The sequence below is a fragment of the Vombatus ursinus genome, unplaced genomic scaffold (genome assembly GCF_900497805.2).
Source record: "Vombatus ursinus unplaced genomic scaffold, bare-nosed wombat genome assembly UNPS02010320.1, whole genome shotgun sequence".
In the NCBI taxonomy this organism is placed as follows: Eukaryota; Metazoa; Chordata; class Mammalia; order Diprotodontia; family Vombatidae; genus Vombatus; species Vombatus ursinus.
The window spans coordinates 4,919,574-5,207,931 of NW_020950098.1; the positions used below are offsets into that span (position 1 = coordinate 4,919,574).

The 288,358-nt window shown below is 39.1% G+C and overlaps 3 protein-coding genes across 4 annotated transcripts in view; 1 reads left to right on the plus strand and 2 right to left on the minus strand.

The window, feature by feature from the left end:
* Window positions 1–33,579: 33,579 nt before the first annotated feature.
* On the minus strand, window positions 33,580–151,609 carry TBC1D30 (TBC1 domain family member 30). Of its 2 annotated transcripts, XM_027854195.1 has the most exons (14): window positions 151,048–151,609; window positions 137,785–137,949; window positions 83,967–84,028; window positions 83,246–83,311; window positions 80,656–80,781; window positions 76,247–76,432; window positions 71,379–71,547; window positions 69,246–69,414; window positions 60,551–60,656; window positions 53,686–53,798; window positions 52,688–52,827; window positions 39,005–39,211; window positions 38,784–38,843; window positions 33,580–36,526 (listed from the first exon to the last, which is right to left on the minus strand). In XM_027854195.1, the coding sequence occupies exons 1-14, from the start codon at window positions 151,607–151,609 to the stop codon at window positions 35,763–35,765; spliced, it is 2,895 nt and encodes a 964-aa protein (XP_027709996.1). In that variant the 3' UTR covers window positions 33,580–35,762. The 2 variants fall into 2 exon arrangements, with proteins under 2 accessions (XP_027709996.1, XP_027709997.1); XM_027854196.1 differs by lacking the exon at window positions 38,784–38,843 and having other exon boundaries at window positions 151,048–151,599.
* Window positions 151,610–161,933: 10,324 nt separating this feature from the next.
* GNS (glucosamine (N-acetyl)-6-sulfatase) lies at window positions 161,934–193,281 on the plus strand. The gene is made up of 14 exons (XM_027854153.1): window positions 161,934–162,276; window positions 164,965–165,024; window positions 166,451–166,657; window positions 167,980–168,045; window positions 168,474–168,572; window positions 171,717–171,884; window positions 172,762–172,844; window positions 173,664–173,782; window positions 175,084–175,187; window positions 180,689–180,790; window positions 184,041–184,148; window positions 185,036–185,146; window positions 186,630–186,790; window positions 190,376–193,281. Exons 1-14 carry the CDS (start codon window positions 162,076–162,078, stop codon window positions 190,455–190,457), a joined length of 1,671 nt encoding a protein of 556 aa, XP_027709954.1. The 5' UTR covers window positions 161,934–162,075; the 3' UTR covers window positions 190,458–193,281.
* A 32,426-nt stretch (window positions 193,282–225,707) lies between these two features.
* The window catches only part of RASSF3 (Ras association domain family member 3), a 97,975-nt gene continuing 35,324 nt past the window's right edge, over window positions 225,708–288,358 (minus strand). The window contains exons 2-5 of the mRNA XM_027854156.1: window positions 247,193–247,300; window positions 236,581–236,824; window positions 233,757–233,866; window positions 225,708–228,766 (exon numbers count right to left, since the gene is read on the minus strand). Of these exons, the coding sequence (XP_027709957.1) occupies window positions 228,617–228,766; window positions 233,757–233,866; window positions 236,581–236,824; window positions 247,193–247,300 (612 nt within the window). The 3' untranslated portion in view covers window positions 225,708–228,616. The remainder of the gene's footprint in view (window positions 228,767–233,756; window positions 233,867–236,580; window positions 236,825–247,192; window positions 247,301–288,358) is intronic.

Sequence of the window (288,358 nt, forward strand, 5' to 3'; positions counted from 1 at the left end):
AATAAATAATAAATTTTTAAAAGCTAAGTAGATTTGTTTGTTTTTTTTTTCATTCTAGAGGGAATAAGGAGCTAGTGGAGTGTATTGAGTAAGGGAATGACATGGTTGGATCTTTACTAAAGGAAAATAATTTTGGAAACAATGTGGAGTGGAGTAGGATGGACTGTACTTATTACCTGCTACTCACAATTTCTTCAGATCCTATTTTTATTATTGTTTATTAACTATGTGACCATAGGCAAATGACTTAACTTCCCTGAGCTTCTTTCTTTGTCTCTAAAATGAGGGTAATAATCCTTGTCCTATGTATTTCACATGGTTGTTGTGTAAAAAAAAAAAAGTGCTCTATAAATGTGAATTGTAATCAGTTTTATAGTTAAGTAATTGTATACTATGGAATAATAGTATAGTAATGTATTAGCATAGCAATTGGTTTTATAGCTAATAATTGTAAAAGGCAGTAACATGTAGTGGATGGAAGTCTGGCCTTGTAATCAGGAAGACCTGTTACACTGGGAAGTTTCTCCAATACAATACATTGTAGAGTAGAATTTGAGTATGAGGTGGGTCTGTCTTAGGCCCTACCCAAAAACATTTAGTTATTAAAATACCAAAAGAGACATCTAAATAAACTAGCTTCTCCTATAAGGTAATGCTTTGACACAAAAGCTTGGGAGAAACTTCAGACAAGATGCCAACGTATTTCTAATACAATATGGTAGATTCTCAGGCCTGTAGTATTTAGAGTTTTACTGAAAAAACTCTGAGACCCAGGGGCAGGAAGGAAGAAAATAAGAACTTTTTTTAAAAAGTGCCTACTATGCTGAGCAGCTAGGTGGAACAAGTGCCAGTCATGGAGTCAAGAGGACCTAAGTTCAAATCCAGCCTCACACGCTTACTTGGGCCAGTCACTTAACCCTGTTTGCCTCAGTTTCCTCATCTATAAAATGAGCTGCAGAAAGAAATGGTAAACCACTCCAGTATCTTCCCCAAGAAATGGGGTCACAAAGAGTCAAGCACAACTGAAATGACTGAACAATAACAATCAAAACTATGTATGAGGCACTGGGCTTTACAAATATTATCTCATTTGATCCTCCAAACAACCCTGTGAGGTAGATGCTATTAGTATCTCAATTTCACAGTTGAGGAAACTAAGGCAAACAGACTCACCCACAGTTACACAACCAGTAAGTGTGGGGCCAGATTTGAACTAAGATCTTCCTCACTCCAGCTCTCTACCCACTGTATCACTCTATCCACCTGTATCACTGTATCATCCACTCTAGGAGGGACTGATGGCGAAACTCACATCTGAAATCCTGCTTTCCATACAGCTGTTGTTGTTGTTATTTTTGTTTGTCCTTCATTCTCCAAGAGGACCGTGACATCAGGGAGATGATGCCATGACATGCAAGTGAATTGGATTTAAGTGAGGGAGGGCTATGCAAAGTCACTAGCTTCACTTTCTCCTCTGGAGCCATTTGGGTCTAATGGCCAGATATGGATCAGGACAATTGGAGATGATCCAAGATGCAGTGGGCAACCTTGGCCTTTTCAAGCTAAGGTCTTTAACACATCTCAGGTCGACTGAGGCAACACCCATTCAGTGATCAAGACTTAATAAGAAATGAGGCAGAGAATGGCCTCTTTACCTATTCCCCCCCCCAAAAAAAATTTCCATTTTTAGAGTCAGAAGAATCCTTAAAGACCCTAGAGTCCAACCTTCTCATTTTGTAGATGAAAATCTGAGGCACAGAAGGGTTCAATGCAATGAATAGAGCATTGGGCCTGGAGTCAGGAAGACCTGAGTTCACATCTAGCCTCAGATACTTACTAGCTGTATGACCCTGGGCAAGTCATTTAACCTTTGTTTGTCTCAGTTTCCTTCACTATAAAATAGGGATAATAATGACATTCTGAGGTTGTTGTGAAGATTAAATGAAATAATAATTATAAAGAACTTAGCACAGTGCCTGGCACATAGTAAGCACTATATAAAAGTTAGCTATTATCATTGTCCAGAATCATATAGCTACTAAGTGTTTGAGACAGAATTTGAACTCAGGTCTTCCTTATCCCAAGTCCAGTGCCTTATCCCCTAGGCCATTGCAGCTGTTCAGGCTCATTTAAGAAAATATCGAAGAACTATCTTAGCTGTGTCAGACAAAAATGAGAGACTTTCATGCCCCCCATAGTAGTGAGTCTACCAGTGGGATAGTCTACCAGCTATCCCACTCACAGTTTTTATGGTTGTAAGAAGATGACTTTGGTTTTCCATTTCAGTTTTTCTCACCACCTACAAATCCTCATTTTTTTTTAAGGTAGGAATAAAATAGTGACTTGCTCAATGCAGTTTTGGGAGGGTTCCTCAATCATTTTCTGTGAAACTGAAAAGCAGTCAGAAGCAGTTTTATCACCGCCATGCCTTATTTTTGTTGTTGTTGTTGTTGTTACGAAGGGAATTTTCCCCATAGGGTCACAATTTGGGCCTGAGAATAAAGCTTTCTCTTGACTCTGTTTCACTATTGACCCCTACCAGCTGGAACATCACGTGAAAGAATATAGATTGATTTTATGATCACCTAGAAATGCTTCTCTTCAACAGCACTTCCTCATTTCAAAGATGCATTCTTGGTCCAACCATTATAAGGTAAACAATACCGTTCTGCTTGCTGGAAGAATAGGTAGCCATACCTCCCAACTTAGCTTGGATAAATAGTTCTACAAAAATGCAACTTTAGGTGAAATAATGTTACAGGTTTGGGATGGAAGGGGAAGAGTTGGTTCCTTAGCAACACTGTTACCCACAGAAGAGAAAGAATCCTAGATCTGGAGTGATCTAAAGTCATCTAGTCCAACTCCCTTATTTTACAGAAGGGGAAACTGAGGCCCAGGGAAGTCAAGAGACTTGTCAAGGATTACATAGATAATAAGCATCAGAGATGGGATTTAAGATCCTCTGACCCAGGAATAGTATTCTTTCTAGGCAGTCAAAATTCAGTCCACAAATGCCTTAAAATCAGTCTTTACAGAAACCTGAGATTATAATAGACTAGGCTGGATTGAGATGGATAGGTCTACTGGTATAGTTGACAGATTGGAGTGTGTAGAATTAACTGGCTCAGGATAGTGCCTAGTATGTAGTTGGTGCATAATGTGTGTTTATTGACTGACTAACTGACCAAATAATCAGAGGTCTTTGTCTCAGGAAATGCAGTATAGAGTGGGAGTTATCTCTCATGGACAAGGAGCAAAAAAATTCATTGATCTCCTGGAATCTAATGATCACAAATTCAGAGTTGGAAGGGACCTTAGAGGTCACCAATGCAGTCTAACCTCTTCATTTTACAAACGAGAAAAATGAGATCTCAAAGAGGGTAGTGACTTGCTCAAAGTCACATAGCTAGTATACAGATTCAAATCCTGCTCCTCAGACTCCATAGCCACATGGGAAAAGTCACTACCCCCTTTCTCCCAAGGAATTCCCCAACCTCTTTTTGATAACATGAACTATTGTTAAAATAAACTAAAGGATACCTTAAGATCTAAAAAAAAAATGAAAAGAAAAGAAAAAAGTTGGGGAGAATCTCCAAGATCAGCTAGCACAACCTTCTTTTTATGCAGATGAAGAAACTGAAGCTCAAAGGGAAGGCAAATGACTTGACTAAGATTATATATTAGCAGAGATAATTCAAACCCACATGCTCACACTCAAAATTCATTTCAAATCAACAAGCATTTACCAAACAACTACAAGGAACCATTCTAGGCAATGGAGATAACAATGATAAAAAAAAAAACTATCCTTGCCATCAAAGCATTTTATATTGTTGGGGAGATATAAAAGTAAAGAAGGTCAAAAGGTAGAGAATACTCATACCTGGTGAAGGAGGGGGAGGGAAAGGAGAACACATCTCAGGAAGACTTCTTGTAGGAGGTGATTAGCCTTGAAGAAATTTAGAAATTCTAGGATGGTGAGGCAAGGTGTGAGCACATTCTGGACAGACAGAAATGGAACAATTTGTTTGGGGAATAGACTGAAGCGTAGAATGGTAAATAATGTGAGATAAGGTGGGAAAGATTATGGATAACTTTAAATGGTTTGCATTTTTGTCCTAGAGATAATAAGAAGCCACTGAAAATTGGAAGGAGAGGAGAGAGTATCATGGTCAGGTCTATGTCCTTATTTTCCCATCAATAATCTGTTTTCCAGAGCTGAGGAAGTTACTAAATCCTGAGAGAGACATGGAGAGACAGAGACAGAGAGACAGGGACAAAGAATAGAAAAGTACTGAGCCCTACAGCAACACGTAGAGAGGGAGAAGGGTTGGGGTGGGGGATCCCTGAGGTTCAGGGATCAACCTCCCCTATCCAACCTCTTTAGGACACTGGAGGAATAGGAAATCCAAAGGGGCATGACTTTGAACTTGTAGTAGCTGAGCTAAAAGTTTAAAAGACCTATTTTGCTTTTGGGGATTTTTTTTTCTGTTCTTTCTTTTGTGTTCCAAAAGCAGTTGATGGAGAATTTAAATTGTTTCTTCTATTTGTGAATGGTGCTGCTAGTGAAGAGGGCTTGTCTCTTATTAACGAACTGATTAATAAATTATTTAGCATCCCTATTGAACGTGACAACCCAAGTGAAGAACAAAAACTTAACCTGAGCACCAAGATTGAGTTGAGTTTGTTGCCTGAGTTACTGGAAGACATTATGAGAGCCCAATTTAAGGATGAGTCTTTATCATACTATATGAACATTGTGAAACAATATTGGCAATTTTATATGATGTATTCTTATATATGGTATTCATCGGTTAACTTAAGCATACACAGAGAACACAATTCTTTTTTTCTCCCAAAAAGAATAGTGTGCCCTCATCTGAAGGAACACATGATGATAGGTGGGCATGACAACTTGCAAAGACTGAAGGGAAAGAAAGCAGGAGGGGTGGCGTTTGAAAGAAGAAGGGAAGGAGTCTGGAGGTTTTGATCTCAAACAGAAAAATAGTCTCTTAAGATGGGAGAACACTAGAGGCTTCTGTCTTAGCCACTACTGGAGAAAGTTCAAACAAAAGGGAATAACTCCTCAGTCTCTTCTTTTTCAGTGGAAAAGAGCAGTGAGCCACGGTCAATTTGAGCAGGGGAAGAGGAGCAAAGGAAGTTACCGGAAGAGTTCTGATATTCAGAATCACAACTCCAGGATTTACACACTTCTTTGGGGGCAATGGTTATTTATCAAATGGGTTCTGTTTAGTTTCGATCCTTCATTGAATAAAATTTTATTCTGTTATATTGTGTGCTGTAGACTTAGAAGCAGAGAGGCAGCTTCAGTATATGTTAACTGGGTGGTACCATGAAGAAATCTTCCCAAGTTTCTGGGCAGAGGCTATAAACCAAGAAAATGATGTAGTGCCTGGGACCATACCTCAATTTACAACAATCATGTTCCATTTCATTCATATACCACAATTTATTCAGCCATTCCCCAAGTGATGGGCACTCCCCTTTCTTCTAGTTCTTCATTACTGAAAAAAATCCTGCCACACAATTTTTTTGTGCATATATAGGAACTTTCCCTCCTTAGATCTATGTCTTATTGTAGTATCATTGATTTAAGAGGTATAGACATTTTAGTGACTTTTTTGATAATTCCAAATTGTTTTTCAAAATTATTGGACTAATTCATAGCTCCACCAATAATGCATCAGTGTGCCTGTCTTCCCACAGCTCCTCCAACATTTACCATTTTTGTCTTTTGTCATCTTTGTCAATTTGATGAAATTCCAGAGTTGTTTTAATTTGGAATGGTTTTCTTGTATGGTTGTTGACAGATTGAATTCCTTCTTTTGAAAACTGCCTGCTCCTCACTTTGTGTGGAGCATTTCACAGGTACTTGGGAAACATTCAAGGATCTCTATGGGTCTGCATCCCCTAAAACCACAGCTCATAAGTGTCCACCAATGTTTTTCATTTTTAATGGTCAACCAGATGATACAACTAGTTCAAAGCAAAGGCTTTAGTGATTTAAATAATTTTTTGAAAACGTAGCAACAAGACATTTCTCCTTCCCATAAAACAGAGGCACATCTATGTGTGCACACATTAGTACAAACAGTAGCCACACATGCAAGAAACACAAGCAGCCAGGATGCATGCTTTGAGAAATGCACAGATAGGGGACACATGTGACAAGGGCACATATGAAAAGAGACGTGCAGGTCAGGGACACGTATGGTCAAGGAACATTGTGGAGGGAACATGTGATCAGCATACATATGAGGAAGGACAACCCACACCTTTGATCATAGTGTTTCTACCAGGCCTGTTCCTTTCTAGTCTCAGTTTCTACTTGAGGCTAAACAGACCCCATCCAGGGCATACAGATAGGAAGAGCAACCAACAGGGGTGTCCTTTTCCCTTCCCTCCCCTCCCCATACCCACCCAGACTCTATCCAGGACACTCAAGGGAGAAGAGTGACATGGCTTCTCAAATCAGTTGAATGAGTAAGAGTCACCACTACAATAATTCTAGTAAGATGGCGGGACCTCTAGGTGTCACACATCTGCCACTGCATCCTAAGCTGTTCTGAGCCTTGCCATGAAGCCTAATATCCCAGTATTAGGGTTGGATGTATGAGGATGGCAGGACCACTGCCCACCACTCTGCTGTTTCACGTCTAGGACTTCGGGGTCTCTCTATCCAACCTGAAGCTCGACTTTCTCTTCTAATTAAAGTGTGATAGCCTTAAAAGCAAGGACCGCTTCGCTTTTGCTATCTCCGTCCCTAGTGCTTGATACCTGGTCAGTGCTTAATGGATATGTTTCCATTCACTAAAACATGTGGTCCCTGGTACTACATACCATTCTGCCATGGTCTCTACCATATGCTGTTCTGTTGGATGATGACCTCTAAGACCCTGCTCAGAAGGGTGCTTCTCATCAAATGCAATTTAGCGAATGCTTATTGTCTGCTGCTTTTAGTTTCTGGATTAGCTGAAATTTTTGGTTACCTCTTTCTCTAGGGAAGAGTGAATGCTGCCACACTCTCTTATCTTAAAGCCTATAAGCTTTTCCCAGCTCCTTTAAAAGAAACAAAAACCCTTCCCTAGGATCAGCAAAAGGCCTTCCCTTGGGTCCTTTCAGCTATGAACTCCTCATCTGGTCAGCAGGAGATTCTCAGGCCCGGGTTCCAAGATGGATCTTTCCAACTAGAGCGTTGCTCTCCAGATTAATCTTTCTTTAGACTTAACTTTCTAGTTGCTGGATTCACATTCAGGCCCTTCCCCCCCCACACTTTTCCAGTTCCTCTTTATTACTGTCTTCTTCCCTTAGAATGTAAACTCCTTGAGGGCAGGAACTATTTTGTTTATCTTTTATTTGTATCTCAAGTGCTTGGCACAGTGCCTGGCACATGCTAATAATAAGTGTACTCTTGATTATGAACTTGAATTGTAAAAAATATTACTTCTTATTTTCAATTACCTCTGACTGAAATTTAAGATTTCCTTCAATTATGAATTTAGACCAACAATGTTATTCTGTTTTGTTTTGTTTTTTGTTTTTTAGGCAATTGGGGTTAAGTGACTTGCCCAGGATCACACAGCTAGTAAGTGTCAAGTGTGTGGTCTGAGGCCAGATTTGAACTCAGGTCCTCCTGACTTCAGGGCCAATGCTCTATCCACTGAGCCACCTAGCTGCCCCAACAAATGTTATTCTTGCAAGTGACTTGCAGAGTTCACCAGATTGCCAAAGGGATCCATGACACAAAAAAGTTTTGAGAGCTCTTGATATAAGAAATGAGAAAGAACAGAGTCTTGTACTTCTATATCATGAATACTTCCTTCAAGAAAAAAATTTGGGAGATGCTAGAGAAATTGATTCTATTTTGAAAGGCAATGACTTGTTACTGATATGGAAGTCATTGCTGAACTAACAGAATGGTGACTAGTTACAGGGAAGATAAAAAGAATACAAAACTATGTAGAAGAATTTAAAAAATTATGAAAATATGCTATTTAATTGAAGTCTAATCTAGTCTATTTAAGAAAATTATTGAAGCAAAAAAAAAGTGTAAATGGAAGGAGGAAAAGATATTGACACCAATTATGACAATTTTACGCAAAAACTCAACCATTATAAATCAATTGCCATAATGAGACCAAAACCACCTCAGCCAGCAACCACTTGATCTCCTTACCAGTCATACAGATGTGCCAAATAATAACAATAATAGAGAATATAAACTCGTTATAAAATCTTACAGAGAAGGATGGTAGAAGATTATGAGCAACACTGCCTCATAAAACATTGAGAAGCTATAAAAGGAAAAACAAGTTAAAGGAAAACTTAGTAAAAGACCCAATTAAGCAAAATTATTCCAAGGGCATTTAATTTTGAAGCCAAAGGGAAAATGACCAATGTGAAAAAAATTGAAAAAATTTTCCAGATTTTTATAGCAAACTCTTTTCATGACCAAGGACAATGCAGTCACCAGATTTGAATTCTAATGTTACGGTCCCAGATGTGTGCCTTGACCGATAAAAAAGATGGGAAAAGCAGCTTGTCTAGACTTAGTGTGTGGGGGGGGAAGGGGGGATGATGTTCTTTTTCCATTTGAAATAGATGAAATAACAGAGGCAACAAGGTGTTAATGTGTTAACAAGGCATTAACTCCAAATGATCACTTTAAGAAATATGAACAGGTCCCTTGAGTGAAGGGGCCAAGCTCATTGGCTAAGTTCAGGTTGTTTTGTGGAGGAGACCCTTGGGGGTGGGGCGAGGAGAAGTGAAAGAAGAGATGTCTCTCACCTCCCCACCCTACTTCATTGGCCATGACAGGTAGGAGCAGAGAGGGGAACACTTTATCCAGCAATTTGAGGATTCATGGGTTTGAGAGTTCTAGGCACAAACAAGGGGGCAGACACAAATTCCAGATGGGCATGAGCATAGGGAAGCATTCACTGGAGGGAAGAAAGCAGCTTCAAGGGATGGAATCCCTGGCAGCCAAGAACACAATTGGCCATGCAGAGGAACAGAACATAGGAACCAGCCAAGGGCCCAGCCTTGCTCAGCCAAGATGCTGTACCCAGAGGGAGTTCTATGAAGAGAAAGGTCCAGCAATCAATCAATCAATCATTTATTAAGTGACTACTATGTGACAGGCAGATATGCCTCACTACTGTTTTACTCTCAATTCATCCTACTTTACCCATGGACACTTCGTGTACTTGCAGAAGAGTGCAACTCAAGCTTATGAAAAGAATGTTTTCTAGCTACTGTTTTTATAGTCTGCCATCTTAATAAATGATTTTGCTAAGAATTAATTGTATCTTCTAGCTGATCATTCATGGGAAGCACAGAAGTGGGAGCTTACGAGCTACATGGTTTTCAAAGGGTGGTTTGACGGGCTACCTTGAGGACTTGATATAGCCAGCCTCCTGGGGATCCAATCTGTAGACCTGTGAGTGCAAGCTGGAAAAGTGGCCCAGAGTGGGCTCCATATAAGTATATGAAGAGAAGATTCATAATGGAGGCAACATAATTTGGAAGGCAAGGCATTGGAAGAAAATAAAAACTCTCTCAAACTTTATTATTACCAAAAAGGGGGTTATCAAGAGAACACAAATAACGACCAATCCATATGCCTACTTTCCCATCATTTTTATGAGACTAATATGTACCGGTATCAAGCAGATCCTTGGTAAGGATATTATTAGATGACTTTCACAAGATTTACTCATTGTAGACCACATTTTTACCATAACACAACTGACAGAAAGATGGAGAGGGGAAAAAAGTTTTTATAATCTTTATTATTGATAGACTATAAAAAGCGCTTGATTCACTAAAGAAAGCTGCCTGTAAAGGTTTTCCTCTGACAAAGTGTCTCACATGGCAAAATTATACAAAATTTCTTGAAAAATACAACAGGTCAATGACCCTGTGATTATTATTTTATTAATTTTAATTAATTATATAATGATTGTTATATTATATGATATACTATGATATGATATGATTATATATTATATAATATATAGTGATATAATATGATTGTATATCATATAATATATAGTTATATAATATGATTATTAATATAAAGTGAAGCATAAACTAGGTATGTAACCTTTGATAAGCTTAAAACTGCACTGAGACTTTTGGGACATCCTGTATATGCCCGCCAAAAATGCTTATCATTCATGGTAGAGATCCAGTACAGAGTGCTGGTTGGAGATCTCTATAAATGGTGAGATTCTGTCAATGCTCCTGTTTGCAGACGATGTGCTAATTGCACAGCATGTTGCAGAACTTCCTAAATGAGATCCATAATTGCTCATAAGTGTTTGGTCTAACTTTCCAAACAAGAAAAAAACAAGTGCATGAAGAATATCCATTGCTCAGACAGTGCTATGCAGCTGAATGGACAATCAGTAGCACTCATCTACTGTGTGTGTGCGTGTGTGTGTGTGTGTGTGTGTGTGTGTGTGTGTGTGTGTGTGTGTGTGTGTAAAAGGAATGAGAAAGTGGACCTCCACACATGTAAGGTTTCACCTGTGGCACGAGGGCCTGTCATTGTGTGTGGTTTTGAAGAAAGATAGAATAGATATCTCTAACCTCTTACCCACCCCTTTCTCCAAGAGAAACTTTCATTCCTGCCAGGAGGGGAAGCAACAGGTTGAGAGAAGGGAGGTACTGGGCTAGAAGGATGTCTATCTGCTCCCTTAAATACTATTAGTCTAGGGGATGTGATCAAGTCTATTTATCTAACTTCTGATTGCTTTGTCATTTGCAGGGAGGGGTGATCAGGGAGATCCCAAATTCTATATCCAAGACTTGACTTCTTCCCCACCTAATACCAGTTCCACAGTGAACACACATAATAAATAGCAAAGAAGCCCATTTCCAAATCATAGCAAAACAGAAATAAAAGGAAGTATACACAAAGAATATGTAACAGATAATACAGAGTGAAAGAGCTCTCCCATTAGGAGTGAGATAACTCAGCTCAATCAAGAGAAAGGATCCTGGATCTCACCCAAGTGGAAACCTTCTGAAGCCTCCAGAGTATCAAGATGGGAATAGAGAATGATGAAGACTGTCATCTCCTCTCCTGTCTTCCTAGAATCTTTTCCTTCAGCAACCTAAAGTGGGATTGACCTCCTCCATCTTTTCTCTCAAAGCTAGAAGCCAAGGGCACTCAAAGCAACTTGATGATCAAAGAAGACTTGGAGCTCTATGAGTCCCCAAAGGGGGAACTCCCACTTGAAAAGCCCCCAAAGGGGAACTGCCTGAGAACTGAAGCTCTCCATCCCTCCCCAACTCCACCCTGACCCTCATGCAAGGCATGTATGTAACTGTACATATGTGTGTATTATCCTAGGCTGCATCAAGAGGCATTGGTGTGCAGAGCAAGGAAGGTGATAATAACAGTTTTCTGTTCTAGTTAGAACATATCCAGAATATTGTGTTCAATTCTGGGATCTATATATGTATTTTTAATATTGATTTAAAAAAAAACATTGATAAGCTGGAATGGGTCCAGAAAAAGATCATCAAAATAGTGAAAACAACAGAGATCATGCCATATGAGAATCAATTGAAGGATTGGTGATGTTTATCCTGGAGAAAAGAAGGCTTGAGCAGGGATAGGGTCATGATAGCCATCTTCAACCAATTTATAGAGCTGTCCTCTGAAAGAGGGTCTAGACTTGTCAATTAGAGCATTTTTAAACACTATATGCTGGGCACTGTGCTAAGTACTGGAATACCAAGAAAAGGAAAACATAGCCGCCACTCGCCCCCCAAGGAGACCACAGTCTAATGAGAGAGACCCATTGTTCTGGTTTACCCCAAAGGGTAGAAATAAGGTTGAAGTTTCAGAGATACCAATGTGGGTTTGATATCAGAAAAGACTTCTTAATTAAAACAACCCAAGGAGGGAATAGGCTGTCTTGGTTGCTTGTGGGTTCCTTTTCACTGGAGATGCCTGAGGAGATATTAAATGACAACTTGTCAGCACTGTCAAAGAGAGTATTTTTGTTCTAATGCAACTGGATTCAATGACCTCAGAGCTCCATTCCCATTCTTCAATTCTGTGGGGTCATATGGTAAAACAAACATAGTTTGTCTTAGGTCTTGAAGTGTGATTGTCAGAAATGTTTCCTTCCCCACCAATTGATTAATTTTTCCCCATGTTATTTACTTTACTATTCTGCCTCAATTAAATGCTTTTCTATTTGATTTATAGTTCTTGCCTAGTAGGTGAATAAAGAAAGGACTGGTTGGGGGGCTCAAGTAATATTTGCATAATTAAGATACTTTCATCCCTTAATGCCCTCATGACTTCCAAATTAATTTCCTCTACATTTTCTAATTCCAATTTGACTTCTTTACCTATCTTTCTTCTTTCTAGTATCATTTTTACCTCCTCTATAAGCATATCCAGGACTATATATGACCCCAAGTTCCCCAGAACACTTGAACTAAGAAAAAGCTCACTGAGATCAACATTTCAAAGGAAACAAGCAAAGAAAGTTAAAGGGGAGAGAGGTAGAAGGGAGACCTTTTCCCAATATGCTGCCAGCATTCAAAGGAGAGGAAGTAGATAGGTGACCTCATCCTCTGTAGTTTTATTGGAGGGAAATTGGTTATCCCTACAGCTTTAAGACATGGAGGATAGCATGATCCTCCTAAAAAATAACTATGGTGACCTGAAGGAGGGATGGGGAGCAGGTCAAGGACTGGAGTGTCTCTCTCCTACACTTGAGTTACAGAAAGGCATCCTGCTGCACATAGTACAGACCTCACAGGACTGTTGTGAGAATCAGATAATGTATGTAACCAGTTTGGACCTTAAAGTTCTGTACAAATGTCTACTGGTAAGTAAGTCACAAGGGAGCTATAGGAATCCAAAGTTAGAAGTTACTTTGTGCTTAGATGGTGAAAGCAGCATCTGGGTAAGAGAATTTGAAATCAGTCCTGAAAAATTTGGTAGACTTCAGGTAGCTAGAGGGGAAAGTAGAGAATGTTCTAAGTGAGGAAAAAAACATAGGTAAAAAGTTTCAAGGCAGGACAGTATGAGACATGTTCATAGGATGGTGAATAGAAGAGTCTGACTATAATTGACAGTTACAGAAGCTATGCTAGATAAAGCTGAAAATAGATTGAGGTTAGGTCATAAAGAATCTTGATGCCAGGCTAAGGATTCAGGCCTTTATCCAAATGGGGAAATGGTATGGGGAGCCATCGGTGGTATTTGAGCAGGGAAGTGTTATAATGGGAACAGTGTCTGAGAACACTTAATTGACAGCAAAGGGATGGAAACAGCATACAAGACACAGATGCCACAAAAGAGAGAGAAAACAAAATGGCTTTCTAGCCAATTTTCCACCCACCAGAGCTCTCTGGGACAGGGCCTTTTTTTTTTTTTTTTTTTTTTTTTTTTTTTTTAGGGCTTCATCTTGTCTTTAAAAATATAGTTTCTCTCCATTCCACTAGGAGATGACAGGATAGTGGAAATGGTCTCCAGCACTCTCTTCTTCCTTTTCTCCCTCCCCTTCCCCAACAACACCCACACATATGCACAGCCTTCTGATGACTTCTGATAATTGAGTGTTGATGACTTTCCCTAAGTGTCATTGTGAAATACTGAGTCACACTTAATATTACCAACCCACTGCCCAGGTCCTTGGATCTAAGTGAGAGAGTGGGTGGGCCATTGAATACCAGATACCATGCTGCATACAGCCAGAACTAGGAGAATAATTTGGGTTGAGTCATTTCAAGTCATTAACAAAAGATGTGGCTCACTGGGAAAAGAGGGAAACATTGTCTTTTTCTGCCTTGTTGAAAATTAGCTTCTCTGTCATTAATATCTAGCATTGATATAGTGCTTTAAGATTTCAAAGTGCTTTACATATATTATCTCATTTAATCCTCATAACAGTCCTTTGAAGTGAGTACTATTATTATCCCCCATTTTACAGCTGAGAAGACTGAGGCATACAGAGATGTTAAGTGATTTTCCCAGATCACACAGTTAGTTAAGTTAAGGTGGAACCTTCCAGACTCTTAAGTCAAACATTCTTATCTACTGTACTACCTAAATATTCTGAGAACAAAGACTTGCTACACATTCACATTTACTAGCTTTGGGACTGTGGACAGAGTCCCAGGGAAAGAGCACTGGCTCCAGGGTTCAAGAACCTGGGAGATTAGGGAACTAGAGCTGAAAGGAACCTCAGAGGCAATCTAGCCCAACCCTCTCATTTTGCTGATGAGGAGAATGAAACCCAGTGCAGTCAGACCAAGGCATGCTCAAGATTATACAGGTAGTGAGTAATAGAACTTAGAGATTACCAACCCCTGATACAATGTAGACTATCAGAGGAAGCATGGTACAATAGACAAAGAAATAATTCTGTAGTCAAAGGACCTGAGTTCAAATCCCATCTCTGCCACTTACTACCTTAAGCAAGCCCCAACCTCCCTGGTCCTTAGTTTTCTCAACTGTAAAAAGAGGGGGTTGAATTTAATGGCCTTAGAGGTGTCTTCTATCTCTTGATCTCTGTTCCTACTTTAGGATAAATCCTTTACCGTAGGCTCTAGCAGGGGATTTATGAGCTACAGAAAGATTTTCTATCATCTGCCATGTGTGACTAAGCTATTCCTTCCCTCCTTATGCTGAAGAAATAGAAGGGCTATTTGAGATTCAATGCAATTGAGTTGGGCAGGCCCATGAGATGGGACAGAGAGTTGATATCAACTAGTGTAGGGAGTAAATTGCTTGGATCCTTGTCTGGTGATGCAAAGAGGAAACTGGGGTGGGAGGGGAGGTAAGAAGTGGAGATATAGGGACTGGTATCTTAATGGGATGTGGGGAAGTGGATTGTTATAAGATTCTGGGGAGAGTGTACCCCTTATGTATGTGATAGAATAAAGGAAATGTCCTTGTCATCTTTTTTGCCATGCTAAAAGACATTAAGTAAATGTCTTTTGCTTTAAGCAGTGGTCATCTGGTGGCACAGAGCACTGGGCTTGGAATCAGGAAGACTCATCTTCATGAATTCAAATCTAGCCTCAAAGACTTACTAGGTGTGTGACCTGGGCAAGTCACTTAACCTGTTTGCCTCATTTTCCTCATCTTTAAAACGATCTGGAGAAGGAAATGGCAAACTACTCCAGGATCTTTGCCAAGAAAACCCCAAATGGAATCATGAAGTCAGATGCAACTGAACAACAGCCTTTGGTAACATCTGTTTGTTTGTTTTTAAAGGAATGTTGGTAGGAGCTCGACCTATGGTTTTGACTGGATACTGACCCAAAATATACCATATACCAAGAACAGCTTTGAATAGGTCCACAATTGAGGGAGACCAAATTATAATAATTTGTTTTCTCAGAAATGATAAAAAAAAATCTAGCTCAAGAAAACAGAAAAGAATAGTCAAGCTTGGTTCTTTAAACAAGACATTCTTTAGGTTCTGAGTGTTTGTTAATTTAAGCAGCTTATTAAAATTGTTAAATCACAGAAAGTTCTTGTATATGCCTTTTTCAGGGAAAAAAAAGAAAAATTATGAAATATACACTCCATCTATAACACAGCCCTGAAATTTTGTGTCCTTTTTTTCCCCTCAACTTAGTTAGAGTAGAGGTCATAGCGGAAAAAAGGAATGCCTCTCTTCAGTTATCGTGGACAGAATTCACTTAAAACATCAAATAAAGACTATAATCTTTTAGAACTTAGAGAACCTTTCATCCTCATATTTGAAGTTTTCAATGTCCCATTCTCTATAGGCAGTATCTCTCTCATGTCTATCCAGGAAATAATGCCAAGAAAAGAATCAATATTTAAGATTTCAAAGCATGAAAAGTTACAAACAAGCTAGAGATCGCCGTCCATTGTTGCAGAGCAGTGGAATCATTGACTGGAATAGAATTTGAGAGTTAAGAGGAGAGGTACATGTTGCACAATCCACTTCCCCACATCCCATTAAGATACCAGTCCCTATATCTCCTCTTCTTACCTCCCCTCCCACCCCAGTTTCCTCTTTGCATCACCAGAGAAGGATCCAAGCAATTTACTCCCTATACTAGTTTGAATCCAACCAGTCCCACATTCTTCCCAATGCAAGAATTAATCCTTGTAGTATGAATATAATGCATCTCTGATAGACTGCCACCAATTCTACTTATACACTTCCAATGAAAGAGAACTCACAGCCCTCCCCTCATATATCCAATCCATCGTCAGACTTTGTTGTTTCTAATTTTACATCTTTCATATATGTCTTTTTCTCTCTATTCACATAGCTACCACTCCAGTTCACCCTCAGCATCCATCTCCTGAACTATTGCTATAGTTCTCAGCAGTCTCCCTGCCTCAAACCTCTCCCCACTCCTACCCATCCTACAACAAACTGCCAAAATTATTTTTCTAAAATACAGGTTAGATCATCTCACTCTGCTATCTAATTAATTCCAGTGGCTCCCTATTAATTTCAGGATCAAATATAAAGTACTACCTGATATTTTATTTTATTATAAGGTTCTATCACACTGGAAAAGCTTCAAGTGCAGGCCCAGCAATAGATTATGTACCTGTGGCCTGAGGACCAACCTAATGAAGGTTGGAAATTGTCATCTCCAGAAATGAGGCAACTGGAACTAGAAGGTCTGGAATTTAAGAATGCCTCAAATGATCAAGCACATTTTTGTGTCAGTTGACACACTAGGTCCTTCTGGCACTACATGGCTCTGTGGATGGAGGGCTGGACTTGGAAAGTCAAGAAGACCTGAGCTTACTGATCTGCATCAGTTGAAGAAATACCAATATCAGTTGATGCATTGTGGAACTTTTGAGGTCTTGAAGAAGAAAAAAATACCAATGATATAGTCCTGAGGGACTGTGGTTATAGACAGTCATTTAAGCTCTCCCCAGACTATCCCAGAGGACAACAGAGTATTTGCCAATTGGCTAAGAGGGAAATAGACGCTTGGCACTTTTTGGAGATTGAAGTGGGCTTTCTATCATTGGAAGTGCTTTTCATAGCCTGGTATTATGGGGATTTGATGGAATTTCTTTGTTAAAGTCATCCAACCTGGTCATAGCTGCTATTCTAGATGCTCTCTGTGACACATGGTTGCTTGGATTACAGAAAGCACACACTGCCTTTTCTTATCTTAAAATCCACCCAAAGAAAAAGTTCAGTCAGTCTGTGTAAGGGAAGAACAAAATTTACCAGAAAACCTAGGGATGGCTTACATTTTCTGTAAGTGGGTTTGGGATGAATTGTCAGATAATATCAGTGATCTGTTAAGCTACTCTATTCCTCTTCTCAGCCAATTAGTAAGGCAGAACAGTAAGAAAGAGGTTCTTTTTTCCTTCAAAGTCAGAATGGATGTCACTCAACCTGCCAGGAAATGCAAAAATCAAATTGACTTTATCCCCCAGATGGGTTAACTGTTGAGCAACCAAGACATTTCTCCAAGATCATGCTTGCTTACGTGGTGATTACTAGGATCTGATTCCCTAATCTTAATCTGTGCCCAAATAACTTTGGCATTTATATTTTCCTGTTCATCACAGGTATAGGTACTATAACAGGAATACCTGGGTAATGAGGAAATACATTCAGCATTGGGAAGGCTATGTCTATTACATAGATAAAGCTGGAACTTTTAAATACTCTCTATACATTCATTGGAATTCAAATCAAGGAAGAGTTGATGTATACTAGCAAACTTCATCAAAAGTTGCACTTTGGCTAGTGCACTGTATTTCTGAACCATGAGTCTAAAGTTCATGGTACCACTGGGAGGAATGCAGGTCTCTCAATAAACTCAGATACATATTCTCCTCTTGATCAGGTTACACATGTATCTCTCAACCCTTCAGAAATTCCACATTGCAGAGAGCAGGCACAGATCAGTATGATGATAGAATTATAAATTTCAAGTTGGAAGGGTCTTTAGAGGAATCACGTCTAACTCCTTCCTCCCTTTTACAGGTGGGGAAACTGAAACAGAAAAAGGTTAAGGGACTTGCCCATGATCACACAGCTAGTAAATATCCAAGTTAGGATTTAAATTCAAATGTTTCTGATCTCAAGTCTAGCAATTTAGCCACTATTCCATCTAGCTGCCTCCGATGCCATCTAACTGTCTCAATAACACATTTTTCTCCTCTTCATCAGCCCACAAAGAAGTTTAAAATAAATCATTTCAAAAATGAAAGTGTATTTCTTTCATATTTTTCTTTGATCCATTTTTTTCATTATCTTATAGGCAAAAATAGAGAGGCTGGATGGCATCATGGATGGAATGCTGGACTGAGAGTCAGAAGATCTGGGTTCAAATTCCACCCCTGAAACTCACTAATGGTGGTACCCTGGGCAGAGTCTCTAAACTTCTCCAAGCCTCAGGTAAACCTCTAAGATTATTAGTTGTTGATAGATAGCAATGTATTTGTGAATGTATTTGTGCGTTCACCTAATCAATAAGTATTTATTAAGGATCCACTAGGCACTAGGCACCACTAAGTTCACCAGACACAGTTGCCACCCTCCTGGAGTTTACAAGGGACAGCATTTCAGGCATGAAGAATAACCTATGCAAAGGTATGTAGATGGGAAATGAAGGCCGTGCTGGGAAGGAGCCAGTAGTACGGTGTGACTACAATGTAGAGGTTGTGAGGAGGGATGATGTGTAATTAGCCTGGAAAAGTAACTTGGAGCGAGATTGAGATGAGAGGTGAGATGAGATGGAGACACAGAGAGAGAGAGAGAGAGAGAGAGAGAGAGAGAGAGAGAGAGAGAGAGAGAGAGAGAGAGAGAGATTGAGAAAAACAGAAAAAAGAGAAAGGAGAGGGAAAAGGAGACAGAAGAAAAGGAGGGAAAAGAAAAGGGATAAGGAAAGGGAAAGTAAAGAGGAAGAGAGGAAAAGAAATGGGGAAACAGGAAAAAGATAGGGAGAAAGAAGAGAGGAAAAGAAAGAGAGAAACAGAAAAAGGGGAGGAAGAAGAAGGAGAGGGAAAAGAAGAGGGAGAAAGAGGGGGAGAAATGGAAGAGAAAGAGAAATAGAAGGAGGAGAAAGAGAAGAAGGAAGAGGAGAGGGAGACAAGGAAAAGTGGAACAAGATAAGAGCCTTGTGAATAGGGGACAGGACATGGATGTTGCTGATGCACACAGACTGAAGAATGACCAAATTAATAGAAAAAGAAACAAGACAGAATAGTTATCACTAAAACCCAACTAGGAGTGAATAACAATAGTGTCGATGGAAGCAGAGAGGCCAAAACTGATAACAACTAAGAAAAGACCATGGGAATTAGCAATAAAGAGATCACTGGTGACTTTGGAGTACAGTGGTGGGGATGGAAAATAGATATCAAGGGGATGAAAAGCGAGTTGGAAGGTAAGAAAGATGGAATATAAATAGGTTTTTTTTCCTTTCCTCCCTCTCTCTCTCTCTCTTTTTTTTTTTTTTTTTTTTTTTACAAATTTGGCTATGAAGGAAAGAGAAATATAGGGAAATATCATGAGGGGGTGGTATCAAATGAAGGTTTTCTAAGGATGGGGGAGATCTGGGCATGTTTGTAAGCATCAGGGAAAGAACTAATGGATAAGGAACAGTGAAAATTAGGGACAGAGAACGGGGATATTTCTAAAAGGTAAGCTAACATAGAAAATAAAAGAAAAAATAGTTTCCTTCAACTTAAACACTATTTTTCAAATCCAAGAAGAGACATTTTTCCCTATCTGCCAAACTCATCCCCAATGCCAGACACATCACAATCAATCAAGGCTTTGCACTATGATAATGTACTTATGAGGATGCTTCTGTGGAGCAATAGTGGCATCTAGTGACCAGGTAAGTTAATCATACTTATTATAGTCACTATACCAGTGGGACATTGCCTCCACCCTCTTGGGATGACAGGATCCTAGATTTAGTTTTGAAAGAGTTCTTGAAGGACGTTGAATCTAGCCTTTCATTCTAGAGATGTGGAAAGTGAAGCTTAAGTAGGCTAAGAGACTTGTCACTCATCTGTGACTTCATTGCTTGAAACCTAGAGAGGTTAAGTGAGTTGCCCAGGGTCACACAAGTCGTAAATAATAGGGGTGGGATCTGAATCCAAGCTTTCCTGACTTCAAGTTCAGCACCTTATTTTATGTGTAGGAAGCCAGACTTGAACCAAGCTCTTCCTGGCTTCATGACTAGCTTCCTATTGGCTATGACATTCAATCTCTCTATTGTTTTTCAGTTGTTTTTCAGTCATGTCTAACTCTTCATGACCCCAATTGGGGTTTTCTTAGCAAAGATACTGTAGTGGTTTGCCACTTCCTTCTCCAGTTCATTTTACAGATGAAGAAACTGAAAGCAAACAGGGTTAAGTGACTTGCCCTGGGTCACACAGCTAGCAAGTGTCTGAGACTGGATTTGAACTCAGGAAGACTAATCCTTCTGACTCCAGGCCCAGGACTCTATCCACTGCACCCCCCAGCTGCCCTTAACCTATTATACACTATATATTATGTATGCTCCTAGTCCATGAATTAGTAAATATTTGTGAAGTAAGTTCCAGGCACCATATTAGGCACAGGGGATACAAAGAAAGGAAAAAAAGGTCCTTCCCCTCAAGAAACTTACATTCTAATGAGGCATATAACATGGAAATAGATACAGAATAGATGAAAGGTAGTCTTAGGGACAACTAGGTGGCATGACTGAAAAATGACTGGACAAAATCTTAGAGGAGAAGGCTCTAGCAGTTTGGGAACCAGGGACAGGCCTTTTACAGAAGGTGGGATTTAAGCTGAGTCTCAAATGAAGCTAAAGATACTAAGAGGTAGATATAAGGGAGGACAGGAGCAGGGAGGGCAGCCTGGGTACCAGGGCATTAAGATGGGAAATTGAGTGTCCTGTCTGGAGTCCAGCCTCCTTATTCAATGTAAATTGGTCTCTCCAAAGTTACTAATGGTCTCTTTATTGCCAAATATAATTTGGCTTTGTCTTAATCCTCATCTTTCTTGATCTCTCCGTAACCTTTGAAACTGTCAATCACATTCTTCTTACGCATATCCTCTCCTCTCTTGGTTTTTAATGCCAAGGCTCTTTTCCTGGCTCTCCTCCAATGTGTCTGCTCCTTTGCTAGATCTTCTTCCAGTTCACAGTCACTAACTCCCACCCCTCTCTGAGTTTCTGCCTCTCTCTATCTACTGGTGGCTTTCTTATTTCCTCCAAACTGCCTTCTCAAGTCCCCTCTGTCCTTAAAAAGGACCTTCACTTGACCCAGATATCCCCTCAAGCAATATCTTTCTTCTCTTTTCAGCCTCATTCCCAGAAAAAGCTATCTACACTCACTGCTCTCACTTCCTCTCCTCTTATTCATTTCCCAGCCTTTATAAACAGACTTCTAACCTCATCACTCAAGTGAAGCTTCTGTCTTTAAAGATCTCCTAATAGCCAAGTCTGATGGTCTTTTCTCTGTCCTCATCTTTCCCAACCTCTCTGCTGCATTTGACACTGCTGATCAACCTCTTCTGAATACTCTCTCCCTTCTGGGTTTTCATGACAACACTGACTCCTGTGAGACCGTGGACAAGTCATTTAACCCTGCTTGCCTCAGTTTCCTCACCAGTAAAATGAGCTGGAGAAGGAAATGGCAAACTTCTCCAGTATCTTTGCCAAGAAAACCCCAAACGAGATCACAAAGAGTCGGACATGACTGAAAAACGACTGAACAACTGTTTCCTGGCTCTCCTTCTTCTTTTCTAACTGCTCCTTCTCAGTCTTCTTTTCTGGCGCATCATCCAGATCATACCCCCCTAACTGTGGATGTTCCCAAAAGCTCCTTCAACCTTCTATCCCTTCGTGACCTCATCAGCTCCCATGAGTTGAGACCTGCTTGCTCCACCGCCCCAGAGAGCAGAACAGCAGCTTTCCTGGAGTATCTGCCACCATGCATTCCAGAATGTCTGGCTGTTAATTAGGGTTTTCAAAGTTAGAAATGCTCCTTTCTTTTTTTTTTAAATGAATTGACCCTGCTTGCTAAGAAATTTCTCAATGAAAAACTATAGCATCTTAAGCAAAGGCTCTACTGACTTTTCAAGTCAACAAGCATTTGTTAAAAGCTTAACTGTGTGCCATGCACTGTGCTAAGCACTCGGGACACAAAAAAAGGCAAAAACCTGGTCCCTTCCCTTAAAGTGCTCACATTCTAACAGGGGAGGCAATATGTCAATAGCCAGGAATATACAGCACACATAGAGTAGATGGAAGGGAATCTTAAGAGGGGAAAGCATTAGCAGCTGGTGGCACCAGGAAAGGCCTGGAGTGGATGGGATTTGGGCCAAGTTTTGGAGGAAGTTTGGGAAGCCAGGGGGTGAAGATGAGGGGACAGAGACTTTCAGGTGTGGTAGCCAGCAAGAAAAGCACTGAGACAAGGGGACAGCTAGGTGGCGCAGTGGATAGAGCACCTGGAGTCAGGAGGACCTGAGTTCAATTCCAGCCTCAGACATATAACATTTACTAGCTGTGTGACTCTGGGCAAGTCACTTAACCCCAATTGCCTCACCAAAAAAAAAAAAAAGCACTGAGATGGGAAATGGAGTGTCCTATTTGATGAATTGTAAATAGACCCGAATTGCTGTTACATAGGGTGGGTAGAGGAAACTGAGCTCCTTGAGAACAGGGCCTAGGGAAGGTCATTTACCTTTCTTTGTGTCCCTATCACTAAGCACAGTGCCTGGCTCATAGTGGGTGTGTATGTAATAAATGCTAGTTGACTGGCCAATTGACCAAGGTGTGAGAAAATTAGAAAGGGGCCAGGTTTGGAATGGCTTTGAATGACAAAGGAATCTATATTTGATCCTGTAGGTAATAGGGAGCCATTGGAGGAATTTGAGCAGGAAGAGGTGACATGGTGAAAAATGGACTTGACAGCTGAGTGGAAGTTTGATTGTAGTAGAGAGAGATTAGAAGCAGGGAGACTAGTTATAAGGCTATTATAATAGTCCAGGGGAAAGAAATAGATGATGATGAGGGTCTAAATTGGGGTAGGGAAGTGTGGCTGCATGAAAGGAAGGAAGGAGATCAAAAAAACTGTTGTGAAGGTAGAAAAAAATTTGTTAGCAGATTGGATAAGTGGGATGAAAGAAAGAATAATGACTCCAAGGTTGCAAACCTTAGCGACTGGGAGGATGATAATAAAATAGTAATAATTAATATATCTAATATTTATGTAATGTTTACTATGTGCCAGGCACCACGCTAAAGTGTTTTATAAATATTCCCATTTAATTCTCAAAAGAACCCTGGGAGGTAAGTGATAATATCATTCCCACTTTACAGATGAGGAAACTGAGGCAGACAGAGGTTAAGCAACTCTCCCAGGGCCTCATAGCTGGTGTCTGAGCCAGATTTGAACTCAACTATTCCTAACCCGAGTTTAGGGCTCTAACCACTGTACCACCCAGCTGCCCTCTACAGTAAAAGGGAAACTCTGAAGAGGGGAAGAAGAATTCATCTTTGGACATATTAAGTTTGAGAAGTCTGAAAGACATCAACTTGAGATGTTGAAAAGACAGGTGGTGATACAAGACAAGCTAAGAAGAGAAAGTAGGGCTAGAGATATAGGTCTAGGCATTATCTACATAGACATGACAACTGAACTCATCTTCCTGAGTTTAAATCTGATCTCAGACACTTATTGGCTGTATGACTCTGGGCAAGTCACTTAACCCTGTTTGCCTCAGTTTACTCAACTATAAAATGAGCTGAAAAAGGAAATGGCAAATCACTTCAATATCTTTGGAGCTGATGAGATCACTTAGTGAGTGAATACAGAGGGGAAAGAAAAGAGGGCCCAGGATGCAGCCCTGAGGGACAAAACAATTGTGGAGGCAGTTGAGATGGGTGAAGAACCAGCAAAGAAGGCTAAGAAGGCATTGTCCAACAGATAGGAGAACCTCAAGCAAGCATTAGCATTGTCACAAAAGGAGAGAGTATCTGGCAGAAGAAAGTGATCACCAGGGTGGAAGAGGTCAGAGAAATCAGGAAGGATTTGATGGAAGAAAATAATTTAATTTTGGAAGCCAAGAGACCTTCCAAAGAATATGCCTTAAGGCCATGCCCCTGGCCTTAGTCAAGATATTTGTCAAGATCAAAGAACTCAGAATACCCTAGTTCCTAATAATCCTTTGGGGACAGCTAGGTGATGCAGTAGATAGAGCACTGGGCTTAGAATCAGGAAGACTCATCCTCCTGACTTCAAATCTAGCCTCAGACACCTACCGTGTGACTCTGGGCAAGTAACTTATCCCTGTCTGCCTTAGTTTCCTCAACCATAAAATGAGTTGGGGAAGGAAATGGAAAACCACTCCAGTATCTTTGCCAAGAAAACCCCAAATGGGGTCACAAAACTTCAGAAACAACTGAACTGAATCTTTTATTTTCTTGCTTACCAAGGAAGTATATTGCTTTCCCTCTTTTTTTTTTTTTTGCTTTCCATCTCTATACTACTGAGATATCTCCCTATTTCCAAAAAATTACAATTTCACAGATAATGCTTATCTTCATCCAAATAGAATAGTTTTTGGTGGAACCCAAGTTTCTGTGGATTTCTGCATTCTCAGTGGAGATTTTTTTTTTAATGAGCATTCTATTTGTCATCTCATCTAGTAAATTGCTGCCCCAGACCAGACATTTGAAACAACACTGACCAAGCATCAGAGTTGGGACCTTTTCTCCATTAAAAGAAAACAGACAAGCCACTGGGGGCCCGGGAGGAGGATAGGTAGGCTACTACCTCCTCTGAGGACTGCTGTCTCCATACCGTGGTGTGTCAACCCCTAACAACCATCTGGGAGCTGCCACTCCACCTTCCCCACCAGCTGGTCTCAGCATTGCTCAGATAGCTAATGGAAACCCAACTTGAAAAGCAGCAGCCTCATCTTCAGCTCTCTTGAGACCTCTGCTGGCTGTAAAAAAAATCAATAGACCTCATTAGGATCCATAAATTCTCTGCAAGAATTCTTCTTTCCTCTCTAGTGTGGTGGGTAGATTAGTATAAATGTCACTGATTTAGAGAGCAATCGCTACTAACTGCAGGAAATAATATGGACAGAAGAATTTGAGCAATCCCCTTCCGAATTAGTACCTTGAATCCAAAAAGAACACTTCATTTAGGAAATCAAAGGAGTCCGGTGCATAGAGAGGGATTTGAAGGAATTTGATGACTGGGAACACAAACCGAAGGACCCAAACTTCCAGAAGCCACCACAACCTTCCCCTCCCCCTCTACAGCAGCTATCCCTGCTCGGTCCCTGCTGCATCCTCTGCAAAGCCAGTCACCTCCTCCTCTAGCTAGGAGGAAGACATCACAGTAATCTTGCTTGACCCAGGGATGCGTGGGAACTTGCAGCACAAATCTGAGAGCCTTCTGCAAAGTGGAGGTAATAATTGTCATTCCAACCGTACAAAGTTGTTCTGAAGATTAAATGAGATAATGTGTGTAGAATGTTTTGCAAACTTTAAAGCACTATATAAATGTCAGTTATTACACACACATACAAGATATCCCGAAAGTCTTAGTGATGTTTTAAGTTTAAAAACTTCAGTAAGACTTTTGGAACACCTAATATGTAGGTATTCTCTGCACATTTGCAATCTAGTGAACCTACAAAAACTAGTAACTTGCAGAGTAATCTCTTTCTACTGTGGGCAGCTAGGTGGCACAGTGGATAGAGCACTAGGTTTGGAATCAAGAAGACTCATCTTCCTGAGTTCAAATCCAGCCTCAGACACTTACTAGCTATATAACCCTAGGCAAGTCACTTCACCCTGTTTGCCTCAGTTTCCTCATCTGTAAAATGATCTGGAGGAGGAAGTGGCAAAACCACTCCAGTATCTTTGCCAAGAAAACCTCAAAAATGGAGTCACAACGAGTCAGACACAACTGAAATAATTAAATTTTTTTATGGGGGGCAGCTAGGTGATGCAGTGGATAAAGCACTGGCCCTGAAGTCAGGAGGACCTGAGTTCAAATTTGGCCTCAGACCAAACACTTACTAGTTGTGTAACCCTGGGCAAGTCACTTAACCCCAATTGCCTAAAAAAAAATTATCTATTCCCCAAAAGGGGTCATACCTTAAATAACAACGTCAACACTCCCTTGATCTTAGCCCAGAACATTAAAGGTGACTAAATCAGTGTCTCATTTCCTCTATCCCAGCAGAGAATCTTTAATTAGGGAACGGTCCACTAGTCATCAAAGGGACCCTTGATATAGCATGATAGGACTTATGCTGTAATCAACCAAGGTGTCATCAAAGTCAACCCTCTTAGTTTAAAAAGTAACTTTAAAAATTCTGAAAAAGGGGACAGCTAGGTGGTGCAGTGGATAGAACACCAGCCCTGAAGTCAAGAGGACCTGAGTTCAAATCCGACCTCAGACCAAACATTTGATACTTACTAGCTGTGTGACCCTGGGCAAGTTACTTAACCCCAATTGCCTAAAAGTAAAAAATAAATTCTGAAAACGGAAAGGATGTGATGCCAGTAGAGACTCAAATTACTGATGATCACAATAATAATATATATTATATATTGTTTATCCTTGAATAATAAACTCTTTATTAACAACAATAATAGCTAGCATTTATATATCACTTTAAGACTTATAAAGTATTTCGCATGTTATCTCATTTTAGCCTCACAACAACCCTGGGGAAGTAAGTGCTACTATTTCCCTATTTTATATATAGGAAACTGAGGCAGACAGGTTAAGTGACTTAGCCAGGGTCATACAGTAAGTATCTGAAGCTGGATTTGAACTTAGGTCTTCTCTACTCCAAGTCCAAGATTCTATGCATTGCACCACCTAGCTACCTAATATAACAGCATTTTAAAGTTTAACCCAGAATTTTCCAAACATTTCATTTGTTCCTCACAACAGTCACATGAGCTATGTGTGTCAGTACTTCAAGGGTCTGCATTTTCACTGGTATAGTGCTTCTCTAACACAGAACACAACCCCTCCATAACTTAGGAGACTGTCTTCAAAAATTGCAGTGGCAGAAAATTCCATCCTCCCTGGGACCAAACTGGTGATGGGCTTATTCAAACTTAGGTCTATGGATGACAATTCGTCAGCAGGCCCATAGCTGAAGCCTTTCCAGCTTGGTAGGTCATGTCAGATCTCAAACTTCACTAAGTATATCCATTGAAAACCCAGTATCACCACTATACCATGATAAGACAAGAGAGTAAGACTTTTATAGAGAGGATACACAGGGCAGCTAGGTGGTGAAATGGATAGAGCACCTGCCCTGGAGTCAGGAGGACCTGAGTTCAAATCTAGCCTCAGATACCTACTAGCTATGTGACCTTTGACAAGTCACTTGATTCTTTTGCCTCATTTTCCTCATCTATAAAATGAACTGGAGAAAGAAATGGCAAACCACTCCAGTACCTTTGCCAAGAAAACCCCAAATGGAGTCACGAAGAGTCAGATACGACTAAAACTACTGCACAACAACAGGTACTACACAGGTTATTATCCCCCATTTAAAAGATGGTTGAGTGACTTGTCCAGGGTTACTCAACTAGTAAGTGTCAGAGGTAGGATTTGAACCCAGGTCTTTCTTGGTTCAATGTGCACACCATGGTGCCAATGTAGAATGCCAATTATAGTAGAGATTGGATAGTTGGGGTTTTTTTGTTTGTTTGTTTGCTTTGCTTTGGAAATAGCCAGAAATTTAATATAGCAAATTATTAGGGGAAACTAGGTAAGATAATAGATTTAAACTTGCAAGGGACATCATCCTTTTACAGATGAGGAATCCAAGGCCCTGACAGGTTAAGTGATTTGCAAGTCTTAAGAGTGAACAAATTAAGTGGATTTGAACCCAGACCTTCTGACTATGAATCTCGCATCATTTCCATCCTGCCACAATCAATGTTGGTGTCATGGCAGAGTATGAGAGAGCTCCCGAGGTTCTATGGTGATCAACAGTTCCTCCCTCCTTTTTCAATCTTCCCAATGTCAGTATGGCCTTTTAATTTAAGCTTCCACAGCCTAAACCCTCATAACATTTCATCATTCGTAACTAAATCATTTCAGAAACAGAACAATTTACACAATAACAACATTATAAATATAACTTTGAAAGACTTACAAACTCAGATCAACACGATGGCTGACCAGAGTTTCAGAGGATCCATGATGAAGCACACTATCCACCTCCTGACAGAGAGGTAGTGGACTCAGGGTGCTGAAAGAGCCATATATTTTTGGACATGGCCAAAGTAGGAATTAGTTTTTCTGGACTATGAATATTTGTTGCAAGGATTTTGTTGTTTTTTTTTCCCATTGGGAGTAGTGAGGTAGTGGGAGGGAGAGAAAACACTTGTTCGTTGAAAAAAAAGTTTAATTTAAAATGAAAAAAATAATTTACTCATAAAAGACAATTATAATTCACTCTTTTCTTTTGAGAAGGGGCCATGAAGTTTTAATGTCCAGCTCTCTCCAGCAGCTTTGCCCCAGCACAACCGTGAGGAAGTATTGAGATATTTTTGGCTCCCAGAGGAAAGTGTCTTTCTGCCTTTTCAAGAAGTATAGTACCCAAATAAACGCTCCTATTAATGAGAAGACATTGAAGTCCTCCAGAAAAGGAGACAATACTACCATTCCCCTAGTCACTCATTTCAATCTTTCACATATCAGTAACAATCGGGTTCAGGGAATCATAGAAGGGAAGGAACCAAGAGTGAATTCAACATTCTGATACTTACCTGGAAGCCCTTAAGCCTTGGAGATGAATTTCCTCTGACGGTAAGAGTTCTCAGTGCCTGGCTACGTGAGGTTGTAAAAGATTTAAAAACTGAAGTTGTTTCCCCACACTGGAAGGAAAATTAATCATGCAAGTCAATGATGTGCCTGAATTCAATGGTTGGGAAATTCAAGGGAAAGAGGAAACATAAAGAGACTAATGAAGACCACAGGCAAATGGTCTGAATAGATAAGGGGCTCTGCTGATGCTGCACTGCCTCACCCCTTCTGGCCTGTTATGAGACAACTGGAAGTTGAATCAAGAAACTATGGGATAAAAAAGGTTAGAAGCATTGAAGCAGGGAGCCACCATTGAACCTGATGGAGTTCTGTGCAAAGCAGCCATCCCCACACCTTCAGTGGTCACGCACATTTTCCAGTTGGGAGAATAGCTACTAGATGTTGAAATACCTACCATCACTTGCTGTCTTAGAGAGTGTATATTAAATCCAAAGTTCTCTTGTTCTTTAAAAGTTCAATTCAATAAATTTATGAAGTGCCTACTATGTACCAGGACCCTTAAGGAGCTCTAATGGGGGAAGACAACACACAATAGAGTTGAAAGGGGGGTGGGGAACCAAGGGGTATGAAGTTCCATGAAGGTGAAGTCAAAGAGAGCAGCTGATGGAAGCTGGTGAGACCTCTGTAGATGGAGGCTTTGGGAGGAGTCTGATACTCCACCCCCCCAGTCAGAGGGGAGAGAAAACTGAGAGTAAGCTGAGAAGGTATTGAGCATTCAAAACCCAAATCAACCTGCCTGGTGATAAGTTTCTATTTGATCTAATTAGCACTACAGCTATCACTTCCGTGTTGTGGGGGTTAGGGGTGCAGCACCCCTGTGATCTGAAAAATCTGTGTAAAAATTTTTGGCCCTCCATACTAGAGAAGAAGTCTTAAGTTTTTTTTTCTTCCTCTTTTTCTTTTATGGTGTGTTTACAGTATCTTATTGTAAAATTGGGTTAAGTATTTGGTCAGAGGATCTGCATCGTCTGCTGGCCTTCGCACGTCATCTGCCGCTTCCACAAAACTCCCCAAATATTCCCATTTAATTTCTTATGCTGACTCGAAATGTATGGAAACTGTAATGGGAAAAGTCATGATGTGAAAGGGATAACTGTAATGCCAACTCAGCTAAGGATGTGATCAATCACAATTTGTCCAGTTTGCATTTTATCATTTGTGAATAGGGATTTGCAAAGGAGGGAACAGTAACTGGCACTCTATGCAAAGAGAGCGAAGAGGATAGAGACCAAGGATCTTCTCTGTCTAAATTTGTTGGTAGAAAAGGAGTTTTTCCTCCCTGGCAGCGGTCTATATGAGAGGGAATTGTGTTGATTTTGATATTTCTATGGACTTCCCAAAGCTATGTAAAACATGAGTCTAGGGTTTCCTTTCAGTTTGGTGGTCTAGTGGGGGCTAGGCTGTCACACTGAGCCCAGCTCTTCATTCCTTTGTTTTCCTTCCACCCTCCAGCCCTCAGATACATCCCTTTGAAGAGGCAAAGTCAAGGACAATAGCTAGAGAGTAGGTCACTTCTGGTAGGAGAAAGAAGTTACTTAACATTTCTACATTCCAAGATGGGGACCAAAAGAGAGGGAATAAAAAACCCTTCCCTGTTGGAGTAGTCTAGAAAGGGAGTTTTTCTGCAAATAATTCTTACAGATACATAACTCCACCCCACAGACAATACTTGGTAACCAGGCTTTTCGTTTTTGGTGTAAACTTTCAGCCAGGACCATAGGCATCTCTTACTGTTGCCTTGTGTGCATTTTTTTTTTAAGATTAAAAACAGTCAACTCTTTGTCTGTGGCAATAAGAGAGAAGGACTCAAAACTGAAAAAAAAAATATAGATATAACCCAGTTATCATTGCTCATTGTTTCTGTGGGGATGTATCAGGCAGAATAATGTTACAAGAGCCAATGAGTTACAAAGAATCAACGTTACAAATGAGCAATGAGTATCATTTAGCAGTACCAGGGAGGCAGTGAGAGGAATGTTATGAACTGTACTTATACTATTGGGAGCATAGATACAGATAATGCCTGAGAAGTCTCTGCAGGATTTAGGCATTCACAGAAGGAAGGGGAGTGCCCATGGCACCAAGCAATGATATCTCTAATGGCAATTAAGATTTCACACAATTTTCACAGGGATCTTGGAACTTAAAATTCTGCCACTGGCTGAAACCAAGAGAGTATTGTTAGCTAAATTTGTAGTTATTTGCCTCCCCAAATTTTCTGTCTTATCACCTAAAACTTATAGTTAGCAAAGAGACACCAACCACCGCTAATGCATAATGGTAACTATAGTGGGGCATCATCTTATGAAGTAATAGGACTTGACAAGTAAGAACAGGGATACTGAGAACATAGAATTAGAAAGTTCCCTGAGAAAGCTTTCTTCCTGACTTTTCAAGTAGTACAGCATCCAAACCATCTTAGGTCAATGAGAAGAAATGACTTTATAAAGCCCTCCAGAGAAGGAGTGAATCCAACCACTCCCCCATCCCTTACTTCAGTGTCTCATACATCAGTTAATAATAGGGTCCAGTGAAGCACAGAATTGAAGTAGTTCTAGGCAATTCAGTGATAGACTAATTTTGATATAAAATATCCTGATGTTTGAGGCACATGTTATCAAGGAATAACCAAGTTATCCATTGGTTTCCTCTGTTCTCTGTTTATGGGAACACATATGACCATGTTTGTGCTGGCACTGGGTGTCTTCTATCTTGAGTTCCCATTACTAGATATTAAAGGGTACAAGTAGAGTCAGCGTACATGGGTCATCCCTCCTAACTCGTGGCCAGTTGGGCAGGAGAAATTCCTCTAGCCTGAAGCTAGGGGAGATCATGCTAGCCTTGGTTTTTAGCCACATCCCTCTACCATTTGGTTAGCCTCTTTACTACTGCAATCTAGTACGGAAAGGGCTCCCAGATGTCCATATAAATGATTATATAAGTTGACTCTAATTTGGGGAAGATTTTTTTTTTGTTTAAAAGATTAATAAGACCTCCAGATGGTCCATGGGTATGCTAAGTCAGGTTCTCACCTTTGCACTTTTCAGAAACAGAACTGGGTCAAATACCACCACTCAGTACAATCAAAAATTCACAGCTTTATTCATCATAATCATTCTTTAAGTATTTAAACAGGAAAAAAATTTGTTTTGGTTTTTCCACAAAGGCCTGACAAAAGACAAGAAAATATCAGTCACAAAATATCCCAGTGAGATGCACAGTAAAAAGCACAGACTTCAAAATAGGTGAACTGTATACTATGAAAACATCAGATCATTTTTAAAGTGACATTCAGTGTATCTTTTATGCTCATAAATGCCCTCCTCCATCCTTTCCATTCACCCACCTACCAATTCCAACTTTCATCTGGACTACTGGCCATGCAGAAGGCATCCATTATAATATAAACTTTCAAAAGGAGCTTCTCAATCACACACACACACACACACACACACACACACCAGAAGGAAAAGTCCAATTATCATGCTCCTCTTGGTCCCACAACTCCAAATTGTGTTCAGTTCAGATACTCCTCCTTCATTGCGATTCTTACAATATCACCATCCTAATTGGGGCTAAAGGCAAAATCCTGTCTCTTAAAGATCACCTCCCAACTCTGTTCTCCAAGTTAAAAAGAGCTTTAAGCTGCCATCAGAATCCATCCTTTGACAAGACAATGGGCAAACCTGTATTTGTCCATGCCTTATAGCAGCTGTATCTTACAATGCTTTCTAAGTCCAGGTGAATGGGTGGAAGGGACATGAGCTGTTCTATGTCTGTTTGGAATTATGAAAGGGCATCAACATGCCATGGTTGAGAAGTACCTTGTATACACATTTGTGATCCATATAGCTTTCCACAGAAAGGGGGTGAAGGTCAGAAGCAATATAATGTTGTGAACATGCACAATTAGATTCAGGTATTTCAAAGACTGATATAAGAGGAAGAAGGAGGTGCAAAAACATCTGAATGAATCAACTCTCAAGGGAAATGCTGGAGAATACAGTATCAATAAAGATGGAAATAAAGAGACCTTTAATTACTTCTGCTGCCTGCATACCAATCCCAATGTGTAAAAGGGTGACAGTGACTCAGAATAAGTCTTTCTACATACTGTATAATTCTATACAGGCTTATTTTAATCTATAAAGCAGGAAAGAGGGCCTAATCTAATTGATTCATAGTTGTAATTACCTGGAATACAGAATGTTTTAGGCCAGTCTTTCCACAGTGCCTTGCCCTTAATAAATGTTTGTTGAGTTGAATGAGAGTTTGGCTAGTACAAAAGTCTTCTTTAAAAAGAATCTGTCAACTCTAAATTTTTTTAATACCTGGAACAGAATTTTTTAAAGTCTGGGTCGTCTTGATTCATAGGAATTGTTACAGTGAATGAGGCACTGAAATGGTGGGCTTCTTTAAGGACTAGGCATACATATCAACTCCTGGAAAAGGATCAGAAGAAGTCCTTAGAGGATCAATGAACTGAGACCAGTATTCAGATTTCAGTAGCCTAGCTCCAGTTCTTAGGGAAGAGAGCTGCCTCACTGTCCTTCCTCCTTCTATGCCAGTTTTTAACCTTCTTTGTGTCATGGACCTCTTTGGCAAATCTTGTGAAGCTTATGAACCCCTTTTCAGAATCACATTTTTAAAAGCATAAAATAACATACAAAGGAAACCAATTATGTTGAAATAGAGTTAATCAATTTAAAAAAAAAAAAAACAACAAATTTACGGGCCCCAGATTCAGAACCTCTGTTCTTTGTCTTAGGCTGGTAATGAATTCATCCCAAAGAAGAAAGGATTGAGATACATTCTGAAATGGAGCCAGAGATAGTTAAAGGTGCAGTGAGTAAGTGAGGGTTATGAGTCACTTAGGTGAGTGGGGAGAGACTGGAGGATGAAATAGACTTTAGGTGGTGCTATTTTTATCCTTAAAATCTAACTGGTGGGAAAAAAAAAACTTCAATCTCACTTTGGAAAAAGTAGTCTCTTTGGGGGTGGGGGTGGTAGACATCTCAAGTAGGCCTCCACTCACTACTTTTCCTGAGAAGTTGTCTTTGGAGGTCATGAAACTCAAGACAAAAGCTGTAACGAATTATTTGTCATATTTTTCAGTTTTTAGTTCTTGGGGGAGGGGGAGAAAAAGGAAGATAAAATAATAGTGCTCTCTTTCCTTCACTGTATGCGTCATTTTTAATCTTCACTTAACCCCCACATCAATCACATCCTTTTCATCCTAAAAAGATCATTATAAAAATTTAGTTTCAGCATCAGCAGCACAAGTGCAATAGAATTCATGCTTCTTGCAATTCTAAAAGCATCTTCGCCTGCTTTTTGCAGACTAAGCTGAAAGAGGCTCAATCTGTTTCCTTTAAGAGATTGCAGGAGAAATGGACCTCTGTTTTGCCAAAAGACAGCTACATGAAGAATGAGCTCCCTTTGAAAGCTCAGAAAATTTGAGATGACTCCCTGGCACTCTGTGGCAGGACTCTGTCCCATTTGGCAGAAAAAAAACCTACCCCACAGGTCTTGGGGTCATTTACACAGTCGTGGCAAATGGCTTTTCAGTGTTAGTGTTGACACTGTTGTGACCAGTGTACCTGCTTATCAATTGAAGGAGACAGGTCTAAGTCAAAATGGTCACCAGGGGATGTTTATCTTGACTCATTGGCATATTGCTTTGTGTATAAGTGGCTCAGTTTCCATCTGTAAAGTGGAGATAGCAGTTATAGTCTTGCTTACCGAGGGCTCTGCTCTGGTGATGAATGAACAAGGCAAAGATTAAGAACGTGGTTGCTCTCCTCTGAAACAAAGCCATATTCTGGTAACAAAGCAGTCTCTCCACAAGAGCCCAAGTTTCAAGTAACTAATGCATTTATAGTTACATTTGTCTTAGCTCTTGAGGATGAACACCCCTTGAGTGCAAGGGCCATCATGGTATCTGTGTACTCTTGTAGCACACTGAGAATGTCTTAACAAACTAAATGACCAACTATTGAGTCATGAATACCAGTGACAACTGGAGTACATCCATAAGGTGGAAGAAATGTAAAATCAATCAAATTTAGCAACTTGGGAATTGTTCAATGGGGAGAAAGCATACACACCAAGTGCTATTAATGCACAACCCAGCTATGTTCTGTGGATCAGAAGTTATGAGTATAATTGTGAGCCAGACACAGGGTTTCCACAAATGAAACTTTTGCATTCAATAGGTAACTAGGCAAAAATTACAAAGTTATAGAAAGGCTTTCTAGATTTCCTCCCAGGCCTTTTAGCATGAGGATAAAATCAAAATTTGACACTAGCTAAAAGAAACCACCACAGGGAAAACATACCTTCATACACAAATATACACACACACACACACACACACATACACCTACACACAGGGAAAAAGGAAGCTGGTGAAACTGATACGAAATCTTACACTCCACAGTTCTTGTCATAGCAAGCAAATGTGTACCTGTGTGAATGCTGATAAAATATATAAACTGGAGGTTTGGAGAGTGGTCACTGGGACCCTAGAGGTCCACAACATAGGAGGAAGGAACAAGGGTTAACAGTCTGGTGAAAGATAAGCCTTTCTAAACAGCTCACGATGAAAAAGTAGAAACATACTTCACATCAAAACCACATAAGTTTACTGTTCCACAAAATGTTCTTTACTCCCTTTGTTTCCTGGGTGGATGTGGCCACTCTCTGTCCCACACTGCAACTCTCCTTTCTAGCTCCTGTTGTGAGAATCACAATTCTCATAATGCTGGTTTTTGCACTCTTCTTTGCCCAACCCTTTGCTTTTTTTTTTTTAACCTGGAAAACAAAAATTCTTTTGGAGATTGTGAGACTGAACACCCTCAACACTATAAAAAAAAAGGAATGACCCAGACTATATAGCGCCAATAGGATGTCATCGCTTTTTAGTACCGCTGCTACCACTGGATGATTTGTTGAAGCTTCTGCTCATCTGAGGGAAGTGGACAGTTGGGGTTCTTTCTGTTGGGCCGTATAATCCCAAATTCCTGGCCGCAGTTGATTTCCGAAGTGGTTTGACACTAGGGAAGGGACTAAAGACGGGTGCTTTTGGATAGCTGGCTTGGGAAGGCTTGACAGTGATTGATGGCTCGGGTTCCTGCTGCGGGCAGGTCTGGTTAGCCCTGGGTTGCGTTTCAGCAGCACTCCCTTCATTAAGCTCCAAAGATTCTAGCTTCAGCTGGACCTCTGCCATGTTTGCATTGGCATCTCTAAACACAGGCTCAGGAGACTGTCCATCAATTGTCCTACTCGTGCTGTCTTCAGAGCTGCCGACATCTTTCCCAGCCTTCTCTATGCTGGTGGGGGGCATATCCTCCACTGCTCCCAGGCCAGCGGGCTTACAGCCTTCATTCTGCTCTTCAATCAGCCCAATGGTGTCCCCACAGCCCAGCTGGCTCTTGGTCCTGCTTATGTTCTTCCTGTGAACACGGATGTGGGTACGCCAAGGAGAGTTGAGTTTGGTCTTAAGGTCTTCATGGGGAATGGGAGACAGTTTGCCTCCTGTGTGACCAGGAATATGGATGACCGCATTTTTGGCAGCTCTGTTGGTTGTTTTCAGTTTCTTTCCCAAAAGAAGGTGATTTATAACTGGAGAATGATTTACCTGAGATGGGAGGAGACTGGTCACTAGTCCTTTATCTGAAAGAAATGTTAAAATGCATGTGAAATGTGCTAAAAGCACAGGGAGACATTTTCATCTCAGAGAGGTTGATTATACACCACCACACAGACATTGTGTAAGAGCCCATCCATCCCTCTACTTAGAGCAAAATAGTATGACTGAGAGCAAAATCATTAGGCTATTCAACTAGAATCAACCCAATAGTAAGCAGATTTATTAAAAGCTGAATTCCATATACCCCATGGATCTGATCCCCTCTTTTCCATTGCTCATGTCCAGGCACTTCATAGAATCATGGACTTAAGCCTGGAGGTAACCTTAAAGGCCATATAGTCCAACCTCATTTTACCGACACAACTAAAGCCACGTGAGGATAAATGACCTGCCCAAAGATACACAGACAGTGATAGAAGCAGGATTCAAAGCCAGGCCTCTCATTCCAAATTGGGTGCTATTTACACTCCACCATCTTGTCTCCTTTAATGGGATAGGGCAATCTATGGCATAAAAGCTTCCCACTCTTCATTTACTAAACACAAGCTACTCCCTGAACCTCACCCTTTGGCATAGTAATCTTTTGTTTACAAGCAACCACCTAAATGGTACAGTACCTAGAAACTGGGAGCTTTGTTGTTGTTGTTTTTTTTAAGCTAACAAGACAAGAAACTGTGACAATAATGGGATAAGAGCTGTCAGAATTTTAAGAGAAAGGAAAAATAAACACATAAGAGCCAGAGGGGTAAGAGATGTCATGGAAATATATCAAAAATTCCATGTAATCACAGTTAACCAGCCTCCCCAATCCTAGCCAAGACAAGTCATCTATACTACTCTTCTTGGACCTCACTCCACATCTGTCTTCTGCTGCCATCATCCCATCCCTTTCTGCTACATATATCCTCTTCAGTCTCCCAATGGTGGTAGCAGCAAGCTGAAGGAAGCTAGGCAAGAAGATCTATCTGTAAACCTTAGAGTTGTGAATATGGCATAATGCCCAATAGCAATCATCTGGTAGTGAATGAGGGTGGGCAAGAGGAAAGATACTGACTGCAGTGGCTACGATTTTCTTTGATATGACAATGACAAGTATCCTGATGAGGGCAATGGAAACAGAGGAGCCATAGTGATTACGAATGTCTAGTCCCTGGTCCCAGTTCTGCTGGGTGAGTCTAAACACAAATTGTACTAACTGCTTCCATGAGATTTATTTCTAAATGTGATACAAAGAAGAAAATGCTGGATTTGAAATCAAAGGACCTGTGTTCAAATCCTACCTTTACTACTTTGTACTGTAAATCTTTGAGCAAACTTTGAGTTTTCTATAAAATAAAACTAGCTTATTCTAAGGTCCCTTCCATCTCTAAATCCATGAAGGTACTTAATTTCCTAGGATCCAGAGCATGACCCAATGGGCCATTTATTAACTAACAGCAATATCCCATAAGCCCAAGCACCCTACTTTTTACTTGCTGATGATTTAAAATTGAGTCTATCCTTTCATGTTGTTTCTCATCTTTCCTCTACTTTAAGCAACAAAAATTCAACTTCTGTTCAAAATCAGTCATGTATCTCTAAAGAATATGGTAAATGCATGTCTTGGTTTAGTTTTGAGAAGATATCATTTTCATTAGGCTATTTGACCAGAATCAAATCAATAGTTAGCAGAATTTATTAAGCCTTCAACCACATTGATGATTGGGATTATGGAAAATCAAAAAATGTTTAACGATCCTTGGAAAAGAGTGTCACAAAATTGTACCAGAAACATGTCACCCTTTGGACACTAAGATTCTACTGACCTACCATGGCAGGGCACATATCTTTGAATGGTTTTTCCAGCAGTGGTAATGGTTTGTGCTGAACTGTCTACTCTCTCTCACTCAGTTTCCCATGTGATCAGGAGTAGAATGGGAGAAAGGTAAACTGAAGTCACGGAATCTATAAATCTATAACTTTGACATCCATAGCACCTTGCCCTAATCAAGAGAGTTCACTGAATTCCATGGCATTTTACTTTCTCATTGTCATGGTACGTCTTTTTAAAGGGTTCAAGTTTGGTGGAAAGTTTAGTAGTGAGTTTGTTACATAAATGACTGGGGTGTGATTTGGTTTACTGATGCTGATTTCATTAAATTTTATTTTCAGGGGCAATAGACCTAAAAAACAAAGGACAAAAACGAGGCTCAAGTCCAAGGATAAAATAGATTTACACTTATCAGAATCAACAGCAAGCCCATCTCCATAAGCCTAGTGATCAAAGACATGTTGAAATACCATTGGTTGAGTGGTCCTTGGAATTTAACAAGACCCCAAGATCTTTTTCTTCTTTGGAGCCTGATAAAACAAGATAAAAATGATATGCTCAGCATATAGTTGCTTCCACAGGACTACAGCAGCTGTATTGCCATTGGCCAGGTGACCAAGGGCTCTTTGATTCATTTATTCACAGTAGTTTCAATCACGGAAAACCAATTCAAGCAAAACTTCACCATTACCTGCCCTGATGTACACCTGGTGAACCTGCTGCTGCTGCTTCTTTTTAATTCGGGAATATTGACGCTTCAGGGCATTGATGTCTGTTGTCATGCGCTCCATCATCATGCTGTTAAAGGCAGCATGGTACTCGCTACGACAAGAATCGATTGCTCCCGGGCTTAGCTCAGCAATGTTATTAGAGCCCAGACTCTGTTCTTCACTTGGATCTACAATCAGGAAAAAGAAAAAGAAAGAAAAAGAAAAAGGGGTTGGTATGGGGAGTGGGATACGGGTAGGAGGTCAATAGGAATAAAATGCAGCATGATCCTTAGAAAGGGAGGAGGAGGAGGAAGAGGATGAAAAGGAAGACAAGGAGAAGGAGGAGAAGTTGAAGGAAGAGGAGGAAAGAAGGAGAAGGAGAAGGAATGAATTTACTTAGCATTTGTTTGGTTTGACTCAGAAAACACTGTACTTCATTTCCTTCTGATGGAAATGACTAGCTTGAAAGCATCGCATAATCATACAAACTCTGCCAATGCATTCTTTTTTTGGAATATAATTATTTCCTTGGATGTCAGGTATGAAGTAGAATGCTACAGTGAATCCTAACATCAAGATCATAGGATCGCAGAGTAATGGACTGATAACCCTAAGATAATCTGGGAAGTCATCAGGTCCAAGCCCTTCATGTTACAGATAGGGAAACTGAGACCATGAGAAATTAATAATTGCAATAATAAATACTAGCATTTATAGAGCACCTTAAGGTTTGCTTATTATTATCCCCAAATTACAGATGAGGAAACTAAGACAGAAGCTAAACTTAAGTAATAATTTAAGGTTTGCGAAGCACTTTACAAATATTATCTGTTTGACCTTCACAACACCCTGGGGTAGGCGCTATTCTTATCTGTATTTTACGGATCAGGACACTGAAGCAGACTGGAGTTATATGGCTTGACCAGAATCATACAGCTAGTAAGTGTCTGAGGCAGGATTTGAACTGAGGTCTTTTTTACTACAAGACCAGCACTCTAACCACTGTATCACCTCACTACCCTATCACAGAATCACAGACTTAAAACTAGAAGGGGTGTTAGCGGTCATCTTATCCAATCCCTTCATTTTATAGATGAGGAAACTGAGTGTCGAAGAAACTGTCACTTGCCCAGGGTCCCATAGCCAGTAAACAAGGAAGTACTTCACAATTTCTTGTTGGGTAGGTGACTGGGTCGTCCTGGCACTTTTTTTTAACGGCTGAAGAACATAGCTGGTCATGCATCCTGGACTTTCAGAAACTAGACTTGAAGGAGTTCAGAGAAAAGATAGGGATGGTCTCAGGGGGGATGGAAGATTCTCAAAAATGAGGTTCTGATGATTTTAGGTCAGACTTTATTGGCACAAATCAATTCCTCAGTCAGGAAGCTCTCTCTACCAATGCAGAGCAATACCATCTTAGCAACTAAAAGTCTTAAAAAGTTTCCTGGGGGCCCAAGGGGCCCAAGGTCATACAGCTAATAATGTGTCCCAGGCAGAAGTTAAACCTAGCTCTTCCTGACTGTGAGGCCAGCTTTCTACTGGCCACAATATGCTGTAATTGACTATTACAATTACGTATGTACATTTTACAATTATGAGCTATCCTAATGAGAAAGGGAAGACGATACTGAAAGATTTTACAATCCTCTTTCTTATTCTTTGCATATTGAAACACTTGATTTCAATAATTGTTAAATTCACAATGAAAAATAATTGTTAAATTAGTGTCAAGAGCTGCAATGAGGTCAAGGAAGATGAGTATTGAAAATAAAAAGACTATGATCCAATGATTTGACATTTGGGGGTCACTTAAAACCTCACTGTCCTCACTTGAGGACAGAGTTGGGAAAGAAGAAATAGAGACATCAGGAACAGACAACTGTTTAAGATTTTCATTTTTAATGTGACTTTAATAATCATCAACATTTCAATATATAAAAAAAAAAACCAAGAAAGTTTCTTGTATAAGAAACTGTGTCTTTCTCTTAGGTTTTTTTTTTAAATACCTGAAGATCAAGTTTAACAAGGTGGTAACAACACTGCACTAGTTGTTTGTATAGATCATTTTTGTTAAGAAGTTTAGCAGACTGCAAATTAAAACAACTCTGAGCTACCACTCCACACCTATCAGATTGGCTAATATGACAGAAAAGAAAAATGACAAATGTTGGAAAGGATGTGGGAAAATTGAGACATTAATGCACTGTTGGTGAATCTTTAAAGCAATCTGGAACTATGCCCAAAGGGCTATAAAACCATGCATACCTTTTGACCACTACTAGGTCTGTATCCCAAAGACACAAAAAAACAAAAAAGAAGAAGACCTACATGTACAAAATATGTATAGCCGCTCTTTTAGAAATGGTAAAGAATTGGAAATTGAGGGGAACGTCCATTAATTGGGGAATGGCTTGGCCAAACAAGTTGTTGTATATGATTGATGGAATACTATTGTGCTATTAAAAAAATGACGAGCAGAATGCTCTCAGAAAAACCTGGAAAAACTTACATGAACTGATACAGAATGACATGAGCAGAACCAAGGGGACATTGTACATAGTAACAGCAATATATTACGATGAACGACTGGGAATGACTTAGCTATTCTCAGTAATACAATGATCTAAGACAGTTCTGAAGGATTTATGATAAAAAATGCTATCTATCTTCAGAGAAAAAACTGACAAAGTATGAAAGCAGATTGAAGCATACTTTTTTACTGTCTTTATTTTTCCTGGGATTTTTTTGCTTTTGTTTTTCTTCACAACATGACTAACATGGAAATAGATTTTTCATGACTGCAAATGTATATATCTATATCAAATTTCCTTCTCAATGAGGGGAGGAGAGGAAAAAAGAGAATTTGGAACTCAAAAAAATGTTTAAATGATTGTTAAAAATTGTTTTTACATGTAATTAGGGGAAAATAAAATATTAAATTAAAAAAATTTGTTTTTATATGTAATTAGGGAAAAAATAAAATATTAAATTAAAAAAATAAAAAAAGAAGAAAAATTAAACCTATACCCTTTGACCTAACAAGACCACTACATGGTCTGTTTCCAAAGATGATTAGAGAAAAAGTAAAAGAACCTATATGTTCTAAAATGTTTCTAGTAGCTCTCTTTCTGGTGGCAAAAAACTAGAAATTGCAGGGATGCCCTTCAATTGGCTGAACAAGTTGTGGTATATGTTATGTAATTGTGATGGAATACTACTGTTCTATAAGAAATGATGAGCTCAATGATTTTAGAAAAACATAGAAAGACTTGCTCAGAATAATGAAGAATGAAATGAGCAGAACCAAGAGAATATTGTATACAGTAATAGCAATATTGTTTTAAGAATGACTTTGAGCAAGTAAGTTATTTTGACTATTATAAATACCCAAATTAACTATAAAGGATATGTGAAGAAAGATGCTATTTGCATCCAGAGAAAAAACAGATAAATAGAAGTATGTATAGAACAAGTTTACATATATATACATATATAGTATACCTATATATGTGTATAGACCTGTGTGTGTGTGTGTGCATACCTATTTGTAGATGATATGTCATATTGGTTCTGCTTCTATATAATACCTGACCTGGCCTGATGTTGTGGGGATCCATCACACTATTCTGTCCTTCAGCTACTAAGGATTAGGGCTCATGAATAAACTCCCCAAACAACTCAATTAACTCAACTAGCCCTAATAAACTTACATATATTTACTACCAAGCTGGTCCAGGCCCCTCTTTCTTTGGTATCTCAGTATTCTCTCAGAGTCTGCATCCCTACAATTGTCATATCAAGATGGTAGCCATCTTGGTTGGGGGAGGAGAAAAAAAGGAGCTTACATGATACTTTTTGTTGTATACTTGAAAGGAATAGCAGGTTGTGCATAGTAGATTTGCAGTTTCATGTGCAATCATCTTTTTTATTGTACTATGTTATGGAAATGCTTGTTTTATTCCATAAATTAAAAATAAAGGAAAAAGTTTAGCAGAAAAAGGGAGAAAGATGAGATAGTAGTTAGGTGGATTAGAAGCAGAGGTGTGCTGGAACCAGCTGGTACAGGAGCTGCTTATTAAATTTTTCAGTGGGAGCATTTGTGGATCAGAAACTTAAAAATGCTACAAATCAGGGTTTGATTTATTGCTTTATTAATTGTCTAGAGTAATAGGAAAATGTAAACAATACAGATTAAACTTAAAAGTTGATATATGTACTTTTTTTCCCTTGGAGAGCTAATCATTATACTCTTACCAGCACACCCCTGATTAGGAGGGTCAAAGGAAAACTTTTTTTTTTTAAGATTAAGGAGATTTGACCATACTCAGAAGTTAAAGTATTAGATTCAGAGTCAGGAGGACTGAGTTCAAATTCCACCTCAGACACTTACTAACTGGGTAAACCTGGACAGGAAATCATTTAATCTCTCTAAACCTCAGTCTTTTTCATCTGTAAAGTGGAAATGATAATAGTACTCCCCTCCTAGGGTTGTTATTAGGATCAAATGAGATACCATTTATAATGTGCTCTGCAAACTTTAAGAGCTGTAGAAATGCTAGTTATTATTATAATAATATGCTATTATATATGTACTTACATATAATCATATATCATCTATCATATAATTACATACATAATATAACATATATAATAAAATTATAATAACATGGCATGATCTTATATTTTATTAATATATTATTATAATATAACAATATATTTCACCATGTAGATTTTATCATTATGATATATGACATATCATAGTTAATACCATAATTTTGGTAATATATAATCTATAACATTAAAGTGTTTCAACAGAGAAGGGTACCAGATTTGGTACTTACTGCCCATGTGGCCTCTGGCAGATCACTTAAAGCTCTTAGCACAATGTCTGGCGTATATATCAATCACTACATAAATGTTGAGAATCATCATCATCATCATTATTATTACTTATCAAGGTCTGAGTTTACTCATGTATAGGTATAGGCCAGACCCTAGCAATGTGACCCAAGTCTCACAGAGAATGTAAACTACCTTGAATAAAAGTAAAACAGCAAAAGAAGCTCCAACTACCCCACAGGAACACTTGCACGCGACCCTAGGCCATCCCTGGCTAGGTGCCTTCTTGGTTCTGCTTCTATATAATACCTGACCTGGCCTGATGTTGTGGGGATCCATCACACTATTCTGTCCTTCTGCTACTAAGGATTAGGGCTCATGAATAAACTCCCCAAACAACTCAATTAACTCAACTAGCCCTAATAAACTTACATATATTTACTACCAAGCTGGTCCAGGCCCCTCTTTCTTTGGTATCTCAGTATTCTCTCAGAGTCTGCATCCCTACAATTGTCATATCAAGGCAGAGCAGATCAGACCCCTTACATTTGGCCTTAAAATTGGTGTGGCTGGCAGGAGAGTCTGACCCCTACAAATCTTGTGTCCTTACACCTCACCTATAAAATGATGAACTCTCAAGTAACATTTCACCCCTAAATCAATGCTCCTATGTTGGTTGATAAAAAGAGCTAATGATAAATGAGACTGAAAGAATCCGAGACAGAGGAGATACCTGGTGGAGAAAAGTTTTGGAGGATGTAGGAAGGGAGAAAACCAAGGACACAGGCAGGCGAATTAGCATCGCATCATGGTTGGCCCTTCTATGACTGGAGGAAAGGAGAAGAGAGGGTTATGATCCTGAGAAAGATTTTAGGAATAGGTTATGATGCCAAGAAAGCTCACACCAGATAATCTCAGTCTCAGTGAAATGGAAAACTAAGGCTGTACGGAAGGATACAAACAGGAGTTGAAGGTGGAGAGAAGAGGTCTGCAATAGTCACTGTGGAGAATGGTTGGTGTAGATCAGACTGCTTTGAAAGTAATAAGTTGAATTCATTATATGCCTTTTTAATAAAGCAAGTTACACATAATCAATCTGTGGTTGCACATATAATTATCTTTTCTGTTCTACTTTGCATATAGAAATACTTTTTTTTTTTGGTGTTCAAGAAAAAATAAATTTTAAAAAGCCTAGAAAAAAACAAAGAATGAGATAGGATCCAAGAAGGGCAGGGTAGAAGGATGACTGAGCAACAGTGAAGGCTCAGCTGGGATTATGTATTTTCATGCATTTTTAATAAGTGGAATCAGTTCGGTTTCATTATTTTCTCTGATGATGCTCGGAAACCCTGGGAAATTTTCTCCATCCTCACTCAGCATCTCCCTTGCTCTGGAATATGCCACATATGAGCTCTGAAGATGATAAACATGCAAACTCTGAACAGACAGAGACTCCCAGGAATAAGCCCCATACCAACAGAAAGCCTGAGGGAAAACACCCAGGACACTCAATCCTCCTCCCCTGAGCTGCACCTGGCCTCTGCCCCGCCATTCTCCTCTCGTGGTCTTTCTGCTGTTTAAACAAGGATATGCCAGTCCCATTCTTTTTGTCTGATACTTCAACATACCCTGGCTAACTGCAGCACTGGGCAGAGTAGCTGAGGCAAGCAGCCCCCACCTCACCCAAGCTGTTCTCTGCAGTCCCCAGGGAGGCTCCAACATGTTCCATACCACCTGTGTTCTTTCTCAACCTTTGCGCCCCACTGAGCTCCCCTCCTTCCACACTGTGCAGACAGAATGCCAGGATTGCTGCTAAGAGCAACCTGATATCACAAAGAACAAGTCCAGTTCAGGCTAACTTCATTCCCTTTTCTACTATAGTTATTTGGTTGATATACCAGGGAACTGGCAAAGATAGTATCTGGACTTCAGCAGAATATGTGTCACAGTCTTCTATGATGTCTTGGTACGTAAGATGGAGAAATGTGGCTCCTAGAGCTGGTAGGTGAATTTTCAATGGTTTGGACAACAGTATATCCAAGTAGAATTTAACCTGTCCCTGGGATTAGCTTTGTTAATATGTCTTTCCCCCCACCTAGTTATCTACAAAAAAGAACAGAAGAGGCTTTGTGTGGGAAAATTGGTGAACACTAAGCTCCAGAGGATTTTAGTTGTTACTGAGCAAATAATCATTACCCAGTTTATAGTTGAGCCTTCAGGAATTAAAATTGTGAGGTCTATGGAATGCTCACCATCAGATAGAGTAGGGTTTCCCACAGAGCTTCCAAACACAGTGTGGTTGTTCGTGGGAAGTAAAAAAGCAAGGAAAAGATGAAACCCAAGGGTATTTATTATCTAACTGCAAAGATTGTGCTTTTGTCCGAAAGAGCTTGGCACCTGGGGCTGAGAATCTCTGCCTGAGGAAGTCAGAGGCCTCATAGCAAAGATTCTGAAGGAAGAAGACAGGACAACACAAAGGGAAGTCTTGGCTGGTCCCAGGCAAGGGTTTCAGCCTTTTCTAAAAGAGCTATAGCAGGGAAAAGCCTGTACGCTTTAAGCTAAAATAACATAGCATGGTCTGCCCTTCCCTAATGGAAGAGATGGTCAAGAATTTCAGCTGAGCCAGAAGTTCAAGGCAGCAGAGAAGTATACAGTGAGGTAGCATCCAGTAAGGAAGCACCCAACCAGTGTCTGATAGAAACTCTTGTCCAACAGGACAGCAACCAATGGAGTCATGTCTGAGTAGCATTGAGCAGAAACTACAAAACCACCATGGGGCAGCACAATGTCACTACTATACTATACCTGTGTTCCTTGTGGGTGTGTCCTTCTGCACATGTCCCCTACATAAGTCCATTTTTTCCACTAGGGAAGTATGCCCAGATTTATGGGAGAAATGATTGGTGGGATCTTTTCTTAACATGCTAATTCACTAAATGTATTTGCTTTGAACTATCTATGGTACTCTGGCGGACCATTTAAGTTAAATACATTTAACTTAACTATGAACTATGAACTATGGTTTTATGGAATGCAGTCCCCCATAGTATCTTGAGTCTGGGGGAGCCATTCCTGTCTTCTCCTGGAGGATCCATGAGTTGGGAGTTACTTCTGTTAAATTAGAGGCAGGTACTTTCAAAAGAAGAAATGTAAGCTATCAAGAATCATATTAAATAATGTTTCAAATCATTAATCATAAGAGAAATGTAAATTAAAGCACTCTGAGTTTCACAGAACTATGCTAATCCATGGGATCAGCAAAGATGACAACAGATAAAAATGCAAAAGTGCTAAGGAGCTGTAGGAGTACAGGCAGTCAAATGAACTAATGACAGGGCTGTGAATTGGTGAAACCATTCTGTAAAACAACTTGAAATTATAACAAAAAAATCTCTAAATTGTGCATAATCTTGGACCCAAAAATACTGCTACTAGAAATATGCCCCAAGGAGCACACAGGCACTAGGAAATGTTTCATATATACAAATATATAAATATAAGGGTATATGTATGTGTATGTTGCATACAGGATGTCCCCAAAAATCTTAGTATAGTTTTAAGTTCAAAATGCACTAAGATTCTTGGGAGATTATATACTGTATACATATATATAGTGGTAAGATGTTTTCTCTGTGTGTGTGTGTATGTGTGTGTATGTGTATGTGTAGTAAAGAACTAGAAAAAAAGGTCCTCTTAAATTAGTGAATGACTGAATAAACTGGTGTATGAACATAATAATATGTACTATAAGACATAATGAATACAAAGAATTCATAGAAACTGGGAAAATTTGTATGAATTGATGTAGGTTAAAGTATGCAGAAGAACATATTTTCCACAATGACCCCAAAAATGTAAAGGAAAACATCATTGAAAAGCTTCAAAACTAATCAATGTAGGGATCACTCGTGACTTCAGAGGATTGATGAGGAAGGATACCTTTTGCCACTCAGCACACATTTTCAGACATGGTTAATTTTTCTTAATTATACTTGCTTATTAAAGAAAGTGTTCTACTGGGAAACAGAATGATGGAAATGACAGTCATACAGAGAAAAAAATACCAGGAAAACATTTTTAAAAGAAAAACTATGAATAATAGTTGGAGATTATAAAGCATAATGTGCCAGATAATTAGTTTAATAGCAATTAAAATAAAAATCATGGTAGAGGGCCACTTGTCAATTTCACCTTGTCACAAATATGCCCAATGTTCTTTGTGAATGAAATAAAAATGTGTCACTAGCAAGGGAAAGTAAAAACAAAAAAAGTGGAGGGGGCTGGACAAGATGACCTCTAAGCTCCATTTCAGTTCTAAATCTATGGTCATCTATGACCTCTGTCTATATAACTCTCTATATATGCCATAACTCTCTGGAGGACGATCTCTAAAGGAATGCCACAGTGTTTTGTTCTTGGACCTATACAATTAAACACTGTTATCAGTGACTTAGAGGAAAACTAGATGATAGTTAAAAAACTATTCTAGTTGTAAATCCAAGGATTTTATAGGAAGTGCCAGGGTTATGAGTGAGAGGAGCAAAGAGAGGAGAGCAGAAGAAGTAGAAATAGTCAATGTAGACAACCTTTGCAAGGAGTTTGGCTAAGAATGGGCAGAGAGGTATAGGGCAATAGTTTGAGGAGATACTGAGGTCCAGAGAAGGTTTTTTAAAAATAGGAGAGTTGGACATGTTTGAAGGCAATAAGGAAGGAATCAGTTGATAGGAAGAGGTAGAAGATTGAGAGGGGGGATGATTGAAATGCAATGTGTTGGAGAAGACAGGAGGGAATGAGATCCAGCTCACATGTAGAGACTTTGGCCTTGGCAAAGAGAAGGGCCACCCCTTCATCAGAGACTGAGTAATGGAGGGGAGAGCAGGAGATCATATCATCAGATGAAAGGGGGTGAAGAGAGAGAACAGCAAAGATGGTGGAGAAGCAAAAAGAAGTACAGCCATGCTCTTGCCCACAATTACTACACAAAGATCTTGAAAACATCTCAGACCAAGTCGAATACGAAATTCAAGGGAAAAAAATCACAGGGCATCATTTTGTTTCCAGCCCACATCTATATAGGGAAACAGAGGACTGTGGACAGTGGGGATGAGATCTAGCCAGGAACAGCCTCTCTGAGCCTTCCAGCACAGGGACCAAGCAAGCATCTGCCTGCTTTATTCAGTGAACAAAGGCAAGCAGAGGTCACAGATTGGGCACAGACTAGCCTGACTTCATGCAAAGGGCAGGAACAGAACTGGGAGCTCTACCCAGTGCTCAGTTGGAGATTCTGTGCAGACTGAGGAGGGGACCTGCACCTAGGGGCATTGGTCCAGGGCAAGGAGAAGGCCCTAGGCTGTGTCCTGAGAGAACTGCAAATATAAAGCCTGAAGGGCCCTGACCCCAACCCTAGCCCTGCCACAAAGGCAGAGGGAAGAATAAGGGGGAGGGTAGATTAAGGGAAGGACTCACCCTAAGCAAAACATATTCTAATCATGGAAGAAAGATCACAAAGAGGAGCTCAAAGGAAAGAAAGAATAAGAACCTTTCGTTGGGCTCTGGTTGAGGGAAAGAGAATAGGGGCAGGGGGGCAGAAGCAAATTGTATCTAACTTAGTACAACAGTCACCACCCTTTTCTGCTTTCTAAAGAAAGGGCAGGAAACTCTTCCGCACAGTGACCAACCATCATTCCAGTGGGCTCAGGATGAGCCATTCTACCCACCTGCTGAGATAAAAGTAATAGACAGAGGGTTCAGAGTGAGACCATTCCTCAGACCTGGCACCCCATATCTCCCATCTCCCTCCTCTGCAGCTTTGCACAATGTCTGCCATTCCCAAAATGTACTCTCTTCTCACTTACATCTCTTAGAATTCCTAGGACGGCTCTCCACTACTCATTTCCTTTTCCTTTATCCTCCCAAGGCCTGCCTGCTTTCTATCGCGTGGCCATTGCTTTTTAGCCGGTGTTTACACTAGTAGCTAATAATGATAATCTCAAGCACTTATGTAGCACTTTAATGTTCACAAAGCACTTTATGTTACCTCATTTGATCCTGACCACAACCCTGTGAGGGAAGGTGCCATTTTACAGATGAGGAAACTGAGGCAGGGAGAGTTAAATGACTTGCCTAGTTCCATGCAGCTAGTAAGAGCTTGAAGCAAGATTTGAACTCAGGCTTTCTGATTCCAAATTCAGCCCTCTATCCATTACACCACCTAGCTGCTTTTATCTTCTTCCTGACCCACTTTGATAGAAATTGAGCATTTTTCCTCCTATTGTTCTGTCTCTGAAAAAGGAACGCAGTCATTTTTTAGTTTTCCAAGGCTTTTCAATGCTTGTCATAAGAAAGTAAGAAGTCTCCTTACTGAGCTTCCTATTATCACACCTCCTTTCTTCTGTTCCACTGAGGCCCTATGGGAGAGATAAGATGACAGACAAAGAGCACCCTCTGTTCCAGTCAAACTGACCTGGCCAGCTATTCTCTGGCACGCACATAGCTCTCCTCCTACCTCGATATCTTGGCACAAGTGGTCCCCTTAGGCCAGAAAACACTGTCTCTTCCCCTCACCTTACTTAGTAGAGTTCCTCTGTCCTTCATGGCTCAGCTGTAACTTTTACTGATCCCATTATTAATAGCATTTTCTGCCTCTTAAAATTATATTGAATTACAATTTGCATATGCTTTTTATTTACTTATTTGTATATGAGTTTTATCCCACCACCACCCCCTATGGAAAGTGAGCTGCCTGAGAGCAGGACCTGATTCATTTCAATCTTTGTACTGTACATCCCCAGTGCCTAGTGCAGTGTCTTGCAGATAATAGGTGATTAATAAATACTTGTTGATATATGTCTTGCACATAGTGGGAGCTTAATAAGTGCTGGAACCGAATTGAATACAGATGCTAATGATAGGTTCTTGAGTGTACAAAGGACTGAAACAAGATTCACACACATTTCAGAAGAAAACCAAACTCGGGCTTATCCTGGGAATGCCATCACAGGAAACCGAGAGAGCAAATCTCTGGGGTAAAGAGAAGACAAGAACCTAGAGAGACAGGAACGTAGGAGGACAAGCAGTGAGGACTCACGGCACTGGGACTGAGGGAACGGCAGCAGTGGAAGGAGGAAGAGAAAGGAGATGAACAGGATTTACTCTCCATCCTCCTCCTTGCCACTGAAATCTTGCCTTTACCAGACCTAGCGAAAGGTAAGAAGCACGTATGACACGGGGGCGTGGGAGGGACAGCAGAAGGCAATGGAGCAGAACAGGGAAGGAGAAGGGGAGGAAAATCACAAATGCTGACAGTGTGGAAAGAAGAAAGGTTTCCATGACCTAGGTACGGCTCATCTACCCGAAGGGAGTGGTGGAAGGCTGCTTGTGGGTGAGGAACAGAGTAACAATTAGTAAGAGCCTAATAGATAACTTGTGGGCAGCTAGGTGGCGCCATAGGGCATAGAGTGCTGGGCTTGGAATCGGGAAGCCTCGTCTTTCCGAGTTCAAATGTGGCCTCAGACACTTCCTAGCTGTGTGACCCTGGGCAAGTCACTCAACCCCATTTGCCTCAGTTTCCTCATCTGTAAAAGGAGGTGGAGAAAGAAATCGTAAACCACTCCAGTATCTTTGCCAAGGAAACCTCAAATGGGGTCACAAAGAGTCAGACACAACTGAACAACAAATTGACAAGTTATATAGGGAAGAAAAAAAAATTGAGCCTCCTGACATCAGGATAAGCAGGCTCTTAAAGTGTTGAACTCCCAGTCACTGAAAGCGTTTAAATAACGGCTAGATATTCATCCATAAGAGATGTAGGAGAGAAACATTTTTCCCATTGAGAAAAAGATCGACTAGGTAAGTTCTAGTCTCCTTTCCAGCTTCAAGATTTCATAAAACTATGAAATACATTTTATCTTGGATTCCTTTTATTTGTAGTGCAAACAGATACTAAAATGTTACATGATTAAAGACAAAGTATTCCAACATTTGTCAGTCATTCATTTCATAAATCTGTGCCCTCGTGGTAAATAGTTAATAATGATATTATAATGTGGTAAATTGAATATAAAATTAATGAACTTTATTTTGATTATAAATTCCTATGTACTCTTTGGAAACTAATGAACTAAATAATAAGCAAACAGGAAACTAATTATTTCTGCCTATCTAGATCTTGGCTCAGAATGGACTCCATTTACACCCATCGTCCCCTCCTGTCCATCCCAACCTCACCCCTGCCCTCTTTCCTAGTCACTCAGGTCCCAACCCTGCAACTTTTAATCCTCCTGTCTACTACCTCCCACCACATACTCCCTAAAAATAAGAAAATGCAATATTTATCAAATTTTAAGACTATTTTACATTTCATTGACATAGACTTGCCTTACAAACAATATCTTCTTTGTAGAGATTGACTCCCATGTCATTGGGGACCAATAAAAATATTTTTAGGAAGCTTTTTTTTGGTAGCCACTAAACTAGCAAAATGGACCAACTACAGGAAACAATTATAGCAGCAGTGTTCAGGTAGATGTTTAACAACCAGCTCTCAAAAAAAATTGTACAAAGAACACATTCTTAAGGTGAATCTGCATTATCAGTACTTTATCATTTTCTTAAGTCTAGACAATCAACAAAACAATAAATCAAGTCCTGATCTATATCATTTACCCATTTCCAAGGTGCAAATGCTCACACTGAAAATTTAACAATTGGCTCTTGGGGGCCATTTTGAGCTGTCTTCCACACAGCCCTGAACATCAGGCTCATTCAATTGACTCAGGACATTATAATAACATAAAACAGATTAAGATGAGATTCTAACTGTCTACCTTTAACTTGCTTTTGATACTTCTGTAGTTCTGGGGCCAGGAATCCACTGAAAGGTCCAAGACATCCAACTGCATTGACAATAGCATCCTCATCATCTAGGTCATTCTCTTCATCGCTGTCTCTGTTCCTGGCAAGCCGTCTGTGAGAGTGTTTAAAAAAAAAAAAAGTGGTTGATTTTTTTAAAGAACATGTTCTTAACTGGTTGCCAATTTCCCTGTACAAATCATGCTTACAAATGTGTCTAATTGCTTTGGAAACTACATCAAGCCATCGCAATTTAACTCTGATATTCTCTCTTGAATCTACATGGAAAGTCTATGTGAGAGGGGGTGGTTTCTGATTCTCCATGTGGTGTTATCCCTATAATATTGTCATTAATGAATGTTTCATTAGTAATATTCAATTTAGTTCAACAAAGATTTATTAAGTGCCTACAATATACAAGGCACTGTGTTAGTCACTATGTATATATAGATTAAAAAATCAAAACAGTCCCCCACTTCAAGGAGCTCACATTCTATATAAAGGCAACAGCATCTTCAGTCCTTAAGAAAACACACTTACACTTCCGCTCCCGGGAGCCAAGATGGCGGAATAAGAGGTGAGTTGCTCTTACCCTCCCATAATAACCTCTGAAAACCCAGAAAATTTCACCCAAGGAAAAACCCTGGAACAGCTGAATCAGAAGAAAAATGGAGTGCAGCAGTCCTGTAGCCCAGGTAGCTTGAGGGATTGACGGGAAAAGCCCCCCTTGCCCTGGGGGAAGGGAAGCAGTACAGAATGGGAGGTGTCCCAGCAAGCTAATGGAAGGCCCCACCTCAACATACCAGGAGGAGATCCTGAAACACAGGCGGTGGAGCAGGCAAACACCAACACCTGGACACACCGCACCCCCCCCCCAAGTGCCTCAGTGAGGGCAGGGGGAACCGGTGGAAACCAGCTCAGAAAACCACCAGGTGCCTTGGCATTATATATATTACCAAGAAAACACACTTACCCAGAAACTGAAATGGGTTTGACTGTGGCTGGGAATGGAGTAATGTTGTAGGTGTATTTCTCCCTTAGCTCTGCCAATTGAGGGAAAGGGAACTGGGCCATGGAATAAACAGTCTGAAAAAGAGAATGTTACCTTTAAGTGGCTCTTCATTGGTTCTAATGAGTTCTTGAATCTCTATGGAAGCTTTGCAAGAAGAGACACTTCTCACATGAAGGGTGGGGGAAGAAAACATTTTTGTAGGTAAGTAGTCATTTTCATGTGTCACTTTTCATGGGTAAGTGGTCATTTTTTCATATGAAGTTAGTCATTTTTCATAGGGAAGCAGTCATTTTCATAGATTTAGAGCCTGGAGGTCTGAACTCAACCAGGCCTCAAATTTATATCTCCTGGACTCCCAGTGTTCTTTCCACTACAGTATGCTGATGAAAAACAAGGGTTCACAAAGCCCTCAACAGTGACCAGGCATCCCCACCACACAGAAGGCATCGCTGTGCTTCTGTGACATTTACTGCTTTCTCTAATTTGGGCAAGAGACACAGGGTGGGGCAACTTAAAATAGACATCTAAAGTCAGAGTTTTTGGTAAACATGAAATCTGGTGGATGATCTTGTGATGAGCAAATACAGGGTTTTTGGGTTTTTTTCCCCAAACATGTCACCTTTTCCCAAGGTTGTGAATGAGTTTTGAGGGAAGTTGTTAATTGTTCATTCAAAAGAGAAAAAAGTGTAAGAAATAAAAAAGGTGGAAATCATGAGCTGTTAGTGAAATGTCTAAATATATATTTAAAGAAGTCACTTATGTTTTTCTCCCCAGCCAGAGTACTGAATTCTCCATCACTGAAAGGGTTCAAGTGGGAGCTAGATGAGATTGAAAAATTGAAAAATGTCAATATCTAGTAAAGACAGCCAATGATGTACTTTTTCCATTGGCAGCAATGTATCTATTTCATTAATGACAACCACTAAAACCAATTACCAAAATAAGACAAATTCAGAACCAGTCCTTCAAAAATCCCTGTATTAGCATGGTGTCAAAAGAATATGTTCAAAATTAATGAAGCATATTCAATAGCATTGCTTTCACAGAAAATTTTATTTATACTGATGAATGATCAAAAAGTTTAGTGATCATTATTCTCACCAATCTCAACTTTTAATTGTAATCCTTTTTAATTTCCTTTTTTGAGACCACCACCAATATGCAGTCTATGATGATGCTTCTTCCTTCAGCTTCTCCAGAAATTCATTCAGCAAAGCAATTCAGCCACATTGATCCCAAAGCTAGTCCTTGAAACATCTACCTAACAATAGAAAAATGTCTCTGAGGCTTCAGAAAATCTGTCTGGGCAGTACTAGAATGACACAGACCAATTATAAAACGAGAGGGAGCACAGCATGGTGGAGAGTAGTGGACCCAGAGTCGAGAAAACCTGGGTTCACATCCCACCTCTGACACTTCCTCACTGTGTGACAAAAGATGAGAAGACACAACCTCTCAGAGCTTTAGTTTCTTCATCCATAAAATAGGGATAATAATGCTTCATAGGGTTATCTCACAAATCAGATAATATTCATAATGCACTTTGCAAAAAGTACCATATAAATATCACATATTATGCACTCTTTCCCCTGCCTTAAAGAATCACAGAATTTTATAGTTGCAATGGATCTCAGTGGCCATCTATTCCAAACCGCACACAGAAATATATGTGTGCTACAACGGGGGTCTCTAAATCTGAAGTCTACCAACCCCCTAAGGGGTCCATGGATAGATTTCAGGAAGTCCACGATCTTGGGTGGAAAAAAAATTATATCTTTATTTCAATATAATTGGTTTCCTCTATAATTCCATGTATTTAAAAACATGTCCTTAATAATAATAAATAATTTTAGTAACATTTAATAATAATAAATACATAATCCCATGTTTTTAAACACATTTAACAACATTTTCCTAAGGGTCCATTGGCTTCCCCAGACTGCCAAAGGCATCCATGACCCAAAAAAGGGTAATAACCTTTGCTATACAGTATCTTTAACAAGTTGTCTTTGCTTAAAGATCTCCAAAGAGAAGGAATACACTACCTTCCAAGGAGGAACATTTAACCTTTGTATAATTCTGATTGTTAGGAAGTTTTTCTTTATAGCAAGCTTAAATCTCCCTCTTCACAATTTTCATCAACTGCCCCTAGTTCTGCCCTTTAAGGTCAAACAGAACAAACTAGAAGAACATGGAGGAAAGCTTCCACATGGTAGCCTTTCAAGTACTTTTAAGACAGGTATCATGTTCACTCTTTGTGCAAATCATTTTCAATAAATTCTCATGGAGCATGGACTCAAGATCCTTCCTCATTTTGGTTGTTCCTCTTTGACTTAATCTATGTCAAAGTAAGTGACCTAATTAGAAGTCAAAAAGGATCTCAAGAAAAAGAAGAGGGTTATAATAATATTACCTTAATTTGTATAGTACTTTATTGCTTGCAAAGCATTTCTGCACACGATGTCATTCGATTTTTACAATGGCCTTGTGATAGGGGCAGCTAGGTGGCGCAGTTGATAGAGCAATGGCCCTGGATTCAGAACGACCTGAGTTCAAATCCGATCTCAGACACATAACACTTAATAGCTGTGTGACCCTGGGCCAAGTCACATAACCCCATTGCCTAGCCAAAAAAAAAAAAAAAAAATGCCCTTGTGATGTCATTGGACACATGCATGCCTGGAGGGTAGGGCAAGTCAATATTATAGCTGATCTTTGTTGATGGGGGGGGGGGGACTACAAGTTGTAAGGCAGATGGCAAGAATTAAAACATTGAGGGCTGATATAAAGAGAATGCAAGGGATGTGGTTGTCAAGGACTTGTGTTGTTCTATAATTTAATGCTACAATTCTAGCCAGAAAATAAAACATGGCTACAATACTGTATCTACCAACTCCTTCAGTACATGACTTAACCTTTCTAAACCCAGAGGATACAGGCATTCTCCAGATAACTCTCCCTATTCCTACACAGGACAACTCAAACCAAAGATATCTGACAGACTGAAAAAGGGCCAGCTCTGGGTAGGTTTCCTTTTTAATCAGCTCAGACCTTCTGCCTTCTTTATCACATCTTTTAAACTTTCAAGTTAGTATAAGGGTGGGATTAATTGATTTATCACCCTACCCCACTTAAATAATAAGATGGCCAATCCATAAATATCATTCATAGGCCATAGACTAAGTGTGAAAAGTCTTTGCAAACCATCTAATCAAAGGAAATTATACCAGACAGGAAATCTATTTCAAATGGCTGAAAAATTTCCTCAGACTCACTGGGTTATGAATAAAGCATGAAATTAGGAAGTTTCAGGAAGTGGTGAACCAGAAGAGAGAACAAAGCAGATTCTCAACTGACAATCCTGGGGAGAAGCATACCAATGGGGCTCAAGCCAATGCCATTATAGAATTACCTCTGACTTTCCAGGGGTATCCCCAGAACCTCTTGGTCTTGCTTAGGGACCTGAGACTCAGATTCTCACATAGGAGAATGGGATAAGGATACTCAGAACTTATATGGGCTACATGAGAAAACAAAGTATATGACTGAAATGACCTCATTTTTTCTCACAATAATTATCCCCAAGAAAACGATGAGACACCGAGAAGTTTTAAATGGTTTGCCCATGGACACATCCAGGACCAGAAGCTGGATCTCTTGCTTCCCAACCCAGTATTTTTCCATTATGCCATATGTCTTCTCCAATATGTTGTTTCCTCATTAATTTATTTTATACCTATTGCTTCTGTGGCTTGTGTCATATTATTTACTCTGAATGTTCTCATTTCTTTCATGTTTGTCTAATGCTAAACAGTATCTGTATGGTGTTTAATATTCTTTGGCATAGCCCAACAGCCACAAGGCAGATAGCTTTTGGAAAAAAAATTAAAAACTACTAAATGCTTCCCAATTTGGAAAACATTCTCATTCCCAAAGGTTGTATATTTTATAATAAAAAAGCGATCAAATCCTGGTACTTTGATAACTGTGTCAATTGCTTCCTGTGGAATGGTACTAGGCAGTCAATGTAATGTATTCTAGATTTTACCAATTATCTCAGAGCCAAAGTATCATTGAATCTTGAAGTGGGACAATGTCTCAGAGGCTGCCTAGGCCACTCCCAATGCAGAGATTCCTGCCAAAGCATCACTGATAAATGCCCAGCCTGCCTCTACCTCAACATTTTGATGAAGGGAAGCTCACTACTTTGTAAAGCATCCTGTTCTCTTGTTAGACTACTCTCATTTTTAGGAAGTTTCTTTTTACTGAGCTAAGTTTCTCTCTGTTTTTGGAATTCTGCCCTCTGGGGCCAAAAACAAGTCCAATTCTACTTTCTCACTTTCAGTCTTTCAAATATATGAAGCTGAAATCTGTGTTCCTAGGAATTACCTCTTCCAGACCAAACATCATCGATTCCCTTGACTTGCCTCATATAAATTTGAGACCCCTTCACTATGCTAGGTACCCTCCTCTGGCTGCTCTCTAGCATGTCAATGTCTCTCTAAAATGTGGCACAAAAAATTGTACATAATACTCTTGGTGTGGTGCAAACATCACTTAGTACAGGGTGACAATTCCCTCCCTTAATTAGGACACTATATTTCTACTTGGACTGGACCTCTGATTTCAAGGACAGGAAGTCCCTCTACCAACACAGGCCAACAACTGTTCAACTTAAAAATGTCTTGGGACACTGCAAGGTTGAGCAACTTGCCCAGGTTCATACATTTAGCATGTATCAAAGGCATGACAAACCCAAGTCTTCCTGACTCTGAGGCTGCCTTTCTAGCAACTATACTGAGAAAGTCACTTAAACACTGCTTGCCTCAGTTTCTTCATCTATAAAATGGAGATAATAATAATAGCACCTATCTCCCAAGATGGTTGTGAGGATCAAATGAGTTAATAATTGCAGAGTACTTAGCGCTTTACAAAATAGTACAAAATAGTGTAAAGCACTATGTGCCAGTGCCTGGCACATAGAAAGCACCATATAAATGTTAGCTATTAGTATTATTATTGTTATCATTATTACTATTATCATACCACACTGTCACTCATATATATACAAATGATCAGTAATACAAGCATATTCTACCAAATGAAATTAACTGGTTTCACAAAAATACATTATTATCTCCCAGAGATATCTGAAACTCAACCTGCCCAAATTAGTACTCATTTTTCTCTCTCCCACCCCCACCTACCCTAAAGCTACTCCTCTTCCAAGTTTCCCTATTACCATCAAAGGCACCACCATCCTTGTGATTTGCCAGGTTCTCAGTGTTATCCTGGACTCCTTCCTTTCCCTCATCCCACATGTCTAAGCAGTTGTCCAATTGTGTTGATTCTACCACTACCACATCCTTCCCATCTGATCCCTTCTCATTACACATATAGCCACCACTTCAGAACAGGTTCTCATCCCCTCTCACCTGGACTATTGAAATCATTCCTTAATTGGTCTCCCTGCTTCATTGGTCTTAACTGGTCTCTCACCACACAGCCACCAAAGTGATTTTCCTAAAGCACAAGTCTAGTCATGTTACCCTTCCTCAGCCTTTTAAATAAACTCTAGTGACCACTACCAGGTCTGTATCCAAAAGAAATTTTAAAAAAAAGAAAAGGATCTATATGTACAAACATATTTATAGCAGCTCTTTTAATGGTGGCAAAGAACTGGAAATTGATGGGGCATCCATCAATTGGGGAATGGCTGAACAAGTTATTGTATATGATTGTAATGAAAAACTATTGTGCTATAAGAAATCACGAGTGGGATGCTCTCAGAAAAACCTAGAAAAACATATATGAACTGATGCAAAGTGAAGTGAGTGGAACCAAGAGAACACTGTATACATTCAGAGCAATATTATAGGATGATCAACTGTGAATGACTTAGCTATTCTTAGCAATAAAACGATACAAAGACAATCCTGAAGGACTTCTGATGAAAAATGCTATCCATCTCCAGAGAAAGAACTGATTGAATCTGAATGCAGATCGAAACATACTTTTTCTTTATTTTCTTTATTTTCCTTTTTTTTTTTTTGGTCTGTGTTTTCTTTTACAACATGACTAACATGGAAATGTTTTTCATGACTGCACATGTATAACCTATATCAAATTGTTTGCCTCCTCAATAAGGGGGGAAGGGAAGGGCAGGGAAGGAAAGAATTTGGAACTCAAAAATTTTTTTAAAACAAATGTTAAAAATTGTTTTTACATGTAATTGGGTAAAAATAAAATATTAACTATAAGATAGATAGATAGATAAGACAGATAGACAAACAGACAGACAGACAGACAAATAAACTCCAGTGGCTTACCGTTTGCCTCTAGAAGAAAACATAAACTCGTTTGTTTGGTATCTAGTTGGCCCCAATCTACCTTCCCCCACTCCCCAGTCCAACTGAACTGGCCAACCTACTGTTCCTACCACACAATGCAACTAGAACGATCAAGAAACAGTCCCTAATGGAGGTGGTACATGAGCTAAGTGTTGAATAAAGCCAAGAGCTCTAGAAGATGGAGATAAGGAGGGACTGTGCTCCAGCTATGGGGACAGCCTGTGCAGAGGCATACAAGTGGGAGAGAGAATGCCAACTTGGCAAAATGAGACAGGTTGACTACATTTTAAATTTTTTCAACCAGTTGTGTGTTTCAACCACAACAACCTCTCTATAGACATGGATTTATATCTTTGAAGATTTATTTCTATTTAGGATGCTATTTTTAAAAAAAAAAGGCTCTCTATAAAACACAAAAGAGAAACATCCAATGAAACAAAGCTGGTCTTCTCTCTTCCCCTTCTCTCCTTACTCACCTGCATGAGTTCATTGCTTTCAATCAGATTGTCCTCCAGCATCTCCTGAGTCAGTCTTCCCATGGTACTGTAGAATTCATCCGCTGTTTCACAGCATTCTATCTGTCTGTATTAAAAACAAATTTTTAAGCTCTTTCTGAAGTCCATGCCATGCAATTAAATAAACATTACCAGGATATATACTTCATGCCGTTGTCCTCCATTAAGAGCTAACAAACACAATAATGTACAAAATGAACAAAAATCATGACCTGCAGGTCCACTTGTTCCCCTTTGAAGCACTGTACATTATAAGAACTGACATTTTGACATAAGATTTGTGAAACGCTTTGCAAACCTGGTCTCACTTTATCTTCACAACAACCCTGTGAAGTAGCTACACCCAGAAGAACTATTAGCCCCATTTTACAGGTGAGGAAACTGAGGCGCCATAAGCTTAGTAAATGTCAAAAGTGGAATTCAAATCCAGATCTTCTCAACTCCAAATCCAGCATTCCATCTGCTATGCCCTATTGCTGCCATATGCCAAAGGACCTACTGTTGATCTAAAATACCACCCAAAACTGGTTGCTAAATTTGCCCCCTGTGGACACAATGCCGTTCTCAATCTGAAAATTGCTGTTGTTAATAGATGGTTTCATTGAGAATGTAGAAACTAAACCATAGAGAAAGTAAGAAATGAAAACTCACTGTTTCAATGGCATATACAGGGTATCTCAAAAGTCTAGCTTAATTTAATTAAGCTTTCATAGTTTAAAACTGCAGTAAGACTTCTGGGATATGCTATATTTTTCTGATTGTATATACTCAGCAGGGCCTCATTGAAAGTAAAATTTTCTCCATTCTCCTCGAAGAATTTCTTATAAGGTACTAGATTCTGGTGCAATTTAAAATCTCCTCCTTCTTCCAAAAAGAAGAGAATTCCCTGAGACCAAGGATCCTGGGTATTTCTATTTCCTACAGACAGATTGAAGAGCTGATTTTGGTGGTCTTGTTTCTTTTTCTGGGTAGAGGAAGATGGAATTACTTAGCCACCATTAACAGCACATGTATTTTGAGGGGCAACTCTATTTTTTCCCTAATGTGGTGATGTATAGTGAATCCCCTTATGACCAAAAACACACTTTTTCAAGATAGGCAGGAAAAAAGTGTGATGAAGAAAACAGACCCTTTGTGGATTTGCCAATCATGTTCTCCTAGTGAGTTACAAGTTGGAGGGATACAAATTTAATAAAAATAGACAAAGACATTAGAAAAGATATTACTCTGTAGCTGCGGCTTATACATCTGCTGAACTCTGTAGTAATGCTCATAAGTAGCCCGTCCATTAATAACTACATCAAAAATATATAGACATATAGCTTATATTATATTCTTTATAGATATTTTGGTCTTAATAGCACTTATTTTAACAAAGAGCTATGTCTAAATTAAGTACTTGTATGAGATCTTAATCTTTGTGGGTTGATTGACAATTGGAAATAAAATTTATATTTTCTCTTTTCTTCCTCTTTCATCATTAACATCTGAATATATAAACAAATATCAACGATTAAACACATTCTATGCTGGTTTGCTATTTTAATTCCTTGCAACCACCTCCATTGGAGGTCACTACTTTTCCCACCCCAATCAGCACCTACCACAGTGCCTGGAATATAGTAGACATCTAACTAGTGACCATGACTGGGCTAGGAAGGGGGATTAGCATATTCTTTGCTCCCCAGTGCTACACCAATCATATACCATTATTCTTTAGAAACCTCTCTTTTATCTTGAAATACTTGCAACGTATTTCTCCACTCTTTCTCCATCCTTATTGTTGTCACCTACAGACCTCCAGGTCACTCTCCCAACTTTCTCAATGACTTTACCAACTAACTCACAGACTTTGTCTCTATCTCATTCCTAGCCAATACCCTAGCGGACTTGATCATTCATGTTGACTACCACCCCTTCCAACCACAGTTCCTCAATTACAATGACTTCATTCTCCACCTCATTTTTAGTCATACACCTTGGACCTCATCATTTCATGAAACAGTCCCCACTGAAAAATCCCCATCTTCAAATGCCACTGTCTGAGCATAACCTCATATCCTGTACCTCTTTCACTTGTACTAAACCAACTTTTTCTATCCATTGAGATTTCCAGTCCCCACTCTATTGTCCCAATCAATCTCTCCTGTTCTGGCTTCACTTAAGTCATTATTGAACCTGAATCCACTGTAGTGATTCACTAGCTACCATCCTAGAATCCTTCACTTTCCACTTTTGCTGTCACCATGCTTTAATGGCTGTCCATATTTGATTTCTCTAATTCTGCTCCTACACCGCCAAATTCCAATTTTATCTAGGACAACCTGAAGGCCTCACTGCTACTTAGCATTTCTAATACCATACTTTTATTGGTCCCTTATATCATCCCTTACAAGCTACAAACTTTTTCAGTTCCTCTCAAATCATCTAATATGCCCTCACTATCCAAATTCAAAATAGAAAATTTAGCTTACTACTCTGCTAAGAATTTTGAGATCATCCAATTGTGCTCCCTCAACTATCCTCCCCCACTTCCCAAAATTTTTAAACCTCACTACTTCTTTTCCTCCTTTCCTCTAGTCATAGAGGAAGAGATGACCTTACTCCTCAATAAGGCTAATCCAAAGCCTTTAACCCCATCCCTTGCATCTGATACCATTTCTCTTTCCTCCTCTAGAACTTGCTCCAAAAATCATGCCCCCTTTTTAAAATATTTTCAGTCTCCTCCTCTATCCTTCTTCCTTTCCATCTCCCTAAAAACACTTCAGGTTTCCAATACTAAAAAGGCCTATCTTTGATCCTTCCAACCCCTCTGACTACCGTTGCCCCTTCACTGTAAAATTTCTTGGGGAAAAATAATAAAATTGTCCGTGTTTCTACTAATTTAACACTTAAAATCTCCTTAAACTTTTATTATTTAATTTCTGTGCCCCTCCTCATTCTACTGAGACTGTGCTCTCAAAGGTCACCAAAAATCTCTTTAAATGTCAAATGTTGTCTTTGAAGCTCCCTCTCCTTACCCACTCTCTGCGACCTTTCACACGGTCAACAATCCCCTCATGCTTGATAGTCTCTCTTCCTTTCATTTCACATTCTTCTTGCTCCCTAACTTCTTCTTTTGTCCCTTTTGGCGGTTTCTTACTTTCTGGTATTTTAATAAGAAGTGTTTTCCTAGGTTCTGTCTTAAGCTTTTTTTACTTTTCTCTATACTTTCTTCCTTGGAAATATCATTTACTCCTAGAGCTTCAACCTCTAAGCTGAAGACTAAAATCTATGTATATAACCCTGATCTCTCTTCTGAGCCCCAGACTCAGACTCACATTTTCAGCTTTATATAGGACACTTCCACCTCCACGTAAATCAGAACCTGAAACTCATCAAGGCCAAAATAGTCCCTCTTCTCCTTTTGACTTTTTTTTACCCATTTATGCCAATGATATTACTGTTCACTCAATCTCACATGTTTGAAACTTTGGCATTACCCCTTTCTCCTCTCTCACTTCAGACAGTTACCTCCAAACTGCTAACCTCTATGATATATCTCAAATCTATCCCTTCCTTTCTATTCCCATTGCTACCATCTTTTACTATTATACTAGCCTTCCAGCAGGTCTTTCTACTACCTTCATCCTCTCCCCTCTCTGATTTACCTATGATCTATGCTTCTTCCAAACTCATATTCTTTACGGTTAGATAAAATCATGTTATTCTTCTGATCAAAGTTCTTTAGTGGCTCTTCTTTGCTTCAAATTCCTCTACCTTGTATTCAATACCCTTCATACTCCCCTACCTTTCCAATTTTATCTTATCTATTCCTTCCCACAAATTCTACCCACCAGCTAAACTAGATTACTATGTGCCTGCTAAATAAGGACTATACTTTCCTACCTTCTTGTCTTTGCCCATATTATTTCCGATACCTGGGTGTTTCTCCCTTACTATCACTCTTCGAAAATCCAAATCAAATGCTACATTCTCCACGAAAACTTCCCTGAGTTCCCTTCCCCCACCAGGTAGAAATGACCTCCCTTCCCCCAACCTGAGACTTCACAAAGTACTTTGATTTATACTTTTTAAATGCACTTATTATATACCATTTTGCATTTATATTTATTTGGGCAATTGGAAATTAACTGAAAATTTAAAAATAGGAACTAGACAAATTACATTGACACTATAGTTATTTTATCCAAAAATTTAATCAATGGAACTGAATTGCTACAAGAAGGACACTAAAAGAGTCTCAAAAGCAATTTAGAAAAATATCTGAATTATGTGCCAAATAGAGAGATGACTGCCAAAAAACATCAGGTTAAAAAACTCATTTCTGCAATCTGACAAAGAAGGAGGATGAACAATTACAAGCAGTGTTGTTTATAAAAAAATGAGAAGCAATGATGTATAAAACCACACCTTAAAGAAAGCTTGGCAAGATATTCAAATAAACAAAGAAATCTCAAGAGTGTTTAAGGGTGAAAATGGAAGGAGGAGGAATGCAAACAATAAAAATAAAAAATATTTGCAAAAATCATTATAACTAATTTTTTTTTCCATCAAGGACAATATAATCACCACAGTTAGACCCTAACATCATAGTACAGACGAGACAGAAATGGCACTAAAGGGACCAAAACTGGGGAAAAGCAGCCAGATCTGGATCAAGTACATACGGAGAAGAGAGCTGTCCTGGAGGCAACATAATTGTGAAGTCATTGGGAGACCAATATACAAGTTATCTACAAGAGGAGCAGATACCAAACACATGGGAAAAAAATCTCAGACCTTATTAACACCAAAAAATGTGACCAAGAGGATATCAATAACTACCAATCTTTATCCCTACTCTCTCGTCTATACAAAATCTTTACGAGACTTATCTTTTCACAAATAAAGGACATCTTTCCTGAAGTTATTAATAGCGGAAACGCAGGCTTTCACAAGCAATATTCAACAATAGATTGCATAATTAACTGACAGATATAAAGGATATAGGATCCTATTATGCTTATCATTACCTAGAAAAAGCATTTGATTTAGTAGAATAAAATGCTGCTTTATAGCCAATTTTACAACAAAGTATCAAAATCATTCAAGATTCCTTGGAAGATGTAACAATAAAAAAGCCCAGTTCAATGCTCCTCTAACAAACGTGGGAAGGCACAATACAGGGAGACGTATATTCACCAAGTCAAAGAGGGAGCTCCTCTGTGGATAGTGAGACCCTCCAGGTGCTTCTCTTTGCATAGGACATTATGCTGATTATGTCAAGCCCCAGGACATTACAACGCCTCCCAAGAGAAGCTGTTTAATCAAAATCCACACAACAAAGACTAAACAGATCAGCAGTTAATTACTTTTGTGCCATGGATCCCTTTGGCAATCTGGTGAAGCCAATAGACCCCTTTTCAGAATAGTGTTCTTATCTACATAAAATAAACTACAAAGAAGCTAATTACATCAAAACACAGTTATCAAGATTTTTTTTATATTTACATTTTATATTTACAGATCCCAGGTTAAGAACTCCAGAAGCAGCTGGAGAATCAATTGCCCAAATTATAATGTGCATTGGGTGGACAGCCCATAGAGTTTGTTCATCAGGATGTCTGTCATTCAAAAGTATTTAAGTACTTACTATATTCCTAGCACCTGGCTAGGCACTGGGTATATATATATTTTTTTAAAAAAACCCTCATGTGCGTCCCAGCTACATTTCTATCTGGCCCACTCTTTGTGCCCATCCAACCAATGATGAACACCAAAAACAGGGCTAAGAGCTGTCATCAAGGAATTGTATGCTAGGTAGAAAGAGAAGAGGGGTGGGTACATGATGAGAACAAGGGATAAGAGGTGGATAGCCAGGCTCCATTGTTGGCCACATAATGTCAGGAGAAAGATCAGGGATTTAGACTTGAGATTTCATTGGTATAGGGAACTCCCAGAGAGGAAACTCCCTGTACCAAGATAGATTAGCATCTATTTTCTAATTTATAGACTTAGGGAGTTGGGGGTGGGGCAGGGGCCCTGAGTGGTTAAGTGACTTATTCAGAGTCACATAGGGAGTATGTATCAAAAATAATATTTGAACCCAGGTCTTTCTGACTCCAAGACTGGTCTTCTATCCTTAATAATGCACTATCTAGGGGCAGCTAGGTGGCACGGTGGATAGAGCACCGGCCCTGGAGTCAGGAGGACCTGAGTTCAAATCTGACCTCAGACCAAACACTTGACACTTACTAGCTGTGTGAGCCTGGGCAGGTCACTGAACCCCAATTGCCTTAAAAAAAAAAGTCAAAAAAAAATAATGCACTATCTCTCTTATGATCCAAATAAATATGAAAAAATACATTAGACTAAGAGGTTAATAGTAGAGTTATCTAATTCCAAATTAAAATACCTCTGAGGCTTAGCTTGTATTAAATTACTCAGCCTCATTGAGGATCATTTAGCTGGAGAGGCATAACTGGAAAAGAGGTATTTATTAGGAGAAAATTAAAAAAGTAAATCAATACCATTGCTAAATCCCATACAGGTGAGCCAAAAACATTCAGCTGAAAAAAGTGTTATACCTTGAAACAAAGGCAATAGGAATATTGGCTTTTTTTAAAAAGTGTAAAACAACAAATTAAATCATAAAGGAAGAAACCTCAAGTGAGCATTTGGTCTGCCTACTGCCTTCAGGTACATAATGTATTATTTCTTTATAGATGAAACAAAGAGGTAAATAAATTCTGCAAGGTCAACAGCTATGGGCAGAGGGAAGGGGGAGAAAGATTAGATGACAGGTGTACTGATTTCTAGTGCAATGCTGTTTACACCATGAAATGCTGAAACTGGTAGATGGTAGTTGATATTTTCTTTGCCCCTTCCCCACAAAAATTGTTCCAAATATAGTGAGGGAAAAGGCTTATTTTAGGCAATTTAGCAAAACCAAGATATCAACCATGTCTGACATCCAACAGTATGTATGACAGAATAGAAATTCTCAAGTGGCAGGGTTCAGACAGATTTTTCACCATCTTTACCTGACATCCAACAAAGCAGGTAATACATGCAGCATTAGAAAGTCTAGTACCATTCTTTATTATTATTAAAAGGACAAGTGGGAATATAAAGTGGGAAGATAATCAGATTGGATCTCTTTCATAGCTATGCCTAAGGGGAAAATTCTTAACTAAACAAGGGACAGGGGTGATCAAAAAAGATGAAATCAAACATTTTGGTTACCCAAAATTGAAAAGTTTTTTCAAAAACAATTAATGCAAACCAGGACAACTAGGGAAATTGTGAATGGGGTGGGGAAGGGAAGGGAAATCTTTGCATCAAATATTTCTGATAAAGGTCTGATAACCAAGATACATAGGGAACTGACATAAATATATAAGACCAAGAGCCATTCCTTGAAAGATATAAAGATGACAAACCATTAATTACCCTATGAAGGACTGCTTCAAATTACTAATAATTAGAGATAGGCAAATCAAAACAACTCTGAGGTTTCAACTCACACTGAGTAAATTAGCAAGGATGATAAAGATAGGTACTAATCAATACTAGAGGAAAACAGGCACATTAATACACTATAGGTAGAGCTATAAAATTGTCCAACTACTCTGGAAAGCAATGTGGAAATATGTTTTGGACAGTTAGATAATCAAATGGAGAGAACACTGGACTTGGAGCTGGAAAAACATGAGTTCAAATTCTGCCTGAGACACTTACTAGCAAGCTGTAAGTCGTTTTACCTAGCAAGTTGTTTTATTCATCTGCAGAATAGGGATGATGATAGATAGCACCTACCTCACAGAGCTGTTGGTAGGATCAAATGAAATAATTTGTGGAAAGCACTTTGAAAACTTTAAAGTGCTATATAAATGCTGGTTATTATTAAAATTGTTAAATACCTAAAATTTCTATGCCCTTTGACTCAGACATCTCACTGTTAAGATCATACCCCAAAGAAGTCAAAGACAGAAAGAAAAGTCCCATATGCACCAAAATATTCAAAGCGATACCAGTTGTAGCAAAGAACTGGAAACAAAGTAGATGACTAAAGAAATCTTAGTACATGAACGTAATGGAATATTACAGCACCATAAGAAATTATTATTAACTACAGTAGTCTATTTCTTCCTCAATGCAGCTTAATAGTAGTCTTGAATTTCAATATTATGTCAATTCTTGATTATATAAGAATGGAAAACAGGAAAAGAATAGAATATCAAAGCTGGAAGGAACCTTACAGATCTCCTAATCCAAATCCCTCATTTTGCAGATGAAAATAGGAACTATATCTTATCAAAACTTTGCCAAAGGAGTAATATGTTTACATTTAATCTAAAAATGTCACTTTATCCAAAAGTTCCCCCTCCTCTACTTTCCCCTGACTACCATCTAATACAGAATCTTGAGAATCAGACTCTACCAAAAGCTAGTTGGGAGAGAGGAGAATCCTAGAGACTTGAATAATCTATTAAAAATATAACCAGCCCCGAATAATCAAGAATTGACTGTATCTGAAAAGACTAAGGCCACTGAATAAGGCTTAGACCTTCCTCAGTGTTTCACATGTCTATACTTATCATTGACAAATTATAGCATAAGTATGTCTTAAATTTCTTAATTCCTATTACAGAACTAAACAAAAATCACTTACTCTCCTAATTTTGACCAGATTGCCAGGGATACCCTCAGTATGATTTCAGAACCTTCAAAGAAGACAGAATCCCATATCTTTAAAACTGTATGATTAGGGAGGCAGGTGGCAAAGAGGGTCAGGAACCACTGCATGGTGAAGACATTTGTAAGTGGGGGCTCATATCCACCTGGAAGAGGAAAAATTACATTGAGTCTCTTCTGGTTTGATGGCTTAAAGAATATTCACACACATGTACTTTCTACGTCTCTATCTCTTTCCAAAGTTGTAAAAAAAATTTTTTGCTTCTCCCAAATTTCTAAAATGAAATCATGAAATCATATAATTTTAGTGGTGGAAGTGACCTAGTTCAAACTCCTACCTTATATATGAAATTTCTCCCAACTGTAGCCTAAAAAAACAAATTTCTTTTACCAGTTCCCCTCCAAGCCAAAGTGGAAAATTGAGTCAAATGACGTAGAAGAGAAAGTTTCAGTGATACCGAATAACCACCAAGACTTTTTAGTGAAAATATACAGAGAGATACCTATGTATATATGTACACACACACACACACACACATATATACCTTAGAATTTTTTTTAATTCTTAAATTTTCCTCCAGATTTTAATCTAAAGATTATATATCCTGTTTTCAATCATAATTCTAAAATGAGCAGAGGTTAACAATTGTTTAAAAAGCCCAACCCTCTTCCTAAGGCATAGAAGAGGTACTGTCTGTGTGTTGAATAACTTGAGGGGAGGGGGAGACATACATGCTAGTTGCTAACTCTCCCGGCAGATAGCTCATTCTGCTGTTGGCATTTGAACCATGGATTGTTGGTGAAGGTTAGATAGTGGTCATTTTCAAATTGGAAGAATTTATCTTTGCTTGATGGTCTTCCTCCACAAACTGTCTAGTTTCTGATTAAGGGAGAACTCAGAAGGGCTCTCTCAGACCAACATTCATGCCAAAACCCACAGTTAAATAAAAATAAATATATTATTAATTAATACCCGCAGTCAAGAGAAAGAGGTATTTCAATTCCAAGGCATTTCCATTGTAACTTGGTCGTAAAATAGATTCTTTGACATCTCTGTGGCTTTTAAAAGCATATTGTTGTTTGTTGTTCAGTTGTGTCTAACTCTTTGTGACCACGTGGACCATACTGTCCAGGGGGTTTTCTTGGCAAAGTTACTAGAGTGGTTTGCCATTTCCTTCTCAAATGGATTAAGGTAAACTTGCTGTTTGTCTTTCATTCTCAAAGAAGACCATGACATCAGGGAGGTGATGCCATGACACGCAAGTGAATTGGATTTAAGTGAGGGAGGGTTGTGCAAAGTCACCAGCCTCACTTTCACCTCTGGAGCCATCTGGATCCAGTGGCCAGATACGGACAACCACAGATGGCCCAGGATGCAGTGGGGGACTTTGGCCTTTTCAAGCTAAGATCTCTAATAGCTAAGTCTTTATTTTTATTAAGCCTTTTTTTATTAAGGCAAACAGTGGTTAAGTGACTTTCCCAGGGTCACACAGCTAGTAGGTGTCTGAGGCCAGATTTGAACTCAGGTCTTCCTGACCCAGAGCTGTATCCACTGAGCCACCTACCTGCTTCCCATACAAAACAGCAATTCATACTGAATGAAAATGAATAAGAGCTACTCTAAGTTTGGTGTCAATTTGGACACCAAAAAGTTTCACAATTAATAAAAGATGAATTTAATAGATATATCATTGAAAGGATGAAGCCAATGACACCATTATTTCTCAGGTTTGCTGAGTTGTTCTTTTTTTTTTTTTTTAACACTGAAGATGTGTTGCATTTATTCTTCCCCAGCATCTCCTCTCCATTTGTGAGTTTACTATTTAAAATTCAATAAACAACATTCTTGTTAAGTGCCTACTACGTGCTAGGGATTGCACTAAGCATTAGACATACAGAGGCAAAAATAAAAATAGTACCTCCCGTCAAGGAATTTACACTCTACTGGGGAATACAACATATAGACAGAATAACAAATACAGGATAATTTGAAGTTGGGGTGACATCTGTACACACAGACCCAAAAGGCCCATATAAGGGCAATTGTTGTAATGGACTTGGCCAATATAATCAGAGGGACAAGACATCTGGGGACGGTCTTGGCCTTTACCTCCTCCTTCCCTGTTTGAAGCTCTCTGAAGAGTATCCAGGTGCTGAGATAATTCAGGAAGTTTCATTCTCAAGAGATCTCTGAAGACTGCCATATCCACAGACAATGCCCGAAGATTATTAACAAAGTAGCTTTCTGGAAGTACCTTATCAATGAGGTAAATCATGATCTGAAGAAAAATAAAAAGAACTTGATTATCAGACATCCTAGCATCTCTTCCTGCTCAGAGGAAATGAAAATATTCCAGTTGCAATGGCACCGCTAGCCAAAGTCATGTATCCCTTTGTGGACGATACTTCAATTCCAAATGCTCCACATTTTCCAGAAGTGATTTACATATACAATAACCAAACACAAACATAATTATCCAGATAATTAAAATCAAACTAATGTGCTGCTCTCTCAGCTCTTTATACAGGCCACTGAATCTGAACGCACATAAAAATTAGCTACAATTTATAAAACACTCTGCTCCACTTTGACTAAAAGAAACGACCACGTGTTCCTCTCTCAGTAGCCCTTGCAGAAAGCTGTTTTTTCTGATACTATCCCCCAAAATAGGTTTCAAGATTTACTCACCCAACTACAAGGGACTCTGGATTTTAGTACCACTGTGCATAACTATTTCCCTTCCACTGTGGTTTGAAATGGGATTTCATCTTTGTTACCAACCAATTTGGTGTTTATCAAGCTTAGTCGATCCCCTTCTGAATATCTTTTTTTTTTATCTGAACTTCATCAAGACAAGATACAGACTTCTCACATGAGCGATTTCAACTTTAACTTCTTTTGAAACACTCTCCATCATATTTGGTAAGATATAAGCAATTTCTAGCAAGTCCTAGCAAAAACCCTCAGTACCCTATAATTTTGCCTTTTCTGTCACTTATTGTCTCCTTTGCACTTGCCTATACATTATGATTCATTAAATATAAACACATAGTGTTTTTGGAAAAAAGGGGGAGTTGCAAGGAGTTTTCCATTTATTATCTCACTTAATCCTCACAACCTTTGAAAATTATACAGGTATGTACAGATAAGGAAACAGAGTCAGAGGAACTGCCACACACCTCATAAGTGTCTAAAGCTGAAGTGAATCCATCTATTATGATACATAAGGCTTCATACAATTCTGTTTTCCCTTAAAATAAATAATAACCAAAGATAAACAGAAACACCAACTTGCCAAGAGACTAAATTCTCACCATTGAAGTGATTATTTTTAATATGACAAATAGGAAAGAGGAGTGGCAAAGTATAATGAAGGCACTGCTAAAATGAACATATGTCCTTGGAAATAGGAAAACAGGCTCAGATTCTTATAATCTAGCCAATGCTCAGATTTTTAAAATCTGGCCCACTTGCATTAGCAATACAAATGCTTAGATTCCTTAAGAGTCTGGCCAATATGATGGATCTTTAATAAACTTTGTCTTTGGCTGAAAAAAAAAAAAACAGACCTTGAAAAGGTCTCTTCTTTAGCATTTTCCACTAGAATAGATTAAGCCATTATAGAAAGTTATTGTCCCCTTGTAAGAGACAAGGGCAACTGTCCCTAGTGACTTGAAATAAAGGAAGAGTAATTTCAGTGAAGGATACATGGTGGTGAAAAGCTGGACTGAAGCCTGAGATGACTTGGAGGAAAACCAACCTAAATGGGATCCTCCTGCAGAGAATTTAGGCTCTAGGCTGGGAGGAGGGATGTGAAGGTACCAGGATAAGAGTACAAGTCCCAGTTGATGGGACTCCAGGGAAGCCACTGGGTGATATAGATAAACTTTGACTAGCATCATCCCTGAACATTACAAAAACTTTTGAACACATGGAACTTACAGAATCATCAATTTAGAGCTGAATGGACCTTAAAGATAATCTAGTCCAATCCCTGCATTTTATAGATGAGTAAACTGAAACTTAGATAGGTTAAATAATTGCCAGGGTCATACAACTACTAAGTGTCAGAGGTGGTCTCCCTGGGTTCAGGAAGACTCATTTTCCTGAATTCAAATCTGGCCTCAGACTAGCTGTGTGATCCTGGGCAATTCACTTAACCCTGTCTGATTCCATTTCCTCATTTGTAAAATGAGCTGAAGAAGGAAATGGCAAACCACTCCATTATCTCTGCCAAGAAAACCCTAAATGGGGTCACGAAGAGTCAAACACAACTGAAACAACTGAACAACTTCCTGGTTTCAAGTCCAATTAAATTTATTATATTACAGTGCCTTTCAGTCTTTTTTCCTTCTAAACAGCAACTTCCATGCTAACTGCTGGGTCTGGATGGTTTTAGATTTACTCTTGGTAGACAGGAAGACCTGGATTCAAGTTCACCTCCCTGTAACACGTACTAGCTGTGTGACCTTGGACAGGGCACTTCAGTCACAGAGCACTTAGAGACTCTACATGACTTCAGTCTCAGAGGAAGTGCTCGGTTGCACTGCTAGAGAGAGTTTCATTATGAAGAATTCCTTATACCAATGATTCACACGTCAAAACATATATATATGTACACACATCTGTATGTGTGTATATTTATTATATATGGTGTATATATACACATACAGTTATTTATCTATAAGATATATATATAATATATATATAAATTCAAGGCGTTGTTTGGTTTACCAACTTGATTCTCCTCATTCTTATAATAAAATGGAATTTCTTACTTAGATATCTTAAGGGAGAATATGATGATAACTTTAGAAGTACAATACTTGGTTGGCACACTTATTGTCACACTGAACCAGAAAGTCTTAATATATGAACTATGGTATCAATGTTAAATAAAGATTTTCACAAAGGAAATTGACCCCAATTGTTCCTAGCAGTTATGCCAAAAATAAACAGTAACACAAAGCTGAAATCTTGCACCAGCAGCTGAAAAAAAATTAAGTTGGTACTCATCCAATAAACTTACCTTTACCTGGCAACTGCTATAAGAAGATAAATATACATTTTAAAGGCAAATTAGCACTTGCTAAAAAAAAAAAAAACAACCTATATGCATCCACTTTTTTTCCTCAGAAGTCTTTTTGCAAGAATAATTTCCAAACTGTATATTAAATCTCTGGTCACAAGGTCCATACAGACCTAAGGACTTAGAACATTTTCTCTCAGTATATGTCATGTATTTCCTTTGAGAGAAAAAAGTAAAAATATACTCAGTTTCTCAAATTTATCTAGTTCATCTCTACATATGTGAGTTTGGGTCTTCAAATCATAGAACCCCAAGTTTAAAACTGTAAGGAACCTTCAAGGTCATCTAGGCCAACCTACACTTTTTACAGATAAGCAAACTACGTCCGGAGAAGTTAAGTGATTTTCGCAAGAGCTCATAAGCAGTCTATGAAGCCAGGTGCTCTGACTTTATTCTAAGTTCCCACCTGCACCAGGCTACTGAATAGCATAACACGGATAATATTTCATAAAATGATTGGAACCAGGAATGTGTTGGTTCAACAACTGATTCTCTGAGAAAACACACACACACACACACTCACGACACACTCTTAAGTTTAATCTGTATTATTAACATTCTTTCCATCACCCGTAGATAATCAACAAAACAGTAAGTCAAGGCCCAGCTTGTAGAGTTTGCAGATTTCCAAGGTATAAATGGTCACACTGAAAACTTAACAATCAGGGGCACCTAGGTGGCGCAGTGGATAGAGCACCAGCCCTGAAGTCAGGAGGACCTGAGTTCAAATCCAGTCTCAGATCAAACACTTGACACTTACTAGCTGTGTGACCCTGGCAAGCCACTTAACCCCAATTGCCTTCCAAAAAAAAAAATTTAACAATCCCTTGCAATTTGAGTAAACCCCAGCACACCTCTGATTGAAACACACTTTCTTATTTTGTTTCCATTGCAACTTATGTTCTGCTCCCTCTCACCCTCAGGCATCCTATTTTGCATTGTTCTAAATCTCTCCTAACCCTTAAAATGAGTAGCTCTCATTCTGCAGGCACAGAAATATACCCATTGATAAACAAAAATATAACGCTGATAAACAAAAGAGGATCTGAATAAGCATAACTGCTAAATTAAAATGTTTTAAACTCAGATATCTGACTTGTTACTGTTCCATTTTTTTTTAATAAGTGAAGGAAATTACTTCAAAGTTCTTTCCTTAAATGATCAGACAAAACAATATGTTTTACTCATGTAACCTGAATATAAATCTAAATGTTAGGCAGTCAATTGTTAACACCAATATGACACGCATGGTGCTAGCAGGAATATGTGGTAACCTTACACATAATATTCATTCATAATTGAAAATATCACTCGGCTATTGGTTTCCATCTAAGACTATTATTCCCAGTGACTACTTTTTGAGTAAGCATCCCTCATTTCATAAAAAACAAATGTCAAAATCAGAAAAAGTTTGAAAGATTTGACCATTCATTAGCAAACCCACGAGAATATAAATAAGCAGATGAATCAATGATTGAATGAATGAATGAACAAATAAATAAACCAGGCAGCTGCCATCTCTACCTCTGAAGTGTTTCACTTTTCATGAACAAACTGCACTGCCAACGAGTTACTAACAACATCAATACACCCAAATTGCTAGAGCTACTTCTACACTGTGACCAAAAAACTGCTCAAAATCTTCTCAGCATTCTCTCAAACAAATGCAACATTTGGTTTTCAATAACTAAAAAAAATTACAAAACGTTTCTTCTGTACATAGACATTCACTTCCAAGCTTTTTTCCTAGGCAAGTTCAACCCCTCCATCCCATCCAAAAAGAAAAAAAAAATTACACCAAAGGTTCTAGGAAATCCAACCAGATTTTGTCACATACTACTGCTCCATTCTCTCAAGGATGGATTTCCCCACAGGTAGAGAGACTCACTTTCAGTGCATCTCCTTCATTGCCTTCCATCACTTCTAGAATAAGCGCAGCCAGGATGTTAAAGCCTTGGCAGTATCCAACAGACTTGTTCCATCGGGCATAGGCCAGCAGAACTCTCTTTAACACCACTCGGTCTTGTTCTGCCTCCTGGCCACAGTACGAGCTGCAGCCTGTTCGGTGAAGATCCTAAAAGGTGGGGGAGGGAAAGGTTGGAAGGGAGAGAACAAGGCAGACAATTTAACATAATCTTACAGATAGTTTCTCCAAAAGCTATTAGTCTGCCAAAATATTTACCAAGCTACCAAACTGTGGCCAGCTACTTCCACATTTAGCAGGATTTCAGCAATGAGATGGATAGATAGACAGACAGACAGATAGATACTTTATGACCCCCCCCAAAAAAAACCCTTGACATTACTGTGGTCTCTATTCCACTTTTACAGTTTGATTTCATTCAGGTATAACCTAATTTCTTTTGGAGTATGTATTTATATATAAACTTTTACACATTATAATTGATTTTTTTCCTTAATTTGAAAAAATCTTTTGAATTTGATTGGTCTTAACAAATATGAACATTTCCATTACAAAGAACAGAACTAGGAAATTGAATATAAAATCATGACTCAGGAATAGCTTGGTTTTATTTTTAACTATGTAATAAATTTAAATGGTAGTAGCTACACTGTCCTACTTAGCTATGTCGCCTTCTGAACCTCCTTTTCCTCTTGTTTACTTTTTTTAAATTATTCATTGATGCTCTTTTCTTCTGATTTGGGATTTTTTTTTGGAGGGGGCTTGGCTACCACTATCATTATCCTCCCATTATTCTTCTCTCTGCCTCTGTTTCCATCACCATCAAATAAAAGGCCTCCTTGGAACCAATAAGAATATTCAAGCAAATCAAATTTACATATTGGGTGCATCATTTTTTTTGATGGAATTATCTTCTCTTTCTATGATTTATTCCTTGACCCACACCATCTTTAGTATTAAAGCATTTAGTCTTCCCTTAAGCTTGAATCTTCTCTTTAAATGCCCTTTCCTGATTATAATTTTAGTTTTGTTGGAATGTCAGTAAAGGAGGTATTTAACATTTCTGCTTTTCTACAGTTGTTTATGGGGATTTCATATCCTAGAATCAGGTCAGTTTTTATAAAAGTGCTATAAACAGATATAAAATATGCATACATCTTTATGTTCCCATTTATTAATTACCATAAACATCAATTATCATAAACAACTATTCTAAAATTCTATTCACTTGTTTCTTGTTGTTGTTGTTGAATTTGTCTTATTCTGAATAAGGCACACTGATATCTGCAATAATTTTACTGTCTATTTCTTCCTTTAATTTGATTAAGTTTTCTTCCAAATACATAAATGGTATGCCATTTGGTTTATGTTTATTAAATATTGATACTATTTAATTATTCATGATGCCTTTAAGCAATAATGTATTTTCTCTTAAATACAAGATATATATTTTTACTGCTAGTTTGTCTAAGATCATGACTGTTTTTTATTTTTTAAATTTACCTGAAGCATATCTGCTTCAGACCCTGATCTTAACTCAGCAACAGCAGAAATAGGATAGAACCAAGCTGTCTCTGTCTCCTGCTGGGACTCTGAATGTTCAGAGGCATGTACTACATCATTCTGAGTTCTTTCACAGTGATCTATGGAGGCTAACACTGTCCCTGACTGCTGCTCAGGCAGGCAGTGGATGAGATTCCTATGGTTTCAGGCCCAAACTATACCAGAATTGGCTTCCCTCTCCTCTGTTGTGTCCCAACTCAAATGGCCTTTAAGCTTCTGGCCCCTTCCCTTCAGTATTACTATTATAAGTGTTGGAAGAATAAATAAATGAATGAATGAATGAATTAAAAAGCATTTGTCAGGCACTTAGTAAGTGCAAAGCACTTTGCTAAATACTAGATATGCAAACAGAAAACCAACATGATGCCATGCCATCAAGGAGTTTATATTCTAACAGAAAAAGATAACAAAATGTAGAAGGCTTAGGTTGCAAGTCAAACAGAAAGGCCCAGTGGGCCTGACAGTCCAGTAGCAAAGCAGATAGTAACGTACATAAAACCCTATCTGTTTCTAATGTTGAAGCATGAGACAGGGCCAAGGACTTTGAGGGTAAGAACTTTTCTTTCTTGTCTGGCAATGTCTGGCATATAACAGACACTGAAAAAATCTTTGTTGATTGATTGGTGGGACCAGCAGCATTTACAGAGGCAGTTGCCAGGTCAGCATTCACAAGAGTTGCTCCCTTAAATAATGGCTGTGAGGACTGGGCTGGAAATAGGGCCAGCCAAAGATCTGTAGAGTATTGCTATGACTAGGGGTCTTTGGATTATTTGTCCATTACTGGAAGTTGGCTGGCTGGTGATGGCCCTGGTGGTGGTAGTGGTGGTGGTGGTAAAGGCTAGGATGTTAAGTCCCAACTTTACAGGAGTTGTTGCTTCCTGAACAAGGGCCATAAAATGAGAATAGCCAGGCTGAATGCAGCATTGGTAGTTTTTTATATAGATATGGATCTGTATGCTTTTACCGCTATGCTTCAGACAAATTTTTTGGATAGGATGGATATTAAAATTTTTTCCATTCTACTAAATTTAGACTAAAGTTAAGTACCAGTCCTCCAAATAAGCAATTGTTCTAAAAGACCATAAGAAGAGGATGAAAAATAGAGTCTTCATGTTAGGTACCCTCTTGGAGAGAAAAAGGCATTATATTCATTATCATTTGAGCATAGATGGAAGAAATATTTGCTTCACATTTTATTTTTAATTTATTTTAATAAAGGTAATATTTATGATTGTTACTATGTAGAGAGTGTGTTTTCATGATATTATTTAGGAACTGAGACAGTTTTATGCATACATTCTAACACCAAAATTCTTTTGTAAAATGAGTAATATTTTAACTTATAAGTCAAGCAAAAAGAAAGCAGCTTATCTCTGTCCTGCAAGCTTTCTAGCTTCAAAGCACAGTTGAATCATGCATAATGTATATGGTTCTTTTTAAATCACACAATTCAATGTAAATGTCATCAATGATTAATTTAGGATTCTGTCTGGCACAGAACAAATATTCCTCTGGATGTAAGTGTGCCAACAAATATAAGTCAGAGAGTGGTAGATTTATTTCCACTGTTACTGCCTACTTATGAGAAAGCATATACATACGTGTATGTGTGTGTATGTGTATCAAAGCTATATTCAACTTCTAGAGCCAAAAGACCCCAACAAAAACATTAATATTAATTCCAACATAACCTTGAATTCAAAGATTACCTAATTCTTACAGTTTTAGTTGCTGCCCTTCATATGTAAAGATTATGCGTTTGGCCCGCCCATTATCAGAAGAAAATACTTGTTGTGGTTCAGTCATTTCAGTCATGTCTGATTCTTCATGACCCCATTTAGGGTTTTCTTGGCAAAAATATTGGAGTAATTTGCCATTTCCTTCTCCAGTTCATTTCAGAGATGAAAAAACTGAGGTAAACAGGGCTAAGTGACTTGTTCAGGGTCATATAGCTGGTAAGTGTCCGAAGTCACATTTGAACTCACATCTTCCTGACTCCAAGCTCAGCATTCTATCCTTTGATCCACCTAACAGCTCCTGAAGAAAATATTACTTGAATTTTTTTTTCAGTATTGAATATGTAGTTGGATTTGTGTTGATCTACTCAACCATACCCTTCTAACTGGTCCTTCCTGTCCCCCACATTGCTTCCCAGCTCCTGGGAATCAATTATCTTTCTTTTTCCAGCAAAGGTAACCAGGGGAACATTGAAGTAAATCTAAAGTTAATTGGTCCAACCAAAATACAACCAATGACCTTGGCTGTATTAGCACCTTACTATGCTAACTATAGTTAACTAGGCTAACTCAGCCAGACAAATATAGTTGCCTAAACATCTATCTTAGACCATTTAAGCCTAATATCCTATTCAATAACCTTATTAGCATACTTCAAACTTTTTAAAAGCAAAAATAATCTAATGAAAGCCACTTCACTTTAAAGTAACTCTCTTTTGAAACTTCCAATGCTGGATTTCACAATCAGTCAAAAATTTACTTGGTGAACACATTGTGGAGATAAAGGATTGTCAAACAACCCATCCTCCTCTCCAGAAAGAAAATAATTTCACTGTAAGTTGGTGATAATCCATAAGGACTTATTAACGGTAGCATTTTCAAAGACTAGGTATAGACAGTGTTTTACATAAGAAATGCTGGCAACAAAGAAATTTTTAGGCTACACAGGAATAAAGGAGCAATTCATGAGGCATTCACCCACTAAGTCATCAAATCTGTTCAGGCAAAGGGTTCAGTCATCTATTTTACCACTGCCATTAGGACAGTTCACTGTATGTTTTTTAGGGCAATTACCTTTACTATCTGAATTCCCATGGAATCATCATCAGGGTTACTTCTTTCATTAAAAGTGAAGCGCATGGTTTTATCCCAATCAATGGCTATACTGTGCAAGTAGTGGTCTGCCAAGGTCAACCAAACCTAGGAAAAATGCAATATATCCAAGTAAAACATGCAGTTTCTACTTTTACTCCTGAATATCACACAAGAACTTTCTACTCGATTCTTCATTTTGTTTACCCTACTTAGGGAGGTGAGATATAACTTGAAACCTGCATTATTATCAGAACTCTTTCAAAGTATGTAGGTACCTCCTTTGGTTTTACTAGCCCTAAAAAAATCATCTAAATTTGGGTTAGTCATTCAGTCAATAAATACTTATTAAGTGCCTACTATGTGCCAGGACCTGTGTCAAGTTCTGGGGATGCAAAAGGGGACAAAAGACAGTTTCTGCCCTCAAGGAGCTCACAATATAATGTGGGAGAAAACAAGCAAACAAACATATACAAACAAGCTATATGTAGGGATAATGGGAAATAATTAAAAGAAGGAAGGCATTAGAATTAAGAAGTATTGGGAATGGCTTCCTGTAGCTGGGGCTTTAAGGAAGCCAGAAAAGTCAGTAGACAAAGATAAGGGAGGAGAGCATTCCAGGCTCCGGGACAGGTAGAGAGAAACCCGGAGCCCAGAGACAGAATGTCTTGTTTGGGGAACAACAAAAGAGGCCAGTGTCACTGAATCAGAGTATATGCTAGGGATTCATTCCCAGAGAAGCAGATCTAACTCAAGTGGAAAGTTTTCTATGTCTGGACCATAATATAGATGTAACTAAAATTATAGAACATCAGGGTTGGAAGAAACCTTAGTGATCACAAGCTCCTCATTACAGATGAGGAAACCAAGTATGATAGTGGGTATGCAATGTCCAGAGGGCAAAGTGAGTTTAGAGGTAGTACCAGGGCTAGAATTCACTTTCTAAATCCATACTCTTTTATCTACACTGTCCTCACCACTATCTCCTGACAGAAAGTTTTATCAACAGCTGACCGATAGTACTAGATTTTTCCGCCTTAGACTACCTAAGCACTTGAAATTTTTATTCTTCTCCATATATAATTTTCACAGTTATTCCTTTCATGGTAAACTTCTATATGTTCAAATTTTAAGTATTAAAGTTAAATTTATAACAAGCTAATGCTCCACATATGGTGAGTATGAACTGGCAACAACAAATTACCAATAATGACATATACAAGAAATGCAATGAATGACATCTTAAAAGTTGGAAGAGGCGGTAAGCCAGTCATATAATGAGAGGGAAGGATAATAAACGGATAGCCCAAATGTTACAATGGTATCCACAAAATACTAAAAGACCTAGAGGAAGGCTTCCAGGATGATGTATAGATTCCCTTTGAGGATTTATGGAAGGACAAGAAAAAGAATCAAACAGGAATAAAAGCTAAACATGGGATTGAGGACTGTACAAGTATAAGAAATAACTACATCAGCGAGATCATAGATCGACCAATGTAAAATGTTCTAAAAGAGTTAGTTAAAGCAACTGGAGAGTGTGTCTTCTGGCAGCAGAAAAGAGAGCCAGCTGCAAACTCAAAAGAAAGTTAGCTTGTCGTGGTGGTGTTTGTCCTTCATTCTCAAAGAGGACCATGACATCAGGGAAATGATGACATGACTTGCAATTGACTTTGATTTGAGTGAGGGAGGGTTGTGCAAAGTCACTAGCCTCACTTTCTCCTCCAGAGCCTTCCGGGTCCGGTGGCCAGATATTCCTCAGGACAACTGGTGAAGGCTCAGGATGCAATAGGGGACCCTGCCCCTTTTAAACGAAGGTTTTTTCAGGTTCTCACTTAGAGACAGGCAATGCCCATTCAGTTAATAGGCCTCTTTAAGAAGTGAATCAAGGCATGGCCCCTTTAATAAAAAAAAAAATCAAATCAAAGTAGGAGGTGAAGACCCTCAGAGTTAGCCCTAGCAATTGGGAGTCGAAATGAAGATACCAAAAGACATCATGCTAGGGGCATAAGTTGCCTTGGCCATGTGTGTATCTCACTGCCAGAGTATTTTGTTTGTGTCCATTCTTCCTGCTAATGATGTGTGTATTTGTGAGAGGGTGTGTTCCAGGTTTATAGGAGAAATGTTTTATTATTTTATGGCACCATCCCAATAAATCACCTCGTTTGGAGTTTGTTTATTTTTTTTAAAAAGGTTACAAAAGAACCTTTTCAGTTCTATGGGAACCCAGATTATATATAAGGATATATACATGGATATATAAGGGAGAAAGTCTTAAGCTGCTGAGCTAGAATTTGCTTTTGGAAATCCTAGGAATTTCAAAATCCCCTTTGAAAAAGGAACATAGAAGGGGCAGCTAGGTGGCACAGTGGATAGAGCACTGGCCCTGGACTCAGGAGGACCTGAGTTCAAATCAGGCCTCAAACACATAACACTTACTGACTGTGTGACCCTGGGCAAGTCACTTAACCCCATTGCCTAACCAAAAAAAAAAAAGAGAGAGAGAGAAAGAAAGAAAGAAAGAAAAAAAGAAAAGGAACATAGTGATAATTTTTTTAAATCTTCTTCATACCTTTCTCCTCCATTCCTTTGGTATTCCAGTTGAAAGTCTGGCTACAGCCTTGAGAGCATCATACCACTAGAAACAGGGGAGATTAGAAGAACATCAAAATGGACCTACCATAGAAACATATATGTGTATAGACAATGTGTGTATGTATGTGTATTTATGTTATATACAAGAAAATACATTTTCTTCTGTTTTATCAGTGAATAATTTTACAACTGATCACTTATAAGAAGAACATAAAGATAGGAAAATTTATAAAGATAAAATTTGCTATGTATATATTCATCTGGTCACTTCAACTTTACTGACAAACTGAAATGCTGGTACATATATGTATATACACAGAGAGAGACAAAGGCAGAAACAACAACACAGAAAAAAAGAGACAGAGAGAAAAACAGAGGGAGAGACAGAGACAGAGAAAAATGGAAAGAGTGATAGAGACAGAGAAAGACAAACAGAGACATAGAGAGAGAGCAAATACTCAAAACTATTGAATTTTGGGATGTGTGTGTATACATACACACATACAGAGTGTCTAAAAATTCTTACTGCAGTTCTAGGCAATGAAACTATTAGAGCTTGAAACTGCACAAGACATTTAGGACTCTTGTATATGTGAGTAGCAACTAATAGTCTAACTTTGAGATGTCCCTGCATATAGTTTCAGATACTCTGAAAATAAGATCATAACACTTTATAAACAAATATCTTACAATATTACCTGCTGAAAACCATTTTGACCTAAAGATGGCTCAAGAGTGAACTTCAACTTCGTGTCAACCCCTAGAAGAAAAATACATGCTTTATATTATTTATGGAAGGAGACATCAGAGTTCATTGAAAAGATTTCAAATGGAAATTGAACTCATGCTACAGAATAATTATCAAATGATCAAGTAATGGTATCGCTTTTGTCTAAATTATTCTCATCAATGCCCACTGAAGGTACCTGGTATTAGAAGTAAAAATGAGAAGAACAATTTTGATGATTAAAACAGGACAGTATTCACAGGCTTTACTAACATAATTTTTTATATTAATTTATTTTTAGTTTTCAACATTCACTTCCATAAGCTTTTGAGTTTTAAATTTTCTCTCCTTCCCTTCTCACCTCCCTCCCCAAGATGGCATGCAATCTAATATAGGCTCTACATATACATTCCTATTAAACATATTTTCACATTAGTAAACAACTTAATTTTTTTAAAGCCTGGCCTAGAAGAACAAATGAACAAATTCTAGCTGAATTGTGAAAAGCTGCAGTGATGATACCATCCTCCCCTCTGTGAAATGTTCCATTACATCATGTTATTCTAACATGCTAAAAAAAATCTGCATTGACAGCCTTGTTTTTTTTTTTTCAGATAATTAGTTAATTGTTGCAGGTAAAAAGCTCAAAGGACTGAATTTTAATTTCAGCTGATGGATGAACTTTGATATAGCACTCTACCTCAGTTTCTATAACTAAGGGCTATGTAGAGAGATAATACAATGGAAGAAGGTGTGGACGTTAAATTTGTAATATTTGTTTAGAACTTTAAATATGCAAATCCTATACTAAAGTATGTATTATTGTGATTGAAATGAATTTCTAAAGTATAACTTAAGGAAAAGTTTATTAAAATATAATATCAAATCTGAAGGCTGTTTTATAGTCCATTTACTTCTAGATGTAAAATCAATTTCCAAACAACTTAGTAGTGCTCCATTTTAATCAGTTTTTAAAAGACACTCCATTTGGGAATTTGAAGATAAAATGGAAAAAGATCTATTGATGTATGTATTTAATGTTAACAGCAATGTTCATTTTGGCAAATTGAAAACCAATTAAGCGGTGGCATTTTGAAATTCTGAACTCCTGATTGCCATGTATTTTTGGGAACAACTTTCCACATTAGCTTCAGTAATTTGTGGCTAGGGATGGCTCTCTTGATTTATTGGAGATCCTCCTTCAGTGGCCTATCTTAAGCAAAAAAAAAAAGATATGAATATCTACATAGACGAATAATAAGGGAAAAAACACATCAGATTTATCCCAAGTCCAGTATGGTTCCACCTTGCAACCTTGGAGTATTTGTGTATATAAATCAAAGAATCATAGAGCTGGAAGCAATCTGAGAGGCCATTTAATCCAACCTACATCCAAACAAAAATACTTTCTAATAATATGCCTCACAAGCATCCAGACTTTATTTGAAGGCTTCTAAGAAGGGGGAATGAACTACCCTCTAAAGAAGACTATTTCACTTTTGGATACTTTGATTGTTCAGAAGTTTTGCCTTACATCAAGCTCAAATTTCTACTTGGCACTAAGATTATCTCAAGTGGTTTGTGTAGAACACTACAGACTACATTGACATTCATTTTTCAAGACATCTATGCTGGTCATCCTATAGGCCAGGGTAGAGGTTCTTAACCTGGGTTTTTTTTTTAATTTGATAATTGCATTTCAATATAATTACTCTTCTTTGTAACCCTATTTGTTTTATTTTATGTATTTAAAAACATTATTCTGAGAAGGGGTCCATAAACTTCACCAGATTGCCAAGGAGGTCCATGATACAAAAACAAAAAAGGTTAAGGAGTCTTGCTTTACATAAGGAGAAAGAGCACTGGGCTTAGGGTCAGGAGACTTCTGTTAGAGAAACACATACACACACACATACATACATGTACACCCCACTTATAGGATCATAGATCATGGTAGAAAGGACTTCAGTGACCATCTAGTCCAGTCATTTTACACTGAGGAAACCGAAGCCCAGTATTTTATTATAAATCAGTAATTTATTCAACGTCACAGAGGTCAGGTCAGAGGCAGAAACATATCTGAACCCAGGCCCTCTGTCTCCACAGTCAATGCTCTTTTTATTATATAACACAGCCTCCCTTTACTGCCTATGTGTCTCTGGGAATCACATTCAACATCTCTTATATCACATCTATAAAATGAGAGAACTGTACTGAGTGGCCTCACTCAGGTACTTTCCAGCTCTAAAAAAAGTATGTTTCTATGCTTACATATCAGTTCTGAAGGATTCAGCGAGTACTATACTGAAGGAGATTATGAAATTTTCGTCTTTAAAAAGTTGTTCTTCTTTTAAAATGTAGTTTTAGTTGGGTGGCTTCTCATCTATTATGAATGGCTAGAATTTGATTCTGCCTAAGGCATGGATAACCAGTCTTCCCAAAATCCTTCTCAAATAGAATTCTAAGGCACAATGTTTGGTGCTGTCCAAACCCTAGGTGCTGAATGGAGACGTGTTGCTCTAGTCATTCACCCAGCTTATTATGAAGATGAAGAAATACAAGTCTCAAATTGCTCCTCTTACTAACTCCATTGAGACACAGGTTCCCTTTTGGAACCACTGACATATGTTGTCCTTAATATTTTGGAGAAGACAGGGGCATTGCTAGATAGATGTACTTTTGCCAGAAAAAAAAAGTTTATTTCCTTTTTACACTGAAATCAAGCGGGGAATAGGAATCACTACAATTAAAGCCCAAACAGTTTTCTCCCATGCCAAAAAAAAAAAAAAATGGGTCAGAGAGGGTTTAGCTGAGAAGCTACAGTTCACAGTCTGCACCAGGTGCTGAAATCAGGTCATTTTCGACTTTATTCCCCCCTCCTAGAAGAGAAAAGATTTGTGTTTCACCTGGTAGTCTCTGCTGTTTCTTCCTGAGAAAAAACAAAATATTTACCTTTAATGAAAGAAGAAAGTTTTTAAAATAAATAAATAAATATGGGAACATTCACACACCCACACGCTTGGAAAGAGAAACAAAGAAACCACGAGGTTTGGAAAGAGCTCTTCCTCCATCACTGTAATTCAGACATATAGTTTACACCACTCCGTATCTGGTGTTGGGGTTAACAGTATGTCCACAACTACGAAAGTGCCCTCAAGCAAGGATTCTCTGAGATTCTGGAGAGACATACATACTGGTGTGTTTCAAGGAACGACAGCTTAATGAGGCTAGGCTCCAGGGGCAGGTGATTTGAAATTCACCTTCTGGTGTCCACCAGCCACCCACAGCCTACCATGAGCTTAGCCCAGGGTAGGTTGGATGTTCTAAAGAAGGAGGAGCTCTGCCACCCTGAATTGTATATCTCCAGGAAGCATGTATTGTATGCACATTGTTTACATACACACCCAGCTTGGGGAAAGGGCTTAGTAGGGATGTAGCCAGAATAACTCTGCAACTCCTGTTGAGCTTCCCAAGACCCCTTACAAAGGACCTCCTGCCCATATAGACCAGTCCCCTGAATGGGAGGAGAAGACAGACTAGTCTGATCAGGCACTCACATAGCTGGAAGCCTTAGGGAAATACTCCCGTCTTTTTCCCAAAGATTCTCTTCCTACCTGTCCCGTAGCACCAAACCAGTGCCTAAATCTCCCTCACTCTTTCTTCCCCCAAGCTGCCTGGACCCCGAACTCCTGCCCCTCGGGACTCCAGGTATTTGTGAAGCAGAAGGAGCAAAGTAGGGGCTCGGGTTTCTAAGCTTAGCAACAAACCAACAGTCTTCCTTGTCACCTACACTGAGACCAAATGTGCCTAGCCCAGGGTTATCAGGTAGGGGAAAGAGAGGAGGTAAAGGAGGCGGAAACCCAGCCCATTCCTGTGCCCAACATTCAGGGAAGAGCATGACCAGAAACAGTGGCCCAGTCAGGCACCCATCTTTCTCACTCATGAGGCTGGTGGATGGGCTAGACAGCCACTCCTGTCCAGGCCTTTGTGCACTGTCCCCCACCCCGCCTGTGGCCAAGCCCTGCACCTTCCCTCCCCCAGAGAGGGATTCAGTCGCTGAAGGCTGCACCATCCTAAATGCTCCCACTCAGTTTTCCTCCTTTCTTTCCAGGCTACCGGTGAAGGCAAAGGAAGGGTCAAAGACCCGTGGGTATCACTCTACCTTCAACCATGCAGCGCCACTTTCAAACCCAGGGAGCATGGGGGGAGGGAGCCACTAAACAGGCACCAGGAGTGCTTTTCTTCTGAGCAGCAATAAGAGAGCGTTGGGGCATCTGGGTGTGTTAGGGAATGCGGGGAGGTGAGGGGATTGGAGTGTCAGAGGCTCTAGCTGAGAAGGGAAAGGGGAGCCAGAGCACGTGAGGGGCACGAGAAGTCCAGGATCCTCACCCGGCTCCAGGGTGCAGAGCAGCCGAGGTGCGGTCCGGGAAATACAGCTCCGTTTCTTGAGCACATTGCTGAGGATGTTGCCTACGCCTCCCCCGCTCTGCCGTTTGAGGCATCTCCCACCTCGTCTCAGGGAGCCGGTCAGCTTGTCCTGCCTCATCGGGAACAGCCTTGGGCTCCGGGAAGGCTACCATCCACTCCTCTCCCCACCGCTGGCTCGCCCCGTAACTGCCCAGGCCCTGGCAACAAGGAAGTCAAGTAGCGTGTCCTTTGCTGGGGGGCAGAAAGCGGCTGTGGCCCCTTCAAGATAAAGAGGCGATTCAGGGCAGGAGAGCTGGTCTAGAGGCCATGACGAAAAGCCGGGAGGCGCCGAGGGAGCTTGGTGAGCAGAGGCCGGAAGACATCTGCAGTGCAGAGACAGTACAGCCGAGGGATGGAAGTAAGCCGAGGGATGGAAGAGGACTGGGGGATGGGGAGGGAGAGAGGGAGAGAGCGAAAGGAGAGGACTGCTGCTCCCGCCCACAATCCCAACACCAATGAGCTGAGGAGAGGCAGTTCATTCAATGAGCTCATATATGCCTTGATTAACACATGCCCAGCCTGGCTCAGTCGCTACTTCCAGCACCTCAGAGAGTGGGCGAGCTAGAAGAGCGCAGACGGACGGACGGAGCCCAAAGCAGAAAGAGAATTCTAAGCTCAGCTCTTCTCCCAAATATAGGGAGGGGCTCTGGGGAGGGTTTGAGGAAGAGGTATTAAAGGAAGCAATAGCGTTGTTGTATTTGTCCAGGCACTGCGCAGATTCAGCAAAGGGCTGACTTTTGTAAATAGAGCACTCCCCAATGACAACTCCTTTATGTAAGCAACCTCAAAGCCTAAATCATGCCCAGGCTCGAATTTCTGCACTATTCAGCTGACCAGCAGACCAAATCTGGTCCATGTAACACACAATGGTCAGCAGACTGTGAAGTGCACTCTGTAGTCCAAACTCCTTGTCACCACCCTCTTTGTTAGCAGGAAACAGATGTAGAAACAGAGTGAAAACAATCACTTATTTTTAAAGGATCAGCTTGAGGGGAAAGAGTTCATGTTCCTACATCAGAGCACATCACACTCAAACACTTCCCATTGTTTCCCCAGCCAGAGAGATTTTGAGTGCTACAGAACCTTTAGAGAGGGTTAGGCCTTTCCTATGATTGGGATATGGGCCTTATTCCTGTTTGTGAATACAGAGTTTTTCCAGAAACCAAGCAAGTGGGCTCCCAAAGGAGAAGAAAATATAAATTCACAGATTCAAAACCACTGCCACAGGAGAGGAATGCTGCTTAACCCCAATGGGAATGGAGAGGTTGGGAGAGAGATGAAAAGGAGAGGAGAGAGTAAAGTATGCTAAACTAGTGTCTATTCAACATTAACTAGCTATATGTTCTTGGGCATGTAACTTAACCTCTAATCCTCAGAGTCCTCATATGTAAAATAGGAAGAATACTATCTCATCTCAACTATTTCAAAGGGTTATTCTGAGGACCACTCAGAGTAACATAAGTGACAGTGCTTTAAGAATGTTAGCTAAAATGCAAAACAAATGTAATACATCCACTGATAAGTAATGAGTTTAGTGAATAGATGGAGCACTGGACTCAAGTCAGAACATTCAGGTTTAGGGTCCAGGTCAGTTAATTATTGTAAGTAAGTTAATTAACCCCTCTGCTCACCAGAGTTTTCTCAGCTAGAAAAAAGGATTAATATTTGTACTACCTACTTCACAGGGTTGTTGTGATAAAAGTGCTTTGTAAGCCTGAAAGTGCTGTATATAAATATGAGCTATTAATATGTTTTTAAAGATCCAATCATTTTAGTAGCAGTAGTTGAGACTGGAAAACTGGAATAATCTTCCCAAATCTCAATTTTAAAGAAACAAACACTGTCTTTTACCAAAACCTTTTAAAAACTCTTGTAAGTTAAATGGAACATGACCTTGTCATTACCCACAGAATAGCAGTAAAGTTATTACTTTGTTTATCCTACAAAATGAAGATAGATGGAAGCACCATTTTGCTAATCCTAAAGTTCTGGGTAAATCACCACTTCCCTTCTTCAGTTGAACATTTATTGGAAGAAGCCACAAAATCTTGCTGAATGGTGTTGCTACAAAATTCCTTCTCTCTCTTCTTGACTCATCCCTCATGTCTTTGTGGTCATTTTTTATTGACTTCCATCAGAGTCACTGATGCAGCCATTCCAAATCTTTTCTCCTTAATGGCATAACCCCATTTTCAGACCACCCCTCTCTCAGCAGGTAACCTTGAGTAGCAAATTTCTCTATGCCTCAAAACCTCTCTGACTTTACCCATGTTTTTCTTTCTTCCAGTTTCAAAGAACGAGATGGATTTCATCCTTGCCTGAATTAATCTTTCTAATTGTTGCTTTGATCCCTTTTCCTCTTGCCTTTTTTATTCCTGTGTCTTCTTTGTTTCCTCAATAATTTCCTCTATCTCTCACCTTTTGTTCCTTCATCTCTGCTTATAAATACATTGCTGTCTCCTCATAACTTAAAAAAGAAAAACTTTGCTTGCTCCTATTAGCCTCTTTTTAACTGCCTAACTTTTTGAAAGAATCATCTATATTTGCTGCTTCCATATCTTTATCACTCTGTAACTCTCTATTCCCTTTCTCCCTCCAATTCTCACTTTCTTTCCCTGCCATGCTATTCAAAACTGGTCTCTTCAAGGTCACCAATCACAAGGGTTTATTAGTTGTCAGATCTAAAGGCCTCTTCTCAGTCCTCATCCAGAGTTTCAGGGCCTGGGTTCAAAATCCCAGCTTGCTTCTTCATATCAGCATGGCCTTGGACAAATCACTTCATTTTCTAGGCATCCATTTCCTCATCTATGAAATTATGTCGCTGGACTAGATGACCCCTACTGTTTCTTCCACCTCTCAATCTATGATCCCATGAATATTGTTGTTGTTGTTCTTATCATAATTAGTACAATTCTGAACAAAAGGCAGGTACTCAAGAAATACTTGCAGAATTAAAAAAGAGCTTTCATTTGAATTAAAATCCATTTGTGTGCAACAAGGTCTCTCCCATACTGACAGAGCAAGCAAGAATTCAGGGATAAAGCTTCAATTCAATTCAATAAGCATTTTACATGCCAGGCACTGTGTCAGGCACTGCAGATTAAAAAAAAAAATTAAGTAGTCCCTGCTCTCAAGGAACTTGTAATTTAAAATGAACATTCATTTATTCCCTACGCTTTATAATAAAAGGAAAACTTACTCACAATTGGGGGGGGGGGAGAGAATTCTAACTCTAAGATATTACTTTCCAAAATCCATAGAATTGGAAACTGAGCAAGCCAACAGAACATTTTAAAGTTTCTCCTAAGGATGCGATGATCAGCAAAGGAATTAAGCAATCTTGTTTTGTTTACATTATAGAAGAAAGCCAAGGCTGCCAGCTTTTATAGCAAATAGATAATTAAACACTAAAATACAATACTCTAAAAAGCAACATGGCACAGTTATAGTATCCCATTTATTATGTGACTCATCACCCCTTTTCTTTTTTTGTGTCTGGAAAATCTTTTTTCCACAAAAAAAAGAAGTGGAATTCTAAATAGGCTTATAGATAACAAAAATGTTATTCCTTATTTAGCAGAAGGACCTAAGTTAGCTTCTCATACAAATAAATTCAGATTTGATTTATTACTAATCATGCTTACAGCCAGATTAGTAAAGTCATAATCACATAAATTAGGCATTGGCAACATACAGCACACATGCAAAAATGGTATGCAAGCAGATCTCCATTGGCATGTAGGCTGGTTGTTGCTGCCATCCTTGTCCCCATCCCCACCCCATCTCCCATGATAGGCCAATGTATATAGCACATGTTCACTACCCTCAGTTCCAGCACATCTGAAAGATAGGGGACATAACCTTGGCATACCACTTTTCAAAGACTGCTGGTTCCAGACATACCATTGATGAAACAAACTAGGGCATTTCCTCCAAAAGCAACGAATGAAAAAGCTCATGTGAAAGCTAGCAGATGAAGATACTTAATCTTGGGAAGCCAAGGAAAGTAATGAAGGAAAGGAGTACACATGTATGCACTTACACACTCACACCCATGCACACACACATATACACATGAATGAATAACTATGTGCTTAAAAGAGTTTAATCAAAACCTCTTGGAGACAAACTCAGAGAACTGGATTTGTAATCAGAAAACCTAGGTTTGAATCCCAGCTGTTACTCTTTGAGTTTGGACAAGGCACTAGGGTCTCAGCTTCCTTTTTTGCGGGAAGAGGAGGTGTTTGCATTCAGTGATCTCCTAAGGTTCTAAATCTGTGATCCTATTGAAATCCTTTCCAGGGCAGTGATTCTACAAGAGACTAAAATGTCACTTCTCTGAACAGAAAATGTTCGTTGTTATCCTGCTTCTCCACATTCCTATTTATGTTGAGTGTTATGAAATATTAACATAAGACACACCCTCACTGAGCAAATGGGTGTTTACTGGACAGCAACCTCTTTTTAAAAGGGATCTAGTAAGATTATGAACAGCTTCAGGATACAACACTTGAGAAAAGGAAGGTCAAGTATAACAAAGAGTCCTATTTAGATTGTTAAGGAAATCTGATAGATTCAGAACTGGTTGGATGGCCAGATTCAGAAAGTACTGCTTAATTCTTCAGTGTCAATGTGGCATGAAGTCTCCAGTACATCCGGGGTTAACCCTATCAGGGCTGTTATAACATTTTTATCAATGACTTTGATAAAAGTACAGATGGAATGCTCATCACATTTGCTGACAACACAAAAGGTAAGAGAGATAGCCCACATACAAACCAAGTAAGGATCCAAAAAGATCTTTACAAGCTAGAGCATTAGGCTGAATCAAACACAGCGAAAATCAATAGAAATAACATTCTATACTTGGATACCAAAAAAATCAACTTCACAAATACAAAATAGGGGTAGCACAATTAGAAAGCATTTGTTCTCAAAAAGATCTGGGGGCAGGGAGAGGGGGGTCAGTGGCCTGAAATGTGAACTCAGTGAATCAGGAGTGTGATTGGGCAGCCAAAAAAGTTAATGTGATCGTGGTCTGCATTAACAGAGACAGAGCTTCCAAGAATAGCGAAGTGCCAGTCCCCCTGTACTCTGCATTTTTCAGGCCTCACTGGAAAACTGCACTTAGTTCTAGGCATCATCACCTAAGGAAGATGTTAATAAGCTGTAGAGTTTCCAGAGGAGGCCAACTGGGATGGTGAAAGGCCTTGAGTCCAAATCACATGAGGATCAATTGAAGAAAATGGGCACACTTAGCCTGGAGAAGAGAAGGGTCAATGGACACCTGATACCTGTGTTCAAGAATCTGAAGGACTGTCATGTGCAGGAGGGAACAAACTTTTCTTGTTTGACCCCAGAGGGTAGAACCAGAAGCAATGAATGGAAGCTACCAAGAAGAAAATTTGGCCTTGATATTAGGGAAAACTTCCTAACAGCTAGAGTTGTTCACAAGTAGAATGAACTGTCATAGAAGGCAGTGAGTTCTCCCTCCTTGGAGGTCGTCAAGCAGAGACTGGACTACCGCTTACTGACAGACAGACATACTTATAAATTTGTTCATCATTTCAGTTGTGTCCAACTTTTTGTGACCCCATTTAGAGTTTTCTTGGCAAAGATATTGGAGTAGTTTGCCATTTCCTTCTCCAGCTCATTTTACAGATCAGGAAACTGAGACAAAGAAGGTTATCCAGGGTCACAGAGCTAGTAAGTTTCTGAGGCCAGATTTAAACCCAGGAAGATGAGTCTTCCTAACTCCAGGCCCAGCACTCTATCCACTGCACCACATAGCTGCCCCCAAAACCATGTTATTAGCATGGACTAATATCTCCAGTGTGTGTAGCAGAGGAACACAAGCCCCATTAATTACTCCTGTCTCCAGTCCCAGGTTGCACCAGAGATGTCACTTATCAGGGAGCAGATTTGGCCTAATGCCAGCCTCAATCAGACGTGTCAGCTCCTACAGGGAAAGAACGTACTGTAGCTAATAGAATTTATCACCAATTCTCTCAAGCTTAGACCATCCCGATACTAAAAACTTGAGTGCTGCAGAAGATGCAAATGATAGGTCCTTTGAGGAATATTCTAAATGATGGAAACCTATGGGGCAGGAACCAAAGGTAGAAGGTTATATAGTTGTGAATGTCATTGCCTGAGATAGCCCTAAGCAAAATTGTGAAAAAAAATTAATTATGATTTTGCCACCATTATACTTTCCTTTTCCTCTATCCTGGAACCTTTTCCCCTTTTCAATCTTATGCTCAGCTGGCTGTCAATGAATTTCTACTAAGATGTTAACTAAGAAACTTTCAGCATAATACTACCACCATTGATCTCTGAATCCCAGGTAAATTAACATTTTTAAAAAGAAAAGCCTTCCTCTGCTTCTGACTTCTATTGACCAGAGTACCTCATACAGGTGCTTCTGGGGCATATTCAGGCCTAAGTCTCTACCTCCTTCCCCCTTCACCATTCAGAATATATACTATACAAACATACTCACATGAATGAGACAGTGAGTTAACCACGACATAAGATGTTCAAGCAATGATTTATGACTAATTATAAGAGATACTATAATGAGAATTCATGCTTCAAGTAGGGATTAGATTAGATGGCCTGTGAGGCCTCTATCTCCTCTAAAAATCTATTATTCTATGAAGGGAATCGATAAACAAAAACTCAGCACGTAAACTCTGAAAATGTGCCAACCTGATCTAAAAGATTCTTTCTTCACTCCAAATGAAGTGAGGGGGCTTGCCCCATCAACAATTCCTCAATTTTCCTCTCTCTCTTTTCCTCCCTCTTTGCCTCCTTCTTGTACTCTCCAAAGTTACCCAAAATGTAGCTAAGTCTATAACTTTTTCTCAGTACTCTCTCTACTAGACCTCTGCAGTTTTTGATACCATTGGTCACTCCTAACTTCTCACTCCTGGATAAATCTGTTCTCTTTGGGTTTTCCTATGACCTGTTTGCTCAGACCTTATTAGTCTCCTGCTGACTGATCATCCTTTTCCCATCCACTAAGTATAAGTATCTCCCTAAGTCCTGTCCAGGGCAGTGATCTCTTTCTCTCTCTTTCTCTCTCTTTCTCTCTCTCTCTCTCTCCCTCCCTCCCTATATATATTTATATATATATATATGTGTGTGTGTGTGTGTATATATATATACACACACACACACACACATATATAGGGAGAGAGACAGAATATATATATGTATAGAATAAGAATATATATATATATATACTTATTCTCAATGATCTCATCAGCTCCCAAAGGTTCAATTATCATCTCTATGAAGAGGAATCCCAAACCAATGTATCTAATTCAATTTTACATTACCAGCTCCCAATTTTGTTGCCCAGAGAAGCTCATCAGCATTGTATGTCAATTTCATGATGGCATGCTTGCCCGGGTTCTGGATAATGGACAATGCTCTCATGCTTTCCCAGTCACCAATGGAGTGAAACAAGGCTGTATGCTTGCTCCCATGTTTTTTAGCATGATGTTTTCAGCCATGTTGTCAAATGCTTTCAATGAGGATGAATATGGCATCAAGGTTAGCTACCACACTAATGGTAAATTCTTCAACTTGAAAAGACTACAATCCAAGACAAAAGTAAAGGGATTGTTGGTGCATGATTTTCCATTTGCAGATGATTGTGCACTCAATACAGCCTCTGAAACCGAGATGCAACAAAGTAAGGATCAATTCTCTGCTGCTTGTGCTAATTTTGACCTAACAATTAACCCCAAGAAAACACAGGTGCTCCATCAGCCACCACCACACCATCCATACTTGGAACCATTGGTTACAGTAAATGGAGAAGTTTTAAATGCTGTGGATAAGTTCATTTACTTTGGCAGTATACTTTCCAGGGATGTACACATTGATAATGAGGTTGACACATGCATTGCCAGAGATAGCTCAGTGTTTGGGAGGCTCCAAAGGAAAGTGTGGGAGAGAGGAGGTATTATACTAACTACCAAATTGAAGGTCTACAGAACCATTGTACTGACCTCATTGTTGTATGCCTGTGAAACCTGGACAGTATACTAGTGCCAATGCCAGGAAATTGAATAGCTTCCATTTGAATTGTCTTAGGAAGACGCTGAAGATCACCTGGCAGGATAAGATACCAGACACCGAGGTCCTTTCTCAAACTAAACTGCCAAGCATTCAAACTCTGCTTCAGAGGGCACAACTCTGATGGGCTGGCTACATTGTTCAAATGCAAAACATACACTTGTCAAAAAGACTATTTTATGGAGAACTCACACAGGGCAAGTATTCACATGGTGGTCAGAAGAAGTGATACAAGGACACTCTCAAGGTGTCTCTTAAGAACTTTGGAATTGATTGTGTGACATAGGAGACACTGGCACAGGACTGCTCAGAATGGCATGCCCACATCAGAAAAAGTGCTGTACTCTATGAGCAAAGCAGAATTGAAATAGCTCAAGAGAAACTCAAGATATGCAAACTTAGAGAATCCACCCCAAAGATTCACACGGACTATTTGTGCCCAACCTGTGGTAGAACATTCTGAGCTCATATTGGTCTGGTCAGCCACAGTCAGACACACTAAAACTTGACTCTAGCATAGTGATGTCATTTTGGTCCTCTTCAAAAACAAAGGACAACAACAATACCAGCTCCCTGTTAGACATCTCAAACTCCAAATGACCTAAATGCAACTCATTAAATTTCCCTCCCAGCCTGAAGGCTCACCTCACCCCATTCAAACTGAACCTCCCTCAAAACTTGTCTATTTTTGAGATCATTATATTTCTAGTCACCCAGGCTTACAACCTCAGAGTCAGCCTATACTCTTCTTTGTCCCTTAATCCTTATATCCTATCAATCAATCAATGCTGTTACTTTCCCTCTGAAATTATCTTCCAATTACACTATATAGACCTTTTGTATATAATTATTTCAATGTGATCTCCCCCATTAGAATGTGAGCTCCTTGAGGGCAGGGATGGGATTTTTGCCTTTCTTTGTATCCCCAGTGTTTAGCACACAGTCCCAGACACAGTAAGTACTTTATAAATGCTTGCTGACTGACTCCTCACTTTCTGTTGCCCCAAACAGTTACCAAATAATTCCATTTCTACCTCCAAAATATCTCTCCTTTCCCACCTAATTAAGGGAGAAAACAGATATAGAATGGTTCAGCTGAAGGGCAGTTGACAAATGTCCTTCAGGAGCAAAAACAGGTCATATAACAATGCCACTATGTTCATAGAGCATTGTAGCATAACAGATGGTAAAACTCAGGACCTTAAGAAGCACTGGTAGGAAAGATGGCAAGGCTCAGTGGTCTATCATTTTACCATAAGCATTACAGTTGGTGATTTACTACTAATCCAAGTAATGGGAGCAGTCATATCCCCAACTAATGATTACTGAGAAGGGGATAGTGGTCCTGAGGCTTAGAACAGGGCAAGAGTCTGGATTACCTCCAACTGTAGTGGGGCTGGGGGAATCCACATCGGAGAATGTCCAGTGACTGGTGGAAACTAGATGGAGCAAGGGAGTGGTGTTGAAGAGAAATGCAACCATTCCTAGCAAGGGGTTGGTTAGCCACAAAAGCCAACCAATCCAATAATCCAAATCCATTAATAAATGCACTTACTATGTTCCAGGTACTGTGCTAAGCATTAGGCATACAATTAATAAAAAGAATGACAGGCCCTGCCCTCAAAGAGCTTAAAATCCAATGGGATGAGACAACATACAAAAAGCAGGAAATGGGGGGATGGGGATGGGGTGGAGAATACCCTTTGGAATTTGGATTCTTCCCAGTTTGGAAAGAGGAGAAACTAATAAGAGATCAGCTCTTGGAGTGAGGGTGGAAAGGATGGGAATAGATAGAGGTTTTCAAGTAAGACTATGATGAGATACGTGGGACATAATGAAGAAGGAAAGGATGAAGGGTAGCAGCAGTGCAATTAAAAAAACTCTCGACCAGGATACCTGTAGGTTCCTTCCACAAGATCATGAAGAGTGATCCTCTGAATAACCTTATATTGGGGCATCCTGATCTAGTGCTGTGCTATTAGCTATAATGCAGTCTCTCAAGGAACTCATGGGAACCATGATGAAAAGCTGATTTTTCAGGAAAGGGAATAACTGAAGTCCCCTGCAATGAGCTACATAGAGCTTCAGGAAGACCAATGTACTCCACAGGACAGTGGAGGGCAGCAAAATTAACAATAGGAAGCAACCATTGGTGTTATCTGCTAAGAATTAAGAACTTCAAGAGGAATGGTGCAAAGGAGCCACACTGACCATTTGGCAAAATACTGATGCCATCTGCTGGAGAGCCTCAGGGACAACAGCTCTGCACAGGATCTCAGGCAAATCGGGTGTGGCCTTTGCTAGAAGCCATGGACGATTGCAAGCAGAGAGGAGACTTGGTAGGCACAGATGGCCAAAGAACTCATGAAGACCATCCAAAAAAGGACCAGCCACAAGCATCTAGCTGGTAATGCAAACATAACCTGAGCAGGAGATATGTGACCCCCTGTGCCATGCAGATTTCTGCTTCTGCCTGTACCTGTTTTTGCCCCATATTTTCAGGATCTTTGGGCAAAGAGAAGTATAGAGCCAACTGCCTAACCCTCTGGGGACTGCTCTAAGGAGTTCCCTAGTGGGACTTATAAAAGACCAAGAAGCAGTGCTTCATGGCTGACTGTCTCAGCCTTTCAGGGCCCAGATGTGACACAGGGAGAGGATATTCAGAGAAAGAAGCTAGCTGTTCCTGCGCAGCAATTTGGCTTTATGCAAGAAAAAATGGCTAGATCATCCACACCCTTTGACCAAACAATCTCACCACTGTGTATATACCTCAAGGAAGTCAAAGACATAAACAAATATCCAATATATAATATAGTCATAGCAGCAGTCAGACCACTAGCATTTATTAGGTGCCTGCTACATGCCAGGCATTGTGCTAAGCATGGAGGATGCAAAGAAAGGCAAAAATTAATCTCCTTACAAGGAGCTCACAGTCATATGGGGGAATACCTGGTCACAGCAAAGAACAAGGAATAAAGAGGGTTCCCATCTACTGTGGAATGGCTGAAAAAATCCATGGTACATGAAAATAAGGAATTTTATTGTATAGTAACAAACGATGAAGATGAGGCATTCAGAGAAACCTAGGACAGTTTTATCAACCAACGCAGAGCAAAATAATCAGAATAAAGGAAACAATATATGCCATGTGACTGACAATGTAAATGAAAAGATCACTTAAAGAAAATGTAACTCTAATGAAAAAAAGCCTAAAGGTTCCAAAGGGCAAATAATAACACATAAAACACACAGCAACAGGGAGGGAGACTCCTAGGTCAAAATTTGAATACATTGTCAAGATGTGGTCACTGTATCCAATGTTTTTGCCTAATTATTTTTGTCAGGGAGTAGAATTCAATTTGGATGTGGGTGTTGAAGTGCCTATGATGCTAAAACAAAAGCCATCCAAAAAAAAACCCCTGTTTTTGTTTTGTTTTGTTTTGTTTTTAAAGAAGCTAACCACATGAGCATCCTAGAGGATTTCCTGGGTCCAGAGAGTTTAGATATCAGACAGCAGGTTTTGTATGGGCTATCATCAATGAACTGAAATCAATAATCCCTACCAGTGTAAGATGATGGGGTAAGCTGGACCATGGTGAGGTGGCTTCCCTCCCCACTGTGACCTCTGAAACTAAGAATGCTTGAGAGCACTCCTTGCCAAATGACCTTTGGGCACATCTGTTCCTATGATTAACATGAGGGACAAGCTACAAAAGATAGGATGCGAGAAACTGGAAATTTAACTTGACCAGGAATGGTTGTACCCAGCTGCTCTTCACAGACTTCTTGTTCCCCTTTACGATTTGCTTTTTTTTAAGCTATAGTGAATGCATTTAGCCAATATGCTGTCTTGTTCACTGGGGCTATTCTAAGAAGAGGGAAGGGTGGGATCCAAGTAGAGTCAAGAGAATTACAAGTGATTTTGGGAAATTAATCCATTCCCCCAGTCTGTCAGCATGGAATCTGGGAACACTAAGGAAGGTAGGGACTGTTAAGTACTTTTTGAAAATATAAAATTTTTTTAAATTTTGAATTCCAAATTCTCTTCCTCCCTCCAGCTTCTCCCCAACCCATTGAGAAGGCAAGCAATATGATACCCATTATACATGTAAAGTCATGCAAAACATTTCTATATGTAACCTAAAATGAGTAGCTCAAGCTTCAAGCACCACCTATAAAGCCCCTGAGGCAGAAACTCCCCAACAGAAGTTATACCTTCTCTGAGGTCTGCCTAAGGCAAAAATATAAGTAAGTGACTGTGAATACACAGGCATCAGAGAAGGGTTATACACCTGTAGTTGCTATTTCTCATGAACTCTGTATGAGCCATATTTATTTTCGTTAATCTGAAAATAAAATTATTCATTCTTTGAGCCTTATGAACAATGTGCTTGCAAGAGAAGTTTTGACAACACTCTATATGGTGTCAGATAATATAGCTCCATTTCTAAATTTTCTGGGTCGGGGCAATGAAGCAAAGAAACGAGAATCCCCCAAAGTGTAGTCAGGCACTTCATGCCAGGTGAAAAAACACCCTGACACAATATGAAAATGAATATGCATTTCTTGAGCATACACTGGCTACATAGATTGATGACTACTAGCAATCTGGGTAAAAAGGGAAAGCTGACCCAGATAATCAACAAAGCAAAATCCATGAGATCAGTCTAATTGTATGGCTGGATAAATAGTACTTACTTCACTATTTCAATATTTTAATAGATGTAACTATACCAAATAGTCATACCAATATGTAAAACACCTTTTTATGTTTAAAAAATATTTTAAAACATAGGAATAAATGAATCATTCTTCAATATGAGAAGAAGCATCTATCTAAAGCCAAGAGCTAGCATCTATCATGAAAAAAAACACTAGAGGCCTTTCCAATAAACTTGAGGTAAAGCAAGAATGTTTACTGTCACCACTGGTCTTTTGCCTCTTTTTGTATTTCCAGTGCTTAGTTAGCAAGGTGCCTGGAACATAATAGGTGCTTAATAAATGTTTATTAAGAAAAAAAGTTCTAGAAATGCTAGCTATAGCAATGAAAATTAAAATTAAGAGAATAAGCATAGGCAAAAGAGAAATAAAATTAATTTTGCAGATGATGTGGATATCAGACTCTTAGAGATTAAATTAAAATTCATTTGAAATAATAATATAGCCAACAATATTCAACAGAAAAAGAGAATAGAAACTACTTTCAAAATAAGTATAAAAAATATAAAATATCTGTAAGGCACCCTACCAAGGCCCACACAGTAATTATATGAATACAATGACAAAATTCTCATTACAGAAATGACAGTCTTAATAAAAATTACAAATTCAGTACCACAGCAATATAACTGCCAAAGGGTTATTTTATATAACTAGACAAAATAATCACAAATTTCATCTGGAAGAACAAAAGGTCAAGAATCCCAAGGGAAATAAATTTTAAAAGAGGGAGGAAGGAAAAGGCTCAGAGTACTAGACCTCAAAACTACAAACCTACAAAATACTACAAAAACAGTAATCATTGAAGTTATCTGGTCCCAGTTAATTATAGAAAAGTTGATCAATGGAACAAATCAGGTATACAAGCCCCAGAAGCAACCAAATATAATAGCAAAGTATTCAATAAACCAAGGATTTCATCCACTAGGAGAAAGATTTATTCAAAAATATCACTGGCAGAAATTTGGTTTAGGCCAACATGTCACATACATATAAGAATAAGTTCTAAATGAATACATGGCCTAGGTATAAACAAATTAGAGAAGCCAGGAAGGAGATATCTTTCACAACTATGGATGAGAGAAGTGATCTTGATCAAACAAGGCATAGAGAAGATCACAGGAGATAAAAAGGACAGTTTGGATTGAATAAAATTGAAAAGCTTCAGCACAAGAAAATCAATGCAATTAGAAGAGAAAGAGGTAATGAGTGGGGCAGGAAGCTCTGATAAAGGTCTGATATCCAAAATACATAGGAAATTTATATGAATATTTAAGAATAAAAGTCATTCCCTAATAGCTCTAATGATCAAAGGACATAAATAGGCAGTTCTCAAAACCAGAAAAGCAAGCCATCTACACCATAGGAAAAAATGCTTCAAATCACCAAAAGGAGACATGCAAATAAAAACAACTCTGTTGTTCCACCATATAACCACTAGATTGGCAAAGATAACAAAAAAAGGAAAATTACAATTCAGGGGAGGGGGAAGTTATGTAAGAGGGCAGATACACTAATATACTATTGGTAGAACTGCAAATTGGTGAAGCCATTCTGGAAATCACCAAACTATACCTATCTGTTGACCCAAATATACCACTACTAGGTAAAAAACCCCAAAGAACTCAAAGACAGAAGGAAAGGACCCACATACACAAAAATACTTATATCAGCACTTTTTTGACATCAAAGAACTAGAAACAAAATGGGTTCCCACCAACTGGGAATAACTGAGCAAATTGTGGCATAATAATGTAACAAAACATCATTGCACTTTAAGAAATGATGCAAATGACAAATTCAGAGAAACCTGGGAGGGCCTGAATTAACTGATGTGAATTGAGAAGTATAGAATCAGAAGAATAATTTCACATATTGACTTTATTATTGTCTAGGAAAACAACTATGAATAGATTGAAAACTATGATGAATGTAATAACCAAACATGATATCAAAAGTCAGATGATGAATCATATTTTCAACTTCTGGCTGAGAGGTAATAGACTAGCTTTACAGAGACCAGCCAATGTCCAGAACCAGTTAGCATGACTATACTCATTTGTTGAAAAAGAGAGATTTATTTTTGAAGGCAGAAAGAGAGTTGCTGAAAAGAGGGGGGAGAGTATAATGACAGTGAAACAAAAAATAAAAAAAGAAATTAACAGAATGAGCAGAAGGAAATTCAGAAGGGATACAAACAATAGGGCAGTGTTGGAAATACCTTGATAAATGTAATATACACTTAAAGAAAACAAGCTGTATGTCAAAGAGATTCACATGATCTCATACAATGCTCTTTTTGTGTTCTTTACATAAGGAAATATATCTGTGGGCATTTGTCAAGTTCATAAAATAACAAAATAAAAATAAAATACTGGCAATATCTACAATGACTTTAAAGAGAAAGTGGCATATTTAGAAGGGAATTTTGATAAGCACAAATACATCCAGAAAACCAAATATACCAAAACAGAGTAATTTTCAAAAGCTGATATATACTTTAATCATCATGAACAAACACATTCTCTCATAATACAGGATGAGTATAAAAACATTTCAGAAACTGTGTCCAATAATATATGCTGAGGCCACTGCCATAGTAAGGACCATAGAAGGAAAGGTAGAGCTAACTAGGAATACTCCTAGAGACAGACATCATATATGACCATGGCAAAAGCAACATGAACAAATTACTGCCAACCTATAGAAAAATATTAGAGGAATAAAATACATCAATATTTGGCAGGCACATACAACAGAAAACTTGAACGCTGCATCACCCAAGTAAAGGCAACAAAAAGGAAACATGTGGATTGGAGTCCAGAAAATGAAAATATGTCAAAGGTATTTGATATCACTAATCAATAGCTGAAATTAAAAGCCAAAAGGTTAAGATGATATAGGGAGTCAAAGGACCCCAAAGAACAAAATAAGTAATTCAACATCAATCAAAAAATATGTGAGAAGCAAAGAAATTAGAGCAAAGGGATAACCCTGAAGGAAGGACATGGAAAATCTGGGGTCATCTACATAGTTACAAGAAGGCCAGAACACATGAACACACACACACACACACACACCCCTTAGATCAAACCTGAAACAGAAAGCTTACCCACCATTATTAACATAATGAATGACAGAATGGTTATATCAAGGGAGTTGACTAAAACTCAAGCTTCTCTGCAAACCTAGAAAGTGACAGATCTGGATAAGATCCATAATTATTGGCTTAAAAGCTTCATGGTAATGCATAAATCACTATCAAAGCACTTCACCAGCTTGCTCTCTAGTCTCATATTTTTTAACAGAAGGCATCACATATTTATCACCAAAAGATAAGGATACCAGTGACCCCTCCAAATATAGACAAATTATATGTTTATATTCTTTTTACAGATTATTCACAGCTTGCATTGCTCAAAACATCCACAAACACTTGAACAACAACAAAAAAAACAAAACCCAGCAATATGTTGGCTGAAGAACAAAAGGGATATGCCAAAAAGTGCCAGGGGTTCTGACTAAAGAAGCAACTAATCATGACTTCAAAAGACTCTTGATAAAACATACCTTTTATCTCTTTACATCAGAGATGATGGATTGGAGGCAAGAGTTCTTAACCATTTTTGTGTCATGGACTTCTTTGGCAGTCTGGTGAAATCTATGACTCCCTTCTCACAGAACAATGTTCTTAAATGCATCAAATAAAATTTGTGGGACTACAAAGGAAACCAAACATACTGAAATATGGTTGTCAAAATGTTTTTTAAAAAAGTTCAAAGATTACAGGTTAAAAACCCTCGGACTACAGAATACAAAATAATGCGTGCATTCTCAAGCATAACCAATGAATGTGTTGCTTTGTAACAAATTCAGTTTCTTATACAATCCTCTTTCCCATTTTTCTTTGTATGTTAAAATGATTATGTTTGTTGATGATTAATTTGACAAAAAAAAGGAAATTATGTGTATGCACATAAATAAAGAAAGATGAAAAAAGAAAGGCCTGTTAAGTCATTATCGATTTGGTTGTTATTGAGCATACTACCCAAAAAGGCTCTAACATTTACTCCATCTTTTTTGATTATTGCAAAGTCTTTGACTCAATTCTACATACATGTCTTAGTCATATACTGAAAACACATAAAACAGAACCAAGCAAAGTCAAAAGGTTAGAACACTGGAGTATTTGATGTCCACATTCTTCTCTATTTAAAACACACCAGCAACAAAATAATGTCAAGAACAATTTACATAGAATGCGGCATCTCCAAGGGAGATAATATAAATCCATTATGGTCCTGCCTAACCTTAAACCAATCATCATCACTCTAGAATAGGACTGAATGCAGCTTTTAAGTCAAATGTGTCATACCAAAAAACTCTGTATTAATCATTTGCTGAACTAAGATGACAAGAAGTTACATTGTTCCCCTGCTTGCAATTTCTCCTGAAAGTTTCCTCCAATGATACTGAAGCACCATTTTGACTGAATAATTGTTAAGTTCTTAATATGCACCACCCAAAATAGAGACTGAAGGCTTTAAGTTTGATTGTAAGTCCAAATTGGACCAATGAATGAAGGTGAAACATACAAGAACCTTGGCTGTTTTTTTTCCAGACAAGGCACACTGAACATAAGGCTATCAAGCTGGCAATGACATCAAGATACCAGATAACAAGATAATGATGATGATGATGATGATGATGATGATGATGATGGTGATGATGCTGAGGAGGAGGAGGAGGAGGAGATACAGGCACATAATGGGAGAAATCGAAATTATGTAGGAATAGGATGAGATATATATCATCTCTGTTATCCTGATGCTACTGAGACTGTTCTGAGGATGATTTCCTTGAGCCAATAGAAAGTGAGCTTATATCCTAAATACTTTTATTCAATTACCAAAAGCAGTGATTTTATCTTACAGTGGTCTGAAGAATATTAAATGTGTGTACATTAAGAGACTGACTTGCACCCTGAAGTCAAAATGTAATAGGAGAACACAGAACAACTAACTCTTAACCAATACCATTCTTAACATATACTTTAACTATCATAAAATGTACAACAAAGGAATCTTAACCCTTTTTGTGTCATGGACTCTTGTGGCAGTCTAGTGACACCTATGGACCCCTTCCCAGAATAATGTTTTTTTTAATTCATAATTTAAGGAAATGCTAATTTTTAGTTAGAGAGGTTAGTAAAAGTAAAAATGAAGTTTTTCCCATTTAAGTTCATGAACCCCCTGCAACCTATCCATAGACTCCAGGTTAAAAACCCCTGACCCAAAAGATGTCCGAAAAAAATCTGCACAACATTAATGAAGCATAAGGCACATCACCCTAAAGCAGTTATAGAAGAAAAAGTAACACTTTACCATCAAAAAAAGATTGATAGATGTTCTTAAAGCAGGCAATAAACAGGTTAAAAGTATACATAAGTACTTTTGGAACAAAAAGACCTCACTTCACATAGCAACATGAAAGGCTGACAAAAGGTATATACCACTGAATTTGTTACATCTAACTGAAAGTAGTTTATCTCTGATAGCAGCCTATGAAATAACTGGGATCCAGGGATGGAATCAAAAGGCATCTTATGGGTAATATCCATGTGAACTCAACCAAGAATTTTTCAAGAAAGAAGCAGCAAACAAATGGCTAAGTCATAATAGATTTTGCTTATAGAAGTAGAGAGGTTTCTGATAGTTATTCAGAATCAAGTTTTTGCCACTAGAAATTAAGAAAGATTGTCCTTAGGTAGCCCAGACATACTGGCCAGCAAGGATTATGCAATGAAATGGTGAAAACCTTACAATACATTCTGACAGTTTACAAAAATTTGGCATCTACTGGTTAGCTAGAAAGACGTGGTCAGGTGGCTAGAATTCTATATTAGAAAGTCACTGTCTTTTATAAACCAAAAGATAACAACTTCCCATGCAAAAACCTCAAAATATTCTTGAGAATTCTACAAATAAACTGTACTCCAACCAAAGCAGCACTGCAGACAGAATGTTGCCACATTTGAGCATAACACTGATCCATAAAAACTTAAGAACAATGCTTTTAATAGAGCTATATCAAAAACTCAATCCCCAAATTATATACAATGAAAACCTTTCAAAATGAGTGTCCTAGCGAAAGAAATGAAAACCATGTAGCAACAGAATGAGACACATATTATTCCTTTCACCCTGTATACTACTGGAGTTATTCTAAAGATGTTTTCAATGGATCTATAGAAGACAAAGTCACATCTTGACATTCATTCAATTATAAAAAGCAGGCATTTTAACCTCCTGTGCAATATCCCCACAGCACTAAATTTTAAAAGATAATCTTTGGAGCATTTCTATCTGAACTCCATCAAAAAAGATGAGAAAAGTGAGGCAATAATCACTCAGTCAACAAGTATTTATTAAGCATTTCCAGGTGCCCTGGCACTATGTTAACGCTGAGGATACAAAGAAAGGCAAAGACATTGTCCCTGCCCTCAAGGAATTCACATTCTAGTGGTGGAAACAACCTGAAAATAATTATATGTGCAAGATATATATATAGTGTAAATGGAAGATAATCTTATAGGGAAGCAGTGAGGGGTGGAGGATGAAAAGAGACTTTCTGAAGAAGGTGGGATCTGAGCTGAGTGTTGCCAAGGGAGGCAGGAAGTAGAGGTAAAGAGGGAGAGCATTCCAGGCATGAAGACCAATGGTAGAGCATAGGAAGGAAATTAAGGCCATGTTGTAGAGGGCTTTAAATGCTAAACAGAGTGTTTTATATTTGATCCTAGAGGTAATAAGAAGGTAATGGAATTACTGAGTTACTGAGAGGCATGATGCAGTCAGATCTGCGCTTTAGGAAAATCACTCTGGTAGCTTGAGTGGAAGATATATTGGAGTGGGAAGATATCTGAGATAGAAGGACAAATGAGAAGGCTAGCGCCATTGCTCAGAGTGAGGTGATGAGAGCCTGCATCAGGGCATTTGGCTGTGTGAGTGGAGAGAAAGGAATGTACAGAAGAAATATTATAAAGGGAGAAGGGACAAAACTTGGCAACAGATCAAACATGTGAAGTGAGTGCAGGAGTCAAGGATGATATGAGGTTTTAATAGTAAAATATAGGAGGTAGAGCCAAGATGGTAGAGCAAAGGCAGGGACCCACCTGAGCTCTGTCCCAAACCCCTCCAAATACTTTTTTTCATTAATTAATTTATTGTGATTTATCAACAATCACTTCCATAAGCTTTTGAGTTTTAAATTTTTCTCCCCCTCCCTCCTCACCTCTCTCCAAAGACAGCATGCAATCTGATATAGGCTATACATATACATTCCTATTAAACAGATTTTCACATTAGTCATGTTGTGGGGAAGAATTAGAACCAATAGAAGGAAGCACAAGAAAGAGGAAACAAAACAAAACAGAAGAAAAAAAAGAGCAAATAGTATGCTTCCATCCGCATTCAAACTCCATAGTTCTTTCTTTGGATGTGGATAGCATTTTCCATCATGAGACCTCTGGAGATGTCTAGATCCTTGTATTGCTTAGAAGGGCTAAGTCTATCATAGTTGATTATCCCACAATGTTTCTGTTACACTGTACAATGTTCTCCTGGTTCTGCTCACTTCACTCAGCACCAGACCATTCAAATCTTTCCAGGTTTTTCTGAAGTCTGCCTGCTCATCATTTCTTATAGCACAATAGTATTCCATCACATTAATATATTACAACTTGTTCAGTCATTCCCCAATTGATGGACATCCTCTCAATTTCCAGTTCTTTGCCACCACACAAAGAGTTGCTGTAAATATTTTTGTACATGTGGGTCCTTTTCTCATTTTTATGATCTCTTTGGGATACAGCTCTAGAAGTGCTATTGCTGGGTCAAAGGGTATGCACATTTTTTTAGCCATTTGGGCATAGTTCCAAATTGCTCTCCAAAATGGTTGGATCATTTTACAACTCCACCAACAATGCATTAGTGTTCCAATTTTCTCATATCCTCTCCAACATTTATCACCAAATACCTTTAAAAATAACTCTAAACAAATTCGAGAGCAGTAAAACCCATAAAAAGACAGAGTGAAACAAATTTCCAGCCCAAGACAACTTGGAAGGTCGGCAGGAAAGGTCCGTTGCAGCAGGGTGAGAGAGGAGTGCAATCTAGCACAGGCCATGCCAGAATGGGCTGGGCCCCAGCAAAGTAAGAGAAGGCCTCAGGGCAACTGAATCACTCACCGTAATGGTGGTTTCCAGAACTCTCAGTTCACAGATGCCAAAGACAACTTAAAAGGTCAGCTGGAAAGGTTCACAGCACCTGGGTAAGAATGGAGTCCAAAAAGCCAACAAGAAGAAAAATGCCTTAAAAAGCAGAATTAGTCAAATGGAAAAGGGGGTCCAAAAGCTCACTGAAGAAAATAATTCCTTGAAAATTAGAATGGAGCAAGTGGAAGCTAAAGAGTTTATGAGAAATCAAGAAATAACAAAACCAAAAGAATGAAAAAATAGAAGACAATGTGAAATATCTCAATGCAAAAACAACTGACCTGTAAAATAGACCCAGGAGAGATAATTTTAAAATTATTGGACTACCTGAAAGCCAAGATCAAAAAAAAAAGCCTAGACATCATCTTTCAATAAATCATCAAGGAAAATTGATATGCTAGAACCAGAAGGTAAAATAGAAATTGAAAAAAATCCACTGATCACCTCCTGAAAGAGATCCCAAAATGAAAACTGCCAGGAACATTATAGCCAAATTCCAGAGTTCCCAGGTCATGGAGAAAATATTACAAGTAGCCAGAAAGAAATAATTCAAGTATTGTGGAGCAACAGTCAGGATAACACAAGATTTAGCAACTTCTACATTAAAGGATCAGAGGGCTTGGAATATGATATTCTGGAGGAGAAAGGAGCTAGAATTACAACCAAGAATCACTTACCCAGCAAAACTAAGTATAATCCTTTAGGGTAAAAAATTGATATTCAGTGAAATAGAGGACTTTCAAGCATTCTTGATGAAAAGAACAGAACTAAATAGAAAATTTGACTTTCAAATACAGGACTCAAGAGAAGCATAAAAAGGTAAACAAGAAAGAGAAATCATCAGGGACTTAATAAATTTAAACTGTTTACATTCCTACATGGGAAGATGATATTTGTAACCCATCAGACCTTTCTCATAATTATGGTAGTTAGAAGGAGAATATATAGACAGAGGGCACAGGTGTGAGTTGACTATGAAGGGATAATACCTAAAAAATAAAATTAAGGGGTGAAAGAGGAATGTACTAGGAGAAATAGAAAGGGAAAGGTAGAATGGGATAAATTATCTCACATAAAAGAAGCAAGAAAAAGCTTTTGTAGTGGAGGGGAAGAGGAGGGAGGTGAGGGGGAGTGAGTGAACCTTACTCTCATCAGAATTGGCTTAAAGAGGGAATAACATATACAGGCAATTGGGTATAGAAATCTATCTTACCCTACAGGAAAGTAGGAGAGAAAGGGTATGAGAGAATGGTGGGAGGTGATAGAGAGAGGGCAGACTGGGGGAGGAGGTAGTCAGAAGCAAAACACTTTTGAGGAGGGACAGGGTGAAATGAGAGAGAGAATAGAATAAATTGGGGGGTAGGATGGAGGAAAATACAGTTAGCAATAGTAACTGTGAAAAAAATTTTGAAGCAAGTTTCTCTGATAAAGGCCTCATTTCTCAAACATATATAGAACTGAGTCAAATTTATAAAAATAAGAGCCATTCCCCAATTGATACATGATCAAAAGATATGATCAGTTTTCAGATGAAGTAATCAAAGCTATCTACAGTCATATGAAAAAATACTCTAACTCACTACTGATTGGAGAAATGCAAATTAAAACAATTCTGAGGTACTAACTCACACCTATTAGGCTAGCTAATAGGACAAAAAAGGCAAATGACAAATGTTGGATGGAACATGGGAAACATGAGACTTTATTGCACTGTTGGTAGAGTTGTGAACTGATTCAACCATTCTGTAGACTAATTTGGAACTATGCCCAAAGGGCTATAAAACCATGCATGCCCTTTGACCTAGCAATACCACTACTAGGTCTGTATCCCAAAAGAGATTAAAAAAAAAGGAAAAGGACTTATATGTACAAAAATATTTATAGCAGTTTTTTTCTGGAGGTAAAGAATTAGAAGTTGAGGCGATACCCATCCTGAGGCTAAACAAGTTGTGGTATGTGATTATGATGGAATACTATCACACTATAAGACATGATGAACAGGATGCTCTCAGAAAAACCTGAAAAGACTTGTGTGATCTGATGCAAAGAGAAATGTGCTATATACAAAGTAACAGCAATATTGTAAGATGATCAACCATGAATGACTTAGCTGTTCTCAGAAATACAATGATCTAAGACAACTCTGAAGGACTTAGTGATAAAAAATGCTATCCATCCCCAAAGAAAGAACTGTTGATGTCTAAATACAGATTGAAGCATACTTTTTTAACTTTATTTTTCTTGAGTTTTTTTTCTTGTCTGTTTTCTTTCACAACATGACTATTATGAATATATTTGCATGATTATACATGTATAACCTATATGAATTGCTTGCCTTCTCAATGGGGGGGAGGGAGGGAGGAAAGGAGAGAATTTGGAACTCAAAGTTTTAAAAATAAATGTTAAAAATTGTTTTTTCATGTAACTGAGGGAAAATAAAATTCTAAGCAATGCTTAAAAATAATACTATATAATTATATGTAATTATATAATAATAAAAATTTTAGTTTATTATTTAAGTACCAATAATGAAATAATATAAGAAGAGCTTCCTCCATATATCATTCCCATCATCCTATCTGCTACTATAATTATACCAAGGATGCTTTCAGAGAGCCTACAGAAGACAAGTTTACATCTTAGTCCTTTTACTAAACCGAAAAGAAAAAAGCTATTCTATCCACCTGTGCAACAGACCATAGAACATTAAATATAAATGAATAATAGTAGGATAGCGCCTTGTCCAATAAATGTTTCTATCACCTCCACCGAACAAGATGAGAATGATTTTCCTAACATAATAATGGAATATGATGATTAATTGATGAAGATTAGATAATGAAATGGCAGAAAGTATGCAACATATCACTATAATTTGTAAAATTCAACAACTACCAAATGCCTAGAAAGGTATGATTGAGATGACTAGAATGATACTCCAGAATTTTGTTGACTTTCATAAACTGACAGATGACAAACTACAAATAAAAACCAAAAAGTAGCCTTCAAAGTTTAACCAAGCAACTATACAGGAACTAGAGCATCATTACACACAGAGCTATTGCCCACAACAGCCCAGATACAATAATAATATATAAAAACTAAAGAACAATATTTTTAATAGATGTAACTAAACCAACACTCAAAATATACAAACAACAGATTTAAAATTCTATCAAAATGCAGAGACCTCATAGAAGAAATTCAAACCATGCCTCTATCTCCTAATAGAGTTGTCCTGAAGGTGTTTTATATATATGTATGTATATATATCTACAGAAGACGAACTCAGATGCCAATTTTGTTGTTCATTTGTTTCAGTTGTGTCTGACTCTGTGACTTCATTTGGGGTTTCCTTGGTGGAGGTACTGGAATAGTTTGCCATTTCCTTCTCCAGCTCATTTGACAGATGAGGAAACTGAGGTAAATAGGGTTAAGTGACTTGCCCAGGGTCAAACAATGAGTAAGTGTCTAAGACTGGACTTGTACTCAGGTCTTCCTGACAATAGGCCCAGTGCTCCATCCCACGCCACCTAGCTACCCCAACATGCCAATACTACTATGAAATTTTAAAAAGCAGTTGTTTTATATATTCATGTAATAATCTATAAAACTTTAAATACAAAATAATTAATAATAAATAGTAGGATAGTAAATGGTCCTTGGATCATTTCTATCTGAACTCCATCAGAATAGATGATAAGAACAAGATAACATTGATGGTGATGATAATGGTGATGATGATGACAATGATGATGAGGATGATGATGATATAGACCCTGATGGGCGAAATCAAAATCAAAGGAATAGAATAAGACACATCTCTGTCATCCTGATGCTACTGAAGATGCTTTCCTTGAGCCAACAGAAAATAAGCTTATATCCTAATACTTTTATTCAATTACAAAAAGCAATGATCTTATCTAACTCTACAATGGTCTGAAGAATATTAAACATAAAAGTATAACAAGAGCAGAGAAATCTGTCTCAGGGCCATTTCCATCTGCATTTCATCAAACTAGATGAAATTGAGTCATCGAGAACAACAATGACAGCACTGACATTTACATAAATCTTTGCAAAGTACTTTACATACATCAACAGTCTCAGATATACAGATGATACCTTTGTGATGGCAAAAAAGTAAAGAGGAATTAAGAAGCCTCTTGATGAGGGTGAAAGAGGAGAGCGTAAAAGCAAGTTTGAAGCTTAATATCAAAATAAAGAAAAAGAAAACAAATGATCTTGGCAACTGGCCCCATCAATTCTTGGCAAATAGAAGGAGAAGAAATGGAAGCAGTGTCAGATTGTATATTCTTGTGCTCAAAGATCACTGCAGAAGGCAACTGCAGCCATGAATTAAAAGGCACTTGGCTCCTTGGAAGGAAAACTATGACAAAACTGGACAACATACTAAAAAGCAGAGACATCATCTTGCCAACAAAGGTCTGCACAGTCAGAGCTATGTTTTTTTTGACAGTAGCAAGGTATGACTATGAGAGTTAAACAATTAGGAAAGCTGAGCACTACAGAATCAATGCTTTCTAATTGTGGTGCTAGAGAAGTATTTTGAGAGTCCCTTGGACAGCAAAGAGATCAAATCAGGCAACACTTGAAGAAACTAATTCAGGCTATTCACTGCAAGGTCAAACATCAAAGCTGAAAACTTAAATACAGTTTAGTCGTGTCTGACTCTTTGTGACCCCTTTCTGGGGTTTTCTTGGCAAAGATACTACAGTGGTTTGCCATTTCCTTCTCTAGCTCATTTTACAGACAAGAAATTGAGGCAAACAGGGTTAAGTGACTTGCCCAGGGTTACACAGCCAGTGTCTGAGGCCAAATTTGAATTCAGGTCATCCTGACTCCAGGCCCTGCACTCTATTCACTGTGCCACCTAGCTACTCAAAGCTTAAATAGTTTGGCCACATAATGAGAAGATGGGACTCACTAGAAAAGATCCTGATGTTGGTAAAGATTGAAGGCAAAAGGAAAAGGGGACAGCAGAGGATAAGAGGAACAGCATCACGGAAGCACCAAACATAAGCTTGGATAGACTTTGAGAGATAGTGGAGGATATAGAAGGGCCTGGTGTGCCCTGGTGTCTATCTGGTTATGAAAAATCAGACACAATTTAACAATTGAACAACAACAAAGGATTTGAACCTGGGTCTCATTAATTAGCTCTAACTCCAGCCCTCTCCTGGGACATTCTAAAACAGCAAATGAGTGGGTACCTCAAAATCAGAAATAGCCCAACACACCATAGGAAGAGGAAGAAAAGGGAAAAAGAGGCAAATTTACTTTATATCTCTCTAGATCTACTCTCAAAAAAAGCCCTCTTTACTCAATTGTGTGCAGTCTTTTCAGATGTAATCGGTGCATTTGTCTTTTGATAGGCATTTATGCAAATGTACAATAATAATGCTATTCTCAGACTCCCTGGCAAATTGTCAAGACTTCTTCAGCTCAGGCAGCTCTGGATTTGGGCACAGCTTATGCTCCATCCCACAAAGGAAAATAGTCTCAGTTGGAAGGCTCTAAGCTCTCAGTATTTTTTTTAAATAGTTGTACCTTTTAAAGAAAGACATTTTGAAGCTTAAGCAGCGACATTGTTAGCAATAATAAGAAATGATGGCATTTTGAGAACTCATCAACTTCAAACTAATTCCATGTGTCAAATGTTAATTATCTGCATCCCCCAAGTCTCCTTTTGTGAGCTAAAGGTTTTATTTAGAAAAGCATTAGGAAAGGAACTGATGATTGGAGTTAACAAGTTGCTCACATTTGTCATCGGTCGATTTTCCTCACATCTACTGTAAACTTGCAGAATGAGCCACAATGCAGGCACTGATAACACTTCCCTGCTCTCCAAAAATTAATATATTCCCAGCATTAATTATCCAACAGCTGTTGGAAAATCATTCTTCCAAAGAAAAGCTAAAGTGAGCAGTTTTTATGTCATGCTTTCTATAGTTACCAGTATCCCTAGAAAACATGTGATTTTTCCAAAATTAAATTCAAAGTTTTTACTTTAAAAAAAAAAGAACTTTCTAGCATAGTCCTACATTGATTTAAAAGCTATATCTTTTATAGATTTTATAGATTTTCTTTTAGAGGAGAACAAGGAAAAAACAGAAGCAAAAGAAATTAAATATATATATGTGTGTGTATATATATGTATATGTATATGTGTGTGTGTGTGTGTGTGTGTGTGTGTGTATACCCTCTATCCTAATTGTTGAACAAGACCAAACAGATTTTGGAGGTTGGAGTTCAAAAGAATAGTTCATTAATGCTGGTTATGATCAGAGATTTAGGAATAGAAAGGAACTTAGAGGTCATTCTAGTTCAACCCTTTAATTTTAAAGATAGAGAAACCAGAGAAGTAACTTGACCAAGATCACACAAATTTTAAGTGGCACAACCAGTATTCAAACTGATCCTACGGCCCCAAATCTGGCAGACTTTCCCTTGCATCGTGAGTGCAATTCTGTTGTCTGTCTTCATCCCAAACTGAGATCATGGTTACTTCTCTACTTACATAAATGAGATGTGTTACAACTCATTGCCAGAGAACCAAGGTAAGATTATCTTGGTTCAGCTGATCAGGCCTATGAGTGAAGCTCTAAGGAGAGGGACTTTTTGGAAATGAGCATATGTGATCTCACTAGAAGACAAGTGACTAAGCTTGGAAGTGGGTGGATGTTATTTATCTTCCCTTCATTACCTCTGCCCCAAAGGGGCCCTATCCTGAAGCCCAGTAGAAAAATGCCCAAATGGCCTTTGACAAAACCTAATCCCAACCTAGATTTTACCAGATGTAAATACCAACCACAAAGCTTTCTAAATTGGGTAGAGAAGAAGACCTATGATCCTCTCCAATACCCAGAAGAGTTTGAATAAAAGACAACTGCCTACATAGGTAAGTCAAAAAAATAATAATAATAATAATAGCATTTGTTAAGCATATGCTATGTGCTAGGCTGTACTAAGCACTAGGGGTACAGATAAAAGCAAAAAAAAAAAAAAAGATAGTCCTTGCCCTCAGGGGACTTACATTCAAATGGAGGAAGACAAACACAAAAGGGAGCTGAAAAGCAAGGGACTGTGAGGTACAGAAGGTGCCCGTGCTAGGGTATGGTGTCACATACAAGTATGAGAGTAGAAGGCACTGTGTCTATTGCCATGCTGGGTAGAATGATGATACTCTCTCCATTAAAGAGATGGTTCTCAAAACATGAAAATATAATTGATCATCACTCTTAACAAAACTACGTCATGATATCTAGGATAGTGCAGTAAAGGGTCCTTCTGCCCTGCCCAAACTTAGACTATCCCTATAGATCCCTTAGGAAAGTCTCTTTCCTACTTGGTCATTCAGAGGCACCAAGTTTTGCATATAGACTTGAGGGACTCTTGGGATATGTCCATCTAGGAAAAGGGCCAAAGTTCCTTTAAGGCTCAGGCTGTTCTAACGAAGAACCTTGAGGGAAAAGGAAGCCATATGCCCAAGTCCTGGTGGCTTGGGAATAGAGTTTCTATCCAATATATAGGCAGCAGCTGGATAGTATTATACCAGCAAACCCTCAATGGGTCCATAAAGCTAGTTTCCATTGAGGGTATCAGGTAGAATATCACTAAAGGAAGGGATATCCCTGCTCAGTTGGTAATAAATTAAAGATCCCCTATCTGGGTGACAGTTACAGTGGCTAATAAGGGTGACTGTGTTATCAAAATGGATATTAGGAGTTCTTAAAAATCAGTATCTGCATGGGTACTTAGGTCAGCTATTATGTTGGTTATTGTTTTGGGGCCAAATGGAAACTCTTGGAGTGGCCTGTAACATGTTGTTAATATTAAAAATACCAGGTCCCTGAAGAAAAACATGGTAAAAGATATCTCCTTAAGCATTTAAGCTTTAGAGATGGAGGAGGCAAAGTTGTTATAGCAGTCACTGCTGTGTTCCTGACCTTGTCAACATGGTAGAACAGGTAGCCTAGACAACAAGGGAGTTATTTGAGGTCACTGATCTCAACAATTCCTTCTCCTATATTTATATGGCTGAGAAAGATCAGAATCTATTTGCTTTTACCTGGGAAAGTTAAACATACGTTTACCATCCTTCCTCAGACTAACTTGAATCTTCCTTCTTATTGCTCTGGTTTGCTGAGAAGAGACCTGAAAGAGGGTCCACTTCCTGAGGGTATGGATGTCCACCACTATATCACTCATGTAAAGTTTAATGTTGACTGGGCCAGATGAGATCCCAGTGGTAGAGGCCTTAGATTGCATTCCAATCTGGCTCATCCAAGAGACTATGCTCTAGATCAGCTCTAAGAAAACTCAGGATCCAACCCACTCAGTCTTTCATCCTGGGTCCTTTTGACCCTGTGCTGCCTGTGTTTTCAGAAGAGTTCCTAAGAACCAAAGACTAAATAACCATTGGGTTTCTAGAGCCATAAACTCTCTGAAGTGGTCAATCATTCTGCCACTTTTAAAAAGCAGTTGCTGGTCTATAACTGGGCTCTAATTTCTATCCGACAGTCTATATCATTTTCCTTCATCCAAATTTACCCATTTTGAGTTGGGTGATATAAAACAGACCTAGCCCTACAGTAAGGAATAGGAGGCTTTTACAGTTAAACAGAAATTATATACTCAGGATTGTTCTCACCTGAGCCCACCTGGGCTCCTGAGGTATCCCTCATGAAAAGGCTGTGACTTTGATGTAGGCTTAGACCTTCGCTAGCTCAAAGGACCCCTGTTTACAAAGATTTGACTCTTGAGAAATGTTGTTTTGCAAGATTCACTATGAGAGAGGCAAGGGCAACTGGACCTTAGTGGCTACTAATTAATGGGGGATACCCTGAGGGACAGTTGCCCTGCCAAGTCTTTCCAGTAGGCACAACTGCAAGTCACATGGCTGGCATGTGAAAATACCTTGAGGGATGGAGCAAGTAAGATCTTCATCTCTACCCTGATTCCTGGGTGGTGGCCAACAGGCTGGTGAGTAGTCTGGAGTTTAGAAAGAATAGGATTGGACAACTGAAGTTTCTTCCCTTTGGGGTTAAGACTATTAGAGGAATTACGCTAATGTGTCCCACCATAGAGAGCAGTTTGTGGGGCATGTTAGTGCCAACCAGATACTTCATAAGCCCTCTGCTGAATCGATGGTATTATAAGAATAGCAACAATTGGACACCAGGTACTTCATTAATCTGGACACGGGGGCCATAATGATATGTTACAGTGAGTACAGATCCACCAATCCCCTTCACATAAATAGATGAAACAGCTATTTCTATTCACTAATGTTCCTCACACCAAACAAAGCATCTACCTTTTAAAATTCAGTATGGTTCTCTGACTGATAAATTGATTGTATTAGCCATCTTCCCCTACCTCACTACAAGAGGTTTGGCCTTTCTGAAGTTGATACATGTTCAGAATATGGTATTACAGTTATAGTCAAGCCTGCCACCACTATGATAGCTACCATCAGAGCTCTTATAGAACACATTCTTTTTTATGCCCACCCATACTATTAGTTCACACCAGGGTAGTTTACTTCAGGTATCCAAGATTGGGCCTAAGACCACCACATTCACTAGTTTTTCCCATCTCCTGTACCATTTTCAGGCAGCTGGCATTGTTGACTGCTGGAACAGATTATTAAAACAACATCTCCATCACCATATCCCCAATTGCTAGGGTTCATTATGCCGTCTCCCAGAAGCTGTATCTGTAATGTGTCAGTGGAATGAGGACTCTACCCTCCAGTAGAGATGGATTCCTTTTAAACACAATCTTGGTTGATTCCCCAATTCTTCCTTATTTTCTCCCCTGCTTGGAATCTCCTGAGCTTTGAACATTTTATCCCCTATGAAGGTTCTACGCATCCTAGGGAAACAGTTCATATTCTTCTTAATTAGAAAGTCTCCTTTTCCCCTGGGATGATTTGAAGAATTCTATTCTAGAAAGGGCTTGGGGGAATCAAAAGATGGAACTGTTAAGAGGTGCTTTGCTTTCTCATTACATGGAGAAGATGAAATTGCCTTTCCATAATTGTGGCAAATGTATATTTGCCTGAAAGAAAGGGTATCCTTTACATACATATATACATAAATATATATGTATATATATGTGTGTATGTGTATATATGTGTGTGTGTGTGTGTGTGTGTGTATATATGTATATATATATGTATATATATATAAACTTGGTGGCAAATTTGAGTCCCTAGATGAAGGGGATGGGGGAGAGACTTCATCCAGCCCCTACAGAAGAAGAGGACAACCCTTTATTAGAGGTTTCTAAAGGGGTAGTCTAAAGAGGCCAAACATAGGAATGCTCACACACTGGATTTCACCATAATCCACAAGTGTTCCACTTCCTTAATTAAAAATTCTGACATTCCTCTATCTAGCCATAAACTTTCATCATTCCATCTTTCCCTATGCTTCACCTTTCTATACCTATTCTTCACCCTCATCAAGACTTCCAACAACTCCACCTCTCAATATTTTTTCAAGCCATTACCTATGCTCTGACTTCACTTCCCTCCCTCATTAATGACCCTATGCTTAGCTAATTCAATTTTACACTTTCCTCTATTCTTGAATCTTTTCCTCCTTGTCCTGTCACCATTCATCCCTTGCCAAATCTTGGCTGAGGACTACTGCCATCATTCACATCCTCCACTGTTATTCATATGCTAGTTAACAGAGCTGAGAAAGTCACACAATCATCTTGATTGAGTACATTACAAATTTATATTATCTAACTTCAACTGGGCTCTTACTACAGCAAGGCAATCCTTTTATTCCTCTCTAATTCCCTATCTCACCCCCCACAAAATCTTTTCCAAACTTTCTCTTATTTTCTCTATTCTCAGCATGAATTTCCAAAAACAGGCTCTCCAAATATTCACATGGGTTCCCTCCCTGACATGATCTAGCACTGGAATCTCATTGGCAAGACTCCCCATTATACTCATAGGTTTTTTTTCATTCTTTATACTAAGTTCTTCCTCCAGGGATATATAAGCAGGCTGGCTCTAGAAGTCAAAGTTGTTTTAAGGTCATTTAAGTTATGGAAGGTGTAGGGGCAGCTAGGTGACACAGTGAATAGAGCACCAGCCCTGAAGTCAGGAGGACCTGAGTTCAAATGCAGCCTTAGACACATAACACTCGCTAGCTGTGTGACCCTGGGCAAGTCACTTAACCCCAGTGCCCAACCAATCCTCCTGGAGGATTATGGGACCTAGTAGCCAAAGAATAGGATGACAGTAGAAAAAGAATCCATTTTACCTAGGCTAAGATGGTTTCCCATTAAGGAGATCATCCTCAGGATTTGGTTGGTCTGGAGGACTAAAGATATAAAAAACCTATGAAGAGTTACGTTCCTGAATTCTGGTAGAATTACCACTGAATCTTTTTAATACAGGATTGCTACCCTGGAGAATATGGAGGTGGAAGGAAGCAACTTCTCTTTTCAGTAATTCTATCCTTTTAATTATTTATTGTAACTAAAGTTATTTTATTGCATTTTAAGATTCAAAATTGTTTCATTGCATTCTAATCCCAAGCCTAAATAACAGGACTAGCCTAGTTAGGCCTGGCCCAGAATAGATGGTATGCTTATTAAATATGAGAATGACACAAAGTCAGGAGAAATAGCTCACACGTTAGATGACGTAGTCAGTATTCAAAAAGATTCTAATGGACTACCTAAAACAATGGACCAAATCTAATACAATAAAACTTAATTGAGTTAAATGTAGCATCTGACACAAGTTCACAAGCACAACTTCACAAGCACAAGACATAAGAGGACACCTAGACAACAAGTTGTTCTAATGGACTACAAGCTCAGTAGGAGCCAACAGTGTTTTGTGGCAGTCAAAAATGCTATTGCAAAATTAGTACAAATCACAAGCAACATGGTGTCTAGAAAGAGATAGGTGATAGTCCTCCTATATTCTGCCTTAATCAGGCCACCATCTGCAATAGTATGTCCATTTCAGGGTGACATATTTTAGGAAAAACATTGACAAGTTGGAATGTGTCTGGGGAAAGGTAACCAGCATGGTTAAGAGCCTAGAGATGGTGCCAATCAAGAACTGATTGAAGAAGGCAGGGATGTTTTGCCTGGAGAAAAGAAGTTTGGGAGAGGGGAGGCAGGGAGAGATTGACAGTTGTCTTCCAGTACTCAAAAGTCTGTCATATGGAAAAAGGATTAGATTTTTCTCTGCTTGGTCCCAGAGGGCAGAATTAGGTGCACTGAGTACAAACTACCAAGTTACAGATTTTTAACTCATTTATTAACAATTAGAACTATCTGAAAGTAAACAAGAGTTGTCTCATGTCTCATGCGCTCCACACGGAGCGCATAACCACATGCATGGTTATGTCAAGAATGTTGTGCATTATAGGTAACTATCTGGACTTAATAACTTCTAGGTTCCTTCCAAATCTGAGATTCTATGACTGTAGTAAAATTCCTCAAAACATGCCTTTCAGATCCTTAATTTTTTTAAGTTTATTTATTTTTACAAATTTTTATCTGTCTCTCTGCCTTCCTCTTATCGAACAACACAAAAACATAATAAAATCTTCAGCATAAATATGCATAATCCAGCAAAACAAACTCCTGCATTAGCCCTGCCAGAAAATATATGTATTTTTCTGCATTTTAAGTTCATCACTGCTCTGGCAGGAGGTGATAAATTTCACCTTCTGTCTTCCAGACTCATTTTGTCATTGCACTGAGCAGAGTTTTATAATGTTTCAAAGATTTTTTTCTATAATGTCATCATCATATAAGTTATTTTCCTACCTCTGCTTACTTCACTTTCTATCAATTCATAGAGATCTTCCCAGTCCCCTCTATTTTTGTCTATTTTGTCATTTCTTATGGCCAATAATATTCTATCACATCCATATACATATTATGTTTAGTCATTTCCCAATAGGACAGTCCCTTAGTTTTCAATTTTTGGTTACTATGAAAATAGATGCTACAAACATTTATGTACATCTGGGTCCTTTTCCTCTTTCTTTGATCTATTTGGGGTATAGATCTGGTAGTGGTAAAAGGGTATGCACAGTTTAATAACTTTTGGGACATAATTCCAAATTGCTCTCCAGAATGACTGGACCAATTAACAATACCCTTAACAATGCACTAATATGCCTTTTTTCCCACACTACGTCCAACATTATTTCTTTTCTCTTCTGTCACTGAGATCTTTGATATTACAAATAAATTCTGTAATAGTAGGTGCAGAGGGGAAATAAAGCTCATAATTGTCTCTAGGACAAGGATCCTCCATTCTTTCTTCCAAAAGGAGCTCTTTCTCATTCCTCAACAACTTGAGATTTACTAGGGGGTAGAAACTGGTGTCTTTAGGTGAACTCCCCTGACTGAATGAGCATCCCTTGATAAACAGTTTATAAGCTCCCTGAGAACAGGGACTGCTTTTTGCCTCTTTTTGTATCCCCAGTACTTAGCACAGTGCCTGGCATATAGGAGGCACTTAAGAAATGTTTTTTGATTGATTAATTGATTAGAAGTGAAGAAAGAAGTGTATTGGTTGCATCCAACTTGAGAATCTCGAATATAAACCTCAGTTGATGCCAACATGCCAAAGACTCCATTGTAGGGAAAACTAATGAAAATGGAAATTTTGTATGATCTTCCTCCAAAGACGGCACATTTTAGGAGATGATTAGATAAGTAAGATTAGACTGACTCAATGAAATCTCTAGTAACTCAATCGCTTTCTTACTCAAATGCCCCAAGCTAGAGCACTGACATGCACTCTGGAAAATTATAGTTTCAAGAAAAGAAAGACTAGAATTCAGGTATAAGAAATAGTTGATTTCCAAAAAAGCTCAAGGAAGTTTGTTAACTGGCTTGCCATTGGGGAAGAGATTAGATACTGAATTTGAACTGAATATGCAGGTGTAATGAGTTATTGACTTCATTACTTTTCCTACAGGTGTGTGAGTCTGTCTGAGGCACTCTGTCTATTGTTCAACTTTTTCTAATGAAAAGGGATAGAATTACAGAACAGGGGACAAAATGGCCATTTTCCCATGGTTTTTTGCTCTTTTTAATTCCTCATATGTAATGACCCAAATAATGAGGACAATATCAGTATTGTAACAAGGAGAGAGGACCCCTATTTTTTCCTAAATGAATCACCCTGGACAATAAAATACAGTTACAGCAAAGCAGTATTTCCTATCTTTCAGAAATGTAAATGGAAGCATGAAAAAGAAAAGCTTATCTCAGTACAAGGTAAACTTTTTGAGGGCAGCAATTATTGCTTTTTTTTTTTTGTCTTGGTATCCCCAGTGCCTAGCACAGTGTCCTGAAAATAGCAGGTGCTTAATTTTGTTTGTTAAATTGAATTAAATCAAATCCCAAAAAAGTAGTAGAGTTAAACAGGAAATGTAACAATAAGTCATATCTGTATATGTTTGAGATGTATGGTTCCTTGCAATAATCCTGTGAGATGGATAGTATAAGTATTATTATCCCATTTTATAGATTAAAAAAAACAACGCTCCAAGAAATTAAAGTGACTCAACGTGGGATTCAAACCCAGTTCTCGGTTGGCTCCACTATACCACACTGCCCTGTACTATACACTTGTACTATACAACGCTGTAACTGTAAATCCCCATCTGATAAAACCACTATGAGTCATCATCATTTCTTCCAAAGAGGAAGCATTCTAGGCTTTCTGTCTCTACAAAAGGCTTTAACATTCTTATGTGTTCATGAAGCTTGAGGAGGGAGTGACTGAAGTTACTGCAGAAACCGTAGAAGTTTCTTTAATAAAATTATCATATTTCATAAACATGCTATTTGCTGAATGGATGACACCTACAGAACCCTAGTAGCCTTGAAGAGCTCAGGATGAACAAAGTGGTGATAGTAACAAGATACTAAATTCTATTCTTTCAGTCAATAATTCTGTTAATAAACATTTATTAAGTGCCTACTATGTGCTGGGGGAGGTGGGATGAGCAGCTAGGTGGCTCAATGGATAAAGCACTGGGCCTAGAGTCAGAAAGCCCACTTTCAGACACTTAGTAGCTGTGTGACCTTCGGGAAGTCATTAACCCTTGCCTGCATAAAACTGGAAAAAGAAATGGCAAACCACTCCAGCATCTTTGCCAAGAAAACCCCATGGACAGTATTAAAATGCTAAAAGACATGACATTGCAAAATGAGCCTCTCAAGTCAGAAAGACCTGGTGTGCGATGGTCCACAGAGTCACAAAGGATCAAACACAACTGAACAATAACAACAATGTGCCAGACACCGTGCTGAGTGCTAGAGATACAAAAAAAGGGCAGACAGTCCCTGTCCTCAAGGAGCTCATAATCTAATCTGCAATCTTGATGAAGAACAGATGTGCACTGCTCACAATGAGTAAAATATCCCAAGAATACCCAGGGGCTTTGACATGAGCATAAATGATGCCACTACCCAATAAGGTGACATACTCCTGGAGGGTCTGAACCACATTCCTGTAGGGCAGGAGGAAAAGGAAGAGGGAGAGGAGAAGAAAGAGACATAAATAAGTCACAACTAAATGAAAAAGTATCTCATGGGTTCCCTTGGAGGGACAAATAAAGGAGCTGGCAAAAGTGGTTTTATCACTCAAGGGCAATAAAATATATCATTTCATAGAATACTTAGTCACAGGAACATAGAATTGAAAGGGACCTTAAGAGGTCATTGAATCAACCATTCTGGAGAGCAATTTGGAACTATGCCCAAAGAGAAATCAAACTGTATGTATCCTTTGACCCAGAAATACCACTCCTAGGTCTGTATCCCAAAGAGATCATACAAATGGGAAAAGGACCCACATGTACAAAAATATTTATAGCAGCTCTTTCTGTGGTGGCCAAGAATTGGAAATTGAGAGGATGCCCATCACTTATGGAATGACTGAACAAGTTGCAGTATATGAATGTAATGGAGTACTATTGTGCTATAAGAAATGATGAGCAGATGGACTTCAGAAAAACCTGAAAAAACTTAGATGAATTGATGCTGAGTGAAGCAAGCAGAACCAGAAGAACATTGTACACAGTAACAGCAACATTGTACGATGATCAACTATGATAGACTTAGCTCTTCTCAGCAGACAATTCCAAAAACCTCATGATGGAAAATGCTATCCACACCCAGGAAAAGAACTATGGAGTTTGAACGCAGACTGAAGTACACTATTTTCCCTTTTGGGGTTTTTTTTGGTGGGTTTTCCCTTTTGTTCTGCTTCTTCTTTCACAACATGACTAATGGGGAAATATATTTAACATGATTGCACATGTATAACCCATATTAGATTGCTTGCTATCTTGGGGTGGGGTAAGGAGACGGAGGGAAGAAAAAAATTGTAAATCAAAATCTTATTAAAAAATGAATATTGAAAACTATCTTTACATTTAATTGGAAAAATAAAATTCTATTTTAAAAAAGAGGTCACTGAGTCTATCTCCTCATTTTCCAGATAAGCAAAACTGAGGCACAGAGAGGTTTAAATCTTTTGTCATGGTCACACAGCTAGTAAATACCCAGGGCATGATTTGAACTCAGGTTGTCCTGCCTCTAAGCCTAGTGCATGGTAACGAAGAAAGATTCATTACATCACCAGCTGCCCTTTTGTTCAGTTGTTTTTCAGTCATGTCCAACTCTTCATGACCCCATTTTGTGTCTTCTTGGCAGAGATACTAGAGCAGTTTGCCATTTCCTTCTCCAGCTCATTTTGCAAATGATGAAACTGAAGCAAATGGGGTTAAGTGACTTGCCCAGAGTCACACAGTTAGCAAGTCTCTGAGGCTGGGTTTGACTTAAGGTTTTCCTGACTCCAGGCCCAGCACTCTATGAACTGTGCCACCTAGCTGTCCCATCCAGTCACTTTACAGTCATCATAACAAATAAAAGAGAGGGACAAATATTTATTAAATGCCTAAGTGCAAGGTATTATACTACATATAAAGGGTACCAAATTACATATGGAACAGTTCTCTTCCTCGAGGAATTCACATTCTACTGTGGGACCACAGCACTCAGAGAAATATATTACAAACTGGATTTTGGGATATTAATGCCCTACATTTGCTTATCTCACTTTATCCTCACACATCCCTGCAAAATAAATAGGGCATATATTATTATCCCCAAATTATAAAGCTGAGGGACAAAGAAATTAGGGGACTTGTCTAACATGACACCCAGCTGTGACATCTGTACACAGATATATCGTTGTAATTGTTTTTATTGTTAGTCATTTTAAGTTGTGTCTGCCTCTCTTCTTCATGACCCCATTTGGGTTTTTTCTTGGCAAAGATACCGGAATGGTTTGCCATTTCCTTCTCCAGCTCATTTTTACAGATGAGGAAACTGAGGAAAACAAGGTTAAGTGACTTGGCCACAGTCACACAGCTAGTAAGTGTCTGAAGTCAGATTTGAACTCAGGAAAATGAGTCTTCCTGATTGCAGGCCTGGCACTCTCTCCACTGAACCACCTAGCTGCCCATACTGTTATATAGGATGGACATAACTGGGTTTATCTTAACTGTTGTGATTCTCTCATCTACCCAGGCATAAGCCAGTACAAACCAAAAATATGAGAGTTGTGTAGAAAGCCTCTTTTTTCTTTTTTCTCCACCTGGTAGTGTATACAACTATATATGGTTTCAAAGTGTAGAGCAAAAGTTCCTACACTGAGGTCTATTCTATGAACTTTTTTCAATGTTGTGATAACTGTATCTTAATATAATTGGCTTTCTTTGTAACCCCATGTATTTTATTTTATGCATTTAAAAACATTCTCCTGAGCAGAGGTTCAAAGACTTCACCAGAATGCCCAAGGGGTCCAAGACACAAAGATGAATAACCTTAGGAGTATAGCCATTGATTCTAACAAGAAATCATATTAACAAATCTTTCTCATTATCTTTTCCAGAAACTTTCTACTTACTTATCTTCCTGTGAAGAAATATCCACACCCTCCCCAGCTGTGTATGTCAATAACTCCTGCTCTCTACAACACCTATTTGCTGGGTGTTAAGTCAGCTGTATAATACCACCCCAGCAAAAAAAAAAAAAAAAAGTTTCTCAAAACTGTCTTGCATTCCATTTTCACACCCTCATCAATGAGCAAAGAATACTTTCACTCCCTCCATTCTGGTTAATAAGATAGGCATTCTCTTTCACTGACATATAAGTTACCCTTACTAGCTGTGGACCTTGGGCAAATCACTTAACTCTGTCTAGCTCCATTTCCTCATCTGTAAGTTGAGCTGAAGAAGAAAATGACAAACCTCTCCAGTATCTTTGTCAAGAAAACCCAAAATGGAGTCACAAAGAGCCAGACGTGACTGAAATGACTGAACAACAAAATAAGTTGCACAAAGTTGTTAAATAACAGTATAATACAGTGGAAAGGACAATAGTTCTGAAGTCAAAAGATCCGGGTTCAAATTCCACCTCTGACATTTACTACTTCTGTGGTCTTTTAAAGTCACTTCACCCTGGACCTCAGTTTCCTAATATGTAAAATGAGGTGGCTGGACTAGAAACCAAGTCAATGAGCACGTATTAAGTGCTTGCTATATGCTGGGCACTGTGCTAAGCACTGGTGATACAAAGAAAGGCAAAAAAAAAAAAAAGATTATTAGGAAGAGTCATCCTATTGAGGGAAGACAAGACATAAAATAGGGCTGAAAATCAGGAAGGAGGGAAAAGGTATGGAGGCTTAATGGTGAAGTCCAGACAGTCAGAAGTGGAACTGGGAAAGGAAAGAAGGATGTCTGTCCTGGGCCATCTGAATAGGCTTCTCATGCCCCTTTCCTTCCAGCTCCATACCTATGATCCTATTGACAGAATATGTCAATTTTCCTCTCACCTAAGATCATTTTCCTCCACTCACTATCCTGATATCTCATTGCAGTATGGAGGTCATTCTGAAGACTGTTCCGAAAGATTTCAAATACTATCACATCCTACCACCCTAGAAAGGCTTTGGGTTTAGGCCCAAAGATGGACTGCCATATGTTTTTCATCCAAAGACTAGCCTAGCTAAATTCAGAGTGGCTTCTTTTAATCCACAGCAACTCATGAAAACAGTCTACTAATACACACACACACACACACACACACACATATATATATATGTATATGTATATATATATGTGTGTGTGTATATATATATATATGGAGTTATAATCGCCATTGATGGTGGGTGTATCCACAGTGATAAAAACACAGATCCTTGAAGGCTAAGATTAAGGTGCCAACCTACAAGTTTAGTAGAATTTTGTTTTTTTTAAGAAACTCATAAAAAATCAATTAAAAAAAATCTATTTACAAACTAGGTACAGGTAAGACGCTGTAATTTATTAAACTAGTGGGAAGAATTGTCAAATGAAATATTAATCAGTTTTCTTCTGATATTTCCAAAGATCTCTGATTTCATCCAAGTGGATAACTCTTTCCCTCCACTGACATAGGATCACAACTGTTTCCTTAGCCAAAATGAATCTTCATCTGATGGCTGGCATTTTGGTGATGACCATCTGTAAGCACAGACTGTTCCACTCTCTGGGCTTGTAAAATTCTCCTATTTTCCACAACAGATTAGTCTGAATGAGCATTTTCATTTTATTCTTGTTTTAAGTCAAAATGCATAGATAAATGATGCAGAACCAAATTAAAGATTATGTCTGTCTGGCATTAGCTATTGTGAACCTTTGTTCAAATATTTTGTTCAACTATTGAAAACCTTTGTTCAAATAAAAAAGTCCAACAGCAAAATTTGGTTTATATATCATTACTATATTATGTTAAACATCTCCAAGTTGTAGTTTATTTCATTAAAAAAGTTATTAAATTCAAGAAAATTTGTAAAATAGATTTAATTTCATATTAAACTACAGATGATAGCAAATATGAAGTCTGGCTGGATTATTTCTCTTAATTCTCACAGAATGTCTCACATAAAATATTCATAAGTATTTTATAATTAGAGTTTATGTTTTATGTTTTGTTTTCTAATTATAAGCAGAATAAAATTTTATATTTTATAATTCTATAATAAATTTTAATTTGACGCTTTGGGGACAGAGTTAACATTGTAGTTATTGCAAGCACTTATTGAAAAATCTAAGAGAATATCACAAATAATATTTTAAATTGCTCCAAGGGTTCATACTACTTTTCTTTCTGTTGAAAAGGATTTGTGGAACAACAACAAAAAAAAAAACCACTGGGAATCAGCTCTCCATCTGCTATCTTAATACAAACACTTAAAGAACCACAGTCATAGTACATCTTTTTCTTTTTTAAATAATCTAGTTCATATGTCTTAAGCTATACTGAAAGTGACAAACATCTTCCATTTATTAGAAATCAGGTGGTTCCAAAAATATCCCTTTGTAACATGTGCCCCAAATATAAATCCAGTTATATAGTATGTTAAGTAATTTTGAAAGTCTTCCATATGTCTCTGTAACATGGTCTCTGTTCTTTTTTTAATCTCTAATTATGCTATTCTAAATTGTGTGAGTGCTTGCAAATCCTTTGGAAGGAGCTGAGATAAAAATAAATCACTTGAAAAATCAAAGCAAAAATTAGGGCTCCCTCTGCTGGCTGTAAATACAATTTTCTTTTCATTAAAGTAATACCAAATGGGGGAGGGGAGGAGGGAGGAAAACCTGTCACTCTGGATATGAGATCACAAGGAACTTCTATTTGCAACGTTGAAAGATAAAATTCTGGACATTAGGACAGGAAAAAGTAGTTGTTTTTAAATATCATAAAATATCAACAACGTATTAGAAATATTGTTTGTTGCTGTTCAGTTGTTTCAGTTGTGTCCGGCTCTTAATAACCCCATTTGGGGTTTTCTTGGCAAAGATCCTGGAGTGGTTTGCCATTTCCTTCTCCAGCTCATTTTACAGATGTTAAGATGTAACAAAAGAGAAAAGAGAGGTCTCATCTACAGCATGAGATGGTTTGGAAGAAAAAGCAGGAAAAAATATTCTTGCTGTAGAGCACTTTGTGCAATTCGTGTTACAATAAAATTCTCTTATTTAGTCATACCCTGATTACACAAATTATATTAATGTCAGATCAAGCTATTAATTACATATTGGATATACAGAAAATTCCCACAAAAGACAAATTTGAGTTTGAAATGACCAATGGCACAAACAGGCAATAAATGAACTTTGTTCTTTGTTAGTGTCTTAGCTAACCTTCTAAATGAAATCTCTGGTTCTACCCCAAACAAAAGGAGTTTTTCAGGGAGTTTCTAAGTCACAAGTAATCTTTCCATTTAAATGCAGTAAATGTGATTGAGAAGAGGTAGGAAGTTCCTAGTTCTCTCTGAGTCCAGAAAAAGTTAAGAAGGGGAACCCTACCTAGCAAATTTGTCAGCAGATGGCAACTTTTAACTTTAGGACCCTAGTTCAAATCCAGTAACATTCAGTCCCTACTTTACAATATATTTTTGGGGAGGAGAGGAAAAAGTTGGACTCATGAAAATTAGCAGAAATTCACATCATTCTATCATGGCTGGAAACCATATTTGGTAGTCTCTTGATATAATATTCTGAGCTGCTTTACGAAATGTCAAAATGTTTGCTTAGGGAAATGGCAGATTCCCAAACATTGCCACTATGTTAGTTGTGCCTGCTAAAATGGTAGAACCAATGCTCAACAAACACATGTTCACAGAAATTCCCCCTCCTCCTACAGGACCCATCCACTGTAGATAAAGAACTCCTACATATAAGGCAGCCTGGGAAATAGTCACCCACTTATGTGACCAATTTATATGAGGCATTTTGGATAGATAGACAGATAGATAGACAGACAGACAGATAGAAATAGATAGATACTGATATGATATACACATATTGTGTGCATATGACTCCATTCCCCTTATTAGAAGTCTGCCTCTATATGGAAGAAAGAGCTCCTAAAATGTTCTTTATTTCTCTACCAAGCTAAAGTAAAGACAATTACATTATTATAAATATTGTACATTTAGCAGCATTTTATCCCTGTTTTCTCTGAGCACAGGGCTCCCCAAAAGACAGCTAGGCTTTAACATACAAATTTATTTTGCTGATTCATTCAAGCGTTGCATATAAACAACCAATGACATTTCAAAACACTTCATATTAGAATATAATAATCCAACTTTGAGGATTATGTTATTGACAGCATTTTATCAACTCTCCCTGCCATAAATCCTACCATTTTTTCAGGAATAGTCACGCCAAAGTAAAAGAAACCACTTATCTCTTAAAACCAATACTAACCTTCCAGAAAACATTTTTCTTAATCCTTCTCAGCATTTACCTACAGCCTTTAAGAATTCTGGTGACTTTCACTGCAAACCAAAGAACAAATTTTTCCATAATCTAGTTGAGATTAAGAGAATCTACATAAAAGTGCTTTCAATTTAACAAAATTAAATTTAATAAACCTTTATTAATCACCTGCTATATGCAATGTACAGTGCTAGGTATTAGAGATACAAAGAAGAAATAAAGACACAGTCCTGATATAAGGACTACTCTATAAAAGTAAAGTGATATTATTATTATTGTAACAGAAAAAAAAGAAAACAAAACAATTCCTTCCCCCAAGGAGCTTTCATTCTAATGGAGTTTCATATACTCATAAAAGCAAATGCAAAATATATACAATGTAAAAACAAGGTAAATTTTTTAGAGAGGTACTGACTTCGGGGGATTACAAAATACCTCATGTAGGAAAGGTGCTTAACGTGAGCTCTGAAGGAGGCCACGGATTGATTCCAAGAGGCCCTGACGAGGAATGAGGACATTCTAGACACTAAGACAACCTGTATAAAGATCGGGTGATATCATATGGAATATGGGAAGGATGGTCAGTGGGCGAGTTTTGCTAGAATGAAGAATGAATGAAGGGGAGTCTGAAAAGGAAGGTTAGATGCAGGCTGTGAAAGTTTTCATTGAAAAAGAGAGAGGAATTTGCATTTGATCCTTGAGATAATGGGAAGTCAGCTTTTCTAGACAGGCAGGCGAGTAATGTGGTCAGACCTGAGCTTCAGGCATATCCCTTTTGCTGCGTAGTTAGTGACTGCTACAGCCATAAACCAGCCATATTATGGCATCTTAGTGCTGAGAAACAAGAGAATTCTGTTTAAATAAGAACACAAATTTGGCTATATTCTGGATGAAAGCATGCCCCTAAAAACATAACAAATGGGGGGGGGAGAAGGGGAGTGGTTAAAAAAAAGGGTAAAAGAATTTAAAGGGATTATCCAGTAAGAAGTTACAAATATGAGGAATTCAGAGAAATATGGGAAGAGTTATATGAAGTAATACAGACTAAAATAAGCAAAGAAGTAATTTATACAATGTTCACAACAATGTCAATGAAAAGATCACCAAATGGAGTATAGAAATCTATCCTGCCCTACAGGAAAATAGAAGGAGAAGGGGATGGGGGTGGTGTGGTAATAGAAGGGAGGGCAGATTAGGGGAAGGGGTATTCAGAATGCATGTCTTCTTGGGGTGGGGGAGGAGAGAGATGGGGAGAAAATTTGGAACTCAAAATCTTGTGGAAGTGAATGTTGAAAACTAAAAATTAATTAATTAATTAATTAATTAATAAAAAAAAAGAAAAGATCGCCAAAAGGAAATTGAACCAGTTGAGTAAATGAAAACCCACTCACAGCAGATGTGAGGGACTACTAAGAGAGAATATTGTCAGAGGTGGCCACTATATTAAATGTTTTTGCTTAATTATTTTTCTTTGTTACAGAGGGATTGGGAAGGGTGAATTAGTGCAACGTAAGGACAAAAGTCATCAACAAAATATATTTTTAAAAGAAAGAAAAAGTCTATTACAATATAGTTAACTGTCATAAATTAATGGACTGAAACTTATTTATTCAAACCCTGGGCAAGTCACATAACCTGTTTGCCTCAGTTTCCTTGTCTGTAAAATGAGGATAATAATAATACCTGCCTCCCAAGTTATTGTGAGGCTCAAATGAAATAATAATTGTAAATGCTTAGCATAGTGCCTAGCACATAGTAAATGCTATATAAATGTTACCTATGATTATTATAGAGGCAACTAAGTGGCACAGTAAATAGAGTGCTGGGCCTGGAGTCAGGAAGACTCATCTTCATGAGTTCAAATCTGGCATCAGACACTTACCAGCTGTGTGACCCTGGGCAAGTTACTTAACCCTGTTTACCTCAGTTTCCTCATCTGTGAAATGGACTGGAGAAGGAAATGACAACACACTCCAGTATCCTTGCCAAGAAAACCCCAAGTGGGGCACAAAGAGTCGGACATGACTGAAATGACTGAACAATATGATTATTATAAGGAATGACAAATATGATAAATTCAAAGAAATAAGAAGAGCTGTGTGAAGTGCTTTTAGAACGAAGAAAACAGAAGCAAGAGAAGATACACACTGAATACATCCACGTACATAAAGACAACATTAAACAACAAAAAACTCAATTTCAATACGATGGTTTGTGTCCATACCATCGTGATAAATTTAAGACACACAACCTCTTCTCTGAACAATCAGTAAATGACAAACAGTACAAAAGTCTACAGTTGCATGAACCATCCATGGAATCATTTTTGGGCACTGTTTTGCATAACTTTTCGAGGAATCTAATTTGTGATTTTTCTGTTTCTATTTGTCTGCTTTGGTCAAACAAATTTATCAAGTTAAAAAAAAAAAGTTAGCCTAGGGAGGAATCAATCAATAGGAATTGATCTTACTGCCCCCCCCATTCTCTTCTCCAACTTCCATTCCCTCACCTCATCTTCCCACTCCCTACACACACCACCCATGCCACCATATGGTAGGGTCCAACTATAATGTATACTTGTATAGTAGGGTCCTACTGTAATGAACTGAGAGGTTTGATCCAACTATAAGAGGTAAACAATTATATCAAATGTAGTTGAAATAAGATAATATATTGATTTTTAGCACATAAGCTATACTTATGTTCTTAATATTAAAAATAAATTACATATTTTAATATATCATATATCTTTTAATAAAATAAAAGCAAAGATTGTATTGTTTTTGTTCTAGTTTTGAACAGAAAAAAAAAATCTTCCGTAAGGCCTGAACAGAACTATGTAAGAACTAGCAACTGGAGCTTTGTCCTGGGACATAAAATTTAGAGGTTTCTGATAATACTTGTACTTTTTCACCACGGTAAATGAATTGTTAGTTAATAAGAATAATTATTTAAAATTAGAAGGCACCAAATTGTATGCTTCCTCCCCCTATACACATAGTTAAACTTCAATTGAGCTCTCCCTTAGCCAAGATCTGTCCTACAAGCCTTTCCTCCCCAGCAGTGGCCTCATTGTGGCCTCCTCCAATTGTTACACACTTTGCCAAATTTCCAGCATTTTCTACATCTAGGACACTACACAATGTGAATTCATGTTAGAATTATAACCCTAAGGCAATGCCAAATTGTAAGTCTTCAAAGAGATACTTAATTATAAATAGTATAGTCTCATTATGAAGGCAGGAAAGGGAACATCATTTAGAACACCCAGAACATTCTGACTAATTGAAGTTTTCCTACAAAATTATGCCTACAAATTAAAAATGAAATATGATAAGAAGATTAATTGCAAAATTAACTTTGGTACTTGACCACATAGAGTATGGACTTCTGTGTTTTTCAGCTAAATGACTAGAAATTCCATTATCAGTAAATCTGGATGCGTTGTGAACTCCCCTAAGTATGCTTGGTAGCGACTAAAAACATTCTCTAGTTAGTAATTCCTTTCCTAGCATTCTCCCTCTCTCTCTCTCAGCTCCATTCCCATCCCTCAACCCTCCATATGCTTTTTCTCTTGCTCTATGTATCCTCTACTTTCCACTGGAAACTTTGATATAGGTAAACTAAACTAAAGACTGAGATAAATAAGAATAAGATAAATAAGAAATAAGAGATGACAATACTAAGGAGAAAAGAGTAAAATATTAACTCTAAAATTACTAAAGTTCCCACATAGTAAAGATTCTTATCTCTTTGTGGCCCTCAGCAATTTGTTTTCAATGGAGGGATACAGGAGGGTACAGTGGAAAGAGTACTGGGGTGGGAGTCAGAGGACCTGGGGTTGAAATCCCAGCTCTGCCATTTATTCCTTGCATGTCATGAGACAATTCACTTAACCTCTCTGGACCTCAGTTTCTCTCATCTGTAAAATGAGGAAGTTGGACAAAACAACCACTTCCAACTCTAAGTCTATGGGTATCTTATCCAGCAGCAGGTGTCTATGGTGCTGAGTTATCAAAATCTGGGGCAAGATAAGAAAGAAAATAAACTTGGAGGAAGACTGAGAATAAAAATGGAATCTGAGCCATCAGCTTTCACTGTCTGAAACTTGCCAAACCCCCCAAAATTGACTTTCATTGAAAAAAAACCCTTAAGTGGAAAGTAAGAGCAGGTAACATGTCAAATGGATCCAATTTTTTTGAAAGAAATAAAATGCTCACTTTCATAACCTCTTGAAAGCTGCCTAAAGCATTTTAATTAAAATATACTGATCATACATGTAATCAGTATAATCATACCTGAACATAATGTTCGGCCATGCTGCATGTTAATACAAAATACAAAACAAAAACAAGGAAATGTTAGTCATAGAAAATATATGAAGCTATTCCTAGGAGAATCATAAAATTCATGTACAGTAAGCTTTTATTTCTGACTTTAACCACATCACTAATAACTAAAGCATTAGCATAATCCAACAGTTCATTTATAACTTGTTTACCTATACACACAGAGAGGCAGCATGACATAGTGGAAAACTGACCTCAGAGTTGGTAAGAACAAGGTTCAAGTCCTGACTCTGACCCATACCAGCTGCATGACTGTGACCAAATCTCTCAGCCTGTCAGTGCCTCTAGACATTTCTAATGTGCAGAGTAGATGCCCAGCTGCATAAGTAAAACGAATGTCCTGATCTTGAGCTCCTCATAGCAATGAAACTGTGCCTCTGGTCCCTCCTTCAACAACAACAACAAAAACCTAAATACAAGAAGGTCTAAGACAAAACTTCACTTTATAGAGAAAAATAATTCTCTCCCCTTTTAGTTTTAGGGGGCAAGGAACAGAATAATGGGGAAAGAAGGTAATAAGCCTTGATATGTGCCTCCTATGTGCAAAGCCTTATGCTAAGCACTTTACAAACATTATTTTATTTGGTCAGAATTTCAAAACAATTATTTCAGAATAAACTCTTTTTAAAATGTCAAGTGCTTAACTATTTGGCATAGCAACCAAGAAATAAGGGGGAAAGTTCGTCACTGCTACTAGACATTAAGGTTGTTTCTACCTGGTGCAAAAACATTGAGCAGAAAATGAAAATTCTAGTCAAGGTTTGGCATTGTGAGGGACAACATAATATTAAAGAATATTGTGTCAATACCCAGAATAAGAGAAACAAGACTTAGACACTGAAAATAAACTTTCCTTCTTCCTGGGAGAATGGGGTGCAGCTGGATAACAGTGATAATGATGGTTGTGGGGTTATATTTATTACATATGTAACACTTGTAATTATGTAACATAATGTATGTATGTAATGTAAAGTAATATAAATATATAATACCTATGTAACCTTGGGCAAGGCATCTAGACTCCTTGGACCTCATTTTCTATATCTGTAAGTAATGTAAGGCTTGCAATGCGTTTTACATAATATTATCTCACTTGATTCTCACAACCCCATGAAGGAAGTGCTACAAGTTTACCCTCCTCATTTCATTGATGAGGAAACTGAGGCTGAGAGAGTATAAGAAATTTGTTGGGGGGGGGGGGGAATCACTCAACTAATAAGAGCCTGGGGTGGGATTCAAACCCAGGTCTTCCAGACTCCAAGTTTAACCCTCTACCTACTACATCATGTTGCTTCTCTGTTAGTCATTTTAATCAATGCAATGAAACAGATTAAATATTTTAAATGCTATGAATGGAAACATGATTAATATGTATCACAAATAGAACGTGACAATACTGATATTCAAAAGTCTGATTTCTCAAGTGACAAGCTTCCCTGGAAAACCCTGGCCCCAATCATCATGGTATCAAATTCTCCCAAGGGTGGTCAGCAGGAGATGTTGGAGGGACTCAGCAGTACTTACTTCTCTTCTGGGACGCAGCTTGTAAGCATGCCGTCACGATGTCACAGTTCTGCTGCACTTTGTGCTGAAGCCGATCTTTTTGCTTCAGGTGACGAAGCAACTTTGCAGACTGGAGAGCGATGCCATATGTCAGCTCTCGAAGAGTTGCCTTCAGTTCACCAATATCTGTTATCAAGACAAATGGACACATAAATGTGATCTCCACCTGCAGAATGGTTTCTAGACCATAGGTTTTTAACCTAGGGCCTACGACCTTCTTTTTCAAAATATATTTTAATAATGTTAAATAAATTTTAAATCTATATATGTTTGTAATATGTAATTAAATGATTATGTTATAATTTTATAATATATTTCTGGTTATATATTTACATGTTTTATATATTTATAATTTTATAATATAAATTTTAAATATATTTTGATAACTGCATTTCATTATAATTAGCTTCCTTTATAAATCTGTGCCTTTTATGAATTTAAAAACATTATTCTAAAAAGAGGCTCTCTAGACTTCACCAGACTGTCAAAGGGGTCCAAAACTCAAAAAAGGTTAAAAATCCCTATTCTGTAGACTAACCATTTAAATGAATTAATTCTAGTCACTCAAGATTATATGCATCTATTCAATCATACACATCCTCCCCAATATACTAACATAGCATTCTGTACTTTGCTGAGCTTTCACATTATACCATACATGTTAGTCCTATCTCCCCTGCTACTAATAACAATAATCGTTAGTATTTATACAGTGCTTTAAAGTTTGCAAAGCATTTTACAATTATTATCTCATTTGATTCCTACCCTGGGAGGTAGGTGCCATTATTATCATCCCCATTTAGAGATGAGGAAACTGAGGCAGGCAGAGGTTAAGTGACTTGCCCTGGGTACCACAGTTAGTAAGTGTCTGAGGCCTGATTTGGACTTGAGTCTTAGTCAATCAACAAGTACCTGCTTTGTGTCAAGTATTATGCTGGATGCTAGAAAATAAGCCCAATGAAAATGGTACCGGGAAAAGAGTACCAGTTCTGGAGTTAGGGGATCTGGGTTCCAATCTCACCTCTGATACTTTTCCAGTTACATATGGAATCTTGGGCAAGCCTCTTGATTTCCCTTGGCCTCAGTTTTCCTTCAGCTCTAGCTAGATCTGTGATCCCCTCATATATCAAGCAGGGACCATACCATGTTGGGTTTTTTGTATACTTCACGTGACTTCCACTATCTTTTGACTCCAATCCTATGATTTCACCTGTATGGGGGCACTCCTGATATGGAAATTCCTTCCCCTGCTACTGATCAGCAATTTATAACTTGTAATGTTAGAATGTTGTCACAGGCAGTATGTGTCAGCGGCAGAATTTAAACCCAGTTCCTCTTGACTTCAAGGCCATTAATCTATATTGTCTACTATGCCACACTGTATTTCACCTTACATATAGCAGGTTCTCAACAAATATATCTTGAAGTGAATTGAATCAAATCATCATATCCCAATGGTGTAAGTAGTCAGACATTCCTCCTCTAATTTCTTTTTTTCTATAAATTTCCTTTGGCACTAATCGATCAGATACTAAATATCTAGGTACATACAACTCCAAAAAATCCCATTGTAGTATTAGCACATATATTTAAACTTACCTGAAAATCACATATACAATTTTAATCATGAAAGTGCTTCAATGGTGAGTTTACAAACCAGGATCATTTCTGACTTGATAATAACAATAATAACTAACATTACAATAGCACTTTACAAATTGCTTTACAAATATTTTCTCATTTGATAAATATTACTTTGGTTATAAACCTCAAAACCTATCACTTTTTACCCAATAAACATGTATAAAAAGGCCCCCTATTCATCTACTCACAGACCTTTTTGGCACATGAATATGAAAGACATTCTTTTTTTTTTTTTTTTAACATGTACATGAACGTGACAACACTGATTCTGGATACTTTGAAAATAAACACCCAAGGCAATTGAGCAATTTCTTGACCTTCAAGTATTCTAGGTAACATATTTCATCTTTGCAAAAAAAAGATAAAGGATGCGCCAACATTTCTAGAATTTCTAATTTATCAAAAGCAACTTTCAAAAGGACAGAAAAGGCTCTAGAGAGACAGTAGATCACAGTAGGAATACTAATATGCAATTCTCTACTATTACTTTAAAAACAAGCTTAATGTTTTCATTAGTTGTCAAGAGTATGACTCATATTCTGAGATGCTAAGTCTGTTGCTGTCCTTGGCATTAGCTAGCCTCATTTTGAAGGTTTGTGTCCATCTGGACAGAATACTAAAAAGTAGAGGCATCGCCTTACTGACAAAGGGCTGTAGAGTCAAAGCTATGTCTTTTCCAGTAGCCATGTATGGCTATAAAAGTTGGACTATGAGTAAAGCTGAGTGCTACAGAATAGAAGCTTTCGAATTGTGGTGCTGGAGAAGACTTGTGAGAGTCCTTTGGACAGCAAGGAGATCAAATCAGTCAATATTTAAAGAAATTAATTCAGGCTATTCACTGGAAGGTTAAATATTGAAGCTTAAATACTTTGGTCACATAATGAGAAAATGGGACTCACTGGAAAAAATTCTGATGTTGGGAAAGATTGAAGGCAAAAAGAAAAGGGGACAGCAGAAGACAGGATGGATGGATAGTGTCATGGAAACAACGAACATGAACTTGGACAGACTTCAAGAGATAGTGGAGGATAGAGAGACCTGGTGTGTTTTGGTCCACGAGGTCACAAAGAATCAGACACGACTGAACAACAACAAAAATTCCAGCCTGTGTCTCTGAATTTGTTTAAATCTATTATTTAGAAAAACTGGAAAGGACTTTAAGGAGGACAGAAGTGTTCTAAGGGGAAAAAAAGTAATTTGAATAAGAGGTTAAATGTTTCCATGAAAAAGGGAATGCTAAGGAATGGCTTAAAATCTCATTACTATGATATGAAATCCAAACTTCTTAGCCTGCTATTCAAGATACCTATAACCAGGTACTCTCCTACTTTTCCAAACTACTCCCCACTAAATGTAGAACCATACCAAGTCAAAAGGATCTTTTCTCCCTCCCGAGACTTTTTTCATACTTTGGACCTCTCTGATGTTTTTATCATAATTGCTGACGGGGAAGAGGCAGACCATTGAGTTCATTAGCATAAGGAATTCCCAGTGTGGAAATAGCCTCCACAATGAAAACCAATAACTTGGCTGTAATCTATAGTTACAGAGAGGGTAAGTGACTTGTCCATGATTATTCAGCTATCAGAAGCAGGAATTGAACCCAGGTCTTTCTGACTCCAAGGCCAGCCCTTTAACCACTACACTAGGCAACCTCTCTCTATACTAGCATTATAGTTATTTTACATAATATATTTCTTTATGTGTTAAAGCCTTCCCACTGTTGATTATCTCCAATTTATCTTGTTCATAGCTTATTTGTACATAGTTGTTTTGCATGTTGTCTATTAGCTCCTTGAGAGCAGGGATTGTCATCTACCTGTCTTTGTATTCCTTAGCACAGTGCCTGGTACATAGTAGGTGCTTAAAAATGTTTATTAACTGACTACTAGATTGTAAGGACTATGAATATAGGGAAATGTTATTATCTTTGAACTTCCCCAAGTAGCCACCACTTCAATTCAAGAAACATTCATGGGCTCCTACTATGTTTCAAGGCATACTGGAGATATAAGGACAAAATTAAAAAACAGCCCTTGCCGTTAAGGATACAACATTAAAATAGAGAAGTAAATATAAAATGATCTGATGAGTGAGGAAGCACAAACAATCAGGTGGATGAGGAAAAGAAGTGGCACTGGAGTTAAACCTTGGGGAAAAAAAGGTAAAGATTTTAAGAGGCAGAAGTGAGAAGGGAATACCTTGCACATAGTAGGCATTTCATAAAAGTTTTTTTATTGAATGAATTACAGGTATAGTGAGGGAAGGGAGGCAGCCTGGGCAAAGGCATGGTGGTTTTGTATACAGTAGGTATTTAAGAAATGGGCATTGAATGACTGTAAAAAAAAAAAAAAGGACTTAAATGATGTTAAATAAGGATTCAGTAAGACTTCAGGAATTTTTTTTTTTACTTTTACTTTAAGGGTTTCTACTAGAACAAGCTATAAATGGAGGTCAGTTCCTCATTTGTGGAGTTTTGGTTTTTGTTTATGGAACCAAGAAACGGGAGAATATTGCAAACAGTAACAGCAATACTGTACAATGATCAACTGTGAATGATTTAGCTCTTCTCAGCAATACAATGATTCAAGACAATTCCAAAGGACTCATGGTGAAAAATGCTATCCACCTCCAGAGAAAGAACTGATGGAGTCTTGAATACAGATCAAAGCACATTATTTTTCACTTTCTCTATTTTTTTCATGTTTCCCCCCCCCTTTGGGTCTGTGTCTTCTTTCACAACATGATTAATATGGTAACATGTTTTGCATGATTGAACTTATATAACCTATAACAAATTGCTTACTGTCTCAGGGAGGGGAGAGGCAAGGCAGAGAGAAAATTTGGAATTCACAATTTTTTAAGTGAATGTTAAAAATTGTCTTTACGTGTAACTGGGGGGGAAGTAGAATTATTTTTAAAAATAAGGAATTCCTTTGAATGATTATCATATTATTTTGCTTGAAAAAAAGAAAAGAGTTGGGGTAGGGGGAGAGGAAAGTATAAGTAGAAATGACATTATTATCTGGAATCAAGTCCCTATTAATGCAATTGCTCAACAAATGTCATTAGTAATAATGGTGTTAGCAGTTTGTCCTAGTGCATAGAGAGTAGGTCTTGGTATCAGGAAAACCCTTCAAGTCTTACCTCTGCCATATATGGCCTGGAAAAGTCACTAATGTGCCCCCAGGCAATAGTCTAATACTATATAAACTTCCTTGATAAAGAAAGTTCCTTCCCAGGCACTCCCTATGAAATAAAAAATAATATGATAGGATGAAAATAGAAAATGAAATAATTATAGTATATGGTAGCTGGCACATATTATGCCTTAAGGTTTGCAAACCACTTTACTATAGATTAGATTATCTCACCAGAGCCTAACAACAAACCCAAGAAATTGGTTCTCCAGACTCTCCATTTGTGAGATAAAAAAAACTGAGTTCCAGAGATGAAATGGTTTACTGACTGTGTGATCTTGGGCAAAAGCTTCCCAGGCCGCTGTTCCCTCATCTGTTGAAAGATTAGGCTAGTTGGCCTCTAAAGGCCCTCACAGCTCTTAATCTGTGAGCCTAAAATCCTGTAACCTGTCCAGGATCACATAGTAAGTGTGGATTCAAACCCAGGATGCCCTGACTCCAAGAACAGCAGTGCCATTTGCCATTTCCCATTGCCATTTCCTTCTCCAGCTCATTTTACAGATGAGGAAACTGAGGCACACAGGGTTTAGTGACTTGCCCAGCATCACACAGCTAAGGCCAGATTTGAACTCAGGAAAATAAGTCTTTCCTGACTCTAGGCCCAGCACTCCATCCACTGACCACCCACCTGCCCATAAATCACTTGCACCCAAATTATAGCATGTGAATATAATAGAATATTATTGCAGCATATGAAATGACAAGAAATCTGGAAGACTTGTATGAACTGATGCAGAGTGAAATAGAACCAAGAAAACAATTTATATAGTAAAAACAACATTGTGAAGAAAAACAACTTTGAAAGACCTTAGAATGACCAACCATGACTCTAGAGGACTGAGGAGGAAGCATGTTGCCCACTTCCTGAAAGAGGTGTGTCCAACTCAAGGCAATATAAGGAAAGGACCTCACTAAAGAGCATTCCCAGGTTACAAAAGGTGTTTATCTGTGGCAAAAGATAGGGATTTGATAATGGGTCTTAAGTAGGGAAAATCCACACATTCTCTGGAACATAGAAAGAATAAAGACTCAAGCCAGTCTGACAGTTAAAATATGAGATTAGAATAAAACAAAAACACTCATAGACCATCAAACAGTTAACAAAAATAGGATTAATTAGCCATGTTGTTCAGTTGTATCTCACTCTCTGTGACCCTATTTGGGGTTTTCTTGGCAGAGAAACTGGAGTGATTTGCCATCGCCTTCTCCAGCTCATTTTATAGACGAGGAAACTGCGGCAAAAAGTGTTAAGTGACTTGCCCTGGGTCACACAGTTATAAGTATCTGAGGCCAGATTTGAATTTATGAAGATGAGTCTTCCTGACTCCAGGGTAGGCTCTCTATCTCTGCACCACCTAGCTGCCCCTAGGCATTAATTAGTTATAGTATATACTCAGTAAGGATAAAGCCCTCTTTCAAGGAGATGCAGCCTCGCTCATTTTCATTCAGAAATTCACCTGACCTACAACATATGGTGATTTATATGGCAGTGGGACATTAGCCAAAACCCAGGGGCACTGACTTCTCCTATATAGCCAAATCAACGGCTCAAGACTTTGCTTCCCAGACCAATCAACTCTTAGGAACAACTTTGTCTTTTAGGGAAGAAAAAAAAAAAACCTAGGCTGGCCTACATGGCAGGAACCCAGATAGATACTGCTCTTAACACAAAGGATATAGCCCAAGAATTAGGTAATAAAATTCAGACCATAAAAGAACTAATAAGGGGGGCAAAGCAAATTAAAATTCCTGGGGAAAGGTCACAGAGGGAGGGAGGGAGGGAGGAAGGAAGGGAGGAAGGAAGAATGGATAGATGGACAAAGAACAGCATGCATAGATAAATGAATAAACATATGGATGGTTGGATGGATAGAAAGAGAAAGTAAAAATTGAAGTAAATTCAAAGAACTTGGATAAGGGCAGGTAAACAGAAGAATGGGCAAAAACTATGAGAACAAATTGGCATAAAATTAATGTAAGGAAAACAGAGACAAAATACTGACAATGGAAGAAAGGGATAAAAATCTACAAAAGAGACAAATAGAAGAAAACATAAGTCTAATAATCTTAAGTTTAAATGGGAATAGGCTAAACAAGACAGCAAAGCAAAAGAGAATGGTGGGATGAAGAAGAAACTCAGACTTTAAAATTTGAAAAAAAAAATATTCAACGGAATAAATTCAGTAAAGAAGACCTAGAAGGAATCAAATGTAGCAGTATCATACTTGATAAATTCAAGGTCAGCAACTGCTTGTATAAGGACTTCTTATTTGACAAAAACTGCTGGAAAAACTAAGAAGCAGTCCAGCAGAAATTAGGTTCTGACTAACATTTCACACCATATGCCAACATAAGCACCAAATGACCTAAATATAAAAGTACTTATAAATTAAAGAATGGAAAAAGTGCTTTCACAACTATGATTAGGAAAGTTCTTGACCCAATAAGAGATAGGGATGACTATAAAAAAAAAAGTGGACAGTTTTAATTATATAAAATTGAAACTAAACTCTTTCAGAAAGCCATTTATGATCAATGTCTCCATTTCTTTTCCTCTCACTCTCTCCTTAATTCTCTGCAGACTGACTTTTCACCTCATCATTCAACTGAAACTGCTCTCTCCAAAGTTAGCAATGATCTTTTAACTGCCAAACAAATGGCCTTTTCTTAATCCTCATCCTTGGCCTTTCTGCAAATTTTGGCATTATCAATTGTCTTTTTCTGCTAGATACTTTCATCTCTATAAATTTTCTAATACTGCTCTCTCCTGGCTCTCCTTTTACCCATCTGACTAGCCCTTTCCAGCCTTCTTTATTGGATATTCATCTAGAATACACCTTCTTAAAAAGAGTATTTGCTAAGGTTCCACTCTGGGACCTTTTCTATTATCCCTCTATACCATTTCACTCGGTGATTTCATCTGCTTCCATGGATTCAATTATCCCTATGCAGATGATTCCCTAGTCTATTTATCCAGCCCTAATCTCTTTCCTGACCACCAGTTTCACATCTTCAATTGCCTACTGGATATCTTAAGCTGAATATTCCATAGACATCTTAAACTCAACATATTCAAAAACAGACTCATTACCTTTCTTCCCAAACCAGCTCCTCCTTCTTACTAACCTGTTAAGGTCAAGGGCACGGCCATCCTCCCATCACTCAGGCTGGAAGTCTAGGTGTTCTCCACTGACTTTTTCATATACATTCCATCCAATCAGTTGTCAAGTCCTATTGATTGTACCCTCCCAACATTTCTCATATACTTTCCCTTCTCTGACACTGCCTCCACCCTAGTGCAGTCCCACACCACCTCACACCTGGAAGAGTGAAATGGTTTTCTGGTTGGGCTCCTTGCCTGAAGTCTCTCCCCACTGCAGTCTGTCCTCCACTCAGCTTTGAAAGTGATATTCTGGGGCAGCTAGGTGGTGCAGTGGATAGAGCACTGCCCGTGAAGTCAGGAGGACCTGAGTTCAAATGTGACCTCAGCTCAGACCAAACACTTGACGCTTACTAGCTGTGTGACCCTGGGCAAGTCACTTAACCCCAATTGCCTTAAAAAAAAGTGATATTCCTAAAGGGCAGACCTAGGTGGCTCTCTATTGCCCCCAGAATCAAATGTAAAATCTGTTTGGCTTTTAAAGCCCTTTATAATCTGGTCCCTTTCTACCTTTCCAGTCTTCTTGTTTCTATTCTGGACAGAAACTCTAAGGGCACCTTCCCCCACAGATTGATGCTTTTATGAAGACAAACTAGGTCATCTTTTGCCTCAATTCTTACCTAGCCCTTAATTGCTGAGTGGGTATTGCCTCAGACAAACTGAGACCTGGGAAAGCCCTTAGCTTAAAAACGCCAAGGTCTCCCACTGTATCTGGGGCCATCACCAGTTGTCTTGACCTGTGTCTTGCCACTGGACTCAATGACTAGAATAAAAAGTAAGGCTAATGACTTTGCACAGTTCTGCCTCACTTAAATCTAATTCACTTGCAAGTCAAGACATCACCCTCCTGATGTCTCTGGTCCTCTTCGAGAACGAAGGATGAGCAACAAAAACCACTTTACTGCCTCCAAGTACTCTGTGATCCCGTAACAGTGGCCTTTTCCTAGAACAAGACACTCCATCTCCCAACTTGGTGAATTTTCGCTGGCAGTGGCCTATGCCTGCAATTCTCTCTTTCTTTGCCTGCACCTCCTGGCTTCCCTGGCTTCCTTCAAGTCTCAGCTAACACCGCACCTTTTAGAAGAAGCCTTTCCAGATACCTTTTAATACCAGTGCCTGCCTTCTGTTGATTATCTCCACTTTATTATCTTGTACATATCTTGTTTATCTATAGTGATTTACGTGTTGTCTCCCTCATTAAATTGTGAGCTCCCTAAAAACAGACTTTTTTCTTTCTTTCTTTGTATCCCCAGAGCTTAGCATAGTGCCTGGCACATAGTAAGGGCTTAATAAATGCCTGTTGACTTGCTGAAAAGTTTTTGCAAAAACAAACGAAATTAGAATTAACAGGGAAACAAATAACTTGGAGAAAAATCTTTACAGCAAATCCCTCTGATATAGGTCTGATACCTAAGATATTTAAAGAACTGGTTCAAAAAATGAGAAATGAGAATCATTCCTTAACAAAAACCTAGAATCACAGAATCTGAGAGCTGGATAGGATCTCAACAGCTGTCTTTTGTGTGGTTTAGATACAAACCACAGACAAAATGAATCCCCAGACAAGTGGTCACCCAGTGTCTGCTTGAAGACTTTCAAGGAGGGGGAACTTACCACCTCCTAAAGCAAGTCATTCCACCTTTGGACAGTTCTAACTATTAGGAAGCTTTTTCTGGCATCAAGTCGAAATTGTCCCATTTGCAACTTCTATCCATCTTTTTTTTTTTCAGGTTAAGTATACCCAGTTTCTCCAACTGGTCCTCATATGTCATGAATTACAAGCTTTTTACCATCCTGTTTGACCTCCTTGGGACACCATTCAACTTAGCAATGTCTTTCTTAAACCATGGTGCCCAGAAATGAATCCAATACTCCAGATGAAAGATAACAAGGGAAAAATATAGTGGGTTTATCACCCCCTGGAAGCTCTGCCCCTCTTAACTCAACCTAAGTTTTCACTAACTTTTAGCACAACTGCCGATTGAGATTGAGTTTTAAGTCCACTGAAACCCCCAGATCCTTTTCAGAACAGTTCTTGTCCATCCATGCTCTCCTCCATCTTATATTTGTGGAACTGGTTTTTATCATACCCAAGTTAAAGATTTTACATTTATTCCTATTGAATTTCACCAATCCAATGTACTAACCTGCCAAGATCCTTCTCAATCCTGTCAATGTGTTAGCTATACTTCCTAGAATTGTAGTAAGTGTAAATTTGATGAATATGACATCTAAGTCTTTATTCCAGTCATTGATAAAAATGTTAGCACAGGGCCAAGTCCAGAGAAATGATCAAATGATATGAACAAGCAGTTTTCAAAAGATAAAATATAAGCTATCAACAATTAGAAGAAGAAATGTTTCAAATCACTAATAAGAAGAGAAATGTAAATTAAAAACAACTGAGTTTAAACCTCATACTCATCAGATTGGTCCACGTGATAGAAGAAGAAAATGTCAATCGTTGGAGGGGCTATAGGAAGAGAAGCATTGATTGTAGAGTGGTGAATTGGCTCAACTTCCTAAAAAGCAATTTTAACTGTCCCCCCTCCCCCAAAAAGTCATGAAACTGTGCATATCCTTTAATCCAGTGATACCACTATGGCATGTCTACTCAAGAGGTCTATGATAAGACCAATACCTACCAGGGTTCTTCCTTCCCATAGCTCAACATGAGCTAGGCCAGATTGTTAATTGGTTGGTATAGTTTCTTAAATAAATAAAAATAGAGTAAAAGATCATGGGATATGGTATCAGAGGCTCTGGCTCTACCATTCACCACCACCTGTAGAACCTTGGGCAAGACTCAGCCTGTATAGGTTTCAGCACCCTCATCTATAAAATGAGAGGGATGGATTAGAAAGTACCTTCTAAGGCCCCTTCCAGCTCTAAATCTCTGAAATTATATTACAGTGCAACATGACTTTAATTCTACTAGAGTGCATGAGAAGGAAACAAAGCTTTCCGATAAGCTGCAGGTAATTCTGTCCCTTCAGTAAAAACGATCTTAAACAGAGACTTTTGTGAAAGACTAGCACACTAGTAGATTTTTAGGAAAAAAAAACTATTCACAAAGTTACACTTCATCTCTTCTTTAAAATCAATTTACCAAACCTCATTTTCCACTGGGAAATTAATACCCAAAACACCCACAATAGGGAAAGTGGACTCCTCAAGAATAATAAGGGAGTTCTGGATCATAACTTTTAATGCTGGATTTTGCTGGAATCTAAAGAAACCATTTCTTCATTGAACATTGGTCAAGAACAAAAACCACAGACTGGGCCAAATCCTCAGATAAAATGAAAGTGTGTATTTCCAGCTGACATTGATGGCAGTGGGAGATACAGGGAGCCATTCACAACAATGAGTTAGAAAAAAAAAAAAAAAGTCTTCACTAGGAAGCAGAGGAAACCCAGAGTTGTTTATGTAGATTTCAGAAAGCTAACAGATTAATTCATTTCCTTTTAAATTTTTCTGGCACCAGTCAGGCTGATTTTTACAATGAGGAGACAAAAACCATTGTGTTCTCCTCTTTTCTCTCCTAGTGTAGTCAATTTAGCACAAGGACAGCAGTTGCAAGAAATGTGGTTGTTGCCTAGCAATCTGTTATCCACACCGAGCTTCATTTCATTACACGGGGGCTTGTTGTTCCTAGAGAGGAAAAAATATATTTAATAACTATTAGTACAGAAAAACTGTGCCCTTTTGAACTGGTGAGGAAAGTCTAAATGAAGATATTAGCACCTTTAGCATTATACATTGGTTTGGTGATAACAAAAGAAACACTAGATTGGCCTCTCTCCCCCAGGGGAAGAGAGGACATTTTCCCCATGCAAGTCTTCTCATACCCACTGACAAAAAGGTACCAGTTAAATCCTGTAATATCTCAATGGATAGTAAACTGTCACTCACTATTAGGAAAATGATTACCTAGGGAGTCCCCTTAGAGGGCCTCTGAGCTCTGGTAGAAATGAAATTCACATACTCTGATCCTCAGCTGCTATAACCAGTTAACTCTGCCTCAGTAAACACTATTAAAAGCCAGGAAACCAGGTTGGGCGTTTGTTTAAGTTAAAGCTTCAGTAATCACACAGACCTATAAGGCCACTCTTCTGCTGATGCCCTCTGTTATTAACTTCAGAAAATCTGTAAGATAACAGGATATATGTATAATGGGCATTGTATTTCTTGTCTTCCCAGTAGGTGGATAGGGGTGGGGGGGGGGAGCAGAATTTGGAACGGAAAATAAAAATTAAAAAAGAATACATGAGAGACACAGCATGGAGTTGTGGGTTGAACCCACAACTTGGCCTTTGGAGCCAAGACAACCTGGGTTCAAATACCCACTGTGGGATCCTGGGTAAGTCGCTTAATTTTTCAGTATTTTAGGCAACTCTTATCTAAAACTATAGCAGAGAAGCTGCTGACTGGCCATAGTAAAGGGTATTTTTTCACCTGGGAGCTCCTTATATTAATGAAATCACAGATCCCACCCCCCTCCCTCTACTTCAGGGGTTCTTAACATGGGATCTATGAATTGTTGTTGTTGTTTTTTAACTTTAATAACTGTATTTCAGTATAATTGGTTTCCTTTGTAATCCTATGTATTTTACTTTATGCATTTAAAAACATTTCTGAGAAGGGGTCCATAGGCTTCACCAGACTGCCAGAGAGATCTGTGACACATACACACAAAAAAGGTTTTAAGAAATCCCTGTAAGTGAACAGCTGCTCAAGTAGAATTCACAAATTCCACCAAAGGAAAGAGGAGTCAATTAGGCGCAGACTTCCACAGGCGGTTTTGGAAAAGCATCAGAAACTTGCTGTATAGTAATGAATGCACCTTTGCCCCGGGTCATATCAAAGGAATTATCTAGAGACGCTTCTCCCTAAACCCACTAAAAGGAAGCACCTAAACAAGGAACTTAAAAGCAGGATATTTGCGTTCCTACCTAATTCAAATACTGAACAGCTCCAATTGAACAAAGCGGAAAAAGTTTTGTTTAGCTATCTTATTTGTAGAGTAGTTATTAAAGCTTTTACCCAGAAGCTCTGAAAGAAGTCTAGGATGAGCAGGAAGGGAGAAGGAGATGCAAGGAGGGTTTGGTGGGGTATGATTGGCAAACAGAGGCAGGTGGCGGCTGGAGTGGGATGGAGTCCCTCTCCCGAGATGGTGCAAGCCCTGCCGCTGTGCCCCAAGGGCAGCCCCTGCCTCACCTTTCTGTCTCAGGTACTGGATCTGGTGCCTCTGGCTCTGCCTCTCCAGCAGCTCCTGCAGGACGCGGCCGCCTAGGAAGGCGTCGGAGCCGCCCGAGGCCTCGGTGGAACTGTCCACGCTGTCCTGCCGCCCACCGCGCCCCCGGCCCCAGCTGCCCCCCAACCCATCGTCCTCCTCTGGGCAGCTGTACAACTCGGTGAGCAGCCCGCTCACCAGGGACGCCGTGTGGCTCGACCTCCCCCGCGGAGGCGGACACTGCTCGGAATCCTCCTCCCACTTCGTGCTGTCCTTGTCCCCGCTCGTTCTCCCCGCGCGTAGTAACTGCGCCCCCCGGGACAGTGGGTCCCGAGAGACTGTTGAAGGACTTTTCTCCTCCTCCTCCTTTTCCTCATCCCGCGTCTTCCCCTGCTCCTGCACCCCTGCCCCGCCGATCTCAATTCCCGAGAGCTCCTGATCGGTGGGGTCTCGAGGAGAAGCTGTCATGTCCCCGGGGCGCCCGCGTCCTCCCCCTTTCCCCGCACTGGCGAGCTTGCCCGGGCGCCTGCCGCTCCTCTGGCCCATGCAGCTTTCTGGGCTCCCGCGGGCCGGACAGTTCCGGGTCGAGCCGATGCCACATCCCCCGGCTGGGGGAGCTCTAAGCGTCCACTAGCTCGGGATCTCTTAAGTGACCGCCTCCAGGCCCTCGAAGGTAGACGCCCTCCTTGGTCTGGGCGCGGAGGAGGAGTGGGAGCTCTCCACGCCACCGGTTACCTGGCGTTGCACCTGCTCTAGTGAGGAAAGACTCTGACGAGCAAAGGTTTTCCAGCTGGCTGGAAGGCAAAAAACTGAACGTGGCAGGAAGAGGATGGAGACAAAACTTAACACGGGGACGGGATTGGAGACCAGGTGTAAGCCACCTCCACCTTTACCAGGCACTCGATTCAAACGAGAGACGTGTCACCGGCAAAATATAATACCCAGGAGTAATTTAATGGTTTAAAACTAAGTCAGTAAATAAGAGCTGATCAGGATCTCTCTTTCCGAATACATTCCCAGATACTTCTCACCTTTCCTCAAGGAAGATATTTCAGGACCTGAAATACCTGTAAAGCTTCTTAGTTTGACAATAACCTTCCTAAGACTTTAGAGATATACAATTAACCAGGGAATCACAGAGCCACATGTATCACTATAATGTTTCCCCTTTTCCAAACAAATGATCCTTTTCTTCCTACACTAAGATCTATAGCATATATAATGCTAATATTTCACATTACTAAAAAAAAAAAGATACTGAAACTGATAACTTCTAACCTCAAAATTGGCAGCATAAATACTGAAGGCTTAGATTCTTAATTGGGGGAGTGAAGTGACCCTTTCTTTAAATTTTGCTCTTGGGAGGCTCAGAATTTAAAGTGACACCAGCCCTCACTATGATTTAGCTTCCTTATATAGGGAATGGAAGTGGTCATACTGTACTCACCTCCTAAAGATCATCCTTCTTGTAAGGAAAAACAACAACAACCCAGAAACAAAAGAATTGGGCAGTATCACTCTCTGTTCTTATCATTATTCCATCCACCCCAAGAAGGAGGTCCTAATCCTTCTTTCATCCTATTCTTCCCCCATATGGCTTTTTTAAAACTATCCTTTTCGTTATTTTTAGTTTTTCTCTATTCTCAGCTGATTCTTTGGTACTGCCAACATAGTTTTTAAAAATACATATTTTATTGATATCTTTTATTTTAGATCGTCTTCATTTCTAAATACACCCCTCCCCTATATCTTATTCCACTTTTCTGTAGGATATGTATATGCATGAGTTGTCTTAATACAAAGACAGGGCTAGCAGATTTTGAGGATAGATATCAGCTGAGATTTGATCTCTCCTTCAGTCTCTAAGAGGCATGTCAGGGTAGAATTATATCTATTTGCCACCTCTAAACTATCTCTAGGCTAGGGGCATGAGTTTGGGTTCAAAAAGAAAGTCATAATCTACTCATTGTTAAGGGGGAGAGTATCTCTTAGTTAACACTACCGGCTTAGTCTCTTCCAACTAAACATTGGTCGCCCAAAAGATCAAGATGAATAGTAAGTAAACCCATTTATCCAAGCCAAACAGCAAACAGAAATCAGAAATGTTCTACAGTTTAGGATACCAAAGAATACACAAGAATAAATGAGCTCTTCTGCAGGGCTTAAGAGAAGATATCAGTACAAATCAGGAGAGAGAGAAAACTATCTCACCCAGGGGAGGTCCAATTCTCAGTCATTTCTAAACTTGCAAGACCTGGAGGGGAAGGGACGTGATTACCCATAAGCCAATTTCTCATACATGTCTAGGGCTCCCAGAGCTCCATCATTCAAGGTATGCCTCTATTTCTTAGTCTTAGTCTCTCTCTCTCCCTCCCTCTCTCTCTCTCTCTCTCCCTCTCTCTCTCTCTCTCTCCCTCTCTCTCTCCCTCTCTGTCTCTCTCTCTGTCTCTCTCTCCCCCTCCCCCTCCCTCTCTTGACTGTGCCTCCTCAAGGTCCTATCTCAAACTGTCTGCAACTAATTGAAGTAAGTCCCTTTTGAGCTCAAGACCCTCTCACTCAGGAGTCATGTCTCACTACCAGAGTATCACCATCAGGATCTACAAATGAAGAAATTTAAAGTAGAGAAGAAAGGAACAAAGAAAAAGGTCAGAAAGAATAGTAAGTCTCTCACGTAAATTGTCTAAAACAGGGATTCTTAGCATATGATCCTGTGGGTAAAATTGTCAGTGCTGAAACAAACCAAAATGATAACCGAAACCTGAATACCATAAATTTAGGAACAACGATGGTTTATTGAGTTCACCAGCAAGGTAGCCTCAACTACATGGATCCCCAAATGAAAAAAAAGGACAAAAAGTTTTGATTTAGGCAGGAGGTAAATTGAGTATGGAGTAACTCTGAATTGGAAAAGGCTATTGATAGGGGGCTTGCAGGATAGGAATAGCGGATATGGTATCCTTTGATTGGACAATCAAAGCTGCTATTTCTGGTCTAGTAACAGGAAAGGCTCTTCTTGTTAGCTATCTCTTGTAACCCAGCCTTAATAGATAGGATTCTCGAAGACAGGATAAGGGTTGCAATACAAACCGGGTCAGGGACAGGATAGAGGAACTGCAGACAAAATAAGAGTTGATTTAGCTTTCTTTGCTACCCACAGTCCATATGGGTCCATGATCTTGGGGGAAAAATACATTTGTGTTTCAATGTAACCAGTTTCCTTTGTAACCCTACGTATTTTATTCATCTAAAAACACTATTATGAGAAGGAATCCATTGGCTACACTAGACTGCCAAAGGGGTCCAGGACACATACAAAAAGTTTAGTACCCCATTCAAAGATGACTGTGGCATTCATTTATTTATTCAGTGGCATTCCCCATCTGTCACCCACATTCTAAATCATATTAAGGGAGGACAATCTGTAAACTAAAATTCTTCAAGCAAAGGAAGACAGGAGAAAAACCCAATGGCATAATGCCCTCGGAAAGAGTAGTATCCTTCTGAAGGATGGAATTTTAGAATACTAAAGTGTCTACTAAAGTCTGGCATTGGCTCATATTGGTGTGGAGGTGACCCTGGTTCTCAAAGATGGTGCCCCATAGCCCAGCAAAGAATGAAAAGTATTATCTAAGGATCATCTTAGCAAAGTTCAAAGAGGCTTATGGTCAGAAGTTTGGCTACCTGGTGATGATTCCTTTTAAACACAGCAATTCATAAAGGTGTTGAGGGAGGACCCATACAGGGAAGCAGTGATCAGTAAAATTCATGATAGCTTCATTAAGAATGATCATGCCAGATGAACTCCCTTTCCTTTTTAGACAGAATTAACACTGGTAGTTCAAGGAAATGCCACTGAATATACCTAGGTTTCAATAAAGCATTTGAAAAAGTTTTTCCTATTACCATTCTAAAAAAAGATGGGAAAGTGGGGGATAGATGATATTAAAGTTAATAGAATGACCTGACCCAAAGAATCATGCTTATGGAAAGATGTCTACTTGGAAGGTCTAGAATGGAGTATCTCACTATCTTTTTGGCTTGCCCATGAAATAAATTTCAGAGGGACATGTAACACAGTAGACCACAGTATAAGTCCAAAAAGACCTCAAAAAGCAAGAATAATGGCCTGACCATAGTAAGACTACTATACAAGTCCTAAATACAAAGTTCTGTATTTGGGTTTCCTCCACAATAAGAAAATCAATCGCATCTGTAAATGATGGGAGGAGTGTCTGGACAATAGTTTTTGTAAAGAAGCAATCTAAATGTGTCAGTGGACTACAGGCTCACTATGAGTTAACCACATAATATGGTAGCCAAATAAAAGTGACTTACTGCATTCTAACCCAGTCAGACCACATCTGGGGTATTATGTTTAATTTGCAGAAGATTTTTTTGAAGAACAAACCGTTCCAATGTTAATGGAACTGTGAATTGTGTGATGGAACTGTGAATTCCAGCCATTCTGGAAAGCAGTTTGGAACTATGCCCCAAAAGTCATTAAACTGTGCATACCTTTTGACCCAGTGAAACCATTACTGGGCCTCTACCACAAAGAGATCAAAGAAAGAGGAGAAGGACCTATGAAAAATATTTATAGCAGCAATTTTTGTAGTGGCAAAGAACTGGAAACTAAGGGAATGCCCATAAACTGGAGAATGGCTGAATAATTTATGGAATATGAATATAATGGAGTACTATCATGCCTTAAAAATTGATGAAGAGGATAGCTTCCGAAATAATAGCTAGCATTTATATAGCATTTTAAATTTTGTAAAGCACTTTACAAATGTAGCTCATTTCATTTTCCCAATAATCCTGGGAGGTAGGTGCTATTATTTTCCCTATTTTACACATAAAGAAACTGAGGCACAGAGAGGTTTAGTGACTTGCACAAGAACACAAGTATATGAGGCAGAATTTAAACTCAGGACTTCCTGATTCCAATTCCAATTTCACTCTATCCACTGTACCACTTAGCTGCCTCAATGGAAACCTGAAAAACCATGAGTTATTACAAAATGAAGTAATCAGAAATAGGAAAACAATTCATACTATAGCAACTTCAAAAAATTTAAAAATGATGAGTCAATATTCCAGATGACCAATGATAATGCGCCTCTCCTTCCAGAAAGGTGATGGACTAAGGGTACAGAATGAAACATTTCTGGACATAGTCAATGTGTTAGAATGTGTTTTGCTTGGCTATGCAAGGTTTTTTTTTTCCTTTTTTTTCCAATAGGGGGGTGAAGAGGATGAGGTAAGAGAAAAAGAAAATAGATCTTTGTTAGTTGAAAAAAAAATTTTAAAGGACAAACTGTCATACCCAGAAGATAGTAAAGAGACCAGAATTGATAATATACAAGGACAAATTAAAGGTATTTGAGCTGTTTAGCCTGGAGAAAATGGGACCTAGAGGAGCTATCCTCAAGTACTTAAAGATATCTGATAGAAGAATGACCAGACTTCACCAAACATTTGTTCAATAAACATTTATGAAGTGATACATATGTATATATTAAACTCATATTATACACTATAGCTAGAGGTTATATTCAGTACTGTTTTAATTGCCTCAGGCAATAGAACTAGGAGCAAGGGGTAGCCATTAAAGAGCAGCAGCAGATATATTATATGGAAAGACTTGTCCTAACAATTGTGAAATGGGCTTCCTCTAGTAGTGGTTCCCCCATCACTGGAAGTGAGTAAGTAACAAATACTGTAGAAGAGATTGCTGTTTCAGGTACAGGAGAGGTCCTCTGAGTTCCCTTCCATCTCTGGGATTCTAAAAAATCACAAATCTTTTAAGTATTAAAGTACATATTGATGGGGTATGTCCCCTTTCTCATCCACAGGTGAGACATGATGTTTGGAAGATCAAAGGGCAAAAACCTTACACCAATGAAGATAACTGGATGAAAGAACTACTTATCTAAATGAACATCACTACAAAAGTCATGATTTAAAATCATTATTAAAATAAGATCTCACAAAGAGTTAATCATGTTGGTATTTTCAATTCATGTATATTAGTTGGGAATTTTGTTTTGTTTTTTCATTAAAAATAATTGGACTGATTTTTTAAAGCGTGCCATACAAGGCATACCAATTCAGGGAACTGGTGTCCTCAAAATTACATACATCTTACAATCTGAAATACAGTATTGTTTATGGTTTCTATAAATCCCATTTATTGTGGAATCTCTCGATAATATCAACTGAATTTATTTTCATTCCTTCTGTTCATTGACTCGTCAGCTGGAAGGGACATTAGTGGTCACCTTCACTCCCCCTCCCCCTATTTCACAAATGAAGAAACTGAGGATCAGAGACTTTGAATGATCCCTGAGTCTTCTCTTCTCCAGGCTAAACATTCCTAGTTCCTTCAACTGAGCCTCATATGGCTTGGCCTCCAAACCCTTCACCATCCTGGTTGTCTGGTGGACACCCTGAAGCCTATCAATGCCCTTCTTAAACCCTGCTACCCAGAACTAAACACAGTACTTGAGATGTACTTAACCAGGGCAGAGTACGAAAGGATTAGGAACTCCTTAATTCCAGAAAATATGCCTCTTAATGCATTCCAAGAGTTCTTTAGGGTTTTTTTGGCTGCCATATGATTAATCAAGTTGAGTTTGTGGTTCACTAAAACCCTGAGATCCTTTTCAGACAATCTGCAGCCTCCTCAATATTGTAGTTCTAAATATGATTTTTCTTAAACTCACATAGGACTTTAGATTTATCCTTAGAGAATTTCGTCTTATTAGATTCAGCCCAACATTTGAGCCTGTCAAGAGCGTTCTGTATTTTAATTCCGTAATTCAATGAGTTATCTATCCCTCTCAGCTCCAAATCATCAGCAAACTTGATGAGAATACCATCTATCTCTTTATCCAAGTCAGCATAAAAATGTTCAACATTCAACATGGTTAAGGACAGAGTGCTGGGGCACTCCACAGCAGACTTCCTGTCAAGCTTGAACTCTAAATGACTACTCTTTGATTGCAGCCTTTCATCCAGTTCTGAATCCATCGAATTGTAGTATCATCTAAACCAGAGGTATCAAACACACCACAGATCACACTACACTCTGAGTGAGGCTGAGCCAGATTAAAATGTCATTGAGAAATACTAATACAATAAAACAGCATGCAGCCCATAAGGATCCTTACATATGATTTAATGACCCCCATTTCTTTTTGAGCTTGACACTACTGTCAAGAGACACTTGTCCCCAACTCTTGATCTTTTCTACAATAATTGCAGGAGACGTGATGAATGCTCTGCTAAAAGTCTAGGCAAACTATACCCACAGCATTCCCATCATCTGCTCTTTACTGGTCTTACTAAAATCCTCCTGTTTTCCACTGTTTTTCAAAATATCACTGATGGTGACTTAGCAATCATATCCACCAGTTCCTTCAGTACTCAAGGATGTAATTCATCTGAGCAACGTTATCTGAATTCATCTAGGGTCACCAGATACTTTCCAACTATCTCTTTACTTATAAGGGTATCAATTTCTTATTAGCTATTTTTGTTCTGTCACGTCAGGTCCTCTTTCTTGGCAGAGAAAACAGAAGCAAGATAAGAATCGAGCAACTCTGCATTCTCTCTGCTAGCAGTTATCATTGGCCCACCTACCCCAAGCATAAATTCCACCCCTACTTTGATCCTTCTCTTTCCCTCCACACAGCCTCTCTCAATAACCTCAGTTCATTTTGAGATTAAGCAGTCCCAATGATCAGCCTACAGGATTGTGCCTTGCTAATTTGGTTTTGGTGAATTCCCTGTACCTCTTCAGATAACTCTCACTTTTATTCTTCTCTAGAATTATTCCTTTATGTCTTCTGGATTTCATTATTAAGCATTTCTCATCCCCTGTAGAATTGTAATCTATGAAATTATACCTATCCTTCCTCTGAAACCTTTGAAATCTTCTCTTCAAAAATCCCAGGTACATATTAGACTCAGGTGCATACGCACCTTTTCCCTGCCTTATCACAAACCATGGGAAGGAGTGGCTACTTCCCCCCAAAATTCCCATTGTTTCCCCCTCAAGAACCAATTCCTCCTTGTTAATGATAATCAGATCCAGTATAGAATTTCCCCTTACTGGTTTCTCCATCTTTTGAAGGATGAAATTTTCATTAAAGCATGTTGAATGGTTGTTAGATGCTTAGCTCTTGGCAGAAGGAGTACCCTCCAGCAGACAAACAAATAATCAATGTTACACAATCCTACTATATTATGCTTCTGTGCCAGGCTTGTGATCGATTTCCTGAGATCCTTTTATGTTTCCTCATTTCTTACCAGGTGCTCTGTAGTATGCTGATAACAAAATGGCTTTTGTTTCGAAATGTTCTCCACCGTGCTTCTCCATTCTGATTCCCGAATTTCCTCATATTCACCTTCTTAATATATAGTGCTTCCCTACTTCTTCTTTTACCTATCCTGTTCCTTTGGAGTAAAGTATTCCCAGCTACAGTCATATTCCAGTCATGGGTTTCATCCTACCAAATCTCAATGATGACTATAAAATCAAACTTGCTTTTTTGTATTTGGACCTCTCCAAGGATTGCTAATTGGCAATCTCTCACAGACTCTTTCTGCATTACAATTTACCATCTAAGTCTCTTCAGGAATGAAGTTTTGCTAGTTACTTTTCAGAGCTTTACCAAACTCCACCAAAGATGCTGGTGTGAGAAGTACACAGTGGCTATATGGCTATGACCCCAAGAACAAAGCTAGGTTTTTGTTCCATTTTCCAGGCCAGTCTGAAGCCTGTAGCAAAATAACCAGGTTAGGATTCCCTGACCAAAGAGGAGCCTGAGATTCTGCCATGCTGAACTAGCAGAGCTTTCCAGTTGGCTAATAGTGCCTGAGCAGTCTACTGGAACTCCAACTAGGACAAGCCCACAGGCCTGTTGCTCAGACTCAAGAACTTGCAGAGCTCACACCAAAAGGGTAGAAATCAGATTTTGTGGATCAAACTACATTGTGAGCACTGAAAACTTGCAGGTCTCTATTAGCTGTCTCTGAGATCCTATTATAATATAATACTCACTACCCCCAAAAAGCAGCAAGATGACCAGCCCTGGTATCCATATAGAAGTATGCTGAGGCCAGCCCAAATATGTCAAAGTTGGGAAGTAGATTAAGAATGAACAAAACAACAACAAAAATGAATCCCATCATTAAAAAGCTATTATAATGATAGGGACACTCAAGACACAAACCCAGAAGAAAAGGATCACTCTAAAATATCTACAAACAAAACCCCATAGAAAAACAGGGCTTGGGGACAAGTTCTGTTTGAATTCCTGGAAGAGATAAAGCAAAAGTTATTTTTTTAAAGGTTAGAAATATGTTTGTAAATGAAATGAGAGTTATGGAATAAAGAATTGGAGAGGGAATTAAAAGCTTGGCACAAGAGGTACAAAACCTTGCCCAAGCAACAAACTCTGAAAATTAGAATGGACCAAATAGAAGCCAATTACTTCATGAGATAACAAAAATATTAAAAATGAAATTGAAAAGCTGGGGAAATAGAAGAAAGCAAAACAACTGACCTGGAAAAAAGATCTAGGAGAAAAAAAAAAATTAAGAATCATTAGACTACCTGAATGCCATAACCAAAAAAAGAGTCTAAATATTATATTTCAAGAAATCATAAAAGAAAATTGCTTAGATCTCTTAGAAACAGAAGGCAAAATGGAAATAGAAAGAATCCACCAGCCACTTCCTGAAAAAAAAAATCCAAAACGAAAACCCTAGGAACATTATACCCAAAATCCAGAGTTTCTAGGCAAATTGTGTGTGTGTGTGTGTGTGTGTGTGTACATTGCAAGCAGCCAGAAAGAAAGAATTCAAATACTAAGGAGCCACAGTCACAATCACAAACAATTTAGCAGCCATCACTATAAAGTAGCATCGAACTTGGAATAAGATGTTCTACAGGGGGGCAGCTAGGTGGTGCAGTGGATAGAGTACCAGCCCTGGATTCAGGAAGACCTGAGTTCATATCCCGTCTCAGACACCTAACACTTACTAGTTGTGTGACCCTGGGCAAGTCACTTAACCCTCATTGCCCAACCAAAAAAAAAAATTTTTAAAAAAAATCTTCTAGAGGGCAACGGATATAAGCTTACAACCAAGAATAACCTATCAAACAAAACTAAGTATAATCCTATAGAGGGAAAATAGATTTTTAACGAAATAGAGAACTTTTAAGCATTCCTGAAGAAAAGACCAGAGCTGTATAGAAACTTTGAAGTTCATACACAAGAGTTGAGAAACATGAAAAGGTAAATAGGAGAAAACAATTATAAGGGAATAAATGAGATAAACTGTTTACATTTTATATGGGGAGATGATACGTGTCCCTTCAGAACCATATCATCATCATCAAGAGGGACAGAAAAAGTCTAATTAGACAGAGGGTATAGAAGTAACTCTGTTATATCTTAATGACCTTAAAAGAAGACTAGAAAGAGAAGGGAAGAGGAATTGGGAGAGAGGGAGCGAAGGGAGGAAAGGATGGGAGAAATTATCTCACATAATTAGGGCTCACAAAGAAGTCCATACAAACTAGGAGTAAGGGGTGGGAAAAGCAGATGATACTTGAACTTCATTCTCATCTGAATTGGTCAAAGGAATAAAGAATACACACAAATAGGCTAAGAGATATTTCTTCAGCCTCACTTTCAATCCTTCTCCTCTTCCTCCCCTGCCCCTCCCTCTCAGCCTCACTTTCAGTCTTCCTCTTCCTGCCTCCCTCCTCCCTTCTAGCCGGCGCAGGCGCTCTTCGCCTCGAAAGCACGCGCTCCGCGGGTCACATGATCGTCTCGCGGGCCCCGCCTCCCACGCTTCACGTGACCACGCTAGAGGAGAAAACGCCTGCTCTGAGGTGTCCCTCGGAGCTGCTCCTAACCTTCGCTCTGTTGGCGATCCTTGTTTGCTTTTGTCTTGGGCCGCTTCTCCCCCTCCTCAGCTCCCAACAGCCCCCGGCGATGCGGCTCCGGGCTGCCTCCGCCTCAGGGCGCCCCCAGGGGGGCTGCGTCCTCCGGAGCCCGGCCCTGCTGGGGCTGCGGCTGCTGCTCCTGGGCTCGTGTCTGTGCGGCTGGCTGCGGGGCTCGGAGGCGGCAGGCTCCCGGAGGCCCAACGTGGTTCTGATTCTCACCGACGACCAGGATGACCTGCTTGGCGGCATGGTAATTGCCCCCGCACAGTACATCCCCTCCCAGCCCCGTGCGCGAGCACGAGAAGCCGCCCCGCCCTCTCCTCCCTAGGCCAGAGCGTCCCTTCCGTCTCTGGCGGCCCTGAGCGTCCTCCTCGAGCCCCAGGCGTCCCCCTCGAGCCCCAGGCGTCCCCTCGCCTCCGGTTGCAGGGCCTGGGCTCACGTCTTCCGAGGGTGGCTGGTAGTAAAATGCTTCCCAGGAAAGGAGCCCAGGAGAAGCACGTGCTGGTCGGGCGACAACTGCGTTCTTGCTTTTTGTGTGTGTATGTTTTTTTCTTTAAGCTTATTTTCCATCGTTTTCACTTAAGTCATGATCTGGGTCATCCTACCCCGTGGCCCTGATGTCTGTGTCAGATGTTTAGAAATTAAGGAAGCGTGAGGGGAGTAGGGAAAGAGAGCGAGACATTGAGGAAATGTGGTTAGAATTAGTTTCACGGAGGACTTGTCGGATTTAGCAGAAATAATAATTAGTATTCATACAGCTATTAAGTGTCTGAGGTGTTCCTGGGCATGCCTCTTAATCTCTGCTTCAGTTTCTTCATCAGTAAAATGGAATTAACCTTAGCCACCTACCTCTTAGGGTGAATGTGAGGATAAAATGAGGTAAGACTTGTAAAGGGCTATATAAGATAGTATTCAAGCTCATGTCTTCTTGACCCTAAGTCCAGCACTCCATCCACTTCACTACCTAGCTGCTACCCCCTTCTCACACAGCAAAAACTAATTATCCAGTCTTACTGAGAGCTTAGTGATGCTGGGCCCTGGCCAGGCATTCCCATTAATGTTATTGGAGGCTTCTTTATTTCCCAGAATACTTTTCTGCTGAATTATAGTCATGTAATTTTAAACCTTTAGAGGTCATCTGTCCTGACATCTTCGTTTAACAATTAAAAGAAATAAAGTGGTCCCAAAGCTAGAATTAGAACCCAGTACTCTTACTAAGCTTAGAGTAGTGTTGTTTATCATCATCCCAGGATTTGAAGAGACTTGGCAGGCCAGCTAATAAAAACCTGTACTTGTGGCTTAAACAAGAACTGCCTCTAACACTTAATCAAGCAGTGGTCATTTGGCCTTTGCTTGAAGACTCTGGGAGTCCCCCAAGACAAACCATTCCACTTTTGGATATCTCTAATTGTAAATCCGTCCTTCTACAAGTTGCACCTGCTGCTCCAGGTTCTCTAATCCCTTTCAAATACTTTTAGACATCCATCACCTACTACTCCCTAAGTCTGAGTTAACTCCAGTTCCTTTAACTGACATTGACACTCTTCACCATCCTGGTGATTCTCCTTTCAGGTTTCCTCTTATTTTCTATTACATTCTGGGCCTATGAATATTAGGCTATTTAGATTCTCTCTTTTTTCATGCTAAAAATATTTTTATACCATACTTAGTACTTCTGTCCATGTAATAGTCATCTACTCTGTGATCCCTTGGTTTTCTTTCCCACAAGCAAGACCTGACCTTTAACTAGAAAACTTGCTTCATTTTTCCCCTGAGCATGCCCAGTTGAAACCTGTTAGAATTTCTGTTTGAGGACTACTTTTGGCCATCATTCTTCAAATTCCACCAGCATTTGTCATTATAGTTCTCTGCTCCCTAGTAAAATGTTTTCTCACAGTTATTTGGACCAAGTAAAATTTTAACATGTGAAAGAACTTTGTGAAGTGTGTTAAAATTTTGAAAGGCTTATCATATGTAATCCATAATCCCTTCTTAAAACTAGAATTTGACTACTGTTGACTTCCTTTGCACTAGTAAGAGGTAGACTTAATGCTTGTTCCTTCCTACTACCTTTTCTTTCACCGTTTCCCCTTCCCCTTTATTTCCTAGGTAAGTATTATTCTGGATAGGTTAGCCTCAGCAGTGCTTGCTACTCTACTTATAGGGTGTTTTACACTGATTTTAGTCACCTCAGTAGAGAGTAAAGGGGAGTTACTTACTGCTAGATTCTCCAAGAAGTGAAGAGATGATGGAGTGTATTCTATCGTGTTACAATTTCACAGCAGTAATTTTTAGTTGTTTTGTTTCTTTCCATTTACATTGCTGTAGTCTGTATTGTTTTCCAGATTCTACTTATGTCATTTTGCATCATTTCACTTCTTCCATGCTTCTCTGCCCTATACTTAGCAAAGGGATTACAGAGTATGGACACCCTATCATGTCCTAAGTATAATTTCAATGCCCTTTTTTTTTTCTTTGCTACCTCTGTTAAAGTTATGGTAGATACAAGTTCAGATCAAGTTCACTGATGGTGGGGTCTGCAAGTTCACATTGTTTCCTGGCAGTGTAGAAGGAAGGGAATTGGTTTAGTCCTGGGTCCAGAACCAGGCTGCAGAATGATGGCAATTGGGCAGAAGCACCGAAACTACTGGCATTGCAGGATGGGGACAGTCGCTGCCAATGAAGCTTGACTTTTTCCAAATATTTTTAGCAGCTCCACTTCACTCTTGGTGCAATCTGGGCCATAACCAACCCTGCTTAACTAACATTTCACCAGAATTCTGTGATTCTCATAGTTACTTACATGTGATATTAAAACAAAACAATGGGTACAAAAAGAACAGCATCAAGCCTCAAAGAAACAGCTATGTAGAACTCTTTTTAAATGTAATGGCCGGTGTTCATCGGATCTTTTAATTATTAACTCCTTCTCTTATAGACTCCACTCAAGAAAACCAAGGCCCTCATTGCAGACATGGGAATGAGTTTCTCCAGTGCTGTAAGTTTTGAAGCTAATTTCATTTTTCCTTTTAATTAAAAAGTTCAAAGGAAAACTTTTTATCACGTTGTGCAATCATTGGAAGACAAGACCTTGTTAACTTAAATATAGTATTTAGTCTTGATTGTGCGAAAAATAGGACTGAATTTTGTCAATAACTTTAGGTTGAAAAGTTTTCCTGAAAGGAAAAAATTACATTTCCCAAATCCCTTATAGCAATCAACCCAGAAATAAGGTGCAAATTAAATGTTGACCTGATGTGTCTTGAAACTCAAACTAAATTTGAGATTGTTACAGTGCAGCATTTTTCTGTTACTTAATCTAGTCGTGCTATTAAACTAACTTCTCCCCTTCTCCCTCTCTCTCTTCCTCCCAAACAAAATAAAATTCTGGACATTTCATTGCCTGTATTTGTCATTTCATCTACCCTCAACTGTACTACATTCGTAGCTAGCTGGCATCTAAATCAGCTGTCTCAAGTAACGGGATTTTCTATCCTTCCTGTAGAAAACTGTTGGACAATCTGGCAGACTTTATAAGTAGTTTTCATTTCTTCCTGAATTCACATATATTATAATCATAGATTCTCTCCTGCTTAGTAAACAAGTGGCCTAGCTACATCTGTGTCAAATTGGCTAACCTTTTGGTTTGGGAAAAAGAAGTCTTTCACATAGTAGTTGTGATGCTTTTCCTGTTTCTTTCCATTTAAATTGGCTTTTTAAGTACTGAGCATTGTTTTTAGGACTGGTCTCCTTGATCATGTGATTAAAAAAAATCTTTCTAATCATTCTAAAACTTCAGTTTTCCAAGAGCTACACCTAGTAGTAGCTAATTTTTGTCTAGAAGTAGAAAGATGAAAACAGCTAGCCTATATTCTTCTATTCTGTATGCATATCTTGGAGGAGCATTCATATCCCTTGAGTGAGTATTTAGAAGGAAATTTTGAATAAGAGAAATCTGTGTCCCCTTTATGTAAGTATGAGACCATAAATCATGATTTTTCAAGAAAAAAAGGTCATAATCAATGCAAGTATGTGCACCATTTATAGTTTGTCTGTAAGTTTTTCATGTTCTGTTACTCCAGATGAGTTATAAATTCATGAGAGTAAGATGCTTTCTTTGTCTTAATTTCCACTAGATCCTGCATGGACCTACTGATATGGTAGTTTAATCTTTTTTTTTTTCTTTTACTGTAACATTATTACAGTTTTATGGACAGTAATAGAAAACTTAGTGAAAGAATTTCTCTGCCTTAGTTTCCTGAGCTTAGAAATTAGTGATTTTGTAGCATCTTATTACTGAAAGACATTGATATTTTTAAAAATATGTTACATTAATCTTTTGTCTTTTTTTCTATTGTCAAAAAAAAATGCTACTTCCGAGTGAAATCTTTCTGCTGTGACTTATCTTTTCTGTTTCTTTGTAGTATGTTCCAAGTCCCCTTTGCTGCCCCAGCAGAGCCAGCATTCTGACAGGGAAGTACCCACACAATCATCATGTTGTTAACAACACTTTGGAAGGAAACTGTAGCAGTCAGTTATGGCAGAAGATTCAAGAACCGTATACCTTCCCAGCAATCCTCAGGTCCATGTGTGGTTATCAAACGTTTTTTGCTGGGAAGTACCTAAATGAGGTACGGAATATCAATATGCTGTCATAGGATGTACTGTGATCTCCAGAGTTTCTGGTGTCTAACCCTAAATAAGCACTTAACTGCTTTCCATAGAAACTCGAGACCTAGTAAGTTCTTTCCTTCTCTTTACTGTTGCTTTTGTTTTCTCTGCACATTCTTTGAACCTTTTTTTTTTTTTAACTAGAAGGCCTGACTCTAAAGTGATGTCTTGATGCCCTTCCTCTTTCCCTCACCCTCACCCCAAACCCCGAGGATTTGGATGAGTGTATGACTATATTGCTCCATCAGTCCCTTTCCTTATTCTCTCTAGTTTCATTGCTCTTTTCTATCCCATGCACATATGCTATTAGGATTATACCATTTTTAACTTATTCTAAACTGTAAATTAACTTCACTGGCTAGATAAGTGTTCTTTTAAAATTTGTGCCATAGTTAAGCACGTGACACCCTAGTCACTTCAGCTTTTGAAGCTTAAGACAACTAAGCTATTAACACACTTTCTGTACCAAGTTAAGCCTAGTTTGGAAAACATCAGATTTTCCCATAATTTGCCTCTCTTTCAAGGGCACTTTGTGAAGTATTATTTTCTTCATCATAACACATTCTCAGAATTGGTGTTATTAAACTCAGGCTTTGACATTTAGCCTAAAGACTTATGTGGGGCGGGGCAGTTGGGTGGCACAGTAGAGAGAGCACCAGCCTTGGAGTCAGGAGGACCCTAGTTCAGATACGACCTTCAGACACTTACTAGGTAGCTGTGTGACCCTGGGCAATTTACTTAACCCCCATTGCCTCAAAAAAAATAAAATAAAATAAAGAAGACTATGGAGGAGGAGGTACCTCTCTGGAGGTACAGTTTACTTGACAGAGCAAAGTCACAAGGGGAGTAAGGGAGAAGGAAAGGCAGCATTTCTTTACCCACTCTAATTATAATTGACCTATTGTCATCTAAGAAAAAAATTTAAAGACTTGTAAGTTTTAAGGTGCAAAGTTTCTAATTGTCATAGGAAAGCCTGTCTTAGGTGAGCACTGTTTAAACCTTGTCAAATGGGGTTTTTGTCCTTCTGTCAGTTTTATTTAGGAGTTGAGTATAAAGAAATGAATTATACCTTCACATTAGTCTAATTAGGGCCAGCTGAAGTAGTGACTCTGAATGCTAGGCTCCACATTTAGCCCATACTCTGCCCTGCAGATTAAGTCATGTTGATGCTGCTTGAAATAGGATTAAATTTTCTTTGGCTACTTGTTGACAATGCCACATTACTTATTTCTCTTAGCTACTCATAACTGGGGGCTATCTGGTTTTTCTGTTTTCTTTTTAGTATGGAGCCTTGGATGCTGGAGGAGTGGAGCATGTGCCTCCTGGATGGAGTTATTGGTATGCATTGGTAAGTGACTTGAATAGTCACAATCCAAAATTACCCTATAAGGAGAAAATACCCCCAAAATGTTCTTTAAGAAATTTTGCATTGTGTTCCTACTTTTCTAGATTTATTTTTACTTGGCTATGGCATAGGCTGACTTTTTATGTGAATGGTTACCACTTTGTCTTCCCTTTTCTTATTTATATTTCTTATCTTCCTATTCTTCTCCCAGCCCTCAAAAATCAACCTTTGTCTTTTCATTGAATTCTGAATAACTTAGGATTTATCTCTCTAAAATCTCAAAAATGACTCCATATTTTAAGCTTATCACAATTTCAAAAATATGCATACAGTATTGTTGTGGGTATTGCCTATGGAATACAACCTAGTTTCAGAAGGCTTTCCATTTCTTTGCAAACCTCACTACAATTTTTTTTTTAACTCTTTCACAGGAGAAGAATTCTAAGTATTACAATTATACTCTTTCAGTCAATGGAAAGGCAAGGAAGCATGGTGAAAACTACAGTCTCGACTACCTGACAGATGTGCTGGTGAGGCACTCCACTCATTCCCCGTTGTGGCTTTTGTCCATGATTCAGAACTCTTAGGGTCCAGAAAGCCTTTGACCTTGTTTAACTTAGGACAAATAATGCTCATGATATGGTAATTTGTTCTATGTGTCACTAAGGCTTCTAGATGAAATTTAAAACCTCATGACTCACATTTTTTCTGGTATTTTAAAGTGTACAAAGGTCTTTCTATCCACGCCAAAATTGTGTTCAGAGTCCTAGTTCTGAACCCTTTTTGTTTTGATGCATCGGCCCCTCTATAAAACAGTGAAGCAAAACCACTTGGTAATGATGGTGATAGGACAGGTAACTTTCCATTTTTTTGTAGCATACTGATTGTTGAAAAGAAGGATTGTGTACCAGTAGTGACTTGCATATGGTCTTTATCTAAATTATCCCCATGAGGTTTATTTAGTCCTCCTATGTCACCCAGTAAATCTTGCCGTGTTTTCCCTAAATTCTTCAGATTCGTTACTACTTACACACTAATTGTTGCATTCGTATACCAGTTCCTTCAGCAGTTTGGAGAATGACTTTAACCAACCCATGAACCTTTTTGAAGATTAACTTCCTTTGCCAGGCATTAAAATGAGTCATATTTCACTTTTTAGATCAGAAGTACTTAACTTTTTTTTTTCCGTGATGTGGATTCTTTTTAAGAATGCTTTTAAATTATAAAATAATGTATAAGATGAGTAAACCAAAAGTATCAAAATATTTAAACTAATTTGTGGGCACCTTAGGAGTTCCGTGGACTCCAGGTTAACCTCTGATATAGTTGCCTATTTTTTTTTTTAATTGAACTTTTATTCCAGTGCTGTATAATGGCCCTCACTTTTTTTTTTTCCTACGCCTTTGTCACAGTCCAGACTTTTCATTAGAAGATTACTGTCAGGTGATGATTTTGCACAGGGTACCATAGCAACTCATTAACCTACTGTTGTACTGAGTTTGTTTTAATTTAATTAGTGAAGGGAGTTCTTACTAAGGTAAAATCATAGATTACCATAAATTCCTCAGTACATCAAAGGTTCACTCTAGTGACCCACTACATTTGAGACACTCTTCTAGCTTATCCAAAAGAAACTATGAAATGTTTCCAATCTTCCCTATCCCTAGAACTGTCTTGATTGGGGGGGAGGGGGGAAGGTGAGGGAAATCTTGGATTAGATTGCTTGTGGGGGAATATGGGAAGAAGTCAACAACTAATAAGTTAGCTAAGTACTCAGCACTATGTCTTCATGATAGCACTATGATCATACTAATTAAATCTCTACAAAAGTATTGTGTAGGTGAAGTGGAATAGCTTAACTTACTAGTATTGAACATAATTTTTTGGTGTGTTTTTTTTGTTTTTGTTTTAATATAGACAAATTGCAATAATGACTTCATTGACCTTTTTCTTTTCCTGAGTTGATGAAATGTGCTCAAAGGTACATTGATAAAAATTAATGCTAGAAGACAATTGTAAATGAGAAAGGAACCAGGTTTCTATCCTTTTGTTGTGTGATTGACAGAACATATGTCTCTGTCAGTAGAACTTGTAAATTGGAAGCATCCATTTCATTTTGTAAAAATGGAGACGTGGGGCAGCTAGGTGGCACGGTGGATAGAGCTCCAGCATTGGGGTCAGGAGGACCTGAGTTCAAATCCAGCCTCAGACACTTGACACTTTCTAGCTGTGTGACCCTGGGCAAGTCACTTAACCCCTATTGCCTCACTGGAAAGAAGAAAAAAAAAAAGCAGACACTTTAGGAAGGGGAAGGTTTAATACTTTATTTCAAACTTACATTTTTCAAATTGGGAGTATGATTAGTATTTAAGAAAAAATCATATCCTTCTCACCCTCAAACCCAAAGCTTTGTCATAAGCCCCTTTCTATACTACCTAATCAGTTTTCAGGGTTCAGTTAACATCTCTGTGCTGACTTCCAGATCCAGCCCAATGTTCTCTACTAAGTTCTAGTCCTTCATCAACTTCCTATTAGACATTTCCAGTTGGATGACCCATAGGCATTTCAAACTCAACATGCCCAAAATCCAAATTAACTTTGCTACCGAACTCAACCTCTTTTCCTGACTTTGTTTATTACTGTTGAGAGCACCATTCACACAGATAGCTGTCTGACTCCTCTGTTCATCTTCATCTTCCGTATCCTGTTCTTTGCCAGGTCTTGCCAATTGTACTGCCATAACCTCTCACATCTGTTGCCTTGTGTCTTCACATAAGGCTACCCTTCCTTCAAGCCCTCCAGGCCTCTTGCCTGCACCATTGTAGTGGCCTCCTGATTGTTCTCCCAGCCTCAGGTCTCTTCTCCCTGTGATTCATCTTCATACAGTCACCCAAATGATGTTTCTGGAGTTTAAGTCTGACCATAGTCACTTCCCAGTCCAAAAACTGTACACTATTGCCCCTAGTATAAAATACAGGCATCTCTGTTAGTAATTTTAAAACTCTTCACTCTGTCTCCAGCCCTGCCTTTCCAAGCTGATTACACATTAATCTTTCACACACTCACACACACTCTCACTCTCTCTGTCTCTGTCTCTTTCTCACTCTCTGTCTCTCTCTCTGTCTCTGTCTCTCTCTGTCTCTCTCTGTCTCTCTGTCTCTCTCTCTCTCTCTCTCTCTCTCTCACACAGTGTAGTGCAACCACACCAACCTGCTTACTGCTAGCCACACATGCTCCATCTCCATGCCTACAATGTTCTTCTTTCATACTTCAATCTTTTGGAATCTCTGGTTTCTCTCAAAACTCAACCCAATTACTGACATGTATGTGGCCCTCCCAGAACTACCCGCAGGGTACTTGTATTCATTTTGTTATGTACTTAAGTTGCTTCTTGGATAGCGTGGAAAGTCCTTGAAGGTAGGGACTATTTCACCTTCATCTTTATATGCCCAGCACTTAGCGTGGTTCCTGGCTCATACTGGGTGCTTAATAAGTGCTTGTTGATTCATTGTATTCACGATTTACTAATCTCCAGGCATGGGCCTTTAGATGGCAAGTTCCTTGAGGGGTAGAATCTTGGACTATCCAAAATCTCTGAACTCTTCTAGTACCATTCATCCTATGCTTATTTAATGGATAGATGATTGAGAGGTGTTATATTTTGTGTTTTTCAGGCTAATGTCTCTTTGGATTTCCTGGACTACAAGTCAAACTCTGAGCCCTTTTTCATGATGATTTCTACTCCAGCACCTCATTCCCCTTGGATAGCTGCTCCCCAATATCAAAAGAGCTTTCAAAATGTCAGTGCACCAAGAAATAGTAATTTTAATATCCATGGGAAGGTAAGGTCTCTACAGGTCTACAGCCCTATTCTTGGTTGAACAATAGTTATAGTGTGCTTGTTAACCTGGTTATTTTCCTTTTAGGCCTTAGAATGGTAGGATAACTAACTATCTGTTATTATATCTTTGATTCAGAAGCATAGGTCAGACCTTTGCTATGTATCTTTTTAAGAGTCTGTTGCATGAGCAAGCTAAAGTTTTGGGGAAATGTAACTTCCTGAATCCCAAACTACCCACTCTGCTCTCGTAAGACAAAGTTCCTTGATCTTCACTCATGTTATCAGGGTGGCTTCAATGCTAATGATTATTCAGTCTGACACTAATAAGCTAACTTTATTCCTGGGGATTTATGACCACTGGGTAACTGTCTGGTATGAGGTATAAACAGAGGAGACAAAAGAGAGGGGAAAAAAGTGAGTGGGTGTCTGGTGAGGAGTAGTGTCTTTGATGCTGTTCCTTTTCCTTCAAGTAAGATGGCCAAAAGAGAAGATTCAAATACCCAATTTACTGAACTTATTAGCACTTTAAAATTAATTATGTGGTAAAATTAATTCTTAACCTTTTATAAAGTAAGGGATCACGAACATGAATAAGAGCCATAATAAGTAAAAACTTAATTCCAGCTATTTGTCTCAATACCTTTTCACTGAAAAGTTTTTCCACTTAGATTCGTAAGATTATTATGAAGAAAATAAACGGTCATTCTTTAAAAATGAAAATAAAAATAATCCTGTGGCAGTTACCAAAGTGATCCTGAATGGAATATCCAAATATTATTATTTGGGCTAAAATGCAAAACTTGTTGACGTTTCCTCTCTCTGCTGTTGTTCACCATTGGTGGCGTTTCTCTGGTGTTAACTTTTTTTCTTATTTTTAGAACAAGCATTGGCTAATTAGGCAAGCCAAGACCCCAATGACTAATTCTTCAATACAGTTTTTAGATGAAGCATTTAGGAAAAGGTAGGCATTCTCCCTTTAACTCTACTATGGTGGTGTTTTGGGAGCTCCCAAAACATTTACTCCCTGTGTATTAGCCACTGCAGCTCCTCTGGGTGGTAGTGGGGCAGATGGGCATGATTCAGTCAAAAACCATCCATGGGTATGAATAGGTGTCTCAGGAAAGGGCCATTGTTAGGCAAATTAGCTGTGTATTAGCTTACTTGGACTGACCTTGGTATATTGCAGAATTACTAGCCCTATGACTTGTTAAGTGGTCAATTTGAAGACTTTTGGGTCAGAAGTAGTATCCTATAACCACACAGTCCCTGTCTTGAAGGAAAGCCCCTCTGTTAAGAAATTTAAGTGGCCTAAGTAAAGAAATGTTTGCCCTTGAAGATTTTGAATTTTTCAATGATAACTCGAGCAAAAAAGCTGGATGAATGCAAAGAACACTTTTTTTAATCCCAGGAGTATTTTAGAGTATAGTATGACGTAACAGAATGAGAATATTATAATTATTTCTATATTGTTGATCTGTGTTTATTGAGCTAGTCTATATCTTCCTTATAATTCTCCCCTCTCCCTTCTAGGAGATGGTCTAAAATGATGCCATATGATTGTAAAAGCCTTTTTTAAATTAAAATAGTTCAGGGTCTAATAAAACTTCTGAAATTAAGTAAATCATTTAAAATTAGAGTTAGCTGATCTAGAAAAGTAGTACAGAACAGCAATCTTTGTAGTCAAAAATTTTGATACTTAAATCAACTTTAGTCAAAAATATTGATACTCTTAAACATTGATAACTAAAAATGTCACCTCCTTAATTATCTTCACATTCAGGTGGCAAACTCTGCTGTCAGTTGATGACCTAGTAGAGAAATTGGTAAGGAGGCTGGATTTCCATGGGGAGCTAAATGACACCTTCATTTTTTATACATCGGACAATGGCTATCATACAGGTAAGGGGCTGCTTTGGTTTCTCTCAAATCATTGTGTGTCTTAGGGGCCGGTAGGTGGTGCAGTGGATAGAGCACTGGCCCTGAAGTCAGGAGGACCTGAGTTCAAATCTGGCCTCAGACCAAACACTTGACACTTACTAGCTGTGTGACTCTGGGCAAGTCACTTAACCCCAATTGCCTAAAAAACAAACAAACAAAAATTTAAAAAAAATTATTGTATGTCTCTAACCATTTGTCAAGTATCAAGCACTAAGGCCTGCCTCACCTTTAAAGGTAGAAAGACAAGAGGTACACGGAAATAAACAATAAGAGTTCATTGTACTAAGTACAACAGCAACTCCAAGAAGGAAGGGATGTTGTAGAAGTAGTCAAGGCAGACTGTAGAGCTTGAAGAGGACATTCAAAGGATAGTTCGGATGTAGAGATACCTTGGGAAGGCATTCTAAGAGGAGCATTGGGGAAGGAGAGTCTCCTCGGCAGAAACGATGTTCCTATAAAGCTTTAGTTGAATCACTAAAATAAGAAAGTTTTGATACTAAAACAACAGCACCAATCGTCTTTCCCTTTCTTTCTTGCTATCCTTTCTCCTACTTGAACTTTTAGATAGATCAGAGGGAAGGAAGAAGACTGACCATCTAAAACATTTCTGTTTAAGCAGCTAGTTTCTGAGGCTTTTTGCTATTGTCATGTGCGTATAAGACAGATCCGTTGGGATGGATAAAGTAGATGGGCCCATGCTGTGAGTCTAGGATTTAAGCTATCAGTCATTTATGTTTTTTAAAACTGCATTCTACCCAATTTCCTCATCTGTAAAATGGGGATAATAATAGCACCTACCTTTCAAGGTGGTTGTGAGGATCAAATGAGATAATATTTGTAAAGCACTTAGCACTGTGCCTGGCACATAATAAGTGGTATGTAAATGTTTGCTGTAATTGTTTTTACCAGGCTGTGGAAAATGCAGAGCAAGAAATTGTCTGTCTGTCTGTCTGTCTCTCTCTCTCTCTTTTTTTTTTTAAGGCAACTGGGGTTAAGTGACTTGCCCAGGGTCACACAGCTAGTCCAGATTTGAACTCTGGTCCTCCTGACTTCAGGGCCAGTGCTCTATCCACTGCGCCACCTAGCTGCCCCAAATTGTCTCTATTTTAATGCAGAAGATCCAAACTCGGCTTACCCTTAATATAAATCACTATTGATCTAGGATAGATAGAGTAAGAGACTTTTTCTTTTAAACGAATGAATTCAAGTGCAGCCAGAGTTTGTTTGGGGTGTCCATCTTCACACGTGTTTCTGTGTTTCAGGGCAGTTCTCCTTACCGATAGACAAAAGACAGCTGTATGAATTTGATATCAAAGTCCCATTACTGGTTCGAGGGCCTGGCATCAAAGCAAATCAGACAAATCAGGTGAGACGATGAGCCTCACGAAAGGCTCATTCCACGTGAATGAGCAGTGTGGAGGAGGTGTGTCTTGGGGGCTGAGTTACACAGCGTTCATGAGTTCATGTTTATGGCATGCATCTTTTTTTCCCTTCCTTTTAGAGGTTTTACTTTGTCTTCAGAATTAACATTATTGGGGGCAGCTCGGTGGCACAGTGGATAGAGCACCGGCCCTGGATTCAGGAGGACCTGAGTTCAAATCTGGACTAGCTGTGTGACCCTGGGCAAGTCACTTAACCCCATTGCCTAACCAAAAAAAAAACCAACAAAAAAAAAAACAACAATGTTCTTGATGTACACAAAGAGTCTTCATGGCTCGTGTTTTTCTACTGTATCGGCAGAATGGTTTTATTCCAATTTTGTTTAACTACTTTTCCTCTTTGGGTACAGCATTTTCAGGTTTACTATCCTAAATTCTTCAGATAGGTAAAGGCAAGCAGTTTCTCAGTGAAATAAGCGTAATGTACTTTGAAATTTAGCACTTCATGTTAGTTGATAGGATATAGTAGAAGGCTCACATCATCTGAGACTCTTCCATTAATTTTTCCTAGTAATTCCAAGAAAATTTAAACAGGTTTGCCAAAATTGATTCAAAAACACAATCTGAGTGTTACACAGCTCTGGTCTCACCTTTTGTGTTTTCAATGAAATGCTAGCTTTTCACTTGTTCACGGATTCAGAGAACATGTTTGTTCTTCAGCCCACTTTTCCTCTTAAGCTGCTTTTTTTTTTCTCAGAGGGGAAAAAGTGACTTTCGTAACATATGAATGTGAATTTGTCTTGTAAGTCCTGCAGTCCTAAACTAAACCTACTGGATATCGGGCCCCTTTTACTCCCAAGTCATCGGGTCACCCAAGTATGTTCCTTGTGGTAGTGGTTTGGTTTGTAAAGTTAGAAATCCACCCAGTCTTACCACTGTTCAGTGAGTGTTTAGTATTCAGAGCTGGCTCTCTAGATCATTTGAGCATAAGTATTTCCATGAACAGGAGAACTGACTACCGTAGAAACTCCTCGAACCACTGAGGAGGAGGATATGGTGAAATATCTAAAATGTTTGTTAACAGAATAAACTTTTAATCGGGACTCTTTTCACTTGGAAATATAAAATATTAATAAAATTGAGTATTGAGCAAATCTCAACTCTCCTAAGCTGGTCAAATCTGAAGAATTCCATTCAGCAAATAAATGCTAGCGAGACAAAGCTATGAACCAGAGTTTGCTGTCCTCGAGCTTTCTTTCAGTGGTGGACGGGTGGCTTCCTGGAGGAAGTCTGACCCTAGTCAGGCCTTGAGGAGGAGGAGAAGTTGGAAGGAGGGAAAAGAACCTGTCCTGCTCACGTGAGGGAAGTAAAGGCACAGAGGTGGGGGAGAACAGGGCAAGCAGGCTAATCCATTTTTACTGCCATGCAGAAAGAAGCCCAAGAAAAATAGGTTACTAACTTTATACTTGAAATTTGGTTACTCTTAAAGAAAAATGGCAAGAGACGAAAAGGGCAATTGGGTTTTGCAGTAAAATGGTAATTGGTGAAGTTGGATAGAATTTTCAGTAAAGTGTGAAGTTTTTCAGAATGAGTTGTTCTTGTACCTTAGATGCATTTTAAACTTGAGGGCAGCTAAACAGTCTGCTCTCTTGGGTGGCTCCTAGTAAATGAGTTGGGCATCTCCTACTAGGTAGAAATGCTATAGAAGTCCTGGTGGCATGATTTAGGCTTCAAGTTTGAGGAGTCTGCAAAGGAGCAGCATCCCTTTATCCAGGGAGAGTTCTGGCAGAACAAGCAGCCAAGGTTGCTGAGACAGAGCTTTGGCATTTGTGTCATCAGCAAATAAGCATCTATTAAGTACTTACTAACGTGCTAGGAACTGCTAAGATGACTACTGAGTCATCATGATATTCAACATGTATGAGCTACTACCTGGTTCCTAATATGTCAGCTCTTGTAAGTATGCAGTGGCCTTAGAGTTTTTTTTGTTTGTTTTATTGGGGGTGGAGGGGGGAGTCGTAAAATTTAGATCCTTCTAAAAGGGGACATAGATTATCTAGGTCAATCTCCTCATCTTACAAATAAGGAAATTGAGGCCCAGAAAAATGAAATAACTTTCCTAGTCTTGGGGTAGTAGTAGTAAAGAAGTAGTATTTAGCAGAACCAGAATTTAAAGCCAGGGCTCTTTCTGTTATGTGTTTACAAATTTAAAATCCAGTGTAAGAATGATATTTAGCCAAAATATTTCTCCCAACTAAAGTTATTTGTTGTAAGGAATCATTGTTAAATTAACTGTGGTGGGGAAGGGGTATGGATTTGAGTAAGATTAGGATTAGGTTTGAGACTGGTAGTCTAAGTACTTAATTGTTGAATAAACAGGACTCTACTAGAGACTGGAAATACAAAAGTAGAAGAAGGAAAAATCTTCAGGTTTCCAGTTTGATGGGCAGGGTCATCGGTGAGCTATGCATTTATACAAGTGGTTGACAAAGGAAAACCAGGCAAAGTAGCACAAGAAATTGGAAGGAGACCTAATTTTGCTGGTGTAGGGGTGGTTTTCCTCCAGTTGGGAGAGTAGAATGAGGCAGGAAGGACTTCAAAGAAGTCCCTTCTAAGCGAGGAATACCACGTGAGAAGAAGCACTGAAATGGGGCAGAAGAGAATGTGGAATGCATGCCGGGAGTCGTGCAAAGGTCAGCCAGGAGCCAGATTGAAGGGTGCCTGGACCAAGAGTCAGTGAGGTGGAGGATGAAGGGCCCGGGCACTTGTTCCTTAGGAAGCTTGCTCAGGCAGTGGTGTGAAAGATGAATTAGAATGCCCAGCCCGAGTTCTCATCAGCCAAAAATAAACTGAGGCAGAAGAGGACAGGGAGGCACCATCTCCTCTGGGGTGTTCCAGAAGTTGAGTTGTACAGCTGAAGATTAGGTCTGGTTCTTACAGAGGAGATTCTGTTCTCTTCCCTGGTGATAAGGGAGGAGAGTGGGAGCGGCACAGTAGCCGATTAAACAAAAATGCCCTTCCTGGTTGCCTCACTCGAAAATTCTCTGCACCAGAGCCAAGGTGTACCTGTCTGGGTATTTGAGGTGGCCTTGTGAATGTGTTACTATTCCCTCTCTCTCCTTGTTTCTTCAGCAAACACTTGACTTTAATCCTCTCAAAATAACCACTTCCATACAACTGCACCTGCGTCTCTCAGGGTTTTGCAAGACCCTTTATTTCCTTAAATGCTTGGGATGTTTTCTTCAAACTATTTGTCAGGGCATGATTTATAAAGGAAATACTTTGCTCCAGAATCTTATCCTGATCTGTTAAAAAAAAAAAAAAATGTGTATGATTGGAGATAAATATGACCATCTTATTAGTTTGGAGGAAGGAGCAACAGCATGGAAAAATGATTTAAAAGTTGATTTTCATTGTTGTTATTTAAAAAAAATATTAATTTTCTTTAACCGTCTGTAATTTGGCACAGCCAGTTATGTTAAATCAAAGTTATAACCAAATTGGCATACTCTTAACTGCTTAGTTGTGACTTTGCATTTCCCACCCCTCCTTTTCTTAAAGTGTCCTCTAATCAAATATCAAGTACTTGTCTCTTACTCTTTGCAATCTCTGGTATTTATCAGCATTGTACAACTCACTGGGAGAGTGAGGGGTGGGATAACACAAAGTCATGGAGGACTTCCAGGTTGTCATCTCCACCTGTTATAGATCTTCCTGTTTTTCTCCTTCCTTCTCTTCTCTCATTTCTTCTTTTTTAACAGTATAACCACAGGAAGTGCTTCTAACTCAGCTGCACTGGTGTTGCTGATTCTGCTAAGAAAGCCATTACTGACATTTTTTTTCTCTCCTTTCAAAGGTTTTACTTTGTCTTCAGAATTAGCATTCTTGACATACACAATGTACTTATTTCAGGTCTGAACTGCTCCTACAACTCTTGGGTCCCTTTTGAAAAGACTGATAGGACATTGGTGCTAATGCTATAACTTGCCTCTTTAATTCAGTAGCCATCTTTCTTCCTCCCTGCCTCAAACCCCTGAAGTTATGACATCTTTAATTTCACAGAGTTGTCCAGAATGTGCTATTCTACTTGGGTTAAGCATGGCATGAAAACTGGGTATAAATGCTTGTTGATTGACATCACTTTGCGGCTGTCTAAAAAATAATAAAAATAACGCAAAGCCAAAGAACTTGTAGCTTTTTTTTTTTTTAAAGCAGTAGCTGAAAGTAGTAGTGGGTAGGGTAAGTCCTGTCGATAACACTCAAAAGAGAGAGAAGATAGACTTTGTTTCTTCTTGCTGCTCTGTTTAACCATAGCCTTTGTCAGTAACTGTCAGCTTCGCTAATCCTTGAAGGTGTTGAATTTTTATTTTTTAGTTTCTCAGGTGCCTTGGATAACATCTCCCTTTTGTTTGGTGCACATAGTACACCCTAATTTCCAGCAGCTACTGAGTCACGCTAGATTTGAGCCAATGAAATGGCACTCCGAGGATAGAACATCACTTCTGTTCCTCTAGAAAACATCACAGCTATCAGTCAAGTGAAAATTTGATCTCTGATGAATCGATGCCTAAAAAATACTCATAGAACACTGGCCTTTGTTCACATCCTTGCCTTTATTCCCTTAAATTTAGAAAAATAAAAGTGGTAGGAAAGCCAGATGTTTCCACAAAATTCTCTTATAGGAGCAGTTTTAGCTTCTACCTAGAGTTAAAAAGCCATTTTTTCCTTTCAGAAACTAATAAATATTTGCTTTGGTCATGTTCTTCTTTATCTGCTATTTGTTAACAATTTTGCTCAAACTTAGCAATATGTAAGGTGCTATGGGAAAGGAAATGTGTGCAATAACATTTTTGAAGAGCTTACAAAATTAGCTAGAGTAAGAAGGCAGTGATTATGTAGCAAAACTTACTTGTGCAGATGAGTGTTATTCCCTTCATAGTTACTTTGAGAGGCTTTGCACTTATTCTAATGATGCTTTTAGTGCTTAAACTATTTTTTAACTCTCTTATTGAAATTCCTTGCAAATCTTATATAACATTGCTTTCATTAGCCTTAATTCTGGTAGATTTTTTTTTTTGAGAGTTCAAGTTTTTTTATTTTAAAATAATGTCATGTGGAACCAGCTGCAGTTGATATTTGATCCATACAAAGTATGGGAGGTAATGGGGGAGAGTATATTCCCTCCCTACCCCAAATTACCACTTATATTTATAACGGTTATATTGGTTCTAGGAATATTGTAAGCAGTGATGGCCTTAGAATAAGTCTTCCAAGATGACTATTTTTGGAAGAAAGTGAGCTGTATAATGTTTCCACGCAGTCTCATTTTTACTTCCCTTATACTCAAATAATTAAAGTAAAAGAAACCAGGTGGTGTAGTATAAGTATCATTTTGCAAGGAGTACTTTTTGTTAATCAGTCAACAAGCATTTAGAGGCAGTACCAGACCTGCTTTGTCCGAGACTTAAGTCTCTTTTCATACCCATAGATGCTCATCTCCAACATTGACTTGGGTCCTACTATTTTGGACATCGCGGGATATGACCTGAACAAGACCCAGATGGATGGAAGGTCCCTGTTGCCCCTGTTGGTAAGTTTATCATTTCCATGAGAGTGATGGTGAATACAGAATAATTAATCTCCAGCCCTTTTTTTCCCTGCCTATATTTTCTTTCCTAAAAGTTACTATGGTAAAGCTGCACAGATAATTTTAACTTGCCTCTCTTTACAACAGATAGAAAAGTTGTAGAGCCATGTATGTTCTCTGACTTCAGTATTTCAGAGAACTAAGATTTCATTGGACGGGTACTTTCTTCCAAATGCAGCCTCCTCAGTGTCGATAGATTAGATGGTCCTTGTATTGCTGTGTCCACCCTTCTGGTGATGAACCTTTCAGAATTTAATGGATTTGAACACTAGACAGCTTCTTTGCCAGGGCTTTAGTCAGCATTTTGCTTCCATGCCATAATAATAACTGATGTTCAGCTTTGAGATTTTCAAAGTGCTTTTCATTATCCCAACCATTAGAAGAGGATTTAAGTGTGGGTTGCTTTTAATAATAGCTTATTATAAGAGCTGTCACTTATATGGTGATTTAAGGTTTATAGATCACTTTACAAATATTATCTCATTTGATCCTCACAGCTGCCCTAGTAGGTAGGTACTGTTATATCCGTTTTATAGATAAAGAAACTGAGACAGGTGGAGGTTAAGTGACTGGTCCACTGTCACCCAGCAGCTCTCTCCATTGTACTGTTTAGCTTCTTCCATTTTAATTTGTTAGCCACAATGCCATAATATTCCTAACCTTCCTTAAGGGTTTAGGGGCAACATAGTGTGGTAGGTAGACTGCTGAACTTAGAGACAAGGCTTCAGAGCTGATCTAACCCTTAGCGCTTGAGTGACCTTGGGCAAGTCATTTAACCTCTTTGTGACTCAGACAATTCCATGGCCCTTACCCATGAAAGGCATAGACAGGTTGTCGTTTGCCTTGGTGGAGGCAAGTGTCTGCTCTTAAATCATAGATCCTTTTGTATTTGTGTATCCTGTAAAGGTGAGGTTCCCTATAAGTCAGGGACATATGTTATTTCTTTAGGGATCTGGAAAAGAAACCAGACTTGAGTGTATAGAGGGGTCTGAGGTATCAATTCCTACCTTGTACTCTTTATTCTTCTGGTCCTGAAGCCAGATTGAGTTGGGAGGTGCCTCAGAGTCTGCAGTAAATGAGATAATAATTGTAAAGCACTTAGCACAGTGCCTGGCACATGGTAAGCATTATATAAATATTATTATTCTTACTCCTGCCTGTATATAGATGAACGGTATTCCTGCCTCGGAGGATAGAGGGCCCTATGATTTCCCAGTCACCTATTCTACTTTTGAGCAGCCTTAATTGTTAGGAAAGCCTCTCCCCAACCCCCCATCAGGCCCGGGTCTACGTCAACTGCGCCTTCCACTTTTTGTTTATGCCCCTGCCCTTGGGATCCAGAAGAACAGCCCATGACCAAGGGACTCAACTTCCATTAGGCCTCAGAGTTTCTAGTATGGCCTCTGGAGTGGTTGCAGACCCAGGACCTTCGCTGACCACCCCAGCTGCAAGGGAATGGTCCAGCTTCCTCTGTTACCTCCTCAGAGTTTTTAGGCTTTTTACAAAGCTTTCATCCCGGCAGCCAGACAAGGTAAGTAGTTCAGGAAGCATCAGCATTGTGCTTCTGAGGGATCCGAGACTTGATTCCATGTCTATCAGTATCATCTCCGAGTGAACAAGGAAAGAGGCACAGTAGACACCCCTTGTTTAATTCACTTGGCTGGGCTTTGTTAAATGTGAAGGCGTTTACATACGCTTTTCCTCCTTGTGCTCCTTTTTTCTTTAACTTTGGAAAATGTTATTAATAATTTCTCCTTAAAAATGTCTTTAAATGCTTTTTATTTGTGTAGTGCTCTGATTTTTCTTCCTCATTTGTTACCTCTCCCCCAAACATATGGTAAGTCCCTTGAAGGAAGGTACCCCATATTGTGGTTGTTGGCATGCCCCAGATCATTTATAATAGCCACTTGGCAAATATTTTGATGCGTTCTAGTGTAGCCTTTGCCTTTGTGACCTTGTTCTGTAGCCTTACACCAGTCCCTCAACCTCTGTACTTCCTTGCGTATTCCTGTGACAGGAAAGGAATAGTTTCTGACATCCGGGGGGAGTTGCTATTAAACGTTGAAGGTGCAAGATGGCTACATGAATGCCAGGACTGCTCAGTCATCTTTATGTTGCTCTACTGAGCTCTCAGTCCGTGTTGCCAACTGCCTGTTGGACATTTACACACTGGACGTCCTATAGGTTTCCCAGTCTTGGTGTGATAAAACCCACCCCTTTTCCTGATTTGCTTACTGCCTAGGGTACCACTATCCTTCAAGTTACCCACGTTTTCAGCTCAGCGTCATTCTCACTCGGTTTGCATCTCCAGTCACTTGCCCAGGTCTTGTCAGTTATGCCCCCATAGGATCTGATGTCCATCCCTCTGTCTCTCTCCTCACAGCCGGTGCTCCACCTCAGGGTCTCAGTCTTTCACCTAAACTACTGTCACCTCCTAATTGGTCTCCCTGCTTCCATTCTTTCCACTCTAAACTATCCTCTGTGGTCAGCTACTGGTACTTTGGCTGCCGCTGAGGCTGTCACTACTCAAACACCAGCGACTCCCAGTTATCTCTAGTCAAATATAAAGCTTCTCTGGCTTTAACAAAAGCCCTTCCTAACCCTTGCAAACTAACTTTCCAGTCTTGCCCTCCTTCATGTACTCTATGGGTTAGTTAAATTGGATTTCTTGCTCTTTGTTCATACACCGTTTCATCTCTCCCTTTTCACTGGCTTTCCTTCCTGCCTGGAATGCACTCATCCCTCGCCTCTGCTGCTTAAAATTTCTAGTTTACTTTGAAGCTCAGCTTAATCAGCACCTTCTGGAGGCTTTTCTTAATTTCTTTCCCCAACTGCTCCTTTCCCTCCCCCTCCAAAAAAAAAATCACTCTATATCTTCTTTGTATTTTGCATGCACTCGTCTTTACTTATTTACTGTGATGTAAGCTCCTTGAGATCGAGGACTGTTTCATTTTTGTCTGTTTCCCTGTTGCATAGCACTGTGCCTAGCATGTCGTGATTACTTAAATGCTTGCATTACCTTTTTTGTTTTGTGGTTTTGTTTTGTTTTTTTCCTAATGTGCCTTCAAATTTAGTAATTAGAAATTGAGACCAATTAGTCTGGGGTCCAAGAGTAATTTTCTCCAGTTGGGTAAGTAAGTTTCTTTTCCATGCTGGACATTGATTAACAGAAAAAACACTGTTTCCTTTTTAGAGAGGGACCAATAATTTGACTTGGAGATCGGATGTCCTGGTGGAATATCAAGGAGAAGGTTATAATGGTACCGACCCAACTTGTCCTGCTTTGGGCCCTGGAGTCAGTGTAAGCAGAGGCAGCTTCACTTTTTCCCCCTTTTGTGTAATTTGAGTTTTGTTACAAGTCATTACTGTCCTAGAAATGTCCCCAGCTAAAACCTTTGATCTTAAATTCCAGTCTCCTGTTCTGTGCCACAGGATTCTTGGAGAATGTAGAAATGTGATTTTTACTAGTCCTATGTACACATCAAGGAAGCATTTAGTGGTGCTTCCCCATCCCGTCCCCTTCCTCTCCCTTCTCCCATCCCCCAGTAATAGTGAGGGGCTGATCTGTCCACAATTAAAGAGTGTCCCTTATATCTGAAGGCTGACCTTTGTGAAAGAGCTGAGAGTAGGCATGTCATAGCCATTGTACAGAGAACCCAAATGGGGCTTAAACCTGTAACCTTACTTTGGCGATAGGCCCTAATCAGTCAGGCCCTATTAGCTATCCCTTGCAAGTAATTGGTGGTGGCATCCAGTCATCTAAAAGAGAAAAGCGTTTGGAGAATAAAACATCTTCTGCCTTAGACTATGGTGTTGACTCTGAAAAGTTTTTTTAAGAAATCAATTCCTTCTTCCCATTTATTATAAAATCCTTTATTTAAATTACAAAGGATTTAGAATAGCTAGCACTCCCACCTCCCAATGAGGGAGAAAGAATATGTGTAGTAAAAATTTAGACTAGCAATTTGGGCATCTGGTAGTATCAACTTTCTGCCTCTCCAGCCTTTTTTGAGAATTGCTGCTGTTGATTGTTGCACTAAACACAAACTCCCTGTCCCCGTGGAGAATTCTAGTAACCAGCATCGCTGCCACTTTAGCAGTAGCCTTGGGAATGATATGTAGACTGCTAGACATCTGTCACTGTGAGCGAAATGGTCTTCATTGTTTTTATTTTTAATCTTGCGACAGCAATGTTTTCCGGACTGTGTGTGTGAAGATGCTTATAACAACACATATGCTTGTGTGAGGACGATGTCAAAGTCATGGAATTTGCAGTATTGTGAATTTGATGATCAAGAGGTGAGGCTCACTTGTCCCCACCCCCAGTTTTATCTTTTTGCCAGTGCAGTGTTCTCTGAGACTCGGCCCTGCATCTGCTGTTGAGTAATTCCGTGGATAGCGTGGAGACTTGGCGTTCTTTAGCATAAGTCAGCATGACCAGAAAGATCCAGGATGTTAACTTTTTATAAACTCATTCCTACAGCCGTGTTCTCCATGACAGGGTCTTTTGTCACCAGCCTAAATGAGGGGAGACCTCATTCTAGTTGAGACTACCTCAAGAGTGGTGACGTAGCATAACGAAGAGAGAGCTAATGCCAGAGCCAGAAAGACCTGGGTTCGAATCCTACTTCTGACACAAATTGTGTGACTGAACCTCTTGGCACCCCAGGCAGCTCTAAAACTGAGATAGAGAGAAGGTGCCAGCTTACATTAGTAGAAGGAGTTTACTCATCCGCAGAGTCACAGGTCCCATCCCTTCCTTTATTCTTCTGAGTAGGAGAATAACTGAAACCTACCAGTGTTTGTCTTGCTAGGAAAATTCCCTCTCATGTTATTACTGTTATGCCATCATTAGGGTGAAGGTGGAGGGCTTCATCTCCATTCTTTGGGATGAAGGGATATTTTTAGCAGACATTAATTGGTACAAATCCCGTAAAAATTATTTTCCATGAGTAGTTGCTTGTTAGGGTTGTGCTATCCTCCAAAGTCAGGATAAGAATTTATCCTATTTTATCACGACACGTTGATAAATAAAGTCGAGTTTTGACCAGTATTGATCATATACCTCTCAGCTATTGTTCCATCTACAAACCTGTTGAGAATTACATTGTCTGGATTTGGGTTGTGTACCTAAAATATACAGAAGGAAAATATACACACTGGAAGGAAACCATACAAAATTACTATACAACATACTTACCGTGGGTTTTGGATAGCTGTATGATACATGTGGTACAGATCAAGTAGGTGACCACTGATGAATTCTCAAACCTACATCCTCACAGGAGTAGACTCAACCATCACCTTGTACAAAAACGTCTAGAGGTGAGGTGAGCCAAATTCAGTCGAAGCATGATAAACCACATGGGTAGCTTACTGGGAAGCAGAGGCCGACCCAGCTGAGGGTATTCTTGCTTTAGTCTGGTAGTAGCTACAGAAAACCAACGTGGAGGAGTCAGCTGCCACAGCATCAAACATAAGTTAACCTCAGGTTGGGGGAAATGTGATTTTCGTTTCTGTTTCTGTTTTTGTTTTTTTTCTTTAACTCCGTACCTTAAATATATGCATCATAATGAATAATTTTAGAGATGATCAGCCTAAATATGTTGATAATTATAATTCATGTAAGTAGCACCTTAGCCAAATTGACTTGGTGTAAGCCATCATATCTGAACAGTTCTGGTAATTTTCTAGCTATATTACTTGTGAATAAGACATCTCCTTTTAGCATTTTTTAAGTGTTTAGTATTTTTTTCCAATTCTCTCACACCCAATTTCATAGGTGTTTGTAGAAGTCTATAATCTGACTGCTGACCCACATCAGATTGACAACATTGCTAAAACTATAGATCCCGAGCTCTTAGGGAAGATGAATTATCGGTTAATGATGTTACAGTCTTGTTCTGGACCGACGTGCCGTACACCAGGAATTTTTGATCCAGGGTAAGTTTTCCTCCTCTTGCAATCGGTTGTAAAATAAATCCTTGGTAAACTTGGTGGCCTTAATAGAAGGCCTGGCTATTCACCATTTTTTGCTGCAAGTGGAACTATACAAAGCCGCATAAAGAAGTAGGACGCTGAACTGGGAGTAAAGCCTGGAGTCAAGACCTAGCTCTGTCAGTTCCTTTTCAGCTGATCAGGGTTGATTATCTGTTATTTATCTGTCAGATTTGCTTGAGAAAAGAAGATATCTGAAAGGCTATCACTGAAGTGTTACATATAAGATTATTGTGTCATTGCCAGCATTATACACGTCTTCTATCATTGAGCAAAACGAGCCTTTTTATCGTCTTTTTTTCTTCAAATGCCACACCTCATATAGTTTGCATATCATAGTAAGAACTTGGAGACCTTTCTTGAGCATTGTGAGGAGTCTAGATATTACTCCTGTACTGTTGGATGAGTGGGTAGGCAGGTGCTTCAGAAAAATGACAACAAGGGTCTAGAATTGGTGGAAGAAAGAAGGCTGTGTTACATTTAGGTAATTGCTTGATGCTTTAAATGAACCTGACCTGCAAGTGGGCCTGACCCTGTCTTTTCACCACTAGTGTTCTCCTAGTGATGATGTTTTATTACAGGCCGTAGTGTCACAATCTCCAAAGAGCAAAGGAGAGACTTCTGGTGGACACATGTAGACTGCAGCATGTTTACCAACTGACTTGCATACAGTAATTGGTGGCATTAGAAAAACAGGGAAGTGTATGAACTGAAAATTATATGAACTGGTCATATAGCTAGAGTAAAAGTTAGTAGATGGATAGACCTGTACTAGAGATAGCCATACATTGATAAAGAACTTAGATGAAAATGTTCAGGTGGTGCACCAGCTAAGATTTATACTGGGAGTCCGGAAGACCCGAGTCCAAATCCTCCTGTAGATATTTCCTAGCTATATAACCCCGGGCAAGGCACTTAACCTCTGCCTGCTTTCACTGGTGGTTTATTGAAATAGTACATACATCTCTTATACTGAGAGTGAGATGTCAAGAAAAGATTAAAGCTGAGGCCCACGTGAGTGCTTTTTAATCCATTATAGATGATGCTGCTGCTTGCCAGCTAAACTCACATCTCTTAAATTGCTCTTGGCCTTTATGACTCTTTGTTCAGTGGTGCCTGGTACATTGGCATGTGTGATATAGGTGAGTTTCTACCTTTTTTCCTTACTAATTGGGAGTTCAGAAACTTGGTGCTCTTGAAGTTATTTGAATCCAAATAAATAGTCAGAGAACTTCACCAGCCTCACTCTGTATTCTAAGCCAGTATGCTTTATAGAATCAGAACATTAGAGCTTGTGTTCTCTTTGGAAGTAATCTAGTACAACATTCTCCTTTTGTAGATGAGAAAATATTCAGCAGCAGTGAAGCAGTTTGCCCAAGATCATCCAAGCTAAAGGCTAAACAAGGACTAGAACCCAGATTAGGGTTGGAGGGGTGATATTGTAAAATATTGAAAGATGAGTCACACCTGAGCCCAAAGACTTCTTGCTATATTAAATGTCCACTTCGTATTTCCGAAACACTCGTATTTATATACTGCTTTACGAGGTTTGCAGAAAGTTTGCTTTATAATCCTTGTCAACTTAATGACCTTGAAACCGATGCCATCTTGCTGCTAAAATGGCAAGTGTGAAGGAGAAGGTTGCCTGAGTTATGCACCTATATCCCTGAAGTAATGAAATAACCAGAGAGAGAGAAGGCCCCAAAGGTAATGGGTAGGTCTTCTGTGAAGGATTTTCAGAAAGACATGGATAAGAATGGAATGGGATAAGTCATGGATGACCTGTGTTCTGCACCCCTGGAGGAAATGCATACATGAAGAAAGGTCACTCAAATCCATTCTTTTATTGCATAAGGGATTTTGACTTTAAATTGTCTCATTTTATCACATGATACTTCTGTAGCAGACCATATTTTACTTCAAATTTTTATGAACGATTTTGACAGTTTAGACTTTCAGGAGTGGGGAGCCTGCAGGCTCAAGGCCACACATGGCCTTCTGGATCCTTGGGTGTGGCCTTTTGCCTGAGTCTGAGTCTGAGTTTTACAGAACAAACCCTTTTATTAAGGGGATTTGGTCTGTGAAGTTTGGATTCAGTCAGAAGGCCTCACCCAAGGACCTGAAAGGCTACTTGTGACCTTGAGGCGAAAGGTTCCCCCACCTCTGCTAGGTAACTGTATATCAAGTCACTAGAGACTGGATTGAAACTTTACTCTCTATTTTTCTGCTCTTGGTCCTTTGTGCACAGACCAATTAAGTGGAAATGCAGCTATAGAAACTTTCCTTTCATTAGGAAGCTCAGACCTCCGCAGAGTAAGCATAACTTTCCCCTGATTTGCAGCTTTCCAATAATTTTCATTCTGAGCATAGCAGCCATTTATTGAGCCAGATAAACAGCTGCATGTCTGCAGCAATGAATGCTTTGGAAGCAAATAATTTTTTCCTGGACACTTGCCTCTCTCAGCATTTCAGCAGCTGCGATGGTACAAAAATCTTGTATAGAGAACTCTAGAAATCTAACTCTTTGCAATAAAGTCACCAGACCTCCAACCATTCCATTATTGCTCTCATGCACACTTGCTCACCCAACTCTGTTATTTCAGAAGCATCACCTAGCCTAGACCTATAGTGATGATCAAGGGGGTACCTGTTCTTAATTTTCTTATGTCCCAAATAGCATCAGGTAACTCATCTTCTGGGAGCACCATCCCTCATTTCAGGTCCCTAGCATCATACATTGTAAATCTCTATTTTGTAGCTCAGAAATCCTAAAAAGTAACAGATCTACATTGGAAGTACAGAATTCAGTGAGTGGCAAAGGGTCACAACTAGTGTGACTCTTGTTTCATAGGTAAAGAAACAAGACACAAAAAATAAAAAAAATGACTTTCCCATGGTCATAGTTGTCAGTCCATTGTGGGTCTCCTGAAACCTGAATGTGTTCTCTCCCCTATGTTATGTTGAGGGTTTTTTAAGAGGACACTTTATAAGAATCTTACAATGGTTCAGATGTCTGACTTTATGGTGTTAAGGCTATGCCTGAAATTTTTCTGAGGATCTGATTTTTTCATTTCACAGAATGGGCTTATAGGATTTTCTGAAATAAGACTGAAAACTAATGTTCCCAAAGCATTTATTATATATGTCATATCTTACATGTCTTCTCATCACATTTATTCCTAAAATGCTCTCCCCTCACAGTCCTTCACCTCCTGAAAAACCCATCCTTAGGCTTACTGTCATTTCTGATTTGTTTCTTTTATCTGCATCCTCTCAGCAAATCATATACAGCTTATGTTGTTTTTTGATAATGCATTGCCTTGCAGGTTTCATGAGATCTTGCTGGTGTCGAGGAGTTGGTCCTCTTAGATTAGTTACCTATCCAAGTCAAGGACTGTTTTTCTCCTGTCTTCTTCCAATGGCACATATTATTGTCTCCTCCAAGTAGAAAGAAAATTCTTAATGGTAACTAACTAGAGTTGATACAGTCTTCCTTTGTTTTTTTTTTTTCTTTCCTCTATCTTCATTCAGGTATAGGTTTGACCCACGTCTCATGTTCAGCAATCATGGTGGCAGTATCAGGACTCGAAGGTTTTTAAAACCATCTCTGTAGTAACTTTTCCTAGACTATGCAGTTGGATTCCTGCACTTCTCTCTGGAGTGACTATAGTAGGTCTCTCTAAATCGTCGAGACCATGCCTGGAGGAGCTTCTGGACTGACTTCTCATTTTAAATCCTATTTGGAAAAAACCTAATCAGCTGACTTCCTTGTGCAATATGTTTTAAAAACTGTGAACTCCAATTCCCACCACAGTCAGAGGTGGCCAACCTGTGTTCCATTTACTCAGCATTTTGAGGTTTTTGTATACTTTTATGAACCCAGAGTTCTTGGTGATGACCTGAGGTTCTGTCTCTGAATAACAACTGAAAAATGAGTTTACAAATGAGTTTAGATAAATATTTCAATTTTTTGCCCTTATTGGTACAAAAGTTAACCTGCCCATCCCTCTTACAGTATTTCATATTTTTAGATTTTTGTTATCAGTAATGCCAACAAAAATTCTAATCGCCATAACATGACTCATGATCTGAATTGAACAAGTGCCATAGTCTTTCGACTATAAGCAATGTCACTAACTCTCATGAGCATGACAGCATCCCAGACTTCATAGATTAGTTCTTTCCTGTCTTTTGGGGTTTTTTTGTTTTTTTAATTCTGGACTGATCCTTTAGACTTCCTCCCCAGAAAAGCAGATTATCTTAATTCAGCAGCAAACTTTCATTCAAAAAAACAAAAGCAAAACAACTAATTCCACATAGCTGGTATTTTAAAGGTGATCTCTCTTGAGCTGCTGGTAAGTAAAATAAGTGCTGCTATGTGGTTATGATTAACAGTCCCTGATGGTCCCCAGAAACAGCTGTTTTCCCCAGAAAGAAATGAGTGTCGTCCTTCCTGTGATAATGAGAAGTGACACATGATTGGGCGCTAATGTGAGCACCTGCTAGAGGAAGCTTAGTCTTAGGTTGACAGATTAGAGTACTACACTAGCCTTTCCACTAAATACCTGTCAAGTAGCTTGGTTCTTAAGCCAGTCCTGACTTTTTGTTTGACTCCTCTGTGCCATTTTGCAGGCAAAGCCATTTTTTCACTTCTTACGAGAAACCAAGTGCGTTCCCGTTGCCCATCTTCCTCTTCCTCCTCCAGTGATTGACTGGAGAGTATAACTGATCCTGCCCCTTTCCTCTCTGAAATCATCAAATACTTTAGAATTGTAAGAGGCTTCTGAAGTTTAACCCTTGTTGGTATATTGGAGGAAGACTAACATTTTAGCCTGTCTCACTGTTGAGAAAAACTAACAGTTATGTTTCCCACCTTGAGGGATCTTAACACCATGCAGTAGTGACATCTAACTTACATACTTTTTAAAATAGAAAACCTGTTTATAGAAGGGCAGGCAGAGGGAATACGTGGTTTGTAATGGACTGATTTGTCTCAGGCAAAAAAAAAAGAAAGATTTTTAGCTTTATTTAGGGTTGTAATGAAGCTTTAAGTGTCTTGTTTTTTCACCAGTAGTCAGATAGCAATTCTGGGTTAATAGGCATGGGATTTATTCTTTTACATGATTCCTATTTCATGTGGTATTCTTGATTTAGATATGTAATTCAGATTAACCTCTGCAAGTTATACCTGTGGAAAAACCCATAGCAACATGAAGAGATGTATAGTTAGTGTTGAGAAGCCATTATTAAAATTGAAATGGCATAAGACAAAGCCACCATGTCTCGTATGGGAGTTGACTTTTTTGCTTCTTTACGTTGTGTGATTCTTTACAAGGGTGAAATAGTATGTTAGCAAACTGATTCTCATCTAACATAGTATACTTACTGATAAAAATAAATACTACCATTTTTCCTGAGTAAAGAGAAATGTATTTTCCCATTTAGTCATTGAGAAAATCCCCTTACTCAAGTTTGCACACAAAATCACACAAAACACGAAAAACTGAATAAAGCCAACTGCCTAGGGTGTTACTGCCCCATTCCCTCTAAATGTTCAAATGATGGTTGGAGGAAGCTCAGTGGCTTCTTTATCTTCTCCATCTCCCAAGTCTTGTTAAGTGGTTTTCATCCTTTGTAAAAATTGTGCAGAGGAATCATTATTTTGTTGTTTGGGATTGGGTGTTTTATGGGTGGTTTTGTTTTGTTTTGTTTTTGGTCATATTGACAGTTCTAAAACCTGGTGCCATCTCCAGGGAAAAAATAGATTTGATCTCTCACAGGTGGTTATTCTCCCCTACTTGTTGACCCTCCATGTTGTGGCTGGAGTCTGTGCTACTTTTTCTGAAGATGACCATGTCCTGTCTGCACTTTTTATTACACAAGAGCCATGTAACTGTTAAGATGGAGAGAGGCCTTGCCTTATGAACCTTCCTTTAGGAAGCTGTCTTTCACAGAACTTCAAGTCATCTGTCAGATTCAGACACTTAACAAGTTCACTTAAGACAACAAAACAGCAGATTTTGAAGTCATGAGAGAATCTTGGCAGTGTGTGTGTTACCTAGCACATAAAAAACAAATTTAACTTCTTTCAATGGTACATTATAACTTGTCAAATTTTAGGGTTGGGACCTTTATGGGGGAAGGGGGGGGAGGCATCCCAGATCTATATCAGGAGAAGACTAAGGCTTTAACACCACTTTACCAGAATTTACACTGGAAGGCTGTCTCAGTTAACTGAACAACCAAAGCAGATGTTGTTTTTTTGTACTTTGGTTATAAAGCTACTGAGGTACAGCCATGTTGTTTGAATTTTTGTCTTGTTAACCGTACCCCTGCTTCGTTGTATCATTTCATATGGTTTAGAAAGTGCCCTTCCAAGGACCCTGTTCACTGCTGCACTTTTCAATGAATTAAACTGTGTCTAATTGAAAATGTCACCTTGTTTTGTGTGTTTTATTCTGTTACACTAGAATACAGAGTGATGAATGCTAAAACCATGCTCTGGTTTAGGAGACGTGTATTTTTGTATAAATGGGGAACTCTTCTTTATCTGAGGCTTTCTAGAAAATCCTGTCAAAAGGCAACACCCATTGTGCCTTGAATTGACTTTTCCTATAATGGTTTTTTTTTCCTATGAGACTACTGTCCACTTCAATTATAGGCAGCAATAAATCTAGCTGAGAAATGGTGCCAATAACAGAAGTCCATGCCTAACCAAATGTTAACATAGTACATTTGATAGGAAAAGATAGCCCACTTTGCAGCATGTACACGGAGGGTTGCAATTCACCGAGGGCCAATTGTTAACCAGACTTGTCAGATTGAATTTTACTACTTGCTTTGATCTCATTAGTGTTACCGTAGTCAAAATAGCATGTATATGGTGCTTTAAGGTTCTCACTTGATCATGTCACTCAGCCCTCACAGGTGCTAGCTATTTTCATTCCTCATTTTACCAGTGGGGAAACAGGCTGAGGGGGTTGTGACTTGCCCAGGGTCACGTATCTATTGTGTGACTTGGATAGCTTCTGCATGTTATACCTGTGGAAAAACCCATAGCAACATGAAGAGATGTATAGTTAGTGTTGAGAAGCCATTCTTAACATTGAAATGGCATAATTGAATTCTAGCCTTCCTCTTCCAGTCCAGCAATGTCCACTGTGCCATCTAGCTGCCTAGACAGGTAAATATTAAGTTGTAAATTTTGATTTTAATATCCAACTCTGAGGGTGAACTAGTATCTGGATTTTGTCTAGTACATAATAGCTCAAAAGAAATTAATATATTGAAGTTCCATATAGGGAAATGGTGTGAAGTGACATTTTCTGATTACTTGTAATTTTCATACTCAAAAGTAATGACTATTAAGAATGATACTTTGGTTCCATTCAAGTCTCCAAAGGTTTAAGTGGTGGAAATACAAAGATGAACAGTGAGGATTCAGAGCCAAACGAACCTTGAGAAAGGCATGGAGAGAAGAGTCCAAATGAGTGAAGATTGCTGTGTAGTGTGAGGGCCCAGTTGAGTCTAAATAGGTTAGCATAGATTTGTAATGGACTGAGTCACCACAAGAAGATTGAGACTGGATATAATGAAGAGAGAGGTCAATACAGCCTTAATAGATTGGACACAAGAAATCAACGGACATTGTTAGGGTGAAAAAAGTATTTCTTCGAAGAAGGCAGGAAACGTAGAGTTGTGGTCAGATGGCAGGAAGTTCGGGGTTCAGGATCTAGGGTGTGGAGCAATTTCGAGTGATGGTGAAGACTAAGATGTGACCGTCCTAGTAGATGACTGAAGTGTAGTAGAGGTCAGAGCAGTTGAAAAATTCAGCAGTCTGATGACAGGGTGATAGAAAAATGGATAGCAAAGTCTCTGAAGTGTCAGGCTGTAGACAAGGCAACAGCCAGGTGCCCCAAAGCGGAAAAGGACGGTGGCAGTGGATGTAGATGGCTGTTTTGAGGACTATGGCTGAGAAAGGAAGAGTTTATATAGGACAATAGCTTAAGGGGATGATAGGCTTTCATGAAGGTTTGTGGTAGGGTTTTTTTTTTAATAAATTTTTATTGGTCTGTGATTTTAGGTTTGGGTTTGGTTTTTTTTTTCCTTTAACATCATCATAGTTTTTCCCAGTATCTTTTCCCTTGCCTCTCAGGGAGCCATCCCATAGAACAAATAGTTATTTGGTTTTTTTTGCCTTTGTAGTGTTTTATTTTTTTCCCCCAGTTACACGTCAAGAAAATTTTTTAGCATTTTTTTTTTTGATGAGGTAATTGGGGTTAAGTGACTTGCCCGGAGTCACACAGCTAGTGAGTATTATGTATCTGAGGTCGGATTTGAACTCGGGTCCTCCTGACTCCAGGGCCAGTACTGTATCCCCTGCACCACCTAGCTGTCCTAGCATTTATTTTTAAAAGATTTTGAGTTTCAAATTTTTCTTCTTCCCTCTTTCCCCTCCCCTCTTCTGAAAATGATAGGCAGTTTGATATAGTTTATACATATACTATGATGTAAAAATATTTTCATATTAGTCACAGTTGTGAAGGAAGAAACAGATTGAAAGGAAAAAAAACTCACAAGATTAAAGTGACAAAAAAATATGCTTCGATCTGCATTCAGAGTCCATCAGTTCTTTATCTTAATATGGATAGCATTTTCCTTCAAGAGTCCTTTGTACTTAGATCATTGTGTTGCTGAGAAGAGCTAAGTCATTCATAGTTGATCATCACACAATGTTGCTGATACTGTGTACAATGTTTTCCTGGTTCCTGTTAACACTTTGCATCAGTTCACACAAGTTTTTCCAGGATTTTCTGAAATTGCATGTTCATTTCTTACTGCACAATAGTATTCCATTACACTCATATACCACAGCTTGTTCAGTCATTCCCCAATTGATGGGCATCCCCTCAATTTCCAGTATTTTGCCACCACGAAAAGGGCTGCTATAAATATTTCTGCACATGTAGGTCCTTTTCCCTTTTTATGATTTCTTTGGGATACAGACCTAGTGGTATTGCTGGATCAAAGGGTATGCAGTTTGGTTGCCCTTTGAGCATAGTTCCAAATTGCTTTCCAGAATGGTTGGATGAGTTCACAACTCCACCAATAGTGTATCAATGTCCCAGTTTTCCCACATCCTCTCCAACATGTATCGTTTTCCATTTTTTATCATATCAGCCAATCGGATACGTGTGAGGTGGTATCTTAGATGTTTTAATTTGTATTTCTCTAATCAAAAGTGATTTAAAGCACTTCATATGCTTATAGATAGCTTTGATTTCTTCATCTGAAAACTGCCTATTCATATCCTTTAATCATCTGTCAGTTGGGGAATGGCTTGTAAATAAATAGTATTTTTTAAGGCCAAAAAAAAAAAAGGAAAAAAATTAGGACAATCAATCAATACATTGAAAAAGTCAAAAAATAGGCAATATGCAACACTTGTGGACTAGCCTACTCTGCGAAGGGTAGGGAGGGTCTTCATATCTCTGCTTTCAAGCCATGCTAATTCTTTATAATTTTGCAATTTTAATTGTGTTTGTGGTTTATAATTTTGCAAATTTAATTGTGTTTGTGGTTCTTTCCATTTACGTTGTTGTAGTTGAGTATGTTGTTTTCTTGGCTTGCCTCACTCTATGACAGTTCATGTAGATTTTTCCATGCTTCTCTGTATGCATCACAGATGGAATTTCTTATAGCACAGTAATATTCCATTATGTTCATGTATCACGATGTTTAGCCATTCCCCAATAGATGGGTATCTACTTTGTTTCCAATTCTTTACTATCATAAAAAGTATTGCTATAAATATTTTGATGTCTATGGGGATATTGGATTCCGTTTTTTGTTTTTGATTTTTTTTTTCAGTGAAATAGGAGGCTAGCTAAGAGTAAGAGAGGTATGGGAAGCTTAAGGAGGGTAAGAGGTTTGAAACAGCTTCTTCTGGTGATTAGATCAGTTAGGAAGGAATAAGGAGACTGCCTTGCTGCAGTGAGGGTGTGAAGGTGATTAGTTAAGATGAATTTGTAATGTCTGCATGATTATGAGACATCTTCCAGTTGTTCACACGAATAGGAGTAGAGAAGGCAGATAGATGGTGGAAGTAACCTCCTGCTGAAGCTTGGCAAGAGATATATGGTAATAGGACATGGGGGCAGGGGATTTGAGAGTAAAGGACAGTGTAGAATTAAAGAGTGAGGAGAGAGGAAATGCAGGCCCCAAATGTAAATTGCTTTTGCAAGGAGTTTAACTGAGAAGAGGAAGTGATAGAGGGCATTTCAGAGTTTTGTGACAGTTTTTTGTTGTTGTTTGTTTTAAGAATGGAGACTTAAGCAAGTTTCTGTATAGGCAGCAGGGAAGAAACAAGTAGAGAGAGATTAAGAATCATAAAGGTTGGGTAATAGAGGAAGCAATTACTGAAGAAGGGAGGAGATAGGATTAAGGGTTAAGAGGGGTTGACCTTGGTAAGGAGAAGGGTTTCCTCTTTATTAGAGACTATAAGAAGAAAGAATGAGGGTTGATATCCTGGATGATAAGATATAGAGAAGGGGAGAAAGGAAGCTCAAAGCAAATAATTTCTATGTTCTCAGTAAAATAAAGAGTTGAGGTCTTCACTTAAGAATGGGGAGATAGGGTACCCCAGTAGGTTTCATGGGAGAAGAGAAAGTGTGGAACAGCCACTGGCGAGTGGGATAGAAGAATTGATTAGGGAGAAGTAAAAAGATTGCCTCATAGCTATGAAGACCCAGTTGAGATTAGATAGCATAAATTCACAGGAAATGCAATCAGCATGATTATGTGACTTTTTTTCACCACCACTTAAGTAGGAGTGCATTTTAGCAGGGCAGGGTTACAATAGGACTGGGGGAAAGGGGTTTTAAAGCAGAATACAGTATAAAGCTGAACTGTTTATAGGCTCAAGAACAGGAAGGGAGAAAAGTGAAGTCAGCAGAGGTGATGGCCTGGGAGAACACTGAGGGGTGGAGAGATTCAAGGTCGCTATGAAAATAACAGGTTTAGGAGGAGTGAGGAAGAGAAAGAGATGGAATGATGGTCAGTTATGGTCATATAGAAGAATTTCAAAATTCTTGATCATGCTAGTGGAATGCTTGTAAGCAATGGTAAGATGCAGAAGGCTGGGGGGGCAGCGAGGTGGCGCAGTGGATAGAGCACCGGCCCTGAAGTCAGGAGGACCTGAGTTCAAATCCGGCCTCAGACCAAACACTTGACACTTACTAGCTGTGTGACCCTGGGCAAGTCACTTAACCCCAATTGCCTTAAAAAAAAAAAAAAAAAGATGAAGAAGGGTGTAGCTGTCCCAAAGTATGGCTGAAGTGGAGTGAAGGTATTGAGAGCTGAGGAGACTGATGGCCAGTGTTTGAGAAAATATGTATGATGAGGACATGGTATGTTCCAAGCAAATCAAACCTTCACCACCGCCTCAACAACCACTTCTAATGTTGAAAAGCCAGGATCCTAAGTTCTAGAGCCCTGAGAATAGCAATTCTGACCCCACTGTGGCCCTGCTTCCAGCCCAACTTAGCCCCACCCCACCCCCAAATCATAATTCTAGAAATATACAAAAGAAATCCCTACCCCACCCCAGAAAAGATGTTATTCTCTCATTTCCCCATCTTCTTCGACCCCCAAATCATCATTCAGGAAATGGGTTCTGGTAGAGAATTATCTAGCAATGGCTTCTGCAGATGCTTCATCATTCATCCCAGCAGTCACAACTACTGAATACCTGAAATGAAAGTTCTCAACATCAAAATCCTTGGCACTGTCAAAAGATGCAACATCAGAAATGAACATGGTTTTATCAATGAAAATAACATTAGAGAAGATGCATTACCTTTCCTTTGCCCCAGCACCAGCACCATAAGGTCCCTGGGACTTTCCATCTGACTTATAGCTGGAACTCATATATATTGTCTCCCTTATTAGAATGTGAGCTTCTTGGATCAGGGATTGTCTTGCTTTTCTATCCCCAGTAATTTTCATGTAAGAAGTCCTTATTAAGGTTTTTTTTAATATTCATTCATTCATAAAGGTAGGGGTTGGGGTAGAGAAGAAGACTTTGAGCCAGGTACTGAACCCCTTGAGAAAGGAAGGAGGATGACATGGGAGCTACCATGAGGATCTGGGTGGGGTGATATATCTGAATAGAGTGAACCTCAAAAGGAATAAAGGGTGCTGAGAGATGGCAGCAGTGGAAATAGCAAAGGAGAGTAAGACTACCCTTCCTTCTGGATCAGTAAATTAAGGGGCAGAAGAGAAGGTCTGACCAGTACAGGAGAGGGTGGCCAGAGGTGCAGTGTCTTCTAGGGGAAGTCAGATCTCTGGGTGGACCAGAAGATAGGAGCAGGAGAGGAAGAAGCGTAGGATGGAGGGAACTCTGTTAACAAGAGAATGGAAAATGCAAGGTATGGAATGGAATCTAGCCTGACTTACAGGATGGAAGGAGACAGCCTGCAACAGCTGCCAGGAGCAAGATATATTTGGAAGAACAAATTCTGCTAAGTGACTAGGGCTTTTCCAAAGATGGAAAGATCATTACTGTCAGCTGTTAATAGTAGTGATTATTTTGTCGAACCACCCAAAGGTGGTGTAGAAGGTCAAGTCAAGAATAGCCATTGGAAGCCAACATGAGCTTATTGCTAGGAGTCTAAATCCCAACCAGGATGCTCTGCAAGAGTGTGTAGGAGTGAGAAGAACTAGAAAAACTGCTTTGCATATTTCCAATGAAGCCACCTTCCTCTACCAAAATATAGATGTTGGTAATCCAATCTGCCAGCCATTTTAAAAGGGGTCTTTTGGAAACGAGTTGACCCAATAAATTTATGACAGAAGACATTTAACAATTTAGCAAGCATTTATTAAGCACTTGGAAAGTGCCAGGCACCATTCAAGGTTCTGGGGATGCAAAGATAAAAATGAAACAACCCCTGCCCTCTTAAATAGCTTTTAGATTCTATTGGATATGAGAAACTATTGGTGTCATCTGATCACCTCTCCGGGTTGAAAAATAAAAACAACCTCACATTTCCAAAGGGAAAAAAGGGTTGGTGGGAGGAAATGGGAAAGGATTAGGTTTTGGGTAATACGGAAGTCAAATGGAACACCTTGGATGAAAGAAAGGGTGGAAAGTCTTGAAAATAGTTCTCTTCGCCAGGATTCTAGTGAAGGAAAGATTATATGCCAGAACTTATAGTTAGTAATTCCCTTCTGGCCAAGGTGATTGCTGCTAGGAAGAGAGTCATTCAAATGGAGAGATATTTAAGAGAGTATGAGTATGTGGATTCAAAGAATGAGTCCACTGGATGAAGACCATATTTTTAACCAATTGATGGAGAGAAGTTTAGAGTGATCTTTTTACAAAGTGATAAATTAGGGAGAAAGAGCTGCTCTTCCTTTCCATAAGGGAATAGAAATCTGAGAAGTCACTTAGTCCTTGTAGCCAGATTGTTCTGCTGATAGTAGATAACTAAGGCTGATGGAAAAATCTAAGAGACCCCCTCATAAGACACCTTCTCCTAGGATCCACATGAGATTGGGAATTTTTGCTCTAAGAGATTGTTTGGAGACAGTTATGAAGAATATGAAATTGAAGGGTACCTACCCTTAAACCTGTAAGAGCTAAGGATCCTGAGGTCTGGATAACAAAGACCAGTCAAATGTTGTGTTATAAGGCCCCATATAGGAAGGAGGAAAAAAAAAGAAAAAAAATATACACACACACATATAATTTGGTTCCAAAATAGAAAAACCTTCCCCACATGTAGTGCTTAACTTTTTTAAGCCTCAGTTTCCTCATCGGTAAAATGGGGATAATCGTACCTCCCTACATCACAGGGTTGTTGTAAGGCTTAAATGAGGTCTCAAATAGCCCTTTGAAACATTAAAACTATATTTAGCTGTCTTATCTATATACATACATATATATAATTATTATTATGACAACATATTAAGCCTTGCTTTACTCCTGTTCTGAGTTGGAAAAATTCTAAAATTTCTCCATTGCATATAACTCTGGATCTAAAGTGTGAATAAATATCTTCTAATGCTTTAAGGCAGAGGTGGGGTATATCCACAGTTAGTGGACATGATATGGATGAAGACCAATCAAAGGACTGAGAAGGTGGGGTCAGACAGCTAGGAAGAGAAGCAGGAGAGAGCGATGTCATGAAAACCTAGAGAAGAAAGAGTGTCCAGCAAGAAAAGATGGTCATCAGTGTCAGCTTCTGTAGAAAGGTCAAAAAGAATGAAGATTGAAAAAAAGTTGATTAGATTTGGTAACTAAGATATAACCAGCAGATGTCGCTGTGGAGGTGTTGAAAAAAGAAATATTTATATTGTACTCTGTTGTGAGCACAGGTCTATCAGCAATAATTTTTATTAATTTTCATTATTCGAATCTGAGCTTATTTTGCTTGAGAGATATCCAAAACTGACAGAATCCCTTCATGCCTTCATCATATTTCTGCTCACAAACCATTTTGAAGGAACATTTACAGGATTCCTGAACAAGAAAATTTTCATAATATGGTAAAACATAGTAACACAAATCAGGGCAAGGTAAAATTTAATAGTTTGCTCCATCAATCTAGAACGCTAGTCATTTAATCTTGGAGAATCATTTTTCTAAAAGCCACTCAATCCCTCTATGACCACTCACCTTCCCCATCCCTCCAACAAAAGTTGGTAGCTGAAGTAAAAGAGTACCTAGGTGGTACAGTGGATAGAGCACTGGACTTGGAATCAGGAAGACTCACCTTCGTGAGTTCAAATCCAGCCTCAGTCACTAACTGTGTGATCCTGGGCAAGTCACTTAAGCCTTTTTCCCTCAGTTTCCTCATCTGTAAAATAAGCTGAAGAAAGAAATGGTAAACCACTCCAGTATCTTTGCCAGGAAAACCCCAAATGGGGTCACAAAGAATCAGACACTACTGAAATGACTGAACAATAAAACTGAAGTAATCAAAAGACTCCATCTAATAAATACCCTAATCCTTCAGGGGAAAGTGGAAATTATCTTAACTAGACATGAAGTATTTCTGGTTTTAAGTCTAGTTACCATGCGTAACCAATTTTCTGGGGACTTAGTCTTCACTCTTGATCTTTTACAAAGTTTTTCAGAAGAAATAGGAGACAAAGAGAAAGACACAGAGAGAGAGAATTTATGATGTACTCACTATTTACCGGACACTAAGAGAAAGGGGGTAAAGGATTTTAGTGGATGGGGCATTGTTTCCTGAGAAGTTTGATTGAGTATTGAAAAGATTTCTTTCTTCAAGTAAATGTGGAAATGACTTTAGATTGGATAAATGTTTCTTAATACTTAGAGTTGAACTAAAAAAGGAGGTTTTAATATGCTTCCACAGAAGGCTGAGGGGGACTTACTTTCCTCCCAGCTGAAAAGAGGAAGAGCTTGCTCCCCAGACCACACTTGTCTCCTTCCATTGGGCCAACTCAAAGGCAGAACCTTCCCCTTCCCCTTTGCATCAGGAGGCAGAACATGCCATAGGCTCCCCCACTTAAGGTGTCCAAGTGCTAGGTGAAAAGAGTTTATTATATACAGCTTTAACATAGGGGCAATGACTTGAACCAACACAGATCTCTTTCTCTGTTATTTTAGAGGACTTAGGAATAGAGGTTATCAAAAAAACCAAACCCACATAGCCCATCACTCCCCCAATCAGGGAAACCCTAATGATGTTTGATCAGTGATCATCTAGTATGCTAGATCTGGAGGGAAAGTTAGAGGTCCAACCCTTACATTACAGATGGGGAAGATGAGGCCCAGTGGAGATTAAGTGACTTGCCCAAGTATTTGAGGCAGGATTTGAAATCAGGTCTTCCTAACCCTAGGCGTGGCACTCTATCCACTGTTCCACTTAGCTGCCTCCCAAATTTAAATAATAATAGCTAACATTTGTATGGCATTTACAATGCACCAAGCACCATTCTAAGTGCTTTAAAATTATTGTCTCATTTGATCCTCACAACCCTGGGAGGTAGATGCTATTATTATTATAATAGTTTATATTTATATTATAATATTTATAATTATATATTATATAATATATCATCATCACCATTTTACAGATAAGAAAATTGAAGCAAACAGATTAAATGACTTACCCAGGGCCACACAGCTAGTAAGTGTCTGAGGCCAAATTTCAACTCAGATCTTCCTGACTCTAGGCCCAGCACTCTATCCACTGTACCACCTAGCTATTCTAGTTGCAACAATCTTGTTAGTACAATAAAGCTTTTCAATTTCATAACCAAAATTATCTAATTATAATTGCCTCTCTCCCTTGTTTGATGAATAATTCCCCTCATAAGATAGCTGAGAGGTACCTGATCGGGTTCTCTTCTATTTTAACATGGTCAGATCTTTAATACTCATTAAGTTGCTTATCTGTTGCTTTAACATTTTTTATTAGCTATTTTATGTGTCTTGTGGACCCAAAGTTTTATACTTATATCTGTGCTGGTGGATTTACCAGAAAGGCTTTCTTTGTATCCCTGATATGATACAGTAAATTGAGCATTGGCCAAGGCAAGATGGTGTTCAGAACACTGTACTCAGGAGACCTGGTGTCTAGGCCTGGCTTTGTCACTTACTCTGTAGACCTTGGGTGAGTTACCACTCCACCATTCTAGGTTTCCATTTTCTCCTGTAAAATTATCCATGTTTACTTACCTTCATGGTTCCAGCATTTCATCAGGTGTAGGTATTCATTCTACTGGTCCATTAGACTGTGTGCTCCTTGAGGACAAAAACTTTTTTGCCTTTCTCTATATCCCCAGTGCTTAGCATCTTGCCTGCCTGGCACATAGTAGGTGTTTAATATAAACACTGGACCTGACTACAGAACAAAACCAACTAGACCTTCTCAACCTTCGGGAGTCTTATCCACATGCTCCCATAAAGCCAACACCAAGCATCAACCCAACACTTTGGTGGTCTTCCACTGGGGCTTTCAAACTTCTGTGAATACTAGTGTGTAATCCTCAGGCTGTCTGCTGGTCTGCCCTCATTTTCACTACATGATTGGCCCACCTCCATTTCCAGTCATATCTGCTATTGATGATGCGTTTCCTGCTACTCCTTGAGTACTAGTGATTAGTAATAATATGCTGCAGCTGTTTGCAGCTACCATCCTTCTTTCCATTGCCCTTTATGAATCTAATTCTAAAGTGATATGTAAGGAGTAGAGTCAGATGACCTGGGCCCAATTCAATGAAGATTTATTAAAATACTACTTGCACAAGGAAAGAAATGACACGCATAGGGGATAGACAGCCACTATGCGGCCACATTGGCATACTTTCCATGCTTCATGCACCACACAACTTTTCCCAACTCAGTGGCTTTATACTGGCTATCCCCCGTGCTTGACAGTTCACCTCTGCCTCTTGGCTTCTCTGGTTTCAAATCCCACCTTCTTCAAGAGGCCTTTCTTAGTCCACATTCCCCCAACCCCCATAGCACCTACACACATACACACACACACACACAAAATTATCTTCCTTCTAAAATCTGTCTGTTGTTGTTCAGTCGTTTTTCAGTCATGTCCGACTCTTTGTGACCATTTGAGGGTTTTCTTGGCATAGATACTAGAGTAGTTTGCCATTTCCTCCTCTAGTTCATTTTACAGATGAGGAAACTGAGGCAAACAGGGTTAAGTGCCTTGCCCAGGATCTCATGGCTAGTAAGTGTTATCAGGCCAAATTTGAACTCAAGTCTTCCTGACTTCTAAAATTACCTTCCATTTATGCCATAAGTATCTTGTATGCATGCAGCTATTTACATTTGATCTTCCCCATTAAAATATGATCTCCTTGAAGGCAGGGACATTGTTTTGGTCTTTCTTCATATCCCCAGAGTTTTGCACCATGCCTGGCAGCACATAGTAAATATTTTTTTAAAAAGTTTGTTGATTGACTGATCTGATTGGTAGAGAGAATTTCTTTAGCGAATTTCTCCATACCAATGAAATCACAGCTCCTCCTCTCCCAAAATGCTCATTGATGGGGCAAACCCATCAGTGACTCTTTCCACTATGCCATATGCAAATCAAGTGATTTTGAGCCTCAGTTTCTTCATTTGCAAAATGTAGTTAATATTACTCATAGTACAAGATATAGAACAAGACATATTTTCAGGAAAAGCCAATGTGGGAATTGTTTTGTTTGACTATGCATATTTGTTATAAGGGTTTGTTTTTGGTTTTTTCCTCTAATGGGCCAGGAAACAGAGTGGAAGACTAAGATAGGGTGTGGATAAGGATAAGATCTCCAAAAAAAGACATAAAAGAAGGTCATTGAAGCAACTTTTTTTTTAATAGAAGAGAGCAGAAGGAAGACACAAAAGATATGCAGGACAGCTTTGAAAGCTACAGTTCAAACTTCTATACACTTAAAAAGAAAATCAAGCCATACATGATAGAGATGGGCGGTTTCATGTACAATCCTCTTTTTCTGTGCATATGGAAAATGTGCATATTTAGTATTTGTTAAGTTCATATTAAAAATAAATGTTTTAAAAATACTGGTAGGGGCAGCTAGGTGGTGCAGTGAATAGAGCACTGGCCCTGGAGTCAAGAGGACCTGAATTCAAATCTGGCCTCAGACACACACTCACTAGCTGTGTAACCCTGGACAAATCACTTAATCCCAATTGCCTCACAAAAGAGAGAGAGTGAAAGAAAGAGAGAGAGAGAAATACTGGTAGCACCTACTTCACAATGCTGTGATGAAGTTCCAGTGCAATAATATATACAAAGTGCTTTGTAGTTCTTAAAGAGATATATAAATGTTAGTTATGGTGGTGGTGGTGGTAATGCTAATGATACCTGCTGTATTGGGTGAAAGTCTGCTGTATTGGAGGCTAAAGTCAGATTGGTCTGAGAGCGAGCACTAAGATTCCCCATGAAGGCCATGTTACTGTAGACAAGATGTTGACCAAGCTTATGGAGTTTTCCCAGATTTAGAGAATCCAGCTATGACAGGGTGAAGAAATCAGCAGCTGAGGTGTAATAGAAGTTCAGACCTACAAAGAATGGAGAGGCAGCCTCCCTTAAGAGAGGGGAAAGGGGCCCTGTAACCCTTAGGTTGCACTGACTTGAGGATAGATAGGAAAAGGTGGGGAAGAAAAGGCCCCGGTCACCAGACTGTTGTTGTTCGTCCTTCTCAAAGAGAACCAGTGACATCAGGAGGGTGATGTTTTGACTTGCAAGTGAATTGGATTTAAGTGAGGCAGAGCTGTGCAATCATCAGCCTCACTTTCTCCTCCAGAGTCATCGAAGTCCAGTGGCAAGACATAGGTCAAGATGACTGGGGATAGCCCGTGATCACCAGAACTGATCTTTTGAGAAAGACTAAGAACTCCTCATCGGAGCTGGTATAATAAGATGTGCTTGGTAGGTAATCTGCAGTCACCTTGGTCTGCAAACAAGGGTATGCTAAATTTGGGAGGGTATGCTAAGTTCCACTGAGTTGTCACCTTCTCTCCCACTGTACAAAGTAACATGGGGCCAGCCCTCAAGAAGACAGCATAGTCAAAGATGATTCTGCAAATAAAATGCCTATTAAAAGAGAAAAAAAAAAACTGGAATGGGGTCTCTGGCAGCCATTCCTTATATAGATTGGGGTGGGGGCAGGGGGAAGGTACATATCCTTTACAAGTATCAATGCAATACAGTTCAGGGAGCACAAACAAAAGATATGGACCTAAGTAGGAACTTAATAATGAAATCTGAAATAATGAGAGTTCAAAGAATAAATCATAGAAATAATAGTTATGTGAAAAATAGTGATAATGATGAAACAACATACCAAAATTTATGGGATGTAGCCAATGTAATTCTTTAATATCTCTAAAAATATATATTAACAAATTTTTAAAAAGAGAAGATTAATGAACTGAATATTCATTTTAAACATTAGAAAACCAACAAACAGACCCAAAGTAAGCACAAAAGAGGAAATATTGAAAATTAGAGGAGAAATAGGTAAAACAGAAACTAAAAAGACTATAGAAATAATAAAGCTAAAAGCTAATTGGAGGCGGGGGGCTGAGGAAAAGGTCAGGAAGAGAGAATCAAAGCATATAAACACGTCAGCAGGTCACATGAGTCCCAGAAGCCTGGCAAAGGGGCAAAAATGCGTCACTTTCTAAGACTGAGTAGCCTGAAAGGGCTGAACTACTGTAACAGCTGATCAGGAAAATCCTTCCCTCTTTGGAAGAAGAGCAGATTAAGTAGATTACACACTGCTCCTTTCACTAATGCATATCCCAATAAGCAAAGGAGGAATGACCTCTGGTTTCCAGCTACTGTTACTAAAATGCTGCCTGAAATGGAAAATTCTTTGCTCCAATGACTCCTTTTACTTTTCTTAACATACCATATGTTGGCAGATGCTATTCTAATATGCTTCTGGCCGCCAGGCCCTGGGTGTGAGCATCCTTTCTGTGTTCATCTAGCTATTTCTTGGCAACTTGAAGAAATCAGTATGTGGGAGAACAGAAGATCTAGAGGGAATGGATAAACTCTTTACAGCAGCTGTTTAACAAAGGATTTAGAGCCCATAGCATGCTAAGATTCTGGATTCATGACTCAGACACCTGTTGTCCAAATCAAAAGCAGTAGTCATGGTTCATTTGCCTCCTGTCTGTCCTTGCAAAGTGGTTCCAACATGCAATGGCTTCAACTCCTGCTTGGATATATAGAAAGGCCTTAAAACTAGTCAACAAACATTTATTAAGTGCTTGATAAGTGCCATGCAAGGTGCTAGGCACTGGGAACACAAATATAAGCAAAAAAAAAAAAAAGAAAGAAAGAAAGATAGTCTCTGCCCTCAAGAAGCTTACATTCTAATGGGAAGCACAACATATAAAAGAAAGTTGAAAGGGGGGAGGGGGAGAGAAGGTACAAGGGAAATGTTGGAGAAGTCTAGAACAGGGGTTCTTAACCTTTTTTTAAGTCACAGACCCTTTGGCAGTTTGGTGAAGCCTATGGACCCTTTCTCAGAATGATGTTTTTTGAATGCATAAAATAAAATACACAGGGCTACAAAGATGCCAGGGCGATAGTCTAGAAACTTTTTTGATTATGAACCCTTTATCAGTATAATTTCTGAACATGTACTTTCAACATATGTATATTTATATGTTACATATACTATATTTTGTAATATATAGTATATATATATCATGTCTTATATATGATGTTTGTACATTATAAAAGACACATAAAATGTAAATTTATAATGATGAGATAAGTAGGAAATAAATAATATTCTAAAATAATTTTATATTATATTTTATTAATGGTATAAAACTTTTTTTGCTCTCACTAAAATTAAATATTTAATTTTTTAAATTATAAGTTTTTTAGTGAGAGTACTGTACTTGAATATGCTTTATTATTTTTTGATAACAGTGATTCTAAGATCTGGGTTCCAAGTTCAGGGGTTTGGTTTTGTTCTTTGATGCATACCTCACAAAGATATGGAGATCCAAATGGAAGAAGTGCATTGCTGGCTGTGACTACTAAATTATTGTTCTCATTTTTCAGCCCCCTCCCCACCAATTTTACAATGGTTTTTGCCGAAATTCAGCTCAGACTGATACGGGGAGAGGCGGATGCAGTCTCTAAAGGCCTGGTTACAGGTCTGAAGTGTGACTGCCAGGTGTGGAGGAGGGGAGTAGCAATACAGATGCAAGGTGCCCAGGTACCCTATTTTGCAGGTGGAAGAATATCTTCATTTGCTACCCAGCTGTCTGATGTATTTGGAGTTGAGGCAGGCAGAGTCTTGGGAGCAGAACTGATGATCTGAAAGTGTTTTCTGCTTTTCTACTTGAGCCCCAAGCCAACTGGCTGGGGCTGCTTCATGTTAGCATCTGCTGTTTCTGGCTCTTAACTCTAACTGGTATGTGCCTACTCCTAGCTGTAACTCGGGATGGGGCTGAGAATCTAAAAGAGCTCAGGCAGGCAGCCTCACACACACACACACACACACACACACACACACACACACACACACACTGCCAATTCCTTGCTACCCCTTTTGTATGCCCATTTTGTATGCCCCACACTGTCATGCCCTCTCCAGAGAGTGAAACTCTAGAATGGTCTCTCCTCTTATGGAAGCAAGGTCTACTAGTGCTTGTTTTAGCCGGGACCTCTTAGGGGTCCAAGTGGTAGGTGGAGCCCAGGCCAAGGGTCAAACAAGATGTGTTTTGCTGTTGCAGTGATGGGAGAAGAAAGGATTTGGACATGTAAGGGGACCAGGTAGAGAATGATTTTCTGGAAAAGGGTGCAGGTGGGTAGCCGTCAGCTAGCACGGCCCCTGCTGAGTGCAAACAAAAGGAAAGAAAGAGAGAAGAAGATTACCAGGCAGTAACTACAAGCACTCAGAACAGCTGGAAAGAAAGAGAGTGGGGAAAGGAGACAGGGTTACTGGGGAGGGAGTAAGGGGGGGAGAAGAGGAGGGGAATAGAGGAAGAGGAGGGAAGGGAGGGGGAAAAGGAGAAAGAAGGAGGGAGGGAAAGAGGGAAAGAGAAAAGGAGGGAAAGAGAGGGAGGGAGAAGAAGAGAGGAAGAGAGAAGGAAGAAAAAAAGGAAAGGAAGGAAGGAAAGGGAGGGGAAGGGGGAGAGAGAGAGAGAGAGAGAGAGAGAATTGTTGAGGTTTCATGGTGTGTTGTGGTGGAACCGTCTCAAAGAATTCAGTCAAATCACCTCTAATCCAAGTGTAGGCATTTATTGAGATTGATGGCTCTCATGAAGCAGGCTAGGTTCCAAGAGGAACCAGCAACTTAGTAAGACAACACAGGCAAATTTATAGTGCAATGATGCTGATTACACAACACAAATTATGAAAATTAAAAAGGCAGGAGGGATTTGTTAAGGGATTAGGTAATAGGGAAGGGTCCCTTCTATGGTTCAGTGGTCAGACATGCTAGCCATGCTGCTTTCTGATTGGCTAGCTATTGTGGTCCTGTCTGGTCAAGATGGATACTTAGGTATTGTGGTCCTGTCTTGGGCTAAATGAATGACGTGATTGTGGTTGAGTATAAGAACATACCTGTTCAAATATGTGAATTGGATCTGGGGGCAGTGGCTGTATTGAGTCTGGGAGCCTGTGGTGTGGTTAAAGCCAGATTATGTGGTTAAATCAGGACATGTCTGCTGTTCAGTGGGGCCCATAAGGAAGTTAGAATATTGGGGCTCAGGGCAGCTTTATTAGGATTCCATCACTATGGTATAGTGGTTAGAGCACTGGACTTGGAAACATAAAATGCTGGATTCAAATTCTGCCTCAAATACTCACTGTCTGACCTGGACAAGTCACTTAACTGTAAAATGAGGAAGTTGGGCCCGATGGCCTTGAAAGTGTCTTCCATCTTTAAATCTGATACTTTAACTATTTTCATTGTACCTCCCTATGGATCCTCTTGTGCACCTCTGGGGAGGTATTCACCCCACTTCAGAGACGAGTCCTCTAGAGGAAACACATCCTAATGTTGTGTGTTTCCTGTTAAGCCTGAGCTTCTGTTAGACCTGAGTCATTAATTCATCAATCGCAAGAGCTATAGAGCACATTGAATCAAGCCTCTCAATTTTACAGATTCAATTGAACAGACGTTGATTAAGTTCCTGCTGTGTGAAAGAAATTCTGCCTCATTCTGGGGATACAAGGACAAAAATAGAACAGTCCCTGCCCTTAGGGAGCTTCTGCTCTTAAAGAAACAAATGAAGAAATTGAGGCCCAGAAGGATTTATTGATTTTCCAAAATGTACTAATGTCAGGATTGGAGGAGTGAAAATCAGGACTCCTGACTATCAATCTAGTATTCTTCCCTCTGGACTAAAACACCTCTTGTCCATGCATTGTAACTTTGACATTTTAGGAATTTGCCATCAATCAGTACAAATTTCAGATCATCTGCTTGGGACCAAGGGGTGGTGGTAACTCTAGGGAAATTCCTACTTATGATTAAGTTCTGCTGTGAGATCTCATTGCAGAGAACTTTCGTGCTCTCTTCAATAGGCTAAAAATACAACAATAGCTATCATTTATATAATGCTTTAAGGTTTGCAAAATGCTTTATGAATATCTCATTTTATTCTCACACCAACCCTGGGAGTTGGATGCTATTACTATCCCCATTTTACAGATGAGGAAACTGAGGCAGAGGATATGACTTGCATACTGTTACACAGCTAAGTACCTGAGGCTGAATTTGAACTCAACTCTTCTGACATCTAGTCTTTTCCTTTAGCAAAGGGTATAACACCTGACTGTATTGGGTAGGGGCATATGGATAGTAGAATAAGACAGACAAGTATAGCTGGGGGTCCAAGTTGAGATTTGACCACCTTCCAGTACCAAAGTAGATTAAGACATATTCTCAAGGAACAATCAGTGAAATATTATAAGCATTTACTGAGGGTCTATTGTGGGGATAGCACTGTTTCTAGGTAATAGGGGAAGAAAATAGTAATAATAATACATGGCCCCTTTCCCTCATGGAGCAGGCTGGTCTGGTAGGGGAATATGACACAACATAGATATAACCATATATCTGTATCTATATCTCTCTATAAACATAAAATATTACATCATGAGAAGTATATTTGAAAGTTACAAAACAAAGTTGTCTGTCTGGTCTGGAAAGAGGTCAGTCCTGAGCAGGAGGATGAGGAAAAGCTTCCTGGAAGAGGTGATGTTTGAATAGGGATTTAAAGAAGAAGGGGGGGGACTCATTTCTAAAATATATAGAGAACTAAGTCATATTTCAAGAATATGTCATTCCGGGGCAGCTAGGTGGCACAGTGGATAGAGCCAGCCCTGAAGTCAGAAGGACCTGAGTTCAAATTGGGCCTCAGACCAAACACTTGACATGTACTAGCTGTGTGACCTTGGGCAAGTCATTTAACCCCGATTGCCTCACTAAAAAAAAAAAAAAATACCAAACAAGAATATAAGTCATTCCCCAGTTGATAAATGGTTAAAGGATATGAACAGGCAGATGAAGAAATTAAAGTTATCTATAGTCACATGAAAAAAATGCTCTAAATCACTATTGATTAGAGAAATGCAAATCAAAACAACTCTGAGGTACCACATCACACCTATCAGATTGGCTAACATGACAAAACAGAAAAATGATAAATGTTGGAGAAGATGTGGGAAAATTGGAACATTAATGCATTGTTGGTGGAGTTGTGAACTGATCTAACCATTTTGGAGAGCAATTTGGAACTATGCCCTAAGGGCTATAAAAATGTACATACCCTTTGACACAGCAATAGCACTTCTAGGGTTGTATTCCAAAGACATCATAAAAATGGGAAAAGGACCACATGTACAAAAATATTTACAGCAGCTCTTTCTGTGGTGGCCAAGAATTGAAAACTGAGGGGATGCCCATCAATTGGGAAATGGCTGAACAAGTTGTGGTATATGAATGTAATGGAATACTATTGTGCTATAAGAAATGATGAGCAGGTAGACTTCAGAAAAACCTGGAAAAACTTACATGAATTGATGCTGAGTGAAGTGAGCAGAACCAGGAGAACGTTGTACACAGTAACAGCCATGTTGTATGATGACAACGTTGTACACAGTAACAACCATGTTGTGTGATGACTAACATTGATAGACTTAGACTTTCTCAGCAATGCAAGGATCTAAGACATCTCCAAAAGTCTCATGATGGAAAATGCTATCCACATCCAAAGAAAGAACTATGGAGTTTGAATGCAGATTGAAGCATACCATTTGCTCTTTTTTTTCCTTGTTTTTTTTTTTTTTTGTTTGTTTCTTCTTTCTTGTGCTGCCTCCTATTGGTTCTAATTCTTCTTTACAACATGACTAATGTGAAAACATGTTTAATAGGAATGTATATGTAGAGCCTATATCAGATTGCATGCTGTCTTGGGGAGGGAGAAGGGAAGCAAGGAGAGAAAATTTAAAACTCAAAAGCATATGGAAGTGAATGTTGAAAATTAAAAATAAATCAATTAATTAAAAAAAAGAAGGGAGGGAACCAACAAAGAGCACATCATCTGAAGGTAAAGGGATGACTTTAAATCAGTCCCAAGACCCGGGAGAGCTTCACATAATTGGAGAGTTCACTGGGAACTAACTAGAATTTCCTTTTTCTCCATTTTTGCTTTTATTATTGTTTTACTTTTCGTTATCTCTTCGCTGGAATTATTTCCCTTTTGTTTTCAGAATTTCATTCTTGAACATTTCACATCTCTCTTGGGTTGCCTTCCCCCATAGCATTTCAGTCCATGGGATGCTACCTACTCTTCCCCTGATCCCTTTGACACCTGTTTTCCCAAAATCCAAGGTACACATTAGGCAATGCCTGGATTTCTTCTCCTTTTCCATCGCAAACTCCAGGAGGGAGGGGTCATTTGCCATAATTTCCACTCTAGTAACTAGTTAGTAATCTAGTAATCAGATTCAGAACAGAATTTCATCCTTTGTTGATTTCTCTACCTTTTAAAGAATGAAGTCATCAATAAGGCAACTCAAGAAGTTGTGTAGTTGCTCCACTTTTGACAGAGTCACAAGGGAGATAGCTGAATAATTGAAGTCTTCCATCATTATTATATCATGACTTTGTACTGGCCTTGTGATGTTTCCCAGACTCCTCATCTATTTTTTTTTAGGCAATTGGGGTTAAGTGACTTGCCCAGGATCACACAACTAGCAAGTGTCAAGTGTTTAGTCTGCAGCCGGATTTGAACTCAGGACCTCCTGATTTCAGGGCCAGTGCTCCATCCACTGCGCCACCTAGCTGCCCCTATTTCTTCTTTCTGGCTAGGTAATCTGTAGCATATTCCAAAGACAAAATCATCTGACTTTGTCCCCTCGTTGACTTTCACCCAAATATTTTCCATCACACCTCCTCACATTGATTCCTGTTATTTCCTCACAAGTATACCTTCTTAATATAACATGTCCCCTTCTTCCTTTTCTTTTAAATAGTATATTTCTATCCAAAGCCATGATTTAGTCAGTTTCAGTGATACCGCATCAAATTCTGTATTAAGATCTCTACTTTTTCCATGTTTTGTTTTTTTTTTTTTTGACGAGGCAATTGGGGTTAAGTGACTTGCCTAGGGTCACACAGCTAATGAGTATTATGTGTCTGAGGCCAGATTTGAACTCAGGTCCTGCTGACTCCAGGGCTGGTGCTCTATCCACTCTGCCACCTAGCTGCCCCTACTTTTTCCATTTGTTGCCTAGACTTTGGATATTTGTATATAGACATCTGAGACTGGCTTTTACTAATGACTACTTTCTTGGTTCTTCTGCAAACTTCTGAGTATCTCAACTGATATTCTTTCTTGGATACTCTATCTAATTTGAGGGATATATATATATATAATATAATAATAATATAATATATATAATATATAGAGTATATATATATATACACACACACACATATACACATCTATATATACATACATATACATATATACATACACATATATATGTGTGTGTATGGGGGGGCAGTCTTCTACCTTCCAAATTTTTTTTGGTTAAAAGCCCTTTGATTATATTTACACCTGAAAAATTCTGGCCAGCTATTTTCAGGTGTATACTTTTATCTCTTACCAAGTATCTGTTATGTTTATCTTTTAAATTCTAGTACAGAAATCCAATTCCCATTCTCAGATAGCACTTCTAGGTCTGTACCCCAAAGAGATCATAAAAATGGGAAAAGGACCCACATGTACAAAAATATTTACAGCAGCTCTTTCAGTGGTAGCAAAGAATTGGAAATTGAGGAGATGCCCATCAATTGGGGAATGGCTGAACAAGTTGTGGTATATGAGTAATGGAATACTATTGTGCTATAAGAAATGATGAGCAAGTGGACTTCCCAACTTTTTTTCTTATGACTCACCATTTCCTTTGTTTGTGCAAAATACTGAATAATCATAACCTGGCAGAAAATCCCCCCCCCCCCAGCAAAAACCAGTGGTTTGGGGTTTAATCAAGTTCTTCTGTCCTGAAGCATCTATTTTGAAGGCTTGGGACTAGCAGCCTTAGCTCCATCATCTTTGGGTTTGGCTGCCTTAGGGTAGGTGAAGTCTAGCAGACTTGGGGTCAGTAGGCTTAGCAGCCTTGGAATCACTGGGCTTTTTGACCTTAAAGTCAGACTTGGTAACCTTGACTTTGGATTTGGCTGCCTTGGGATCAGACTTGGTGATCTTGGGAATAGTCTTGGTGACCTTGGGGTCAGATTTGGTGGCCTTAAGGTCAGTGGGCTTGGTGACGTTGGAGTCAGTGGTTCCAGCAACCTTAGAGTTGGGCTTCATGATCCTGAGGCCCAAGCACTTGGTGCCAACCTTGGGGCCTGGGTGCTTGGTGGCTCCAAAATGGCCAGCATTGGGGATCTTGAACCTGAGGAGCTCGGTCTTGGAGGGTCTTGGTCTTGGCTTAGGGTCTGGGCCTTGATAGCTTTGGTGTTGTAGGTCAGCATTGTCTTCAGTCCTTTCCTGTTGTATTTCTTGGCAGAGTGCATGTTTCTCAGAAAACTGGGATCAATCCCTTCCAGAGACTTGTATCTCTGTGACCTAGGTTTCTTGATGCCATTTCTATGCCATCTTCATGACTGGTTGTGGGTGGTATGGATTCTAGACTTGGCCATCTTTACATCATTGCCTGTGCTACCATGCTAATAGGCACTCCACGAATCAGAAGAGGCCAATAACAAGAGAGAGAAAGAAGAAGGAATTTCAGGAGCAGTGTCTATCTCTCGCTTTCAATGGGCAACAGTAAGAAAAACATGACCTGTGCCTCCTGGGCTCTTGCTTTTTTGCCCAAGTCTTCATAATCATTGCCAACAGTTTTTTGGTTCCTTCTGGCAGCATCCTCTGTGCTGTGAATTATCAGAACGGGGAGTTGTCATTCTTTTGATAAGTCTTGGGAGGCCGTCTCTTACGTAGGAGACACATGCCATGGGAAGGTAGTGGACTTCTCCATTATTATCAGGTCAACAAAGAGCTGCTTCAGTATGGCTGAGGATGCTCCTCATCTTCCTCCTACCCTTCCTGGATAATCATTTCTGGGGCTCTAAGTCACTCTTTGGAGGACAGGCAGCTTTCTCCTCTTTAAGGAGAGCCTCACATCAGTTTTAAAATTCCAACTGTACATCTTTTCCTTCATTATTGCCTCTGTGTTACACCCTTCCACTCTCCAGTGTCCTGCCAAGGGTCAAACCTCCCCTTCTTTCACCTCAGTTTCCCTTCCCCCACCCTGCAACCTTTATTTTTTTTCTCTTTGAATCCTCAGTGTTTTCTTTAGGAATACTGATTCTTCAAATTCACTTTGGACTTCTATCACGTCCCAGCTCTTCATCCTGAAGCCTCACTCCAGCCTTGGAATTCACACAATAGGAACAGCCTTAGCCCTAGCAGCTTCTTGCTCCGATTGGATGGTTACTCCCAGAACTTCCATTTAAAGGGATGTGCCCAGACCAGCCTTATCTCTCTCGTTCCTCTCCACGACACACTCTGGACTCCCTCTACCATTATCCCCTTACTTGGACCCTTTTTCTCTTCACTCCCCTTCTCCACTTCCTTTTATATGGTTTTTCCACCATTAGAATATAAACTCCTTGGGGGAAAGAACTTTTTCTTCCTACTTGCATTTGTATCCCCAGCGCTCAGCCCACACAGCTCCTGGACTATTGACTCACTTCATTTTTCCTAACAACCTGGAGTGTGAAGAGACCTTCTCTCAGTCTTTTCATCTCCTCTTGGAGGGAGGTCAGCCTCTACTTGAAACACAGATAGCCATCCCTGGTTGTGGCAGAAATACAAAAACTACATAATTGATGGTAGTCTTTGCACTGTTTCCCAACGTTCTATAACAGCTGAGATTTTTAGCTTTCTTACTCGAACTATTTGTGGGTGTTTACACCTCAGTCCTAAGAACGTGGTTAAAAATGGCACAGCCACCTCACAATAACTTGACATACCCACTCAACTTCCTCTGTTTAGTCTCAACAACTCCACAGTCACACCCATTTCCCTTACAGCTTGGTACAAAACTCCTTTCTCATCTGATTTTTCCCTACCCACCAGTCTGCTATCTTCATTTGCTTTAAATCATAGGTTTCCAAATTTATTTGGCCTACCGCCCCCTTTAAAAAAAATTACTCAGCACCCCCCTGGAAATCTACTTTCTTTAACTCTTTGAGAGTTTTTTAAAATTTGCATCATTTAAAAAATATCATTTAAAAATATCTAAAATAGATATTTTTTAAAGGACACATCTTAAATTTAATAATTTATTGTAAATTTATGGTTTTTTTCCTGCATTTAAATTTTGATGACTCAATACTGTATCATGTAACCATATAGTGTCATATTGTAAACAAGTTATTACATGTATATATTCCTGCCAATGCATGCTGGACTTCCCGACAATGTATAACATGCTTACCTGCCAACACTTGCTTGTTAAGACCTGTCAGCAGACTTGACCACTGATCAGTTATAACTTGGTGTTTTGTGTGTTTATTTGGAAAATAATATAATCACTACGACTTTAACTGTTACACAACAGATGAAACATGTACAGTTTTTCAAAATTTTTTTTACCTTCTCTTCTTTCCTTATGCTTCCACCACTCCCTTATTTTTATTCAGTGCCACCCCCCCCAATTACACCTGAGGCTACTACTACCCTCTTGACTCATTCCAGCATCCCCCAGAGGGTATTATCACCCAATTTGGGAACCTATGCTTTAAATCATTCCACTTGCCTTTTCTTATTTACCTTGCTTTGTTTTGTCAACTACATTTTCCTCCAATCTACCTGTTCAGGTTCTACTTTCCAATCATCCTCAATCCTTTTATATCTTCCTTAATTTTCCTTGGTTCTACTTTTCTTTTAACTTAAAGTAAAATCTGGTCCAGTCTCTGGACCTGGAGACTGTTTTCCTTCAAGTTTTCCTCAATTTCTCCTCATTAAATCCAACCTCTGAACTACTTTACTAGTTCAAATCCCTCCAAGTCACCATAATTTCCTTGTTTTCTCCTTTTGCCTTTCTTTATACTTCCAGTATTTAGCTCACTGCCTGGCACACAGTAAGCAATTAATAAATGCTTTTTGACCTGACTTGCTCCTGGTGAATTCCCTGCCATGTCATAGAGAAATCCGGATGGAGACTCAAATAAAATCTCCTCAAGCATCCCTCCAACACATAGGTGGTACCAAATGGAGAACCAAACCCCTTCTCCCCTCTCCTTCTCCCACCTCACCTCATCAGCCTGACAAGTAATAGTATATGAAGGTGAAAAAGGCTCTCTTTAATCAACAAAGTTCTAGAGCGAGAAGGGATCCTAGAGGTTATCTAGTTAAAACTTTTGATTTTACAGATGAGAAACTAAAGCTCAGTGAAGTAATATATATGGGGCCCTTCTGTCTTTGATGTTGATTTATGTACCCTGTAGTGAGATCTCTGGGCCAAGTAGTATTAACAATTTACTGGTTTTTTAAAGATAGGATTTTTCTAAGTAGCTAAGAAGAAAAACATAAGATTATAGCTGGAGAGGCCCTTTGAGGCCCTAGACTAAGGTGGTAGCTGTGGGAATAGATGGAAAGGATTGGATTTAAGAAATGTTGTGAAGGCAGAAATGGCAAGATTTTGGCAACTGATTGGCTCTGTGGAGTGAGAGAGAGTTAGTATAGGATAATGCCAAGATTACAAACCTGAGAGACTGGAAAGATTGGTAGTGCCTTGGACAAAAATAAGCAAATTTGGTGGGGGAAGAGGGTTTGGGGGTAAAGAAAATGAGTTTTGTTTTGGACATGTTGAGTTTGAGATGTTGCTTAGACGTCCAATTTGAAATGGATAGGCATTTCAACTAGGCTAGTTGAAATAGGCAACTAGTGATTCAGGTCTGCACCTCAGAGGCGAGAATAGCTGGAGATACAATTTGGGGAACATTCACAGTCAGGCACCATGATCTGGATGGTACCAACACAGGAGACTGAGGAGCTGTTACATATATAGGAAGAGAAACTGGGTAGAGCAGCAACATGAAAACCTAGAGAGAAAAGAGCGTTCTGGAGAGGGTAGCCAAGTGTCAAATTTAGCATAGAGGTCGAGAAGAATGAAGACTGAGAAAAGAGCATCAGATTTGGCCATTAAAAGACCATTGGCTAATGTGGAAATAGGTTTTGCATGACTTCATATGTATAATGGGTATTATGTTTCTTGCCTTCTCAATAGACAAGGGAAGGGGTGGTGGAAGGGAGAGAATTGAGAATTGAAAATAAAAATTGTAATTTAAAAAAATTTTAAAAGACCATTGGTAACTTTGGAGAGGGCAGTTTCAATTAAGTGATGAGGCTGGAAGCCAGATGACACAGGTTTGAAGAATGCAAAGAGAGGAAGTGAAGGTAGGGACTGATCCCAAGAAATCTTGGTTTTGGCAAGATACTAAAGCTTGTTGTATCTTTCTGGAAGGAAGATGAACAACACTGAACCTGTAAATGCACAAGACCACTAAAGCAAGGGCCCCTCCCTTCACACTCCTCTTCAAAGAAAGCAACCACAAATGGCTTAATTAGTTCCGGATGTCCTGGCTCCCTGAACTTGGAAGTTGGATGAAACTACATGTGTATGTGCTAGGTAACACAAACCAGATCTCCCTTGTTAAAGACCAAGGTGCCTTATAATTAACAAATGGACTGTCCTGGAGAAAATAAGACCCAGGCCTCATCATTAACCAAGAAAGAAAAAAAAAAAACCCAAGCCAAGTCCCAGCCTCTTTTGAAGTTTGCAACAAAATCTTCATGTCTGTCAGACACAGAAAGAACGAGATAGAAGGAAGCACAATACCTGGGTTTCTGGGAACAGGAAATATGGACACAGAGCCCTCTTGCTACCATGTGGCCTGGCTCAGTCAAACCCAGGAAGGCCACCTACTCTTAAAGTTTTAACAAGAAAAGAATCTTCACTCAGCACCTTCCATTTCCACCCTCCTGGAACTTATTAAAAAAAAAAAAAAGCTAAAAAAAGCTACGGATTTAACAGGCAGAAAAATTGTTTCAAACTTGAAAGCCCTCTCCTGCATTAATTCATTATTCTCAGTCTTTAGTCTCCAGTACGATCTGGCTAAAGCAAGTAATGGTTTACAGTCTTGTACTTAATTCCATTATTTAATGTCTTTTTCTAGAGGATGACAGCATTTCGTTTTTTATTTCAGTGAGGCAGGTAGGAAAAGTTTCTTTTCTTTTCTTTCTTTTTTTTTGTACACCATCCTTTCCTTTTTTAAATGAAGCTGCTTAAGTTCTCGTTGTTTTGGAGCATTTTGTCCTCCAGCTTTAGTGACAGTCATCTTTTTAGGTCAACAATCTTGCTTATTTCCATCATGTGACAGAATTGCTAATCGAAGACATAGGTTGGTTTTTTAGTGTTGCTATCTAAAAGTCTTCATTAGTCAACAATCAATAAACATTTTTTAAGCACATACGATGTATGTGCCAGGCACTGTGCTAACCATTGGGGATGACAAAAAGAGGAAAAAGACAATCCCTGTCCTCAAGGAGCTTACAATCCAGTGGATTCTAAGTGATTACAAATGTAAATTATGATTATGTAATTATATAAAATAAATCTTAAGTGATTAGTTGTTTTTTTTGCCATTCATTCTATGGTAGCTTCTCAAAATCATTTTAAAAATAATTTTAAAATATGAACTTAATTATCAACACATTGAAACATATGAAACTATGAACTTGTTATGTAGTTTGTTTTAAAAAACTTGAGTGTGAAATTTAGCAAATTAGTAACCGAATTGCCCAGTTTGTGTTCCATTCTGAACTTCCTTCTTTTGCATTTTGTACATTTTTTCCTGTTTCCCCCCATTTGCCACTCCCCACTAACACACCTCTACACAGACTTCTCCCCCTTTGTAACAAATAAGTATAATTAACAAAACAATACATTTGCTATGTCTGAAAAACTATGTCTCACTCATCACCTTTCTTCCATCATCTTCTGGTTTTGTTTTTTTTTTATTGGTCCTTTGAAGTCATAATTGGTCACTGCATTATAAGAGTTCAAAACCCTGATCCAACTTCTTTTCCTTTATTTACGTTAATGGGGTCATCCATGGAAATCGTTCTCTTGCTTCTGCTTATACCCTTCTGAATCCAAACTTTTCATATTTGTCATTTCTTTAATTATAATAACATTCCACTGTACCCATCTACCATGATTTGTTTAGCCATTCCCCGATTGATGGACACCCACCTTCTTTATAGTTATTTACTATCACATGTTGCGGGTAAATATTTTCTGTATGGATGGATCCTTCTCCATCTTTGGTCTTTGATGTTCAAAATCAATTTCCATGGTAGATCCTTGGTAAGACTTTTTAGAGTTTTATTTGGTGGTGGTGGTGGTGGCGGCGGCGGCGGCGGGGGCGGGGGCGGCGGGGGTGGGGGGGTGGCGGTGGCGGTGACGGTGGCGGGGGTGGTGTGTTCCATCGTTACTTCTCCATGAGGGAGAATGGTTAGATCACAACTAAACTGCCTTTCGGTGTGGCTTTTGATGTTGTTCACAATAAACGTAGTCCTATCTGCTCTCATCTTGCTTCTGCTTCCTTCATTCTGCACCAATTCAGCTAAGTCCTGCTCAGTTTAAATTAATAAATTAAATTCACATACCAGCATTTGTTCTAATATTTCCCTCACTCAACGGGCACTCATTCTTTCCAGTTTTGTTTTTGTTTTTTTTTTTTGTTTTTTGGTTTTTTTTTTGCTATGAAAAGCATCGCTAAGAATATATGGGGGCAAGGTGCATCGTTTGGTCTGTCTTTGACCTCCCTGAGGGATATGCCCAGGCGTGATATATTTAGAATAAGGGGTACAGACTTAATAATTTCTCATATAATTCCAAAATGTTTTTTAATTCATAGTTATACACAGTTATTTAGAATGCCTGACTTAATGCAGTGGTGTCTGACTCTTTCATGATCCCATTTGGGGTTTTCTTGGTAGAGATACTAGAGTGGTTTGCCATTTCCTTCTCCAGCCCATTTTTACAAATGAGGAAACTGAGGCAAACAGGGTTAGGTGACTCACCCAGGTCTTATATCAAGTGTCTGGATTTGAACTCATGAACATGAGCCTTTCTGATTCCAAGCCCAGTGTTCTAGCCACTGGGACACTTAGCTGCCTGTTGCCTATTTAATAATGATTAAAGTGGAAATGTTTAATACGATTGTACATGTAGTGCCTATATCAGATTGCATGCCATCTTGGAGAGGGGGGAAAATTTAGAACTCAAAATCTTATAAAAGTGAATGCTGAAAACTAAAAATAAATAAATTTAAAATAAAATAAAATGACCTGGAGAAGGAAATGGCCAAAAAAAATTGTTAAAGTCCCAACTAAAATCCCATGTTCTACAGGAAGCCTTCTCCAACCCCTCTTAATTGTAGTACCTCCTCTCTTCTTTACTTCCTAATCATCCTGCTTCTAGTTTGTATGTTTGCTTGTTTTCTCCCCCACTGGATTGGAAGCTCCTCAGTCTGGGACTGTCTTTTGCCTCTTTTAGTTATTTCCAATGCTTAGCACAGTGCCTGGCACATAGTAGGTGCTTAAGAAATGTTTATGGCCTACTTGATGAGAACCATTGAAGATGTTAAAAGTCTTCCCAGTGATATGCTAAATATGTGACCCAAGACAACTCACTCACTCTTTCAGTGTCCCCAGCCACTCTTTAAGGCTATAAAATTGCAGAATTAGTTAGGGATCTGCATTGGTGGAAGGCATTTTCTCATTGGGAGTTCCCTATGCCAGTCAAATCAGAGGTCTCATCAAAATAAAAAAGCCAATCCCCCAACCTTTGCCTCTTCCATGGGCAAGAAAAATGGAAGTTGGATGAAAATGTTTAGATAGCCCAAGTCAAAGCGGTCCAAGTTTTCATTACAATCCTTTCAATAATCAAAATCCAGTTTACTATGCCCTAATCTTACCAAAGTAGACTTGGTTCACAGCACTGACCTTCAGAGAAATGCCCGCTAAGGGTATGTCACCTGAAAATTTGAGAAAGCATGGCAATGTTTTTTCTTTCTAAGAATGGAATTTGAAGCCTTTGGGAGTGCTCCAAAAATGGCATCCATGAAATTCTTGAATGTCTGCTATTGGGAGACACATCAGAGCAAGAATTTTTTTTTCAAGAGAAGCTGGCAGGTGTTTCTAAATTCCGAGCCCACGGAATGACTACCTAGGTAGTGGAAAATTTTTAGCACACCTGCTGAGCAGTCCAATTTAACCTCAGCTGCTTTCCTGCTGTATTAATAATTGACAACCATTAAATGTTACCTGGAAGCTGTAAAGCACTTGATGTATGTGAAAAGTGCTTTTAAAGGTATAATTGCATTTGATCCTCTCTATGTGAAGTCCCACACCAGTGAAAAAGGCATGACTCAACAACAGTTTGGGGAAAAAACATCTCACAATTTTGGTGGTCTGACAGCGCAACATGAATCAGCTATTGCACAGCAACCCCCAAATGTGACCTTTAGCAACACCAAAAGTGTCTACAATGGGACAGGGGATTGTATTCTCACCCGGCCACACATCAAATCTAAGGTATCTTCATTTTAGGAGGGATGTCGACAGGGTGGTGGGTTGAAAAGAAACCACTGGACTCAAAGTCAGAGGACTAATGTTTGAAGCCTTGTTTGGCTATTTAGTTTTATGTATGTATGAATTTGGGCAAAGGTCAATTAATATCTTTGATTCCCAGTTTGGAAAGTGGCATTTGGATAGTGAATTTTCAAAAGATTCTCACTTAGAAAGTGACAGAACTGTACTAAATGATCTCTTTTTAGAGATCCTATGACCCAAATTGGAGCATGTCCTGAAAAGGGCTACCAGGCTGGTGAGTAATGACAGCATCTCAGAGTTGGAAAGGACTACTAGAGACCTTAATAGCCATCTATTAAACCATACCCAAAAGGAACGTATACTATATTATATTCTCTCTCTCTATATGTACATATGTACACACACAACATATATATGTATGTATACATATACATATATATACACACATGTACACATACACCTACTGTAACGTACATGAAAGTGGTTGTCCAGCCTATGCTCAAAGACCTCCAATGAGGGACAACCCAGTACCTTCCCAATCAAACCATTCCACTTTTGGATAGTTTTAACTGTTAGGAAATTTTTCTTGACATCAAGCTTGGATTTGCTTTTGCAATATCCACTCATGGCTTCTGGCTCTGCCCTTCACAGCCTAATAATGAAAATAATAATAATAATAACAGATTACTTAGCCCCCTTCTACTCAACAGCCTTTCAAATACTTGAAACCTATTATGCCCCACCCCTTAATATTCTTTTTTCTAAGTTAGACTCAACAAGCATTTATGAATTATGAAGCACCTACTACATGTCAGGCACTGGGCTAAGTCCTGGGAATACAAAGAAAAACCGAGACAATCCCTGCCCTCAAGGATGTTACTAGGAGACTACAACAGGTTCACAGGTAAATACCAGAGATGAGAGGGCACTCTTGTTTGTCCTTTGTTCTTGAAGAGGACCATGGCATCAGGAAGGTGATGCCATGACTTACAAGTGAATTGGATTTAAGTGAGGAGGGCTGTGCAAGGTCACTAGCCTCACTTTCTCCTCCACAGCCATCTGGGTCCAGTGGCAAGATATAGATCAGGATGACTGGAGAGGACCCTGGATGCCAGGAAGGGCATTAACAATTAAGAGAATGAAGAAAGACAGCACTAGAACTGAGCCTTGGGTCCTCTGAAAAGCCTGTGGGGGCAGGTAACATGACACAGGTAATACACAAAGTAACTGCTCTGTGCCTCAGTTTCCTTATCAGTAAAATGAAGGGATTGGGCTTGGTGACTTCTAAGGTCCCTTCCAGCTCCAAACCTATGGTCCCAGGGTCCTTTTTCTGGTTCTACTCATTGTTAATCTCCCCAGGAATTAATCCAATGGTGCCAAATTGTCACTGTCATTGGGAGAAGTAGAGAGTGAGAGAATGGTTTGGGTCATCCTTAAGAAAAAGTCATGACAAAATATAGTAAGACAGTTGAGCCAGGAGTGGTATAATCCCTGCTAATAGGGAGGTTGAGGCTGGTGACTGATTAAGCTCGGGAGTTAGTTCTAAGCCGAAGCAGGCCTAGAGCTAATCAGAGGTCCTCATTAAGTCCAGCCCCAGTCAGGTGAGCCCCAGGAGATGGGAACCACCAAGCTACCTAAGGAGGGGAAAACTGGCCATGGTCGGAAACAGCGTATCAGAATTTCTATGTTGTTCTGCAATGAAGACTGGCCATCGGTGGCCACCACACACTTCCAGCCTTGGCAAGATAGGAAGACCAAGTCTCCATCAACAAATAAATAAATGAAGCAAAGTCAAATGTTAGCTTCACCTTAAATGTTTGCTGTAACAAAGTGGTAGAGAAGAAAGAACCTACTTCTATTTCCATTCTAAAGGACCAAGATGGGGGATCTGGGGAAAGTATCAGATATGGGGTAAGGATTTTAAACCAAAAATTCAAAGTAGAAACATACAGTGACCAACTGGATTATCTTTTCTAAGGAGGCAGTGGAAGTACAGTTGTTTAAAAAATATAAATAAATATACTCTACTTTCAACACCCTGGTAGACACTCATCTAAATGGACCCACAAGCTCTTCCCTCCCACTCAGTGATCTCTGATGCAGGTTTCTTTAATTAACTCTTTAATCAATCAATTAATTAATTGTAGAATGTCATTAAATAAAAACACACAAACACTATACAAACAACAACTGCAACTTTAATAAGTGGAACCACAATTTGCCATTTCAGAAACAATTTTAAGGGGAAAGTGTTTTCCCTATAAAAATAAAATTAAACTTGTCAAAATTATAAATAGTATAACTTTAAAAAAAAAAAAAACTTTTTTACTTTTACAATTTAAAATGCTTCCCTGCATTACCACCACCTCATTTCAACCTCTTTCCTGTACCATCACACACTGAGCATCAACAACACTACAGCAAAGCTTAGGTCATTTAATATAGAAACTGGTAAAAAATAAACTCAAAACATTTCTTTGGCTAGATCTGACCTTTAAAAAAAATTCTTTTTTCAAACATTTAAAAGCTGCTGCAGTAAACCAGTGTTGTGGGGGAATGGGGGCTGGAGAACACAACAAAATCAGTCTTTCTAGACCTGCAAATTTCAATACAGTAAGTTTTCCAAATCATAACTTGTAGTGCATATAAAACAACCACTGAGGTTTCTGGATAATATAATATGAGGATGCCTATTTTACAGACAATCTACTTCAAGTAAAAAAAAAAAAGATAATTCACAGATACCCATCAGCTACCACTGTTAGATCCTAAGAGCATTCAAATAGGAAAAGTCAAAGCTTCATGAAAAATAAACTTCTCAAAAATAATAAAATAAAATAAAAAGAAAAATAAACTTCTCATCAAAATGGGACAGGTTAGTCAAAAATCAGGTGGTGGTTGCCAAGAGAATACTCAAACCCAGGCTGTGGTCTGAATAATAACAAGAAAATACCAGCATTCCCTGAACGTTACAGTAAAGTGTCTGTTGGTAATGTCACTTAAAACCTCATACATGCACTACAGAGTTTCATGCAAACTAAACAGACATGGTGTGGCAAACATATTTTATATCGTTCTACATTTAAAAAAAAAAAAACTCTTCCTCAACAGTTTCAGAAGATATGATTGTCTCAGTCACTTGTGTAGTACTGCATAATCCACAAACGGTTAGGACGAAATGATTGTTCTTCATCAAGTCAGCCTGAAAATCTAGAAATCAGAAAAGGAAGCAACAACGAGGCACAGTTTGCAGAGTAAGAGGCACAGGACTGAACCACCTTGGAGTTTCGCAAAGAAGCCATTAGGTGTCACTAAAGTGTTAACAATTCCTTGGGAATTTATAATAAATGTCTAGAGCAAAAAATGGGCAGCATGGGTCCTCTTGAACTTGAGTAAATTTTCTTTTCTTTTCTTTTTTCCCCCCGTGTTTCCACTGGAATAAATCATTTATGCTAGGGCTACTCAAGAGCGAGGAGTTACTTGAACCTGATTTGAGGAAGGCTTCTATTGCACACCCATCCATCTCTTTGGTTGGCTGGATCAAGCATTTTTGTTTCAATGTCTCTGTAAGAATACCAGTTACATCAGCAGTCAAATACTTACTCTTCCCTTCCATGCTCTTGACTCTGCCAGGGGCCAAGCAGTCTTGGGTAGGGGAGGGAGAACCTGGCAACATAACACATCCTGGTTCAGCATGGGAACATCACAGATTCAAAAGAGAGGAAAAGGAAAAAGGGAAGGAGGAAGGGAAGGAGAGAGGAAAAAGAAAATGGCTATGGATGCTCCACAAGGCTTTGAGTACTTCAGTCTTATAAACCTAGAAAATTAGAATCAGATGCCGCTTCTGCCCTATTTCTTTTCATGAGAAACCAGGTGAAATAGTCCATTTCCTCTAGTCTTTTCTGCTAAGGACAAAGACAGACCTTCCTAGGAAACAACCTCACGTAACAGAAGCCACCAAATGGCAACATGGTTTCTAAAATGCTAAGGAGACATCAGTGGGCATCCCCAAAGTGTTCGCCACTCCTTGGGAGCGGGTCTGTGCCTTTCTTGGTTTAGGTCTGTCTCCTTACAGATATCGCACCAAACAGACCTACCATTCCACACCCACTGGATTTATGCAGGTAAGTAGCTCATCCCAAGTTACCTGAGGGTACTGCTCTGCTTAGACAAAGGCCTGGGTTCATAAGATACAGTGGTTAATCCTCAGTTTTCATGGCAATCTCAGGAGCAAGCCAGCTTTTTCTTTGCTCCCTTGCATTAGCCGTTCTCCCAAATCTCCCCTCCTCCAAGAAATCAAGTCATCCCATATATATATAACATCTTACACCTTAAAACTGTATTGTTTTAAAAGTGAGTTACAAACAAAGTCCACATCCCTCTTATCCACCATAACCAAACTTCACAATTCCATCGCTGGCCACCAAAGGATCCCTGTCTCTACTCATGCCTTCTTTCTAACTTACTCTTTCCTTTCCTTAGGTCTACTGCATTAAAAACCCTTCAAAAATTTCTCAAAAATCCCTAGCTTCCTTATGCCACCTTCCATTGTACATGGCCGTTTTCATGCAAAATTGTAAACTGTTTAACAATAGGAAAAACAGTATAGTTTGATGCTTAAAACTGTTCAGATTGGGTTCTTCTTTCAGCTTTTAAAAAAATAACCAATCTGTAGATTCTTGGGCTAAAAACCATAAAATCATTAAAAAAAAAAAAGGTAGAGGGAAAACCACACCCTATCCTTCATATTTCTGTTAGCAATCTACCACAGTTTCACAGGCTGCCGAGGGGTGATACCACCCACCAACAGAGGATTCTGGGGTGGTATCACAACGTGACAAGCTTACCTTACCTTACCCTTACACAGGTACTAGGTACCTGGTGCTGAATGGGACTAATCTAAGAACCGGGGAGAGGTACCCTGTCATCACAAAACTGTAAACCAGCTCACTTAATAGAGCACACCTGCTGCCGCCTTGTCGCTTGTACTGAGCATGCTACGTCTGAGTACGTTGGTTTTTTTAATTTTTGTTTTGTTTTGCTTTTTAAGTAGCCTGCACTATTCCTGAGTGCTCTGGGGCTGCTGCTTAATCCATCTTCCATGTTTCTTCGAGGGCTTTTTCAAGTTTGTGTCTGTAAGTTGCATAGCGCCGTTTCAGGTTCTGCAACTGTTCATCTTCTTCTTTGTCCAGGATCCGCAAGAAGTTCTGTAGCTCAGGAAGACTGAAGGCTTCCCACTGCAGAGGGAAAAAACATGCATGCACGCACACATACACACACACACACACACACACACAGAGATTCAGTGAATAATACATCATATGGTACTTGAGTGAGTCAGCATTTTGTATTTTTGTCATTGTTCAGTTATTTCAGTCGAATCTGACTCTGTGTGACCCCATGTGGGGTTTTCTTGGCAAAGATACCGGAGGGGTTTGCCATTTCCTTCTCCAGCTCATTTTACTGATGAGGAAAATGAAGCAAACAGGGTCAAGTGACTTGCACAGTCACACAACTAGGGAGTGTCTAAGGCTCCATTTGAACTCAGGAACTTAAGTCCTCCTGATTTGAGGCCTGGCACTCTATCCACAGTGTCATCTAGCTGCCTAAGTCAGCATTTACTTGTTACCTACCATGTGCACCTTAAGGGGCTAGGGCAGTTCCTTTTTTTGGGGGTGGGGGGGGCGGTGTGTCTCTTTTATCCCCCAGAATCTAATATAGTGCTCAAGACAAAGTAGAGGAGAGGGAAAGAAACAACCTGAGATTTCATTGGTACAGAAAACTCCTCCCAGGATGAGGTCAAGACAAGTGGTTCCTTTCTCTATAGCTTCCGAGAGTGTCAGAAAGTTGCCTAGAACAGGCGTCAAAAAACATTGCAGCCTCGACTAGATTAAAATATAACTGGAAAATATTTAACAAAATAAATAAAATTTTATTTTTGTTTAATATATCAAATTTATTATATTTTTAAATAGTATGTATTTACAGTAGTGTTTATATAAACAAATCCTATATTTATATTATTAAAATATATTATACTGTGAATATGAAATACAAACCTAAATATAACAATAAATAACATTTATATAAAACTTATTTTGCTTATATCAAATTTATTGTGTTTATATATTTATGAATATTATAAATTCTATATTCATGTTATATAAAATACATTATTCTATTATAAATTATATAAAATATTATCAACATATTTATAAACTTTCTAATAAATCTATATTATAAATATAATAAATATATTTGTATTAGATATAAATGAGTAAATCATGAGATATATTGTAAATGTAATATATAATATGAATATTAAATATGTATGTTATATTTATATAAAATTTGTTGCTGGTTTTTATTTATTTATTATAACAAAATACAAATTTTTTATTAGTAAAACAAAGATAATATTACATTTTGAAACTTTAAAAAAATGCCAGATTTGGAATCAGAGGAGTTGGGTCTGCGAATTATTTTCCATCATTTATTACTATCATTTGAACCTAATTTTTTGACTAGAAATTGTTTGAACCCAGAATATCACCAGCACTTCAGTAACTCTCCAGGAATGCAGGAGATGACAAGGAATTGTGGGTACCAGCAAATCCTGGATGCACCCAAGTCTTTTTTGGGGTTCACTTAAGTTTGTATTCTGGGTTCCCCTTGTGCTTTGGCTTTGCCCACATTTTATTAATGGTTCACATTTACTAATAATCTATCTCAATCTCTTTAGCTGTCACATAGCCCTCTAGGTAAAACTGCTTAACTGCACATGGATGGAGGTACCCTTGTCTAAATCCTATATGACATATATATATACATACATATATACATATATATATGTATACGCACACATATGTGTATATATATGTGTGTATATATATCTGCATGAGACGGAAACACTCCTTTCTGACTCACTCTCTTCCACCAAATGACCTAATAAATTTCTTTCTAAAAGTACTTCAGATTTTGGGGTTATTCTCATGACTGAAAGATTTAAATCCCAACTCTGTTATTTAATCTCTCTGGCACTCAGTGTCCTCATTTGTAAAATGAGGGTTGTAATTAGATTCCCTTCCAGATGGAAGGCTCTGATCCTAAGAGCCAGGGGTGGGGATGGAGTAAATAATCAAAGGCTTTCCAGAGTTGAGGTTTACACTGGGCTTTTTAGGAAACTGAGGCTGGGCAGTGACAAATGGGAGGGGACTCCAGGTAAAAGAATATTGTATGAAGGGAGTAGGAGGAATGACAGTTTATACTATGTTACTTTCACCTTATTACAAATGCTAAAAAAAATAAACAGGAGATTTTAATAAATGTGGAAGGAAAAAACAATGAACAAATAAGCCAATATTACCAATTTGTCACATCTGCCAAACTCTCGGCTGATCCTGAAATTAAGAAGCAAGAGAAACCCCATATACCATTTAAGAGATGCAGTGTGACACTGTGAATCGGGAGTTAGTTTCAGAGTCAAAGATGGGGGTTCAAGTCCTATCTCTGACACATACTAGCTGTGTGACCCTGGCCAAGTCATTTCTCAATACTCTAGGTCTGTAAAATTATAAATGGGAGAACTGGTACCTATGATCTCTCTGGTAGAGAGAGGATCGTTCCTGGAAACTCCCCAGCCTGTCAGAAAACAATCAAAGCAGTTGGAGATAGAATTGTCCACATTTTTTTTTTTTAAGTGAGGCAATTGGGGTTAAGTGATTTGCCCAGGGTCACATAGCTACTAAGTGTCAAGTGTTTGGTCTGAAGATGGATTTGAACTCGGGTCCTCCTGACTTCAGGGCCAGTGCTCTATCCACTCCACCACCAAGCTGCCCCTAGAATTGTCCACTTTAAAAAAATATATACTTCATGATATTTAAACATTTGCTAAACTCTAACAACGTGTGAGATGACATTCCAAAACCAACTAAAGCTGAATCCCTCCTCAGGAGTTTACAAATTAAGTTTACCAGATGGGATCACTTAACAGAACAATACAAATTTTAAAGCTCTATAGAGGGTATGCAAGTGTTTGGAGTTTGAGCTTTCAGGGGAAATGCTAATACATGGTCAAAATGCCCTTTTAAGAATCCAAATGAGAATTCCAAAATAGTACTTTTCTGAACAATGGCAGTTTTGTATTCAGAAAGCCTCAAAAGTTGCAGAAGTAAAAAGTAACATGAATAATTTATAAAAGCAGTTTTTCCTTCTTAGGTCAAAACTACTGAATAGATATGTATATGTATATCATATTCATTTCTCTCATTCATCTTCCATCATCCTGCCCAAAAGTCAATTACTATCTCTTCCATTTTATAGATGGGAGACAGAGATGAAGGGATGGACAGATTTCTTAACTATGGAGTTAACAACTAGTCCAAAGGTCACACTGCCCTAAAGACATTCTTCCTTGAGGGAGGAGACTACCAAGTACACAGGTGTAAGCATAGTGTCTTAATCATTCATGGCAATACAGGTACGGTAGAAAGGACACAGGCTGGGTCAGAGTTCAAAGCCTGCTTCTCCGAGCCTGAATTTCCTCCTTTATAAAATCTGAGGGTTGAACTCCGCAGCCTCAACTGTCCCTTCCATTATTATTATCCTGTGAAATTTTAAAAAATGTGTTTAATTCAGAATCTTGCTAGCCAAGAAGCAAGAAACTCCTTTCTCCCCCGTTTACAATGAATTAGCAGGCTCAGATTCTTATAATCTAGCCGCTGCTCAGATTCCTAAAATCTAGCCACTGTTTAGATTCTTATAATCTAGCCACTGCTTACCCAGGTTTCAGACTCCTTAAGAGTCTGCCCAATATGACAATGTTCTAATAAACCTTGTCTTTGGCTGAAAGAAGGCTTGGGTTGAATTCTTTCAGGCAGGATCCGTGTGCTGTGATTTTGGGGTCCCAGGACCCTTGAGCCCCTATACCACATCATTTTAGTGGCCCGTACAGGGAAGCTACCTAACCCCGAGTTCTTCTCCAGCCAAGACTGGAAGGTATGTAAGCCTCCCTCCACCCCTCCTTTCTTGCTCTGCAATTGGGGTCGCTCTCCAAGCACCAAAGCTTAGAGGTGCTTTTCTGGCAGACAGTTACAAGGCTGTGTCGCACTCGGCCTGACGCTCTTAGGCTCTTGGTCCACTGGGTCGGTTCAAGGCCACAGACCTGGGTACACCTTCCACAGCATAGAGGACGGATGCCCTATCCGGAAGTGTATGAATTTCCTCGGTGCTAGGGAATTGGGGAAAACTGCAGTTGCTTTTTGGTTTCCTGAGGCTTACTTACTCCCTTCCCTCTGCAGCTCTGAATCCTCCTTCATGGAGGTTACAGGGAAAGTCAGAATAGCTAAAAATATCTTGGCAGATTCTGGAGATTTTGTGATTGATCATTAAGGAGTTTTTAAACACCTGTACAATGAATTAGCAAAGAAACTTTTTGTCAGGAATGAACATATGGCAAGTGTCAACTTTCAAAATTAAGCTAACAGTAAAAGCATAAGAGTATAAGAAATCTTTGGAGACCAACTATAAAATTCCAGCCTCCAAAATCCATTTTTTGGGGGGTGAGGCAATTGGGGTTAAGCGACTTGTGCAGGGTCACATAGCTAGTAAATGTTGTGTCTGAGGCCGGATTTGAACTCAAGTCTTCCTGACTCCAGGGCTGGTGTTCTATCCACTGTGCCACCTAGCTGCCCCAAAATCCATTTTTTAAATCGTGATTTAATTAACAAACACAAACATTTCAATATATGAACAGGAAAGATGGGCATACAAGAAAATGTGAACTTCTGTTTTTAAAAAATATGTATATAAAAATAAAGTTTAATGAGGCAGCAACAAAATTGCTGGGTCCCCTTCTGCTTTTTTTTTGCTTTTTTGGTGAGGCAATCGGGTTAAGTGACTTGCCCAGGGTCACACAGCTAGTAAGTGTCAAGTGTCTGAGTCCAGATTAGAACTCAGGTCCTCCTAATTCCAAGGCCAGAGTTCTATCCACTGAGCCGCATAGCTACCCCTGCCCTTCTGCTCTTTAAAGACCTTTTTAAAATACTGTTTCTTCCCACCTCAAATATTAGGCAAAGAAAAGTTACACAAAAATGTTAATGGCAGACTGACACTGGGTTTTGTTCTTGACTCCTCATCCCACTTCTTCCACTTGGTTACAAAGGTCAACGACCACTAAGTTAAACAGGGATAGTGTACCCTAAAACAGTGATGAGGAACACTACTTACTTCTCCGGTTTCCCGTTCACGCAGAACAAAGCTCAGAGTTTCTGTCCTTGGTCCTGCTACCAAACGCAGATAGAGGGGGTGTTCTCGGTCTGAGAGCTTGCACGCATAAACTGCACAGGGAAACAACAGATCTATTCTTATTACCCATTAAACTAGCCTGCTCCCAATGGCCAAAGAAATTTATTCACCACATCTTACCCCATCTTACTATAAAATTTGCCAGTACTAAAGTGAACGAATTGACATCATGGGCAGGTAACAAGTCAGATAAAAACAGACAATGCAAAGCACAATTAGTGCTGTTCCTATTATTTTCAGAAAAAGATCAATTAAGTCAAGCTTTTTAAAAAGACTGTGACAAGAACACGTGGTCCTGTATATGAAAAAAATCAAGCAAATCTTTCCACATACCAAGTCAATAGCTTTCATTTAAATATGCACCCACCACCATGTGCCAGAGAGAAACGCCAGGCAAGTTCTTCTGTCTGTTTGGTTAGAAAAATTATTAACAGGCAAAGATACCATCTTAAGTGGGTAACTACCACTGTTAGCCTGAGCAGTAAAGAGTTGTGAATGTGAGGGGAGAATTGAGCTGGCAGGATGAAAGGTCCCCCTGTGATCTCCTGATCCTCCCACCACTCCTTCCCAGCATGTGGAAGACTAACAGTAGGTTTAGACTTCCTGGGACAGACTTTTCTAAGTGGGCACTTAAGTAAGGTGGAAATCAATTTCCTACAGCTGTTTCAAGCTCTACTCAGAAAAGCTAGAAGGAAAAAAAAATTAAGAGAGTGACTAATGAAATATAGATACTTCATAGTCAAATGAACACTGGAGATAAGCTAGGTTTGCTGGGATTTACTTGTATAGAACATCCAGTAAGGTATATATTTATTCCCTTTTGATTCATCCAAGGTAGCTGTTCTTATAAGAGAGAAGATGGACTGAAAGGGACGTGGGTGGGTCTTCCCTGCTCCACAAGATAGATGCCTTTATGTCCTGCCAAAGTATGCCTTGGGTACAGGAGACCAGTGCCTCAGACCTCATGGAAGTGCCAGGTATGTGGACTCATAGCGGAGCATTTCTAATTGAAGAGGTCTCAGGGTTACTTCTGAGCAAAAGTCAATGGCTACCAAGAGAAGAGATGATGAAACACGCTTCTGGCCTCTTTGCGAAGAGCTGGGAGTCTACAAACTGATGCTGCATATACTCTCAAAGTGGGCACTAGGGTGGGTGGTTCTGCTGAGTGGTTTTATCCCATGCTACAAGGGAGGGGGTTGGGCAGCTAGGTGGATCAGTGGATCCAGTTAAGAACTGAGTTCAAATTCGGCCTCAGACACTAGCTGTGTGACTGTTTTGTCAACTATAAAATCGGCTGGAGAAGGAAATGGCAAACCACTCCAGTATCTATGACAAGAAAACCCCAAGTGGGGTCATGAAGAGTTGCATACGAATGAAATGACTGAACAACAAGGGAGAGAGAGTTCAATATAGGGGATGTATTTTGGAAACTTTCCGTGACATAAAACAACTCATTCTTGCTGTTGGTATGTATGTATGTATGTATGTATGTATGTATGTATGTATGTATGTATGTATGTATGTATATATGTATGTATGTATGTATGTATGTATGTGTGAATCGTATATTATTGTTGTCTCACTGGTGCCTGACTCTTCCAAGACCCCATTTGGGAGTTTTCTCAGAAAAGGTACTGGAGTGGCTTGAAATTTCATTCTCTAACTCATTGTACAGATCAGGAAACTGAGGCAAACAGGATTAAGTAATTTGGCCAGGGCCACACAGCTAGGAAGTGTCTGAGGCTGGATTTGAACTCAAGAAGATGAGTCTCCCTGATTCCAAGCCCAGTACACTATCCACTGGGCCACCCAGCTACCTCTTGTAATATATATGTGTGTATTTGTATATGTGTATGCATGTACATATACATGTGTGTGTGTTAGAGGGGGGAGGGACAGTCAATGGCTAGCTAGATGATACTACTATTACTGTTACCACCCCTACCACTACTACTACTACTACCACCACCACCACCACCACCACCACCACCTAGCATTTATATAGTACCTAACTATGTGCCAGGCACTGTGTTAAGCACTTTACAAATATTGAAATTAAATATTCAAAGTAGTTAAATGATATTTAATATTAAGCTTAATATTAAATAAATATTAAACATATATTAAATATCTATTGATCCTCACAACAACCTTGGGTAGGTAGGGGTTATTATTATCCCCATTTTACAGTCGAGGAAACTGAGCCAAACAGAGGTTAAATGATCTGCCCAAGGTCACACAGCCAGTAAGTCTCCGAGGCCAGATCTGAAATCAGTGCATTGGCTCTGTAGTGAGAGAACACATTTTATCTCATCCCTGAAACCTCCTTCTTCTGTGACTCTGGCCGAGTGATTTAAACTCTCTCGGCCTCAGTTTCCTCATCTGTAAAATGATGGGGCTAGACAAGGTGACCTCTGAGGTCCGTTTCAGCTCTAGGATCTTATGCATGATTCTGTCAGATAGAAAGGAAGTTCCTTGAGGGCAGAAATGGTTTCATTTTCATCTCTGTATCCCCAGTGCCTAATATGGTACCTAGCACATCATAGGTACTTGACACAAGCTTACTTTTTTTTTGGATATATGCTTACTGATCAATGAAAAACAAGTAGCATGAGATAAAGATGGACAAGTCAGGATCAGAAATGTTCACATTAATGGGAAGCCACTGAAGGGTCAATGGGCATAGGAATGATGATGATAAAAAGGCCAAAGAACAGGAAACAGGACAATTTAAACAGCAGCATACCTTGATCTTCCTTGTGACAACGCTTATAAAGTGCAAACTTGGCTGGGCTTTCAGACACTAGAAATTTCTTGAGCAAGGCCTCGATAACTTCCCGGACAGTGTTGGTGCTGCTGATGTGAAGAGTATTCATGCAGCCATTATTATTGGCGGCATGCTTTTCTGGGTTCTGAGAAGTCCATGCACTGATAGGTCTGCACAAGTCCATCTGCACTTTGATGAAGCCAGTGTAAATCCCATTGGAATTCTGCAGCAGGAAGACAAAGAACATGGTTCCAGTCAAGCCCTGGAGTTTGGAAGGCATTCAAATAAGATGGGAGAAGGGGCCGGCATCAAGCAGAAAAACTCATTCGCTACTTCTGCTCTTGTATCTTGATGGCGGATCTCCTCTAAAGATTCTCGCACCCCAGCGAAAAAGGGCCTAAATGTGGGGTTGGGTTAAGAGGGTGGGCCATGGAGTCAGGAAGACTTCAGTTCAAAGTCTTGCATCTAAACTCATAATAGTTGTGTCTGCTGACAACTCACACTTAACTTCTCACTTCTTCTGGAAATTTTCTTGAATTGTAGTTTTAGATCAGTTGCTAAACCTTAAAATGAGTTTCCATGCTGGAGGTTCTCTAAATCAATTAAATTATAGCTCAAGATAAAAATAAAAGGCAGAAAGACCTTAATGGGAGGCCTTCATGTGCAGGGTACACAGCCCATGAACCATGTCTGTTAGGCAGATGGGGAAGTTTTAGAAGCTTCTCTGTTGGCTTTGATACGCTTATGTCTGAGACCCATTCATTCATGCTGCTATAGCCACATGTGAGGAGTCTGGACCCATACCTCCATTCAAATCCCTGCTGGCCAAACCAAGAAATTTACTAAGGCTAATGAGAAATATCTGGGCTGAGTGCACAAAGGAGGTATCCCCATCATAAAAGACAATGAACCCTTAGAGGAAAAAAAAAGAAAGCCACAATTATAACTTTATGACATCCTAACAAAAAAGGGTAAGCCAAGAGGCTGGAATAGATCACTTGGGGTAGCTATTACTGCATACGAATTACTGTTTTACTTAGATATCACTTCTTGCTGAAGCATCAACATGAAACAGATTACGATGAACTTTCAAGATTAACCTTTTTTAAAATAAGTCAAATTCAGGCTGCAAAAGTTAACCTCTGGAAAGCATAAACATTTGTTCATAATTTATGAATAGAATTACAATTTCATTTCTCAGATTGCTAAAAAGAAACTTAGTAAGGAAGCTGGGGTAAGTTAAGGTCTTTTGGGCCAAAGGGCAGCATTAGTGGAAATGCTAGAACCTACTGGTTTAGAGGGCAGCAAAGGAGAGGTAAACTGAGGCTCCTTCCCATAGCAATTTCTGCCAGGCTGGGAGAGAATAGAACCTTTAGGCACTTCTGAAAGCACATGGAAGACAGATGTTTAAAGAGAGGCTTTCTGGGAGAAGACTTATGGAGACATATGGCCATGATCCTCGAGAGGAAAAAAAAAAAAGTAAGTAGAGGACAAATGGAATCCATGCATTTTGTTCCCAACTACAAAATGTCTCTTCTTTTCATCCTCTAAACTCTTTCCTACAGACACTTGGTGGCCTCAATACAGGGACTGCAAACCGGGATTCCATGAGTTTTTTTTTTTTTCAAAAATACTTTAATAACTGTATTTCAATATAACTGATTTCCTTGGTAACTCCAGGGATTTTATTTTACGCATTTAAAAACATTTCTCTGAGAAGAGGTCCACAGGCTTCACCAGACTGCCAAATGGGGCCATCAAATGCAAAAAAGGGTAAGAAACTCTGATCTAAAAGCATTTTTATTACCTTCCTTGCTTTGTCCCTTCTGTTTCCTCTCATCTTGTTTAATGTGATCACATCAGCGTTTCTATGGCATCAGGTTTCACCCTGTACACTGCATATCCAATGTGTGAAGGTCACTGAATAAGGGATCCCGTGGATGAAGTGAAATAAAGGACAGCAAGGAAATCATTCGTTTTAACAAATGACCCAAGGTGTAGCCTGAAAGGCAGAAAGCCAGGACTCCATCCCCAAGTAGGTTAAGTGGAAGCAAAGGCACCCAGAAGACCAGAAAGGAGAGCAGGAATCTGTCCCAAGTGAGTAAGAAGCCTGGAAAACAATCCTGAGGGGTCAGCACGGATGCGCTAAGGACACTGGTGCTGCATAGACTGAAAGGGCAGATGCTTGGTTCATCCAGTCTACCATATGTTAAACAGAAACACCAACAGGGTCCAAGAAAAGTAATTTTTAAGAAATTGGAAACGGTAGACCAATAGCTGACATTCTGTTTATTAATTAACTGCTGACTTTTCATGGCCCATTGTAGCAGAGTAGATAAAGAAGCAAGCTTAAAATCAGGAAAGCTTGGGTTCATTCCTGCCTCTGCTGTCACACTGTGTGATCCCCTCAACAAGCCACGGAATCTCCCAATGCCCTGGGCAACTTTCCAAGGCAAGAAATTGCTGAGGAGGCGCCAACTCACTTTGGTGGAAGGAATTCCCAATGTCAACGAAATCACACTCTTCTCCCTGATTACTTTTTCCTGGGCCTGCTGCTATGGAGGAGTTGGATTATCTAAGAAGTCAGATAGAATTACAGGTGACCAAGTTGTGTTTGCTTCCTTCTCTCTCTTTAGTATATTCCTGCTGCCTTCTGTCCTCCCTGCCAATCCTTGAGGTATTTGGGGTTGACCCAAAAAAGGGCATGGAACTCCTTACTTGAAAAGAGCCCATGCTATTGTATCTAACGAAGCTGCCAACTTTTTAAAAAATCTGCCTATGTTCACAAAGCTAGTAAATATCCAAGGCACACATGAACCCATGACTCTTCTCCCTACTCCAGACTCCAAGGGCTCCTTCCATTAGACTAACCTGTCTTTTATACGAGACTTTTTCTTAATCCTCTTTTAAAAGCTGTGGATATTAAGGGGGGAAAAAAAGCTTTGAAAAATCTCAGTATGTTTCTTTCCCTATTATAGTATTAGTTTATTTTTAAATTTTATTTTCAGTTCCAAATTCTCTCCCTCCAGTTCCTCCTCCACCCATTGAAAAGGCAAGAAATACAATACTTATTACACAAATGAAGTCATGCGAAATATTCATGTTCCAAGAACAAAGAAAAGAAAAGAGATTTTTTTAAAAAGTAAAAAAAAAATATGCTTTAATCTACACTCTGAGCCCGTAAGTTCTCTATCTGGAAGAACACAGCATTTTGCTTCTTTTTCTAAAGTGTATTTAGTATTTTATTTTTCCCCAATTACATGTAAAAACAATTTTTAACATTCATTTTTAAACTTTTGAGTTCCAAATTCTCTCCCTCCCTCCTCAGCTCTCCCCCTTGTTGAGAAGGCAAGCAATTTGATATAGGTTATACATATGCAGTCACAGCATATTGCTTTTTAAGTCCTTTGGAGTTTTAGTGAATGTTGTATTGATCAGTTACTAAGTCTAGACTAAGTTATAAGTCTATACTAAATACTAAGATATATCTTTACAATATTGCCATTACTGCGCAGACTGTTCTCTCAGTTCTGCTCACTTCACTTTGCATCAGTTCATATAGGTCTTCCCAGGTTCTTCTGAAACTATCCCCTTCATCATTTCTTACGGAACAATAATATTCCATCACAATCATATACCATAACTTGTTCTGCCATTCCCTGATTGATGGGCATCCCTTCAGTTTCCAATTCTTTGCCATCACAAAAAACAGCCACTATAAATATTTTTGTATAAATTGGTGCTTTTCTTTCATTTTTTTTTTAATCTCCTGGGGGTAGACACTAAGTAATGGCATTGCTAGCTCAAAAAGTATACAAAGTCTTATCGCCTTTTGGGCATAGTTCCAAATTCTTCAGAATGGGTGGATTAGTTCATAACTCTACCAACAATCCATTAGCGTTCCTACTTTCCCACAATCCCATCAACATTTGTCATTTTCCTTTTCTGCCATCTTAGTCAATCTGATGAATGTGAGGTGGTAGCTAAGAGTTGTTTTAATTTGCATTTCTCTAATAATTTGTGATTTAGAGCATTTTTTTCAGATGACTGTTAGCATTAGTTTCTTCCTCTGAAAACTGTCTTTCTATGAATTGGAGAATGGCTCTTATTTCTTATATTTGACACAGTTCTCTATTTATTTGAGAAATAAGAGAAACTTGCTAATTTTTCTCAGTTTCCTTTTCTTCTACTTTTGGCTGCATTAGTTTTGTTTGTGCAAAAATTTTAATTTTATGTAATCAAAACTATCCATTCTACCTCTATTTCTTATTTGGTCATGAAATCTTCCACTATTTACAGATCTGCCAGATAATTTCTCCCATGGTGCCCTAATATGCTTTTGGTATCATCATTTCTGTCTAAATCACATATCCATTTTGAGCTTGTCTTGGTGAGATGTTTGTCTATGCCTAGTATCTGCCGTACCACTTTCCAGTTTTCCCAGCAGCTTTTGCCAAAGAATTAGTTCTTGCCCCAATAGCTGGGATCTTTAGATTTATCAAACACTAGGTTTCCCCTACTATTTTATTAAAACATCCTCTTAACCTCATAATTGCAAATGCCTCATTTTAGAATAACTCACCTTTGTCAAATGAATCACCTAAATGTCCCAGGTGAACAGAACAGAAAGTTAACAAACCCCTCCTCTACAGTTCTTTGTTTGTCTACAGGTCCACAGTTCTGATTCACTGTTGTTTATACCAGGGGTGGGGAACCTTCGGCCTTAAGGCCACATGTGGCCCTCTAAGTCCTCAAGTGTGGCCCTTTGACTGAATCCGAACTTCACAGAACAAATCCCCTTAATAAAAGGACTTGTTCTATAAAATTTGGACTCAGTCAAAAGGCCGCACCCGAGGACTTAGAATGCCACATGTGGCCTCTACTCTGGTAGAGTCAGTTAATAAGCATTTATTAAGCACCTACTACTACTGCCAGGCTCTGTGCTGAAGACACAAAGAAAGGCAAAAGATGGTCTGCTTTCAAGGAAATCACAGTCTAATAGGGGAGACAACATACAAAAGCCATACACAGGATAAATCAAAGATAAACAACAAAGAATTAAGGGGAATCAGAAAAGGCTTATTGGAAAAAGTGGGATTTTAAAAAAGGGAAAAGGACCCACGTGTACAAAAATATTTATAGCAGCTCTTTTTGTGGTGGCAAAGAATTGGAAATTGAGGGGATGCCCATCAATTGGGGAATGGCTGAACAAGTTGTGGTATATGATTGTGACACAACATTATTGGGCTATAAGAAATGACAAGCAAGATGATTTCAGAAAAACCGGGAAAGAGTTACATGAACTGATGCAAAATGAAGTGACCAGAATGAGGAGAACATTGTATACAGTAACAGCAATATTGTACAAAGAACTATGAATGACTTAGCTATTTTCACAGTCCCAAAGAACTCATGATGAAACATGCTATCCACCTCCAGAGAAAGAATCAATATTATCTGAATACTGATTGAAGCATACTATTTTTCACTTTCTCTTTCTTTCATTCATTTTTTTTGCTTGAGTCTACTTGTACAAAATGATTAATATGGAAATGTTTTACATGATTGCACACGTATAATCTGTATCAGATTGCCTACCACCTTAGGGAAAGAGTAGGGGAGGGAGGGAGAAAGGGATAGAATTTGGAACTCAAAACTTTTTTTAAAAAAATGTTAAAAACTGTTTTAACATGTAATTGGGGGTTAAAATATATATATTTATTTTAAAATGATGACCTGGAAAACATTAACAAATGGAAAATTTTCAGATCACCAAAAAAAGAAAAAAGAAAAAGAAAAGAGAAGAAGGAAGGGAGAAAAGAGAAAAAAATTGGGATTTTAGCTAGGCAAGCGAGGGAAGCCAGGAGCAGAGATGAGGGGACATGGAGTACAGCTAGTGAAAATGACCAGAGTCTGGTATCTTTTTCAAGAAACTGCAAGGAAATTGCTGTCACTGAATTACAGTGCTTGGATAAGTTAGGCTTAAGACAGGAAAGGTAGGAGGCAGACAAGTTTAGAGGGCTTTTAGGGTCTTTTCAAGGCCTAGATCTATGATCCTTTGGGTAGTTTAAGGGACTAACACAATAAAGAAAATTGGGGTTCTCTTTGCTCGTGTCCTTGATAAAGTCACCTCTGGGAGAGTAGCCATGGTTCCAAAGGTTCTATCAAAGACGGCAGCGAATTTGACAGAGCCTGCTTGAACTGGGTTAACCTGAGGTTGAACCCTGATTGTTTGTAGCTAGGAGAAAGGCAGCTTCAGGGGCCTACCAGGCTATCAAAAGGGGGGAGGGGAGAAGAAGAGGACTTTTTTGTTGTTATTGTTGTTGTTCGTTCTTAGTGCTTGAAGAGGACCAATAACATCACAGGTGATGTCTTGACTTGCAAGTGAATGGATTTAAGTGAGGCAGAACTGTGCAAAGTCATCAGCCCCACTCTTCCAAAGTCATCAGAGTCCAGTGGCAAGACACAGGTCAAGAAGACTGGCAATGGTCCTGGATGCAGTGGGAGACCATGGCCTTCTTAAGCCAAAGTTTTCCCAGGTCTCAGTTGTCTGAGGCAACAACCATTCAATAATTAAAAAGCTAGGTAAGAATTGAAACAAAAGATGGCCTAGTTTGCCTTCACAAAACAATGGATCTGGGATGGGAAGACCCTTAGAGTTTCTGGCCAGAAACAGTCGCTATTTACACTCACTCTGAGCAATCAAACTCCCCCCCCCCCCCCCCAAAAAAACAACAACAACAACAAAAAAGACAAAACAAAACAAAACAAAAAAAAAACCAGCAAGTGAGGCTTGGGCTGGGACCTATTACTGGCCAATCAGTGAAAGCCAGAGTGATTTGGGTTTAAAGGCATAGTCAAGTAGCTTCATTTGAATCACAATGGACTTTAGGAAAGCCTGGTTTTTCAGAGCTATATTTCAAGAGATTATAAATGAAAACTACATGAGACAAGAGTTAATTGTCCCAGTATCTCAAAAAATGATAGAATAAATAAATAGAGAAGAAAAAAATCTAGCTCCCAAAAGCCAAGATACCTTGAGAAGTATAAGCGACCAAAATTTATATTCCTTTGGACAGAGCACCCACATGTAAGGGTATGACTTTCCATGTAAAAAGAGGGAAAAGAAGATGAGGAAGGGGGAAAGAGGAAAAAAATGAAGAGGAAGAAACTGAAACCAACACATCCTGAAGTAAAGAAACGAAAATGTGTGGACTGGCCAGGTTCAGAGAAAAGTGACTTAAATTTTTTGCTCTGTTATTGGAGCCTTAAAAAAAAAAAACCCACAAGACATCACTATCCTCTCATGCTATGGATCTCAATCTTTCCTTTCTTTTCATTCTCAGTCAAACTCCAAAGAAAAAGCTATCTACCCTCGTCATCTCCATCTCCTCAACCCTTTACAATCAAGCTCCTGAACACACCCCTCAAATAAAATTGCTCTTTCCAGAGTTAACACTGATCTAACTTCCAAACCTGAGGGTCTGGTCTTAGTCCTTGTCTTTCTTGACCTCTCTACTGCATTTGACCACCTTCTCCCTGCTGGATACTCACTCTCTCCTTTCTGGGTTTTCAGGACACCACTCTCCCCTGGTTCTTCTCTCAGCTATAACTGACTGCTCCTCTTCAGTTTCCTCTGCGGCTTTATCATCCATATCATGCCCCCTAACTATGGGTGTTCTCCAAGGTTCTATCCTGGGCTCCCTCTTCTCCCTTCTCGATACTGTCCCTTGGTGATCTCATCAGTGCTCACAGTTTTAACTACTATCCCTATGCAGATGATATCTACATCTACATATATGTATACATATATACGTATCTGTACACACGCATATACGGATGTGGATGTGGACAAAGTGCCAGGCCTGGAGTCAGGAAGCTCATTTTCTTGAGTTCAAATCCATCCTCAGATACTTACTAGCTGTGTGACCCTGTGCAAGTCACTTAACCCTGTCTGCCTTAGTTCTTCACCTGCAAAATAAGCTAGAGAAGGAAATGGCAAACCACTCTAGTACCTTTGCCAATAAAATCTCAAATGGGGTCATAAAGAGTCAGATGCAACTGAAACAACCGAACAACAACAAAAATGAGTATCAGTCAGTCAAGAAACATTTTTTTTACGTGCCTACTATTATGCTAAGTGCTGGGGAGACAAAAAGAAGTAAAAGACAGTCTCTGCCCTCAAGGAGCTCAGAATCTGATGGGGTGACTGGAAGCAGACAGATACGTACAAACAAGCTATATAATGTATGTGTATGCGCATATATAGATAGGTGTGTATGTGTGTATATATGTATATATGAGTGTATGTATGCACATACACATATGTTTATCTAAGTATATCTATCTGTATCTAAGTGTGCATTATACCTATCTATCTATAGCCTATCTGGCATTTTCAAATCAATGTCCTTAGAGACATCTCAAACTCCACACATTCAAAACAAAACCCATCTTCCCTCCCAAGCCCTCGGTTCTTCCAAACATCCTTATCCCTGTTTAAGGCAGCCTCAATCGCCCAGTGTCCAAATTTATAACCTTGGGGTTATCCTCAACTCTTTGCCTTCCCTCACCCCTCTGTAGCCAATCAGGGCCAGATCTTTCTGTTTCTACGTCCACAGCATCAATAAGCTCACAGAGCTGCCCATTTCCTTAGGCCATCATAACCTCTCTCCCCACTCAAACCCATCCTCCTTCCACTCACCTTCCCAAGTGAGTTGCCCTAATTGTGGATCTGACTGTGACAAATGTAAGCTCCTCTATTTAGCTTTTAAAGCTCTTTACAACACGGCCCAGAATGATCGTGACCAGATTTATTGTACGCTCCTCTTGGGTTCTTCAATGCAGCCCAAATGTTCTTCTCTCTGTTCTTTCCATGACAATCTCACCTCCCATCTTCATGCCTTCGCACTGGTCATTCCTCCTGCCTCACCTTTCCTTCGTTGATTTCCCTTCTTCCTTCAAGATGCAGCATGATCCTCCCAACTGCTAACACCTCCTTCTCAACCCACTTATATTTTATTTTCTTTCTATTTGCTCTGTATGAGAGGCAATCATGCATTTGGACAGAGCTGACCCTGAAGCCAGAAAGAAAGACCTGGGTTCAAGTCCCAACTTTGTAACCCTAGGCAAGTAACTTACCCTCTCTGTGTTCTAGGCCAGAGGTTACTGTTTTGGCCTCTAAGAGTCTTTCAAAGCTGCCTAGAGCAGTGGTCTCAAAGTGTGATCCAGGGACGTCAAGGGGTCCGGTTCCCCAAAGCCCTTGTAGGGGGTCCATGACGTCAAAACTACTTTCTTAATGCTAAGATGCTGTAATTTCTAATATGGTAAATATTGATAGATGTAACTCACATAAACAAAAACTCTTTGGAGAAGGGGTCATCAATCATTTTTAAGCTGCAGAGAAGGTGTCGACCTTTATAGATGAACTTTACTCACCTAGAAGTTCCCTTTTCCAATGAAATCACAGGTCCAGACCCTTTCTCTATATTTATTTTATGCATATTCATATATTTATTTCAATTAAATAATAAACTCCCAATAAAGTAATAAACTAATTAAGAGTAGGGGATGTTCCATATTTTGGTTATACTCTGTATCCCCCCTGCCTAACACATAGTTGGCCAGTCATTCTCAGTCATGTTTGACTCTTTGTGACCCCATTTGGGATCTTCTTGGCAAATATCCTGGAAAGATTTAACATTTTCTTCTCCAGCTGATTTGACAGATGAGAAAACTGAGGCAAACAGGGTTAAGTGACTTGCCCAGTGTCACATATCTAGTAAGTGTCTGAGGATGGATTTGAACTCAGGAAGATGAGTCTTCCTGACTCCAAGTGGGCACTCTATCCACTGAGCCATTAGATGCCTGAAAGCACATAGCAGGTACTTAATAAATGCATGTTGATTTATTGGATCTTGTCAACTCATTATCATCCAAAGCCCTTATTCCAACCACCCCCCCACTTCCTCTTGTAACAACTCTAAACAGAATTATAAGATACAGTGTTGTAGAAAGCTTAACATTTTTAATCTGGTAAGAAATCTTTCTTTATTTTCTTCCTGTGAGCATGAAAAATTATGCAATCTACTGATAGCTGAATATTACATACTATGTGGGCACGCGTGTGTGCCCACACACACACACCCCAAAAGCCCTGTTGAGATGACAGACATTCCAACTTGATCACATTCCATACTCCAGGCATAATATCTCTTTCCTTGACACTTTCAAGTTTATCTTCACAAGACAGAATTACTGGGGGTCTTGTTACAAACCGAATTACCACCTATTGAACAGGTTGGCACTGATTAAACTTTTATTGAAGATCCTTTGATGATGTGCAGAACTCTTTAAAAGTCCAAATCTTAATACAGTGCATTGCTTTTTAAGAGGACCCAAGATGAGAATTTTCCCCCCAAACTTCAGGGCAGGCCAACAGGCCTACAGAACAATGTGAAGGATGAGAAAGAGTTCAGCTTCCATGGCACATCTACTCTGGAACATCAGACCACTGCTAATTTTTATCCTGAGATTCAAAAAATGTACTAATTGTTCACATTAACCAAAACTGTAAAAGTGAGACTCTTACCAAGGTCATCTTCAATTTGTCTGTAACAGCTAAATTGTAGTTGTGAACCTTCTCTTTGATTTCTTCTTTGCTAAGATAATTGTGGGTTTCCTTCTCTTTCTCAACATCCTAAAAGAAAAACAAATCACACCACCCATTAGCAATCTGAGACAAAATTCGATAAGCCAGGGTTCCTTTTACATTCCAGGAAGAACAACCTTGGTGCATTTAACCTTGATACACACCCCACACCCCACATCTCCCAACCCAGCTGCAGTTCTCAGCCATCGAGCGTCCACCGGCCCTGCGTATTTAAAAGCAGACTCTCAAACCACATTGATACATGTGGCATTTGTTTCAAAATCCCTCCTGCTAAACAGTCAGTTCTTGGTACGAGAAACCATTCTGCCCAAGTAGACAGCTAAATTACTTCCTTCTCTGATCTAGACTAACAATATTTAATGCAGTATTTCAAAAGCACCCCCCCATCCCTAGCCCCCAGAAGAATTCATGAATCTGGATGTTCCAGATCTGCTACTCCCCTCCAGAGGGGAGGATGGCAAATCAATAAATATCGACTGGAAAATAATCATATTACGTGCAAAGGGCAATTTAATTTCCTGAACCTCAGGTTACAAGGAAGTCATATAATCAGGGATCATCGTGATCACAGACCACAGGTCTATGGAAGGTCCTCTAATCCAAACTCCTCTTTTACAGATAAATAAAGTGAGGCTCAGAGAAGGTAAAAGATTGACCCACAGTCACACAGCAAGGTAGGAGCAGAGCTGTGCTCAAAAAGAAGTCTTGTGCCTTTCCCACTAAACCATACTTTTCCCCAAGTTGAAGATCAGGTGTTCTTTTATTGTTGTTCAGTCTTCTGAGTCGGGTCTGACACTTTGTGAACTGATTTGGGGTTTTCTTGGCAAAGATACTAAAGTGGTCTGCCATTTCCCTCTTCAGCTCATTTTACAGATGAGGAAACTGAGGCAAACCGAGTTAAGTTACTTGCTCAGGGTCACATAACTAGTCAGTGTCTGGGGCTGGATTTGAACTCAAGGTATTCCTGACTCCAGGCCTAGTCATTTCCTTTTCTAGCTCATTTTTTTACAGATGAGGAGACTGAGGCAAACAAAAAATGTGTGCCTAGGATCACATGAGTAGTAACTGTCTGAGGACAGATTTGAATTCAGGAAGATGAGTCTTCCTGACTCCAGGTCTGGCATTCTACCCACTGCGTCACTACACACACACACACACACACACACACACACACTCTCTCTCACGCAAGCAGCTACCCCAAATGTGCCTTAGCATTCTAAAACAAAACAAAACAAAATGGGGACTTTCAGGAAACATAGCTAACTATTGTGGGGAATCACTAAAATTAAATATCACTAAAAAAATCAATCAGTAAACAGAGTAATAGCTAACACTTATGGAGTGCTTTAAGATTTGTAAGGCAGTTTACATACACAATTTCCTTTTATCTTCACAACCACCTTGGGAGGTAGATACTCGCATTATCTTTATTATACAGATAAGGAAGGCTGAGGGTAATTGACTTGCTTAGGGTCATATAGCCACTAAGTATCTGAGGCAGGATTCAAACTCAGGTCTTCATGATTACTGAGACTCCCAGTCTATCATTCTATCCACTAAAGGGAGGTAATGTATGCAAATTGCTTTGAGCCGACTATAGAAATACCCAAAGACCCAGAGCATTAAATAATGATTGAAATGTAATCACAATCACCTTATCCCTCACAGACTGCCAGGGTTGGGAACATTATTTGAGGTTTTAAAACTCAAGAGAAACGATTTCTCATTTAAAAAAAAAAATTGGGATAAAAGGAAGTGGCAGCAGATTAAAAAGCAGTCACGGACGTAGTCTAGAAATAATCAGTTCGATTGTATAAAGAGCAATTAAAATTTGGATTAAACCATTTCTTCCCCACCCACCTCCCTATGAAGCTTTCGAACACTTGTTTCCTACAACCCAGACACTTCACGCTTGCACAAACCCAATCCTCATGGTTGGATGTTATCCAACCTACCATTTGTTCCCAATCCTGTCAGTGCAGCAACCAGGGTTATAAATACCCTAAGCATTTCTACTACAGTACCATACTCACACCAACACCATATATAGCCTGAAATTGTCCTTTGGTTCTCAAGCTCAGGGTTGTTTAAGACTTGGAGAGAGGAACCAAGTGGGAGTGCCAGCCCATTCCCTGTGAAGAAAAGCCGGCTTGGGCACTACCTTGCTTAAGGCATGTAAGGTCAGCATTTGGTTTAACTCTGGGGAAAGAAGACCAACTCAAAAGCATATGCTCACTCCACGGCTTTCATCAGGAATGTCTATGCCTAATGTCTCTTGCAGTCATTTCTAATTTGCCAGGGAGGAGTCAATCACCACCATCCCCCAAAAATCTTCTTTTCAGGAGTCTTTGGTTAGGCACAAAGACTGTGGATTCAAATAGCTGCTCAGAATGCCCAGGTCAGAAAATTCATTCTCCTTTATTAGCAAGGATTTCTACAACACCTCAGAGAAACAACACGTATTCACCATTCTCTCCATCACAGAGAAGTGGAAAACAAGGCTGTTTTTCTTCTTCCTCCTGGGAAAGGTTTTGTTTCTACTTTCATCATTTCTTAAGGCCTTTTGGCCTATATATACACTAGAGTTTACCTAATTCAAGATGGGGAACAAGGATAACCAAATGGCATTTATGCCGAAAGAAGGGCAGACCACAGGAATCAGATGCTGCTTTCAAGGTTGGGTTGGGAGTAACCACTGTTCTACTGAATTTAATTTTTTTTTTTAAGTACTCACCATGTGGCAAGGCATGGTGCTAAAGGAAAATGGACGAAAATGAATAAATTCTGCTCTCAAGGAATTGAGAGAGGACGGGAGCAGAAGGAAGGGAGAGAATACACCTTGGAAATCCTTTCAGATTTCCCATTTATGGCTGTATTTTCAAGGTTTTTATAACTAGCACCATTAAAAGAGTAGACAATACCTAACACAGGTGGACCAGATGCTCTCTGTGGGCCTTATAAGGCAACTAGCCAGGTGGGGTTTATAAAGGCAGGGCTGGTGGATTCCTTTCAGGCTGGTTTTTGTTTTCCTTTTTTTAATATGAAGCATATTCAAATCAAGTTTCAATTATCTATGTCAATAGTTATTACTGTTACCATGTTTATTATCCTTTTGAATGATGCTTTGTTTAGATGTTAACATTAGGTTTGGGTATTCCCTAAGCAATGTTGACTGATAACTACAGGAAATAATAAGAAAATCTTACCAGGGTGGTGAGGATAGAAGAAAAATGTGTGAGGAACCAAAAGTAAAGAGCTCAGGGCTCTAATTTCTGCTCTGCTCCTGGAAGCCTTCCCCAAACCCTCTTAATTCCAGAGCGGGGGGGAGGGGGGAGAGGGAGAGACACACAGAGACAGAGAAAGAGAGAAGGAGAGAGAGAGAGAGAGGGAGAAAGAGAGAGAGAGTGTATGTGTGTGTGTGTACACACACACTATAGATTGAATCAGGACTAGACCAAACAATCTCTAAGGTTCTTCTAAATTCTAAAGTCCAGATAGCTATGCTTGACTCAGGATATATAAGCCAAAACAGGGAAATGTGTCTAAAATCCACTGCTCCTTATCAAGAAATCAAGTGGGTTTTATTCACTAAAAAGCAAATGAAATCTAAAAAGCGCCCCGATACACTGGGAATATAAGGAAGTCAGCATGAGAAATAAACTGCAAACTGGTTCTAATTTTAAGCATTTGCTGAGCCCCTATTATGTATCAGACACCAAGCTAGGCCCCAAGATAGAAAGAAAATGAAGGAAAAAATCTCCACTCACAAGGACCTTATATTTTTATGGAAAAGACAAATAAGTACATACATAAATATAAAGAGAATAAATTCAAACAGCTTCCAGTTTACCTTTTCAATCACATCTATGTCTTACTTGGTTCGAATTCACCTCTCAGCCACCTTTATGAAAGGCACCTGACCTGATTCTCTTCTAATTCTTGTTATAGTATAATAATCTTTAATATTTGAATCACATATCCATTTTTTTTTTAAAGAGGCAATGGGGGTTAAGTGACTTGCCCAGGGTCACACAGCTAGCTAGTAAGTGTCTGAGGCCGGATTTGAACTCAGGTCCTCCTGACTCCAGGGCCAGTGCTCTATCCACTGTACCACCTAGCTGCCCCTATCACATATCCATTTTGATTTATTGTGGTGTATGGTATTAAGATGTTGATCAAAGCCTAATTTCTGCCATACTGTTTTCTAGTTTTTTAAGACACAACATTTCCCTATTCTGGGTTAAGTATCCTGAGTCAAGCAACAAGATTAGGATTTCAGAATTTAGAGGGACCTTAAAGATTATTTGGGAAAATAAAAAATAAATTAAAAGTTAAGAATGCAAACGAGGAGCTCATCTGTAGGTAATTTATGTTTTTGTATTTATCAAACACTAGATTACTGAATTTAATTATTTCTTATTCTTTCTTATCTAACTTCTTTCAATGACTGGCTTTTCCAGTTCCAAATAGTTTTGGTGACTTTTCTCTTATAATATAGTTTGAGTTCTAAAAGTGAAAAACTTTCATTCCCAGTTTTTTATTTTGTTTTTGGAGACAGTTGAGGTTAAGTGGGCCACACAGCTAGTAAGCATCTTAGGAGGGATTTGAATTCAGATCCTCCTGACTCTAGGGGCTATGCTGTATCCACTGCACCACCAGTTTTTAAAAAATTAATTTTCCTGATATTATTTCTTAGTGTTAGACCTGGAGAAATCATTTTTGGAGAAGACGGAACACCTTTGTTCCCCCTAAATCAGGAAGAGACCCTCCCCCAATACTCCAAATGTTATTGCTTACTTGACCACTTGTGCAACTTGAACAGAAGGGACAGAATTTGTGTCTAGAAGAAATAATGCCTGCAAGCATTTTCAAACTTTAAAAGACACAATTTTAGGGGCAGCTAGGTGGCGCAGTAGATAGAGCACAGGCTCTGGATTCAGGAGGACCCAAGTTCAAATCTGGCCTCAGACACATAACATTTACTAGCTGTGTGACCCTGGGCAAGTCACTTAACCCACTGCCTAGCAAAAAAAAAAACCAAAAACCAATTTTTCATTCATGAAAAGCTATGGGAAAAGACTGAAAGGAACATAGTGTGAAAAATGGGTACCACAGGAAGAAGAATTGAAAAAGGGGAAAGAATAAGGAAAAAAAGAAGATATGATAGAAGTTAGAGGAAGAAAATGAACATTGTTCTTTAACTGTGGTAAGGAGGAAAGCAAAGTTCTTTGTGAATGCCATGAGTGATTTGTATTGGCATCCACCCGTGTGGGTGCCACACCTCAGCGTCTGTCTACATTTGGTCAGTTTTTACAAGTCCCTTTTTAAACAATCCACTTTCCTGTAGTCTCTGCTTTCGCCACTATCACAGGGGGGTCCTTTCAGCAAGGGCTAGTTTAAATTTCCATGAAGCAAATCCCCTGTGAAATCTGTTTTTTCACTCAGCCTGGTCTCTTGACTGGTGGGTGGGGTCCCTTTGGTCTCCAGACGTGCAGTTACCCCAGGAATTTTCTCATGAGAAGCACACCCAATGCCACAGAAGATGGAACTGTCTTTACCCATTATCCTGGAGAGAAGACGGGATGAGAAGCTGGACCGTGTCAGCAGTCACAGGACTGTCATAACCAGTCCATTCTATAGAAACCGCATAAAATGACAGGTCCAAGAACACACTCAACCCTATCCCTTTATTCTTTTTATTTTCAATGCTATCTTTCACTTAAAAGATGGCACAGCAGAAAGAATGTTATCTTAGAAATAAATGGAAGGACTTGGGATTCAAGTCTCCAGACCTCTCTGCAAAGTAGTCCTTAGAACTCTAAAATGAATGACCCTATCAGACTACTAACTTACTGTTAGAATGGCTAATTGTCATTTCCCCTCAGAAATCATAAGCTCCTTAGCAGAACAGCATAAAATAGGAAGAATTTTAGTAGAAAATAAAGGCAGGGGCTATTTTATTTTCATCTTTCTATTCTCAGAGACTAGCCTGAAATGCAGCAGGTGCTCTATAAATGCTTGCTGAATTGAACAAAGTGTTTTTTCTAGATGGATGCGCACTTATCCGATAGCAATAAGAGCAGGTAGGTGGTGCAACAGATAGAGCACCAGGCCTGGAGTCAGAAAGACCCGAGTTCAAATTCAGCCTCAGAAACTTACTAGTTGTGTGACCCTGGGCAAATCACTTCACCTTGTTTGCCTCAGTTTCTTCATCTGTAAAATGAGCTGGAGAAGAGAATGACAAACCACTCCAGTATCTTTGCCAAGAAAATTCCAAATGGGGTCACAAAGAGTTGGATACAACTGAACAACGACAACAAATAGCAATAAACTCACATTTATATAGGGCTCTAAGGTTCAACAAACAACTGCCATCTAAGGATATAGAGAGTACATCATCAGATCCATTTCACAGATGACAAAACTGAGGCTCGAAGTTAAATGACTTGCCCAAGATCACACAGCAAGTAGCAGAACTGGTTCTTGAACTCAGGTCCTCTGACTTTCTCCTATATTACGCCTCCAGTTCCACGCTACTCTAAGATCCTTTGGTCAAAAGCTCATAGTTGTGACAGCTGGCCAGGCTTAAGGGAGGAAATCTGTGGCTGAAAGAGCAAGCCTAAATGGCCTGCATATGGGGATCAAATCCAGCAACCTGGATCTAGACTGTTCCCTGATCAAGGCTATAGGGTGATGTGATGTATAGAGCACAGGACCTTGAGTCAGGAAGAACAGAGTTCAAATTCAGCCTCAGACAGTTCCTAGCTGTGTGACCCTGGGCAAGTCACTCAACCTCTCTCTGTTTGCTTCTATTTCCTCAACTGCAAAATGGGAATAATAGTAACACACACCTGGCAGGTTGTTGTGAAGATCAAAAGGAGTAAGCACCATATAAATGTTAATGATGGTATTAGCTATAATTGTGAGACAGATCAGATTACTGCCTAATAGTACAATGTTCTCACCTTTCTCAATGCTAACAATTAACGGAATTAAATTGTTTCATAAAGATGACTCAGTAAGCAAAGTGATATTCACATTATATTATTTATGCCGGATGTCCTGCCAGAGACACACAGCAGAATAAATCAGCAGCACCTGTAACTGAAAAGATCATCCTTTCCTCAGAGAAGCTGTCCATGGAACTTCCCCCCTTCCCCCTAGAAGTCAAGACATTTTTACTTCTTGAGAATATCTGGACTGTAATTCATATGGTTATGAATAAAGAAGAAAAACCTATACATCTGTTTCTTAAAATAATAAATTATTCAAAAGAAAAAGGACTCCAAAACACACAAACAAACCAAATTCTGTTTAGTCTGATGGGTTCCAGGCGGCTGTTTCTGGGGTCTACTAAACCTCTACTCCTGACCTTAAAAATTCAGTTTGCTGCTTGGTTCAGATCTTTCCCTGGTGAACTTGTCGTTGGCAAGCTGAGGACTCATGCCTGCTGGCACTGACGCGTATCTCAGTACAAACGCTGAGCAAGCAGATTCATGGTAGCCATTGGCTAATCATTAAGGTAGCTAAAGCAAAGAATGGATTTCCACCGTCTCTGTATTATTTTACAGTGTCTCCTCTTGCCTGGGTTGGGCCTAGCCTTTCAGATATCTCCACTAATGCAGCCTTGGAAAATGGTTTTTAATATATTAAATACATTTTAATATATTTTACTATAAACTTAGTAAAAACAATAATACAAACATTTCAAAACCAAAAAAGGTACTGTATATGAAACTAAACATCTTGTCTTTTTCTTTTTCTCCTATTATGTATAGTTTTGAATTTTTTTGGTATGATTCAAATTTAACACGTTTCCCTACATGTGTTCCTTTCTAAAGTGCCTTTTGCTCTTTTCTATTCTAAAAAATTATTTAGTGATATTCTTTTCTTCTTTTAGTATCAATACCCCTAACCCCAACTTCCCCAACTATTTTCACCACCAGCAAAATTAAAAAAGCCCTCCTTTCTAATAAATCAGTATCCTTATACAAAACAAAGGCACACCCTGGCTGTATCTGAAAACATAAGTCTAATTCTGCGCCCCTAGTCCATCATCTCTTTGCCAAGAAATGAGCAGCATGATTCATTATCAGTCTTATAAAAGTGGAATTAATCACAGTGGGACAATCACGGCCTTTCATTGTTGTTTTTCATTATAATGTTGGAAGTCTTACATTTGTTTTTCTCCTGACTTCACTTTTCATCAGTTCATACAAGTCTCCTGAGATTTCTCTAAATCAGTCCTTTTTATCATTTTTTATGATGCACCATAATTTGTTTCAGCCATTCCCCATTAATGGACAACCATTTTGTTCCCAGTTTTTATCCTGTAATAAAATGTTGCTATAAATATTTTTAGACACATGGATCTTTTTCTTCTTTCTTTGACCTTTTTTGCGATATATAATAAGTCTGGAAGTGATATTTCTGGGGAAAAGGATAGGCACAGTTGAGTGATTTTTTAAAAATAATTCTAAACTGCTTTCAAGAATCTTTACAATTCCAAGATCAGTGAATTATTACTACCATCTTCCTACAGTACTTCCAACAACTGTCATTTTCCCCTTTTTTTTTTAATTTATTTTTTGGAGGCAATCAGGGTTAAGTGACTTGACCAGGATCCCACAGCTAATAAGTATCTGAGGCTGGATCTGAACTCAGGTCCTCTTGACTCTAAGGCCAGTGCTCTATCCACTGCACCACCTAGCCACCCCTGATTTTCCTTTTTATAGAAATTATCTTTGCCAATTTTTCCTTCAAGGCTCAACTTAGATGCTACCTACTCCTTGAATCCAGACAAGGTGACCATGCCCCCAACTTCTCAGTACTTTCTCCCTTCTCAATTTTCCCCCTACTCTTTGAAATCCACCCTAGCCACCTTTACTTTAGTTTCTGATAAAGAGGTGGCCCTTCTTACTAAGGCCAGCCCTTTAAATTTAGCCTAGATTCCATCCTTTCCATTCTTCTCCAGTATTGCTCCCACAAGCACCCTCCCTCTCTCTTTACTCTTCAATCGCTCCCTACTTATTGGCTCTTTTTCTGCTGTCTGTAAAGATGCCCCCAAGCCTCCCTCATCTTTAAGAAACCCTCAGCAGACCCTACTATCTCCCTCGACGTATCAGCCTACATCTCTCCTCCCATCCTCATCCAAGACTCTAAAAAAGCTGTCTACACTCAATGCCTGTACTTCCCCTCCTCTCAGCCTCTTGTAATTGAGCTTCCAACTTTATCATTCAACTCAAACCACTCTGTCCAAAATTACCAAAAAACTGTTAAGTGTCCAATCTGATGGCCTCCTCTTGGTCATCATCCCTCTTGACCTATCCTGCTGCACCTGACACTGCCTCTCCTCCTAGATATCTCTCCTTGTTATCCTTCTACTGGTCTGACCTCTCTTTCTCCAATCTCCTTTGTTGGAGGGGCCATATACAGACCCATAATGAATGCTTGTTAATTGAGTGATTACTCCAGTTAATGTATATTCTGTATTCCTTCAAAAGAATGTAAGCTACTTAAGAGTTGGGGATGGTCTCCACTTTTTTTTTGTCTTTGGATCCCCAGAATGTAGCACAGTGCCTTGCACACAGTAGGTGCTTATGTTCACTGAATTCAAGTGTAACAAAGGTCCAAAGGCTCACATAGATAAGCAATAGTGGACCTCATATCCCCAAGTTGCACAAGCGAAGTTACCATATGGAATAGGCCAAAGGACATGGTAACTTGGCTTGTGCAACTGAGGATGTGAGGTTTACCAATCACCTACCACATGCAAGGCACTGTGCTACATGCTGGGATACAAAGAAGAAAGGAAGGAAGGAAGGAAGAAGGGAAGGAAGGAAGAAAGAAAGAAAGGGAGGGAGGGAGGGAGAAAGAAAGAAAGAAAGAAAGAAAGAAGAGAGAGAGAACATCCCTAGTGCTCAAGGACCTTACATTTTAGTAAAGGAATACAAAATATACACAAGTATAATCACTCACTTAACAAGCATTTATTATGAGTCTACATATGGCCCCTCCAGCAAAGGCAAGTGAAAAAGGTCAGACCAGTGGGAAGGACAACTAGGAGAGAGTACGTATCATTATGGAAACCCATGATACGTAATACTCATCAACTAGTTCTGAGTGAGTGTGATGGTCATGAACAGGTATTCCCAGTCTATCTCCAAGAGGTGCTATTCTTAGCACATTAAAAGCACGTTTATTAAGCTTGGGAAAGTTAAAAGGATAGATGGTGAGTGCAACCCACAGGAGAAGAGATTCAGAATGGTAACAACCGGTTTAATGAACTACAGCTGTAACACGTTAAAAAAAAAAAAAAGAGTTTGATCTGGGTCAACCATGACCTCATTAAAAAAAAAAAAAAAAAAACCTCTTCATTACCCACTCTGACCTACCCTATAAGGCTGGGTGCTGCAGCTTCTCATTTGTTTAGAGCCAGAAAACAAACTTGGGGAAGGAACAACTTCAGTGACCGTGACCCATCGCAGGAGGCGCCCAGGTTTAGAGATCTTGCTTATTCTGACAAGTTTTTCGAAAATGTAACTGGATCTGCTATTCATTTCTGAAATGTGATATCTTTCGGGAGCTCTCTAAGCTTCTAAAACCAAACTCTAACCAGCTCTGCTAATTAATTATAACAGTAAAATGAATGACTCAGCACTGTTCCCATAACCCCATTATCCAAGACTGACTAGTTCAAGGCGGTTAAGATGGTGCATGCAGATAGCCCAAGCTGTGCCTGCAATCAACACCCAAGTTTTAAGAAAGAAGGCGTGTGTAAGGCTTTTGTGCTTGACTTACCAACTAGCTCTGTGATCCTAAGCACTCACTAAATTGGAGCCTCAACTTTCAAATCTATAAAATGGGGATCATACTGTGTCACTGTCACAGGGTTGCTCATGTAAGATGCTTATACAGTGTTTTGGCTTGACAAGTCAACAAGCATTTGTTAAGTACTTATTATATGCCTATATTGCAGATACAAAAGAGGGGGGAAAACCCTTGCTTGCAAGGGGCTCATAGTATAATCGGGGAGGAAACATGCAAACAAGACATAGCTAAAATAAAATGGAGATAATCCATGGAGGTAAGGCAATGGTATTCAAGGGGATGGAGAAAGGCTTCTTGTGGAAAATGGGATTTAGCTGAGATTTGAGGAGAGCCAGGGAATCCAGAAGATGTCGATGAGGAAGACATAAAGGACAGATGGCCAGGGAAAACACCAGGAGTTTGGAGATGGAGTATCTTGCAAAGAATAGCTAAGAAGCCAATCCCACCGTATTGCTAAGTACCTGAAAGCTGTAGGAAGACTGAGAAGGTAGGATGGGGCAATTTTATGCAGGGCTTTGAATAGCAAGGCTTTGAGCCTGGAAGTGACAGGAAACCACTGAAGTTTATTGAATAGAAGGGTGACACAATCAGAAGATCAATTTGACAACTAACTGGAGAATGGACTAGAATGGGGAGAGAAGTGAGGCAGGGAGACCAAGCCTTCACTTTCTGTATGTTCTAAATGGTCAGCATGGTATACAATAGCCATGTGGCTCTTTTCATAAATGGTGATTTCAAACGTGACTCTGGGGGCCTCTAATTCTAATCACTCATTTAAAGTTAGATCTTTGTCTGCTCCAATGAGAGTTGGGGGAGATGGGGGTGGGGGTGGGAGAACATTATTTCATAAAGTATATTAAAGTCAAGAAATGACATTGAAGTGTCTTATGTGACTTAAATCTCAAGGTGGTAAAGTTAGATACAAAGGAAAGGAATTCTATGTGATTCACCTGGAGGTGTGGAACAAATTGGTATGTTCTGCAGTGCCAACAAGAGGCAGATAAAACCAAACATACAATAACCAGCACACACCCAACCATCCTCCTCCAATCTCTATGCCTTGGTAGCCAATGTCGTCTTCATAGAACTACAAGGTTCTGGATGCTTTCCCTATGATTGAACAGAGGTCACAATTTTCAGGAATCTATAAACCCAAAATGTAGGTATGTCCAAAAACAAAGGAAAACAATAATAATAATATAAATAATAAACAAAAATAAAGAACAGGAGTTTCTGGTCAAATGTGATCTGAATGACGGCTCAAAGGGTCTGATAATAAATAACCAAGATACCCCCAGAGCACTAAAGATATCTAGGAGGTGGTAATTCCCAAATAGGCCAACCAAAGGTCAGCTCTTCACAGCAAAGAAAATCAATTTCAGTATGGAGTCCATACTTCAAGCAGCATCACATATCCACCATGACCATTTTGGTCAACACAACGTCTAAGGTTTGGGGGTTCTATGCTAAAAACTGGATAACTGGAAACTAGATCACTGAACACAGACTGTCAGAGAAGAAAGGTGCCTTCCAGATAGATTAGTGGGTCCAAGCCTCACATTTTATACGTAAGTAATCCCAGAGAGAAAGTGACTTGCCCAATGTCACACAGCAAGTTAGGGGCAGATAGCAAACAAAATCATGTTTGAATAGCAAGTTATACATAATAGATTTGCAGTTTCACGTGCAATCATCTTTTTTATTATACTATGTTATGGAAATATTTGTTTTATTCCATAAATTAAAAGGAAAAAAAAGAAAAACAAAATCATGTTTGACTCCCCACTTAGGAGTCTTTCAATAACACCATACTCCCTTTGCTTTCTACTCTGATGGTATTTTTAGAAGCCATTCTTCTTACTCCCGTGTATATGTCTGCTCCATCATAGACCGCACCCACAATGGTGTTGCCCTTCAAAGGCACTGTCCTGGTACAAAATGTATCAAGAGTACTTTCCTCTACAACCCCATAACAAACACTTAGGCAGAGGTAAAGATTTAGCTTCTGCCAAACTACACAAATTGCATCATAAGGAACTTGAAACTTGGATACTCCTAGCTGTTACAGAGGGAAGCAAGCCCTGGACACCTGTGAATTACAAATATTGTTTTGGCGGAATATTTATTTTCAAGCACAACTCCAGGGGTTAACTTTACGTTAAGCATCACCTTTCTCTTCCCACAAGACACTAAACTCACTCTGGGGATAATAAAAAGATAAGCAATTCAAGCAAAAACTTCTGGTTAGGACTTCAAAAAACCCAAAGCAAACAATTTCCAAACTAGAGGATGTCCTTTCCTTGAGAAATCTCTATTTCCCCCTTCTCTTCTAAGGATCTGAAACATTACAGCCTGGGTTAATCCAGGCCAAATCAAGAACACTGAACAAAAAGCAAAGGAATCATGATCAGGTTACTAGACCCAGGTCAGAAACACAGAGATCAGGATCTGGGGTAAAACAGGGGCAGTAAACAGAAATGGAGGTCAGAAACAAAGAGATCTCCAGTCTGCCTGGCAAGGAACTATCTAAGAACTCAAGTTATCAGAGTCTGGGGAAGCTGGGAAATCATGGAAGGTTAATTGAGTTCGAAGGCTGGTGCTAGGATAGGGACGACAAAGCAAATCACTGCAGAATGAGGGTGTAAGAAGCTTTGGATTATCCCAACCCTTGTGGGAACCAACTTGGAAGTGCTTAAGAAAAGTGGTCATACCCTCTGATCCAATAATCCTACTTGTGCAGGTGTGTACTCCCAACAGAAATCAAAGACAAAAAGGTCCTACAGACTGATAGCAATGTTTTTTGTGATAGCCAAACATAAAAGGAGACAGTGGAAAAATGGTTGAACAAATCAAAGTGTGTTCAGGTAATGGGATAGTATTGTGCAAAAAAGAAAAAATGAATATGAGGAATTTAAAGAAACATGTGAAGGTATATATGTGAGCCAATGGAAATCAAAGTACAGAAGCAGAATCAAGAGAATGTATGCAAAAACTCAATAAGCATTTATTAAGTGCTGGCTATAGGTCAGGCACTGTAAAGCAGGAAGGAAGGAAGGAAGGAAGAAGGAAAGAAAAACAATACTAACCCTTCCCTAAAGGAACTCACATTGAAAACATGTACACATATTCGTAAAATTAAAATGCATATGGTGTAAACCCACAAAAAGGGTACTAGTAGCTGGGGACGAGAGAGTCAGGAAAAGCCTGACGTAGGAAGGTGGCCTTAAGCTGAGCTTGAAAAACAGATTAAAGCAAGGCAGCTAGGTGGTGCAGTGGATAGAGTGCCAGGTCTGGAGTCAGGAAAACTTTTCTTCCCAAGTTCAAATCCAGCCTTAGACACTAACTAGCTGTGTGACCCTGGGCAAGTCACTTAACCCTGTTTGTCCGAGTTTCCTCAGCTGTTAAATAAGCTAGAGAAGGAAATGCGAACCACTCCAGTATCTTTGCCAAGAAAACCTCAAACGGGGTCACAAAGAATCAGACATGACTGAAACGACTGATTTGAACTGGTTCATCTCCTCTGATTCTTCTTTCTTCACCACCAACCCCCAGAGACAGAAGAAGGTTTTTGGTACCTGTCTAAATGCCAATTTCAATTCAACATTCTCTATAAGTATTTCCTATATAGTTAACATCACAGTAGTTACTGTGGGAGATATGGAAAATAGCTCCAGACCCTGTCCCTTGCCCTCACATGAGGGACTTTCTATAGCCTAGTGGGGAAACAAGCAAACACAAAAAAGTTAAAATAGCAATTCAAGATGCAATGTGACTAAAAGTCAGCTTTAATGGAAAAAACAATAATATCCCATTCTGGTACTTTTGAATCCAACCAAGCTGCCTTCCCTCCCCACAAAGAATCTGCTTAAGCAGTTACTTAGGAAAAACTGAATCATTAATCCTCCTGATCTTTATTTACAATTAAAGGTCAAAACAGGAACTGCCATACAGTCTGAAGTTTGCAAGGTTGTCAGCTTAAAGAAACCGACTAGCCTGATATAAACACAAACTCACAAACATTCTCCATAGCTAGAAACAGTTAAGGTCCTGCCCATGCTAGGTACTTTAATAAATGCTCGTTGATTGCCTAGATACTGAAGTTAAAAAAGAAAGTGGATTTTTATAACATTATGAATAAGGATAAGGGGCAGCAGGGTGTAATTCAACAGCTTTGGAATCAGACAGGCCTAAATTAGGTGCCTCTAACACATTCTGGCTGCATGACCTTGGACAAATACCTTAACAAACAGTCCCAGGCAACTTCCTCAGTCTATAAGTTACAGACTGGATGCCCAGATCTACCCTGGGCCTCCACAGGTCTGACTGGTGAGTCCCCCTTGGGGCCCAATACTGAAGACTGGCTCTGGCTGTCATAGCTGCCTTGCTGCTGTGTTGAAAGGGCAGGTTCCTTCTAGGCACACCCCCCTTCTGAAGCCATAATCTGATTAATGCACTTATTACACCTGGAGCATGTCAATATGCCCCCACTAACCATAACTACTTTTACGAGTCAAAATATCCACTCCTTAGCCATTGATAATTCCCTATATATTGTCTCTGCCTAGTAGAGTATGGTGGCTGTTAAATTTGTATCCCTAATGCTTATCATAGCACTTAATAAATGCTTTTTAAAATTTCATTCATTCATCTTGCTGGAGATTTCTTATACTGAGGATATCAGAAGTTTAGGCCAAGAAATAAAATTCTGTTGTTCAGTTTTTTTTTTTTTTTCAGTTGTGAGTCCATTTGGGGTTTTCTTGGTAGAGATACTGGAATGGTTTGCCATTTCCTTTTCCAGCTCATTTTACAAATAAGGAAACTGAGGCAAACAGGGTTAAATGACTTGCCAGGGTCACACAGCCATTAGGAAGCATCTGAGGCTAGATTTGAAATCAGGAAGATGAGCCTTCCTGGCTTCGAGCCCAGCGCTCGAAGCTTGTGCCACCTAGCTGGTCTAGAAATAAAATTAAATGAGACAAATGGATAGGAATGCTGGTCGGGCCATAATCCGCTCCCGAGGAAATAAGGACGTTCAAAGATCAGTAAACAGATTTTGAACACAACGATCTTGATATGACTGCTGCAATGGTCAGTCTACTCTTCCTCCCTCAAAATGGTTCTTCAGCACTTCTAAAAAGTAGCTTAACACCCCCACAGACCCCACAGAAGCTTTAGGAACAGAAAACTAAATCTAAGACAATTTAAAGGATCCGTTGCTTTCCTGATAGGATAACATCCCCTAATGGGGGAACATTGTAATACAGAAAAGGTACATGACGAAAAGAGAATTGTCAACCTCAGCAAAAACTAATAAACTAGAGAAGAGCCTGGTATAGTGGTGGGGGAAGGATCTGGAGTCTGGGGAGCTGGGGTAGAATCCTGGCTATTACTACTGGTCTAAGAAAGCTGACAGAATCAGAGTATTGTGTTTCACTTCACTGTTTTCTTTTGTAGGAGGAAGGGGTTCAATTCCTGTAGGGAAAGAGAGGGACAGTGGAAGGGGCAGTGTGTCCAGAAAAACATCGATAATTTTTTTAAAAGCATAATTAGGGCACGAGTTAGCCTGCAAGCTGTGTCGGAACCTTAGGAAGGCGTTTTACAAGGTGTAGTTTGCTACTCTGGGGAAGAAGGGAGGGATCACGACTGGCAAAGTGACGGCAGAAATTTAAAAAGAGAGAAATTGCTTTGAGAGGATGAAGTCCACAAACATTTATTAAGTGCCTACTATGTGCTGTGCACTGGAGATACAAATAAGGCAGAAACATGGTCCCTGCACTTAGGGAGCTTACAGTCTAATAGGCAGAAATAACATGCAAACAACTATGTATACAGGATGATTTGAGGCTAACCCCAAAGGTAAGGCATTAGTGTTAAAAAGAACCGTGAAGGTTTCTTGCAGAAAGTGAGATTTTAGTTGGACCTTAAAAGGAAGCCAGAAAAGCTAGGAGGAAGAGAATTGCAGTCATGGAGGACAGCCAGTGAAAATCAATCAACATTCATTAAGCACCTATTATGTGCCAGGAACTGTGCACATATTAGGGATACAAAAAGAGGCAAAAAAACAGTCCCTGCCCTCAAGGAGTTTACAATCTAATGGGGGAGACAACACGCAAACAAATACATACAAAGCAAACTATATACAGGATAAACAGGAAAAAATTATAGAAGGAAGGCACTAGAATTAAGAGGGGCTGGCAAAGCCTTCCTATAGAAGATGGGGATTTTGTTGGGACTTAAAGGAAACCAGGGAGATCAGTAGTAGGAGTAGAGGGAAGGGAGTTCCAGGCATGGGGAACAACAAGAGAAAATGCCAAGAGACAAAAGATGGAGTGTCCTGTTCATGAAACAGCCAGGATGCCGCATCGCTGAAAATGTATGAAGTAAAGAGGCATGTCTTGTAGTAGGAACAGAAAGGAGGCCGCTATTACTGAGGAATGTCTTTGTACAAGGAATTTTAGCAAGTCCCTGGATCACAGAGGACATGGGGGTAAGGAAAGAGAAGACTGGAAAGGTAGAAAAGAACTAGGTCATGAAGGACTTTAAAAGACAGAGTATTTGACCCTGGAGGTAATAGGGAGTCACTGGAGTTTACTGAAATGAGGGAGGGGACGAGGGTGACGTGGGGCAGAAATCCGAGGGCAGAGATGTACCAGGGCAATCACGTGCTATGGTGATGGGAACTGGGGACTGGCTTCAATGAACCTCAGTTCCCACTTTATCGACAAAAAGAACTCTGATCTATCTCAGGGAGGCGTCAGGGAGGAAACTCTGGGAAGGTTTATTGTTTTGTTTTGTTTGTCCCCTCCCTCCCCTCCGGCCATGATGACCAGGTGGCATCCATTTAGGACTAGTTTCTTTGATATGCTTTATTGTTCCTTTATATTTTTCCTGTTTTTTTTTTATTTTATATTTTATATTTTTCCCTGTTTCCTGTTTTTCCTTTATATTTATGTTTATTCTTCCTTTATATCCTCCCCAACTTTGTATAAAATCTATGACAGATCCTGAATGCTGTGTCTTGTCTGTTTATACAGTGGGGGTCCCCCTCCCCTCCCAGCTGGAGGTGTAAGGGAAATTAAGGAGAAAGCCACCCGCTCTTCTTCGATTAATTTAAGCAGAATTTAAGCAGCTGGGAAGTTTCTTTTCCAGTCTGAAAGAGAAAGGCCATCTGGGGGCTTAACGAGCTGTTATGATTTTATTCATGATTTTATTAACATTTCCTACATTTGAATAAATCCCTCAACAGGCAGAATTTTTAGCTGCATTTAGGGTTTCCTTTTTAGTGAGTCTCTTGTTATAACAGGGTGTGGCTATGTGCACCTTCCTCAGTCCAGATTCCAGATACAGAGAGGTAGCGGAGGACAAGGGGTCCATTGGTCAAGGACTAGGCCCTGAGGAACTGCGGAGAGGGGTAAGAGAAAGGGCAGGTACCAGCAGGGAAGGTCCCACCTTGCAGCCAACACACAGGTGTGGTTTGGGAGGGTTCAGCCCCTCCTTCTCCCAGATGGGAAGGAAGCAAAGTACTCTTAGCTCTCTGTCTTGTAGGCTACAAGTGAAAAAGAGTTGCAGATCTGTGCGACCCTGGGCAAGTCACAGTCACCCACCTTGGATCTGTTTCTTCCTCTAATAAATGAGGGAGGGGTTTACCTTTAACATCCTTTTTCAGTTGTACAATTATGATCTTAAGAACTTGGCTGACAGCGGAGAACCATTTGCACTCATAGATACTAGGACTCTAAGCACGGTAATATCTGAGATAGATCAAAGAGATGAAAATATGGTAAAAACAAGTATGAATCTCTCTTCTCCACCCCTGAAAATAAAACAGTACTATCACTCAAAACATGTGAAAACGAGAAAAAACAAACAACCAAGAATCACGTATTCTGTTGACAAATTTCTAAGTGTGGAAAACTCTCCTAGAATCTAGAAACTCTCCTAGCCCTAGAAACTAAGGTAACAGAATTTTTATTTATTTTTAAATTAATTATAATTTAAAATAGTATTCCTTTTGGAAGTGAAAGTTCAAATATTTCTTGGGTTCTTTTCAAAACAGTCCTTTTCCTCCTCTGTATACACAGGAAAGGGCCAGCCACAAGGAAGTGCTGCTAGGACTCCACCTTTCCTTAGATCAACTCCTGTTCTGACGGTAGAGCAGCTCTGGGCACCATGTATCAGAGGAAAGACTAGCATTCTCTAGCCAGGGCAGGAGGCCTTATCGAACAAGGCATACAAGCCCAGGCAAGTATAATTTCCAGGCTAGAAAGGGGCTAAACGCAAGGACTTATTTGAATCTCACAACAACCTTGCAAGATAGGTACTATAATTATCATTATTTTACAGCTGAAGAAACTTGAGGCAGACAGCACTTAAAGGACTTGCCCAAGGTCACATGGCTGATAAGCGTCTGAAGCTGGATTTGAACTCAGGTCTCAGTCTTCCTGCTTCCAGGCAGCACTCTATCTACTGTGTCACTGTAAAAGATTATCTAGTCCAATTCCTAATTAAAAATAATAAAATTTGATGATTTTTGTTTTTTATATCCCAGTCATCTCTGGATATACCACCCACACTGAGATTAAACCCTTACTTGTAACAAATAAAAACAGCTAAACAAAATCCAACACATCACTGAATACACACACCTGTATATGTATACCCATCCATCCATCCATCCATCCAACTTCCTACCTACTCCTACATACTTACCTACCTACCTAAATATAACACATGGCACCCTATTTCTCTGCTGATGGCTTCACAGAACCATAAATTCAGAGCTAAAAATACAGATACACTCAATTAACTCTTCTTTGGGACAATATTCCAAGTGCCTCATTTTACAGAAGAAGAAACTGTAGCTCTCTCCCTTAGCACCAAACTTTGACTAATACAGAAGTACTCAAAGAATGTCTTGGCCAGAGTGAGAAATTTTGGAATTTTAAAAGCATTCTGAACTGCCACTACCTACTACCAAGGAGTGAAAAAAAACCCTTACATGGATGATTCCAAGATTTCCAATCATTCTCCAAGTAGCTATTTCAAAGTAAGCTTAATGGAGACATGCTTTTGATTCAGATCTTCCTTCCATTTTCTTCAGAGCCATCTCTCCTCCTCAAATGTTATCCTAAATTTCAGCAATAGCTGAATCATACTTTTCTGAAGCCTTAAGATTTTTGAAGTTCCAGAAAGGGACATCTGCTAATGGAAGAATTCCTTGTGGAGCCGCCAACAAAATGTAAACAGCCCAGACTATATGAAAGACAAGATACAGGCCTAGGGCTGGATATCGAAGGAAGAAGCAGCTGCATGGTCTGTGAATAAAAGACTAAGCATGAATTTGGGAGACTGGACCCTATTCGCAAGCCACTAGAGGAAAGAGCCCTGGATAAGGCATCTGCTTTACTACCTGCCACCTGGGGAACCATGTACAGGTGACTCAACCTCTCTGGGTCTCACTTTTCTCACCTGTAAAAATGAAGGCAATATGATCTAATATCAGGATCATACACCTAGAATCGGATGGGATCTCAGAGACCATCTTTGTTGTTTTTCAGTCGTGTCTGACTCTTCATGACCCCATTTTGAGATTTTCTTGGTAGAGATATTGGAGTGGTTTGCCATTTCCTTCCCAACTCCTTTTACAGATGAGAAAACTGAGGCAAACAGGGTGAAAAGACTTACCCAGGGTCACATGGCTAGGAAGTGTCTGAGACCAAATTTTAATTCAGGATGATAAGTCTTCCTGACTCCAGAAAAAATATTATTTCTATTGCTTTCAAATCGTACAGGGCAGCTAAGTGGCTCAGCGGATAGAGCACCAGTCCCAGAGTCAGGAAGACCTATGTTCCAATCCAGCCTCAGACACCAGCTGTCCAACCTTAAGCAAGTCACTTACCTCAGTTTGCCTCAGTTTCCTCATGTGTAAAATGAGCTGGAGAAGGAAATGACAAACTACTCCAGTATCTTTGCCAAGAAAACCCCAAATGGGGTCACAAAGAGTTGCACACAACTGAAAACAATCGAACAACACCATCCTCACAATAAACCCATTAAGTTAGTATAATTATTATCCCCATTTTTACAGATAAAGAAACTAAGACCAGTAGGGGAGGTGGGAAGTGGAAGGTGACTCGCCCAAAGTCACTTGGGTTCCTTATATGTGATTAGGTCTTCCAGTGCTAAGCCATAGCACCATTGCAACTCTTAACTCCTATGATACCACCATACTACATCAGGAATGCCATTATAGAAACTGGTACTCTATCTTTACACAAAGACTATGGAATCTCAAAAGACTCAAAATTTAATTCATCTGGAAAGCCTTAACAGTAATGGCTGGACATTCTGGAAATCAACTTGGAACAACGATCAAAAAGTCACAAAACTATGCAAAATCCACCAAAATCAACGAAAGAGGAAAAGGATCAAACCATGCAAAAATATTTATAGATGTTCTTTGTTAAAGCAAAGGACTGGAAACTCAAGGGTTCTCATCAAATGAGGGATAACTGAAGAAATTCTTATATATGAACATAATGGAAAACTACTGTGCTGTAAGGAATGATGAGAGGGACAGTTTCAGAGAAACATGAAAAGATTTATATGAACTGATCCAGAGTGAACTGAGTAGAAACAGAAAAACAATTTAAATAATAACGATGCTTTAAAAAAAAAAAACCCAGCTTTGAAAGACTTAAGAAATCCGACCAACTACAATTCTGGAGGAATTTATCATAATTGTCATTGCGTTAATATATTGGTTACAATGTAAGTAAACTGTCTATCAAGTAACTTTGAAATTTACTTAAGTTATCTTTGCCAAATGCTGTTGTTAGAGTATTTTTAGAGTGTTCTTGAAGAATTTGCTACTGTTAACCAATTTGAACTCTATTCAACAGTTTCTCCAAAAAAAAGGTGTTTTCACTTTTGAACAAAGTTGATATTCATAGAGATGAAAAGAAGAGAAAAGAGGTTTCTTACAGAAAAAGAGGTTCTTCCAGTTTATTATATAATATTTAATAAATGGTGGTGATGGCTCAGAGCCAATTATTTATTTCATGATAAAATGTGGCAATTTTAGTGACTGAGAAGGAAATATCCTAACATACCCTTGGATAACCTTAAAATGGGGGTATGCTCAAGTCAGCCTGAACCAGCTAGAACTGATTGTTAAATTTTTAGCATATGCATTTATGTCTAGGAAATTGGCAAAAATTACAAATCACGGGTTGATTTAGGGTTTTGTTGATTGTCTCGACTTAGGAAAGTAATGGAAAAAACAGTAATAACACAGATTAAACATGAAAGTGTGTCATGCATACACTTCTTGAGTCAGAAGCTAAACATTTACCAGCACACCCCTGCTTTGAACTCAAGATGAGAACAATAAATATTATAACCAGTCAAATAACAGGAGGAGAGGTGATCACCTCCCCTGCCTAGGACACATGTGAGAACGATTGACTCCAAAACCTGTTCCAGAAAATAATAGCTTCAGTTAATGTCAGAGGTTGGAAAAAATCCACTTTTCTTATTCACTTATACACTGCCTTTTCTGCTCTGGCCTGCGGCTTCTCAATGTAGTCAAAACATTTACTAACCCCATAACGTTTTGAAAATTGTTCAGTTTTGTGCATGTGTATTTCTTCAAATGTAAAATAATAAGGAATAAACAATCTCTAAGACCCCTTCCCTGTGCTATAGGATTGTTTTCTCATCACTGGTCTTTATCCTAAAAGTAGGCACATTAACGTATAGTTCTGGTGAAACTATGATTTGGTCCAGCCAATCTGGAAGGTAATTTGGAAGCATGCCCCAAAAGTTAAACTATACATTCCTTCTGACCTAGAGTTAACTTTAAGCCTACTCCCCAAAGAGATCAAACAAAGAAGAAAAGGATACATATGAATGAAAATATTTATAGCAGTTCTTTTTTGAGGTGGCAAAACAATGGGAACTATGGGGATGCCCATCACCTGGTGAATAGCTGAGCTACTGTGCTGTAAGTAATGATGAAAGGGACAACTTCAGAGAAGGCTGAGAAGACTTGTATAAACTGATTCAGAGTGAAGCCAGCAGAAACAGAACCATCTATAGTATAACAATTTGGTAAAAACAAACAATTCTGGAAGATTTAACAAGTCTGATTGATACAATGACCAACTATGATGCCCTTGAGGAAGCATGGTACCCACAGTCCTGATAGAGAAGTCAATGACTCAGGGTGCAGAATGAGACACATTTTTGGGATATCTGGTTGACCCTGGAATTTGTTTTGCTTGCCTATGCATATTTATTACAAGACATTCCCCTCTCCACTACCTCCCATGGAGATAGAGGTGAGAAGGAAAGAAAATAAGTTTTGTTTGTTAATTGAAAAAAGATAAAAATAAAGCTTACAATGCTTTATACTGTAAACTCTTTGAGAACAGAGACTGTCTTTCTTTTTATTAGTTGTATCCTCACTGTATCCACAGTGCCTGGCACACAGTAGGCACTTATTAAATGTTTACTGGATTGGAATGGTGCAATGAGGGAAAGCTCACGTGGCAGCTAGGTGGCACAGTGGACAGAGTGCTGGGCCTGGAGTCAGGAAGACTCATCTTCCTGAGTTCAAATCTGGCTTCAGACACATACTAGCTGTGTGACCCTGGCCAAGTCACTTCACCCCGTTTGCCTCAGTTTCCTCATCTGTAAAATGAGCTGGAGAAGGAAACGGCAAACCATTCCAGTATCTTTACCAAGACATCCAAATGGGGTCACAAAGAGTTGGACATGACTGAAAATGACTGAACGACAACAAATGAGGGAAAGTAACTGGGCTTTGGTTTGTCAGGTCTCACTGCATTCAGTTTACTTAAAACAAGGTAAAACGCTAATGCTGAAAGAACACCAGAGTACTAAGCAATCAGAGGATCACAAATTTTAGTGCTAGAAGAAACTCTGGGGCTACCTCATCCAAGCCCTTCCTTTTATAGCTGAGAAAACAGAAGCAGAAAACGTGAATTGATCACACAGGTAGTACGCAGCAGAGCTAAGGTTAGACTCTAGGTCCTCTAAATCCAAACCCAGGGCTCAGGTGGGACAAACCCTAACTTTCCAGAAGAACATCACCTTTGAACCAGGTTCTGAAGGAGACCTGGCTTCTACAATGGCAGACAGGACCCACATCTCAACCAACCGCCTGTGAGGCAGGAAAGCAGCATCTCATTAAATGATCAACCTAAAATGGATATGCTAATCGAGGTTCAAATCTCAATACAGTTCTCTGTCGTAAAGGAGCTAGAATACCGCTCACAATTTTTTTAAAAAGCCTTTCATGGAGTAGCTAGGTGGTGCAGTGGATACAGCACCGGCCCTGGAGTCAGGAGGACCTGAGTTCAAATCTGGCCTCAGACACCTGACACTTACTAGCTGTGTGACTACGGACAAGTCACTTAACCTCAATCGCCTCATACATATATACACATACATACACACATACATAAATGGCTCTCAAAATTCCTTTATAAATGTTACAGGTCCATTTGGTTTTCTAATAAGTCTAGATGGAGTGAATGCATGAGCACATCACCACCAAAACAAGCCAAGTGGCCGGTGGCTAGAGCAGCCAGTAGAAAGCTTCAGAAAATCAGCAAAGAGAATTCAAATCCACTCATTTTAGCCGTGTAGGCCCTTCAGTGACGACTGCTACTTTGAAGGTATTTTTAGAGTTGGCTTCAAGACCTTTTTGCCGTTAACCACGCTCTGAAGTCTATAGCAAATCCCTCTGAAAAAGAAGCTTTAATACTGTTAAGCCAAAGTTTCAAAATCTTTTTTAATAAGTCAGGTGCTCCTGCTAGGAACATTTTTCACTATGCTTCTAATTTATTTATTAACAAGCATGCAAACCATAGGACAGGGGTGGGGAATCTGCAGTCTCGAGGCCACATGTGGCCTTCTAAGTCCTTGGATGCTGCCTTTTGACCGAGTCCAAGTTTTACAGAACAAATTCCTTTATTAAGGGGATCTGTTCTTTGAAGTTTGGATTCAGTCAAAGGGCCACATGTGGCCTTGAGGCCGCAGGTTTCCCACCCCTGCCACAGGGTGATGGACCTAGGGCTAGAAGACAAGACATGTATCTAATCCAACCCCTTAATTTTGTAGCCTAAAGTGCTTAAGTGATTTGCCAAAGATCACACAGGTTGAAGATTTGAATCCAGGGCCTCTGACCCCAAGGTTAGTCTTCCAAACACTCTAATACAGTGCCTCCCAAAAGAGGAAGCTACATAGGCCTAAGTCCATTTTCAATAAAGTACTTACCATATGCTTAGCACTATAAACATAATAGGATGAAAGTTCTCCACACTTTGAGAAAATGGATCCCCTTAACCCATAATAACAATTAGGGGCTGAAGGGAGGGAGAGTATGAGGACAGACAAGGAATGGACAATTGACTTTTTAAAAAATAGTGCTTATTCCCTTCAATGCATCTCATTAAATGTACTGAAGTATTCCGGTAACCCTTTGAGAAGATCCAAAGTCTACTCTGGCCTCACAAAACTCCCCTAACTGGGCAAGCCTGGGCCTAGATCAAATTCTGAATCCCCAAATGGTTAGGGTAGGAACACTGTGAGTATATCCAAATGATTTTCAACACACCACTGCTACACCCATTTCTTTTCAGTAAAAATATTATGATGCCTCTGAGAATTAGGCCAGAGTACACCAAGTCACATCACTCCTTGTTCAGATGTTCTAAGTTAGCCCTTCTCATTTACTGGAAACCCTGGAGCATGAATAACCTCAGACATATTCCCTACCCTAGAATACCTGATGGTATCAATTACCTATTTTGTAAATAATCTCTCTGAAAGCTTTTTTTTAAAAAACTGCTTAATTCAAGGGTTGACCACATTGACTAATCTGCACTCTGTACCCCAGAGTTTGGAGTGATCTGCCCCAGTGGGGTGAATCTCAAGCTATTTACTAACAAACTCCAGCTTATGTTCAAGTCATCTCTAGGAGCTTCCTAAAGAAAGTGTACCTCAATCTTCCATATGACAAGTGAGCCTTGAGAAGTGAAATCAACTTTTCAGAAGAATATTCATTCAAAAAACTAAGGTCACCTTGACAACAAAAACCAATCCCATTCCAAAGAATCAGAAACTGAGGGGAAGCCCATCAATTGAGGAATGGCCAAACAAGTTGTGGTATAGAATTGTGATGGAATACTATTGTGATGGACAGCTAGGTGGGCACAGTGGATAGAGTGCTGGGCCTGGAGTCATGGAAGACTCCTCTTCCTGACTTCAAATCTGGCCTCAGACACCCTCGGCAAGTCACTTAACCCTCTCTGCCTCAGTTCCTTATCTGTTAAATGAACTGGAGAACCCCCAAATTGGGTCACAAAGAGTCAGACACGACTGAAAAACAACTGAAGCTACTATTGTGCTAGAAGAAATGATGATGCTTTCAGAAAAACCTGGGAAGATTTATATGAACTGATGCAAAGTGACGTGAGTAGAACCAGGAAAATATTGTACGCAGTAAGAGCAATGCTGTATGGCCTGAGTCCCAGGGCAGTGCATCTGAAACAGCCCACAAAGCAGGACTTTGGAAAATCAAAAGGTACCCCTACATGATGTTAACTTGTGGCAGTTACTAACTTGCTACAGTTTTGTTTATCAAAAGTGATCTCGGCTCACATGAAACAGACAAGAAAAGGCTTTTACAACAGAGGGGAAATGGGGGAAGGTGAGAGGGAATGAGTGAATCTTATTCTCATAGGATTTGGCTTAAGGAAAGAATAACATACACAATGGGGTATGGAAATCTATCTTACCCTACAGGAAAATAAGGGGGGAAGGGGACAAGAAAGCAGGGGGTTGATAGAGGGGAGGGCAGATTGGGGGAGGGATAATCAAAAGCAAACACTTCTGAGGAGGGACAGGGTCAAAAAAGAGAATAGAATAAATGGGGGGTAGGATAGGAGGAAGGGAAATATACTTAGTTTTTCACAACAGGACTACTATGGAAGTGTTTTGCATGACTACACATGTATAACCTGTACTGAGATGCTTGCCTTTTCAATGAGGGTGGGTGCGGAGGGAGGAAGGGAGAAAATTTGTAACCCAAAAGTTTTAAAAACACATGTTAAAAATAAAAAAATTAAAAATAAAAAAAAGTGATGTAGGTAAATCTATAAAGAAAGAATCAAAATTTTAAGTGGTTCTTGTCCTTTTCTTTCTTTGTTTTAAAAATCATTACTTTGATCTTAAAAAAAAGAAAATGTATATTAGTCAAAATATAACTTTTCCCTCTGTGATAATAATAATGCTCGCATTGTAAGGTTTGAAAAATACTTATAAGTACACACACACACACACACACACACAAATAAAATTCAATCCTGTTCATAATCCTGTTAGGCAGGTGCTACAATATATCACTGTTCCCATTTTAGAGATAAAGAAGAAGCTCGGGGAGTTCAAGGGATTTGCCCCCCAAACCCTCCTTTCTTCCTAACTTCTCTGTTACAGTTGAAGGTAGCACCATCCTCCCAGTCTCTCAGGGTCATTACGTAGGTGTTATCCTCGACTCCTCCTTCTCCCTCATCTCCATAGCCAATCAGTTGCCATGCCCTGCTAATTCTAGCTTCCCTACATGTCTCTTATATGTCTTTCTCCCTCCCACACACTGTCACCACTCTAGTGCAGGCGCTCATCTAGGTGGGAGGACACCTTGACTATTCCAATAGTCTGCTAGTGGGTCTCCTTGCCTCAATTCATTCCCCTGTAATCCATCCTCCACTCAGCTGACAAATTAATCATCCTTAAGGACAGATCAGACCACATCACCTTCCTTTTTAATTTAACTTCTATTACCTCCAGGGACAAATATAAAATTTTGTTTGGATTTTAAATGCCCTTTATAACCCTGCTTCTTCCTACCTTTTCAGTCTTCTTGTATCTCACTCCTCCCACAGGTACTCTGCAATCCAGTGAGACTGACCTCCTTACTGTTCTTTTGAGATATCTATGTGGCATGGTAGATAGAGTGCTGGGCCTGGAGTCAGGAAAACCCAAGTTCAAATCCAGCCTCAGACACTTACTAGCTGTGAGACCCTGGGCAAGTCACTTAACCTTGTTTGCCTCAGTTTCCTCATCTGTAAAATGAGCCGGAGAAAGAAATGACAAACCACTCCAGTACCTCTGCCAAGAAAACCCCAAAATGAGGTCACAGAGAGTCAAACACGACTGAACAAATAAGACTCTAAGAGATCCTTGCTGACTGACTGACTGGCTTGTCGGAGGTCACTAGTATTACAGAAATCGTTCACACGAGTCTTGATTCCAACACGTTTTTCACTGTAAGATGCTAATTCTCCCCAAAGAAACTGTATTTGTAATTGGTGTCTCTATCAGTAAAAAGGAAAAAGTTAAAAATATAAAAAATAGCTCACGATTAGCAATATGGTAGGAAAATTCTTTCCAACAAACCCCTCCAACCGCGCGCACACACACAAAAAGTCAAGGAAATATACAAGCCAGTCAAGAGTGATTAAAGCTCAATCCACAAGATAAAAAGAGAAAGTGCACAAGATAAAAGTCCCCTAAAATGACATGAAACAAGTGCAATATATGGTGCTCCCCACCAGCATCCCCACCCCAATCCACCCTGTACACCAGGCACTTCCGATGGAAACAACCCTCCAGGCTTCTTCTTGGAGAACAGATGTCAGATTTATTCCTGGTCTTCCCATGGCAGTCACTCAGTTTGAAATCACACTCCCAACCCACAAAAAGCAGAATGAAGAAGATACCGAGTTTTTGTCCAGCCAGGAGAAGTAAAGAAAATGCACCTGGGATGATGGTAGGGAAGGAAGGTGTGCCTAAAAGTTAGCAATGCAAAGCTGGCTAAAGAGAAAACCACGGGGGCTCCTATAACCAAGGGGAAAGGAAGCTGGAAATACTGCTAAGATCCCCACTGAGTTTACCCTGGAGAAGAAGCCAGCCAGACCTCCATACTCCCCCCACAAAGTGAGAAGGCTAAAGATAGAGGATCAGTAATGCAAAGGTGGAGGAGGTGGGGTGGAAAGAAAAACACATTAGAGAGGAGAGTTGCCAGGGACAAGGAAAAACAGAAGAGGTCTATAAAACCAGAGAATTACAGAATAAAATAAAACGTAGGAAAATGGCTTAGATTCAACCAATTCTAAACTGGGAGAAATCCATGTTTCGTGTTTATATCTATTAGGCTTCCACATGTTCCCAAAACTTAAAGCAAGCATTCCATTAAAAAGAAACAATATTGGAGCGACCCTCACTATAAATGTCTTGCTACTTGGTAAGGAGTAAAATTCCACATAAGCCTGGTCTGTCTGGGAGTTGATCCAAGTGGGGAGTGGGGAGGGGGGAAAGGAATCTATTATTAGAAATAGCAGAAGAATCTCTTTATAAACACAGTTTCCATCAGTAATGTGGTTCTGTAATTTGAACATGATATTTAGACTGTAAGCCAACACATTTCCATAGAAATCATAGGATTTGAAGGCCCAGGATAAACTAATTAATGACAAAGGGTATTTCCTTCACAGGTAGTCAACTGTCCCATCTCTCTCTGTCTCTCTCTCTCTCTCTCTTTCTTTCTTTCTTCTTTCTAGTAGCAAGATCTAAAATCACCCTGATGGTTCCCCAAAATAGAAGAAGTCAAAGACCACCACCCAGCCACAAAACCAAGGAGACAAAACAATGCATAGTTCCTAAAGCAGAGAGTTCTTGGTAAGCTAGGTTAGTTTCCTAAGGCTGAAAATTCTCAACCTCCTAGCCAACTGGAACAGAGAGCGCTAGCATTTATCAAGTGCTTTAAAGAGAGGACTTCTCTTTGTAAGATCTACAGTTGACCACCTGTAAAGGAGATACTCTTGGTCACTTCTTGGTTTATACTAGAATATATGTGTGTGTGTGTGTGTATATGTATATGTGTATATATGTATACGTGTGTAGGCATACACATATACACAGGTACAAGTATGTGTACATATGCATACATATGTGTGTTACATATTATATAATGTGTAGTTATATACAAATATATAATACATTTATTAAATATATCATATAATATATTATGTGATATATTACATGTATTATATAAAATTGTATAATACATAATATATAATATGTATGTAATACGTAATTATATGTGGAATTTTGTTCCTTTATACATTTTTATATATTTACACACATATATACACACACACATAGGGTGTTCCAAAAGTCTTAGTGCTGTTTTAACTATTAAAGCTTGAATATATATTTGTAAACAGATACACACACAAAATATATATTTTATGTATACATTCATATACACACATACACATATGTATGTACATGACACATTTAAAGTCCTCAAGCCAGCTTTCTGACTCCAGCTTCCTATTTGATAATTTCATCTCATTTGGGCAGAAGTTTCTTTATGCACTATAGAAAAAGGATTTGTTTACCAAATGATTATGTTGGTAGATCCCCAAATCCACTCACACCTGCATTGTCAGCCTGTACAACTCAATATGTACAAAATTGCTGACAAAATGTTTAACCTACTTAAGATGACTGCTTTTAGGGGAGTTCAAATGAGCATGCTCGTGGCAAATTATTTAGCTATCCATTAAAGTAGGCCTGAGAATTGTTCTAGAAACTATGCTAGCTTCTGGATGATCCTAGAATTTCTAGACTTAAGAATTATAGCCTGTTAGAATTGTAAATGACCTTGAGAACATTCTATACATAAACCAGGTCATGGATTTGGAATTACAGGTCCTGGAGTCCTGACCCCGCCACGCCAGTGTCACCATGGTCAGGTCATTCAACCTCCCTGGGCTTCAATTTCCTCAACTGTAAAATAGACCTAGATCACCTCTGAGGTCCCTTCTAACTAAATCTAACATCCCATGACAGTGAGGTCAGCGCAGTCATTTTGCAGGCAGAAAAGAAGATCCAGCCGTCAAGGTCAATGCCCCAGGATACCAGTACTAGATAGTGGAAATTAACATTAGACAGCTGGTCTGACTCTCAAGTCCAGAGCTTTTTCATTCTGTTAGCAGTTAATTCAAGTGACTGTAGGTACCTGAAATGATTCCTGATTGACATTCCACTCAAAGTTCCAAATGACTGAGGGTTCTTAAACTTTTTTGTGACATGAACCCTTTGGCAGGCTGGTAAAGTTTGCAAAAAAAAAATTATGAGAATAATGTTTTTAAATGAGCAAAACGAAATTAATTAGATTACAAAAAGAAAGCAATTATACTGAACCACAGTTATCCAACAATTTTCAAAAACCAAGTTCATGGACCACAAGTTAAGCACCTCTGTGAGATGACCTCTCAAGTCCTACTCATGATCCTTTACGGTGACTTTTATATTCACTAAAATGTCAACATTCAGGGAAAGAGAAAACCAGCTCAGAAAGAGATTTATGTAGGCAAATTAATAATCTAATGCAGTCTAGGGTTTATCACTTTCATTTTCCTAGCAACATAAGGAATTTCGCAAAGAAGCAGGATACACAGCTCAAATCCCTAGGCTATCATGGCCTGCATGATATTCCCCAAATAAGCTTCCTTAGCTTCTCATGAATTTTCACACTGGCCTATGGGAACCAGAAATTTATAATCATCCAGCTGTTGATTAAGTGAGCAGATCAACTGGTCACAAATAATTGAGATGCTGGGAAGGGAACTGACCAGAATTTCCAAAGGAAATCTCTCTGGTATACATTTTTGGATGCAATCAATGTGGGAATTTGCTTTGCTTTACCATATGTATTTGTTAAACTTTTCTTTTTCTTTTTTCCAATTACGGATGGGTAGGGAAAAGATGAGGTGCAGGGATAGGGATAGGGTTCCCCATGATACCCCCAAAAATGTGAAAGGAGAACAAAAGGCCCAGAAGTAATTACAGACAAGCATGACAGCTTTGAAAGTTACATATTTAACTTTCTACATACTTTAAACGATTTAGTTTCATGTACTATCTTCTATTCTACAAAGTATAATGAAAATGCTTATTTTCTTTAATGTTTAAGTTCAAGACAAAAAAATGAAAACAGAAATTTCAAAAAAGAAGAAAGCTTTCTGGGTACATTATTGTTGTTCATTTTCGAAGAGGACCAGTAAGATCACCAGTGGGATACCTTGACTTGCTCATGAATTGGATTTGAGAGAGGCAAAGCTGCCTCATTTCCTCCAGCCATTGAAGTCCAGTGGCAATTTGGCAACATAACAAATTTCTGAAAAGATTTCCCTATGGATTTTTCAGCTCGCTACCTTTCTGTCAACAGTAAGCCATCTTTTAAAAATAAAATGGCCTTCCATAATTTTCAACATGGCGACCTGGAGAACGTTACGTACTTGCTCAATGAGGCAATCTGCTTGGAGCTCCCTCAGAACAACTTGTGTTTAATAAGATTAAGCTTGTGAAACAACAAATGTTTTAGGAACCTGGAGATCATTCTTTCAGATTTAGCGGATGACGTCACTCTCAATCACCATGACATCCATTAACCCTAAACAAATGTGAACTAAAGAAAAAATACGTAAGTCCAGTGCAATACCAATGACTCACCACATTAAGCACACTTAAAACTACCAGGGCAGATTACAAATAGAGAGCAATTTAAATTGCCACCAAAGGTCACTAAGTAAGTTACCTGAGAATAGTGTCCACAGTCCCTAAACTAATAAGATACCTTAAAAAAGTACTCAGAAATTATGGGGATAAGCATCTTCTACTGGACATACCTGAACAGACTCCCACATTCCTCATCCTACAACTCAAATCGATCAGCGGGGAAGACATGCATACCACCCATTCATACGACACGTTGAATTATCATCATGTACTCTCCTTTTTTTTACCAGTCTATTTGCTTTGAAACCTGATACTTCTCTCTCAAGAATTTGTTTCCCTCTATTCCTTGTTGGCTGTGAGAGATAAGAGCACAAAGAAAGTTTTTATACGCATCAAAAAAAGGTTACTGACTATATATAAATATATATATATACACACATATAATCCTTAAACAAATATATACCATATATTAATAAACATTGTATATAATATATGAATATGCATGTTTTATAATCATTGTAAGTATATTATACAAATATATATTATGTTATAATGTATATATGTGTATATATAATTTTCCAGAATCAAATATATATATATATAGTCAATAACCCTATTTGATATGTAATTAAGAAATATATATACATGTGTATAAATATATATGTTTTGAAATCAAATTCTTGTTTTGAGGAATGCACACACACACACACACACACACACACTCTCTCTCTCTCTCTCTCTCTCTCTCTCTTCCCTGTAGAACTGAGAGGACAGGAAAAACAGGGAGAGAAAAACAATTTTCTAAAGAGAGATTTGGCAGGTATATGGTCTATACTTGGCAAGATCGCATAACTATGCTGGGAGTATATTCTCATTCTCCAATAATCTCCTCCCAGTATTATTTATTGCTTCAATTTTATAGCAGTCAAGGCAGCAGATCACTGCCAAATCCTGAGCTTCTACCCCGACAACAGGCCTTTTATCTTTCCCTCCACCCTTTTAGGGTCCCCCTAATCTTTAGCAGCCTTATCACCTATCACTCAGCCTATTGTTAGAGCCTCCTAACTGGTCTCTCTGCTCCAATTCTCACCCTATCCCTTCCACCCACTTTTCCAATGCATCCTTCCATACATAGCAGAGCGAAAATAATCTTCTTACAGCATAGGTATGATCACGTTACTACTTCCTCCCTTGCTCCAAAACAGACTCTTCACAAATTCCAGGATAACTAAAGCACAAATATGGTATACAAGATGCCACATTTTAGGTAAAGTGCAGACAAAATGGAATATACCCAGAGAAGGCCACTAGGTTGGTCAAAGGACTAGAAATCAGTTCATACAAGCATCAGTTGACAAATGAGTTGGACAAAATGATTTCTAAGGGCCCTTCAACTTCTAGAACCTAGGGAGCACAGTAAATACAGTGCCAGGCCTAGAATCAGGAAGACCTTAGCTCAAATCCAGCTTCAGATATATCCTAGCTGTGTGACCCCAGGCAAGTCATTTAACCTGTATGCCTCAGTTTCTCCATCTGTAAAATGGGGGTAATAACAGCATTTCCCATCAAATTGTGCATATCCTTTGATCTAGCAATACCACTACTAGATCCGTATCCCAAAGAGATCACAAAAAAAGGGAGAAGGACCTACATGTACAAAAATATTAGTAGCTCTTTTTGTAGTGGCAAAGAATTGGAAATTGGATACTCACAACTGGAGAACAGCTAAACAAGTTATGGTACGTGAATGCAGTGGAATACTATTGTGCTAAACATAAGAAATGACAATTAGGCAGATTTCAGGAAAACCTTGAAAGATTTACATGAACTGATACAAAGTGAAATGAGCAGAAACAGGAAAACATTGTACACAGTAACAGCAACACTGTGTGATGATCAACTATGACTGACTTAGCTCTTCTCAACAATACAATGATCAGAGACAATTCCAACAGACTCATGATGCTATCTATATCCAGAGAAAGAACTGATGGGGAGTCTGAATGCAGATAGAAACATACTATTTTCACTTTATTTTTTTTTATTTTTTTTTTCCCTTTTGCAAACTGTTTCTTCTTTCACAACATGACTGATATGGAAATAGGTTTTACATGATTGCACATACATAACCTATATCAAATTGCTTACCTTCTTGGAGGGGGATAAAATGTGGAACTTGAGATTTTATAAAACATTAATGTTAAAAATTGTCTTTATGTGTAATTGGAAAAAAATTAAATACTATGAATTTTTTAATGGTACTTACCTCCCAGGATTGTTAGGAGGCTCAAAGGAGATAATTGTAAAGAACTTAGCATAGTGCCTGGCACATAGCAAGTGATATGTAATTGTTAGCTATTATTATTATTATTATTATTATTATTATTATTATTATTATTATTAACAGGGGATGTTTAGCCAGGAGTTAAAAGAAGGTTGGGGGCATGTGGCATCCATCTTCTAGTATTTGAAAAGCTATTATGCAGAAGACTTAAGACTTGTTCTACTTGGCATCAGAGGGCAGAATTAGGTTCATTCGATGGACAAATGTGGCTGATTAGAAGAATGATGGTGCTCTCAGAGGACATAGGAAAGTCTGGAACAGGGGTGGGTTTAAGAATAAAGTTGGGATCTAATGTAAAAATGAGGGGGTGGCACTAGAAAGTCTCTGAAGTCCCTTTCAGTCCTGGATCTATGATCCTATGAAGGTACAAAGGGGCAAATATCAGGTCAATCTAAAACCTCTGAACCAGTAGAGAGGCCCCAAAGTGATATGGCCTAGCTCAAGAGGCAGTAAATGCAGCACAACTAGAGGTCTCAAACAGAAGCAGGATGACTACTAGCTGGGCCTTGGAGGAGAATCCTGTTCTGAAATAGGTGGAACTCCATGGTCCCTCAAGTTCCTTCCAGTCTGAAATCCTCGGAACCTTTCCAACTCTGGGGTTCCAAAATCCTAGCATTCTAGGCTCTCTACAACTTAACTTCTCTGGTTCTATCTCCTACTATTCTCCTTCATATATTTCACAAACACACTGACATTCTTCTATCTTGCCCAGCCCTCTCCTACCTCATGCATTTCTCCATACTATATACTTCATCCCTAGGCCTATAATGAGCAGCTAGGAGGCGCTATAGTGCATAGTACACCAGGCCTGGAGTCAGAAAGACTCATCTTCATGAGTTCAAATCCAACCTCAGACAGTTACTAGCTATGTGACCCTGGGCAAGTCACTTAACCCTGTTAGCCTCAGTTTCCTCAGCTGGAAAATGAGCTGGAGAAGGAAATGGCAAACCACTCCAGTACCTCTGCCAAGAAAACCCCAAATAGGGTCACAGAGAGTTGGACACAGACACAACTGAAAAATAACTGAATAACAACAACAAAGCAAGCCTTGGTTTCCTTATCTGTAAAATGGGAATAACACCTGTTCACCATGTGATCAGCCCACCTTCTTTTCTAATCATTCATGTTTTATGATATCCTTTACTTCTTCCTCATAACTCCTTATGTGTTAGATGCTACTGCCATCTCACACTCACCAAACACAGTTCTCATTGCCTGCTCGGTGATACTCCTTTTTAATTCTTTGCAGCCAATGGTATCACATAGCTTGGAGCCACACATCCACTCACGTTGGCACCTTCTCTGTCTTAAAAAGTTGTCTGGGGTACTGAGAATTTAAGTACCATACACAAAGTCACACAGCCTTAACCCTGTTTGCCTCAGTTTCCTCATCTATAAAATGAGCTGGAGAAAAGAGCTGTGTCAGAGGGGGGAGTGTGAGAACACAGGTCATCCTGACTCCAGGGCCAGCTCTCTTAACCTCATAACTGAGGTTTATATAAAGCCTCAACATTTGCAAAGCCCATTTTCACACAGGATCTCAACTGGGCTTAAGTGAAGGGCAGGTGATAGAGATCTAATCACTTTTAGTTGAACCACACCTAAAACAGAAACTGGAAATGTTAGTGTTCCGGACACTCCATCCCATTGCCCTTAGTATCTGATTCGGCTGGGGGGGAAAAAGACAAGAGAATGCTTCTGGAATTTTAGGAAGCCAAGAAACTATTTCCTCTGTCTTCACATGCCTCTTTGAAGACCAAAGGACTCAAATACTGCCAAGAATTTTTCCAAGGTAAAAGTTAAGCCCTGATTTTTAATCAGTACCAGCAGGAGAAGGGCTCAATAAATTAGATTAAGGGCAGCATGAGCTGTGTTTATGGAATGTAAGCTTAAAGTTACTCATGATTTGAAAAAACAAAACAACAAAACAAAACCAGATTGGGGCAGTTGATTTCCCTGGGTGGTTATCTCATACCAATGGGTGAAAGCATTCCTTAGTCCTGTATACATTCTCTGTATACATGCTCTGAGCAAGGAGCAAGTGAGGAGCAAGGTTTTTTCTTTCTTTCTTTTTTTTTTTTTTACAATGCATATTACAAGTAACTCCCAAAAGTAGTTTTGAGGGGGAGTGAAGCCAAAGCATATGGAAACAAACAGTGGTTTAATTTCTGGGTTGGCTCCCCCCCCCTTTTTTCTTTCTCTTGAAAGAGGTAGAAAAGATCTGTATCCTGTAAATCATGATAAGTTAATCATTCTTAACATTTTAATTTTCCTAAAACTTCCTCTCTACGGAGGGTGATTTTCATGACCTGCGCTAAGAGCACAGAACAAATCAGAAAATAACAAGACCTGGGTTTCTTCTCATTGTACGATGTCCATTAAGCCTCTGGTAGCGAAGGAAGTAATCTACAGCTGTAGCAGCCTTTCTGAACTTAAATCAGTTTTTTTTTACATGTGTAAGAGACCCACGTTCATACAGAGCTTAAATTAAAAGTATGAAATCCGACCAGCAGATGTTCAACCATAATGAACTTTGAGCCTTCTTTACCTTGCTCAACTTCCGTCGTAAGCAAATGACCATAATCCATTTTTAGTTTATATGGTAAATAATCTAATAGGGAAAGTTTTATTTCTCTTAAATTATTATACATTTGCCATAGCCTTACCCACCATCTCTTTGTCCCACTTTATCTAATTCCCCTTCTTCCCTTCCCCTCCCCAAAATAAGGTTTAACCAAAAAATGTTTCTGGGAATAATAACCCCCTTTGAACAGCATTAACAGCTGTCTGAAAATTCTCTTCTTTCAAACTTCAGCTTTCCAGGTCTTCATTCATTGACCCATGCACTTATAGCAACCACACATCCTGGAAACAGTTCCAAAAGGACACAGACTTTAAAAGGTGCATCCTTCCTCAGACATACATCAGGTGTCCCAATATGGGGCTCAGAAAATAGTATATGGAGCAAACAGTTTTTTTGGTCCACGTCTGTGATTCCATTGGCATGGAGAACTCCTCCTTAACAGTCCAGTTCCCTGAGGGCATTGAAAGGCTATGACTTGACTGGAGTTCCCCAGCTAGAATGTCAGAAGCTTGACTTCACTGCTAGTCTTCCTGACTCCAAGGCCCACCCTCTATTCCAACTCACCATGCTGACTCTCGTGTCCTGTTTATACACATTTATTCACAAGATCCCCATATTTTGGAGAAGTAGGGGATCCCAATGATCTTCTAGAACAAGGATTCTTAACCTAGGGCTCACAGACATCTCAGGAGGCCATGGACAGATTTCAGAGGGTCCATGAATTTGGTTGGGGGAAAATACACTAACTTTATTTTCACCAATCTTTGGTTTCCTTTGTAATCCTATATATTTTATCTGCTGCGTTTAAAGGCATGCTATCGAAAAGAAGTCTGTAGGTTTCATCAGACTGCCAAAGGGGTCCAGGACACAAGATAAGGTTAAGAAACCTTGGTATGGGACAATTTGTACAATGTCCTCTGCAAAATACTGAATAAATGGTCATCTATCCTCTGCTTAGACCTCCATGGAAAAAGAACTCATTACCTCTAGAAACAACATGTTCCACTTTGGGACAAAGATAGGAACTATCTCATTGGGTCATCTAGTTTAACCAACAATGGCCATAATAAGCTACCTGACATACAGTTAAACATCCTATTTGAAGACCTCTAAGGAAGGGGTACCCTATTCTTTTTAAGATAACCCATTCAACCCTTGGACAGCTGAAATCACTAGGAAGTTTTTTCCTAATATCAATCAAACCCGAATATGGCTCTTCCCAATTTTCCAGCCATTGGGGCCAACGGAACAAATCTAATCTCTCTCACATGACAGCCCTTCAAACACTCGAGTACAGCTATTATATCTCCCCCAACTATTCTTTTCATGTCACATTATGGACTATAAGCTCATTAAGATAAACATGTCTCTGATTTCTTTACCCTCCCAAAACAGTAAATGTTTTTTTCCATGTTCAGATAACAAATGTCAATAGACCTCAACTGACATCATCCATAGAATATTAATCATTACCAAAATCTGGTCCCTATACTAAGGTAATTCCCAACTCCACTACCACCATGAGGGGATTTTCCAATACAGTCAATTCTAATTTTCTGTTAAAGGTCTTCTAAACTATGTCCAAAAGCGATTCCCAAAAAGGGAATTTCAATCATGTTTTGTTTACATTTTTTAGTTCTACTTTCCTCAAAACAATCTCTGGAAAGATTAAAAAGAAACATGAAGTGAAAAGTCAGGTTTTAAAGTGGTAGAAGCAAAATCTCAAGGACCCTCTGGGAAAGTTACGCAGATTTGACCTGTGCCCCTAGATAAATATGGTTCCACACCATTGGCACTGTCAGAGACAGATAAAGGCAGAAGATGTGGAACTGAGAGCCTGGCTGCACCCTAAGCGATGCTGACATGGTCTGCGAAAGCCTACTTCTTACCTGACAAGGCTCCCATGTAACAGTGTTTTAATGGGCTGCCGTCTTTGGAATTAATCCAGTCTCTATCCCATCTTTCTAACTTAAGTTTCTCTTTGGCTTTAACCAGGGAATCCTAGAAATTATAAACCACCAATGGAACAAAAAAGGAGGGTTAGCACAGAAAATAAGAGACAAGCTTACTTCACTCCATTACTCTAGGAATAACATTCCCAATGTTGAGATCTAGTTCAATGTGGCATAGAAAAAAAGCATAAGCATAGAGTCAAGGGACCTGCATTGAATGCTACCTCTGACACTTTACTAGCTGTTGAACAGAAGCAAATCATGTAATGCTCCAAGTCTCAGTTTCATCATCTGTAAAATGGGAATAAGAACCTCACAGGGTGGTTGTGAGGAAAGCACTTTACCAAATTTAAAACACTATACATGAAATATTAGCGTAATTCACATAATAATACATTTATTAAGGTACTTCATCCATCAAAATCCAACTTTACAGAGAGAATACCCTTCCTAATGAAGTTACAGATCCCTAAAGTAAAGATGGATCACTTACTGAACAAGTCACGACTCCAGGCAAAAGTCTCCAAGACGAAGTTTCAGAAAAGTTATGGATGTGCGTAAGAAATGGGAATTTCTCACTCAGAGTTTCCTACACAGATGAAATCACAGATCCCATCTTCCCTACCAAAAAACAAAAACCCTACATGTCACTTAATTTGTCTGGAACTCAGTTTCCTTATGTGTAAAATGAAGGAGTTCGACTAAATGGTCTGTAAATTCCTTTCCAAGTCTGTGATTTATAATTTATTTATTCTATTTGTTTACATTTCATAGTTTTATTATAAGTGTCTACCACAAAGTCTTGTCCTACCATAATACAAGAGCAGTACAGGTTAAGGTCATACATGAAAATCTACCAAGACAGCTTTGCTTATGCTTTTCCGTGGCGTTTTGAATGTGATTTTTCATTCTTTTTCAAGCTCCAGATGACCAACAAGTTTTTATTGAGGATAACAGGTGTGCTTTAATGGGGAAGTCCCCAAGCACGCGCAGCCAATCTTCAAACTGAAGTAAGCCAACTTTTTATCTTGGGGCTGCCCCTGCCAACACTGGCCCTCTCCACTGTGGCACACTCACAATTCTGTGGCCCTTGGGAGGGTGGCTCATGGAACACTCTTCCCTTTTCTCTGTGGAAAGACAGTAGCATATAAGTAGTGAGGAATACGGCCAAACCTGGTTATTCACTTTGCTCATCTGTTTTCCATTGCTACAAGAGGGAGGGAGGAGATATTGGGAAGTGACAGTGTTGTCACTTTTTATTTTAAAAAATGCCAATAAATATATTTGGTAAATTCTTTTAGACTGGTAAAGCAAATGTGAAGTACTATTATTTGTAATTGGGGGGGGCGGCCTCAGCAATCGGGGTTAAGTGACTTGCTCAGGGTCACCCACAGCTGGTAAGCGCTGTGTGTTATGTGTCTGAGACCGGATTTGAACTCAAGTCCTCCTGACTCCAAGGCCGGAGCTCTATCTACTGCGCCACTTCGCTGACCCGAAGTACTGTTATTTGAATGTATATATTACAACACAAATAATAGAGTAAGTGCAACAATGATCATACAATGAACAATAAACGTGACCATTTTTTAAAAATGCCAATAAAATATTTAAAAAACAGAGAAGGACTTGTCTCAGGGTAGCAGAACAAATTAGTACTTCCCTCCCCACGCAAACCCCAAGTAGATTTTTGGGGAAAAGTTATGGGCCCTGGCTCTATTTCCTTTGTGAGATCAATTTTCTAAACTTGGAAAGCTCTAGAT

What these genes read in the sequence shown, in the direction of transcription:
- TBC1D30 (XM_027854195.1), bottom strand. Translation starts at nt 151,609, where the DNA reads ATGGGCCAGAGGAGCGGCAGGCGCCCGGGCAAGCTCGCCAGTGCGGGG. An exon ending in CAAAGGAATGGAGGAGAAAG is followed by an intron (nt 80,782 to 83,245) that starts GTATGAAGAAGA and finishes CATTTTTCCTAG; the next exon opens with GTTTGGTTGACCTTGGCAGA. An exon ending in CCAGGTGTACATCAGGGCAG is followed by an intron (nt 38,844 to 39,004) that starts GTAATGGTGAAG and finishes TTGTTTTATCAG; the next exon opens with GCTCCAAAGAAGAAAAAGAT.
- GNS (XM_027854153.1), top strand. Translation starts at nt 162,076, where the DNA reads ATGCGGCTCCGGGCTGCCTCCGCCTCAGGGCGCCCCCAGGGGGGCTGC. An exon ending in GGAGTTATTGGTATGCATTG is followed by an intron (nt 168,046 to 168,473) that starts GTAAGTGACTTG and finishes ACTCTTTCACAG; the next exon opens with GAGAAGAATTCTAAGTATTA. An exon ending in CTTTGGGCCCTGGAGTCAGT is followed by an intron (nt 184,149 to 185,035) that starts GTAAGCAGAGGC and finishes ATCTTGCGACAG; the next exon opens with CAATGTTTTCCGGACTGTGT.